General features: G+C 43.4%; 19 protein-coding genes, 2 long non-coding RNA genes and 1 pseudogene across 34 annotated transcripts; 11 read left to right on the forward strand and 11 right to left on the reverse strand.

The window, feature by feature from the left end:
• The first annotated feature begins 18,765 nt into the window (after nt 1-18,765).
• Nucleotides 18,766-24,259, forward strand: LOC133898259 (putative potassium transporter 12). Of its 2 annotated transcripts, XM_062338878.1 has the most exons (9): nt 18,766-19,669; nt 20,119-20,344; nt 20,746-20,991; nt 21,068-21,118; nt 21,398-21,658; nt 21,736-21,788; nt 21,863-21,977; nt 22,128-22,382; nt 23,089-24,259. In XM_062338878.1, the coding sequence occupies exons 1-9, from the start codon at nt 19,550-19,552 to the stop codon at nt 24,123-24,125; spliced, it is 2,364 nt and encodes a 787-aa protein (XP_062194862.1). In that variant the 5' UTR covers nt 18,766-19,549; the 3' UTR covers nt 24,126-24,259. The 2 variants fall into 2 exon arrangements, with proteins under 2 accessions (XP_062194862.1, XP_062194863.1); XM_062338879.1 differs by lacking the exons at nt 18,766-19,669; nt 20,119-20,344 and having other exon boundaries at nt 20,750-20,789; nt 20,875-20,991.
• Nucleotides 24,260-24,508: 249 nt separating this feature from the next.
• On the reverse strand, nt 24,509-27,754 carry LOC133898260 (nuclear transcription factor Y subunit C-4-like). The gene is made up of 2 exons (XM_062338880.1): nt 27,596-27,754; nt 24,509-25,682 (listed from the first exon to the last, which is right to left on the reverse strand). Exon 2 carries the CDS (start codon nt 25,643-25,645, stop codon nt 24,899-24,901), a length of 747 nt encoding a protein of 248 aa, XP_062194864.1. The 5' UTR covers nt 25,646-25,682; nt 27,596-27,754; the 3' UTR covers nt 24,509-24,898.
• Nucleotides 27,755-54,570: 26,816 nt separating this feature from the next.
• Nucleotides 54,571-60,107, forward strand: LOC133899245 (uncharacterized). Its single transcript, XM_062340224.1, has 12 exons — nt 54,571-54,725; nt 54,832-54,940; nt 55,897-55,948; nt 56,356-56,452; nt 56,912-57,014; nt 57,143-57,273; nt 57,500-57,677; nt 57,752-57,909; nt 58,147-58,356; nt 58,449-58,796; nt 58,910-59,036; nt 59,638-60,107. The coding sequence occupies exons 1-12, from the start codon at nt 54,627-54,629 to the stop codon at nt 59,787-59,789; spliced, it is 1,764 nt and encodes a 587-aa protein (XP_062196208.1). The 5' UTR covers nt 54,571-54,626; the 3' UTR covers nt 59,790-60,107.
• Nucleotides 59,992-61,043, reverse strand: LOC133899244 (defensin-like protein 2). The gene is made up of 2 exons (XM_062340223.1): nt 60,983-61,043; nt 59,992-60,568 (listed from the first exon to the last, which is right to left on the reverse strand). Exons 1-2 carry the CDS (start codon nt 61,041-61,043, stop codon nt 60,390-60,392), a joined length of 240 nt encoding a protein of 79 aa, XP_062196207.1. The 3' UTR covers nt 59,992-60,389.
• Nucleotides 61,044-70,405: 9,362 nt separating this feature from the next.
• On the forward strand, nt 70,406-78,818 carry LOC133898442 (uncharacterized). 4 transcript variants are annotated; one of them, XM_062339139.1, is made up of 11 exons: nt 70,406-70,584; nt 73,650-73,755; nt 73,992-74,291; nt 74,390-74,500; nt 74,603-74,713; nt 74,812-74,871; nt 74,965-75,075; nt 75,177-75,287; nt 75,384-75,482; nt 76,296-76,442; nt 76,913-78,818. In XM_062339139.1, exons 3-11 carry the CDS (start codon nt 74,220-74,222, stop codon nt 78,602-78,604), a joined length of 2,514 nt encoding a protein of 837 aa, XP_062195123.1. In that variant the 5' UTR covers nt 70,406-70,584; nt 73,650-73,755; nt 73,992-74,219; the 3' UTR covers nt 78,605-78,818. The 4 variants fall into 4 exon arrangements, with proteins under 4 accessions (XP_062195123.1, XP_062195120.1, XP_062195119.1 ...); XM_062339137.1 differs by lacking the exon at nt 70,406-70,584 and adding an exon at nt 73,542-73,558; XM_062339136.1 differs by lacking the exon at nt 73,650-73,755 and having other exon boundaries at nt 70,406-70,845.
• A 3,558-nt stretch (nt 78,819-82,376) lies between these two features.
• Nucleotides 82,377-86,647, forward strand: LOC133899091 (UDP-N-acetylglucosamine diphosphorylase 1-like). Its single transcript, XM_062340021.1, has 15 exons — nt 82,377-82,735; nt 83,356-83,410; nt 83,499-83,650; nt 83,759-83,798; nt 84,154-84,243; nt 84,321-84,433; nt 84,554-84,628; nt 84,842-84,881; nt 84,978-85,060; nt 85,138-85,215; nt 85,326-85,469; nt 85,544-85,611; nt 85,745-85,859; nt 85,986-86,142; nt 86,248-86,647. The coding sequence occupies exons 1-15, from the start codon at nt 82,562-82,564 to the stop codon at nt 86,343-86,345; spliced, it is 1,482 nt and encodes a 493-aa protein (XP_062196005.1). The 5' UTR covers nt 82,377-82,561; the 3' UTR covers nt 86,346-86,647.
• An 88-nt stretch (nt 86,648-86,735) lies between these two features.
• Nucleotides 86,736-88,365, reverse strand: LOC133899092 (probable pectinesterase 8). Its single transcript, XM_062340022.1, has 5 exons — nt 87,901-88,365; nt 87,628-87,799; nt 87,331-87,537; nt 86,995-87,254; nt 86,736-86,909 (listed from the first exon to the last, which is right to left on the reverse strand). The coding sequence occupies exons 1-5, from the start codon at nt 88,269-88,271 to the stop codon at nt 86,738-86,740; spliced, it is 1,182 nt and encodes a 393-aa protein (XP_062196006.1). The 5' UTR covers nt 88,272-88,365; the 3' UTR covers nt 86,736-86,737.
• A 9,989-nt stretch (nt 88,366-98,354) lies between these two features.
• LOC133899212 (zinc transporter 4-like) lies at nt 98,355-102,075 on the forward strand. Its single transcript, XM_062340185.1, has 3 exons — nt 98,355-99,138; nt 100,490-100,639; nt 101,289-102,075. The coding sequence occupies exons 1-3, from the start codon at nt 98,449-98,451 to the stop codon at nt 101,592-101,594; spliced, it is 1,146 nt and encodes a 381-aa protein (XP_062196169.1). The 5' UTR covers nt 98,355-98,448; the 3' UTR covers nt 101,595-102,075.
• A 2,506-nt stretch (nt 102,076-104,581) lies between these two features.
• LOC133899567 (GTP-binding protein ERG-like) lies at nt 104,582-109,413 on the forward strand. 2 transcript variants are annotated; one of them, XR_009906373.1, is made up of 10 exons: nt 104,582-105,132; nt 105,704-105,793; nt 106,225-106,370; nt 106,455-106,613; nt 106,686-106,752; nt 108,022-108,129; nt 108,283-108,422; nt 108,595-108,701; nt 108,897-109,121; nt 109,254-109,413. XR_009906373.1 is itself a non-coding variant. In XM_062340563.1 (9 exons), the coding sequence occupies exons 1-8, from the start codon at nt 104,638-104,640 to the stop codon at nt 108,692-108,694; spliced, it is 1,305 nt and encodes a 434-aa protein (XP_062196547.1). In that variant the 5' UTR covers nt 104,582-104,637; the 3' UTR covers nt 108,695-108,701; nt 108,897-109,413. The 2 variants fall into 2 exon arrangements, 1 of the variants encoding a protein (XP_062196547.1); XM_062340563.1 differs by having other exon boundaries at nt 108,897-109,413.
• Nucleotides 109,414-121,610: 12,197 nt separating this feature from the next.
• Nucleotides 121,611-126,544, reverse strand: LOC133898471 (SKP1-like protein 21). 2 transcript variants are annotated; one of them, XM_062339184.1, is made up of 9 exons: nt 126,319-126,544; nt 125,292-125,616; nt 124,944-125,141; nt 124,657-124,848; nt 124,170-124,280; nt 123,603-123,678; nt 122,635-122,735; nt 122,395-122,549; nt 121,611-122,049 (listed from the first exon to the last, which is right to left on the reverse strand). In XM_062339184.1, exons 2-9 carry the CDS (start codon nt 125,325-125,327, stop codon nt 121,947-121,949), a joined length of 972 nt encoding a protein of 323 aa, XP_062195168.1. In that variant the 5' UTR covers nt 125,328-125,616; nt 126,319-126,544; the 3' UTR covers nt 121,611-121,946. The 2 variants fall into 2 exon arrangements, with proteins under 2 accessions (XP_062195168.1, XP_062195166.1); XM_062339182.1 differs by having other exon boundaries at nt 124,944-125,159; nt 126,319-126,542.
• Nucleotides 126,545-130,336: 3,792 nt separating this feature from the next.
• Nucleotides 130,337-133,102, reverse strand: LOC133898470 (probable cinnamyl alcohol dehydrogenase 5). The gene is made up of 5 exons (XM_062339181.1): nt 132,883-133,102; nt 131,788-131,901; nt 131,151-131,664; nt 130,907-131,060; nt 130,337-130,742 (listed from the first exon to the last, which is right to left on the reverse strand). The coding sequence occupies exons 1-5, from the start codon at nt 132,990-132,992 to the stop codon at nt 130,531-130,533; spliced, it is 1,104 nt and encodes a 367-aa protein (XP_062195165.1). The 5' UTR covers nt 132,993-133,102; the 3' UTR covers nt 130,337-130,530.
• Nucleotides 133,103-145,748: 12,646 nt separating this feature from the next.
• Nucleotides 145,749-149,973, forward strand: LOC133898444 (uncharacterized). Its single transcript, XR_009906240.1, has 4 exons — nt 145,749-146,721; nt 147,267-147,347; nt 148,464-149,344; nt 149,563-149,973. It is a non-coding gene; the product is annotated as an uncharacterized LOC133898444 (long non-coding RNA).
• A 4,120-nt stretch (nt 149,974-154,093) lies between these two features.
• On the reverse strand, nt 154,094-161,206 carry LOC133899814 (uncharacterized). 4 transcript variants are annotated; one of them, XR_009906428.1, is made up of 4 exons: nt 160,784-161,206; nt 159,358-160,442; nt 158,522-158,748; nt 154,094-158,107 (listed from the first exon to the last, which is right to left on the reverse strand). It is a non-coding gene; the product is annotated as an uncharacterized LOC133899814 (long non-coding RNA). The 4 variants fall into 4 exon arrangements; XR_009906427.1 differs by having other exon boundaries at nt 159,358-160,446; XR_009906429.1 differs by having other exon boundaries at nt 159,358-160,446; nt 160,653-161,206.
• Nucleotides 161,207-162,391: 1,185 nt separating this feature from the next.
• On the reverse strand, nt 162,392-165,249 carry LOC133899496 (protein ECERIFERUM 2-like; annotated as a pseudogene).
• A 5,729-nt stretch (nt 165,250-170,978) lies between these two features.
• Nucleotides 170,979-180,165, forward strand: LOC133898724 (VIN3-like protein 2). 4 transcript variants are annotated; one of them, XM_062339409.1, is made up of 6 exons: nt 170,980-171,235; nt 171,585-171,649; nt 175,102-175,263; nt 177,136-177,793; nt 178,170-178,495; nt 178,677-180,165. In XM_062339409.1, exons 4-6 carry the CDS (start codon nt 177,144-177,146, stop codon nt 179,588-179,590), a joined length of 1,890 nt encoding a protein of 629 aa, XP_062195393.1. In that variant the 5' UTR covers nt 170,980-171,235; nt 171,585-171,649; nt 175,102-175,263; nt 177,136-177,143; the 3' UTR covers nt 179,591-180,165. The 4 variants fall into 4 exon arrangements, with proteins under 4 accessions (XP_062195391.1, XP_062195389.1, XP_062195393.1 ...); XM_062339407.1 differs by lacking the exons at nt 171,585-171,649; nt 175,102-175,263 and having other exon boundaries at nt 170,979-171,235; nt 178,677-179,638; nt 179,726-180,165; XM_062339408.1 differs by lacking the exon at nt 175,102-175,263 and having other exon boundaries at nt 170,981-171,235.
• A 1,570-nt stretch (nt 180,166-181,735) lies between these two features.
• On the forward strand, nt 181,736-184,899 carry LOC133899607 (26S proteasome non-ATPase regulatory subunit 8 homolog A-like). Its single transcript, XM_062340619.1, has 6 exons — nt 181,736-181,944; nt 182,518-182,596; nt 182,947-183,049; nt 184,042-184,305; nt 184,399-184,510; nt 184,609-184,899. Exons 1-6 carry the CDS (start codon nt 181,840-181,842, stop codon nt 184,747-184,749), a joined length of 804 nt encoding a protein of 267 aa, XP_062196603.1. The 5' UTR covers nt 181,736-181,839; the 3' UTR covers nt 184,750-184,899.
• A 25,887-nt stretch (nt 184,900-210,786) lies between these two features.
• On the reverse strand, nt 210,787-218,021 carry LOC133899228 (B3 domain-containing protein Os06g0194400-like). Its single transcript, XM_062340203.1, has 7 exons — nt 217,788-218,021; nt 217,581-217,697; nt 217,439-217,470; nt 217,165-217,333; nt 216,841-217,047; nt 212,030-212,113; nt 210,787-210,999 (listed from the first exon to the last, which is right to left on the reverse strand). The coding sequence occupies exons 1-6, from the start codon at nt 217,914-217,916 to the stop codon at nt 212,069-212,071; spliced, it is 699 nt and encodes a 232-aa protein (XP_062196187.1). The 5' UTR covers nt 217,917-218,021; the 3' UTR covers nt 210,787-210,999; nt 212,030-212,068.
• Nucleotides 218,022-221,297: 3,276 nt separating this feature from the next.
• LOC133899497 (uncharacterized) lies at nt 221,298-237,636 on the forward strand. The gene is made up of 3 exons (XM_062340484.1): nt 221,298-221,525; nt 234,656-236,855; nt 237,261-237,636. The coding sequence occupies exons 1-3, from the start codon at nt 221,298-221,300 to the stop codon at nt 237,410-237,412; spliced, it is 2,580 nt and encodes an 859-aa protein (XP_062196468.1). The 3' UTR covers nt 237,413-237,636.
• A 6,095-nt stretch (nt 237,637-243,731) lies between these two features.
• LOC133899603 (ethylene-responsive transcription factor 8-like) lies at nt 243,732-244,958 on the reverse strand. Its single transcript, XM_062340612.1, has one exon. It carries the CDS (start codon nt 244,495-244,497, stop codon nt 244,201-244,203), a length of 297 nt encoding a protein of 98 aa, XP_062196596.1. The 5' UTR covers nt 244,498-244,958; the 3' UTR covers nt 243,732-244,200.
• Nucleotides 244,959-245,171: 213 nt separating this feature from the next.
• LOC133899602 (ethylene-responsive transcription factor 11-like) lies at nt 245,172-246,124 on the reverse strand. Its single transcript, XM_062340611.1, has one exon. The coding sequence runs from the start codon at nt 246,021-246,023 to the stop codon at nt 245,400-245,402; it is 624 nt and encodes a 207-aa protein (XP_062196595.1). The 5' UTR covers nt 246,024-246,124; the 3' UTR covers nt 245,172-245,399.
• A 5,641-nt stretch (nt 246,125-251,765) lies between these two features.
• LOC133899518 (ethylene-responsive transcription factor 11-like) lies at nt 251,766-252,707 on the reverse strand. The gene has a single exon (XM_062340507.1). The coding sequence runs from the start codon at nt 252,587-252,589 to the stop codon at nt 251,954-251,956; it is 636 nt and encodes a 211-aa protein (XP_062196491.1). The 5' UTR covers nt 252,590-252,707; the 3' UTR covers nt 251,766-251,953.
• Nucleotides 252,708-281,653: 28,946 nt separating this feature from the next.
• Nucleotides 281,654-285,288, forward strand: LOC133899643 (disease resistance protein Pik-2-like). 2 transcript variants are annotated; one of them, XM_062340671.1, is made up of 3 exons: nt 281,654-282,621; nt 283,166-284,646; nt 284,725-285,288. In XM_062340671.1, exons 1-3 carry the CDS (start codon nt 281,792-281,794, stop codon nt 285,084-285,086), a joined length of 2,673 nt encoding a protein of 890 aa, XP_062196655.1. In that variant the 5' UTR covers nt 281,654-281,791; the 3' UTR covers nt 285,087-285,288. The 2 variants fall into 2 exon arrangements, with proteins under 2 accessions (XP_062196655.1, XP_062196654.1); XM_062340670.1 differs by having other exon boundaries at nt 283,166-285,288.
• The last annotated feature ends 363 nt before the right edge of the window (nt 285,289-285,651 follow it).

Below are 285,651 nucleotides of genomic sequence, written 5' to 3' on the forward strand. Positions count from 1 at the left end.
AACGGTAGAAGTTTTAATTAGCGCCCAATTCACTCCCCTCTTAGGCCATTCGATTCTTTCAAGATGTCAGAAGGAACTGTGCACCGCATTCACTCGACGGGACCTAGAGAAAGACAGTTCCTAACTTTTCATTAAGTTAGGTATGATCTTCGAACCCTAAATAGGTCAGGTGAGTTTTTTCCTCCCAAACCACTGGACTTGTGAGAGAACCATAATTCTAGGCTTGAACTTGTTGAAAAGTAAGTTCATGCCTCAGTTCACTCCAACATCTTTAGACTTATCGTCGGGATCCTCTGAAGTTGCAACTAATAATGCAAAGGGCTACAGTAAAATACATTAGATCCTCCTCAACCGTCAGATAAAAACAACGGATCTGATCTGGTGCTACAGTAACCAATAGACAGTAGAAACCATTGCTACAGTACCAATAAGTAACCAATAAACAGTAGAAAACATGCTTGCTCGATTTGTTGCCTCCTATCACGAATTGACTACTTACTAAGCTTGCTCTGGTGGGTACTAGTTCATTAACATAGGGACTGTTCGTGGCTGTACTTGAATTGATCATGAATGTGTGCAGCGAAATGTGATTTGGATTGGAGTAGCACGCATGATTCATGTATGCATTTGGTGAAGTAAATGTGTTTCATGTGTTTCAAAATATCTGGAATACACAGGATTACAGGGAAAATGACATTTTGTGAAGATGGCTTTAACCATACCCGTCGGGTCCATGAGTTAAGTAGCAAAATCTTCGGTCTTAATACAGTAAAACAAATACAAAGAATGTACTAGCATTTACACGCGCTTTTCAAAAAAGAATTGAAAAAAATTCAACACTATGTAGCAAACTGGTGAGAATTCTCTTGGTATCTCATTGTGAAGCTTGCCATGCCTAACCAGTCATTTTGAGATTGGTGAGCTTTCCCTCGCCATCTTTTTTTTTTCTTGCATCACTTGTCCTTTGGCCCAACACCGGTGCACCTCTCTACGGTGATTGAGCATCGTTGCGCCTCGATCACATTCCGATGGCAGGGCCACAGCCAGGCCCTCGGCCCTTGAACCTGCTGGGCGAACTCCCCGTGCCGTAGCCGTCCTTAACCGTCCGAATCCCCTTCTCCAACCTCTTTTCCACTGACGATCGAGCCATCGTCGCCTAACCGACTTCAGCCACTGCCTAGGCCCGCTCCGGTGGCTGGTTGCTGTCGTTGACCCCTAAAATGGATCCACATGCTCATGTAGACCACTGGGCCCTAACTCATGACCCAAGCTGCAGCCCTAGTGCGACTCCAATGAGCTCTTCGGCGTGGCTCCGCACAATTGCTCCCCACAGCCCCCCCCCCCACCTTCACCGTCACTCCTCTCTACCGGTGAGCCGCACGCGCGCAAGCGTGACTGCTTTGGCCTGCTGGCGTGACCTGGGCAAAACACGTCGTGGATCGCCCCAGGCACGGCCCAGCAGCCAAGGGCGTGTCCCTATGAACCCAGCAACCAAATGCCTGTGAAGCCAAGCAACCCAACCTTAGTGGTCGTTACTGGGAAAACTCAGTCTAAGCCTAAGTCCAACCTGAGCCCAAGCCCCAAATACAGGCTAAGAACCAGTCCAAATCCATGTACTATGTAGTGGACCCCACTAGTACACTATACAGTAGGTCCCACATGTGGGCCCCACCCATGAATAATGATATTTCACTTTTTCTTGATTTAATTTTATATTAAATCTTCCGAGAGTCTTAACTTCTCCGTTCTAACTCTAATTTCGACAATTCTTTTATCTCAATTCGAGATCTATTTTTTTTTATCACAGTGTGATATCCATTATGGCTCATTTTATTTTCCATTTGATGTTAATTGTTTCTTCTCTAGTATAGGTCATCATTAATCATAACCGCGTTTGCAGAACAAGAGGATTTCACGGAGAACCCAGACTATCCTGACTTCAACCAATGTTTACAAGAAGACTACGGAGAAGGCAAATACTATATCCTTGATCATTTTGAGCACATGTTTTACAATAATCTAATTGATCAACTTAAAACATGATTTATTATCGTATGTGCTATTTCAATTGCTTACAATAGTTAAATCCTATCAAATAATTGGCATGCCTTAATGTCTTATCCAGAATATATGTCACCCTAGGATTTACCTATCGTTATCTATATTAACATCAGACGACACATTAATATCTAGCATGCTTATGATAGAATGCATCTCTTCGAAGGTGTCACTACGGAATACATCTCTTTGGAGATGTCGCTTCACTTTTTAATCAATTCAACTTATATGATATGAATCTTTGGTGATTGTGAAATCCTTGATGTCGTGTGGGATATGGCAGGGGTGTATAAAAAGGGAGAAAACTATTTTTCTGAGAGCAAGTAGGGTAGTCCTCTGGTAGAGGATGCTCTTAGGGGCATGAGTTACCTCTACGATATTCATTACCAGCTGAAGATGCCTACCTCGACCGTTTAAGTACCGAATTATCACACCATCATGTTGAGCCATCCCAATGCAACTCGACCGTTTAAGTACCGAATTATCACACCATCATGTTGAGCCATCCCAATGCAACTATGCATCCTATATGGGCAGAACTTTGCTTTTTCTTCCTCTTGACCAAGCTAGGCATCCTATTAGGAGAGAGAATCCCAAGTATCTGACAGGTACTCACGAGGATGTTTACTGACTCAGTCACACTACGATAATTAGTGAGGGAGTGTACCCAATATGAGACATGTAGCACTTGGTATGTCCCGTAGTATGGTCTAGCAAGGAAAGATGATTAAAGTGTCTCGGTATTATTTGTTCCTCCGCTTGTAACAGTTGGAGGCTAAGCATATCGTGTGGGTCCAGTATACAATCTCTGTAAAATGTAAATCTATTCAAAATAGCTGTGTCCATGGTTATGGATATACAAACCAATGACCTCATTGATTAGATTCAAAGACCTGTGTATCCTTGAGGAGTAAGTATGTGGACTAGATGTCCATGTGATGAAGTTGCTAGCTCAGTCTGTCAAGAGTTGTGCAGTACTAGAGGTACACCAGATATAATGATAGGAACTATGGAGCGAGGTGTAACCTCTCTCAGAACCGAAAACCCCTCAAATGTACCTTGTTACCTTATTTACATTATTTTCAAAGTTAACAGTAGGGAATATAACTGAATACATACATAAACAGCTTTACGCTTAAAACTAAATTTGTAAAGTCTTATCCTTGAGTTATCATTTATGTATCTATCAACAATTTGAAGTAGTATATGACTTGCTAAATACATTATGTACTCTCATTCTTGCTATCATTCAGATGAGAAATCAGATGTTCACTAGAGATGAAGGCATGGATGAGGAATAGATTTAGTAGTCGTCACTACTATAGAAATAGGCTTATATGCCGACCCATCACTGCCGGTTCGTATCATGGACTGACACTAAAAGATCATTCGAAAAGAACCGGCAGTGAAAATTTATTATCATTACCGGCTCGTGGCTAGAGCTGGCAGTGATACTATCACTGTCGGCTCGTGGCTAGAGCCGGTAGTGATAGTGGATGATGGCTTATTTTAAACAAAATTATAACTTTTTCATACGAAGTCGGATGGGGATAAACTTTATATAAAAAATAGCCCTTAACGAGATCTATAACCTTGTAGTTGAAAACATTTTCATTTGATGTCATTTAGATATCCAAATAATCGTTTGAATTTTCAAACAGAATATATCAAAAAGATTGCATATGCTAATGGTATCACTAGTACTTTTGTGGTGGGATGGTAAGGACGTATCGCGCGAGTTGAGAGGTTCCAAGTTCGAGTGCCATGAACCGCACGTGCGTGTATTTCGCGCGAAAAATTATGTAACTTGCGACGGCGCGGGTGTGGGATTCCTCGGGTGCAATTTTTTTTTCAATTTTTTCAGCCCCAAAAAAGATCAATATGGTGCCCAACTATCATTGTCATCTGAAGCCTTCAGCCGACAGTGATAACCCCTTCACTGCCGGTCTATCACTGTCTGTTGCCCACTGTCGGCTCCAAAATCGGCAGTGAAACCCCTTTATAAGCCGACAGTGAAGGGTTTTTTTACTAGTGCGTATTCGCACCCTAGCTACATGTGGCTTTGGGTAGTTGTTTCGCTATGCTTTTGATGGCTGGTAGGCCAGATCTGTATTATACCTTATGGTTTGAAGACCTTTTGTACTTTGTAACATTAACATTTTTATGCACGATACATGACTACGATTGCATAATTATTGCACTATAGGTATTAGCTATTTGATCAGAAACTAATACATGAGATATAAGAGATCTGTTCTCGATCCAACGGCTCGCGGAAGGGCTAAAGTCACATATACTATAGCGTGATAACTTTGCTTTGTAAAGGCAGAGGATCCCAATCCCACCGCGAAGGCTCTTTTGTAATTAAAGAGGTTTTGATATTGGCAAAAAAAGTAGTTTAGTAATGGCATGTAAATGGCCTCCCTAAGTCCTTAAAAAAAGAGTTCTACACCATGGGAAAGCGTGAAGAATCTTTTTTCTGCCAATCTCATAAAAAATGAATACCCATGCATCGACATGGGAGGAGGGGCGTCGAGCTGCTCCAACGCGAGTGAGAGAACAAGTTTCTTCATCCATCCCAGATACAGACACATGTCTCTCAAAAAATAAAGATACAGACATATATAGCTGACTAAAGCAAATCTGCACCTTCTGGTTCTGCATATATATATGGCATGCCGTTCGTCGAAAGCAAAAGAAAGTTGACTCTCCTCCTCCCATGCAAGCTAACACAAGACAAAATGAAAATGAGAGTATATCATTATCAACGACGTCCTGGGATCCGCTGCAGTGAATCCACACTTTGTGACGTCAAATGGTAGGTGTGTGTCTCTGTTTAAACTATCACTTAATAGGTTTAAGGAAAAGTTTCCTCACCTCTTTCTCCCCTGTGCAGCTGTGCTTGATCTAGACCGTTCGTTGTCTAACAAACGGCGTATAAACGCCGTGTAGCCGTAGCGGCACCCTATCCCCTCATGAAAAGAACTAGCGAGTTCTCTGTATACCTATTCCGCCGGTAAAATGTTTACAAGTCTTATAAGCATATTGCAGTCACCTTCTGGTAGGGACAAGGTTGACCTTTTTTAGCTAAGAATTAATGTGCCATAAAGATTACTCATTTTACATGGCTTTTACATACATATCTTTTGTTATAATATATATTATTGACTATTACAGTGGCGGACTCAGAAAAAAATGACCGAGTATCCTACTTATTAGGTTAGAGGCTCGGGTGTTCGACTTGTTAGGGATGTCCTATGAACCTGATACATACGATATATTATAAAAAACGAAAAGTTACCTGGTGTGCTGTGTATGCCCTATCTTGAATGTGGGTTCGCCCCTAACTATCAGAAACATCGACAAGAGTCAGAATAATACGGTTCGACTGGAATTCTTTTGCTCAAATATATTTTATTTACCGTTGCATCATAGACATCAAATTATTTTTTAGTTTAAGCATCAGTCAGTCCTTTGAATAAGGACAGATATTGCACTAAAATTATATTGTACGCAATATAATGATAATATATTTAATTCAGTTTTCTAACAAAAGTCTACTAATCTTGAGAAGGAATCCTCAGCAGGCACGAAGGTGCAGTTAATCAGATCGGATCCAACAGCATTGTCAACGATCGAAAAGGATATTGTGACAATAGCATGGTGCCTGAAAATCTGTCTAGAAGTGTACCAGCCAAAGTAGCCAACTGCATCCTGTCAAGAGATGCTAGTTCTACCAACCGTCACACAGCCCACGGTGTGGAACCTTGGTTTTCTCCTTAGGCTGGATGGGTTATTTGTGAGGATCTTTCACTATGTTAATTATCCGTGTGCTGCAAATCTTCATACACCCATATAAACAAAAACAGAAGAACAAGAAAACAATATACATATAATTCGAGTCATGCTATATGGTCTTATGCTTACGAGATAGCTATGTATGCAAGATATGTAAATATTGAATGAATAAAAGTATATATATTAGTATAAGGTATTTAGAAACTTTAATTAAGAGAACATTGACCTGAACTATATTGGTGTGTTTGTTGCTATTTACTCACGTTGTTAGCTCTGTTAATTTCCACCATCTACTTTTTGTTAAGAGGTATCATAATACTGAAGCAAGGTCACGTCACGATTTTCTTGCATCATGGCAAGGCCCAGAAAAAAAAAAAACTATTTTAGCTGTTGGGTGGGAGTAATTCGGCATATGATTTTTACTGTTTCAACTTTCAAGTGTCCGTTCAATATTTAATGTCACATAGAACTAAACATAATATGATGATTAACCCTAAGTTTATAAATTAAATACAATACATATCATAATCCTTCAGTTGGGTCAAACTTTTATTCTAATTACCACTTTTACTACGTGCAATTGAAACAATTATCATTTAATCTAGAAAATTGCAAGATAAAAGAAGAAAGAGAAATTAAATATAAGCCAGTACATATAAAATCTATACATATTGATCGCTGAAAATCCCTAGAATTTATACTGACTGACATTGAGTAGCCATGTAATTAAAACGCCAACATCTCTATCCTAATTAAGAGGAATCAATTTTTAATTAGGACATGATGTAAATAGAATCATACATATTCAAAACACAACTCTACAACTCATATCAAGAAATAATGGGAAAATAATTAAGACGTGATATAGAGTCTGCTATTCAGCTATTAGCTATATACAGTGCAAATGTGCAATATTGATCTATTTCACAGGTGTAGTTTAAGTTCATGGCTCTTATTTGGGTATAGCGTCACTGCTATGATCAAAAGCTATGCGTAAATATTTTTCTAGCTGAGAATCTTGTTTGCAACTAATAAGCAAAGCTATTCTGTAAAAAAAACTAATAAGCAAAGCTCTTTAATGATTTTCCATCTCTAAAACTAGACATCGACAAACTTATACCAATTCAATAGTGAGAACATGCTGAATGTTAGGTATGTGACAGAGGGTCGCTTTGGCAATACCTTCGGAACGAACCAATAAAACTAAGAGAAAAATTTCAAGTGAGAACATACATATACAAACAAACAAAACTTATAGATCAAGTGAGTTACGTGGTGTCTTGGACCCCTTTACCGAAAGAGGAAGAGAAGAAAGGGATGGACCCCTTAGAAATAACGGGATAAAAGAAATTGACCTAGCAAGCACTATGGATTATTTGTTCATTTCATGAACTCAGTAGTTTTAATAATCAATAAACACAAGTCGATATGTGCTGCGATGAGTTCAGAGATATCGGAAGGGCCTTTTTTATATATATTGAACGAGTAATTTATTTACAATGAGATCACGTCCAACTAAACATATAATCACCGGTGATTAACGAATTCCAACCGGCTTGCCCAAAGTCCAGCTTGTCTGCTTGTGCTGCATGGAAGAAAGTCCACTCTTAGAATCGTCTGAACAGCTATTTAGTCATCACCCTTCAGGAGTTGACCAATTGATCCGTGACTTGTGTAGGTGCTGCACACTACTAGAATCCTAAGAATGACCGACTATTTTTATACCGCCGGGTATTATGTTACACTGTTGGGAGATAAAAATCAGCGAGTGTATACCATCAACAATCTCCCATCGGGGAATCTTGGTTGGGGATTACTCCAATTGCCGACGGTACCATTGGCTATTTGATGGCCGACAGTTTGTTGCCGATAGTTGGTTGTCGGTAATCAGATGGCCAACCTATTGATCCAATGTGGACCCGATATAAATCGCTGATGGGTTACTGGTTAGGCATTGTATTGTTGACAGTCTGTTTGACCCGTTGAAATATGTTTTCCCGACCGTATTTTACTAGTTGTCAGAAATTGAACACGTCAGCTATTCATGTACCTAACGGTTTAAATAACCGTCAGTCATAATAGTGTGTGGTAGTTTTATTATCTATTGGCTATATTAATAGAGAAAATCTACAATTTACCATCGTATAGCGACCCAATCTACGATTCACCATAACTGGTTATGGAACTATACGCAATCGACTCGGTCAAAGCTCTGTGAAAGCTCTGTTCTGCGTTGTAAAAAGATGATTTTGCCCATGCAGATGACTTGTTGCTGCTGCCGTGCATTTTTTTCTCCACTGGCGTGCATGTGCTGCTGCTGCCTTTGTTCTGCCGTGCTGTTTTTTTGCTGATGCCGAGTGACAACAGGAGCAAGTCAAAATGATGTATCGCCAGGAATGCAGGGTTTATTCACAAATTATGAGACAAAAAGCAAAGCGTTTAGTGTTACCCATTACTTTGTAAACTAAATCCTGCTGTAATGATAACTAGGACTGCACACAAGGTAACTTTACCTGGTGATAAAGTTGATTCTAAAGTGCACTGACATGATAACATTTCTCAGAGAATTTCATCAAACAAAGGAAACCACAGAACATGGACCGTAAAATAAGAGCAGGAGAAATAAAAGCATGATAACACAACATAACAGTGGCATAGTATAGCATAACAGTTCCTACAAGTAGCATGTTCAAATGAGCTTGATATTACATGTTCACTTCGCAACGGAGCCCAAAATAGGTCCTCATGTACTTAAGATAAACGGAAGCCCATGAAATTAGACAACTAGTTTGTTCTTGCTTCGAGTCCACATGGATGGACTATCTGGTGACGTCGGTATAAGCTTTCTCTCGGACTTCGCTCTCCCCTTGACAGGTTATGTAGCAGCCTCAACAATAGCGATGGAGGCATGACCATTTTGTTCAGTTGAAGTAGGCTCAAGTGTGGCAGGATGAGTTGTAGTAGAAATGTCCTTTTTCTTTGTCCAGAAAAATCAGGTAACAATTGTGGTAAGTGATGTACAGTAGCAATAGCTAAGTGATGGGTGTATGTATTAGAATTTAATTACCGTTTGTTTGGCAACTTAGCATAAGCTTCTTTAGCTTCCGGGTTTGCATCTTTGAATTTCCTCCATGTGTGGTCATACCCATGGCAGATAGGATACTTATGCTTGCCTTTCCTACCCTGAGGCTTTCCTGTAACACCACCCTTGTACCGCTCAGTCCTATATCTACCTGATATGTCTCAATGACCAAACAATACTCATGACTTCTATTTGCATCCATCAATTCTGAAGAGATCTTGTGTCCATGGGATGACGACGATGAGAGCATTGAAGCATATGCAACTTTGAACTTGGACACAGTGTAGTAGTCATCGACATAATGTTCAAGTTTGAACCTAATTGCAAAGATGAAGCACAATGCACGGTGAAAGGATCGAATGACCCAAGAGGGGGTGAATTGGGTACAAAATTAAAAACTTCTATCGATTTTTAGAACAAGTAGTAACCTTAACCTAGATGAAAAAAATGTAACTACACGAATAAGCTAGGACAAGGCAACTAAGTAAGCAAGCAAAGAAACTAAGAACATGCGAAAATAAGAAGCTTGTAAGTATGGAAATGCTCAAAGTAAATGCGGCAAACTAATCTAGAAACTTCAATTGCCTGAACCACATCAAGATAGCCAATTTATCATCCTTACTAACACAATACTTTGCTCTTGATTTTTCCCATGTGCCATTGGACTTCTTAGTCAACTATAGACTTCGCCGGTCACAAATCTCAGTGCTTTTACATTATCCTTAGTTTACCAATGATATCTAGGCATGTGCTTAACAGTGCCTCGGCAATATTTTCTCATTGTGCATGACATCAATATTTATGTCGAAGAACCAGTTTTTTCAAGTACGATAATTGCCGCCACAAACCACTTATATATGTCCAATTGTGCTCCTTACCAAACCCTTCAAATTTATTCGGGCCATATCTATCAAGTGCTAGCCTTTCGAGCTGTTCATATACCTCAACTCTTGTTAGGCGCTTTGGTGGAGGAGCAAAAACTTTTGTTATCTTACGAAACATTTCACAATTCTACAAAATTCATGTCTAGCAGGAAGGAATCTGCTATGGCAAGCAAACCAGCAAGGTTTATGCCCATGTTTCAACTGAATTGTGTTTATATCAAGCCCACATATTGGACAAGCCATACCCTGAAAAATCATGAATAATCCATAGAACAATTGCCCTCATGGTGAGGTTTTCCTTTCGATAACAATCATAAGTAACAACACCATCTTCCCATAAATTCAAAAGCTCATCAATTAGAGGTTGCATGAAGATATTAAAGTTCTTCCTTGGGTATTCAGGACCAGGAATACCAAGTGCAAGGATAATATTCCTCTATTTCGTGCATATTTTAGGAGGAAGATTATACAGAACAACAAACACATGCCAACATGAGTATGGGGCTGCAGAAACACTAAATGGTGTAAAGCCATCCGTTACGAAACTTAGACGCACATTCCTAACATCTTGGCAAAATTTGGAAAAACTTTGTCAAATTCCTTCCAAGCTTCTCCATCAGAAGGGTAAATCATAACATTTTGGTTGTGTGTTTGTGCATGGCATCACATGTGCTTTGATGTGTTTTGTGACATGTATAGCTATTGTAGCCTTGGAGTAATTAGAAGGTAACGCAAAACTTTTTGTGGTATTTTCATGTATTTGTTTCCTGCGGTTGCCTCCTCATACCGGGATTCACCACAGATAGTTCAATTTTCTTTATTTTGATTATCTTTGTAATATATCATGCAACCGTTTGGGCATGCATGAATCTTTATATATGGCATGCCCAAGCTATGCACAAGTTTCTTAGACTTGTAAAAGTTTTTAGGGAGATTCTATGCAGCCTCATCTCCAACAACTTTATGGACAAGATTCATTATTTCAGTGAAACAAGCTTCAGACAAGTTATAATGTGCTTTTATAGTCATAAGTCGTGCTACGAAGGATAAACAAAATTGTGATGTCCTTTCATGTAATGGATTGTCAGCTTCCTCTAGCAATTTATATAACTCTTTTGCAGCTTGGGTTGGTTCCTCACCAAGCTTCCTCTAGCAATTTATATAACTCTTTTGCAGCTTGGGTTGGTTCCTCACCAAGAATCCATTGCCAAATAACGTACATATTTGATTTATTTTTTAAAAAAAATAAATTTATTTTGATAAAGTTTCTTTAAAATTTACAGACATTCATTAGATGCAAAAAAATATCACTCTCTAGACATCATTATAGGCACCCATTCATTGATATGGGTATCATGAAACATCCATTTAAGAAAAGGAGTTCTATAATCAACATGAACACATCCATCCCAATCATCCATCCACCTTGATAAAATGGCCCACGTTTCTCCAAATTAGTGATGGGTGAGTTTTTTTTGTCTAATTTGGAAACACCAATCAATTACCATGTGTTACACTGAGACCATCGGGAATTGATTGCACCATCGTCCATATGATACAGAGGCCAACAAGTAAAATTATGATGGTTGGAGACTGGTTGAACCATCGACCGTTTGTCCTAAGTTCCCAATAGGTCACCTTATAACAGTTGGAAACATATTAACCGTCGGCTATTATTAATCTCACCAACAAGTTATCGGCTATTATTAATCTCACCAACGGGTTGTCGGCTATTCTATTTCACTGTCAGCCTTGGTTACATTTCTAGTAGTGTCTACATTTAGTTTTGAGTGCAACGTATATGCATTCCACACCACAACAGAGACTTCTAGCGTGGCCCAACTCGCTAATCCTAGTATATCACCAAATTATTCTTGATTATATTACTCCGCTATTAATATCCTAACCAGCATCAAACTTTTGATCAAGTAGATGGCATAAACCAATTGAAAGAACCAAACTCGAAAGCCAAGATATGGTGTAAAACTAGAAAAGTATGTAGCAACTTGCACACATAGTGGAAAAGGTGGCAGATTCATTCAGATGATAGCGACTTCTTGTAAAAACAAATAGAACGAAGTAGTACTGACAATATCATGTGGGATAGATGTTTGAAGAATTATGTGTTTGCATGCAGGTTTTGTCAGTAGCAAACAAGGACAGTGGAAAAATGAAATGCATACAAAATGCCCCCTGATTTTTCTCAACACTAGTGCATGTATACAAAACTCTAGGTTTAGGAATTATGGATCCATACAGTTTTTGTTTAAAAAACAGATGCATGCTATTATAGGTATTGAAGTTCAAAAAAGTTGAATAACATCAGTGTTCTGTTAAACATTTTTTTTCTAAATCCTTATCCACCATATATAACACATTAAAGAACTATGTGCATTCTATTCCACGGGCTCCATCTCCATGGGTTGTTATTATAAATATCTGAATTCGAAACTAGCCCAAAATTTATCTCTGTAGGGCCGAAAAGGCCTATGGGTGCTTGAAGAACCACTTCCTTTCAGTTTAGATAAGTACTTCCCCGCTTAATTCATCATTTTAAGTTTGTCAAAAAAAATTATGGTATGCGTACATATTCTTTCCTTGTTCATCAGGAATGCATATCCACATAGATGTCAATCACTATATGACTCTGAGCTCATCTGAGCTCTTGATGAGCTTTTCTTTCATATCCGAAAAGAGTAATCCCCCCTCTCTCCCTCTAGCGATATGTTATTCTTTGAGAAAGTAATAAGAGCATTTCCAACCATATTCTATTCATTTCGTTCTTTTTCTGATTCCTCTCTCTGTTTCCATTTCCTTTATTTTCTATCATCTCCAATCCCTTTCCTTCGAAGGGATTCGTGAAGGAAAATGAGAGAGAATCTCGTCCAGAAGTGAATGCTCTTGAAAATCCCTTCGTGACGGGAACCATGAATGAAAACCGTTTGAGCGCTGAAATGAACAAAAATCCCTTTCACAAAGAGATTCTTGTCCACGAAGGGAATCCCTTGGGGATGCTCTAAGTGGAGAGAAGCCTGGAACGGCTTCATCTTGGTGGCTCCAGGCGGTAATGTGTTGCTAGATCTAGCGGCAATTGGGGATATGCGGGGGCGCACTACTACGGAATGGGTCAAAAGTAGCGTCCTAACAGTGCTGATTGTATAATAACCACAACTAAAGGTATACCAGTACCAGTTCTTAATCTTCCACGCACGAACAATGACTGAGCTGTTAAGAACCGGCATTGAAATGGGCTATCAGTGCCGGTTCCATCTAACAACCGACACTAAAACGATCGGACCCGAAACTTAGCCTTTGATTCACTTTTTAGTTTCACGGCTCACATCCGGCTATCCGCTCTGTCCGAACCCGAAAATTTGATTGATTCTAATTTAGGCTCTCCCCTCATGTCCGGCTCAACAAATATTTTGCTCGACTGTCGTCTCTCTCTGTCTTATCTTCTCTACCGCATCTCTCTGTCTCTTGCTCTCTCTCTCTCTCTCTCTCTCTCTCTCTCTCTCTCTCTCTCTCTCTCTCTCTCTCTCTCTCTTATCATCGACGGCGAGCAGCAGAAGCGCGCGTGCTCAACTGGCGCAGGGTGTGAGGCGTGGTAGCCTTGGAGCGATGCAGCAGCCTCCGAGTGGCGTGGGAATGAGCACGTTAGCCTTCCAGCAGCGCGCGCTCAGCTAGCCGAGCGACGCGGGCACAGGGCGCGGAAGCCTCTGAGCAGCGCGCGCTCAGCTGCGACGAGAGGTGGTGAGATTCACTCTCTCTTCCGAGCAACACATGTGGGAGCGGAGCTTTGACAATGCGGGGGTGTGGCGTCATGGCGTGGAGTGGAGTGGCAGCATCGTGGCGACGCGGCATCACTAGTCCTGATGTATGAGATGATAGATCAATCAGCTAGTTGATATTGTTGGTTGCTGAGTAGTCCACCACCATGTTGTTCCTTTTCTGAGATTGATTTGTTCGTATGAGTTGATTTGTTCTATGTATGAGATGAGTTTGTATGTATGAGATGAGTCGATTTGATTGTGAGATGTGTTTGTATGTATGAGATGAGTCAATTTGATTGTGAGATGTGTTCGTATGGATAAGATAAGTCGATTTGAGTATGTTGCGGCGGCAACGGCGGTGCGTCAGGCAGCGGCGGCAAGTTGAGCGGCGACAGTACCAGCAGCCAAGCCGGCTCTCGAGCCAGCTCATTTAATTTTTTATCTTGGAAAACTTTTCACTGCCAGTTGTAGTCGTGAAACTAAAAAGCATGTTTGATCTTTGTAGAGCCAAAATGGACCCTCGTTATCTTCTACCGGCAGTGAAAAGAATCACTGATGATATTTTTGAACTGGTACTAATGTGCTTTTCTGTAGTAGTGACGGTGTGTTGGGAGTGGACACAACTGACCAGCCGCAGGGCGGCTGGAGACAGTGGCATGCAATGTGTTCTCTCCTTGGCTCTGCTCCGGGCAATCTTTCCCTTATTGTTTATAGACATGTTGTTAAATTGAGATATGAACTACCCTGCTTAACTTCTCATTCTTCAGTTTGTTAAAAGTTTTTTCCAGTACATGTACATCTTCAATCCTTTTTAATTAGAAATGCTAGCCCAGCCAACCTTGAAAACTAAAAAATGATGCCAAGTGAGCTCTCACGTAAACAAACAAAATTTTATAAATCAAATGACGTAGGTGATGTTTTTGTCTTTATTATCAGAAAAATAGGAAAAAAGAACATAAAAGACCTCACAAATAAAAAAAAAGCAGAAACGAAGGAAAAGTGACTTACACAAAATCGGTAGTTGTAATAATCAATCTATTCAGGTGTACATCTAGTTTTGAGTGCAACGTGCGCAACTCGCCTATTGATTCTCGGTTACTCCACTATTAGTGTCGTCCTAATCAGCACCAAACTTTTGATCAAGTATATGGCGTAAACCGATTGGCAAAACTAAACTCAAAAGTTAAGTAGTGGTTTAAAATTAGCAAGTTAAGTAGCAACTTGCGCACATAGAGGACAAGGCGGCAGATTTAGATGACAACGACTTCTTGTAAAAACAAATGGAACGAGGCACTGACAATATCATGCGAGATAATGAAGAATTGTGTGTGTTGGCATGCAAGTTTGTGTTAATAATAAACAAGGACTCGGGACAAATGAAATGCATACAAAATACCTCCTGTTTATATGAACACTGATGTGTACATATTTTTATAGATGCACGCGGTCGTAGATATTGTAGTTAAAACAGTTCCATAGCATCAGAATTCTTCTAGAATCTTCTTCTTTAAATTCTCATCCACCCAAATGCATAAAAAAACTAGGGAACTATGGCCTGTGGGTCCATTGCATCTCCATGATATGTTCTTATCAATAATTAAATTGAAACTAACCCGAAATTTGATCTTTGTAGAGCCAAAATGGCCTATGGGTGCTTGAAGAGCCACGTTCTTAAGTTGAGATATGAACTAGCCTGCTTATCTCATTCTTTAAGTTTGTTAAAAGTTTTTTCCAGTACATCTACATATTCATTTCTTTTTAATTAGGAATGCATATCCTCACAGATGTTGATCACTATGTGAACTCCCCCAGCTGCAACCTCAAAGATGTTATACCAAAATATCGCAAAGTATTATTAGTTTTGTTCATGCATATCCTCATTAGACAATGAAACTTTTGTCCAGTATGCTTATGATGAGCTCTCACATTACATTAGTGCAAGCAAGCTATTTTTTTTTTCAGACAATCAGTGTCCTTCCTGATGTGGATTCATCTTTATCCTTTCCTGTAAATGTACACGTCAGCAGCCAGTTGCAGCTCAAACATAATTTTTTAAGGTGACACATTGGGAACTATATATATATATATATATATAGTTATATATATATATAACTATATATATATATATGAAATATTTATTTCGCTACTCCTATCATATTCCTCGGCCCAACATATGGTTATTCAAGAATTGTGCAGGTAGTACATTGGTTGTCGAATTAGGTCCTTTCCTTTGCACATTTCGCTATCATGTGGCATTTTTTATACATTTCGCTTATCTTTATTTTTTCCTTATTTCATCTGTAGCCCAGTGAATGTGTAGGGAAATTAAAAAAATAGAAAACTCCAAATCTAGTAAACATCATCACACACCACATGTGATTAGTTCTCTCTTAAAGAACCTTCCTCTCTTCTTGTAATGCTAATTGACTAGCATCATTTCGTCGCACGGCTTATTATGATATAGCACAAATAAGAACAGTTCTATCAACTTGTATGTGTATATATACACAACGAGACTATTCTGCGTCTATGCGCAGTTGCTATTTGCACTGCGCACATCTTCAGGTATAACTTGTTAAGTAGACCAGTTACAACTTCACGTATAGAAATATATAATTGCAACACGAGAAGCTAACACTGTGAGTTACAACTTATTATTCGTATTGCGCACATCCTCTAGTTGCAACTCGAAACACTGTGAGTTATAACATGTTATGTAGAGCAGTTATAACTTCACATCCATAAATACATAATTGTAACACGAGAAACTAATACTGTGAGTTACAACTTGTTATTTACACTACGCACATCCCCACTTACAATCCAAAACACTATAAATTACAACCCAAAACACACATATATATATATATACACATACATACATATATATGGGGGACATGATCTAGATAGCAAATATATTCATTTGAGGTACCAACAAGTGGAGTAGTAGTAAATTTAGACGGAAACCTAATATTTACAATATCGTTAGAGGAGGATAACGACAATGTTAGTTACTAATTAAATAGTTTTGCTCGCGTGCTTAGCCGCCAAGTCAATCGACATAAATAAATATATGAAAATAAGTAACCATGGTTAGACGTATCAAGGATTATTGATGCCGACCTTCGATCGTTCTCAGAAAGCAGAACCGCTACATGTGTGTGGTTTCTTGAATTTGAGATTTTTTTTTTCGATACTAGAGGGTTTTGAATAAGTATAATAAGCAGGGATGTACACGTCCTATATAATAGACTTATTTTGCATGCATATTTTTTGATATTAATGTATCTTCAGCAAATACTTTAAAAATTCATTCTCTATAATATTATTATAGTACCCTAAACATTATTACATTATTCTCTATTTTTTTTATCTTAATATTATTACACAATTCTCTATTTTTTTAATCTCCAGCAGTTACCTTATTTTTTAACTTTTCATTACTCTCCTCGTACTTTAGACTTATAGTCATTCTCCATAAACAGTAATATATAAAAGGATGAGAGGGGTCAGCAAATTTAAGATACGCTTTCTCTTTCCGCATCCCTGTTGTGCTACTGTAGCACTCGAAGTTGTCGCTGCTGGACCTCGTTTGCGGGCACACAGTCGCCGTATCGACTACTGTATCAGTCGATAAAGTCACTGCTGGTGTTGGCTTAAAATTTTATGGCCCAAACCTTCATTTATGAAGATGGTAGAGATTTCATTCTCAGCACAGTTGTAGCTGGTGATGAACACATTTTTCAATTGTGTAGGTATATGGTCGCTGTTTGGTGCTGTCAATGGTGCCAAATAAGTAGACGGGTAGTTTTGCTCATTTTGTTTTAACTGTGTATGGTTCTGTTTGGTATAGTTGAAATTTATAATTTTTTTAAAAATAATTTTTGTTGAAAGCTACTTTTGGTTTATAAAAAATTTGTTAGTTTTTACGATAAATTTTTAAGTTCTCACATCAGCTTTTTTAGAAAAGTCGCTTTGAGTCAGTTTATTAGTTTTTAGTTTATTTTATCAGAAACTAGTTCAAAAGTTAATAATAAGGCAACATATTTGTTTCAGTTTAGTTTCTGATAAACAAAAGCCAACAATAAACTGTGTCAAACTAAACACATGTCTTTAAGGTTGAGAGGCCTTTGTCTGAGTGCAAATCAACGACACTTCTGGTGTTTGTGTGCATCCAAAGCCAAAATGGCTGCCCATGCCAAAGGCTTAGTCTGCATGGTTTGCATGCGTCACATCCCTTGTTTGATAAGAGGGAAAGGGAAATGAGTAGGATAAGTTTAATCTCTTGTTTGATAAGAGGAAAATAGATATGGAGAGGTTTTAGAAAAGGGAAATAGACACCTCATGTTCTACTCGTCTAAGCCCATAAGAGGAGGTGAGTTTAGATAGGGAAATATAGGATGGACACTACTTGCCGATCCGTCTAGTTGGAGAGATCCGGATGCTAGCCATGCAGGCTCCTGACGACGTCCGAAGTCAGCTCCCAAGCGACACCCTCCATTGACGTGCTCGTTGCCCGCCGTGAATCGGCCCCACTGTGTGCTGCCAGAAGTTAAAATCTCTAACATAATATCAAAAATTGTCTAAGAAGTTTAGATCCCAAAGATTAAAAAAAACAAGATACCAATTAATCTAGGAGGACATGAATAACAGGACCAGTGACCTGCCAACTCATCCTCAGCGTCAGCAGGACCAATAACAGAGTTGATGCATGAACCCAAAGAAAAAAGTTGAAGTTGTACCACATTTCTACTCCACTTCATTGCCTCTCCTTTACTTCAAAATCAACATGCAAAATTTTCTCTCTGTTGGAAATTTAGTTCAAAACTTCAAGGGGCTGTTTAGTTTTTGGCTTTAACGGGTTAAGTCAAAATTTGGTTAGAGGTCAAATCAACGTAGTGCTAAATTTTAGCCGCTAAAATGATGTTTAGTTTTAGACCAAGTTAAAATTTAGCCGGTTAAAAATTTTGGTTGACGATTTGGTCGTCCGAGATTTGTTTAGAAATGCTATAGAAAATTTTTGGCCAGCCAAATTTTTTTGCAAATTTTTTTAGATATGATTAAATTTCAGTCTCAAATCAGATAGAGACTAAATTTTCAAGACACGAATAAAAATTGACTTAACTCCCTTTAACCTTTAACCAAACACCCCCAAATGCCAATTCCAATTTGTGGGCTCCTTACCCAGCCATATGCTCTTCCTGCAGCGTCTTTTATGGCCCAGCAGAGTGCATGCTGCTCTCTCTCTCTCTCCGCCATAAACCATTTCTCCTCCGCCTAGACTTTCTGTCTGCTGGATTGATGTGTTATTGCAAATTTGAGGCGGGCCCGCCTCGCTGATTGTCCCCCGGGGTGGCAAGTGTAGCATAAAAACTCGATCTTGCCGAGGTTTTTGGGGGTTGAAAGATTGGGTTTTTCTTGGTTCTGGGAATCTGTCCAGGTTCATCTCTCTGTGTGAAGTGATTGAGATTGATTGGAGTGAAGATTCTTAGCTAGGTAGTCCCAAATCCTAGGCTTCTGGCTCTGATTTGGGTATTCTTGCTCCGATTCTTGGCCTTTGGCTCAGACCGAAGCTTCCCAAAGAGGGGGTTCGCTGTTCTCGAAGATTATTTGTTAAGATTTTCCTGTTACTGTGGAGATTTAAAGTTGCATTCCTATTGGGATTATCTGTGCTCGTGTTCTTGATTTTTCTTCAGAGATTTGCTGTTTGCGTACACCAAGGTGTTGATCTTGGTCGTAGATGCGCTGGATTTGTGGTGGAACTGTGAGTTGATAGAGGTCAAGGAGTTGTACCTGATCCTGGTTTTGGTAGCTTAATTTCTGGTGCTCTATTAGGGAGGTTAAGAGTTTCCATTTTTGGTTCATGCAACGGGAAGTCACTTTCGGCGCTTAGGCTGCTTCCAGGTGTGAGGTTTTGACGTAGGATTGTCACCTGGAGGTTGAAGGAGATCCTAATGGCGTCGATGTCGGATAGCGAGACGAGGAACCGGGGTAGCATGTGGGAGTTGGATCAGAACCTTGATCAGCCCATGGATGAGGAGGCCAGTCAACTGAAGAACATGTACAGAGAAAAGGTCTGACTTTGATACTTGAATGTGAACTCTAATTTACTTTTCGGATTTGCTAGTTTTTCAGTACAATAGTTTGATTTTCCTGAGAAGCTATCATGGTTTCCAGCTTGAATGATGCTTTGTGTGCATTACTGCATTAGATATAAACCTGAGTGGTCTTTTGGAGTGGAATTATGAACAGTGTGGTACTTGTACTGATTGATAGATTAAGGGGACCATTTTGATATAGAAAAAGGATTGGGAACCGTATGCTAGATGTGATGTTACTGTTGGTTTGGAATTGCAGGAACAATATTCAGATTTTAGAACATGTTCTGGTCTTTCACCTAAAGTACTAGCGTAGTTGTCATGTGTCTAAAAATTGACGTGACCCATGTGTCCTTTTTAGACTTTCACTGCCATGTTCTTTGCTCCAGTAGGAACTAACTTGAATCTAGTTTTTGTTCATGCAGAAGTTTTCGTCAGTTTTGTTACTGCGGCTTGCATTCCAGAGCCTTGGTGTAGTCTTTGGTGACCTAGGTACATCGCCATTGTATGTTTTCTATAACATCTTTCCGCATGGGGTTGACGATGATGAGGATGTTATTGGGGCTCTATCCTTGATCATTTACACACTCACTCTCATTCCTCTGATGAAGTATGTTTTTGTGGTGCTGCGAGCTAATGACAATGGTCAAGGTGAGATACCACAGCCTTGCAAAGCTTACTCTAATGTGCTGATTTTTATTATATGTTCGGTGTTTGGAAAAATTATGAGTGCAATTGTCAAAAAGAGTTTGCCTTTACACGTTTGCAAAAGTATGAGCTAATAGCTCACAAAGATTCTGCAATTTTACCATTTGGTTTGGTTGGCAGAATCTCATAACAAAACATTGTTCTAGTGATGGATTTGTATCAACAGGATTTTAATATGAGATGCCAGAGTGTTTGTTAGACAGCACTCTACTAATCATGAAAATTGTAGAAGGTGAAGCCCTGAGTTCATTTTACTTTGTGCTCAAACAAGAAACACTTCTCCTTCAGTTGGCATAGTTTGTTTCCACAAATTTTCAGATAACAATTTGTTTCTTTATTCACAGGTGGCACATTTGCTCTTTATTCTCTACTTTGCCGGCACGCAAAGGTCAGCACTATACCCAACCAACATAAGACAGATGAAGAATTAACAACATATAGTCGGCAAACTTATGAGGAGAATTCACTTGCAGTGAAAGTAAAGAGATGGCTAGAGGGACATGCATATAAAAAGAACTGTCTTCTTATTCTGGTTCTCATTGGTACTTGTACCGCCATTGGAGATGGGATCCTTACTCCTGCTATATCAGGTATTCAGAGTCATAGTTTTATGACTAAATCCAATATAACTGGGATCTAAATTGTAATTTTGTGTGTGTTATGCAGTTCTTTCTGCATCAGGTGGAATAAGAGTTCAGAATCAGCATATGAGTACAGGTAATTCGTCTCTTCTATATGGTTCTCTATGTTTATTGTCAACTCTGACGGTCTGGTCAGTCCTTAAAGTCGGATTAGCAATAGCCATGGTGGAGTTAGTATGCATGAATGTGAGCTTGATCGCAATCCTCATATATCATAATACATATGCAGACTTTCTGATCTTGAGCACTTGGGCTGCATTGCTCATTTTCCTTGATCTAGTGAGGAGCATACCATTCTCTACCTGTGCTGTTTGTTATAATATCATTTAATATTTGTTTCTTCCATGTCTGGCAGATGTGGTTGTAATCGTTGCGGTGGTCATATTAATTGGCTTGTTCTGCATGCAACACTTCGGGACAGATAAAGTTGGATGGCTCTTTGCACCTATAGTGCTCCTTTGGTTTATTCTAATTGGGAGCATTGGGGCAGTGAACATACACAGGTACAATAGTTCTGTTCTAAAAGCGTACAATCCAGTCTATATCTTCCGGTATTTCAGACGAGGGAAGGCTGAGAGTTGGACATCTCTTGGAGGGATCATGCTTAGCATCACAGGTCATTGGCTATTTAACTGTACCTTTTGCATCAATTGTAGGATGAAGCAGAGTTACCTATATGCCTTTTTTATTCAGGGATGGAAGCATTGTATGCTGATCTATGTCACTTCCCTGTATTGGCTATTCAGGTGAGTGGTTTCAACAAAAATATAGATCATGATATATATTATTGCCTTGATGAATTAATCATGTCTATGTCCAGATTGCGTTCACCTTAGTGGTGTTCCCTTGCCTTCTACTGGCGTACACTGGGCAGGCTGCTTACATTATCTGCAACAAGGACCATGTTGTTGATGCCTTCTATCGCTCCATTCCAGGTCCTTCCGTACTCTTAACAAAATTTTATCCCTCATGTTTCAAGACCATACCACCATATAATTGGCATAGTGCTTATCCCACTACTGTTACTATGTGTTAATGCTGCGTGCACTTCAGTTTACTCAAGTTGAGGTGCTTTATCGCTGCAGATGCCATCTACTGGCCAGCCTTCATCATTGCAACTCTTGCTGCAATAGTTGCAAGTCAAGCCACTATATCTGCTACATACTCAATAATAAAGCAAGCTCTTGCACTGGGCTGTTTCCCCCGTGTCAATGTTGTCCATACCTCAAAGAAATTTCTGGGGCAGATTTACATTCCTGACATTAATTGGGTACTTATGATTCTCTGCATCGCCGTAACTGCTGGATTCAAGAACCAAAGCCAGATAGGAAATGCATATGGTGAGCTTTACTTCATTGCATTCTCCTTGCATCTTTGAACATGTGACTGAATATGGACAATCATTTTGTGGCTGTCGTGCTTTCAATGCACTTTCAGCTCTTAACTTTGGATATACCGGTTTTATACATTAGTGATAAATAGAATGTAGCTAGCAATACCATGTAGTTAATTTCAATGCTAAAAGAGTAAATTTCTAAAACCTACAACTATTTTGATATATGTTGCAGAAAACTACAACTTCTGGTGTCCATTTCAAAACCTACAACTATTTTGACATATGTTGCAAAAAACTACAACTTTCTCGCCGTGCGTCAACCTGTCATTCTCTATAGTATGTAATAGGAGGATTAACCGTGGGTTCATCTGTTGCCGGAGGATGACAAGTGGACCCACGGTGAGAAAGTTGTAGTTTTTTGCAACATATGTTAAAACAGTTGTAGGTTTTGAAATGAGCACTAAAAGTTGTAATTTATTGCAACATGTGTCAAAATAGTTGTAGGTTTTTGAAATTTACTAATGCTAAAAATAGAGTCAGCTTCATCTAATGGACAGCATTACTGCACCAGAACAGAAGATTGAAACTGTTTAGAGAAACACCTTAAATTGTAGATTAGATTCTAAATACAATTTTTAATGAATCTTCAGGATGCACTTGCCTTGCATACATCACAACATACTTATTTGCATGTAATGTTGTATGAGCAGGCACTGCAGTGGTGATTGTTATGCTAGTAACAACATTCCTCATGGTCCCAGTAATGTTGCTGGTATGGAAGAGCCACTGGATCCTTGTTGTCATCTTCCTCGTGCTCTCTTTGACGGTTGAGCTCCCATACTTCTCAGCCTGCATTAATAAAGTGGATCAAGGTGGCTGGGTACCACTTGTCATCGCAATATCCTTCTTCATCATCATGTACGTGTGGCATTTCTGTACCGTGAAGCGTTATGAATTTGAGATGCACAGCAAGGTCTCTATGGCCTGGATTCTCGGACTAGGGCCGAGCCTTGGCCTTGCCAGGGTCCCTGGGATAGGCTTTGTGTACACTGAGCTGGCAAGTGGTGTTCCACTTATCTTCTCCCATTTCATCACTAACCTCCCTGCCATCCACTCGGTTGTCGTCTTTGTGTGTGTCAAGTACCTCCCAGTATATACAGTCCCAGTCGAAGAACGGTTCATCATGAAGAGGATTGGACCGAAGAACTACCACATGTTCCGCTGTGTCGCTAGGTACGGGTACAAGGACATCCACAAGAAAGATGATGACTTTGACAAGATGCTCCTTGACAGGCTCTTGATCTTCGTCAGACTAGAGAGCATGATGGATGGCTACTCTGACTCCGAGGACTTCACCATGATGGAGCAGAAGGCTGAGAGATCCACCAGAGCACTGCTGTCTGAGAAGGATGGGAGCAACACAATGTGTTCCGCTGGTGACATGAGCTACTCATCACATGACTCCATTGTGCCGGCCAAGTCACCCTTGACAGGGAACGACCTGACAAGGGACTCGAGCCAGACGTTCAGTGATGAGCTGAAGTTCCTGAACCGGTGCAAGGACGCCGGTGTCGTGCACATCCTTGGGAACACAGTCGTGAAGGCGCGCAGGGATTCAGGGATCGTGAAGAAGATTGCTGTGAATTATCTATATGCCTTCCTTAGGAAGCTCTGCAGGGAGAACAGTGTGATATTCAATGTTCCTCATGAAAGCCTTCTGAATGTAGGCCAGATATACTATATATGAACAATTTGTTTCTTCTTTTGTTCTGATTCGAAGTGAACAGTTCTGACCTACTGCGCTGTATAGGTCAGATGAACATTGTACATGATCAATCCTAGAGTAAAGTTTCATTAGTCAGCATTTTGTGCCTTGTTGGAGATTATTGATGTTGCTGTTGGTACATTCTTCATGAGCTTTGCAAAATCCAAATCCATTTTCCTTAGTAAGACTAAAGTTTTTGTCTGACAGAATGTCAACCATTGCTGCTGCTGCATACATCATGTAAATGTTTACCTTTAAGAATGTAGATGCTTATGTAATTCTTCAGATCAGCTTATCAGGCACCACTTTAATGCTGTGTCAAGTTCCTGATAATTTGCGCCAATTTCATTGGAGAAACAAAGATATTCAAGTAAAGAGAACACGGTTATTATCCCACAGACTCACAGTTATAGCGCCAACTTCATCAATGAAATTATATCACAAAAACAGGGTAATAGCATATTCCTGCAAGACCTAAGGTAACATAACAAGCTTCATAACCAACAACTAATGCTGGCTTCAGAAACTCATATGTATTGAAACCTGATAAAGTCTCAGATCAGAAGGTAACTGAGTTCATATCCCTACTATCACTCACAAGAGGCAGCAAAGAAAGCACAAAAGGGCACCTCTTTTTACAAACAAAAAAAGTTGCATACGAACCACCTTAAAGGCCTAAAGTAGTAACTAGTTCGCCTTGCTGAATGAAAAGCCCCAAAGTATCCAAGCTAGGAAACTAGTGACACCATTCAATCTTACCCATCTCGTCCACCGTCAGAATTCTGTTGCTGCTGCTGTTGATGCTCCGGTAGCGGCCACATAAACGAGACAGGCTGCTTGTTTGCATACATCCCAAAGGGAACAGACATCCCCGGGATGTAGGACGGTACTGTGGTCGGCATCGCTGCAGTCATCGGCAACCCCACGCCATCCCCCTTCAGCTCCTCCGTCGGTACGATATCCACCAGGAAATCAAACATGTCGGTCCTGGTTATCGCCGCAGTGACATCGTTCCTCTGCAGTGTCCTCCTCTTATTCTCCTCGGTGTGGAGCCAGGCCCTCAGCGTCAGCTCCAGGATGAACATCTCGCAGGCCTTGGCGAAGACCACCGGTGCCTCGCCCGCGATCATCTTGACGTCCTCGTCAGCCTTCATGATCTTCTTGATCCTCGCGAGGGGAAGGCTGTGGAGCTTGAACTCTGTTGTCTGCTCGACCTCGGCCATCTGGTCGGCCCAGAAAGCCTGAAGCTGTTCTTGCTGGTGTTGCTTCTGCTGCTGCTGAAGCTGCTGCACCTGCTGGAATGCAATCTGGTGCTGATCTGAGAGCGGCGGTGGAATGGCTGGATAGGCTGGAGCACCCTGGGAGGCTGGAAGAAAGGCAGCACCGGCTGATGGGGCTACAGATGCAAGTGCTACAGAGTGGTATGTTATTGCAGCATATGCTGCAGGGGTATCACCATTTGTCACACCTTCATTCACCTTAGTCTGTGAGGGTTGCTCCATGTCCAAGATGCACTTCAGTGTGCAGCTACTGCAGGACCTGTCATTTATGGAGAACTACATGCTCAGTTCAATAATTTATTATGCATCAAGAGACTGAAAGTCTATAGTACTGTAAGCATTACAGGGAACTAGTACAAGTTATCCTTGAAATTAAGCAGTTGAACCCCCATTTTCCTTCACAATATCCAGCAAGAAAACAAAGTAACAGAATCTTTTGTCAAAGGGCAGAGATATATCTCAGATTGTCACTTTCTTCATAGAAAATAACTCACGGAAAATCATTCAATGGAAGAGGTATAGAACAACCGACAGGCTGGTGTCTCCTCAGGAGCAACAGCCTAAATGTTTGTACGGCGAATTGGAGCAAGCATAAATCATAAATAGGGGGAGGGAGATATTCTAGAATAGCTGTGTTTGCTACATGGGATATGATAGTTACAACTGCATGACATTTTTTCATTCTTTCCCTGTTTTGAAGATAAAATAAGTCCATGAATATAGGATCAGATCTTGAGCTCTAATAAAACAAGATAAATTCAGACTCTAAGACCTCATTTTTATTGATATTTAGCCCCCAATGAAACCATCTAAATAAGTTAGATGATTTCAACTACTCTACAAGAACCCCGACCAAAATAGCACACACAGTCTCTGAATTATGCAAACGTAATCACAAAAATGTTATAGTTGTATAGAAAGTGTTGTCTAACATCACATAACTACTACATAAATAGATTTCTTAAGTTGATATATATTACAAATTTTCAATAATAATGCAAGAATCTTTCTTGCAAACAAATTATCATACCATAAATACTGTACAAACATAACATTTTATCAGTAAATTGCACAAGGGGCCCATAAACTTCGACTATACTTCCAACTACTGACTTCTAGTCTTTTAGAAGTCTCTCTTTTTTTCTCGGAAATTTCATAACAAGTCAAGATTGCATAACTTTTCACCAATGGACTTTGAGCCTTCGAAATCTACATGACAAGTCATGTTGCATCATTTAAAATTGGCATCCAAGATTATGTGCAGCGCTACTCAGGTGCTCAAGTCCAGGTCACCTGACGTGCTGATGTGGCACACCGCATGCTGCGTGATTGGGGAATCTCATGCGGCACGGCACCACGTCATCTCTCTGTTTAAACTAACTAACGGACGGGTAAACAATGTAAAACGTTGTGCAAAGGGTCTTCATGAACCTACGTGAAAGTCATATAAGTTTCCAGATCAGATCTTGCGCAATTCAGTGATTCGCTATACACCATTAATGACATATCACTCACGCAAAACCAACAAAATTCAGCATCACGCACACAAATTCACAGACTTGGAGAAAAAAACACTACCTTTTTACTTCGGCTTTGATTAAATTTTTTTAATTAACATACAAGAAAAGAAAAAGACTTCTCCTTTTATATCCCCTCAATCACTTTCTGCATCGTCTTTCGAATCTCTTATCTCTTTTCCTTTCTGTCCTCACCGGCCTCGTCGATCAAAATGCCAATCCCACTAAACGCCACGATCAATCTTTTTTCGGACAACAAATACTAACCCCATTAAAAAACAGAACCGTAATCTACTCGTGAATATGGCAAAAAAGCCTGCAAGACAGCACGACCCAAAATCTCTCACTGCACTCTCCCGAACCATATCATATCGTGAACACAGCCGCCGACCGACGTAGCAGTGATCGAGCACAAACAGCAACCCATCCGTCCGTCGGTCAGAACTGCCTCCGCCGGTCCCAAACCCCAGCTTGCGATCGCATACGCGAACCAACCAACGGAAAATTCCAACCAAGAACGCGCGCACATATCTGTTTCTATCAACATCGATCACCGCCCAACCGCGGCCAAGAAACCACGAGCCGAGAAAAGGAAAAGGGAGAAAAAAAAAATCCAATTTTGGCGGAGGCGAGAGGGTGGCGTCATTCGCTGTACCTTGGAGGCCGCGGCGCGATGGGCAACACTTGTCGAATCGGAGGGAACCCTAGTAGGGAAGAGGAGACGGGAGGGAAGGAGGCGGGCGGAGACCGGGGGAAGACCTGCCTGCCTGCGCGTGTCTTATGGAGGCACGGCGGCGCTGGGCACCTGGCGGTCGAAGGAGTGTGGGGCCAACAGGGATGGGGCTGGCTGGTCGGGAGCCTGGCAGGTGGGACCGACAGGGTTGAGGACAGATTCGAGGAATGTCTCCTCTCTGGAAGTATCGGCATACGGAAGTAGATTTTATAAAATTCTATTTTATAAATGATCTTTGTGATATATATTTATTAATTTTCTCTTCTTTAGTTCAGTCATCAGATCGTAGGATAGATGATATAAATAAAGTCTTATAAGATCTTTCTAAACAGTATCTTATAGAATTTATTTCTCATAATACACGAATAAAGAAAAGATATCGAGTAAAATCAATCATCTTTTTTATTTGCCATAGCTTTCGGTTTGGAGCCGGATCAACATGAAAAAATTCCAAAATAGAAAAGTTTCCAGCGTACTTCTCGATTTGGGACCGTTTGTTTCAAACAAATTTCAGAGGAAAACATGGGATTGCCAAATCCAGAGTGGCGTTTGGAGCGCAGGAATGGAAGAAGGAAAAACATAGGATAGGTTTTCTTTTTTTAAGATAAACAGAGGCTATATATATTAAACAGTTCATGAGTAACAATCTTTGAGCACCAAGTGCTTGAGACATGAAGAAACCCTTGCTGCCCATATTCTGATGTCTCTTTGCTTTTCTTGACCTTAAGTTCTCCAACGCTAGTTTTTAGTTCAAAAGTATCCTTACGTTGCTGATAGTAGCAAATCTCGAATGGTGTGAGGATCGATGATGTTTTAAGAGGAGTGAATTAGGACACTTAAAACTATTTTAACTTTAAAAATAACACAAGATAAATCTATATCAATTTCTATCTAAATATGCTTTAAGTTTATCTAGTGTGGCTACTTTACCGATCAAAACGCTTGCAACCTATCTAAGAGTAAGTAAATGCGGAAACCTAAATAAGGTAGAGAGAGCAAACTCGGTATAAAGATTTTTTCTTGTGGTATCAATGGTATGAATGACATCTCTAGTCCACGTTGGAGCTCCACAAAGGATATACTCCCGGTCGGCACCCAATCCGGCATTTGAGCCACCAAATCACAAAGACAAGGCATCCACCTAGATGAGCCATCAAGCCACCAAGTCAAGGTCTCACCACTAGCCTCTCTTCTGGTTTCTTACCGTCGTGATCACTTCGGAGCTTGAGCCACAAAGATAAGGGTCTCCGTGTCCCCACACTATCACCTTATCACCGCTCCACACCAAATCAGAGGGTCAACAAGCTTGCCGGCAAGTCACCAAGGCTCCAAGGTGCCGACGTAACAAGAGTTACATTGTTTATCACTTCTTGATCCACACTCTAGACAGTAATCACCTAGCAACTCACTCTCTATGCCTATAAGCACAAATCACTTACTAATCTTATGCTTAATTGCCTTGGATGATCACTTTAAACACTTTGGTGGTTTGGATGACTTCTCAGGTGTATTTGAATTTCTCTGAACTCCAGCACACTCAAATAACTAAGTGAAGGGGTATTTATAGCCTTAAACTTGCGCACTAGCCGTTAACCCAACGGCTCTAAAAAGTTGTTAACACTGGATGATCCAGTGAGAACAGTAGTACTAACACATGATCATCCGGTGAGTACACTCTCACAAATTAGCTGTTGGACACACTCTCAAACCTCTGTGAACACCGGATACTACGGTGTATACTCCACCTTCATCATCAGACTTTCCGGTGAGTATACTTTAGCCATCCGAGCCAACATCTTCTCAGTGTAAATTGCTCCGGTGTATTCTCCGGTGCACATTACTTTATCACGGATCATCCGGTGCGTTATCTTTAGCCAACCGAGCCAATGCAACCCTCTCTGAAAAATATGCTCCAGTGTACAAACCTTCAGAGTACCGGACCTTCCGATAAGGTCACTGCATTCTCCCATTTGTCAATAATGCTCCGGTGCATTCCTCTGGTGTGTTCAAATCAATCACCGGACTATACGGTGAGGTCTTATTCTTCGTCTTTGCACTGTTCTTATCCGGTGTATTGTCCGGTACACTTCTCTTCATCACCAGACCTTCTGGCGTATTGACATTCGATCTTCAACAGCTGCAACCTCCTCTAGTGGAAATACTTCGGTGTGTATCCTCCTTTGAGCACCGGTGTAGCGACAATGGCTCTATTAGGCTATGATTACCATTTTGGTGATTAATGATAATATAGTCATTGTGACTAATATTTTGTCAAGAATATATGTTAGTAAAATGGCCAGGGCTTGAACGAGCTAACACAAAGATACAGCTAGTAGAATCAATTTTGGTGTGTTTGGTTGCTAGAACGAGGTTTCGTAGAGCTGTATCGTATAAGCATGCCGAGGATAAGTATATTAAGTGGAGTCATGTGTTGAAAAAAAAAGTATTTGATTGGTTGTATTTGAGGTCGTATGAGTGGATGCAATGAACTGATTTTCTATTGGGTTGATTGAATTTGAGGTCGCATGAGCGAATGCAAAAGTTGAGTTGTGATTGATTATTCACATAAAGATAATTTTGTGATACTGGCAAGTAAACATGTTTGCATGAGCGGATACAGTACTGCATTCGCTTAGCCAAGATGAGGATTGAGCTTCACTCCTCAATCAAGATGGTGATATATTTTTGCATCCGGTCATACAAATAGGAACAGTAAATATAGATAATTAAACATGTTTTTTCTAAAATTATATGTATCTTCTCGTGCAGAAGAAATTTATTTATCATCCTAATTAGGGATGGAAACAGATCGAATACGCATGGAATCGAATTCGGATAGTACGATTTACCACATTTTAATCCGAATGCGAATACGGATCTGGATATCCTCGAATACGAATACGAATCGGATAGTTTGAATATGAATCCGCATTCGGATATCTACTCGATCTTCGAAATTCAGGTCGGAAATTTAAATTTTTGAAAAAAATTGACTGAATGATAAAATTCAACTAAAATTTGTTCTAATTTGATTGGGCCGAAATTTTAGAAATTTTGTTCAAAATTCATGTTGGAAATTTAAATTTTTGATCAAATTTAACTGAAATTTGATGAAATTTGACTGAAATTTGTTCCAATTTGATTGGGTTGGAATTTCGTTCATATCTGAAATTTCTAAAACTTTAGCAAAATTTGGTTCCCTGGTTGGTAGATACGGATACGAATCAGATATATCTCGAATTCGGATATCCACATTTGAATCCGAATCTCGAAAACGAATTCGGATATATCCATTTTAGTATCTATTTCAGAAACGAATATACATACGGATATCCATATTCGTATTTTAATAAATACAAAATCGAATAATTCGAATTTCCTGCCATCAATTTTCACCCCTAATCCTAATATCACTGCACCCGGCGAAGACCTTACCGGTAAGCGCTGTAGAATAGTAGCCTCCATGCAGAAGCAATGACATCACCCTAGTCATCACATATAATAACTCCTACGCTTCTATACCTTCCCGGCAAGCTAGCAATTTTGCTTCCTCCACCCAAGGATAGGATTTCCTTTCTGATGGACTCGTAGAAATTTTACAGCAATCAAAACACCTTTTTTCCGCATGTTAGGTGTCATCATCCAAACGATTATCTACGCTCTAGTATGTGTTTTCTCGATCCTCTATATTTAAATAATTTTTTATCGAATATCTAACTATAATGTATATATACATAAAAAATATAGCATATACGAATAAAATATACTATATGCATGCTTAATAACTCTGGATATTATATAATCAAATATGTGGTACCTGATACTTTTAGAGATCTACTAGGTGCATACTAAAAAGGTCTCGATTGATTACCCACCTCGAGAATAACTAGCATCCTAGCCGGATTTCTGATCTTTTTTTGGATAAGATGAATGCCTCTCTATCGACTACGATGAGATAAAAGGTGGTACAAGACTCCTACATAAGGCGGGGATCTAGACCTCGAGGGGAGACTTTTTTCCCATAGAAGCATAACTCATTTGCAGCTCGACGCAAGCACTAGGACCACAGGAGATACTCGGCGACTTCCTCATTAGTCTAGTTTAGATCTCATCTACTCATTGTAATAGATCTAGACACATTATTTGTATTCGAATGAATACATATACATCATTGACCACACAGGACGTAGGGTGTTACTCCAATTATGGCCTGAACTTGTATACATCACGTGTGCCTCGTCTCCTGTTCGATTCCTGAATCACAAAAGCAACCCCGTTATTCTTACGGGTATATTATCAGGGAAAAACCCTTGACAGTTGGCGCGTCGAGTAAGGGTATTTTGCTTTTCAGGATCGACTATGTCTCGAGTGCACATTCACACCGGATTCTCTGACGTGGCTTCTATGACCGCTTCGAGTCACCCCTGGCTGGATCGAAGATCACGTTCGAAACTATGGTTTTCCGCTGGGACGATCAGGGTAGACTAATCAACACCTGTATTCTTGAGTCCAACTCATTGGATGCGTATCGCAAGGTGAGACACCTTGAATGGAATCGTAAGGAGCCCAATGTTCTGCAATTCATGGACACCGATAGCGACATGAGTGGTGACGACGACTCCGTTAACAGCCAGAGCAACCGAACAGATTGATTCGTGTTTATGGCTAGAGGAACTGGGGTCCCCCCCTGTCGATCTGATAGCGGTAGATCCAAACGCCATGGTGAATAACAGCATGAAAATCCTCGAGGATCCAGCAGCAGTGGCCGCCAAAGCCAACAATGCTGGAGATATACCTCTAGGGACATATGTAGTCAGAGCTCTATACGCTCCTAATACCATCGATCATCGATGAACCATAGGAGGACCGATGCTTCCTGGTCTTCAATGACGGCTTCTAGTGGGCATGCCTCCACCAGCACCGATCCCGAGGTCGATGGACGAACTCCCTCAAGGTGGCCATCATGAGGCTTCATCGGCTTGACCGCAGTCGAGCCTCGGCAATGGCTTTTTTAGCACTCCAGATACTAATGTCCAGGGAGCCCATTTGATTATGAGATTCCTTCCAAAGTTGGATCCGACGAATCCTTGAACCCATATGGTTAATCAGGCCAGGACCCTAGTCGATGCAGCTTAGATCCAAGTTGCTTGAGCAAACAATCCTAGCACATCTAGGCCCCCCAGCCGGCAAGGTGTTGGTTTGAGGAGCCACAGATGTGAACGTTCTCAAGTAGAAGGGTCGCAAGTAGGAAGCTCGGGAGGTCGACCCCGAGTATAGCCCTGCGGGTCAAACTGTAACTGCCCTGTCCATGAGCATAGGAATCAGGGAGGCCTAAGCAACCTCATCCCTCACAACAAACGTGACATGCGGGAGGTTATCAACAACAACCATGAGGAGCGTCGTGAGGATGATCGACGCTACAACGATCGTAGATATTCAGAACGGAGCGGTCGATGTGACTCCCCTGGTCGAAGGGGCAGACGTGACAGTCCTTCTCCTCCGCCTCCTAAGGAATTCTACGGAGGTTGCAAAGCCTTCGTCCCAGAGCTCTGCTCGATGCGGTGGCCTGATAAGTTCAAGACGTGCCCGATCTAGAAGTACGATGGGAAGATCAATCCCAATGAGTGGTTACAAATCTATACCACAGTTATCCGAGTAGCGGGTGGAAATAACAAGGTAATGGCCAATTACCTGCTAACCGCACTTGATGGACTGGCAAGGTCTTGGTTGTTGAACCTGCCTCCCAACTCGATCCAATCATAGGCCGAGTTGAAGGCTCAGTTCATAGTTAACTTATAGGGTACTTTCGAGCATCCAGGAACAGAGAACGATCTTTATCAATTGAGCCAAGCAAAGGACGAGTCCCTTTGAGACTTCATCCGACGATTCAGTGACCGGTGAAACACGATCCCTGATATTTCTGATGAATCAGTTATCACCACCTTCAAGAGAGGCGTTAAGAACACAGATCTGGTCGGGAAGCTTGCTACCTAGAAGATCCAGATGTTCAAGGCGCTCTTCAAGTTGGCCGATAACCCTTAGTCTAGCAAGGACAATCTCAATTCCTCGAAGAATGAGGGAAAGAAGGGCAAGCCTGGTGACAAGCGCAAGGGTCGGGATACGACCATAGCCACGGTCGATAGGAGTAAATCGCGCAACACCAGGGATAGTAAAGGCCTGAGTCGAGGTGGCAAGAAGTGGTGCCCCGTTCATCAGACAATTCAGCATGACCTTAACGAATGATACATCCTCAAAAATAAGGTCGAAGAGAAGCTCAAAGCCAATGTTATCGAGCACCATGGCAAACAGACTAAGCAAGACGCTAAAGGTGATGAGCTTGAGTTCCACGAGCCTGACCAAAGTTTGGCACACATCTTTGGAGGATCCGTCGCGTACGAGTCAAAAAGATAATACAAGGCGATCAAATGAGTGGTCAACCTAGCTCTCACTGAGCCTACTCGGAACCTCAGATGGTCAGAAGTTCCAATTACCTTCAACCAAGTCGACTATCCTCCCACGGTCGATAACCTGGCGGTCGAACTGCCACTGTACCAATGACTCTAAAATTAGCAGTTATATCATTTTCACCTTTCCAGCGGTCAGACTGGCCCTCTTGGCAGTTAGACCGCCATCTTAGCGGTCAGATCGCCATCCTCTCCAGGAAAACAGAGGTTCTCTGCAAGCTTCGGCTGTCAGACCGGCCTCCTTGGCAGTCGGACCACCACCCGATCCTGAGAGATAAGAGTTCTCTGTTAGTTCCAGGAGTCAAGCCGCCCGTCTTGGTGGTCAGACCTCGAACCTGGTAGTCGGACCACCACTCCCGGAACAGCACTGCCGACACTAAGAGAAATCACAATAACTTTTGAATATGATCTCTGATTTAGGTGATCTTAGACTCTACGGAAAGCTTATTTGGAGCGCTACACATCCTAACTAATTGCTTGATCTCAAACACATTGGATCAAACCTAAAACATAGTCCAAAGATCCACCACAATGCAAACTACATGAACCTTACTCTTTTGCAAAACAAATTTGCAACCTAAAGGTTCCATGCAACCAATGGTTAAAAAATTCACTATGATAACCTGCAAAACACCTTTTCAAACTTAGTGGCATACCATACAGAGTAGGAACATCAACTTGAGCTATTTGCAAAACCCATTTACAAACTATAGCATCCTACCAAAAGAGAGTATGCACATGCAAGATTGAGCTTATCAACACATGATAAAACTCAAGCCATCGTTAAGACCTCTCTTAATAGTATGACATTTATTCTATCAATCTGGTCATTTCTCTTCTCTAATCACTATTGGCCGGCAAAAGAAAATATCATACATTTTAGACCTTTGCCTTGAGCTAGCCATCCCGCCGGATTTGATAAACACATCATCCGAGTCTCGATGCTTCTTCTAGGCTTGTCATGAAATCTTCACTTGAGCTTGATGATGATGTTCATTCTCGCTTCCCATCTCGATCCTCTCTTGATCAAGCTCGATAAAGTTCACTTGATTGCTTTCATACACCAAGCATAAAAGATTTGTCTTTTCACATCATCTTCATCCGGTTCACTGCCAAAACATGAACCACAAGCATCAAGCACACAAGTTATTCGCTAAGCTTGTCTCGATCTTACTCTTCCAATTCGGTACATTTAATATCTCAATTCAATATTTGCCTTCATATGAAAACTAACCCCAACTTACTCTCAAGCATATGGCATATGGGTTAGTCCATAAATCTCAACTGACAATTCTATACCTTTAGTCACTTGATCTCCACAAGGACTTAGCCTTTGCACTTATTGTCAATTTTTTTTGAGTTTCTTCCTTCATCTCATGAGCATCATATAGAGCTCAATGACTTCAATGCATCTCTTTATCTTATAACATTCCTCAATGAATTCATGCTTTATCACTTATGCATCTCCGATGGAATAACCTACTAATAATTCTTAATATAATTGTCAGTCCATAGATATTATCATCACTTACCCGAGCATCACCTAGAGCTCATTCATCTCGATGCATTTCTCTTGATCACATAGCATTCCTTAATGAATCCATGCTCAATCCTCCATTCATCACATATGGAATAACCTACTAACAATTTTTAACATAATTGTTAGTCCATAGGTATTATCATTAATTACAAAAGCCACACTTAGGGGCTAGATGCAATAATTGTGATTTTGATCCTATTAAGGAATAATTTTGATTTTGATGATTAATGACAACATAGTCATTAAGACTAACATGTTTGTCAGGAATATATGTTAGTAGGTCTCATTGATACAATAAATGAAAAATTCATTGGAGCCGGGACAAAGTTTAATTGAATTAAAAAAGTCATAGAAAGATTTGTCTCATCGGATAGTCCAGCGTAGAGAAGTTTGTACATGCTGGAGTAGTCTGTTAGTGGAGTTCAATGAAGATTGCACTCACTGGAAGGTCCGACAATACCCCGATGAACACGTATTCTGACAGTGGGTGAGGAATGCCGCACCGGATAGTCTGGTGCTAGGCACTGTGTACCACCGGAGTGTTTTGCTTACTGGCAGAAGAAGAGCAACACACCGGAAGCACTGGAGAATATGCGCAATACTATTTCTTTCAGAGATGGTTCCAAGTGTTGAAGATCGAAGATCAATGCACCGAATGGTCCGGTGCTGTCGGTGTATTCAGAACCAGGGGTCCCTAAGTCCCGAGACCAGGCCGGCCATCCGCCACATGTCACCACCCTGCAAGGTAAGAAGAAGCTAAGTCCCAGGAGAAGGTGCTCGGGGCCGCCGCCTCTGGTTCCCGAGCACCCTAGTTCCCCGATGATCCGCAGAGCCCAAATACCAAGAAGGAAGTGCTCGGGAGAGAGTGCTCGGGGCTGCACGTGGCAGCCCCCGAGGACTCGGTGCCCCGAAGGTCCCACCGAAGTGCTCGGGAGAGAGTGCTCGGGGCTGCACGTGGCAGCCCCCGAGGACTCGGTGCCCCGAAGGTCCCACCGAAGTCCTCGGGAGAGAGTGCTCGGGGCTGCACGTGGCAGCTCCCGAGGACTCGGTGCCCCGAAGGTCCCACCGAAGTGCTCGGGAGAGAGTGCTCGGGGCTGCACGTAGCAGCCCCTGAGGACTCGGTGCCCCAAAGGTCCCACCAAAGTGCTCGGGAGAGAGTGCTCGGGGCTGCACGTGGCAGCCCCTGAGGACTCGATGCCCTAAAGGTCCCACCGAAGTGCTCGGGAGAGAGTGCTCGGGGCTGCACGTGGCAGCCCCCGAGGACTCGGTGCCCCGAAGGTCCCACCGAAGTGCTCGGGAGAGAATGCTCGGGGCTGCACGTGGCAGCCCCCGAGGACTCGGTTCCCCGAAGGTCTCACTCAAGTGCTCGGGGGAGAGTGCTCGGGGCTGCACGTGGCAGCCCCCGAGGACTCGGTTCCCCGAAGGTTCGCGCAAGGTCATTCGACGACCCGAAGGGTCCCGTCGTCAGGGTGTCATCCAGTCAAAGGCCCAATGCCGCATTTAATGGGCACGCGCGGCCTGACATCCTGACATCCTGACATCCTGACATTCTCAGCTGCCCACGCCCCAGTGTCAGACCCTGCCATGCACTGGCAGGGGGGGGCGTGGGTCCATTAAATGCACGGGTCCCGTCCCGTTTCATCCGGGTGCCTCGAGATAACGTTGCCAGAATCGAAGCGCTCCGCCTGCCATCCTGCCCTGGCAGAAGAACAAGACAGGGTGGGCGCACCGGGCACCTCTGAGGCTGCCCGGTGGGCCCCCTTTATGGCGCCCGAGGGCTTCCACAGTGGCGAGTGGTCGGATGCGCGCCGCATTTCTCCACCGCCCCTGTCACTTCGTCAAGACGAAATGATTACGCCTTTCTCCGTGGCACCTTGGCATTCGCATCCCCTCTTTCCCATTCAGGATATGTTGAGGTCGGCGCGCCTATAAAAGGAAAGGATGGAGAACACTAAAGGACGATCCCCGACGAACCAGACCGAAGAGGGACCGGAAGTGTGTGAAGAAGAGGACGCAGACGCTCGAACCAGCTCAAGCCAAGCTAGAACACGAGAGCCTCAAGCTCTTTGTAAATGGCTCTCCCCTTGGAACCAGATACATCCTTGAAGAATTCCCTTCAAGGATAAATATAGCGCTCACACAGGAGTAGGGTGTTACGCCTCCGTGCGGCCCGAACCTGTCTAAACCCCGGTGCACCCATTTTTCTCGCATTAGGACGATCATCTCCCACCAGCCATCGCATTTGTTTCCGTTCCCGCTTATTTCCCAAACAAGCTTTTCCAGGATCATCCCCCCTGCCGAATCTCTAAAAAGGGGTCTCTCGGGATCCCTGCGACAGGAGTTCACCATCCGACAGCTGGTGCGCCAGGTAGGGGGGAATATCCCTGGATTGTTTGTTTCACTTTTTTCCCACAGGAAAAGATGGCCGGTGGGCACCGTCTCCAGCGTTCCGGCTCCACTTCCAGTGACGGAGCGCTGCCCGACGTCAGAAGGAACCCCGTCGCTGCTGCAGACCAGCAGCAGCCGCCATCCACGTGCGCGTTTTTTCCCGCTCAAGGGGATCAAGGTGCTGGGCCCATCAGGGCTGCCGCCGCCGCTGCCGACGCACTTTCCGACCCCCACCAGGTGGTCGGGACCCCGGCCGCTAGGTCCGCCTCTGGACCACGTCGGGTGCCGCCACGGCGCAGGCTCGCTTTCAGCGAGGCCAGCCCAGGGAGCGCGCTGCTTGCAGCCCATGCTCTCCTCAGGCACCCGCCCGTTCAGGCCACGCCAAACACTCCGGAAGGCCGGTGGATACAAGATGTTGTCGCTTTGGTCGGCACTGCTCGTCGCCAGGTGCAGGCCGGGAGTCCTCGCGCCACTTCTCAGCATGGTGCCGCCAGAGCCGGCTCCTCAATGGGCAACACCCGCACGGGCCGAGGGGTCTCCAGGCGGAGCGCCGTCCCCCTGGCCGTGTCTGAAGCCCGGGACCTTCGTTTACACCTTGACGAGCGGAGGGGCCACGAGGATGCCCGAGTTACTCTTGAACGTCAGCGGGAGACCCGGCAGGGGGTTGGGGGCAGAGGACCAGGCTTCCTCTCTCCCGGCCCGTGGCCACCGGGGATCCCCGGCTCGCCGCTTCTCGCCACCGAGGACCCCCGCTCGCGCTGCGGGGTACGGCACCGGTTGCCGTGCCTTCACCACCGAGCTCCGCCGGGTTAGGTGGCCTTCCAAGTTCCGCCCCGAGCTGCCGGAGAAGTACGACGGGTCCATCGACCCCGTCGAGTTCCTCCAGATCTACATGACGGCCGTCCAAGCGGCCGGAGGCAGCGAAAAGGTGATGGTAAACTATTTTCATGTTGCCTTGAGGGGTTCCGCCCGCTCTTGGCTTATGAACTTACCCCCAGGGTCTATCGGCTCCTGGGATGACCTGTGCCACCAGTTCGTGGCCAACTTTCAGGGCACGTTTACGCGTCCCGGTTTGGAGTGCGACCTCCACGCCGTCCAACAGCAGGAAGGGGAGACGCTACGGCGATTTATACAGCGTTTCAGCCAGGTTCGCAACACTATTCCGCGAGTGGCCCCCCATGCTGTTATTGTTGCTTTCCGGCAGGGCGTCCGTGATGAGCGGATGCTCGAGAAGCTAGGTACGCACGAGATCGAGACCACTGCGGAACTCTTCGCACTGGCCGATAAGTGCGCCAAGGCTGCGGAGGCCAGGGCGTGGCATGCTCCTCGCCCCGCTTCCGACCAGCCAAGTTCTTCCCGCTCTGATAAGCGGGAAAAGAAAAAGAGAAGGAAGCGTGAGGCCACTCCCGTTGAGCCAGCCCAAGTCCCCGCTCACAGGGTGCCGCAAGAGCCCGATCACCGGCAAGAGCGTCGGCCGGGTGTCGATCGGCGCCCCGTCAGGGCCCCTGCTCGGGCTCCTCCTCGGGCCTCTGTGCCCGTGAGGGCCCCGGCACCGGCTAGGGCGCCAGCTCCAGCAAGAGCCCCGGCCCCTGGCCGAGCTCCTGTTCCAGCGAGGGCCCCCGCTCCCGCGGGGCCCGAGCCAGGTAAATGGTGTCCCATACACCTGACCAGATGGCACGACCTCACAGAGTGTCGTACGGTCAAAGGACTCGTGGAGCAGCGCCAGAGGGAGCGCGACGAGTCCCGCGGAGGAGGCGATACCGAGGTCGTCCCCAACAACACCGAGCTCGGCTTCCAGGAGCCCGAGCATGCGGTCGCCTTCATCGACGGGGGCGCTTACACCCCCTGCTCGCGCCGTGGCATCAAGGTCATGCGACGCGATGTGTGCTCGGCAACCCCGGGCGAGGAGGCCACAAGACCCCTGAGGTGGTCGGATGCTCCGATCACGTTCAGCATGGCTGATCACCCCGCCAGTACTGCAGCCGTGGGACGGCTACCTCTGGTAGTGTCTCCCACTATCTGCAATGTTAAGGTCGGCAGAGTGCTGATCGACGGTGGTGCCGGCCTCAACCTCCTTTCCAAAGAGGCTTTTGAGAAGCTGCAAGTATCTTCCCGACGCCTAAAGCCGTCACTCCCCTTCTGTGGAGTAACCCCCGGGCACTCCCTGCCCCTCGGGCAGGTTGAGTTGCCTGTCACGTTCGGGAGCCGGGACAACTTCCGCACGGAGTGCATCCTCTTCGATGTCGCGGAGCTCCCTCTCCCCTACAACGCCATCCTCGGGCGTCCGGCACTTGCCAAGTTTATGATGGCCGTGCATTATGCATACCTTACGGTTAAGATGCCCGGCCCCGCAGGCTCTATCTCCGTGATCGCCGACTCTGGCGGCGCCGTCTCCTGCACTGAACAATCATACATGGCTCTGGTCTCAGCGCAGGCCGAGGTTGATGGCTCTACAGGGGGCCCGGGACCCTCTTCATCCAGACCCCGACTCCCCGCCGACACCTCTGTTCCAACGAAGGAGGTCGAGGTGGGCGAAGACGCTACCCAGGTTGTCCGTATCGGCAGCGACCTGGGCAGCAAATAGGAAAGCGCGCTCGTCGCCTTCCTCCGGGCTAACGTAGACGTGTTTGCCTGGCAACCGTCCGACATGCCCGGGATCCCTAGGGAGGTGATCGAGCATCATTTGGCCGTGCGTCCGGAGGCCCGCCCAGTGAAGCAGAAGGTCCGGCGGCAGGCGCCAGAGCGCCAGGAGTTTATCCGCGAGCAGGTCCGCAAGCTCCTCGACGCCGGATTCATCCGAGAAGTCCTCCACCCCGACTGGCTAGCAAACCCAGTCATCGTCCCGAAGGCCAACGGCAAGCTTCGCATGTGCGTGGACTACACCGACCTTAACAAGGCTTGTCCTAAAGATCCCTTCCCCTTACCTCGCATTGATCAAATTATAGATTCAACTGCGGGATGTGATCTTTTATGCTTCCTAGATGCAAACTCTGGGTATCACTAGATTCGCATGGCCATAGGGGACGAGGAAAAAACTGCTTTTACTACCCCGGTGGGGACTTATTGCTACATGTCAATGCCTTTCGGCCTGCGCAACGCTGGATCATCCTTCCAGCGCGCTATTCGTATCACTCTTAACTCGCAGGTTGGCCGCAACGTCGAGGCTTACATCGACGATCTCGTGGTCAAAACCCGAGACCGCGCCACCCTGCTCGAGGACCTTGCCGAGACTTTCAACAGTCTCCGCTCTACTCGCCTCAAGCTCAACCCGGAGAAATGTGTCTTCGGGGTGCCGGCGGGCAAGCTCCTTGGTTTCTTGGTCTCTGGCCGAGGGATCAAGGTCAATCCAGAGAAGATCCGGGCCATCGAGCAGATGCGACCCCCGGTTTGACTCAAGGAAGTCCAGCGCCTCGCCGGCTGCATGGCAGCCCTCGGGCGCTTCATCTCCAAGCTCGGGGAGCGAGGGCTCCCCCTCTTTAAGCTTCTGAAGAAATCCGGTCGTTTTGACTGGGCGCCGGAGGCCGAGCAGGCCTTCCGCGACTTAAAGAAGTACCTTACTTCGCCACCCGTGTTGGTGGCTCCTTCTCAAGGTGAGCCCCTGCTGCTCTACGTTTCGGCCACTCCTCAGGTTGTGAGCGTAGTACTGGTGGTGGAGCGCGACGAGTGTTCGGGGCCGGGTGCTGGGTCCCAGCTCCCAAAGGCCCCCGACCACTCACTTGTCCTCGTGGCTCCCCCTGGGCAAGGGGTCGAACCCGAGCACACTGCTCTTCCCAGCCAAGGAATCGAGCCCGAGTACCCGGCCAGCCCCGACCATACCGCCGACCCTGGGGGCTGTGGCAGCCCCCCGGGTGGGGCCACCATCCGGGCCCGCCGGGTACAGCGACCGGTATACTTCGTCAGCGAAGTCCTCCGGGAGGCCAAGACAAGGTATCCCCAGGCGCAGAAGCTACTCTATGCCGTGCTCGTCGCCTCCCGGAAACTCCGCCACTACTTCCAGGCGCACAAGATCTCGGTGGTTACCACTTATCCACTGGGACCCATTCTCCGGAACCGGGAGGGCACCGGGCGCGTTGTCAAATGGGCGGTCGAGCTGGCGGAGTTCGACTTACACTTCGTCTGCTGCCAGGCAATCAAAAGCCAGGCACTCTCCGACTTCTTGGCAGAGTGGACGCACGTCCCCTGCGTCATCCCAGAAGAGATCTCTACCTATCCCGGGCGCGACGCGCCCGGGTATTGGGTCATGCACTTCGATGGCTCCCTCTCGCTGAAAGGCGCAGGGGCCGGAGTGGTTCTCACCTCCCCAACAGGTGAAGAGCTCCGGTACATCGTACAGTTGCAGTTCCGTGCATCCAACAACATGGCGGAGTATGAAGGTCTCATCGCCGGCCTCCGGGCTACGGTGGGGCTCGGGATTCGTCGCCTCCTGGTCAAGGGGGACTCCCAACTGGTCGTCAACCAGGTATCCAAGGAGTACCAGTGCACGGATCCTCAAATGACAGCGTACGTGGCTGCAGTCAGGAAGCTTGAGAGACGCTTCGACGGCCTCGAATTGCTGTATATCCCTCGCCGCGACAATGCTCCGGCCGACGAGCTCTCTCGCCTGGCCTCCTCACGTGCGCGCGTCTCTGCCGGAGTCTTTGAAGAAAGACTCGCACGGCCTTCCGTCCTGCCTGCCGAACAGGATGAAGGGGAAACCTCGAACTCAATTCAGGGGACCCCGGCGGTGCCCTCAGTGGGAAGCCCCGTCAGGGCGCCGCCGTCCGGCGAGTGCGCTGTGCTCGCCGAATGTTCTCAAGATGCCTCGTGGATGTCTGACATCCGAGGGTACTTGAAAGAAAAGTTCCTACCCGAAGATGAGGCGTCTGCCGAAAGGGTTGCTCGGCAGTCCAAACGCTATGCCATAGTAGATGGGGATCTCTACCGACGTAGCGCAGGAGGTGTCCTCCTGAAATGCATCTCTCGGGCAGAAGGCGGCGATCTTCTCGCTGAGGTCCACGAGGGCGAGTGCGGTGGCCATTCATCGTTCCGCACGCTGGTCGGGAAAGCCTTCCAGCAAGGTTTCTACTGGCCTACAGCTCTCCAGGATGCTTCCGAGCTGGTTCGGCGCTGCAGGGCGTGCCAGTTCCATGCAAAGCAGATTCACCAGCCAGCTCAGGCTCTCCATACCATTCCCCTGTCATGGCCTTTCACGGTCTGGGGTTTGGACATTCTGGGTCCATTCCCCCGAGCAGTCGGGGGCTATGCATACCTATATGTCGCTATCGACAAATTCACCAAGTGGCTGGAGGCGGTCCCAGTCATCAAGGTGACCAAAAATACGGCGCTCCAGTTTATCCGCGGCATCACTAGCCGCTTTGGCGTCCCCAATCGGATCATCACCGACAACGGCACCCAGTTCACGAGTGCCTTGTTCGGAGATTATTGCGAAGATCTCGGCATCAAGCTTTGCTTCGCTTCCGTCGCTCATCCTCGGAGTAACGGGCAGGTCGAGCGCGCCAACGCGGAGATACTGAAGGGCCTCAAAACCCGGACCTATAACGTGCTCGCTAAGCACGGGAAGGGATGGGTGGACGAGCTGTCAGCCGTGCTATGGGCCAATCGGACTACGCCAAGCCGCGCCATCGGGGAGACTCCGTTCTTCCTCGTCTATGGCGCCGAAGCAGTCCTCCCCTCCGAGCTCACTCTGGGCTCCCCTCGAGTGCATGCATACTCCGAGGGTGAGCAGGAGCATCAAAGGCGCGACGGCGTGCTGCTGTCCGGGCGGCTCGGTACCAGCAGAGTCTGCGGCGTTATCATCTGCTCCATGTCCGGGCCCGGTCTCTCGAGGTGGGGGACCTAGTTCTCCGACGCATCCAGTCGCGCGAAGGAATGAATAAGTTGTCCCCTGTGTGGGAAGGTCCCTTCACCGTGATCGCGGTCCCCCGGGCAGGTTCTTTTAGGTTGGCGACGGAGGAAGGACAGCCACTCCCGAATCCGTGGAACATCGAGCATCTCCGACGCTTCTACCCGTAGATGGTCGTGCTCGCAGCTCAGGTCAGCAAGGCCGGGGGCTTCTCCCCGCCCGGGCAGTCTGAAGGCTTCGCCCCGTGGGGTAAGTCGCTGTCGCCCAACCTTGTAAATATTGCACATTAAGTATTTCGATAAGCAATCGCTATGTCAAAATACTTTTTCTGGATTCCGTATGTTTAATCTGTCTGGTGAGGAGCTCGGTTGTGCGAGAAAAAGTTCGCTCTCTCTTTTTCCCCGCTGACAAAAGAATCCCGATCGGTATGCATGCGAGCAGTCGCCGCTGACTTACGTCCGCCATGGTAGGCTGTGGTGTTCGGTGTCGTGACAGGCTCCCGGACACTACCGAGTTTCGGGGTGCTCCGGGTAATCCCATCGCTCGAGCTGCTCGAGTAGTCCGGAGCTCGGGCCCCCGGAGCGGGCTGTCGGTGCTCGGTCTGGTCTGTCATACCCGGGCGCCACCAAACCATAGGACCTCTAGGTTATGCCTCTGCCCGCTCTTGTCCGCCGGTTTGGGTGTTCGAGAGGTCTCGGGTCGAAAACAAGAGTAGTCTATAACAAGTACCGCACTGGCAGAGCTTGCCAGACAAAGAAATCCTATTTTCTCTTTTAAAGTCACAGGCTGGCGATCACAAGCAGCTCGGCCGCGAGGGCTTCAATGCCCCAGTCTTTGGTCGGCCCCAAGGGTCCTCGGGTGGTCCTACCACTTAGGCGTGGGTGGTCGAGATCACCCGACCCTAGGAGCCTCGTGCACCTCCAGGCGCTCGGGCGCCCCGTTAAAAGAATTAAGTTCCCGACACCTAAACTCGGAAGCACATCCCTCCTGGATCGATGGGCCGGAAGGCCGACAGCTGTCCGGTGAGTGGTTATATTCAGACAAATCTACCTTCAGTAAATTTATGTTCCCGAGTCATTCTCGGGGGCTCTCGCGCTTTAATCTGTTCGGTGAGGTGGTTTCCTCGCACGCAAAAACCCTGCCGCGTGTCTACTTTTTCCCAGAACGACAGAGCGGTTTGCAGAAAAGAGTAGCGTGCTTGCGATAATGTCTGACCGAAGCCCTTCGTGGTGGTCGTGGTGTTCGGTCCGCTTTTAAGGACCCCGAGCACTACCGAGTCCTCGGGTGCCCTGGGTAATCCTATCGCTCGAGCTACTCGGGTAGTCCGGAGCTCAGGTCTCGGGGGCGGGCTGTTAGTGCTCGGTCTGGCCCGTTTTAAGCCCGGGCACCACCGGACCGCGAGGACTCTTGGTCACATTATCGCCCGCACGCGTCTCCCTTCTACTAACTGAGTGGTCGGAAAGTGAAAAAGTGTTCATTAGGCACGGCGTGTTCCGAGCGGGATCGATCTATCTCCCGGACAAGGGAGTCTGTGTCTGCGGACTCGCGAGAGCTCGAGGGCTGGCTGCGCCAACATCAGCGATCGGAACAACTTCGTTTCTCGGGGATGGGAAGGTCGGGAACGGCCCGACTGAGTACTCCCCGGGACTTCCAGGCAGAACACCAGAAGAAGCATCAAACACACAGAGAAATTGGAGTTGCGAGCCCAAGGAGAAGCTGCCATTATATTCACAAGACATATACAAGGCGTTTTCTAAGGGTTCACTCCTAATATTTACATCCATTAAGACGGCAAAAGAAAGACAAAGGCTGCAAAAGATCTAGTCGGCGGCGGAGGCGTCGGCTGAATCCTCTGAGTCGTCCTTGGGGGCTGGCGGCGGTGGCACCTCTCGCCTGAAGCCGGCCGCCACCACGGAGGCGGTACTCCGGACCGCTGCCCGGGCGGCCTCCCCCTCAGCCTCGACCACTCCCTCCCGCGCCGGCTCCAGTGGGAAGTTCGGGTCCCTGCTTCGGTAGCAGGCCAGGACGTGCTCGGCCACGGCACGTGCCAAGCCACGTCCCTCCCGGGCGGCAAGTTCCTGGACTGCCCAAGGCAGGGTCTCGAGGCGCTCGCAGACCTGCTGCAGTCCCAACACTTGTCGTGCGGGGCCGTCGCCCTTCTTGTCGTCGACAAGCCGTCCGAGACCACCCTTCTCCACGGCCCGTCGCATCCGCCGGAGTATGTCCTCCAGCATATGCTCGAGGTTGACCCGCGAGACAAAGGCGGTCTCGAGCTTCTCCTTGGCGGCCCACAGCTGTGCCTCGAGTCCCTGGTCCCCGGCCGGACCGGAAGAACCGCCAGCCGCGGCGGGGGCGGCAGCCTGCTTCGTCTTGGCCACCATCTCGGACAAGGCACGTTCGCGGGCGGCCAGTTCCGCCTCGTGCTTCGCATTCTCCTCCGCCCTGGTAGCCGCGGCGGCCGCCGCAGCAGCAGCTTCGCCCTCTCGGCGACTCAGCTCATTCTCCCGCCGGGCCAACACATCCTCCTGCTGGGCCACCGAATCCTCCCGGGCACCGAGATCCGACGCCGATAGCTCATTGTCCACTTCCCGGATGGAGACGTCCTCCTCCCAGCGCTTGAATTCTTCTCTGATCTTCCGGAGGTCATCTTCCCAGCGCTGGAGGTCGGCGCGCGTCTTCTCGGCCGCGCCCTCCCGGCGGGCCAGCTCGGTTTGCCGCTCCTCCGCAGCCTGCTCCCGGGCTGCGACTGCCACCTCCCTCTCCTGTGCCTGCCCCATCCTGGCGAGGGCCTCGGCAGCTTGCTGCCTCGACGCCTCGGCCAAGCGGGCGGCGTCTTCTCGTTCCTGCGTGGCTTCTGCCCGCGCAGTCTTCAGAGTTTCTCGTTCCCGCGCGGCTTCCGCGCGGATGTCTTCTAGGAGCTTCTGCTCCCGCGCGGCTGCCGCACGGGCCTCCTCCTGGGCGCCCGCCAGCTGCGCCTTTTCCAGTGCCAGGCGGGCGTGCTCGACCTCGAGCTCCCCCTCCTTGGCGTTCACCACTGCGCCCAGCCGCCCAACCGCTACTTGGACGCCTTCAATGGCGGCCAGGAAAGGATCGGCGGGCTGACCGGGCACCGGTGGGGCCCAGGCTTCTCCGCAGAGTGCCTCCAGGGGGGCCGAGCTCTCCGCAGGGCCTTGCACCGCCATCCGCCCCGGGCTCTGCCTGCCCGGGGTAGGCTCTGCCGGAGCCAAGGTCTCGGATGGCGGCCGCATTCCCGCATCGGCCGCCCTGTCCACCGGCCCCGACAGAACATCCACCTCCACCGTTATCCGCCCCGGGCTCTCCGCGCCCGGGGTAGGTTCCGCCGGTGCCCTTCTCTTGGCCGCCGCCTCCGCCTCTCTCCCAGGGGCCGCCACGTCAATTGGCGCCTCCGCCGTTCCTGTGCCGGCCTCCGTCGGCGCAGCGGGCGGGCTCGGCTCTGGCCCCGGCGCCTGTTCTCTCTCCGTCGCAGCAGCGTCTGCGGCCGGCCTACGGGAGACGAGTGAAAATTGTCAAAACTTAGTTCGGGCCAGAAATGCCCATGGAAAAGCAAGAAAGAAGACTCACCGATACCGCCATTTGGCCGCTGAGAGCCTGATGTCCGGGTCCGGCGCCGTCGGTCCGGACTCCTCCCGCCGCCTCTTCCGCTGGGGGCTCGGCTGAGCCGCTGCGCGGGCCACGGGCGCCGTCGTGCGGGCCTCGGGTGCCGCCGCACGGGTCTCGGTCTCCGCCGTGCGGGTCGCGGGCGCCGATGCAGGCCCCATCCGCACCAGGCGCGGCTCCAGCACCGGAAATGCCGCCGCTGCCGTCGGCGACGGCGGAGAGTCTGGCACTAGGATCAAGGCCCGGGGACGCTTTCCCCGGTCTCCCGGCGCCAACTCCTCAACAACTTCAGTGGTGCCCTCCTCTCTGGCACGGCGGCTGCCGCCTGCGGTGACCCCTTCGCCAGCCTGCGCCGAACTGCCAGCAACCTCATCGCCAAGTAGTTCCTCTAGCCCGGGGAGTTCGGAGGCCTCAGGACTCCGGCTTCTTGGCCGGTCCACGGGCCCCTGGGCATCGAACTCCGGCAGCCCCGCCATAATGGCCACCCGGCTGGGGTTGGCGCAGAGCGCCATCTCCGGCCACGGGAGCTCCGTCCGGCTCATATCCTCCGTTCCGGTGATCACTCGGGTCATCCCCCGCAGCTCCGCCTGCCCCAGATCCCAGCTCGCGCCAATCTGGGTCCTGGTGATATCCTACGGCCCGGTGTAGAACCAGCTTGGCCGGGCCCGCTCTCGCAAGGGCGCCAACCGACGGCGCAGAAAGTCCACAACCACCATGACTGAGGTCAGCCCGCCCTCGCGCAGTCCCAGGATGCGCTCCAGCACCGGCTTCAGTCTCGCATCTTCTAGTGGCGGCGCCTCCCACGTCGATCGCCGAGGTTCCGCCGCCTTCTCTGGCAATTCGAGGCGCTCGTGGGGGTCGATGTCGACGAAGAACTAGTCCCGTCGCCATTCCTCCCACTTGCTGCGCAGCACCTGGGGAATGTAATGGTCCCCCAGGCCTTCCCGGAGCCGAAGGTTGCAGCACCCCGCGACGTCCGCCGTGGAGTGCCCCCTCTTCTTCCCCACCGGCCGAAGGATGAAGAAGTGGCGAAGCAGCATCGCCGACGGCATCACCCCCACGAACATTTCACAGAGATGCGCAAAAACCGCCAACGCCACGACGGAATTGGGGCTTAGGTGCACCATTTGAATGCCGTACGTCTCCAGCACTTGCAGAAAGAAGGCGGAGAACGGTGGCACTAGCCTCGCCGCCACGAAGGAGGTGAAGAGGACGGTCCGCCCAGGGACGGTCGTCGCCAGCGTCAGAGTCGCCGGCCTCACCGCCACAGCACCCTCCTGACCCTCCGGCACCAGCAGCTTCCTAATCTTGTCCGCCGCCTCCTCGTTCCTCAGACGAGACTCCGGCAAGATACTGTCCGAAGTCTTGTCCCGGCGACCTCCTCCAACCCTCGTCATCTCGACAGGATGGAAGGTGTTTTTTGGTGGTGAAGAAAGAGAGAAGGAAGAATGCTCTGGTTGCCTGAGAATCCCCTAAAGGCTTCGGAGCACGAAGAAGGCAAGAGCACAAGTGCAAGAGAGCGTAAAAAGGGGAACGGACCGATCCGTTCCCCCTTTTATATCTCAAAATTCAAAAACTGCCGCCCGAACGGTTCGCTCGGCGAAGCGTCGCCTCGATCGGCGCAACTGCCAGGCGAATCTCCCGCCGATCGCGCGATGTCAGCGGCTGCCAGGCGTATTTTCCTCGATCTGCGCGGCGACCGCGCGTGCCGTCCGTATGGTCATCATACCCTTCGGAAGTTGTGTGGACACGCGTCCACTCATTTTCCCGTTGAAGCGTACTTGAGGTTTAAGTCCGCAAGAGCCACCCCTCGAAAGCTTGCCACATGGCGTCCGCGCCAGCCTCGGCCTCGGTCGCGACGAAGGGCCCATTCGCAGTCTCCGTCCCATCGGCTACCAACGGGCCCGGGGGCTACTGTCGGTGTATTCAGAACCAGGGGTCCCTAAGTCCCGAGACCAGGCCGGCCATCCGCCACATGTCACCACCCTGCAAGGTAAGAAGAAGCTAAGTCCCGGGAGAAGGTGCTCGGGGCCGCCGCCTCTGGTTCCCGAGCACCCTAGTTCCCCGATGATCCGCAGAGCCCAAATACCAAGAAGGAAGTGCTCGGGAGAGAGTGCTCGGGGCTGCACGTGGCAGCCCCCGAGGACTCGGTGCCCCGAAGGTCCCACCGCAGTGCTCGGGAGAGAGTGCTCGGGGCTGCACGTGGCAGCCCCCGAGGACTCGGTGCCCCGAAGGTCCCACCGCAGTGCTCGGGAGAGAGTGCTCGGGACTGCACGTGGCAGCCCCCGAGGACTCGGTGCCCCGAAGGTCCCACCGAAGTGCTCGGGAGAGAGTGCTCGGGGCTGCACGTGGCAGCCCCCGAGGACTCGGTGCCCCGAAGGTCCCACCGAAGTGCTCAGGAGAGAGTGCTCGGGGCTGCACGTGGCAGCCCCCGAGGACTCGGTGCCCCGAAGGTCCCACCGAAGTGCTCGGGAGAGAATGCTCGGGGCTGCACGTGGCAGCCCCCGAGGACTCGGTTCCCCGAAGGTCTCACTCAAGTGCTCGGGGGAGAGTGCTCGGGGCTGCACGTGGCAGCCCCCGAGGACTCGGTTCCCCGAAGGTTCGCGCAAGATCATTCGACGACCCGAAGGGTCCCGTCGTCAGGGTGTCATCCAGTCAAAGGCCCAATACCGCATTTAATGGGCACGCGCGGCCTGACATCCTGACATCCTGACATTCTCAGCTGCCCACGCCCCAGTGTCAGACCCTGCCATGCACTGGCGGGGGGGGGGGGCGTGGGTCCATTAAATGCACGGGTCCCGTCCCGTTTCATCCGGGTGCCTCGGGATAACGTTGCCAGAATCGAAGCGCTCCGCCTGCCATCCTGCCCTGGCAGAAGAACAAGACAGGGTGGGCGCACCGGGCACCTCTGAGGCTGCCCGGTGGGCCCCCTTTATGGCGCCCGAGGGCTTCCACAGTGGCGAGTGGTCAGATGCGCGCCGCATTTCTCCACCGTCCCTGTCACTTCGTCAAGACGAAATGATTACGCCTTTCTCCGTGGCACCTTGGCATTCGCATCCCCTCTTTCCCATTCAGGATATGTTGAGGTCGGCGCGCCTATAAAAGGAAAGGATGGAGAACACTAAAGGACGATCCCCGACGAACCAGACCGAAGAGGGACCGGAAGTGTGTGAAGAAGAGGACGCAGACGCTCGAACCAGCTCAAGCCAAGCTAGAACACGAGAGCCTCAAGCTCTTTGTAAACGGCTCTCCCCTTGGAACCAGATACATCCTTGAAGAATTCCCTTCAAGGATAAATATAGCGCTCACACAGGAGTAGGGTGTTACGCCTCCGTGCGGCCCGAACCTGTCTAAACCCCGGTGCACCCATTTTTCTCGCATTAGGACGATCATCTCCCACCAGCCATCGCATTTGTTTCCGTTCCCGCTTATTTTCCAAACAAGCTTTTCCAGGATCATCCCCCCGGCCGAATCTCTAAAAAGGGGTCTCTCGGGATCCCTGCGACAGGAGTTCACCCTCCGACAGGTGCTCATGAGTTTAACACACCGGAGTATTTCTTGCAGAGAAGAAGAGAAGTGGCAGTTAGGCTCAAGTATACGCGCCGGAAGGTCCAACGATAAAGTGAACACTACACAGGAACATCCAGTGTTCATAAATGAGTCTGAGTGGGTAACAACGATTAGTTTTTTTTGCTGTACTCACCGGATGATTTGGTGTTAGTACTTATGTTAATGTCAGATCATCCAGTGTTTACAGTTTCTGTGAGCCGTTGGAGCAACGGCTAGTTGACGGGTTTGCGGCTATAAATACTCACTCACTCGATCATTTAAAGGTGCTAGAATCCAGAGAACATCACACACACTTGAGGAGACATCCAAGCCATCAAAGTGCTTAAAGTGTTCATCCAAGGTGATTAAGCACATCATTAGAGAGTTATTAGTGCTTATAGGCCTAGAGAGAAATGTTGCTAGGTGCTGCAATCTAGAGAGTGGATAAAGGAATGATCCAACCATGTACCGAGAGGTACGCTGTCGCCTTAGAGTCTTGGTGACTCACTGGTAACTTGTTGACACTCCAATTTGGTGTGGAGCGGAGGTAAAAAGATTGTGCAGGGACGCGGAGGTTCTTGTCTTTGTGACTAAAGATCCAAAATGAAGACGACGCATAAGTGACCGGAAGAGAGGTTAGTGGTGAGACCTCGCCTTGATGGCTTATCGTGCTTGATGCCTTATCTTGGTGACTTGGTAGCTCAAGAGTCGTGACCGGAAGAGATTTGGCGACCATGGGCATATCTTTTGTGGAGGTCCAATGTGAACTAGGGATGGCTTGTGTGTCACCGATACCACAGGATAAAAAATTCATTATGCCGAATTTATCTCTCTACCTTATTTACATTTTCTCATATATATACTTGCGATTTACCTTACTAGAGTAGGTTACAATCCTCTTAAACAATAAATTAGACACACTAGATAAACATAGAGCACATTTAGATAGAAATTGAGATAAGTTTATCTTATGAAGTTTTTAAAGTCATTAGTTTCTAAATGTACTAATTCACCTCTCCCTCTCTTAGGATGTCTCCATTCTTCACAGTCGCCTCCCTTGATTATGACTGACATTGACTTAACTCAAGGTTCAAAAAAAATTTTGAACCCCAAATTCCTCATATTAGCGATATTCGGAAAATTCGATCGAAATTTGGTGAGAATTTGACCGGATTCACTTGGTCAAATTGGTTTGACCACTACAAAAACCGACCATATTGAGCATTTAGTAACCGGACAATTTCATCAATTAATCGCTTTATTTTGTCGGTATTTGACTATATTTCTGCATTTCATTTATGGAAAAAAATCGCTCAAATTTTATCAAAAACAATTCGGTTTTATCGAATTTCAGTAAAGATCAAGAAAAACCATAAAAATAGCTCAACCTTGTAAAACCGATAACTAATTCAGCCTCTGCGGCGCTCCAGGGACCAAAAGAACACTCGGAAGCCTCTCTTTCCCTAAGGAAGTCATCTGAGCTTCAAATCAAGTGAAATAAATTTTGTTGGTTTTCCTATAATGTGATCTACATGATAAAAGTATTTATAATAATAAAAAAGTTGAATAGTTTCTTTGAGAAAATGTATTTGCTAAATGTAGTTAAATGCATAATTAATTCTTTGCTAATCCAAAAATCATGAAACTAATTTTAGTAGTCTTCTTAAATGATCCTATGTATTTTAAAAATACATGAACTCATGAAATAGTTATTCTAACATGCAGGATTGTGTAAATATGTTGTATATAGATTAATTCATAACTAACCCATTACACCTCTAAAATTAGTGAAACCACTTTTATTAGTTTACTTATACTATGCTTTACGTAGGAAAAATAAGGGTAGACATGAAAATGTTAATTACAGTGTTGTTTCTTAATATGTTCACTTTATACTTGTGAACTTTGTAAAAATTATGGAGAAATTAATAAAACTTTAAATGAAGTGAAACTAATTTTATAGATCCTCTTAAGGTACACTCTACCAAAAAAATATGTTTTTTATATTAATATTTTTCTTAACATGAACCCTACTAAGTGAGCTGCAAGTTTTTTAAAGCATGCTTTTTCTTTTTTTTTTCAAACTTCCTCTCCATGAAAACATGATGCAAAGGACATTATTTTTGAAAATAAAATCACAAAGGTCTTGGAATCGTCTCCAGTATTTGTGATTTTTTGTGATTTTTTTAATTTTTAATTCAAATTTAGAACCGATTGAATTCTGAATTCGGTGCGGACTGAATTTTCACAAATATTGACTGATTTTTGAGAACCCTGCTCTGACTCCGGCAAGAAGGCACCTCTGGTGAGCCACAACACCCACAAATCAATGTTTCCAATCATGAAAACCAAATGTTCCAAGCACAAATTTCATTTGTTTTAGGCATAGAAAGGGTTGTGATTGTTTCATAGGAAGGGAGGGCGGGAAGGATGTCGGAGGAGCACGAGGCACCGGCTTCCTTTGGCCGCCACACCCATCCCACTGCGCCTCTTTCTCTTTTTTCTTCGTTCCTCAGGTGAGGGCGTGCTGTGGACATGTCGTGCACCTGCCTATTCTGGTGTTGATGTGACGTGGTGCACAGCTGTGGTCCTCCTCGAACAGGAAGGAAGCTGGGCGAGGCCGTCGGCCGCCAAGAGCACAGACTCACCCATCGGATGGGGAACATGGAGGCAGGCAGGCAGGCAACGACCGAGAGAGGAAAAGGAGCAGCAGCAAAAGCAATTGGGGGAGGAGGTGACGCGAAGGGACGATGGAGATGGTGTGCCTGCACTTTGTCATACTTTTTTTTTCTACATCTTTTGTTGCACAAATTTGATCGCTACAGTATGGCAAATTTTAGCTACAATTTTTTTTTTAAAACTCCAGTACAACACACAGATACATGTACATCCTTTATCAGCAGACACATGTACTCATATAGTATCTAGCCGTAGATGCAGAGCTTAGAGATTAACAAAATCAACATAGATATCTCGTTATTGACAAGTACGTTACGTACCGCTGTAAGAAAATTCTAGGTTTCTAAGACAAAATGAGCAAAAACTACCTGGCATGCTACACCTTTTGTTGCAAAAATTCGATCGCCACATGATGCCAAATTTTAGCTACAAAATTAGTACTATATGACATGTGGGACATGGTGCTGTCGTAATCTAGGATGGCTGCTTATGGACTATAGGAAAACAAACCGGCCCGGTCAGTTTCCTAAACCTCTTGTGGGCCCAGCCCAGCCCATCTGTGAAACGAAAAGCGAGACAACATTTAACACCGCTGGCACAACCTAGGCTTCTGCACAATTTATTTTATGTAGGATACTGTAAAAAACAAATTCTACTTCTGCGAATTCTATAAATCATTTTCAAAATCTACTACTAATAATCTAGTATAAAATCCTACTATTTATTCTAATTTCTACGAAATCCTTCAAAATTCACCAATAGAGCTTTGCGAAACAGTGCCTTATATTCTCCTCCCTTCGCTGATTCGCTCCGCAAGCAGCGAAAATAGAGAGAGAAAAATAACACCCCCAACAGGTGCCAAAAATAACGAGAATGCCACTTTATCTCGTTTCGTCTCCCGCCGCCGCCGCCGGCGCTCGCGCGTCCCCTCACAGCCGCCGCGGCTCCCTCCTCCGCTCGCCCCACCAGCACGTACTCTCTCTCCGCCCATGCTCCTCCCTCCCCGTCGGTTTGGAGTTTGCTTCTTTTTACTAGTTGCTTCGCGAGCTCAGTGTCCGGTGGGTTTGGTTTCTTGCAGTGCCGCCGCGTATTCTTATCGTATTCGTCCGGTGCGGAGCGTTCTGAGGGGCGCTCCATGGCGGCGGCGGAGGCCGGCGCGTCGACGGCGATGGAGGCGAAGTTGAGCGGTGGGTGCTTATGCGTTGTCTCTGCTCGGTGTGCCCGTGTTGGGTTTGGTTTGGAACTTTGTGTCAAAGATTTATTTTTTCTTCTTCTACTAATTCAACTTCGAAGCCAATCTGTTTCCGCAATTTAGAATCGGGTTGCTGGTGCACATGCTGAAGCGCAGTATATAACTGGTTTAAAATCGCTGAGAAAGAGCAATTGGCAAGTGTACATGAATTTTGTTGGAGGAGGAGCCGTGTTTGGAACCACTTAATCGGTTAAACCTTTTTAAAACCCTGATCTGGAAGTGTCAAGAAGGGATACAGTGCGGTTCTATGTGAAACAGGTGATGCTTAGTTATGACGCAATTTATGAGGGGTTCCTTCACTAAATAAGAGCAATCGGCAATTAGCTCCTATTTCTTTGAATAGAAGCAATGTGTTTGAGAGTTGAGACCTCACTAGCACAAAACCATAAAGCCTAATTGTTAGAAGTAATGGAGCGGTCTCTTTGTTTTTGAGAGAGAAATGTGTGCTTCAGTCTTCTCGTTCTTAAGTTGGCTTTGGTGTCGGGGCCGAAATTATTCTATGCTAATGTCATTAGCCATTAGGGAGTATTAACCAATTGGGCGTGTGGTTTGAAGTTCAAACTCATGCATGCAAACTGAAATATTTGGCACTTTGTATTGAACATGTTAGTCGATGGCTTTGTCTTCATGAGAATCTTTTGCTCTGGTTGATTCGGTTCTATCCAGAAGTCCATGTAGATATGTTTGATTTGTTGCTCTGTGTAAATTGATTAATCTTATCCAGGGTTCAAGTGTTTGAATAAATAAATTTGGTTTCATGGCATACTTATATGCCATTAGTTTCTGCATATTCTCTTTCAGTTATCTTGTTCATAACTTAAAGACAGATTCTATATTATGGATTGTTAATTAATTTTCAAAACAATATGAACTAACTATATGTTCCTACAGCAACAGGAGTCAAGCAAGCACTGATATCATTGTCAGATAAAACACGCTTGGGGTAACCCTTTCATCTTCTGATGCACCCTTCTATCGGATTGTATAATTGACGATAGCTGCATGTTTTCAAGTTCATGTTCGATTGTGCTGACTGTCGAGTCTTCCTGTGTTTTATATATTGTCTCAGCATCATCGCGATCAATATTTGTACATCAATTCCTACTTCAGACAATGCTAACTTATCTTATTTTGCCCTTTTTCAAAGTTAGGCTTCGTGGTAATAAGCTTCTTATGACAGTTTATTTTTCGGCCCTCATGTTTTTCATTGGCTAACAGTTCATATCAAGATCTGGATTTAGTAAAATATTTGCCAAAACATGATTTTATACAGGATTTACTATGAATTCAAATTATATTTTCTAATTTTGATATTTTGATTCTAATTAAATGAAGATTTTGCTCCTGTAGGTTTTCTATTATTTCCACTGGTGGTACAGCATCAAGCTTGGAAGCAGCTGGAGTTAAAGTTACAAAAGTTGAAGAAATTACACATTTTCCTGAAATGGTAAAGCCTAGTTCATGTTTAAATGTTGCAGCATTTCTTAAAATATTTGTTTCTTATCATAGTCAGTTTAGTGATCCCTGAATAAAAATAGTTGGAAATGTTGAAAATATAATTACTCGTAAGGGTTCTTAAAACATGCAGTAGTTGTAGTTCTTGCTATTATTTATAAGTGCATCAGTGAATCAGATGAAACAATTATATTGTAGTTTCCAAAATTCTTCTCTTCTATGCCTCCTGAATCTTCGTAACAGTTGTTTGAATAACTGGTAGGCACAGTACATAATTCTACTTGTGTAAGTCCATATTCACTAGATATTGCAGTTCCATTTCAAGCTAACATTTATTTTTTCCTTTCACTGATCATTTAAAAGATATGGACTGTCATGTTGAGAGCTTTTAACAAGCAGTATAAATTATGCATTTCTATCTCCACTAACTTCTTTTTGGGGGTAATTTCAGCTTGATGGAAGAGTAAAAACATTGCATCCAAGTATACATGGTGGTATTCTTGCGCGAAGAGACCAGGAGCACCATCTGAAAGCATTGAACGAGCATGGCATTGGTGAGTCTTTTAGTTCAAATGTGCAATGTTCACTCAAATGTTGTAAAGATCTGTCAAGTTTCTTGCGATGAGGTAACGGTCATGGCAGTATTATTGTCAGTTGACTAGGACCTTTCCTTTGGGCACAGGGACATTTGATGTGGTTGTAGTGAACTTGTACCCATTCTATGATAAGGTCACCTCAGGTGCAATATCTTTTGAGGATGGCATCGAAAATATTGATATTGGTGGGCCTACGTTGATCCGAGCTGCAGCCAAGGTAGAGTATTTGACTATTTGTCATTTGCAGTTATTTACCTACCAAGGCTTAATGGAGTGTTGCAAACTATCTTCATGTAAAGTTGATTTCGTTTTACATGTCATAAGCTACGCTTAGCAATGGATTTTCCATTCATCTATACCTGTACAATTTATGTAGTACATTGGTAGTAACAGTTGTACTTTTGCAGTCTGCTTAATTATTCTGTACTTTTTACGCCTTGCAGAATCATAAGGATGTTCTTGTCATTGTTGATCATAAAGATTACCCTGCTCTACTGGAATATCTACAAGGAAAGCAAGATGACCCGCATTTCCGCAGGACACTAGCATGGAAAGCTTTCCAGCATGTTGCTTCTTATGATTCAGCGGTCTCAGAGTGGTTGTGGAAGCAATCAAATGAAGGTATCGGCCCTACTTTCATAAATTTTATCTGATGCTTATATTTATCAGAAATGAATTATCACGGTCTTCTGCAGGAGATACATTTCCTCCAAGCTTTACTGTGCCCCTCTCACTGAAGTCTACGCTTCGCTATGGTGAAAATCCCCATCAAAAGGCTGCCTTTTATGGTGACAAGAGTCTTTCTCTAGTCAATGCTGGTGGTATTGCTACAGCAATTCAGCACCATGGAAAGGTGAGAGAATCATGCGTGTTTAGTTGTTGCCTCAGTCAAATGGTGCGCAAATTGTAGGCACTTATTGAAGAGCATCTCATTAGCTTGATGTTACCCTTTACGTGCTTTTGTTTCTTCAGTATTTGTTCTATTCAGTAAATATAACTTGCTTCGGGTATTCCTGCTCTTTGTGAACTCATGAAGCACCAGTGTAGTGATGTTTCATCAGGAGTTCATATATGGTGACTTTCTATACAGGAAATGTCTTACAACAATTACTTGGATGCGGATGCCGCATGGAACTGTGTGTCAGAGTTTGAGAGTCCTACTTGTGTTGTGGTTAAGCACACAAATCCGTGCGGAGTAGCCTCCCGACAGGACATCCTTGAAGCATACAGGTTGGCTGTAAAGGCAGACCCTGTTAGCGCGTTTGGCGGCATAGTTGCTTTCAATACGACAATCGACGAGGTATAAACCAGACTCCATGCTTCAAAGCTACAACTCCTCTCCCTCTGTTGTTATCCATTATCGTTGACACATTGACATCGCTATATGTTTAGAATCTTGCAAGGGAAATCCGTGAATTCAGGAGTCCCACAGACGGCCAGACACGAATGTTCTACGAGATTGTTGTCGCACCCGGATATACAGAGAAGGGCCTTGAGGTCCTCAAAGGGAAATCAAAGACGCTGAGAATACTCGAGGCAAAGAGGAGTGGGAAGGGGATGCTGTCACTCAGGCAGGTCAACGGTGGCTGGCTGGCTCAAGAGTCAGACGATCTGACCCCCGAAGACATCTCCTTCACAAAAATGTCCGAGAGGGCCCCGGAGGATGGTGAACTCTCGGACGCCAAATTCGCATGGCTCTGCGTGAAGCACGTCAAGAGCAACGCCATTGTGATCGCCAAGGTCAATGCAGCTTTCTTTTCACTTTGCGGAGAAAAATCTCTTGCGTCGAACAGTTTGTTGATTCGGTAAACTAACCTGGTGCTGCGGGCCTGCGGCTGATGCTCTGGATGCAGAATAACTGCATGCTAGGCATGGGAAGTGGCCAGCCGAACAGGCTGGAGAGCCTGAGGATTGCTTTCAGGAAGGCAGGAGAGGAGGCCAAGGGAGCCGCTTTGGCCAGCGATGCCTTCTTCCCGTTTGGTAAGAAACAAAATTTGCATTCTTTCTACAAGTCTTTGGCTCAGCACTGAAATATTTAACGAATAGTCAATTTCAATTTTCAACCTGTTCCTGTGCTGTAGAAGCAAGCATGTACTTAATTGAGATAATTTCTTGTATGCCATCGTAAAATTTCGAAATCCTCAATTTGCCATAAAAAAGTTCTTGTCCCTTATATGTCACTATTTAAAATTTTCTTTCCCCTATGTACCACTGTCGTCGTAACGGAGCTGGCGGTAGTGGCACACATGGGAAGGGAAATTTAATTTTTTCATCTCGTGTGTACCATTAGAATTAATACTATTACGACCGTAGTGGCATACAAAGTAAGGATAATTTCAAGTGGTGGCATATGAGAAATTTCAAGTAGTGGCACATGAGGGACGAGAACTTTTTTATGGCATATCGTGGATTTTGATAACTTTCGATGGTATACATGGAATTGTCTCTAGTTACATCACTAGCCTATGATCTTACAAGGCGACATCTGAATTATATCTGGATGCGCCATAACACCTGTGCCATGAGCTGCATTGTGCTTTATGTAATTAATTAATCTATCGTTGAACACACGCTGGCGCAGCTTGGAGCGACGCCGTGGAGGAGGCGTGCCAGAACGGGGTCGGGGTGATCGCGGAGCCCGGGGGCAGCATCAGGGACCAGGACGCCGTGGACTGCTGCAACAAGTACGGCGTGTCTCTCCTCTTCACCGGCGTCAGGCACTTCAGGCACTGAGAGCAGATATAGAGGAACCCACCTCGACGCAGCCTGCAATAAAGCTTAGCTGCTCACGAGGGAGGGCATGCTTTTGTTTTTGGGTAGAGGAGATTTTAATCTAAATCTGTGCGTTCTGGATCGAAACATGAGCCAAATTCTGATAATTGCCCGAGCAATTCAGCTATTGTTTGCAACCATGGGTCTGAGTAAGGAGACGCTGTTGATGCTTCTTCCCTTTCAGATGTAACAGCTGTCCATTGTACGTACAGTATGATACTGCGACAGTGGTTGAGCTTAATTCTTGCAATAATCTCTGCCACGGAGGTCTGTTCTTGGGTGATAAACTTATTAGTTTGTAGACGTTTGTAATGATAAAGATGCAGGTGATTAGTCCAATAATAAAGACTTTTTACTAGTATAAGAACACTGCCGCACACGTGTGACGCCCTGTTATTATTGCTACATATGTAGTGCTATATATACTGCTACCAGACCAGCTGGGTACATGACTACATGCTGTTATTATCGCTGAAAAGACACAGCTAGCGTGCTCACATGTCTGGGTTGTTCCATGCATGCAGAAGATCCCGCGGCCGGCGGGAGGACGGCCATCGATGATCAGCAAGCCTTCTGGCAGCGGCAGACCCTCCAGTGGCAGTACCCGGCGGTCCACCCGCCGCCCTGCTTGATGCACTGGTTGCTGCAGATGCGGTCGGAGATGCACGGGAACGAGTGGTGCTGGCTCTTCCCCGTGCACACGCGCGCCTCCGCCACGCCGCCGCCATTGCCACCGCCGTCTGAGAAACATTGAAACCAACCACAGTCAGTGGCAAATCCAAATTTTAGCGATTAGGTATTCAATATACTATAAAGATCATGAACTTCTGATACTTACTGTTGTGATATGAGAAGGTAAAATCTCTTAAAGTTAATAGGTCGAGTGGATGATGTATATTAATTTTGACTCACGTTTTGCTTACCAGAGATATATATAGTATAACTGCTATATATATATATATTTTTTTTTGCAAAAAGTTAGTACTTTGCATGAACGTGGATCCGCCCATGACCACGGTCAGTGCTCGGTATGGAACGCACAGATAAATCCGTTAGCACGCAGAGTCAGCTGGAAGCACGTTCAAGAAAGTGTTTTGCGCGGAGTTTTCGAACTATATGTACAGAGTTTAACTCTAGAAGTGAATTGAGCTTACGTGACAGTAAGAGCAGCATGAGCAGGACAGCGCACACGGTCGCCCTGGACTCGAGCTCCATCATCGATCGATCTGTAGTACGTCGACCGATCGGCCTCTGTTCGCGGGCTACTTTTTAAAGGATTCGAGGAGGAGGAGGTTAACTAGATGTTTGAGCAGCTTTGCCGACGTTGTCTAGATCGAGGAGGTAACAGAGCTGGCTGCTACTTATAGGGACGGGGCAGCAAGCGCGGCGGACACGTGGCAGCTCTCCTTCTGCCACCTGCCGTGTCGTGAGGCCGTACGTGTTCATCCATTCCCGGGCCAGGCCAGGCGAGCAACAAGCCACGATCAGACGATGACACAAGCCGGCAGTCTAACTACCTGCCTCTGCCTGTGCTATGTACGTACCCATCCCCGTTCACCGGTACATTATACTTGTATTGTACTAGTTATAATAAATACTATAGAAATGATTTAGTATGACATCTTAAGTATAAGATAGTTTTAAGGAGCAAATGACTCCAAACTAAATCATATGCGAAAATAGCGAGAAGCGGTACCAACTTTAGCGTAGTAATACAGATATTTTCTATTTAAAGCTGTTTGTATTAATATTAATAGTGTACATGGTTCTAATGTATACCCATATCTCATCGTGGCCCGGCCTGATCTGCCTGATTAACGTCAGGGGTGAAACTACGTTATGGCGGGTGGGTGCATATGCACCTCCCCTCATCTAAAATTACCACTATGTTTAGTGACGATGAACAGTAAATGAACAGTAATTCTATAAATATTAATTGTACGTGCATCTCTCGATTTGGATCTGGCATGGCCCCTGATTAACGTAAGTGTTTCGTTTGGACCGCCGCCCATGTCCGTCGAGTGCATGCACAGCTGGGGCAAGGCCCGCCGCGTGGCCTTCCATGTGTTCAGTTCGCTCCCATGCGGTGTCGACCGCCTGCAGGCCGGGGCCTATATATGCATGCACATGCAGACAGGCGATCTGTCTCCAGTTCTCCACCTACTCGAGCTGTCGAGCACACAGCTAATCTGACTCAGCAGTCACCACCGTCGTCGTCACGTACGAGCTAGCTGAGCCTTCTTCTTGCACCAACACTACAGCAGCTGATCATAGCCAGCAGCCATGTGGACGAGGAAGGTGGCGACGCAGGTGGCCGTCCTCCTCCTGCTGCTCATCGTCGCACGTACGTGCTCTATCATCTCCGTTAATTATGCACTGATCACACATGTAATCATGACTACGACGACTGACGCGGTATCCATGCATGCAGAGGAAGCGGCGGAGGCGCGTGTTTGCCGGCGGCGGAGCGGGGGGTTCCGGGGGCCGTGCCTCTCTGACCACAACTGCATGCAGGTGTGCATGCAGGAGGGCTGGGGCGGCGGCAACTGCGACGGCGTCAGGCGCCAGTGCAAGTGTGTCAGGCAGTGCTAGCTAGCTATCGAACCAGCAAGACAGAAAGTGTACGTACGTGCGTGCGTGCGTAGATTAGCTTCGTCTTCGTGTTTGTGTGTGTGTGCGCGTGAGTACAGAGTACGTACATCAGTACATGTCTACGGGAAAATGAAGATCTAGTGCGACGGTGTGGTGTGGTGTGGCCGTGCCGACGTACGGCGATCGAGCTGTTGCAACAGATGTATAGCTGTGCTGTTATATGCACGTACGTACGAGCCTCAAGCCACATCGACCGATGGGCTGTGGTGAGAATAAAACAACGCGTGTTACGTCGATGAAACATGTGTGCATGCATATATACTTTTCGATGATTCATCCACCTAGTGTTACTGCATTATTCTCCAGTGAAATTCTGCATTAGTTTCAATAATGCCGAGGACGAGAGGCAAAAGCGAAGTGACGGTACGTGTTCTAACTTGTGTCTTTGTTGAACATATAATTTTTCAAAACGTATGAAATGTATGATTCTCAAAACATGCATAACACTACCAAAAAACAACGAAAGCAGGTAGAATAATAGAGATAGTTTTCTAGCTAGGATCCATCACTAATAAAACACCAAGAGAATGTTACTAAGCAAACGTATCTCTAACATGATCGGCGTATAAGTATGCGAGAACTCATAGATGATTTTTTTTCTATCTATGATATTATCACAGACGGTTTATGATAAGATCTGTTTACGTCAGTATGATAGACGTATACGGATTACTATGATAAACCATGTATAGTTAAAGACACAAGTATTGTTTTAAATTTGATTTCTCGCTCTCCTCTTCCCACTATCTCTTTTACAAACCGCTCATCTCCCTCACTAAAGCAACGAAGTTCATCTCTCTCTCTCTCTTATCGTTGCCATCTGATCCCCTTCCGTAACTATGAGTTAAGGTTTATTAGTGTTTGATTTTGCAAGGTAGGTTCGAGATCTAGGCAACGAATCAAGGTTTTGACTTGCACTGAGGTGAGTTCAAATTGCATCACGGTTTTGTTAGGATTTGATTATGTGTATTGAATGTTGTTGTTGTATGTCCCAGATTTGCAATATAATATGTCTTTGTTCACTGCTATCAAGTATCAGAGGATACAGTTGTTCATATGGCTGCTTCCACGGTCAGAATGCTTGACGTCAATTTCGGTCATGTGGAACATGTGTTCTTCACTACTGTGAAGGGCACCAATATGAACCTAATTTATGTTGTGAATCGCATTCTCTTCTATTTTATTCCTGATGAAATTTTTTCTATTGGTGTTCATCACGATAGATACATTATCGTGAACTGTAAGTCTATTTTGGATCATCATCTTTTACTTAACAAGGGTAAGAGATTTGGAAGAAATTTTATTTGGTTTCGGCGCGTGACTGAGTTAGTCAGGATGGTGGCTAATCCATGATGACAGTGAGAATATGTGTAAAAATAATACTTTTACTGAGATTGTGGTCAAACGTAGGCGTGCTGTTGAAGCTCAATCCTCGAAGACCTATATGAGGGATTTATGTTGTGTATAGGTTTATGTGTCTGAATCAGGTTCTTCTAATATTATTTCTGTGTGTTATTTAGGTTGGGAGCTGTGTTATGAACAATGTTTTTATGTTAACTAATTTAAATATGATACATATGATGTATATGTATGTGATACATATATATATATATATATATATATATATATATATATATTGTTTATCTATTTTGTGGATACTCACGCTGGCTGTACGAGTTGTGCACATGCACCAATTATCAACCAACAGCACCCGATGAACCAACTCCCACCACCCATGCATGGTCAAAGGCTGGTTAAAGGAATCCCACCATCCCACTACCCCACAGGCCCGCTAGATAACTGAGTGTGTTCCCACCTCGTGAGAAACAATTGCAATCATGTGCATAGAGATATTATAACTATAAGCATAGAGTGATTGTAACTACCTATTGTAACTTTATGTATAGAGCAGTTATAATTATATGCGTAGTGAGATTGCAACTTACCTATCCAGGCTGACTGATTGTAACTAATTACGATAATATTGTAATTATCAATATTATAACTAGAGTGTCTATCATATTGTAACTAGTCCACACTCGATAATGCATGTCATAATTAGATTGTCTACCATGTTATAACTAGAGTGTTCACCATGTTATAACTAGAGTGTTCACCATGTTGTAACTAAAATATATACCATATTGTAATTAGTACTCACTCGATAATGCATTGTCATAACTCGAGTGTCTACCATATTGTAACTATGTTATCGTAACTAGAGTGTCTACTATATTATAACTATGTTGTAACTCAGCTATTTTTGAACTACAACTAACCCAAGTTATAATTGCAGTGTAGCACAATACATAACTAGGTGACTTAGATGGATGTAACTTTGTTACGATCCTAAAACTTCATCAAATATAGCTTTTATGAATAGCATTTTGTTAAGTATATTTTTTCTAACAATATGCTTTAAACGGATTGAAAATTATATATGTGGTTCTAGAAATATTGCATTTTAACTATTAAAATTAACAAAAGATTCCCTGCATGCATGCATGCTTTCTCACAGTGTGCAGGCCGATCTAGAGTTGTAATTATATACTTTCTGGATGTGTGATTATAACTAGTCTACCTAACGAGTTGTAGCTCATGGTTTTCGGATTGTAACTGGTTGTGCGTAGTGTGAATAGTAACTACGCATATGTGTATAATAGACTCATTATGTGTGTGTATATAATTTGCATATGATGCATATAATGTATGCCACATCACGAGGGTTGTCAGTATGCAAAATGGTTTCTCAGAGGGTAAGGGTCACGCAGACTTTTTTTTTTTTAGAAAAATCCGTCTATGATATATTATATAGACAGGTTTTCTTAAAATCCACATGTAACCCTTAATACACACAGATGATTTTTTCAAAAAAAAAAATCCACCTATAAGGCTTGTGAAACTGATATGTGTAGCTAATTACAGATACATGTCTTATTTGGATATGTCCGTGTGTAACTCTATTACAGATGAAGTTATAATTATCTATAACAAGCTCGATATTACAAATACTTTTACAGAGACGAAATCGATATCTGTCAGTGATAGGATTTAATATCATCTGCGATAATCCGTTCTGAGATAGTGTAAGAATAGCGAAGAAAACTCATGCTTATGTGCCAGCTTAGAGTAGTCCTGCAAATCTGAAGAAGGTCGGTTTGGTTGAAATATGCCTGAGAATGCTAATGACAATGCGATTTCTAATTTTATGGGCCTTATTAATGTCGACAATTATAATATGGATTACCAAATTAAGTGGTTTAGATTGTTATATTTCTCAATTAATAAGGTTATAGAAATATAAATATTTCTAATAAAAAGTCTCATTTGTACTTAATTAAATAGGGGATAAATATAAAGACAAGGTTTCTAAAAAGCCATAGCGTTAATTATGTTGCACAATCTTAATCATGAGTAACGCGGTGAACCACAAGCTATATCCAAACGAACGGAAAAAAATGAATCAAGATAATGCCGAAGCTAAACGAGTAGTCCAGCGAAAAGCATCATGATTACAGAGGTATCTCAACCAGGCTGTGTCGTTCGAGAGCCAAGCGATGGTTTTCGCCGGCCTGGACAGACCTAGAGAGAAGAAGACCTGGTTCAGCACTTCATCGTTATATATAATATAATAACCATTCAATCTTCAAACAATACACTATAAAAATAGTATTGTAATTTGTCTTAGGACCTTGATGCACGGTCATGAACCTGGCGTCGCCACTGCTGGGCATGGAGCTGCTGCGTGGACCAGGCTGACTGGTTTTCGGTGTTCTTGGCATGGAGTTGCTGCGTGGACCAGGCTGATTGGTTCTCTCTTTCCGTGTATACATATAACCTTTTTCCTTCTCACCTAAATAGGCCGCGTGCATCAAGATTCCTTGATTTCTCGGTAGATAAGATGTCCTACAATTCTATATAGGGCAGCTAAGTTGCTCTCCTAATAATAGTATATTACCGGTAGTCAATTTGTCTATGTCTTTATTTATTCTTGATAGATGGTTTGATATCTATCGTAATTTTGGGCAAAAAGTGTATTTCCAGCGGCGAGTAACTTGTTGGCAATCCATATTATTCCAAAAATTAACTACCCTTAATATTGTGTCATGGTGTAGTGAAAGCATCATGATTACAGAGGTATTTCAATCAGGCTGTGTGGTTCGAGAGCCAAGCGATGGTTTTCGGTGGCATGAGCATCAATGGAAAATCTAGAGCGAAGAAGATCTTGTTCACCACTTCATTATGTATAAGAGTAAATTTTATAAAATTGTACTATAATCGTTATTGTGAATAAATATGATAAGATGGGTCAACGTGTCATACTTTCATGTTTCAAATCTCACCGTATCCTGATATAGTCGACTACGCCATGTCACAATTACTTGCTAAGTTAGCAAATTCTACGTGATCTTTAGCTCTTTTTTTGAAAGTTATCAATCTGACGCAAGTTGAATTTCTGGATGTGAAAAATTGGCGCTGGTATGTAAAAGAACAGTGACATTCTAAAGGGAGTGAATTAGAACACTTAGAAACTAAAATAAATTAGCTCTAAATAACTTCAAAAGATAAAACTATATCAATTTATATCTAAATATGCTCTAGGTTTATCTAGTGTGTCTACTCTACCGTTTAAAAAGATTACAACATATTTTAGCAAGGTAAATTATAAGTACGTAAATGCAGAAATATAAATAAGATAGAGAGATAAACTCGATATAAGAGATTTTTATTCTGTGGTATCGATGGCATGAATGTCATTCCTAGTCCACGTTAGAGCTCCACAAATGATATGCTCCAAGTCGGTACCCGATCACGGCTATTGAGCCATCAAGTCATAAAGATAATGTCTCAACCCGGATGAACCACCAAACCACCAAAGCAAGGTCTCACCATAAACCTCTCTTCGGATCTCTTGCCACCGTGATTACTTCGGAGCTTGAGCCACCAAGGCAAAGGTCTCTGCATCCACGTACACGTATTTTATCTCCGCTCCACACCAAATCGGAGGGTCAAAAAGTTTGAGCCACCAAAGTCCAAGATGTTGGCGAGTCACAAAGACTCCAAGTTATCGACGTACCTCTCGGTACAGTCTAGGATCACTTCTTGATCCCTTCTTCAAACTGCACCACCTAGTTACAACTCACTCTAAGCCTATAAGCACTAAACACTCTCTAATCTTATTCTTAATCGCCTTAGATAAGCACTTTGATGACTTGGATGTCTTCTCAAGTATGTATGAGCTTTCTCTAGACTTCAGCAGCATGTCACACGTCAAATGACTGAGTGAATGGGTATTTATAGCCTCAAATCCACCAACTAACCATTTTTCCAACGGCTCAGAAAAGTTGTTAGCACCGAATGATCTGATGAGAATAGTAGTATTAATATCAGGTCATCCAGTGAGTACAAACTCAGAAACTAACCGTTAAAACTTCACTCAAAACCTATGTGGATACCGAACATTTCGATGTGCCTTCAAATCCATTATTGAACCTTTCGGTGAGTTATCTTGAGCCAGACTGTATAACTTTTTTTTTGTGTAAAATGTTCCAGTGCATTGATCTTCAGAGCACCGGACTTTCTGGTGGGTTGTTCTTTATTCTTCAACATTTACAGTCGTCTCTACAAGAAATGCTCCGATGCTATAATCCGATGAGCATAAATCAAGCACTGGACCTTCCGATGGGTTGATCATCAGTCTTTGCACTTGCATTCTTCTCTGCAAGAAATGCTCTGGTGTTATTTAGTACAGATCACCGAACTATCCGATGAGGTCCTCAGCCTTCTCGCCTTTGTCAGAAATGCTCCGGTGAGTTCAACACACAAAGCAACGGACTTTCCGATGAGACTAATAGTCTCTGAACACAAAGCTCTGGTGAGTGCACATTTTCTCTGGATCGGACTATCCGGTGAGATCAATTCTCCTAGGACTTCTTTAATTCAATCAAACTTTGTTTGGACTGCGTTAGCTTCTTAATGTATTACATCTATGAGACATACTAACATATATTCTTGACAAACATGTTAGTCCAAATGACCATGTTATTATTAATCACTAAAATTACAATTATGGCTTAGTAGAGTCATTTTCGCTATATGGTGGGGATCGGCTTAGACACCATTTGGGCGGCTAAATGGGCCAATCCCCACCAACACACCAATTTTTCGTGTCTAGAAATTCAACTCGTGCCAGATCGGTAACTTCTAGGAGAAGAAGTCCAAAGGCCACGTAGAATCTGCTAACTTGTTAAGTAATTGTGACATGACGTAGTCGACCACGTCAGTAAATGGTGAGGATTGAAGTATGTAAGTATGACGCGTGAACCTATCTTGTCAGATCTATTCACAGTAACAAAAATGTAGTTTTGTGATAAAAGGATGCAAAATAAGTGTGATTTTGTGAAATAAGTGGGAAAAATATAGTTTTGTGATAGTTAAACTAAAAGAAATGTTTTTTATAATAAAGTAACGTAAAGTAAGTATGGTTTTGTAAAATAACAGAAATAATTATAATTTTATGATAGTTTTAACCATTATAGTGTAGTTTTACGAAATTTACTCTATATATAATAACCATTCAATCATAAAACAATACACTATAAAATAGCATTGTAATTTTCTTAAGATCCTGACGCACGGTCATGAACCTGGCGTGGCCACTGCTGGGCATGGAGCTGCTCCGTGGACCAGGCTGACTGGTTTTCGGTGTCTTGGGCATGGAGTTGCTGCTTGGACCAGGCTGAAAGTCAGGCTGCAACCAAACACATAACAGGCAGGTTCCAGGGTTCCTTCCAGCCAGGCAAATTTTCTAGAGGTTCCCAGTCAAACAAGCCCGAAGTCTTTAGAACACAATAATTGATGACACGAGCCGTTTGGAATACAGGAATTGCTTACGTGAGCCGTTCGGGATACAGGAATTGCTTGCATGCATGACGTGATAGAAAAAATAGATGATTTTTGGAAATATTCATCAGCAAGAGAACACGTTCAAAGTAAATGTAAATATAAGGTTGTACCTATTTTTGGATTTTTACTGAGGTGAGCCCGTTTAAAAATGCAGGACGTATTGTGCCCACTAGAGCAGCTAATCACTATTTTTATTTTTTAAATAGAAATTTGCAAATATATGTATCTGTTTTGAAAAATTACAAATTTAGACTTATATTGTCCGTTGGAAGGACGACTAAGTAGAAAGCTAGATGATATTATTCTCTACACCATAGATTTTTTTTTAAATTTTTTCATAACAAAATAGTGTTTAAAATTTTAATAGCATTATAACACAATATTTTTTTATTTTAAACCTATCTTCATTGAAAGTAGTCAGGGTTTCGCTCTGTAATCTTTCAAAGTGGGTGCATATGTAAATTTCTTATTTAAAAAAAATAAAAACAAAAAGTTTAGCTAATCAAAAGCTTAGTTGCTATCAAACTGACAATACCCACTTGGATGTAACACATGCAGCCCCCTGTTCTGATAGGGGAAGTGCTACGTGTATGAATATAGTGTGGAATTTTTATTTTTAGTTTTTTTTGAAAAATATATTTTACAAATAAATTATTAAAAAAATTATTTAGAAATAATTTTTTTTATAACATTAGATCATGTCCAACAGATTCGCTTCGTGACCGTTTTCCTTCACGATTTTCTTCTTGAAGGTATTTTTAGCTATTCTTTTAAGATGAAATTATCTCTTATTTCAATTTACGAATCCTTCGAAAAGAAGCTGCTATAGGTGAGAAAAAAATAAATAAAATAATTTTTTTAAAAAAATAGAAATTAGAAAAAAAATGAAATAAAAAGAAAATAGTTAGATGGTGTTATAAACTTGATACCATTGATCTATTGGGCGCTACGACGTTGGCACAGTTGTATGCCACGGCGCCATTAGCGACTTGAGCCGACGCGTGCGTGCCTGGCGTGGAGCTCTCATCTACTGCTGCTGCTGCTCCAGAAAAAAAAAAGGTCGCCGCTTCTCTTGACCCCTCCGCCTCCCCACCTCACTCGACTGGCCCCTCCCTCCACCACCACGCCTCGCCGTAACCCTAGCCCCCGGGTGGCCCGATGCCATGCGCCCGGCGGCCCCTGCCGCAGCGCTGGGACGGTGAGTTCCCCTCTCCTCTTGCCTCCTCCCTCCCTCCCTACGCCTCCCGCTCTCTTCCGGCTTCGCGCTCTCTCCGGCGGCGCGCTGGTGTGGGGGCGGTTCTGCTGGTCTGGGCTCTCGGGTTCCTGGGGCGAGAAGGGCTGGCCGATTGGGAGCCGGTGGGATTCGGTGGCCTCCGGGAGGTTTGGCTGGGTGATTCGGTGCGGGACTGCGGGTGGCTCCTCCGGGTCGATGTGTGGTGGTTTGGTGATTCTCTGCTGGGTGAGTTTACTATTCTCCTGTTGGGGGTGGATTTGGAGAGTGAGATAAGATGGAATTTTTGGTGCCAGAGATTGATTCCGTACGGTAGCTAGGGTAAAGTTGGGAATTTTGGCTCACGATGGTACTGAATTATGGTGCCGTTTCTCGGGTTTCCGGGCTGGTTGACTATTTGATTAGCTGCCCAGGGGAGATTTAGGGTTCAAATGACCATTTTTTGGGGTTGGTACCAGTGCTTTAGTGGATGGGCCGATGGAGATGACTGAGCGCGGTGCTGCTGGTCATATAACGAATTTGGTCTTCAGTTCTGTTTAGAGGTCAAAAGTTTCAGTTTCCTTATGCCCAATGGACAATGCTTTAATCCATGACGTGCAAAGACATTCCAAGGCACGTTTCATGGTGTGGTGTCTCAAGACTCAGGAGCACCCCCCCCCCCCCACACACACTTTTTGGTTGATTTCTGGCTTATATTGGTTTATGTTTTCAAATTGGATCTATCGTGGAATAATCGGGGATTAACTGAACTAATTGGTCGACCATTAATCTGTTGGTATAAAGTACTTATGTATACATGTATAAGATGCTAAGAACTAACTAGGACAGCGAGGTGCTACCTTGATGGCTAGATATTGTAGTTTTTATGACGAATGCTTGATTGGAAGGCTATAAATCTGCAAAATAAATAACAATCTATGAGTATGTGTGTCGGAGGATGAACTCCTGTCGCAGGGATCCCGAGAGACCCCTTTTTAAAGATTCGGCCGGGGGGATGATCCTGAACGAGCTCGTCGGGGAAAATAAATAGAAACGGAAATAAATGCAACGGCTGGTGGTGGGGGATGATCGACCTAGTGCAAAAAGGAGATAGATGCACCGGGATTTAGACAGGTTCGGGCCGCACGGAGGCGTAACACCCTACTCCTGTGTGAGTGCAATATCTTTCCTTGAAGGGAATTCTTCAAGGATGTATCTGGTTACAAGGGTGTGTTGCCTACAAAGAGCTTAAGGCTCCCGTGTTCTAGCTCTGCTCGAGCTTGTTTGTGATGTTCTTCGCGTGTACCTTTCGTATCTTTCACCTGTGAACTTTTCCGTCTTTTTTTGCGTGTCTTCTTTGTGTTCTTCATCCTTTCCTTTTATACACACGCCGACCTCGACTTATCCTGAATGGGAAAGAGGGGGCGTGAGTGCCAAGGCGCCACGGAGAAAGGCGTCATCATTCCGTCTTGGCGAAGTGACAGGGGCGGTGGAAAAATGCGGCGCGCATCCGACCACCCGCCACTGTGGACGTCCTCCGGCGCTATTGAGAGGGCCCACTGGGCAGCCACAGAGGCGCCCGGTGTGCCCACCCTGTCTTGTTCTTCTGTCAGGGCAGGGTGGCAGGCGGAACGCTTCGATCCTGGCAACGTTATCCCGAGGCACCCGGATGATACGGGACGGGACCCGTGCAATTAATGGACCCACGCCCCTCTGCCAAAGCATGACAGGGACTGACACTAGGGCGTGGGCAGCTGAGAATGTCAGGATGTCAGGCCGCGCGTGCCTATTAAATGCGGCATTGGACCTTTGACTGGCTGACACCCCGCCGACGGGACCCTTCGGGTCGTCGGGCGATCTTGCGCGAACCGTCGGGGAACCAAGTGCTCGGGGGCTGCCACGTGCAGCCTCGAGTACTCTCTCCTGAGCACTCCTGTAGGACCCTTCGGGGAACCGAGTCCTCGGAGGCTGCCACGTGCAGCCCCGAGCACTCTCTCCCGAGTACTTTGGTAAGACCTTCGGGGAACCGAGTCATCGGGGGCTGCTACGTGCAGCCCCGAACACTCTCTCCCGAGCACTTCGGCAGATCCTTCGGGGAACCGAGTCCTCGGGGGCTGCCACGTGCAGCCCCGAGCACTCTCTCCCGAGCACTTCGGCAGATCCTTCGGGGAACCGAGTCCTCGGGGGCTGCCACGTGCAGCCCCGAGCACTCTCTCCCGAGCACTTCGGTAGGACCTTCGGGGAACCGAGTCCTCGGGGGCTGCCAAGTGCAGCCCCGAGCACTCTCTCCCGAGCACTTGGCTGTTCGAACCATCGGGGGACTATGGTACTCGGGGGTGAGTGGGAACCCTTCCGAGCACTTTCTTCCCGGTACTTGGACTCTGCGGGTCATCGGGGAACTGGGGTGCTCGGGAACCAGAGGCTGCGGCCCCGAGCACCTTCTCCTGGAACTTAGATTCTCCTCATCCTGCAGGGGGGACCTTGCGGGATGGTGACACGTGGCGGACGGCCGGCCTGGTCTCGGGACTCAAGGACCCCTGGTTCCTGATACACCGACAATGTGCTTCAAATATAAACTATAAATTCCAAAAAAATGGCAGCAATCATTCTCATTCAACCAAACACATAAAAAATAGACTCAAAAGTCTCAAATACAAATACCTGGAGCTGAGCTGCGACTTGGAGCTGGGCGAGTCGTTTTGCGACCGAGTCAGGGGAGTAATCGGCCAGTCAACCCGATTAATCGGTCGGCTGATTTTAAAGCTGATAACAGGCTAATCTACTCGTTGCCCTGCCGATCACCGATTAATCGGCTGATCGGCTGATTTTTCATCAATGTAATCAACTTGATGCTGTATAAAACGGCTTCTTACAAATATTGAATGGATTGCTTGCTGACTATCCAGTCTGGCCCAAGGTGCCTCATGGGTTTTGAGGAGTAGATTCCTAGGCACTTGACATGGTAAGACTCTACATGATTAGTGTTAGGGATAGGTTGAGACAAATAATTGTATTTTTTCTGATCTTCAGTATGGTTCATTTTTTCTATTCAGAAGGCAGATAAAATTACGGAAGGTTTCAAAAGGTTGATGGTCAAGCATGTTTTCCTTAATTAGATTACAGGAAGTTGGAAAAAGTTACGACTTACAAGTAGCAAGGGTAAAACATATAGAATCTTGAGCAATACTTCCATTACCAATTTGATTTTGTACTAGTTTTTATAAATTACTCTACTTAGGTTGTGAGACATAATCACCAAACACCAGTCCACCATCACTAATTCCAACTATTTTCGTGAAGAATATATTTTGTGTTCCACTACAAGCCTGTTTTGTTTGAGCAGCATGTTTTAAAGATGAGTTTGGGGTCACAGTAGTTTTGGTGGAATTGAGCAGGTCTTTGTGAACTGAAGTGACCGGGAAGTGGGGAACGGAAATATTATGTATTCCGGCGGGAGCTCATGTCCTAGGACATAAAGTGGGGTTGTCAGGGTAAACTGCATTATGGATTCTGGCAACAGTTAATGTTCTAGAACACGAAGTGGGCTTGTAAGAGGAAACGACATCACGGGTGGCAGTTCATGTTCGAGAACACGAAGTGGGCTTGTAAGAAGAAACAGTTTTATGGATTCCAGCGACAGTTCATGTTCTAGAACACGAAGTGGGCTTGTGAGAGGAAGCCCCCCTGTTGTGAAGGTACACAAGTTTATGACTTATCCCCCTCACCCCCTCCGTTTATTTTGAGTGCAGCATGACAAGTATGCTAGAATTTGCCACTTTTTGTTTCATGCTAGGCTCTAAGCAAGGATGAAGCAGTCACGAAGGGGCCTCCTGATGGATGGATGAAAGAAGACATGCCTGTGGGAACGCGGAGTGGGCTTGTAAGAGGAAGCCCTGCTGTCAAGGTACGCTATTTTTTTACTTACTCCCCACCTTTTGTTTGTTTTGAGTACAGTGTTACAAGTTTGTCAGAATTTTGCCACTTCTTAATTCTTATTCCATACTAGGCCCTAATCAAGGATGAACCAGTCACAAAGGGGCTTCCTGATGGATTGTTGAAAGAAGAAATGCCTTCTAGAACGCGGAGTGGGCTTGTCAGAGGAAGCCCTATTGTTAAGGTACGAAAAATTTGTCAAATCTGCCACTGTTTCTATTTCTTTACTAGGTTCTAAGCAAGGACAGACATGTCATTAACGGGTTGCCTGATGTATGGCAGAGAGAAGACATGCCCGTTGGAACACGAAGTGGGTTTGTCAGAGGAAGCCCTGCTATCAAGGCATGCAAAATTTTCTTGTTTGCCCTTTCATTTGTCTTAAGAGTGCAGCGTGACAAGTATTGTGAGAAATTGCCATTTTTATTTCATTACTAGACTCTAAGCAAGGATGAACCAGTCATTAAGGGGCTGGCTGATGGATGGCTGAAAGAAGACAAACATCTTGGTACACGAAGTGGCCTTATTAGAGGAAATCTTTCTGTCAAGGCATGCAAATTTCTTGCTAATCTCCCCTTCTCATTTTATCAAAAAATAATTCAGCATGACAAATATTCTGAAATTTCCACTTTTTATGTCATTATTATTAGGCTCTCAACAAGGTTGAACCAGTCACAAAGGGGCAGCCTGATGGATGGCTGAAAGAAGATAAGCCTGTTAGAACACGAAGTGGCCTTGTCCAAGGAAGCCTTGCTGTTAAGGCACGCAAGTTTCTAACTTCTTCCCCCTTTTCGTTTGTTTTAAAGGTGCACCTTAACCAGTATGACAGAATTTGCCTCGTAATATTTCATTACTAGACTGTAAGCAAGGATGATTCAGTCATTGCGGGGCTGCCTGATGGATGGCGGAGAGAATACAGGCCAAGAAAGAATGAATCATGTCAGAAGAATGATCCGGTATGTTGTTACGAACTTACGATCCTTTTCCTCTTCTTTTTTCTATATCTAAACAGCATATCTAAGTCATCATAACCTACCTTCATTTGGAATAAAAAATTATATATTGAAAGTACATTTTACTTGAACATCCCTCGCTCGCTCTCGCTCTCGGTATATGATTGTAGTTAAGATACATTTTCATCAAAATATCTCAAATTCCGAATGAACTCTGCTGTAATTATACTTCACCTTTGACTCTTTCCTACCTCGTAATATGCTTATAATGATCCTTGAGTCATTATGGGGTAACTACTACTGGAAGGATCAGAGATGGCTGGACGGCAGATGGTGGGGATTAAGATTGGGATGAACTTTAATAATTCTTTCTTGCTTAATCCATAATGATAACAATGGCCTACTTAGATAGAGGCTGTAGTCCCTGAATAATGTAAACTACCTTAAAGGAATTCTAAAGTACTATGCCTGTAATGAGCATTAAGTCATTATGGGGTATGCACCATTGGAAGGATGGCTGGACAGCATGGCTCCCTTTAGGAAGAGGGTAGAGACCAGAGAGTAAGACCGGGATGTACTTTAATATTTCTTTCTTGCTAAATCCATAATGTTAACAATGACCTACTCAGATAGTCCCTGAGTTATGGAGACTATTTTAAAGGAAAACTAAATATAGCAACTAACCTACAAGATATACAAAACTTTGTGTTTTCTATGTTATAGAATGTCTTACATAAATCTTATTTTGCTTCACATTGCTTTGTTTACTTTTTATTGAACCCCTTTGTCGACCTCTAATTCTTTTGATCACTGCAGTACTACATTGATCCAGTCAGTGGATATGAATTTCGCTCTCTGAAGGATGTGCACCGTTATCTTCAAACAGGAGACATCAGACAGTGCTCTGTGAGACCAAAGAAGGGAACCATCTATGATGTTTGTATAACAGAAAACCAAACTCATGTGAGTCCCTTGCAATTTTTCTCGTATATTTTCATCCATCAAAACATTAGAGGAAACAAATGCTAGGTATCATAACTCTACTGCACACCTCAAGTTGAACTTATCTGTTCATGATAGATATTGGCAGGTTTGGTCCTAGTCATGTGATGCTCTAGGTCATGCACACCATCCGCATGCCAACTGCTCTTATCCTGTTTGACTCACTATCTTACAGAAATTATGATATCACTTATTCATGTTTTTCTTTGTGCCACTTGTGTGGAGAATTATAGTTTTGACTTCAGATGCACCTTCTATGGTGTAACCAGATCACAAGATTCAGATGCCTTATGATTTCTGAATACAATTTCATTTTATAGATCTTATATGAAACTTTAGGAGATGGGTTAAAAAAATTCTTTATATTTATGTCCTTCCGCTTGCTTTTTCCAACGTTCACTGCTTATTATTAAATAATTTTGTGGAATCAGACGAGTACATCACAACACACAAGGCCAGGTACTGCTGATAAGGCTATTCAGTGTGAAATATTAACATCAGAAGGTATCATGCTGCCATGGGTGGACCTTTTTACTCCATTTAGAGGAAGTAACACTGAACATATGATGTCAGTAGAGTCTGGGAGCATGAATGCAATGGAAGGGTATGGCAACAGGCTTGAAACTTCAGAACACAACAGTGTTCAACCGGTCTCTGCACAACGTACTCAAAGGCAATCTAAATCTGGTAAAAGAAAAGAACAAAATGTTGAGGTGAAATCCAAGAAGCGTAAAACAAGTCCTGCAGCGACACCTGTCCGAGTGTCGCCCCGCTTAGCTGCACTGAATGTTCAGCATGAAGTAAGCGTGGAGCCCAAGGATCAACCGAATAGCATAAATCTTGTCAACCAGGTACATACTATAGAAGAGAACATTAACGACCAGTCACAGATTAGCCAATCAAGCACCATGAATAAACAACATGGTAATGAGGAAAGCACTTTCAATCAGGTATGGTCGAGCCAAGCAGACACTGTTAATGGAACGTGGGCTTTGCGGGAAAACACTACCAATCACTTGCAGCCAAGCCAAGTAGACACTATGAATCATGTACAGACGAATCAGGAAAACACTGCCCATGAGTTACAGTCGAGCCTAGCAGACACTGTCATTCCAATACAGACCATGCAGAAATACACTACCGATCAGCCAAGCTTAGCAGACACTATGAATCATGTACAGACGAATCAGGAAAACACTGCCCATGAGTTACAGTCGAGCCTAGCAGACACTGTCATTCCAATACAGACCATGCAGGAATACACTACCGATCAGCCAAGTTTAGCAGACACTATGAATCATATACAGACGAATCAGGAAAACACTTCCAATCAATTACAGTCAAGTCTAGCAGACACTTTCATTCCAATAAGTGCTACTCAGGAATGCACTAGCGATCACTCACAGCCGAGCAGTGCTGATACTATGAATCAAATGCAGGCGAATAAGGAAAACACTTCTGATCAGTTACAAGTAAGCCAAGCAGACACTGTCACTCAAATACAGATAATGCAGGAAAATATGACCAAGCAATCGCAGCTGAGCCAAGCAGACACTGTGAATCAGATACACATCAATCTGGAAAACACTACCAATCACTTGCAACCAAATTATGCTGAAAATCCTATGCTGCAGGCTGGTTTCTCTTGGGCTCCTGAACTGAATGGTGGAGCACCTATTACAGATTTCTGGAAAAATGTTGAAAATCAGGACTCATCGGTTCCCATGCAAATAGATGGAGCACCTGTTGCAAGCTTTCCAACAAATGTGAAGTTCCAAAATGCGGCAGCAGAACCTGTTATACCGCTGACACAGGCTGCGCTGCCTGGAACAGCTTCTGATCAGTCTGGGTTGGCCTTTCCATCTCTTTTTGGAAATGCCTGGTCAGATCCCTGCATTGAGTTTGCGTTCAAAACCCTTACAGGTGACATTCCTGTTCTGGACGACACTGCAGCTGTCATAGACTACTTCCCTCAGCAACAAGACTTGAATAAAGGCTCAACAACAAACTGTTCAGCTTCTGCTTTTGACAATACCAGAAACCGTACACAAGTCGATGTCAACCTCCCAGTGCCGAGGCCATCGGATAAGCTCTACAATGGCAGTTGGTTCCCTCCCCAGTGACTTCACTGGAGGGGGAAAATACAATAACATTTTGTACCTGCTTTCACAAATCAGAGGGAAGCCAAGGCATAATACTCTTGTTAGCACTGATGTGAATTTGTGATCCTGGAGGATACATGATGTAAAAAGCCAGTAGCTTGTTCTTACCTTATTAGACAATATGTTAATACATCCAAATCAATGCTGCCTTGTTGGATTGACATGGCTTCGTGAAGACTGTTGAGTAGTGGATCTGGAGTTTCGACCAAGTTTCTGTTCTTGTGCTTCTGGCAGTTAACTGCTGAACTCATTCGTTGTACACTAGCTTGCTCTAACCCCCACTTTTTGCGAACTAGCTTGCTCAACTTTGAACACCCTAGCAAGGAGCGCGAGGGTTTAGTTATTGTGGAGATGATTTTTTTTTCCTTGTGGACAACTGAACGCTTAAATTGAGCTTCACTGTAAACTGTTGTGAATTATGTTCCCGCGGAATGAAGAAATGCTAATCCATTGTTTGTGTAATAACGCCGAATTTTGATTTATTTGTGGTTGGCTACTTTATGCTTGGGCCAAATTATTGATGCTTCATTGGTCAGTTACAGTAGTACATTTGGGATTTTGTTGCCCCAAAATCACGTACACATGAATTAAAAGGAATAAATTCCGCACAAAACTGTGTTCCAGCTTTGTACCAATGGATAGCATCTTGTAATATTGGCGGTGCAAAACCAAGCCAACCGCTGTCAGAATACAAATGTCACTTCTTTTTCGTTTCTCGGACGCGAATAGGAATCAGATACAGAAAATACGAGTTGAATCCGAACAAGAATACACATACGAATGCAATCTAAATGTTATGATTTTATCTCACTTGCAATTGAATTTACCTACGATACTTCATACGGAACATCCAATAGGGCGACATCTTTGCCCCTAAGCAGAAGCACCCAGCTTGAAAATTCTCTGCACGGGAAAATGGGCATATGCAGCAGAGGCAGGTTGTGACGCCCGTATTCTTTCCACTCCCCTGTCTCTGACGTGTCAGCTCACCTGTCAGCTCCTTTCCCCTCCTTCAGCTGTGTCACAACTGCCCGCTCGATTCCGCCAGCTCACGCCCATGATCCCGTGCCCACGACTCCACAACCGCCCACAGAGGGGGTCTATAAACCTGCCCCCAACCTCACCACCCCTCTTTGTTGCTCACCATCGCCCCTCACCATTATCGAGCTGCCATTGTTGCCGCCCCAAAGCTCCGCTGCACGTTGTGCACCGCAGCCAAGTCCTCTCCGGCGCATCTGAGGCCCCCGCCGGTTTTACAGGAGCGCGAGAAGTCTTCCCCGCCACTCCTTGATGTCGTTCCATCGTCACACGACCTTCCCCGTCGAACTTCGGTGAGCCTTGCCACCCTTCTTCATCGCCAGCACTCCCCGTAGCGCCCCTGAGACCCGCTGACCGTCTCTTCGGCATCACAGGACACCAACAAGCCTCTCCGACCGTTGAATTCCTCTCTCCGCCGACGGAGCCATGTCCCAGGAATACGTCGATGACCCCTGCCGCCGTTCACCGCCGCCCGCTGTCCCCGAGCTCTTCTCGACCGTCGAGAACCCCACAGTGAGGATCCTCGTGTGCTCCTCTTTCTGGTGCGGTAGATCTCATCGAGATTCGTGCCCGTACGCGCTAGATCGAGCGTCTCCAGTGATCTTCCGGCGATGTCCGAGGCGACACCGCCGCTTTTCTATCGTCGTCAGCCGCCAACTCACCCCAATCGTCCTGAGTCGTCCAATCTGTAGGCAACGGCTAAGATTAGATCAGGCAATACCCCTTCCGGAACCAATAAGAAGTCGTCGCGTGTCTCCATAATCCTCGTCATCATAGCCACATCAGCGTGCCATGTGGATGTTTTTGTCTTACGTGGCAAGCCACATCACCCTCCCGAGCCACGTCAGTGTGCTGACGTCGTAATTAGGTTTTCTAAATAAAAATAAATCTATTAATTCTTTTAAATATGTAATTTTGCATTTAGCCCCTAAACTTTTCTGTTATAAAAAATGACCCGGTTAGTGCTATTTATTTATATTTAGCCCCTTAAAGTTTTATTTATTTGCATATATGTCCCTAAACTTTTACAAATAGCATTGGATTTTTCTATTTTTACCAGACAGTCCTTGTTCGTTTATAGAAAGACATCTGTAATTTCAAACATTTATAACTTTTTCATATGAGCTTCGTTTTGGACGATTCTTGCGCTCACGCGATTATAGAAATGAGTACTTTCCGTTAGTAAGCATTTTATAGTGCTTTGCTACTGTTTGGTATGCTATTCTTAGTATTTTCTTTTGTTGTTTGTCGGTAGTCCCCGTGATTAGTCGATAATATTTCAGAACCGTTCGAGGGACATCAAGATCAAGATTTCGAAGATCACTGAGCAACATCCATGCAAGTGTCCTTGATCACATTGATCCTATTGTAGGGAAGTATGTTTATTTTTATTTTTATTGCATGCTTATCAATATGAATATTATGTTTAGGGTTTACTAGTACTTTCTAGATTATCATTGTCGTCTGTATTGTGGTTTGGGTGTCGAGGGTAGAAAGACTTAGTCGTGCTGTCGAGTCGGGTGGTTTAAATATTAATCTGTTTAATGGTCTATGTAATATGAACTGGTTTGAGTAATCTTTGTAGCAATATGGAACATAGAGATTATGAGTAGGAGGTGGTATGATGATGGTGCAAGTATACATAGGTGTGGTATGCATTGTGGGTTGATGGTAGTATCTGTTTGGGATTCTAAGGATCGGTTTCTTAAAGTCTGTAACCCGGCTTAACAGCGTAACCACGAGGTCTATATCAGTACGGTCGGGCTAATTAATTAGCCACCTCTTTAATTTTGTAGGCACCAGTAGACGGTTTAGTGGCACAAGAGTGGACCTCTATAGTGATAGAATCACTGTTAATGGTGAAACCTTAGTGGACGCTTACGGGTCAACGAGAGCTTTGTAACAACCTTATAGTGATCTCCTAGTGGCACACCATAGGAAGTGTGCAAGTGCTTGATCAACACAGTAATATAGAGACTATCATCTGGTAATACGTGGTGATGAAATCATGACTTATGGGTAAAATGTGCAACCTCTGCAGAATGTAAAACTGATATATTAGCTGTGCTCACGGTAAGAGCGGTTTAGACTTCTTTATGATTAGTGGGGGATCTTGGATGTTTGGTTCTGGTAATTGAGTGGTGGTAACATGATGAGTTGATAGCCGGATATGAAATATCTGATGAGTTTTGTAGTCAGATGAAATTCGATGAGTTGTTCTTACAAAATCAGTGTTGTTACATATAGTAAATAAGATTGATATATCTTTTTAAGTCCTAAGTTAGGATGACATAGATGCAGTAAACATAAGTCAAAGCATTCTTGTCTTAATCACTCATGTCATATTTTCTCACACTTACGGAATATGATATATACTCACACTTACTATTTTTAATAATAAATGCTGCTCAGTTGGGAGAAAACTACCCGGAGATCACGAAAGCTGAAGACTACAATAAAGACGTAGTGTTCTAGGTTGTGTTGCTCCAGTCATTTGCATGTAGTGTGCGTTAGAGTGTTCTCATGTTCTTCTTCTACTGTTCAAAACTCTGCTATTTATTTCAATAAAATTATTTTATTCGATATATAACTATTTATCAGTGATGATATTACTATATGTACGGTAAAACTGATATTGAGATACATATAAAATATATCTTATTATTTTTTTAAAAAAAATCGGATGTGACACAAAGTCTAACAGTAGCAGAACACCTCCTCCTGATCCCACGCTGACAGGAGGCTCTGACGATCCAATCACGACGGCCAATCAGTCAAGCCCATCCTAATTAGCCGGCCGCTCGAGATCGGATCGTACCCGTCGTAGATCATCGCCCACTAACAGATCTCTCTCTCTCTCTCTCTCTCTCTGCTTCTGAGATGACGGAGATGGTGGTGGCGGCGCGGGCGCCGGCTCCGGCGGCGGGGAGGTGGGGTGCGGCGCCGCCGCAGGAGCTGCTGGAGAGGCTCAAGGACTACGGCCAGGAGGGCGCCTTCGCGTTCTGGGACGAGCTCGCGCCCGAGGAGCGCGACCACCTCATCCGGGACATCGAGGTGAGCAGATTCCTTCGTGCGGTCGATTTATTTTAGTGAAGATTTATTCTTTCTCTTTCACTTCTTTGCGTGGGACGATATGTGAAATATTTGGTTATACTCTTGGTAAAGATTTGGTTTTGAGTAGGAATTGTCGTAAAGATTTGTTCTTTCGGTTGAAACCTGAACCTGAGTAGAAGATTCGTTTTGTCTTCTCAATTGTTTTGGTGTCAAGATTTAGATGTGCAGCTGATCATATAAAAGAAGTAGTAGTGAAAAATAGGAGGCAAGCTGATTGATTATAGCATTAGTTCAATCCTTGCATCCATAATGCTATAACCAATCCTTGCATTCATAATTCAGCAGCTGTGTGAGAACCGAGCAATATCTTGGTAGAAACTGCTCACTGGGCTCGAACCTGGGTGCTCGTAGGTAGTACCTCTTTAAAGGTTTTAGTACTCCTCTCTCTTAAAACAAATCCAGGGGACATCAAGTTTTTTTAATAAATTCAGCAGCTGTTGCCCTTGGACACTTAGCTCAATTGTTATCTCATATGCAAAGTGCATTGACTTGCCTTCGTGCCATTAAACTTGCCAGATCGATTGATCGTGGCTAACTGAGCTTCATGGACTGCATTTCAGAGCCTAGATCTTCCTAGGATCGATCGGATCGTTCGGTGCTCGCTCAGGTCACAAGGTTTGTAAACATTTCCTATGCTTGAGTATGCTATGTCGATTTTTTGTGAATGTTCAATCATGTAATGGTGTTGTCATGGGAAGTTCAGGCGCTCCTGTCCTGGCGGTTGAGCCTGTCCTGGAGTCGAATGTCTCGACGGTGGACGAAAGAACTCCTGAGGACAAGGAAAGGTGGTGGAGGAGGGGCTTGAGAGCCATTTCAGAAGGGAAGTTGGCTGTCGTTCTTTTGGCAGGTGGTCAGGTACTCAAGAAGGATTCCCTTATATTGCTACGTGGTTGTCCAGATTATATATTGTAGTACGATGGAAAATGCTTATATGCTTTGCTTTTTTTTATCAATTACAAACAGGGGACTCGGCTTGGCAGTTCTGATCCTAAGGGATGTTTCAGTAAGTGTTTGCATCCAAGTCCTTGTATGTTACTTCCATTTTGTGCTACTATTTTTGTGCAGTTGAACCTACAAACACACTCAGTTTTTTGTGAAATTCTATTTTACACAGTTATTTTGTTCTCATTGCAGATTTTCAATTGAAAAGCAATGTTATACTATCCCATGTTCTCATATATTCCTTGTGATCGATGTGAAGAGAAACATTTTGCATGTATTGTCTGCTTTTGTTTATTCAATCAGTTAACATGAGAATGTGGCATTACTGTTTATGTATTACCCAAAACTCCAGTTATCTTTGAGCCTTTCATTGATCAAGAGTCATGGTGTTCATTTCCTCTCCGATTTCTGCTTAGGTATCGGGCTTCCATCTAAAAAGTCAATTTTCCAACTACAAGCTGAACGGATTTTGTGTATTCAGAAGCTGTCTGCTCAATTCACAGATGGTAAATTAGTTGAGCACTTCTTTTAAAAGTTCATTTTTATTTAAAATTCTCACACTCGAAATGTTAACTACTTGCAGCCCCAGGTTGCACGGTGCAGATACACTGGTATATAATGACTAGTCCCTTTACCGATGAAGCCACCCGCAAATTCTTTGAAAGCCATAGATATTTTGGCTTAGAGCCTAACCAAGTAATGTCTGTTACATGATTCTTTAGAAATTCATGCAATGAAGTTCCATTGAACTTTAATGCATGAATTTCTAAATATCACTACTAAGAATTATCTTTGTCATAATTGTTCTCTTTGCAGGTGACCTTTTTCCAGCAGGGTACTCTTCCATGTGTATCTCCTGATGGAAGATTTATTATGGAAACACCATATAAGGTAACTCTTGTCTGCATTCATTTTTAAAAAAAATTATTGTCATATGCGGTGGTAAGGTTAAGGCGTCAATCTATCGCAACTGAATGGGTTGAACTAGCATAATTGAAATGCAAGTATTATGATATTCTGAAAGAGAGGGATACTAGAACTGATTTCAGGTTGCTTATCCTCCAGTAGTAATGACATCTTTTGCAACATTATGTTGAAAACCAGGTTGCGAAGGCTCCTGATGGCAATGGCGGAGTATACGCTGGTAACCCCTTAAATCATGATGCAGTAATTGTATGGCTGTATGCTATTAGTGTTAGTGACTATTTTTCTTCTTATTTTTGTCATTTGCTGCACCCAGCTCTAAAATCTAAAAGGTTGCTGGATGATATGGCTGCAAGAGGTGTTAAGTATGTAGATTGCTATGGAGTTGATAATGTGTTGGTGAGTATATTCTTCGTGCAAATTATTTGATGAAACTTGCATCCTTTTTTATTTCATAATTAATCTATTTGATACAGGTCCGTGTTGCAGATCCAACATTCCTTGGATACTTCAGTGACAAAGGTGTATCTGCTGCTGCAAAGGTTGTAAGGAAGGTATGGCCGTAGATATCCGATGCCTAATAGATTGGCAGTTTGTTATTTAACTCGAAAACTCCAAGTATGCATCTCATTGATTGTTTATCATTATGTGATGTTCTGTTCAGGCATTTCCACAAGAAAAAGTTGGAGTATTTGTTCAGCGTGGCAGGGGTGGACCTCTCTCTGTGGTTGAGTACAGTGAAATGGATGTAGCTATGGCAACTGAAATCAATCAAACAACAGGGCGACTTCGTTATTGTTGGAGCAATGTATATTTTTAACAGCCCCTTCCCTCCTCTACTCTATGTGCACTAACAATCCTGTATTCCTTTTATTTTTGTAGATCTGCTTGCATATGTTCACTTTGGATTTTCTGAATCAAGTAACAAACAGTCTTGAAAAAGATAGCACGTGAGTACTCTTTTATTCTTGCGTTTAATATATAATGTAATTACTGCATATATTTTTCTCGAGAGCATGTAATTGCTGCGTATCCTGACAATTTGTTCCATTGTTTGTGCTTAATTTGGAACTTTGTGGGCAGTTATCATCTAGCGGAGAAGACGATTCCTTCAGTCCATGGGTTCACAACTGGCTTAAAGCTTGAACAATTTATATTTGATGTGTTCAACTATTCTCCTTCAACGGCTCTTTATGAGGTTTGACTTCTTATTCACTATTGCTCAAAGTAAAGCTGTCTTATTCTTCTATCTCATTTTTAAAAGCACACATTTCTGATCAGTGTGGGAAATTTTATCGGGGTTCGTTGACACCTAAATTTCCAGGTTTTGCGCGAGGAGGAATTTGCACCAGTAAAGAATGCTAATGGTGCAGCTTATGACACTCCTGATAGCGCCAAATTAATGCTGCTTCGACTTCACAGCCGATGGGTGGTAGCTGCAGGTGGCTTCTTGACTCATTCGGTGCCCTTGTATACGACAGGTGAATTTTTGTCCTAATATATGTGTTCTGAAATCTGTCAAACAACATAATATCTTTTAGATTGGAACTCATTGGTTGTCATTATAACAATGCCTGTACTTTTAGGTGTCGAGGTTTCTCCGCTTTGCTCTTATGCCGGAGAGAACCTAGAAGCCATATGTCGAGGAAGGACATTCCATGCACCAAGTGAGATTTCATTCTAGGCATAGTGGTTGTCGAAAGCAGCAGTCCCAATAGAAGAAGATGATATCTGCCCAACTTTGATTATGACATGACAACTCTTGCAAATAGGATGTTGATATTAGTCAACCATTGTATGTTCTGCATGGAGCAATTATTGTAATGCAACGCTTCGAGTTGCGCCCTTTCTGCCCTAGCATTATTAGTGTATTGCAGTCACATGTGCTGCTCAAATGTAGATTATTACATGCTTTTGTGTAATCTTTGTCAAAAATAACATATCTCTGAAATACTTATCTTTGCACAATATTTATTGTTGATTGTACGGGTATGTGTGAGAAAAATCAAACAGTGGAATGTGCTATTTTTCCCTGTTTCAAGACTCTGAAACAATTGTTCTCTACCTAGAATTGCTTCAAGCAGATATTAGTGAGTCACGGTATGGTTTCAGCCATCGATCTCCATCAATGAAAGATGTGTTCAGGTAAGGCAACACTTGCACATCACTGAGCTTTTGAGCATATGGAACTCTATCTGCCAGGTTTGCACCGTCACCTGTACACTTGTACTCTCCATAAAATACAGTCCTGACAATTCAAATTACACAAAGTGATGTTAACTTAATTTCTGTTATGCAGATAAGAGTTAACTCAGGCATTGGAGGATGCATACTGATCTCTTGAAGGATCATTCCAATCATTCCATCCTTCAGAGGCGACGCAGTCTGACATTGAAGTGTAGGCGAAGACGACACGAGAGAATGGTTTCCATGCTCGGCCAAGCCATATCCAGCCGGTACCACCGATGCTACATTTGACAAATGAGTAGCCAGTGTTATTGTCGTCAGATTCCCGGGCATGTGCAGTGACTGAACCGGTGATGGATCTTTGCCCCGCAGACACTGGATCTGCAATGGAAATCAATCTGCAATTCTGGAAAACAGAGAGGCAAAAGTAGTTAGTGACTCCTACATTGTTTTGCTGTCCTTAAAGCTTTTCCTTAACTCACTTCATACAGTGACCTAGCATCTCCAAAGATGAAGTCAATGGAGCCCTGGATGAAACATTCCTTGAAGTAATGGCGGCCTCGGTCGTCATGGAGTGTATCTTGCGCGCCAAAGAAGCCACAACCCCAGAATGCTGCTTGGTCACCGTTGATCCTGATTGCCACTGCCTGTGCGCCAACAGCTCCAGGCCTTGGGATGGGTGCTACATTCTGTTGTCAAATAATCAGGAGACTTAGCATTCGCACCCAAGTGCAGCATGTAACTTAGCTGAATATGTTGTGCAGCATCTAGGTACTTACCATGAAACTTATGTTCTTCGCAACAAAGCCTGCTGCGAAAACGGAGACTGAAGCGCTATTGAATGTGCCGTGCGCCGACTCTGCGGTGTCGTTCCACGCAATCGCCGTCAGGTCAAATCCCTGCCCTTGAAATGTAATGTTGGGCTTGGTTGATGGCACTGTCACCTTCTCACTGCAACAGTGCAGCTTCAGTAGCAGCACACTTGGTACCGGCGTACACTAGATTCTGGAAGGAGCTGTACTGGAAGCCTGTTAAGTAAGAGAATAGCTTACAAGTAGATGCCTTTGTTGATCCACACCACATTCCTCTTTCTGCTGAAGTTTGGAACGGCATTGACTGCCGCCTGCACTGTAGTGAAGTCGCAGCAGCCGTTGGGGTCTACGCAGAAGATCGACACCGCCGGTGTGTCAGGTGGTGGGAAGTCCGGTGGGAAATCATCGCAAAACGGGTTATATTCACCGCGACAGCGATAATCGTCAGAGACAGAACCAACTGAAAACGAAAAGAATGGAAGGGAAGGTGCTGTAAGATCAAACAGGGCTCCAAGCGATGAAGTGGTTGGGCAGCAGATATGAGCAGAGAAGAGCAGAAATGATGCAGCAGCTGCTGCTGCTGCACCGAGGGAATTGATCCTGCCGCTCATTTGTATAGATGAACTGGGTTCACTATTGTTGGGGGAAACTGAGATGGATTTGCGGTTTTTAACAGGATGAAATGCACTTTAAGAAGCTTGAATTGCTTGCCTTGCAAACAATCTATCTCCCTTCTTCAAGGTTAAGACGCCGATCAAACCAGCCTACACAACTGCTGCATTTCATAGCTGAACAATCTTTGGGGAATCTTTTTCATATCGTTGTCAGAATCTATACATGATCTGACCAAGTAGTTGCTTCGAAGGTGCATGTTGCAGCAGCAACCAGTAACCATAAGATATACCCCAGAAAAACAAGTAGCGCTTAGGTACATTCACTTAATAGCAACGATTCCAATCGGTAAGAGAAGGGACCGCACTATTTCATATCTTTGTAAGGTCAGTGACATGGTGGATTTTATCGTAGTACCAACAAGAAACACATAAACTCGGCACGTCACCATCATATATATGGCTTAAAAACATGCTGACGATACTATTGCTTCAAACAAGGTAAAGTACGCTACAAAGCCAACCACTGGACAACAGCAACCACCATTTCCATGGCCCAAGAGACCAAAGCAAAACTTCCACGGATACATTTCATGAACAAACTCAGATCGATGGCATTTGTTGGGACTCAGAACTGAAAGTCAAAACTCAAAGCTAAAAGAATCCTAAGTGAACAATTTATGACTGGAACAATTTGACATTGCGCTGATTAGCTCAAGCTGCGGTGAATGCCTTCTTTCCACCGCCATCCGTGGATCCAGCCGGAATGACTGTAAGGACGTCGAGCCTCACAGTTTTTGATAATGGTCTGCAGAAAATTTGAGAAATGATACATCAGCATCGAGTAAAAGTACAGATCCACACAAAAGAATGGAGTCATGACTTATGACCATTGTTCAAGAAACAAAACTAACTCAGAACCACCAATCCTGTCCAGTTCTTTGAATCATGGTAAATTTCATAAATGCATAGACCAACAACCAAAACAATAAAATCGCATCACGACTATGGTTACCTAAGGAGCTTGAAATGTTCAGTTTCAAACATGATTTATTTTCATCTAAAAAATCATGATTTATTTTTACAGGTAAAGTGCAGAGGGGTTTATACAATAAGTCAAAAAACTTGTGTAATAAAAAAAAGTATCAAGTTTAAGTGTTTGCAAAAAGATAAGTCATGCTTAAGATGTTTGTATTTCAGGTTTATAGTGCGGTTCGTGAATAGAAGTTCATAGTGTGATCAACATATAAAATGTTATGTAAGGTAACTTTGCATTATTGTTGCTTTATAGTTTTAGGGCCTCTTTGGAATAAACGGTTTTTTAGGAGAATTCGTAGGATTAAAACACATATCGTTACGACGACGATGATAATGTCACTAGTGTAGAGAAGAAAACGGCGGGAAATCATTGTGAGGTGGATAGCAGCCAAGAAGGCAAAATCAGTGTGAGTTAGATCCCCGTCAAGAGAGCCACACTTTCGGCCATGATCTTAGAATACAAGATAACCATGTAATTTAGTAAGATTGAAGTTGAACACTTTTTTTTTAAAAAAAAGATTGAGGATAAATACTCGGTTTGTAGCTTTTGGTTTAAGCTGACCTTTTTCATGTGCAAAAGGGGTAAAATGAATTTATCCTAACAAAGAACATGAAAAGAATGTTGATCAATAACTAAATGTGGACCTAAACTACTCCAAATTCATGGCTACTCGAAAGAGAATAAAGAATGAATGAGAGCCGAATACCACCTCACTGGATGTGCCTTGTTGGCCCTAAGGCCAAAGATGAACTGCTGGGTGCCCAAGCATCAGGCATTGTGGACATTCCAACTCCAAAGTCTGAAACGAAGGAAAACATCAGGCAGAAGCGTGAATGCCTTTGAGTTTGGTCACTATGGCTGAGGTCCCTCCCATGTGTACATCTTTAGGGGCGGACCTAGTCCAAAAATTGAGCGGGGGTATAACAGTGACCGAGCATTTGCAACTTCATGAAAAATGATCTAAGTCCACTGAAAAACAAGAATTTGAGCGGGACCTTGTCTGCCCTATACATATTGATACTCTCCTTGACTTCTATGGTAAGTGAACAGTGCCAAAAGGACTTGACTTGCTGATGCAATTGCACTGCAACCTTGTCTGAGGGAGTTCAGCTTTACCAGTGCAAGTTTCATGAAGGTTAAGTTTCTCAAAATATATACGGCTCGTTTTTAGCTGAGATTAGGTTCTATTTGAAAAAAAAATGATTGGCATCCCATTCTATCCCAATAAAGTTTCTAAAGTAATTCTTCCTCTCCAAACGGGTCCTTACGCTACTTTCAAGCGACGAAAGCACAACCATTGTAATTGGGGATGAGCCAGATAAGACCTGAAAGTCTGAAACGAATATGTCCACTGAGCATAACCCAACTCTCTCCAAGGACATATTTACCAACAATATATCTCTGTTAGCTTCATCCAGGATGACTTCATCCAGGATGGCTAGATGAGATGAAAACAGGAACTATATATGACAAATCCCAACCAACAGTCCAGGATGCTCTTTTTTGCATAGAACATAGAGAGACCAGGATGTTGCCATAAAGGAAAAAGTGCATGAAGAAGGGAAAGTGAGGTACCACATCATTGTCAACGGTCTGTTCCGAGCTTGCAACAAAAAGACATGGTAATGGGCCATGGACAAGGACTACTTGTGGCACCCCCTTGCACATATAGTTGCATGTCCATGAAACATTCTGCCTCCAATAATGCAGTTTGATCAAAAGAGCATCAACAAGGACCATCTTGGGCTCTTGGCCATAGGGAGGGGATTCTATTAGATAGGATCTCAAGTGCTCACATATCTCGAAAAAGGGCAGAGTAATATAGATGGTCTTTCTGTTCAGAAATTTCGGGTTGGCTATATCTATGGCGGTGTTATAATTGTGAAATTCTAACCATCTTTGTTTGGGAAATCTGAAGCACCAAAGGGATTGCTCCCTTTATGGAAATTGGATGGCTCCTGCACTTGAACCATATAATCTCAGTGGTGCATAATATTTGAGTTGATGAAGAAGAAATATGAATCCTGATCCACTTATTATCCTGATCCACTTATTATCCTGATCCACTCACACAAAGGTGGGGGATGACAACATCCTTATTTACTAGCTACAAATAAAAGTTGCATTCCATCTTACCAGAAGCTCAACGCGACTAGTCTCTACTTCCTTTTCGGACTTCAAATCCGTAGCAGATTACAACTCTCAAGTTCACAAAATCTACTCGAAGCTGAAATTATGTGGTCAAACAGTATCAAATGATGACATGATTGAAAAGACTTTATATGCATTTTTAATCCGTCATTCCAGGTATTGCAACAGCAATATTGCTAACAGAAATACACCAAGTATTCCGAGTTAATTTATACATTGCTTCAGGCAGAGAAACATGGACTTCTTATGAAAATTCATTAGAACCGCCCAATGGGTGCTGCTCCACTTCTTGAACTATATGCTAACACTCAGAATACTAATAAATTTTGCGACCGTAAATGGAACAACAGGAAGTCTAAAGGAAAGTGGAAGTCTTCTGATATGTAGGAAAGGCATGACATTGCCAAAGACAAAGGTCAATTCAAGAATAATGTCAAAGACAACTCTCAAGCTTGTCAGCGTTGTTGATGTAAGAATCACCATACAAGTAGATACCATATATCAATTCTATTGGGAAAGAAAAGCAAGTTTATGGAGACAAATTTGAGGCACACTTCAATGAATGATCTACTGACGATATGGTCGCATGATCTTTTCAAGATGTTTCTATGAACAATCAAGATCTAGTTCATCAGAAGAAGGATGACCCCCTCAATGTGGATGATATGATCGTGAAATTTCATTCCTAAGACATGTTCGGAGATCTCTGACTCGTCCTAGTTGTCTTTAGCCTAATATTGTCCTATTAAATTGTTGTATATTGTATAGTTTGTATCCAAACATGTACCACTGGCATGCATTAAATAATATCAACACTCTATTCTATATATGAGTTAAATTTCCACTTAATTTATCCTTTTTTATATATATAAACTTTTACGGGATGTAGCCAGATGAAGGAAGAAGAAATCTGTTTAGTGGATAGATGAACCACTAACACAATCTTATAGGAGCAAAAATATCTCCATACATTACACAAGAAACATCAAAATACTATGACCATCGCCGGCCGCGATGCGTTGATTGTGGGTTCGGATCGAGCCAAAATAAGACTCCATATGGGTACAAAGTTAGTAATCGAGGATGTACTCTTGTATCCCGATTCAACTTGTACCTTACTCAATTATAAAGACATTCATCTAAACGGCTTCCATATTGAAACTCAAACTGAGAATGGTGATGAACTCTTATTTCTCACCAAATCCAACGGATTGAACAAGGAGGTACTTGAGAATTTTCCCTCATTATCATCTGGATTTTACTATACGTACATCACACCCGTAACACATGTTGCATTTAAAATACTTTTTCAAAATCTTAATAAGTTCAGACTTGGCATAATCGCTGATGAGCCCATGGCTCCTTCAAATATGACCAATACTATTAATATTTTTCAAATAATACACGGTCCAATTACAAGAGCACATGCGCGACAATCAAACGACTAAGTGAACTCGTTCCTTACTGTTCATGCTTCCTTGGATGGATTACTACTAAATTCGTATGATGTTTTATTGATTAAGAATGTGGGAGAAGCACCACAATCTTACCCATACATCACCTTTCGAAGGCCAAGTCTACTCGGACTCGAGACTGAGATCTAGTTGTGGTCGTGGTTGAGTCGCAGGACAACACATCAGTAAAACAGACATAACTCTCTCATACGAAGTCCGTTTTAGGGAATCTTGGACATTCTAGAAAGCTTACGATGAGCCCTTTCCAATGGATATGAGTTCGACCAAATATTCCTTATATTTTAGTCAGAGTCAAAGCAATAAGGTGCTGCGCCACCAGTTTGGACCTAGTTGGGTCTTGTAATCGTGTCAGGATCGGAGTCCAGGTTATGTACGCCTCTTTCAATGGCTGCACAACCGTAGGTCGACCTCCTCACGTCCCCCCTATATATACATAGTAGCCGTCGTAGTTTAGGTTCGGGTTTTGCTTAGATTATTCTGTTTTATACAGTTTTACTGCTTGTTTGGTTTGTGGAACCCCAACTCGAGCACTTCATTGGTAATTAGCAATATTTAGATTGCATCTACCTATTATTGCTTGTGTTCTCAATTCGCTTGCAGAAAAAGCCTTCTTGGTGAGGTCAACCGCGTCTTGGCACGGTTGATAACCACAGAATAGTAGTGTAGTGGTTGCGAGAGTTCTCGATCTGTTCTGGTCAGAGACTTTGGATCATCAACGTCAAAACTCCACCAATCGACTTATCATATTACCTTCAGAAGATCGGGTAAACGCGCATCAAGTGGTATCAGAGCCTCGGTTGTCCGTTAGGTAATCTCAGTTATCCCCTTTGTTTCGTTATTTTCCATTACCTAGAGTCCAGATAATTACCCCACAAAAATATTTAGATCTTAGTTTTCCACTGTCCAAACCACTTTGTGCCTTCGTAATTTTTTTTCAGTATTCACGTTGTTGAGTTTGAGTCCATCGTCGGTGTCTTTGTTACTGGTCGAGTCATCGTGATCTAGTTTCTAGTATCGAGTGTTGCTGTTTAGTCGTCGTGTATCTCAGCCTGTCCTTGTCTACAATAACCGAGATTGTGTTTCTAGTCGAGTCGACCATCAACTCGTGTTCGACCACTAGTTTCTAGTGTCGAGTGTTGCTGTTTAGTCGTCGTGTATCTCAGCCTGTCCTTGTCTACAATAACCGAGATTGTGTCTCTAGTCGAGTCGACTAGCATCCACATCTGCGTGCATCATGGCCTTCTTGGCATCCATCATCACTGCTGCTGTCGCCGATCTAGATCTAGATCCGAGCATTGGGTATGAGAGAGAGTTGGACAGGAGAGAGACATGGGATGGAAACTGGAATGAAATAGGAGAAAAGAGGGGGTGGTTTCATTTTTTTATTCACGGCGGTCGAGATTTTACGGTTGCGGGTGGTGGTAATGAAAGACGTCTCTATGTATTTTACAGCTACGGTGGTGGTAACGTCCAACGGTAGAAAAATGAACCTATATACGGTTACAATAACTAATGCATTACGATTGCAGGCTAGGCTGGGGAGCAAAATGCCTGTTAGTGAGGAGGTTACATATGTACGGTCGTAATGAATAAGACTTTACTTATAGGAAACGATGCATTTAATGGTAACGTCCAACCGTAAAATAATGAACACATATATAGTTACAATAACAAATGAATTACGGCTACGGGCTGGGTGTCTGGTTGGCGGGGTGGTTCAGGGGGTCAGGGTCGGAGGACGCGCGCGACCAAGGTATTAAATAGTTATTTTTAACGCAGGGAGTAGAATAGAATATATATTAGTGACTCCTCTATATATATATATATATATATATATATATATATATATTAAGTGTACATCAGTGAAAGGAATTAATAAAACTCATTCTATCTACATCTCTACTATGTCTGCACTGAGTTCTAACACATACGTAACTACAGGCTAACCAATAACACTAAATATTGGACGAGAACGAACAGTTTCACGAAGATAAGATATGTGTACAGTAACGGTATATATGCATAGTATAGGTGTACAGCATATGATTCATCTACTTCCTACTCGATACCATGCACATTGATCCATTTTTAGTATGACAGTTCTCAAATAAAAAATACTATCTTTTTGAAAGAGAGGCAACTAGTAGCCACTTAAAGGTGGAGTATGTCTGTTCTGTTGGCAATTCATATATACCTCAACTCATTTGGTCACACCATAATCCATTAGTACGCTTTACGCGAAAGCAACAACGTCATTAGATTCGATCACCATTTAGTTGGATTTATTATTTAGGAAATGTTTTTTGCAAGAAAAAAGTATGTATTGTGCGACAGGTATGCTAAAAGTGAACATGGCGGCGAAAGAAGTGTAAAATTGTATAGTTGGATGTCGTCATGACGCTTTTGTGTGTTCTCTTCCGGATGGCTGTCGTTTCCTTAAAAAAAAAAAAACTAATAACGTGTTTGATTATCTGTATGTATTTTTTAAGTCATAGCATATATTTTGGAGAGTAGAAGCAGACAAAGAAGATACAGTGACTAAAAAAAGGAATATTTTGTTATTTGCACCTTCGAATGCAAGGATTATGTGAATGTGTTTGGTTGTCTGTATGGGCGGATACAATAATCTTGCACCTGAGACTAACGAGTAAGCCTGTTGTAGCACAGTAGCAGATGTAATACATCCATCGAGTCAGGCTCTACAGAGAAACTCGATTCGGACGTATCTACTGGGTCAGACTCCAACCGTATAATTGCATCTATGGATGAAAAGAGAAACAGTGAATGCAGGTAACCAAATGACCTTCTCCACGAAAATATACACATGGGCTAGACCTAATCATAGGTAGCCTAGCCCGGCATACCCGACCTGACAAAAAACCCGACCTGGCTAGTGTATGGGTCAGACTTTGACTTAAAAATAGGCCCACAGTTTCTTTCGAGCCGTACTCGGCTTTAAAGATAAGCCTAAAACCTAAGAAAACCCAAACCTAACTAAAAAAATCAATTAGGCTGGGCTCGAGCTTAGAAACCCTGCCTGACGTTGGGTTCAGGCTTGCAATTTTGCAGTCGGCTTTTCAAAACCTGACTTGAAACCCGGCTCGGCTGACGTTTGAACCTGTCTAGCACGGCACAGCCAGTATGCCCAAACACGCCTTAAAAAACCTTACATAGAGTACTCTGTTAAGCAAGTCTTATTATGGTAAACAAGGATAAAAAACTCAATAGAATCTAAAGGAAATTGCGCGAATCAAACGAAAAATATGCAACTAATTATCAACACGTGCTTCCGATCCACGTGTAGCTTAAAGATGATCAGACTTATGGTCTCTTCCCAAGAGAGAGAGAGAGAGAGAGAGAGAGAGAGGATGACAGCAAACATAGGTCAGGTGGCCCAGAAAGGGGAGAGGAGAAAGTGCCCATCTCCTGCCCAGCCGCTGGAGTTGCTCGTTCGCATAAGAGCTGGGAGGATGACGACATGGTGTCAACACCCACAAGGCGAGATGAGGCCACGGGCTCTCGCCGTAGCATGCATCCTCATGAGGGCTCCCTCTCCAGCCCTACGTGCTCCTTGTCCTTGATCAGGGTTTCGGTTTCTCCGTTCTTGGACCACGGGGCCTGTTTCTCGTTGATCAGGGTTTCAGTTAGTTGCTCTGTGCCCTCGACGTTTCCCCACCTTTGTAGTTCTAGGCATGTGCTGGCCGGGGACCCGGGGCACGATATTTGTCCTGTCTGTATACCTAGTGGCACATACTTAAGTAATATTGAGTAGAATTGTATCAAACTTGCACTCATTAGATAGATTGATAATTTATCTATCTAATAACAACAAGACCAATCCAGTTTTATCGAAAATTTAGTGACTATAACACGTGAGTCTCACATGATGCTACTTTTTTTTATCACTGTAACATATCCAATATAGATTTTTTTTATTAAATTGCAAGGAATACAATGTTACAAACGGATCACATATTGGATGCATTATTTAGAAAATTTAGTAGCTTGAAGATTGCTAACTGAAAAAGTGAAGTATTTAATGGACCACTCTTCAGCTACCACCTCATCTTGTAGCTGAGCCAAACCCTCGACTTAGCCAACTATTTGGCTTGGCGAACAACCTGGCATGACCAAATTCACTCGGCACGACCAATTTAGGTTTTGAACCAAGCAACAGCCAAATTGTCTTGGCAGAGCCAAAATTTGGTTGGGTATGACGAGTACCGATCCAAACAGACCTCAATTGTTGCATATGAGACAAATAAGGGGGTCAACTAAATCTATCGCTGGACACATGATTAATTACAAAACTAAGAAATGATCTAGCCATATATGAGGATCATCCTCACCCAGGCTAGCATCATACTTTGCTAAAGCATCTGCTATCAAATTTTAATAGCGGGTGCAGTCAAATACTCCCATCTTCGGTGAAGTGTATTGGCATCATACTTCACATTTCTATCGCCAGAACCCCATAAGACCAAGCCCAAGGGAGTCCCTTCACGGGTAGATTCCCGTCATGAAGGGATTCCTGTTCCCTTCAGCGCTCCCAACGGTTTCCTTTCACGGTTCCCTTCACGACGGGATTCCCAGGGTCATTCCCTTCAGGACGGGATTCTCTCTCCGTTCCCTTCGCGATTCCCCTCGAAGGGAAGCTGTTGGAGATGAGAGGAAATAAAGGGAATAAGAACGGGGAAGGGAATCAGGAATAGAACGAAATGAAGGGAATATGGTTGGGGATAATCTAAGAGAAAGATCAAAAGTAGTTCCCTTCATAGCAATAAAGAGATTTGACGCATCAGACACAAGAATGATTCTAGTCACACCCCATAAGCTGGCCTGATAAAGAGCTACCAGCGCTGCTTCCAATTTCACACGCAGAGCATTGCCAACTCTGTGAATGCAAGTTTTTATCTGCATTGCTGGCTGCAGAGCCCATATGTTCTAAACATTGTATTGCCTATCATTTATCAGATTTTGACCAGCTGAAAAAGAAAGTCCGAGCACAACTAAGAAGCCAAAAGCTTCATGAAAAATACCACCTTATCAGGTATTGAAAGTAAATATTGATGGCTCATTTAATAATAAGGAAAACAAATCAGGAGGACATGGCTTTGTAGCACGTGATGAGATGGACTAGATCCAAGCAGCATATGCTCATCTAAAGATAAAAACTTGGACTCATAGAGTACAAGTTTTTATTACTGGCTGCAGAGTCCATATGTTCTAAACATTTCTATCGCTGACCGGCAATCTAGCACTTTGAACATACCTCCAACTTTTGATGCGGGCCGGAAGCGTGAGAGAGAGGCCTGATCCTCTTCTCTGCCTGATCCGACGGTCCAGATAACCCCGTGAGATGGGACCACGTCACGCCATGCGAGTTCACTTGGAAGCGGCGCAGTAGAGCAGAGCAGAGCAGGAATGAGCTCACGATGTCACCACACTCCCAGCGCTTATAAAGCCAAGCGCGCGCACGACGCCGCCTCACTCCCTCCCGCCCTCTCTCGCCATGGACGCCGCGCGAACTCGGCTTCTTTCGTGGTGGGCGTGGCTTGCGGCGCTGGCCCTCCTCCTCCTGGTGACGCCTGGGGTGGGAGCGGCGGAGGGGTGCGAGTGCGGCGGCGCGGCGGCGGAGATCAAGGAGGAGGACGCGCGCGGGGCGCTGCGGCTCAAGCTCATCGCCGTGGCGTCCATCCTGGCGGCGGGCGCGGCGGGGGTGCTGGTCCCCGTCCTGGGCCGCTCGGCCGCCGCGCTGCGGCCCGACGGCGACGTCTTCTTCGCCGTCAAGGCGTTCGCGGCGGGAGTTATCCTCGCCACCGGCATGGTGCACATCATGCCCGCCGCGTTCGACGCGCTCGCGCCCCACTGCGGCGGGGGCGGCGCCAGGGTCGGCGGGTTCCCCTACGCGGGGCTCGTCGCCATGTGGTCGGCCATGGCCACCATGATGGTCGACTCCGTAGCCGCCGGGTACTACCAGCGCTCGCACTTCAGGAAGGCGCGCCCCGTCGACGACACCGCCGACGGGCAGGGCCGCTCGGCGGCGGACGAGGAGGGCGCCGCCGAGCACGTGGGCCACGTGCACGTGCACACGCACGCGACGCACGGGCACGCGCACGGCCATGGTGGGCCGGCCGCCGCCGGCTCTCCGGCGGAGGATGCCTCCGTCGCCGTGTCGATCAGGCACAGGGTGGTCTCTCAGGTAAGCGCGTCGTCAACTGTTCAGAAAAATTACTCCTTTTTCATGTTCCAAAGGAAACACAAGAATAATCTGGAAAGAGTTTACAAAAAAATTGACATGGTAATGAGTCAAAACATTCCAAAATTTATAGAGACAGGATATATTAATGGTAAAAATCTAAATATCGAGCGTGCGTGCCTCGCGCTTAGCCATCTGATGCCAATTCAGTACTCCGCATGACCCCATGACCCGTGGAAGTTCCAACACTCGCTGCTGCTGGCTGCTGGCAAGAACAGCAGGTCACCTCCCTCCCCTCTCTTCCTCTCACAAGGTGTTGGCTGCTGGCAAGAACAGCAGGTCACTTTCTGGCTGCAGGCTGCTGGCAAGAACCGGTTTTTGCCGTGCGCTGCTTGGTCGCGTGTGCCGCCCCGGCTATGGGGTCCAGAGAAGCGGCTTCCACAATAAATCATCACCCGCCGCATCCTACACCAGTGAAGCCGCCGGCCTAACCGAGCACGCGGAGCCGCCAGCAGCCGGATTTGTACCAGGTAGGAACTGATGTCGATTTGGGAAGCGATTTGTAGGCGCAGGAGGAGGCATGCGCACGAGGGGATGGGGGCTGGAAGGAGAAGCTGATGGGGTGAGGAAGAAGAACAGTAGAAGTGCTCTTTAGCTCCCATGATCCCATAGTCATGCGCTTCTCGCTAGATTTGCTTGCAAGTATGCACTAATTTTCTTCTCAGTTTGTGTAGGTTTGCTTCTATATTTTTACTGAAATTTCTCTCGAGTGTGAATTGCATAACTTGCTCTCGAATTTAACATAATTGCTTGTACGTTTGCAACAATTTGCTTTTCCAAATTGTAAGATTTTGCTTGCAAATAGGCAAAGTGCTCCCCAAATTTCCTTCGATTTTTTCTCCCAGATTTGTTATTTGCACGGTTTGCTCCACACAGATTAATATGGCCTGCCTTCACCTTCTTTTTTCGAGGATAACTTGCCTTCCCATGGTTCTACTTTTGCTTCTGAATCCATTCTGATTTGCTTATTTTTTTTAATAAAATTGCTTAGATACATGGGGTGTATAGAGAGAGGCAGATGAGACGGTGTAGTTCTCATTTTCTGCCATAAAAAAGCTCACGTTCTTGGGCCATTCGATTGGAAAGCAGTGCCCAGGATAGAGACGCTCTCACCATATTCAGAGGCTTCTCTGTTGTCTCCATCTGAGCCAGGGGACGTGGTCTGTACCGTTGGTGCTAAAGGCAGAGAATCCAACTGCAGACAAGAGGAACAATGTCCTCTGATGACAACCTTTCTTCCTAATCAACTTGGCATTACTCGATCGATCACCATCGGTGAATTGTGTCCGTGCAGGTTCTGGAGCTGGGGATCCTGGTGCACTCGGTGATCATTGGCGTGTCCTTAGGCGCGTCGTTGAGGCCGTCGACGATCAGGCCCCTCGTCGGAGCCCTCAGCTTCCACCAGTTCTTCGAGGGCGTAGGCCTCGGCGGCTGCATTGTTCAGGTATGCAATGGTACAGCTATAGCCTTCTCTGTTTACACTGGAGAGTGACAGAACAAAAATATCTAGATGTTAAATCCGATATAGGAGGGGATGCCCCATTAGCGAAAGTGTGCGAAAGGTGACAAAAATAGACAGAGATATTTGTAGTGAAGTGATAGGACTTATCACTAACTACATTGTACAATATTAGAAGCAAGAAGTAGGACCATCAAAATTGATTCAACCTGGTTTACTACTTCAAAACTGAATAGTTACTGCCACTGTGCCAGTGGCTCACTGCCATTTTCGGTGTATCAGTTACCGGTGCTAACTAGTTCAGGTCAAGGATAACTGGAATTAGTAACTTGAAGTTGGCTTTGTTGGGTGGGTTTTCAGAACAGGAATTGGTTAGTCACCTTTCATTTTCCTTGCCGGGTCCAGAAGAACAGATCAGATTTAACCTACAGCTTTACTGGAATCTTATGTTCCAGAATTCGGACCGAACTGTGATCGCAAGTTTGAAACCCTTCAATCTTCAACACTGATAATCAGAATAAGCAGGGTCACTGATGACTTTATTCAATGAGTAAAGGAGAAATAAGAAATCCAAATTTGCCTATAACAGCAAAACTAATTTTCTACATACTTGCTTATAATTTTCTTACTGCAGGCAAATTTCAAGGCGAGAGCGACCGTGATCATGGCGACCTTCTTCTCCCTCACCGCTCCCATGGGCATCGCGCTGGGGATCGCAATCACATCCAGCTACAGCAAGCACAGCTCTACCGCCCTCGTTGTCGAGGGGATCTTCAACTCAGCCGCGGCAGGAATTTTGATCTACATGTCCCTGGTAGATCTCCTAGCAGCAGATTTCAACAACCCGAAGCTACAAACGAATATGAAGCTTCAGCTGGCAACATACCTCTCCCTCTTCCTCGGCGCAGGTCTGATGTCCTTGCTTGCCAAATGGGCATAGATAGATACTTCTTCAGAGCAACTGAGGGCTGTAATTCTGCGCGTTGTCGTTGCTAAAGACCCGGAACTCGGTTTATCATCGGCGGGGTTGTTTTTTTCATAGAATTACTGCATCACTTTCTGTAGGAGCTCCATCAATCAGATTTTGAGCACAGGAAGGTAAAAAGAAGGTCTGAATGTGACCAAATTCTAGAGTTGAAAGAAATTGCTAAAGGAGGCAAAAGTTGAGGACAAAAGGCTGAATCTTGCCAAATGGTGTGCTTCCACGAGGATGGCACCAATCTAAGTATTGAGGAATCAAGTGGTAGTGGAGATAGTTGTTCTTGAATTGATCTTTGGGGTTACAGATTTGTAAGAAGACCGACTTCCTTTTGGAGTCAACGGCAATGTACAGATTGTTAGCCAGTCTGCTCCTTTTTGCAGGACTAGAATTCCGGGGAGTTTGTTCACTGAAGAATTTATAAAAACCCCAGCATGATATCTTTTTCCCCTGTCAATCATAACTGTTGACTTAGGAAGATGAAATGTGAACTGGAGATGTTCTTTCATATTTTCGTTAATATTAGAAATTCAAAATTGTGGGACTCAATACTTTGAATATTCTGACAAAACTTTTTCATACACTTACTGTACTTTCTTGCTGTCAATTCTGCTTTGTCCAAGAAAATGACAGGTTTGAGACATGCTCTTGCAGTCTTGTGTAGCTTCCTAAAATATGAGTACTATTCCTGAAACACAACATCGAGAGTTTAAGCTGTTACAAAGAAAGATTTGATTCGATTCTCCATCATAAAAGGTATAATGCTTTTAGCAGTTGACATGCATTTCAAGGAAGAATTGATGCATGCTTCTATGCTCGGCAGAATTGACTGAAGAGAATGTGCAAAGGAACTGGACCGTGCATGCTGCCATCAGAAGGCATAGATACACAGAACCTTGGAGGAAGAGGCAATTGCGATGAGCTGCCTGCCTCCTTGCGCCATCCAATGGTTACTAGAACAGAACAGAACATGATGCTCCTTCACCTTTTAATATACTTTTGCAAGATTTATAGTCATACGTAATGCCTTTTCCAAGATGTTGATATTCTAGTTGGTATCCATTTAATGCCGTGTTTGCAAGACAGAAATTATGCTGGGACTTATTTACTAGTAGCAATAATCGGGGAAAATTGCCTCGCTCCGAACAGGTCTTGTTTGGTTCGGTTCAGCGCCAACCGCCAATGCTTGCCACCCCTCCCCCCCCCCCCCCCCCCACAATCGTCGGTGTGCCTACGCAATTTTGGTTGGGAGCCCAAGCGTTAGCAAGCCACGTGTCGCCGAAGGAAATATGCCCATGCTAATTCATTTTCGCGCGGGCACGGGTGAGACGAGGGCAGCGTAAACGTCCGCCAAAACGCGGGTGCGCCAGCATGGCGTGGCGGGGCACAAACCAAATAGGCCAGCTAGACAATGATTTCCGTTAGACCATTTTAACTATATTTTCTTCATTTTATTCCTTTCTCGATTCTTTTTTCTATTTTCATTCTCTTTACATCTCTAACAATTTCCTTCGAGAGAAATTGCAAAAAGAAAGGAGAGATAATCCCGTTCTGGAGGGAATGAACTTGAGAATCCCTTCATGATGAGAACCGTGAAGGAAAACCGTTGGAGCGCTGAAAGGAACGAAAATCCCTTCACAACGAGAATTTCATCAAAAAAAAAAGCCATTAACTTTAGTCTTAGGTCTCGGTGTGACTGAAATTCTCGTTAGGTCGTGACCTTCCGTATGATTAAACAATGATTCAATAATTAAATGATAAATAAAGATATATAGTATATAAACTTACAGAGGAGCGAAGATTAAGAGTATTCTTTTAACTCCAATTAGAAGCCAGTTCAATTGTTGATCATAGAAATTGGTTGGCCTAATTTTATTGATCGAGACAAAAATAGTAAATATACCTCAAAGATAGGATCCATGATCAAAATTTTGAAAGAAAGCATTAACAATATGGGCTTTGATTCGATCCTTTGCACCAATATTTAAAATAGGAATAAGTCTATTTCACACTCACTTATTGAGATTCGTCTACTTCAACCCCCATACACCTATAAAACCATCTAAATAACTATCCAAAACTATCTAAATAACCTGGAGCGGTTTTAGAGGACAATGATCGACACCCTAAAAGATCTCCTTTGTCTGATCTAATGGGAGACTTTTCTAAGCTCTAAAAATTCTAGGATGATTTTTATGGGATACTATAATTCATATAAACCCATTTTGATTGGTTTGGCCTAAAAATCTTGAGCCAAATTAAAAACTAAATTCTTCAAAGTTACAACCATTTCTAATTTTCTCTATTTTTTAAGACTTCAAAATAATTATATAAAATCTGAGAAAATTCACTAATATTACTCATAAGCCATATAATAATTTTTAGAATTATTTCAAGTCCTAAGTTACATAGAAATTTTGTGAGTCCTTCACAAGGTATCACAAAAATTAAAATTGTTAAGTTTAATGAGGGGTGATGCTTTGTGAAGGAGCCCACAAATTTTTATGTAATCTAGGGTTTAAAATAATTTTAGATATTTCTTTGTAACGTAGGGCTTGAAATAATTTTAAAAAGAGCAGCTCAGCTTCTCGTCGTTGTAGACTCATCACTAATTTTCCCCGTCGATCAGGTGATGGATTGCCTCCGACGAGCCGCATGAATCACCTCTGACCACACGAACCTCCGCCTCATGACCTTCGCGACATGGATCTCCAAGAGAAAAGGCAATAGCTCTAGAAAACAGTAAACTAATATCTTTTTTACTGACATATGAGATTATCTGTATTAAGAAAACGCGATGCAAGAAGAGACACTCGGGAGGGTGCAGCAAGGAACATCAAACCCATGAAGTCTAACGACCCAATTACTTCCGAACCACGAAAAAGGCCCAAAAGCCCACTTCCCCCGCCATGGACCACCACCCCTCCTCGCACCTCCGGGTTTCCCCAAAATACCCCTCCCTTAAACCCTCCGCCTCCGCCGCCGCCTCTCCTCCTCCGCCGCCATGCGCCGCTTCCTCCGAGCCCTCCGCCCGCTCCAAACCCTATCCATAACCCCCGCCCCCGCCGTACCCGCCCCACTCCGCCTCCTCTCCTCCACCTCGGCGGCCGCGTCCTCGGACTCCGACTCCGTCCCCTCCCCCGCCCCCGCCGCGGACGCCGACTTCGACAGCGTCGACTACGCCCTCCCCACCCCGGGCTCCGCCCCCTCGCGCAACAACCCTGTCGCCGCGCTAAGGAAGCTCCGGTTTGACCCCTCCCTCCGCGCGCGCGCCGACGAAGCGCTCTTCAGTAAGGGGCTGGACGGGGCGGCCGTGGGGGAGGAGGAGGAGGAGCGGTCGCGGGACGTGGCGCTTGCGCTGCTCGAGGCGGCGCTGGAGCCACCCGACGAGGATGGCGACGAAGGCCCCGGGGAGGTCAGGGAGGAGGACCAGATGTCGCTATCTGTTGGGATCGTTGGCGCGCCCAACGCCGGCAAGTCCTCTCTCACCAACACCATGGTGCGTATGACTTCCAATGGAACAACTCCTCTTATGTTTGATGAATGCGTCAAGAAAGCTTGTGCTATGGCATAGGAAATGGAAATTTCTATTCATAATAAATCATCTCTTGCTTTATTGACACAGAGCATTAGGGAGTTCATTAGTTGTTGGCTCATTTCTCCCAGACATCGTAGGGTCATGGATTTTGCATTGCATTTATCGTTGGTTCGTGTTGATGTAACTAATGATTGTTTTAGTTCCAGACTCTCAATCGAAAATTCCTTTAATGCCTACTGGTTATCACTTCGCCAGCACTGTTTCTGCTGTTAAGTTTATGTGCATTCGACACACGCTTATCCTTTGTGCCTTCACTCCTGCAGAATCTAAACGTATACAGTACTTTCTGCATTTTGACTTGTATTCTTTCACCAACCCATAACAATGGATGGCTCAGTTGATACTAGCAATATCTCTGACATAATGTCTTTTAGATAAATAATTAAATATAATTCAATTCAATAAACTGAGAGTAGACTCATTAGCTCATGGTAATGGTGCCTTATGTTTCCTTCGTCCTTTTCTCTGTCAGGTTGGGACGAAAGTGGCTGCAGTCTCCCGCAAGACAAATACTACGACTCATGAAGTTTTGGGGGTGCTGACAAAAGGGAAAACCCAGATAGTAAGTCCTGTTATCTGATTTCTTCTTGTGCTGGTAGCCTAGTAATAAATGAAACCACATTTTCAACTTTTGACCTTAGCATTTACGACTTTCTTTGAAATGTATTCCATAGCTATGGTGTTTTGTGTTTGCAACTAATTGGGCTTTGGACATGTGTTATCTCTTATGATTTATGGGATAGCTGCATTTTATTTTTACCAGTTAATGGTTGCAGTAATGAATCTGATTATATCAGATGGTGCAAGCACATTTTCATGGCTTGATTTGTATCTATTTTATTCTGTTAAACAAAATTCTAGTTTGAATCATATGTTGTCAGCATGTCCACGCTCATAATTAAGAACCTATTGCAAAAATGTATACGTATCAGAACTATCTGTACAAAATGTCTTGAAGTTTGAGTTGTTTCCTGCTGATAAAATTCTCTGCAGTGCTTCTTTGACACCCCAGGGCTCATGTTAGGGCACCATGGATTTCCTCATAGGGATGTCACGGTTCGTGTGGAGAGTGCCTGGAGCTCAATTAACCTCTATGATCTACTAATAGTCATGTTTGATGTCAACAGGCATCTTAAAATGTGAAAGTCTTCATCTCGCTGTTATTTTATTTCATGTTAGAACTCATGGTAAGTGCACTTCTAACTATGTATTCATTTATGCAGGCCTGATTCACGAGTTATAAAGTTAGTCAAACGTTTGGGAGCTGAGGTAAACCCAAACCAGAGGCGTATATTATGCATGAATAAGGTTGACCTGGTGGAAGACAAAAAAGACCTACTTAAAGTTGCAAAGGAATTTGAAGGTCTTCCTGGATATGAAAGGTTTCACTAGTCTGCTGTACATTGTGTTCCTACTATTTCACTTGCCTTATTGGAATTTCCTCCCAATGCTAGGTACTTCATGGTATCTGGACTAAAAGGCAAGGGAGTGAAAGACCTTGTACAGTACTTGATGGACCAGGTATTTTCATTTATACTTATCGTTCCTCTTACCTATCTAAATCTAAAGACTTAATAACTTCATGAGCTCAAATGCTGGGAGTTCTTGTGCTTAGATAATACTTCCTCTGTTTTTTTATAAGATAAGTTTTGACTTCACATGGTGCCCAAAATTGAACTGACTATTAATTCGTTTATGAAATATTTTGAGAGCTAAGAATATCATTATAATATGAAAGCGCATTCAAATCCAAATTAATAGTACTAGTACAGTATTACTAAACATAGATTATGAATTCTGTCATGCTGTGAGAATATTTACTTTGTACTATGTTATTACTTGCAATAAAGATCTGAACTGGTCGATCTGTAATATGATTTTGCTGGTGTTATCTGATATTCGTAGCTCCTTGGTTTTTGGATGATAATTCAGGCAGATATTGTGTTTTGGTGTTGAGTACATAACCATGGTGTAGTTGATTATTCTGTGAGATGTTAATGAGCTGGCCACTGCTAGCTGCATGAGTAGGCTTGTCCCAATTCTTAAGCCCGATCCTGGACAATTATAGTAGCTGTTAATTCAACAATTTCAGCTTCCCCCCCTGCCAAAAAAAAAAAAAAAATCAGCTTCTCTCTGTTTGGCACTTAAAAATCAGTTTGTATCTATATTCTATTTAATTAGTGGTCACCTTTTTGTTGTGTAGCCTATATCGCTGAAGATTGATCTTTGGCCAAAGTTTAAAAAAGAATCAACTGCACGCATCCCAAAACTGTTATATATTTGACTGGAGGGAGTAATTTTGTTATGGAAAGAGACAAGTTAGTTTAGGCAAGTTATCTAGTTGGTTGGTATTAGGTAAGGTTAGAGAGTCCTAGTCGGTTGTCTATTTCCTACTTTCGTAAGTTAGCTAGATGACACCTCTTATATAAAGGTAGCCTAGTCCTTGTTAGTGGGGAATCGAGAAGTAATAATTCAGAAAAGGGCTTTGCCCAGATGTTTAGATCAAAACCTCTTCTCAGCAGGAGAAGCCCGATGATTAGAGGGTGATCTGCCCTTGGCATTGATTGGAGCCTCTAGTCTACGGGGAAGCCCGGGATTAGAGGGCGATCTGGCGTATCTTATCCCTTGTATCTGTTGTTCCTCTTGTTACCATATTAAATTTACTATTATTGGCACTTCAAAATGAATCTTGAATCTTTTGCAATTTTGTGTTTTTTTCACTAACTAGTTAGCATTATCAATCCTTTATGTGCTGCTTTTAGTACTCTAAGTTACATCTATTATTTCTAGGCAGTACAAAGATCTTGGGATGAAGAACCAACTGTGATGACTGAAGAGGTTATGAAATCCATATCGCTGGAGGTTGTGCGAGAGAAGATGTTGCATCACATTCATCAAGTAATTCATTTACATTTCATCTTTGAAACTTGGTACTCTTTAATTCGAATGGATTCTGTTTGCCAATGAATGACCTTATGCAGGAAATTTACTGTGAGTGTAGTATTATTTGATTCAAATGAAATTAATTTGCTTGTGTATGACCTTTTGCAGGAAATCCCCTATGTAATTGAGCATCGTTTGATGGATTGGAAGGAGCTAAAGGATGGTTCTCTTAGGGTGGAGCAGCACTTCATTACACCAAAGCAAAGCCAACGTCAGATTCTTGTTGGAAAAAATGGCTCTAAGATTGGGTAAAAGGCATTCTCTTATGGAAAACATGCTCCTATGTTAGAATGCCAGATGGTGCATTTTGATGTAGCACTTTGCGAATTAACATCTGTAATCGGATACATTATTGGAATTACTCCTGTGCATGATCCATACTAATGTGTTGACATCTCTGGTTTGGGACGAATGTTTCAGGAGAATTGGTATTGAAGCCAACGAAGAACTGAGGTCCATATTCAAGAGAGATGTCCATCTAATTCTCCAAGTTAGAGTTGCTAAAAAGAGGAGTGCTTGAACAGAATGTGAGTATATTTCACTTTTCATTCACTCTGTTAGACTGTTACAGTAGTCTGTTTTTCAGCCTGTTACCAGCTTTGAAAATTCCAAAAAGATTTTTCCTAAATTTCCATCAGAATTTATCCAAGTTCTATTGATTCTGATCCCCTGAGCCATGATTGATTAATTTGTCTGAAGGAATGATTTATTCTTTTGTGCAGTTATTGCGCCTGTATAGACTGCTGATCTGAGAACTGCAGTACAGTGCTGGCAGAATGCATTCACGAGACATTTGATTAGACAGCCGGTGCTTTGATACAACTTCCGCTCGAATCAAGGCACTAAACTGTGCCCAAACATGCGGAGTATGAGATGTGATTATGATAATAAGCTAGCTCAGCAATATTTTGCATGATCTAGCGGACAAGGAAATGGCTCGCAAAGTGGTGAGCTGCTGCACACTCGGCTTATGTTGTTCGTGATATAGATACATCTGTACTAGACTACTGCTATCATTTTACTTTCTTTCTGGTTCGAAACTTCAAATAGCTCCTCCTCTGATGTCTGTATCTTGATAGATGCTTGTCACACTGTTGTAATAACCTGATGACCAGTCTGGTCGTCTTCAGGATGCTGTCGAAGACAAAATTTGCTAGTTCCACTGTGATCTTTACTCCTGTTGTTCCTGCATGTTTGGAACAGCAGAAAATTTGGAAGGAATTATGTGTGGCTTGACAACGGTGCTACAAGGCTGCTCTATCTTCCACTGCCGGATAATTGTGTAAGACTTAAAATTGGCCATAATCTTGCATCATTAATGTATTCTTCCATTTCTCTTTTATTTTGGCTCAAGGGGCACTATGCAATGACCCCAGTGATAGAGCCATTCCATTCTGCAATAGCCATCTCTCCATGTACTTGATCTAGTGTACAAGCATTGGGTTCTTTTCATTTAAAAAAAGGGGCAGGAGCTCTGCCATTCATTAGTATGAGGAAAAGAGTTTCGCAATAAAAATGGCCAGCCCTTTAAGAGGCCAACAAGGCAAGAAGACAACTACAAAACACAAAATGAGAACCTCGACTACTGATGTTCGGCCACCAAAGCATGAGAAGTCAGGATGTATAAACGATGTTGTAGTGTAGAGTGTAATTGAGAGAGATAATAGAGTAGTAAATAAACTCTTGTATTTATTGATCATAGTGTTTACATATTTATACATGCTGGGAAGATATCTCTTCTCAACAGATACAACTCTTGGTAATTGATCACATGGTTATATTTAAAAGTATCTATTCATAACACTCCCCCTTATCAATTATCTTGAACGTAAATTTCTTGTTAGAACTTCTCCAAAAATCTTATTGGAAAAATATGATGAGAAAATAATATATTGATATGTCATTAAAACTTCTTTAAAATCTAATGAAAAATATAAGAAGAAAATGATATGGTATATATTGGTTATTGTCTCATTATAAGCTTATATGAAAAACCTAAATAGGAAAAACTCATTTTGGTGAGCTTAAAGAACAACAATTATAATATATGGATTATATTAAAATCTCCGAAAATCTCTTGGGAAAATAGGAGGAATAATAGTGATATGCTGTTAAAACTCCTTTAAAATCTAGTGGAAAAATAAGGAGAAAATGATACAACATATATTGATTATTATCTCTTTTTAAACTCATATGAGAAAACCTTTAAAAGGAAAAACTCATAAGCGACTTTAGAGAACAATAGATATGTCTTTGATACCTCCTTTAAAAACTCGAAAGGAAAAATAAGGGATATGACATATGATCTTGTGTAGATATTGCCTCATTAAAAATCTTATATGAGAAACCGTATAGGAAAAACTCATAAAGAAAAAGAGTGCAATATAATTATAAACAGGTTATCATTCAGGGATTAACTCCCTCTGAACCTTGCAAATCTCAAAGTTGCCGCATACCAATTCCGTGAATATATTTTGGAATGTGGAAGTTGGTAAAGACTTAAAGAATAAATCAGTGAGATTATCACATGATTTAGTTTGCAAGATTTCTATCTCCCCATTATGATGATAGAACAATTTAGGAGCAATATGTTTGGTTATATTGCTCTTTATGTAACATGTTTGAGAAATACATGCAGCATTATCTTCATAGATAATGGTTGGTGATTCAATAGAACCAATACCACATGACTTTTTTATATGGTTGATCATTCTGTGAAGAAATACACATGTATGTGATGTTTCAGAATGATATGTAGAAGTAGCCACTGGAATCTGTTTGATGACTCCTGTGAGATAGCTATATCACCATGATATCAGTCTGTGATCTGGCATTATGGGGATCAGTTATATAGCCAGTGTCAGAATATCCCATTATGGTCATAACTTGATTTTCTGATAAAAAAAAACTTAGATCTTTGGTGCCATAAAGATATATATTGATATCTTCTTTGACTCTCGTCTAATAGCGTTGTTAGAGCTGCGCTATTTAAGCTATAATTATAACTGATTCTCATACATATCATAAAGTTTATATTCCACACATAAATTTAACAACAAGAGAATCCAAGTGGCCATTCCTTTTAGAACGACGCTAATTTACTATAAAAGTTTGTTATGACAATAAATAAAAGCCAAGGATAAACCTTAAATAACGTGGGTTTATATTTGTAAAAACCAATATTTAGTCATGGGTAATTATATGTAGCAATTTCTCGAGTAACATCAAAAAAGAGTCTAAAAATTCTGATTGAAAATGATATTGGATCTTGTTGAACAAAAACAAGAAATATTGTGTATAAAGAGATCTTTCAATACATATAATTTTATTCCTTTTTTTCTACGCAATTTTTTCCTCTTTTTTATTTCCTTTTTTGTTTCTTTTTCCCCCTATTTTTCTTTTCTCTTTTTACTTTCAATAGCAGATGAATATCACTCCACTTGCACAAGTTCGTACTGGGATTCAGCAATGCACCATACAAGTTATCATCTCGAGAATGTGGGAGTTTAGAGGGAAACGTGAAGATGAAGCTATCAAGCATTTGGATCTGGTAATTCTTGATGAGAAGGTATAGACTTATTTACTATATTCATGTGATTTGAGTTTGCTTTAAGTACACTGAAAATGTTACTGTCAATATAAGTTGATAATGGTATATCTATCTTGGATCTGTGACATCAAAATTTCATATGTACCATAAAAACAGTGAGCTATTTAAAACATTATTACCAAATTGTGATATCTGATAGCAAAAATATGGTTACCACATTTGTAATACATCAGCAAAAACATCATTCAAGATTTCTATACATATAGCATAGCAAAAAATTTATATCATTCCATCGATACGTATAACTTCATTTTTTATTTATTGCTGATCTGAATTATCTCATCTTCTGATTGATTTTTTCTTTGCCTTCTTTTTTTCCCTCTCAAAGGCAACACCCATTTATGTCGAAATACCTCTAGATGCAATACCTACACTCAAACTACATCTTCATGAAGGAAAAATAGTACTCATCAGGAAATTTATGGTGCAACATGCAAAGATAGCATACCAAGTTGTGCAAACTCCACTCATGATCAAATTAAATAGAAAAACAAAGATTGCAACACCGCAGCCACAACCACTGAACTATCAAAAGTACACATATAATCTTGTGGATTTCTCGCAGCTCAATAACTATCTCAATATGACAAATCATTTTCTTTCTTTGTACAAGTATTCAATTACAATTCCTTCCGTCTTACTTATATATATATATATATATATATATATATATATATATATATATATATATATATATATATATATATATATATATCTTTTTTTGCAATTTATCTAGATGTGATTGGCCAGATAACAGGTGTATCCCATGCTTCAAGTGTGATGTCTTTTGGTAAATTACAAACAAAGCGGTTAATCAATCTGAAAAATATAAGGTAACATATTCTAATCCCATGTATTGATACCTTAATAACAAATATAATTTCCTCATAATGGTTCAATTCAGATTTTTTTTCTCTCCTAAAAAAATGTTTCAATGTAGTGGGCAAACAATCGAAGTATCTTTTTGGGGATCAAGAGCAAGAGAATTTGATGGTGAAGGAGTTTATGAATCCGGCCAAAAAAAAATATTCTAATTGCAATATTTGTTGGTACACTATGGAAAAGCCAAAGAGGTGAAACTCCTTTCTTAAGTAGAACATCAACATGCCACTGGTATATCAACGATAATACAATTTCAGATATCACAAATTTCTATGATAGGTAAACAATCTTTATATTACATTGTAATATAATGCAATACATAGAATAAGAGAAAGATATGTTAACATTATTCAATTACCAACTTACCAAATGAGGTTGAACCTATTGAAAAGCTAGAGTTAACAGCGGACAGCAGTATGCCAACTGAGATAAAGAAAGCTACACTTCTACAGATAAAAAATAGTGATCCTTTTGATGAGCAGGTTCATATCTCTATCTTTTTTCCTATAATACTCATGTGTTTTCATCAATTACATCTCCTGATTGAAAGGGTATTATACCATGTTCCTACCACAATATCAAAAATTGCTCATATATGTCATGCTGATTATTTCACCATGTATCCCTATGCACACTTCAAATATGACAAAAGTTTTTCCGAAGTAATGCACTACTATATAGAATAGTAATGTATCCTATAGTTGTCTTTTTTATATTATAAATAAATACTTTATTTCTTCTAACATATAAAACACATCTTTACAATGTCCATGGCTACAACTCTGATTTAGCTACTCTGGAAAATTAAGTGCACATCTTTATAAGTGCATTTTGTCCCAGATTGAATCATTTATTTTTTACTTTATCATCTGTGTCTATTTCAAATAAACATGAGTGTTCCTTTGCTGTTATGTTATGAATGATCGGTTACATATGCTGCTTGCTACTGTTTATTTCCATTTTCAGAAACTGGTCAATTCTTTCAACTTTCAATATTCTGTAATTCTCATTAGTGCAAAAATTGATGTGACCCATGTGTCATTTCTACAGGGGCAAGGTTTTGAAACCACTGTGACAATCACAAAGTTCAATCCCAATGAAAACTGGAATTACCCTGCTTACAGAATTTGTCATACCAGGTCGTATTTCAATGTAACAACATACAAATGCTCCAAAGCCAATTGTCTATGCACAAAAATCGAGCATATGCATGCTTATGCAAATCCCATAATTGTTTCATTTTCCAGTATTTTTACCATATACAATAAAACTTAACCATACTTATTACATTTAGGTACAAACTACTGCTAATAGCAACTGACAAAACATATGAATTGGAATTCTTGATCTTTGATCGAGTGGCACATCAGATCATAGGCAAGCCATGTGAAAGGTTATACAATCTCTATTCAAAAACTGATATGCATCCTCCCGAGGTTTTAGCTTTGATTGGTCAAAGATTCACCTTTGTATCAAGAATTACAGCTCAAAGTATAGATAAGATCGTTCCATCCTTGGAAGTTATGTATGTTAAAGAGCAATTTGGTAGAGAAACAATGATGTCAGTAACAAAGCAAAACATGGCAACAACAATATCAAGTTCTTCAGTTTCAGTTCCAAAAAGACAAATGTCATTAGTGCCGATCAGAGCAAAACAGATTCAAGTTTAGGTATACCTTCAGTTTCTAAAATTTATATCATTTAATAATTTATCTTTACAAATTGATGCAAAAAAAGACTTAACATTCTACTTATATAGGAGAGTTCAAAATCTTTAGCAGAATTGCAGATAAATGATAATCAGATGGATATTGAACCATCAGAGTACTCTTTTTCGTCTCTATTATATTGATTGGCCTTTTCACATTTTTCTCCAAAAAAAAATCACTCACTATTCATATTCGCTCAAAAATAATAGATGCAAATATCAAGACCAAAACATCACTATCAAGAGCAAAAGACCTCGTGAACACATGGAACAAGATGAAGATGTATAACAATTATCTACTTTTTCCTTCTATTTTGCAGCTTTATATACAATCGTTCTAATACCTTTGTAATGTCAGGAAAATGATGACAAAAATCCTGGAAGCATCAAATATGTAACTGGTTATAAGAAGAAAGGGAAACAGTAAGGTAACTCAAAATAAAATATAGGCTGTTTCACTAATATACTATAATGCCTGGTCACCATTTTCCCCATATATTCCTCCATTAACTGTGCTTCCAAGTTTTGTGATTTTGATAGCATTGGGCTATTTCAAGTATCTTCTTCATGCAAAATAGTGCAAACCATGATACAAGTAGTCCTCAGATCAAATCTACGTGCAATACTTTTTGGCAATAATTATATGTTCATGGTGATGTTAACAAATAGTCACTACTGGTAGTCACGACAATCAACTGCCCTTATCTATATCAGAAGTTAACTTTGGTCATCTTTATGACAAATTGCTTGCTTTGTGTGCAAAATTATCGCTACGACAAATTTCGTTATAGGATAAGTAATTCCTACATGCACTTATTCAATATGGGTTTACATGTGCTTTTATTTGAATGTATGTGTTAATATGTGCAAAAAATCTGATGTATTCTTGGATAGGGTCAACTTTTAGGATATACGCTCTAGCTAAACTACATTACCCACTTTACTTATTCCTGAATACCACTACACTGATTCTAGCTTAGTAACTTCTATTTTATTTCATTCTTACATTAGCATGAGCAGTCCCTCTTCCATTACTTTTATTTTTCACAAGTCCAATTCTGTTCTTTAATTAGAATTCTTATGTTTTACTAATTATTACTCTGCAACATATACATTGCTCAAATATCTTAAGAGTCTCTACTATACACTATGGTGAATTAGCTTCATTGGACATATCACAGACCGATAATTCACTTTATGGTAATCACGTTGCTAAGGTAGAATCACAAAATATATGTTGAAATAAAACTAAGATCATATCAAAATATGTTGAAATATAAGCTGAGATATTAATATTTTTTACACTTGCAGAACAAGCTCCAAAAAACATCTTACTAACGTAAATCTTTTTACATGACTTTATTACATCTGCTTAAATAGCATACTAATTGATTATTATTTCTCTTTTATTTTCCTTTTCTTTATAGGAATACTATACAATTTGGTGGTAATTGCTACTGTAATATGAAGACTTTTGGGAATCCACTATGCTTTCACAATGTATAGAAAATTAATAGGTACTCAGCTCCTTACTAAATCTGATGCCAAGCTAGAGCAGCTTATCTTTTGATGTATAAATTGCACTGTGTTTAACCTTGGTTGGAGCAGCAACTCTTTTGATATATAAATTGCATTGTGCTTAACCTTCTATAGAAACAAAATTAGCCCACTAGGGAAGCTCATTTTGTTGTATATATCTCTAGCAACGCTACTCTGGTAATAGAGCTTATATGTACTTATCCACCATCTTACTCTAAAACTTTATATATCTAGCAACACTGCTGTGGTAATAGAGCTTATATGTACTTATATGGTATCACATGAGGTCCTTATGCTTACAAGAGTTTTATATACATTATCTGCATTGTTGAAAATCAGCATTTAACTCAGAAAATTCCTGTAAAATATAACAAACAGTTTCATAGGATTTTTTGGTACTATATAACAATGCCTCTGCCATATTCAGTAATGAAAAATGCACCAACATTTTTTCTTTGTTATGAGTATGATTATCAAACCCTTGCCAGAGAAATTATGTCAAAGTGGTTTATCTGAAGTCAGTTTTAAATTATGTGGTTAGGGTTCAGGGATTGGAGTAGCTCTGGGCTTAGAGAGAGGCCTTTGGGCAATGGCCGACCGACAGTGGTAGTGGGCGGTGAGGTGGCGGTACACCGCTGGCCACAGGTGGTGAAGGATAGTCGGTAGGTGGTGCTGGCAACGGAGGAGTCAAGGAAACAGCCTGGCAAAGCCAGGTTAGTACGGCGACGACCGACGAATGTGGATCCAACGACGGAGACACCTCCAGAGATAGAGAAGGAGGGCGGGTCAGGGACGAGCACGGCAAGAAAAACTTGCCGGAGTTTAGGGGGAAGGAGGGGTGAGGTTGGGGACTCGCCAGAGGGGCTCAACGGCGTCAAAGATGCTGTCGGAGAGCTGCACGGAGGTGGTGGAGGGGCGGCGCGAGTGGGCTCAGGGTGTGAGGACGTGGGCTAATGAGCCCCCTAAGCAATGTATAATAAGCTCCCACTGCTGCTGCTTGCTGGCTTTATTACCGAGTCTTTCCCTACCTTGCCCAGGCCCACAGCGCAGCCCATACAAGACCCTGGCATCACGGCCTTGCTCTGCCGGCCCCCTGCTCTGCTGAGGCCATGTCCAATTCTCACCTCCTGTCCTCGTCGGCGTCCGCCCTACCATAAGCGTGGCACGGGTTGAAGCCTTGCAGGTGCGTGCCGAAACGCATATGGTCATGGTGAAATCTGCGATTGTTTCATGGTGTGCCCAATCCAGCCCGTATGGTGGTTAGTTCTTGTGTTCTGTCCATGCCTACATGCGTACGTCGTGATAGCCTTTGCGCGTGAGAAGTTGCGGGTTTTAGGGGTCCTTGTTTCCTACCATGCGTTCGTTCCCGGGAAATTCAGATACGAATTTTGAGTTCATCTACACCCTAACACCCATTATAGTATCCAGAAATTTATTCATGTATATCGTGTCAAAATGATGCACCCGAAAAAAAAAATCTGTCGAAAGGCGCGATGAACTCGGCAGCCGCCACGGCAAACCAGGTAGCGTCGGCGACGTCCTCGATCGGTGGCTCACAGACCATCTTCGGTGGCACAGGGACGGTCTTGGTGAACGCGGCAGGTTCGGCACGGTGGACGTCGCGGCGAACTCGGCAGCCTTCGGTAGCCCACGGACGTTCTTGTCGACGTCTGCTCCGGCGTTTCCGGCCCGAGTCTCAGGCGTTGATCTACGTTATTTTCCCACGGCACGGCCGGAACTGGGATCGAATGCATACGTGGTGAAGAGTGATGATATTTATTATATGCCTATTTTTTCTTTTTCTTCAACCGATCGATCTCAACCATTGGATAAAGATCATGTGATTATCATTCTTTCTTCCTCCTCCCGATAATTTCATCCTCTCCCACGCCCACCACACAATAGCTTCTGCTTCCACATCGCTCCCCCACCCTGCCCACCTCCGGCGGCTCTCCCTCCACCAGATCCGTCGTCACTGCCCCTCCATCGCTAACCAATCTATTTTTGAGCTCCCCTATCGCCAACCCTGTCCATCGCTCACCTAAAGCCCGCAGCTCTGGCGGCACCACCGCCGTCTCGCCACACCACCATGCCGCAACCCACCGTCGATCCAGTCGTCATCCTAGTCTCCCTTTAACCCCCGGAGTCACTGATGAACCCCAAAACCCTGAATTCTAATCCCTCTTCTAAACTCACCGGTGTTCGCTCGATTTTAGGCCTGGAGATTAAGAAGTGTGTAAAAATAGAGTTCTCTCTCAAAGTCTCAAATAAATTGGAGCATGTTAAAAGATAACTTCTATGTCACAGATAGGTCTCTTGTATGTAAGGATCCTAATCCAATTTTTTTCTTTTTTTCTTTTTGAAAACATATCTTAATCCACTTTCAATATCGGAGAAATATATACAAATGTTTTGTTTGATGAATGTAGCAATCGATCTGTCGGGCAACGATTTAAACTTGCAGCATGGCCTTCCTCTACCCGCACCCGTTTTCCGTTGGAGCTACCTATTCTGCTGTTCTACTACGCGTAGATAGGTTTGAAAAGGTTTGGATATTTTTCAAACTGGATTCGAAAAAACGGATATAGATGGTTTTATCCGGATACAAATATTTTCAGATCGGATATAAATATTTCTTATCTGGATAAGGTTACGAAAAAAAAAACACTTTTTAGCCGAATGCGGATACAGAAACGGATAATATTCGGATAAGAATATGGATAATATCAAATTCACCTGACTCGTTGAAGAACAAGCTCATCACCATCACTATCAGGGCAACAGCTCACTATGGCTCTAGCTACTTAGACTATATTATAATTTTTGTTATTTTTATACACATAATACTTTCCCCTTATTTGTGAAGTTATTTAATAATGTTTTAATAAATATAGAATAATAGTTTTAATGTTTAAATAAGTTTCTTAAATGTTTTAAATTCTGAAAATTCATAAATAATTATGATAATTTAGAAAAGGTTTTTCTTTAGTAAAATAATTTGGAATAATCTGATGAATTCAATTTTGTGTTTATTTACTTTCTAAAAATCCTTTTTTTAATTCTTAAAATTGCTAGAAAATCCAGGAAAATCTCAAAAAATACCAGGAGCCTTAAAAATTTCAAAAAAAAAAAATCCTACTTCCTTCTTTCATCCTTTCTGAGCCATATCTTCACCGTTGCAAATCTGATCTAATCGTTTTCTTATACTATATTGTTATTTTTGTTGTTTTTATACACACAATTTAAGGGGTCTTTATATATCCAAATTCGTATTTGTATTCGATTCATATTTGCACTGTATTTATTTTCGATACTATCTGTATTCGTTTCCGTATATGGATTTCCGTATTTGTTTTATTTTTCTATTAAAAATAAGGATAAAGATATGGAATAACTATTATCCGTCCGTATCCGATCCGTTTTCACCCTTATGCGTAGGCAACTCCGTATAGAGGTGTGAACACACGGGTTATCTCGTCTGTTCATCCCTCTAACCTAATATCTATCGTCCGTTGATTCTCTCATATATTTTATAATTTATTTTCACCTATCTTTTCGACATAAATCTCATCGTGATAACTGTATGCGCTGAAGGATTAGTGAAATTTTCACTTGCTGTCTACTACCACTTCGGGGGGAACGCATATGCTCATTTCCCGAGCGTTCATCGGAGGTTTCTCGCCTCTCTTCGCCAGGCTCGGCTCTCCCAGGTCCAGTGGTGCTTATCCTATTCTGGTGCCTGAGTCGAGCCGACGCCGGCTGGACGGAATTCTCCCGGCCGGCGCACGACATCACCGGCAGGGAAGACCGACGTCTTCGGATGGCTGCTCGAGTTCCTCTGCTCCAGAAATTACAGCCTGTGCGTGTGGCTTATATCCTTCTTCCTCTCCTTGCTGCCCTTGCTCTGCACCCTGGTGAATAACACTCTGAGACCAGAACTGGATGCATTCATGCCTCGAGCGTCTTTTTAGAATCTTTCGTGCCACAGCGTTGATCTCCATCACTGTTTGTCAGAACAAACAGAGCCTGTGCAGTTTCACGGGAATACTGTACGTGGCATATGCGGTGTGGAGGCGGTCGATGCACAAGTCGTCGTTCCCACTTCCGGACGACATGGTCGCTGCCGCTCCATGCTCCCTTGCCGCCTCCGAGGTCCCCTGCTCCGGCCTCCGTGCTCCCTGGATCTGCGTCGTCAATCCTTGCGTATCACAGACAAGCGACATCAATGCCCGCTTGAAGTTTGTGTCGCAGCTTATTGATACAGAAAGACAACAATGGAAAGGAGATATTGTCTTCAGAATTTTTTTTTTTCGGGGGCATGATGCCTCAGAAACTAAGAAAATAAAGCTACCGACTAAACCAACGGAAGACTTTGTGGCTTGGCATTATGAAAATGGATTTTTCACTGTTCCTTGGAAATTTGAGCGGTATCTAAGCGAACTAAGGCCATCTCCAACGGAGTCTCCAAATTTGAGGATTCTAGTGCTACAGTGTTTTGCGGTATACTGTAGCACTAGAAATCCATCTCCAACAGATCCTCTATCCAGTGATACAGTACTGCTACAGTGTTAGGGATAGAGGATGCTGTAATAATGATAGGGAATGATGTAATAGTATTTTGAGGATGAAGATTTGAGATAGCTGTTGGAGATGGTCTAAGAAATTTAACTCGTCTCGAAACCAATTTTCTGCATGTATTTTGTTTGTGTGCTATGTACATAGGGAAAAGAAAGGGAGAAAACACGAGTAATCAAGGTCATCAGTATTAATCCAGGAGTATCCAACAGTCCACAAGGCCACAGCGCGCAGTGACTACTGTTCCTAATATTCAGACTATTTTGGACCGCATATGGCATGTTCGCAAACTTTTTCACGGAAAATTGGCAGGAGCGCTGCCTTTCAATAGGAATTAAAGAGAGATACATAGCACAAGCAGCCCAACATGCCGAGACCCTGGTGGGCAGAAAGCACTATAAAAGCGAGGGTACAGGCAAATAGGGGTGGAAACGGATTGTATGTATGGAATCGAGAATTCGGATAGTATATTTACCATATTTTAATCTGAATGTCAATACGGATCCGGATACCCTCGGATGCGAATACAAAATGGATAGTCCGAATTCGCATTCGTATTCGGATATCTACTCAATCTTCGAAATTCATGTCTAAAATTTAAATTTTTGATAAAATTTGAATGAAATTTAGTAAAACTTGACTAAAATTTGTTCTAATTTGATTGGGATAGAATTTTAGAAATTTGGTTCGAAATTCATGTCAAAAGTTTAAACTTTTGGCCAAATTTGACTGGAATTTGATAAAATTTAATTGGAATTTGATCAAATTTGACTAAAATTTGATCAAATATGACTGAAATTTGTTCTAATTTGATTGAGCCGGAATTTTGCTTACCTCTAAAATTTCTAAAACTTTAGCAAAATTAATTTTGTTCCCTGGTTGACGGATACGGATACGAATCGAATATATCTCGAATTCGGATATCCACATTTAAATCTAAATCTCGAAACGAATTCGGATGTATCCATTTTAATATCCATTTCAGAAACGAATACGGATATCCATATTCGTGTTTTAACGGATACGGATATCAGATAATTCGGATACACAGCTATCCATTTCCACCCCTACAGACAAACTATGGAACAATGACACGTCAAATTAAAACAATCTACACATTCGTTATAGCCAACTTCTGAGACAACATATAACTTGTAATTATTCATAACGATACATAGTTACAATCAAAATTGATGAACATACATAGGTTTGAAGATTTTGGCTCTACACTTACAAGTCGCTCATTTTTTTTCTAACATAGCGTTGCACACTAAATTCTTTTCAAGAGCAGGGTACATGCAAATCTCAGGACATAACTATTTCTGCTTGCAATATTGTCCTGTATTCTCTCTAACAAAATTCCTCCCTGACTACGGTTTTCCACTACTCTTATAACAAAAACCTCACCGAGAAAATTCTCTGCCGAAAAGCTTCCCAGAGAATCTCTGCAGAGAACCATTACCACAAATGTGACTGAACCCTACTTTCCCTACTTTCCTGGCCCAAAAGCATTCTTTCAGGCCAAACTAGACTCAACCTCCTCGCAAAGTCCTCCACTTCTCTGCACGTTAAGAACGAAGCTTGTTATTTCAGAACAGGGCACTATTCCAGCATGCCAACAGTAAATGATTTAATGACTTTCTGAATACAGCCCAGAGCAAATGGTGGAGACAAGCAGCAATTCCAAGTACAAGCAGAAGTTGAGTTTCATGGATTACACTATTTGACAAAATTCTTCAATTTCCCATCCAGAAACCAACTTCAATTCTTGACATCTCAGTATAAAACATTTAAATATTTGCTATTTCAGTGACAAATACATGTTTTATATTCAATTGAGAAACAGACTAGTAGGCACAAAATAGAGCCTATTTGCATGCACCCATGAGATATCTCATGCCCTTACCTATCAAGCTCTTCCTTCATTGCAGGATCAAGTCCATCATCAAGGTCACCATCTTCGAAGGGGAACTCAATATCATCTTGCACATCTAGACTTTGGCAAGGTCTAGAAATATTATCACTATCCGCTTTGCATGGAACCGCACAGGCAGCTCCCTCCTAAATTCCCAGATAAATCATGAAGTAGTACAATATTCTATACGGAATTACACAGCAGGGATAAAAACAAGTTTGGAACTTTAACCTTATTTACAGGCTCAGGGTTAGCTTTTGGGGGATTCTTAGCATGATCTTTCCTTCTTTTATTCTTTTTCTTATTCTTAGCAGTTTTTCCACCTCCAGAACCTGTCAATAGTTACATGAAACATAAGGATTTTTTAATAAAAAACAAAGAACTCATAGAGCGAGTTCTTGTGTTGCATGCTTCTGCAACCTTGTGGACATTGGTTTAGTTAACTTGAAACAGCTTGTCAAGTTTACAACACACGAAAATCTTAGAAAGTAAAAAAGGTAAAAAATCATGTGTACACGTTATGAGGGGCAAGAAGCATTTCTATCATATAGATTGCCAGCTTTCCAAATTATCTTGGGGAAATCTGACCTAAGTCAACCAGTCTACCAATTAATGTGATATTCAATTTTATGGGAAAATAATCCACGATAAACCCTGATTCTAGAAAAGCTCGTGACAAGAGATTAACCTTTCGCAAATAATCATATGCATCCACTGTAATACAGTCTTGAGCACCAAAATGTAGCTAGAAGACTAGAACTACTTATCAAAGCCATACATAGTGGATAAATATGTCTGGTCCAGGAAAGCAATTTTGTTGTGGTCCTATGAGGCTATGACTGCCAAGTATTAATCAACACTACAAAATTTCAAGGTCAAATGGTGAATGGAATAACATAAGTTATATACTCCCTCTAGCCACAGATACTTGACATTTTGGACAAGGTTCTGGTCAAACTTTTCAAATTCAATACCTTTTAAAATATTTAGTTTGGAAACATGAAAATCATGTGTAGATTTGTATTGAAAAATACTTCCATAATATCATAAAATTTTCATAATACCATAAATTTGTTGGATTTTATAAATATATTCTAAGAGATTAGTGGTCAAAGCTACCCATTGGAGACCGTCGTTGTCCAAAATGACAAATATTTGTGACTGGAGGGAGTAGTCAATATAACTCAATGTAATTATACCTCCATCCCCATTTATAAAACAAAGTATCTCATCCAAAGATCTCTCATCTTTTTGCTCTTCTTGTACTTGAACATCCTGAAATAAAGTGAACCTCAGAATCTAACATAAAACTTGAACAACACAGTTGGCTAGGGTAAAATATCTAGTGATCCCACTCTGGTGCTCCCAAACCTTAAAATATCATGTAAATAGTTATGAAAAAGTCCGAAAAAAAATTGGTGATATAGAGTATGCTATCATCAAGCATCCCACAAAATTGCAACTCAAACAATGACTTGTACAAGGAGGGAAAAAAGAAAGAAAAGTTACAGTGCCTGATATTACCTTGTTTGTTTCTCTGCAATTTGTCCTTTTTGTTTCTCATTAAACATGACATTGTTTAATTGAAAGTTTGTGGTATGCTTGAAAGCTTGGCTGTACACCAATTTTTTTCAGAATTTTTACGACTATTTGCATGGTATTCCAACATTTGGGAGCATGAGAGGGAGGGAGCAAAGGATATTTTCTCGGCTGGGTGAAGTAGGAAAATATCATTAAACACAACACATAGAATCAAGCATAGCTACCTTTAGTTTCTGACGCTCCTGGAGTTCTTTCCGCTTCTTTGCATACAACCGGTTCAATAATCGAATCGTAGGATCATCATTTATATTTTCTAGGGGCTCCAATTTCTCTTCCTAAGTGCATGTAAGTTTCGACAAAAAGTATTGAATGCGTCAATATCTAAAACTACAAAGGAACATTTTTTTTATATGCCATTGCAAAGTTCCCGAATCTAGGATTTGCCATCGCGAAACGCCTAACCCCATCGATGACAGGGAGGATTACATGTGGAGCTCAATTGTTGGTGTCTGCAAGACACAAGGGGAAGTTGGAAATTATGAACAAAATCTAGCGGAAAAATTTAATGGGGCTGGTAGCAAAGGCAAATAAGGGTAAGTTCTGCAAACGGAATGGCATATAAGGCATTAAGCGTTTTGCGATGGCTGATCCGAGATTTGAGAACTTTGCGGTGGCATAAAAAATTATTCCAACCATAAATGATACTCTTACCTCTGTCAAGTCATCAGGCAAATGAAAAATATCACGAACTTCCTCAGGTGTCTTTCCTCCTATGATTCGAGCAAGCGCTCCACAAGTAAGATCAACCAGTGGCCTTAATTGTAGACTGAGAGCTGCTGAAGCCAACTTGCAGAGTCTTTCATAGTCTATCCTGACAAACTTTTCATCGAATGACTTCCGCTCCTGTAAAATAAAGGAAAACCCTGCTAAGATATACGGGAGCAAATAAAGACTCAACAAGCGCAAGATCTTCAAGAAAATCATGAATTGCAACAAACCTTGTTTGAGCGCCCAGGGACCTGATGAAACCGACAATAGTCAAGGATCAGACTCAAACTTGCCGGATTGACTCTTTCTGGGAGAGCAATAGCATGATTTTTTGATGACCCTGTGCCATTTTTCACTATTTCCCGACATATCATAGGGCAGAACATTGCAACCTCCTCCTCCACTTGCTGTATTGAACCATCAGAGCACTGAAGCCAGATATAAGTCTTCAATGCATGTTAGAGTTCACCAATAAGGTCAAGTTAGGTCCAAATGAAGTGCCCAAGATAGGAAAATAGCTTTTCCACTCCAACTAACAGCAAAAAAGATTGCAGTTAAGAATGCAAAGGGGGATGTACCTCTGGTTTTATTACCGCTAACTCGCTTCCTGACATGATTGCCCAATGCCAGAGAAATAATGATGATAACAGAGTCAAATACAAAGAAAAATTTACAATAAATTCCTTTCTAAGTATGCCACCATCAGGTACTACAATGTCCAGCAATTAACTGATCAAACTTTATCCTGTACAACAAATAAGAGCACTCCTTGTTTCCGCTTCAAATTGGAGAGTGACTTTATTTGCCTTCAGATGAAGAAATGAAGCAATCTTGCAGTTTGAATTAAGGGAGAAAACTCCGGCTTCAATCACACGGTTCAATATAATCACTTTATTGGTTAACCTACAGTACAGAAAGAACAAGGCAAGATGCATAAATAAAGGGATTTTGCCAACTATACGGGATGATTAATCACAGTGAAACAAAGATGACATGAGAGAAAAATGTAAGCAGCAATGCGACATGTAGAATAACCAATTTCGAGTAGATATTTTACGTCCAAATCATTTCTACTGAACCTGTGAGTAATCAAAACCGCACAATGTAGACGAACACAAGGCCGACATAAAAAATATAGGTAAAAGGAACTAATCTTTGCACCTAATGGGCACATTCAACAACACAGTGCCAATTGCCAATATGAAAAACATCACTAACTTATCTGTATGTGAAGGCAATCGTCCAACTCACACAAAGAAGTAATATTTTTTTTCTGGAGTAAATACCAAACAAGAGGAAGAAAGAAGTAATATTTGCATCGTATCATGACGGATGACCCCAAACAAACATGAACAGGCGACCGGCTAAACGGGTAGCCAGCAATCAAACTACGACAGGGCACGGGAAAGAAATCCACGCTCCCCAATCGCCACAAATCGCTCTGCGAGGCACAAATACGTCCCGGTAACCAAGATTCCCGAACCCTGAACAGCACGAGCCAGAGAATGCGCCCGCCCGCATGTAACTGCAACCCTGGAGCAGCGAAATGGGGCTAAACCCTAACCAAAGATCGACGCCGGGGGGGGGGGGGATTGCGAGGCGTACCGATCCAAGAAGCCGGTGGAGACCGTACACGCGCAGAGGCAGGAAATGATTGGCCGCGGGGCGCACGAACCTCCGGCGGGCGCGAAGGCTGGAACCAGGACTCTCCAAGGGAGACGAGGCGGCGGCGGCGGCGGCGGCGGCGGGAGGGAGACGAAATGACCCCGGCGGCGAGGCGAGGATAGGCTCGGCAATGGCACGACGTGACAAGCTGGGCCCAACCGTCCTTAACGGCGCCATGGGCCTTCGACGGCTGCATGCCTGCATAGGGTTTCGAGTTTTTTATTTTTATATTTTTAACATTAATATTTAAATAAATAGAACTCTGGCAGGAAAAAAATCCCCGGTGCGAACAGTTTTTCCAGGTTCATCTTATTTATACAAAATTGTAGTCTTCTATTGCTCCAAAAAATTTAAAACTTTTTGTACATGTTTCATAATTCATGTGCAACCTATTTTAATTGGATTCATCTAAAAATCATGTGTAAAATTTAAACTAAAATTCTTCAAAAAAGACTACTTTTATAACTTTTAAAAATTGTTAGTGGCTCAAATAAATTTTCAAAAATCCGGAAAAATTCACTAATATTCATCTTATGTGATGGACTCATTTCTAAAATTATTAGTAAATTTAAGAAATTTGTCCATTACATAATATGAATATTAGTGAATTTTCCTAGATTTTTGAAATTTTATTTGAGGCACTACAATTGTTAAAAGTTATAAAAGTAGTCTTTTTGAAGAATTTTAGTTTAAATTTTACACATGATTTTTAGATGAATCTAATTAAAATAGGTTGCACATGAATTATGAAACATGTACAAAAAATTTTAAATATTCTAATACTCTTAAAATTCAAAACATTATTAAAATTGTCATAAATTTTTTTAGAAACAGTATGTTGTAGAGGATGTTATAATATAGCTCTCTAAAAAAATTTAACTCAAAAAATTACTTTTCATTATACACAGGTTGTCAGTCTGTCAGACTGTGTATAATAGCATTTATCTTTTTTTATTCTCATTATACATATTATATTTTGTCTAATTTTTTTAAAGCTAGATCATAGTATTCTCTACACCACCAATTCTTTTGGAATTTTTCATGACTATTTCAATATTTTTTGTGTTTTGAGAGCAATGAAACACAATATTCTTTTGATTTTTTTAACGTGTAGTCTGTTGGAAGGGAGAAACAGGCGACAGTAGCTTATCTTTGTAAATTTTTTCAAACGGGAGGCTACTTTTGTAATTTTTATCTTTGAAATATAAAAAAAGTCCGAGGTTGTTTTTGGCTGACATGGGAATGGGTGCTTACACAGCACTAAATTAACCCTTCCCTCTATACTTATTGAGACCACTCTAAGAAATTTAATAATCTCATCTATATACTAAGCTCAAAAATTAATCTTAAAATATAGTGACTTTATAGATGAATATTATTATAATATCTTATTTAAATATTATTAATTATATTACAAAAGTGATCTTCAAAGACCAAGATCTAAATAAACTACTATAACGAAACTACGTGAACTTTAATTTTTCACGACGACTCTATACAACCAACGTAGAAAGCAACTTAGAACGCTCAATAAATTCTCTAACATCTTCTCTAACTCAGTATTTGGTAATAGTAAGAGTAAGCACATGTCGTACTCGACAAGTTGTAAGAAATATTATGCATACGAAGCATTCACAATAATATGACAATATGGCTCATTTGCAAAAAATAATATTTACTTTAAAACAATTTAAAAGCAAATAATAATTCAGTAAATACCAGAAAATAAACCACCACTTTAAGATTTCAACCATCTTGACTTGACCAATTTTCCAACACATCAATCGTGGTTCTCACCATCAAAGTTGAACAACATCTTAATTATAATTACCACCATTATGATTGATCAAACCAACCAAATAATCAAATTCTAATCATTCGAAGTTTTTCTTGTCACTCGTAATTGTGAGTACGGTTGATTAACCATTTTTATACTATGCAGATATTATACATTTTACTCACAAATCATAATTTTTATTATACTCGTGCTGTTCAAACACTTACACACTTTCAATATATACGATCAAAAAACCACTATAAAACATTTATAACGCCCCTCTCAACAAGTATTGGCCGAATCGAGTATTGTAATTCTTTGTCTCACTTCTTCGACGAGGTAGTGGTGGTGTGATGGTTCACTACAAGCGACATGAGCACGGAGACCCGCAGCCGACAACCCGAACACCTATGAGCAGCATGCACGGAGCCTCACCGTCGCGAGGAAACATAGCGGAGGGCAGCAGATCCGGCTGTCCCGGTGCAGATCCGGATGACGGCACTCCCATCTGTAGGTCCTGAACCACTAGATCAGGGAAAGGGAAAAAGAGGACAAGAGGGGAGGGAGGCAGCTTGCCCCATCGTCGGCTGCTGGCCGGAGACGGCGGTCGTACCGAGTTGGCTTACGGGGATGGGGGGTTTCGCCCCGAGTCGCCCAAGCAGAGCAACTGAGCTCTAGTTACAAATAGCAAGTGGCACTGGCCACCAGGTCAGAGTTCGAGACCCTAGCCAAGAAGCTTGGTGATCAAATTCAGACAATTCGCCAAGGACAATACCAAGCTTGGCACACGGCCCACAAAGAGGACCTAGATAGATCAACATTAACGACAACCATAAATAATAATTTGCCATCATTTGTTGATCAGCGAAGGCACTGCACAATGACACAAGGAGAAGGGAAGACCAATCCGACGATGGCTCCCCAACAAGTGTAACCATCACAGCTAAACAATTAGCTCATCGCCGACGCCGACCACCGCAGAAAGCTGCCCCAGACACTGGCCAGCTTGTTCTGCCGTCGCCTTAGCAGCGAGCGCCCCCTCCCTCGGACCACCGCTTCGCCAATGTCATTGGGAAAGGCATACCATTCAACTACCCCTCCTCCTCCTTCTTTCCCGTCTGCAGCAGCGACGTCGTCCCTTTGGATTCGTTCATCGGTCTCCTCCTCTGCCGTTGCTTTGAATCCGGTCCTCATGGTAGCGCGGGGATCCCGACGTTCCATTAAGCCACATGCAATCCTGCGACCAAGAGGTGGGTGATGCTGCCAGATGGCAGCTACCATCTCCTCGCACTTCAATGTCATTGAGTATGTGGTGGACGAGGGTGAGTGCGTCACAGGGGTGGAGATCTACTCGTCCAAATATCCGTGTGGCTCGTGCAGTTGCGAATTGATTTCTGATGCAAATAGGTGTCAAAAACTCACAATCTGGCCACCCTTATCGATATGCACGAGCGGTATTTGGAGAGGAGCAAGGCGAAGAAGAAAGCAAATTAAAGCTTACGAGGCCTGTGAGATTAAATTCTGACGAGCAATGAAGATGGACTAATTTATTGAGCTCTTTATATCTCCGTATCAGCACAGGGGGCAAGCGGGGCGTGGTCAAGCCTGCAACCCCGGGAGCACATGGGAGTCTCTCAAACCTCCTTCAATTTCTAGAACCGTACACGTGTTTTACACATATAAAATTAATTTAGAATATAATAATATATATGAAAGATAAATATTAAATATCTAGGTATGAAAGACAAATAATAAGATATTATTTATATTTTTAGAATATATAAAAGATAAATATTAGATGTATAGATATTAAAAAAATTAATATGAGATTAAATATACTTTTGAAGAGATGAATGTGAAGAATCTTTGTACATTGACCTTTTGATCAATTTAGATGGACGATAGAGATCGTTCAATTCTACCATAACTCGTACATTATATATATAGAAGAGAAAAAAAAAAAGAAAATGCTCTCTTATTTCATAGCTCTGTATTCGCTACTACTTCATATATTATTATGGTTGGTGAGTTACCTATGTGAATTTTACTAGATTTATAAGGATTTGGATGTGGATGCATGAGGTGTGAGACTTATATATGTTGACTCTTCTAGCGATTTGTCACCCTAGGAGTATGGTTTACGTACGGCAACAAGCAAATCATGCATCGACCCTCAGCAAGTAACGTATATGATATGTGAAGGTGCCTCGAACTTAACACAGCCAACACAGTCATGAATATACTACAAATATCCGTCCCCTTGCTGACAATACACTGACACGAACAAATACACGGCTGGTTCATCATAAGCCAAGCAGCAGCAGCAGCAGAACTATCGACGACACACTAGCAGATTAGTAAAGCATGCAGCTCGATCACTCCGAGTCCTTGAGGGTGTTGCTGTTGCCTATGTCGATGACGAAGCGGTACCGGACGTCGGCCTTGGCGAGGCGCTCCATGGCCGCGTTCACGTAGTCCGCGCCCACCACCTCCACGTCCGCCGTCACGCCGTGCTTCGCCGCCAGGTCGATCATCTCCTGCGTGTCCTTCATGCCGCCGATGCAGCTCCCGGCAAGAGTCTTGTTCCCTGCATCCATATTTACAAGCACGAGATTATTTGACAGGTGCAGGATATGCCCACACGAACCATCGTCGCAAATCGACGACACCATGCTCGATCAGGGTACTAACTGTTTGGAATATGCATGCAATTTCACAAGAAATTAACAGTTCCATTCAGCGAGGATTTACCCATGATAAGATCAAAGGGAGGGATCTCCAGGGGCTTCTCGGGCAGACCGACCATGACCATCTTGCCGTTCGGCTTCAGCAGGCCCATCAGCGGCGCCATGGGGATGTTCGCCGCCACCGTGTTGATGATGCCGTCCATGGTGCCCGTGGCAGCCTGCAAAAACACCACCGTTATTGCACAGTGAGAAACGTATCATCTCGTTTCGTCGAAACTCAACACCCAGACGGAACGTAGATACAGTACCTTCATCTCGTCGGCGTTCTTGCTGACGACGAACGCATCGGCGCCGAGCCGCTCCAGGGCTTCCTGCCGCTTCCCTGGCGACGAGCTGATCACCGACACCTTCATCCCGAAGGCCTTGGCGAACTTCACCGCGACGTGGCCCAGCCCGCCGAGCCCCAGCACGCCGACGTGCTTCCCAGGCGCGTTCAGCCCGTGGTACTTCATGGGGCTGTACACGGTGATGCCCGCGCACAGCAGCGGCGCGCCCTGGTCCAGCGGCATGGCGTCCGGGAAGCGGACCACGAACCGCTCGTGCACCACCACGTTGCTCGAGTAGCCACCGTAGGTGACGGTGCCGTCGTGGTCGACGGAGTTGTAGGTGAAGATGATGCCAGGGCAGTGGTTCTCGAAGCCCTCGTTGCAGAGGTCGCAGGACTGGCACGAGTTCACCATGCACCCCACGCCGACGCGGTCGCCGGCCTTGAACTTGATCACATTCTTGCCCACCTCCGTGACAACTCCAGCGATCTCGTGCCTGCGTCCATTGATGGTCAGCTAAGGCCATTTTGTACATACTTCAGATTATTACATTGTTCAAACAACCAAATAATTTGATCAGTGAACAACGAACAAGGCATGTGGAGTTTAAGTTACGTACCCAGGGACGATTGGGTACATGGTGTTCTGCCATTCGTTCTTGATGCTGTGCAAGTCAGAATGGCAGATCCCACAGTACAAGATCTTTATCGCTACATCATCATCTCCGGTACTCCTGCATAACGGATGTATGCATAATTCAGCAAGTCATCCAGTGGTTATTCAAGATAAGGATCTAGTATGTCAATTGTCATGCATGCTTGCAAATTATCATTTCTAATTTTCTGCTGAATTTCATGCATGCAGACCAAAGTTTTTGACTCACTCAAGTACAAAAAGAGACAGAACTTGGCAAACAATCGCATTTCTGATTTCTCTCAAACGACAGGAAACTGCTAGAACCATCTCTAAACCATGAAATTTGGGGAGCCTAACTCTGAAAAGACTGGAAACTCTGGATCTATCAGCAACCTTAGCCAGTAAACTGTGGCCGACCGTGGCAGTCCTGTCTGGATTTCAACCATCCACGAGCCAGCAGCCATATGCCCATAAGGGTGTATAAAGCCATTGGAGGGGTGATTGTCAAGATTATCAGCATTTCAACTCGTCGACTTATGCGTGCATGCTTAACACACAACATGTATGCCTTTATAGTAAATATTGATTGTGTATAAAAATTACAGTGAAACGGCAAAAATGATCGCACGATATTCTAATCAACCACTGCTAGAAGGAGAGAACTTAGCTTTTGCCTTATGATATGCTAATTTGAGGCACTACGTGAACAAGTAGATATTCACCACACAACAGTTAGTTTTTTAAAGCGATGGCAGCAGCCAACGAGAGGAATTTGCTCGATCTCCGTCTAATCAGCATGCCCAATCGTCAACTGAACGACGGCATGTCGAGGACAGATTATTATTCCACGCAGGCATGCTCGTACGTCCGTAGGTGGTGCTAGGAGCTAGCCAGGAGAAGCGCGCAGCGATCAGATCGGACGCACGACGGCTCGCCCGCGCCGCCGCCGTTGGACGGATGCAACCATAGATGCGGGCGGCGCTCGGTCCTCTGATCGGGGGCCTAGCTAGGCCTAGAGGCTAGGGCGTTCTGGAACAGTACGGATTCGATCGGAGACGCGCGCGGCGTGGGCACGTACCTCCGGGTGATGGTGAGCGGGGCGAGGTGGCCGGACGCGTCGCGCGCCGCCAGCCCCACCGCCTTCCTCGCGTGCTGCTGCTTCGCTCCCTCCGCCGCCGTGGGAGCCATCGATCCGCCGCTCGAAGCTTCTCGAAGGATTCTTGGATTAGGGTTCGTAATGCCGGTGCGGCTCGAGAGGAGAGAGAGGTTGCTTTGCGTTTTTGGGATGCAGGCGATCGAGCGGGGCGCGCTTTATAGCCGCGCGCCCCGGCCCGGTGCGTGGGCGGGGTCAGCGGTGACGTCACTGTGAACAAGTGTGAACAGTGAGCCAAGTGTGGATGTGGGCGTTCCTGATTCTTGCGTCTGTGGCGGCAGTTTCAGGGACCTTTTTCGTTGGTAGGCCTTGATGATGTTCCTAGATTCCAGGCGTTCGAAATCGCATGAGATTTCAGAGACCGTGTGAACCGCGTCTGAAATCTAAGAATTTAGAGGAGGGGCTGCCGTCGGAGGGAGTTAAGGATTTCCTTTGTCGTCGGTTTTAAAAGAGCTCCTAGGGGAGGGAGGGAGGTCCGACGGAGGAGGTGACAGCGGGACGACGGGGACGCCATCAGCCGCGGGTGGCAGAGGACTACCGGTGGGTGGTGCCGGCGGCGAGAGAGGCAAGGATGCAGCCCGGTGGAGACGTGTTAGCGCAGCGCCTGCGGTGGGAGCGTCACTGAAGACGGTCAGAGGCGGGGGCAAGTAGAGAGCGACGGGGGCAAACAACGCAAGATAGAAAACATGTGAAAGAGAGCTAGCCGAAGGTTGAAGACAACTTTTTTTTAGGAACATGGAACATGTGTTATGCCATTTTATTATAGTAGGAAGCAAATGGAATTACAGGTAACAATCCAGAATAAAGTCTGAAAGCAGTTTATGAAGAAAGCAAACGGAAAAAAAGGGTTTGCATAGACTGAATGTTTGTCATGTAGAACGGCCTCACCGAGGTGTTGTGGGATTACTCTAGTTCTTCCCGCGCCAGTCGGAGCGTGTCGACGTCGTATATGATGATGGCTGAGAGTTGTCGCGGTGTCAATGCCTTGTTGTCGAAGACTCGTCGGCATCTCTCTTTCCATAAGTTCTAGCCAGTGTATATGATGATCTGAATTTGTGACATATATGCATTATCCATCATCTTGGTCCACCATGTCTCCAGTTTTATGGTGATGCCTGTTTGTTTCATTGCCGGCCTTTGCGCCTAGCATGCCACTCAGTCCCAGACCTCGTTCACATAGGAGTAGTTAGACATCTGCTGATTCATTGCATGTCCAGCATAGTTGGCAGGTTGGGTTGGCTTGTCTGCCTTGCTGTAGAATACGGTCTGCCGTGAGGAGCTTCCGGAGTAACAAGTGAAGAACCTGCATTTTTGCTCAACTTTTGCTTCCACATTTTGCTCCAATTGTAATTCGGGAATGAACCAACGAACTAGATGTTCTATGCTGAACTGGCCGAGTACGAGCCACAGGCACAGAAGCACCAGATGATCCTATCTTACTGAGCTATCAACTGAATGCCTTGTATCTTGATCCAAAGAGCTGCAAATTGTAGGAGTTCAATAATTATTATCATGCGCTTAAGGCCTCCCATCCACTTCTTTTGGTGTAGTGCCATGGCCACCGATTGGTTTTTTTCTCCATGCTAGCTTGAAGCAGAGGGGGCGATATCTTGCGGTGCCTGGCCATCCAGCCATCGGTCCTTCTAGAAGCTTGCTTTGGCTCCATTGCCAATCATTATGCTGGTGCATAGTTGGAAAAGATGTTGTTCCATTGCGCTGAATGGTAGTGTCATCCCTGACCATGGTTTATTTGGGTCAGTCCAGTTGAACCACTGCCAACGTAGTCGTGGGGCATGGTTGAAAGCTTTGAGTTCAGGGATCCCTAAACCACCTAGTCTCTTGGGTCGGCACACTCGACGCCAGTTGACAAGGAAGTGGTCGCCCTTTGCCTCCTCTGCCCCTTTCTAGAGGAAGTTACGTCATATTCTATCGATTTTCTTCACTGCCTAATTAGAGAGAGGGAATACTATGAGGTGGTATATTGGGATGGACGATAGGACAGAACGGACTAGAGTAAGTCTCCCTACCTTTGTCATTAGTCTTCCTTTCCATCCTGGTAACTTGGCTGCTATCTTATCAATGATTACTTGCTTATCTACAGTGTGTAACCTCCCTATGCGCAGCGGCAAACCAAGGTACTTGCATGGAAACTGGCCAAGTTTTCCTTGGAATTGGTGCATGATAGGTTCAATGTCTACCTCTTCACACCAAATCTTGTATATCTCGGATTTCTGGGTGTTTGTTATTAGGCTGGTGGCTTCCCCAAATCTACTCAAGATGTGCTGGAGATTGGTCATGTCTGATGCGACCGGCCGAAGGAACAGTGTTGTATCGTTTGCGTAGAGACTAGTGCGGAGGCGAATCAGGTTAGCACCAATAGGTGTTAATAAGCATTGTTCTGTTGCTTTGTCTAGGATGCGCTATATCGGGTCCATGGCTAGAATAAATAGCATAGGTGATAGCAGGACCCCTTGTCTTAGACCTCGTCGGTGAATAATAGGTTTGCTAGGCTGTCCATTTATTAGGATGCGGGATGTTGTGGACGACCATATGAGGGACATCATGTTGCGCCATCTCTGCTCAAAGCCTAGCTTCTGCATAACTTCGAGTAGATAGTCCCACCTGACAAAGTCAAAGGCCTTGGTGATGTCTAGTATTAGGAAAAGCATTGGTAACTTGCTTTTATAGAAATGTCGGATTGCCCTTGAATGTATTAAAAGTTATCCCGGATGCTTCTTGGTTTAATGAATGCACTCTGACTATGTGACACAAGACTATTCAGGTGTGGCGCCATTCTATTTGCAAGTACTTTACCAAGTATCTTCGCCACACTATGCATAAGGCTGATGGGGCAGAAATCTGCAGCAGTGGTGGCTCCCTCTTCTTGGATAGGAGGGAGTTGTTGGCTGAGTTTAGCAAGTTCCAGTGCTGTCCTCATAGGTTAAATAGCTGATGTAGAGCTTGTAGGAGATCTGCTTCAACCACTTGCCAACATGTTTTGTGGAAGAGATGGATGTAGCCATCTGATCCTGATGCTTTTTCCATTGGAGCATCATAGATGGCTTGTTTTACTTCCTCCTAAGTCAGCTCACGATCCAGGTGTATCAAGTCCCTAGACTAAATTTCTAGAAAATCCCAATTTAAATTGTATGTCCTAGGCTAGATTGTGCCGAGTAGGCCATTGTAATGGTGGAGCAAGGCATGAGCTTTATCTTCCTGTGTGGTTAGTGTTTTTCCTTCAAGCACCAATGTTGGAATGTATTTTTTCCGTCGCCTAGCATTGGCTCGGAGGTGGAAAAGTTTGGTATTTGCATCACCCAGATGTATCCAGGTTAACCTTGATCGCTGATGTATCTTAATTCTTCAAACAGCAACAAATCCAAGGATTTTGGCCTTGGAGCGCTTGCACAGCGCGAGTTCTTCAGGTGTTAGCGCCCTATGCTCTTGTGCTTGATCCAGTCATAGTACTACTTCGGTTGCAATATCTGATTTTAATTTGAGGGATCCAACTATCTATCTACTCCACCTCCTTAAACCTTTGCCTAGTCTTGCCAGTTTAATGTGCAAAATTCTAACCTTATCATGGGAAAGACATGGCCTGGCCCAGCTTTGCTGTACTACCTCATGGAATCCGAGTATGCGCAGCCAATACGCCACAAATTGAAAGCCTTTGTGCCTTGTGTAGAAGGGTTCACATGTGAGTAGTAGGGGGTAGTGATCAGATATTGATGTGGAGATTGGTTGCAAGTGATTGTTTGGATGCGCTAGCTCCCATTCACGAGTACAAAAGATATGATCAATCTTGGTTAACGTTGGGTTAGATGTTTCACTAGACCATGTGAACTTGCGACCATGTAGATGAATCTCTTTTAGTACTAGATCATCAAACATTGTTCTAAAGCTGCCCATTAAGCGTCGATTTACTCTATCATTATTTTTGTCTGATGCCCTGTATATCAGATTAAAGTCAACCATAATTATCCATTGAGGTTGCATGATTGGGTTAATGGTCTTGATTTCTGCTAGAAATTGCAGCTTTTCATCATCTGCTTGAGGCCTGTATACACCGGTGAGGCTCCATTGTGTGTTGTCTGTGCGCCTTGTGATTGTTGCTAAGCTCAAGAATCTTGCTACTTCAATGCCTTGGATATCGTATTGGTCGTGTGAAACTGCAATGATCACTCCCCCTCTTGTTCCTTCGGCTGGAAGGGCACCGTATGTACCCATGAATTTTGGTCCTAGTGTTGTTGTAATCATTTCATCATCGACGATAGCAATTTTGGTTTCCTAAACAGACACCACTGTTGCATGGTGATCTCGGACCAAATCACAAATAACATGTCCCCTTGCCATTTCATTTAGTACTCTTGCATTCTAGTTGAAAATGGTAGAAATGTTGGCATGCATTGATTGAATTAAAGGACACTAATAAATTCTTGCAGGGAAGGCATTGGGCTGATTTCTCTCCAAGTACAGTGGACTCGATAGGTTGTAGTCCCATAGCCATGAAAGTGAATAGACCATGCTATGTATACAGCATGGACATCCATCCCACTACTACATTCCTCCTACTGGTTTTCCACCCTACAATTCCCCTTGCCTTTTCCTCTATCTGATGCATGATAATAACTCGGATACATGGCACATACATTTGCCAAGTGATTATGATCATTGGAAAGAATCAAACATCAGTCATTGTCCCTGTGGCAGTCGCCCTGCGTCTGGCAAAGCTACCTTCGTGAAGAGATCGTCCACTTCCTGGATAGCCTGTGCTGGCAGTGGGTTCTTGAAACACTGCAGGAACTTCTTCTTGAGTTCTTCATTGGGCGTCTTGTTCTCAGCCAGTAGCCCCCACTTCTTCATAAGTTTCACTTGGGCAGGCTCGATCGGGTCGGTTTTGGCCACTGTCTTCTTCGACAGGCATTCGCTGCACCTTGGCTTGTCATCTTGGGTTGGCTGCTGTTGTTGCGATGGTGCTGGTGTTGGCTCAAGTTCTTGCACGAGTGCAGGGACTGGAGGTACTGCTGGTGGATGAGGGAGTGGCAGGACCGGCGTTGGCATTGGCGCAAAGAGGTTATTGATGAAGACAAAGACTGAAGCTGCAGATGTCAGCGTCGCGGTTGCTACTGAGGTGCCTGATGAAGTTGTGCCGTGGGTTGGGCCAACGGAGACTTTGGCGGTGAGTCGAGCAGGCCGGGTGGGAGGAAAACTTACTCAGCGTCAGCGTTGAGGAGATCAAGAGCAACATTTGTGCTGGTATTTGGTGCTCTTAGGCCCTATATATTAGGGTTGTTGCCTAGGAGCTCGCCCTCCCATTCCGCCATTAGGCTAAGAGTTATGTGTAGATCCCAACCATTAGTAGGCCTTTTTTGAACCCAAGGTTCGCCATCTAGCCCAATTAGAATATCAGGAAGGTTGCTGGAACTAGGGCTTACCATGAGGTGGGTTGAGGTGGAGGCCCATGTGCTGAACGGGTCGGATAGCAGCGGGCCTAATAGGTGATGTAGTTGGATTGTTTGAGTAGACATGGCTACTTTTTGGATGTTGGCCTCTAGAAGCATGGGGTCCTCTGGCTAGACTGTTAGTGACTCCAGCTTGTAGATGAGGTCTGCTACCGCAGAACATTTTCCGGCTTTAGTTGGATGCAGCTCCATCTCGTGGATGCTTGGCAGAATTGGCTTGTCTTGTTGACTACTTTCTTGCTTGGACTTCTAACCAGTATCTTCGGTGTGCCTCTGATGGCCCCCATTGGGACCCAACGTGTGTGGTCCCCATGGCGGAAGGGAACGGCTTGCTGTGCACTGGTGTTGTTCCTCCTGGCTGATGACATTGTGTCCTCCTTGCTGGTCTCCCCGCCTCTGTGCCCACCGACATCGAATGGGGATCGGTCGTGTTTGTGTGCTCCCAGTTAAGCGTGCACCAGCTGACGAGGTGGCAGGTCACCATCTCGGATACCCAGATGCCAGGTGTAGTTGTACATCTTCAGCCAGTTGTTGCCTGAGGGGTTCTCCAATGGCATGTAGTCAACAACATGGTCGAGGTGCATCAATACCTCATAAGATATCATGTTCATGGGGTCGGTGCAAGGATGCCTGCTGTCGAAGTAGCTGTCAGCCGAGAACGTCCAGGGCACTCTAGCCTGGCCGTTGCTGGCCTCCAGCTATAGGGTGCCTGCTTTGGCAAAAGCGGTCGGGTTCTTCGTCCACACCTAGATGTTGTAGCAGGCTGACTCACGCTCCGACCGAGGATACATGTTGAGCTTCATAGGGATGGTGGCTTGATCGAACAACTTCGTCACCGTGCCGAGCTGCCAAACATGACGTGGAATTCCCTCAATGCAGACGCAGGCCTTGTAGTGTAGTGCGGCCATAGAGGCGTGGGACATAGCAGCTCATGGCATGATCTTGAGGTTGATGTTCCCAACACCGGAGCTAGCCTTGATGGCGAGGGCGTCGTCACGGTGGTGCTCGGACTTGAACTGCACCATGTAGCCCTCCGACGGGTAGCATGACACCTCCACCGTCTGTACATTCGCGATCCGCAGCTCTGCCATGAACACCTTGGCGACCTGCATGCATATCGGCAAGGTGTCATTGTTGATGGCGACTGTAATGACGACGCGGGTCAGAAGGATGTACTCGTCGGCTCATATCTCCGCAATGAAGGGTGCACATGCGGTGACATGGTATGGACGCAGGAGCGGCTCATCAAAGATGAATTCCATGGTTGTGCTAGGCGGTTTGGTAGCTGTGGTTGTGGTGGTGGAGTGGGCGGCTAACAGCGGCAGGAAGTAGTCAGCGGGTGTGTGGGGGTGGCGCAGGGGGCTGTTGCTGGAGGCGGGGTTGAGCTTTACAACGGCGAGCGTGGTGGCCAGAACAAAAACAAAGGATGCATTTTGGGGGGTTATGTCACTGATTAATTTTGTGGTCTGAGGCGAGACACTTGAAACAACGGTCGGCCACCCGCTTCTTATACAAGGTGCTGATGGGATTTGGGTTGGCCTTTGGGGGTTACTGCCCGAGTTGTTGAAACACAACGTTCTGCAATGGCCGGAGGGGGGCCACAATAACCTATCCTTGATGCGGCTACGTGGTTGGGCAGCGGGCCGTTGGAATTCAGCCTCCTTGTGGCGGCTGTGCTTGCCTTTAACCTCTTGCCAACCATCGCCTGCGGCCGTGGCTGGGGATTGAGCAATAAACTGGCTGGCACTGGGGGAGGAGAATTTCACGTGTCGGTGTATTGGTACTCTGCTTTGATTATGAAAAGTGTTCTTGCGTGGCTCTCGAAGTGAAACCACAATCACAGACTTGAGCTACGGTCGGCTCTTGTACCAAGGAGGCGGTGGCAGAGTCGAGGAGTTGGCCGCAACCCTGGTAGTGGTGGACTGATGATTGACCTTGGCCTGCTACTGGTCCTGCTCATTTCCTTCAGCGGCTATGGTCACGAGCCGCGCGGTTCGTTCCGACGAAGGTGTAAGCAACACCGTCTTGAAGGACAACTTCCCAGTGTCCTTTTTCTGGTTTGTGGTGGATTCCTCCTTGGCACAACCGAGAGCGCTTGTGGAGCGGTCTGGACTAGGGGAGAAGGAGAAGTCGACCAAATTGAGACCTAGAGAAGCAGATCTGGGACTGGATTTGTGGCTAAGTGAGCGCACGGCTTCTTCCCAGTGGTCTAGGGGAGGCGATGGCAGGGTGTGGAGGGGGCTACACGACAACCGGTGTGGTGGGGGTGTGGAGGGGGCTGCGCGGCGACCGATGTGGTGGGGGGCGAGGGGGGCTGTGGGAGGGCATTCTTAGTGTTCCTGACCAGCTAAAGTCACAACTTTCTCAAACTGAATGTAAGAGGGGACTTGTTGAAGACAACTTGTCGCCCATCTAATGGCAATCGAACGGCTCTGGAATGCCGACTGAAAGGACCTTTGATTTCATGCACCTAAAATTAACATCACCCTTATTTTTTGGGGGGTTCGAAATGACTTGAAATTAACCAAGTTCCAGCTACAATAACTCTTGAAAAATCAAAATCATCGTCGCTGAGGCACGTTTGATGTTGATAATTGGATATGTACCTACATGTACAAGTGGGAAAAGCATGCAATATTGCATTTCCATAGAATAGTCAAAGTCCGAATCAATTCCTCACCAATTTGGTGTCTCTATATCCCGTGAACCAAACAGGTAGGAATGTGGGAGGCGAGGAAGACACAAATCAAGGGCGCTTTCCTTCCCCGTTTAATGCAAGTTTCACACACCATATCTAGTAGGGACACGTGTGGTTAACTCAGTACACACACATTGCGGCTCAGCCACAAATTGGCAATCCAAGTCAACAAGTTAGACACAGGCCACATATAGGTCGAAGCAATTCACAACCTGAATACGATTTCTCCATGACGATCTCCCGCCGAACATCTTGCCTCAACCCTCCAAAAAGCCCTATCCCTGACGGTCTTGGACCAATGCTCACAGCGGGAAAAATGCAGATCCTGGTTGCAACGGATGTAGAGATGAGGAGATCGACGCCTGGACCTGCCTTTAGCAAACTGCTACTAGCTGGTATGCCTTGGTAGCGACGGTCCCTGATTGTGACCACAATTAGGCAGCATGTGAAGATCTAGACGACGAAGAATAAGAAGCGTGCAGCATGTGAGCATCACCGCTGAATTATTGGCGCGTGCAGTGCGCGCGTGATAACGACGTACGCTTCATGCGGTCCGTACTGTGCTCCGATCCTCGTCGGCGGCGGCCGGCACGCATGGAGCAACTTCAAGCCCATAAACTGTTGCATGCATCTTGTCCATCAAAACCCCTATCATGTTATTTTGTTGATTCGAGTCATCAAACATCCGTCCAATCCCATCATTTCACGGCCGGTGCGCGGCCACCATCGATCGGCGGAGAGCTCACCACGCGGTAGCAGAGAGCTGGAAAGAGGAAGCACCAATGGCGTATTGTGGTCTATATGTCACAGACCCGAGCGATCTGCAGACTCCTCCGGCGATCAAACGAGCAAACAGGCAACGAATCTGTAGGAATCAGCAGGTCCCATCCTGACATTTCGGTGGCCCGGTGCGAAATTAAAAATGGAGCTCTATTATTAAATATAAATCATTTAGATCTAATTTTTTCAGTTTACTTTTGAACCGATATACATAGTATATATATATATATATGTGAGACCTTTGAATTTTGGGGGCTCGGGACGGTCGCACCGCTCGACCCCTTCGGACCGGCCCTGGACAGGGAAGGGATAGGGAACACGAGAGGCATGATCACCGAGGTCACGCTCTCGCCGCCGTGTTCTTGTTCGCGGTTCATCCATGTTTTTGCTCGTATACAGAGCACAGCAGCTGGCTTATAACACATCAGTTCCGCGCGGCACTCACGCCAACACCACGCCTCACTTACAGGTCGGGTCCACCCCAACACACACTGCATGCCCACTGGGACCAGACTAACATCCTTCTTATTGACATGCATGATCTATAGAAGCGCATCCTTAATTTGTATAATTTTCAGTTGATCTTAAACGCGACCTAACAAACTTGGATAGTTTTAAGCGGGACTAGGGGATGCAAGTTAGTACTTAATGGTTAATTCTGTGTGACTAGTTTAGTTCATTTATTTTCTCAACTCAAGTATATATGTGAAGTAATACATCTTTAATTCAACTGAGTGAGTTTTGGATTGATCCAATAATCCTAAAAAACAAAGCTTGCATCCCTATATAAGCAGGACCCATCAATAATAGAAATAATGAAATAATTAAACATGGGTGCATTGAACAAAATACACAAATAATGTTACAGGCTTGAACAGCTATATATGTTGCCTTTTCTATTAATTTGAGGGTGGACTAGATCATGTGATGATGCATGCATGGTTGTACGACGTAGACCACGTATACACGGGTGGATGGTGTAGCTTCCAATCGATGGTTCCATCAGTTTGAGATAGCTATAGCATATAGAAAGATAAGCAATTGGTTACGTGACGTGAGTGGTTACCTGTAGTACTGCCAAGTAGCCGCAGGCATGACCTTTCCTTTTCTCCTATCTGCTGCCAATCGATGGTTACATCAGTAATTATGTGGTTAAAAATATTTTTTTATAATTCTCTAAAATAAACTATATGGAGGAAGTAATTTCGTGTGAAAAGTGAATCAAGTGAAGTTACTTTTTTTAACTCCTAGCTTCTAGTTCGTTTCAGATAATCACTCCCACAGATTCCATTCAAAGAGCTGAAAGCTGCTATTTAGCAGCGCTTCCCTAATTTCAGACAGAAAGTTGTTCTGCGAGCTCTACTAAATAGATCCTAACTCTCGCTCGAAAATGTAAAATCACTCATACATGCATGCACGTATGTATCCAAAATTACTTGTGCCATGGATAGTGCAATAGTTAAATTATGAGATAAAAATGGTGCCAGGTTCGAATTTGAAAGTTTTTTTTTGTCAACCTTTGAGGAATATTTTATGGTGATGAGTGCTCAGCATGCAACTATGTCTACAAGAGGGAAAACCAATATTAATTCCCTGACACCTTTTGCTCCTAAGAAAAATTCCAGATTATGGTAGCTACGCCTTTGTAGCGTCCCCGGCTCGAATCCGTTGCGATCGGGTAGCACGTGAAGAGGAAGAAGAAGCGTCGCTGGTCGAGCACGACACGACGGATGCACACACGCGGTGCCACACGTACAGTGGCTGGTTCTTCCAAAATAAGGACCTGTCCGTGTCCCGTTCGTACTCGAGCACTGGAGAATTATTGATGCGTGCGTGATACACGATGCTTCACGCCGTGCTGTTCTCATTTGACGGCGGCAGCTTGCAACTGTGTGTATGTTGAAATGCCGAGATGATGCTTCTGTGTTGTTCAGACTTCAAACATCAAAGTTGATGGGGGGCGATGGATCGGACGTACGCGTACAGCACATGCGATCGAGATGGATCGCCATGGACGAGGTCAATCACTCAAACGCTACATATATGCATGCACAATTGTTCCACGTTGTAGTATTATTGGTCTTCTAGATCTGTTCGTGGGGACGGAGTCAAAGACATGTCACGCGTAGGGAAGAAATAGTGTGTGCTTGCGTAGATCCTTTGTGATTTATTTCTTTTTAAACATTTTAATAAAATTTCCATGAATTATGAATCGACTTAGGCCTAGGGAAATTAACCGTAAATCTATCAAAAAAATACTACAAAATACAAATAGATAGTGGCAGATCTAGGCCTAGGGCAACTAGGGCACTCCTACATAAACAGTGAAAGCAAACAAAATGTCACAGACAGTTTTCAATGATCAATCACTGACAAAATACCTAAAAATAGTTGCTAAAATAGACGTGTCTATAACATGTCCATATGTCTTAGTGTGCCAGAAGTCACAGACGATTTTTGATAGAACCGTCTGTGATAAGATATAGACTGACATAAGGAAAAATCGTTTGTGATGTATCATAAGACATAGACAGATATAAGAAAAAGCCGTGTGTGATGTGTCATAAGATACAGACGGATATTAAAAAAAATCGTCTATAATATGAAGACATATACGGACATTAAGAAAAATCATATGTGATGTGAAGACATAGACAAACAATAACAAAAATCGTTTATGATATGTTATAAGACACAGATAGACATTAACAAAAACTATATCTGATGTGTCAGAAGACATATACGAATATTAAGAAAAAAAACATTTGTAATGTGTCAGAAGACACAAACAAGCATTAAGAAAAACTATATGTATCTATCGGGTAAATATTTTATGAAATTTCAAATGGAGTCAAATGAAGAAATTTTTTATATATAAATTATAGCTCTCGACAAGATCTATAAATTTGCAGCTTATAACCCTTTTTATTTGAAATAATTTAAATACCCAAATAATTGTCAAAAGTCTTCGACAACAAGGGTCAAAAGGATAAGATATCCTACGTGTGAGGTTGGAGGTTACAGGTTCGATACCCACAAACCACACTCACGCGTATTTCGTGCAAAAAAATCATGTAACTTGTGTGATGAAATGACATGAGTCACGTGACGACATGGCCTAGGTGCGAAAAGATTTTTTATTTTTTCTACATCTAAAATCCTATTTTTCTAAGAATAGTATCATAGAAAGATATTAAGAAAAACGGTATATGTGATGTGTCATAAGACACATATTGATATTAACAAAAATTATCTGTGATATGTAAGACACAGTTGAACATTATCAAAAAATCATATATAATGTGTCATAAGACACAGACGGATATTAACAAAACCATCTATGTATAGCTATGTTACAAATAGAGTATTACCTATCTATGACAATCTCGATATCATAGACACTTTTATAGAGACAAAAATTAAACCAGTTTGTGATATGATTTAATAACCGTCTGTGATAACTCGTTGTGAGGTGGTGGGGTCAAGGTCAGTGGATATATAGTTTCATGGAAATCGACAAAATAGGAAAAGTATTTGTTAGAAAAAGAGTAAAAGTATCCGTAACTTTTTTGAGCAAATTAAAACACACTAGTTCACTGGCTTGAATCGCTATTTTGTGTTTCTTTTTCCTTTCTTTTCTAGGGTTCGCGGGGCGCCAATGCATGGCCGTACGTATTTCATCTAAACTATAAAGGTGCGAATGTGTTTGATGTTGAGCACTCCATCCAACCCTCCAGATTCAATCTAACGTCCCCCTCCCTCCCACCATATTCTGCCCCGGTCTGTTTCCTGCCTCCTCCTCCCACCTAATAAAAACCAAAAAAACCCATCCGGAAAAAAAAAACCCGACCAAATTTGCGCCCTTCGTTACACCCTTCCTTATTGACAGGAATCCTAATTAATACTAATTGAATCCCTCTGATTTCTTCCCAAATCTCTCGCGAGGCGCGATCTCCTTCCACAGTTTTCTGATCCACACGCCGCCCCCGCGCGCCCTTCTCTGCACAATAGCCGTCGCGGCGATGATGAATCCCTGCTCCATCCTCACGCGGACGACCTGATCCGCCCGCACGAATAAGCCTCCGCTGCCCTGGTGATCCAGCACAGCGCTGAGGCCCTGTCCCGCACGAGCGAGGATGCCCGGATCTGCCCATGCTAGAAGGCCCTTCTCTGTCCGCACGTCGACATCCTGATCCTCACGTGCAAGGACGCTCGGCTCCGCCCGTGCTACGAGCCCCTGCTCCGCCAGCGCGCCCTACTTTGCCCGAATGACTACGCCTTGGTCTTGACGGTACGCACCATCGAATCACCACTCATCCCCTCCCTGGGTCGTCGACCACTGGGTCTTCGATTGTGCTCCGCCACCAGCCACTCCACAGTGGAGCTCGACCTCCGCAGAGCGTGCAAGACCTCGACATCGCTTTCTCGCCGCTCTCACCCACATCTAAGGCGCTACCCAGCATGGCCACAGCTCTGCCCCAAGCGGCCATCCATGGATCCACCGGAGAAGCACACCAGCAGCAATGCACAGCCGAGCAGAAAAGGCCACCCGTCTTCTTCAGCCCGATCTGCAGCCCCGCCGCCGCGTCCCCAGCCTGATCTCTAGCTCCGCCCCAGCCTCGTCGGCCTGCCATCCGGATCCTCGTCATCTCCGTCCCTGCCGCAGCCTCACCGGACTGCCACCCCTTCCTCGCCATCTTAGGCATTTCTGACGGCCGTCGGAAGCCAATGTTGCCATTCTTGCCACCGTTGATGTAGAGTACACCAAGGAGGCCACCAACCAATCACAGCGATGTGTAATGGTTTGTCTTCTCAAGGCTGCAGGTGTGTACTTCTATCGTGCTCTGACTTTCCAGTCTTTGCTGCATTGTGCTTCATGCCTCCGGTTTGTGTTTGCATAGGATCAAAATAACTGCTGCTTCTATATTTCCTAATCGGTAGATTGGACCTATTTATTCTTTACCTGCTCCATCTGTTCATTTATTGGGTCTCCAGTCAAAAATGGTGAAAGCCTATAAGCTGAAGCATTATATCCCGTTTGCATCTTGGTCTTATGCTCATTGAGGTAATTACAACTATTCTTGCGATTCGTTTCTTCAGTTGATTTGCAAGCTGTAGATAAATTCTATGTTCTTTTACCTTTTCTAATGTTAGTTGGCAAAAATTAGTATGAGAGAACAAATAAACCTTAACGTCGAATTGGGTTTCTTAATGTATAGACAGTTTATTGCGTCCCTCGCTTAGGGACCTTGGCAATGCCTATTGTTGTTTCTGACTAGAAAGTTTGTTGTGTCCTAAAGCGTAGCCCATTGAGTTTTGATGGTATATAGATCTAACATGTGTGCTACCATTTACTCATTTGTGAGTAGCAGATTGAAGTGGATCGTGTTCTATCCATTTGGTCCTCGAAGTTCATTTACATATGTCACGGTGAGAAGCAACTACTATAGGTGTGTTTCTCTTCTTATGTCTTCCATTCACAACTAGGATATTAGTATAGTACATTGATTCTACTGATTAGCTACAATGTAATAATGAGGATTCAAAACTGGCAAAACATGATGGCTCTGCTTGAGAAGATGAGTGAGATTTTTTTTTGGGCTGGAATAGCCATTCTTTATGTTCCTTTTATGGAACAATCAGGTTCCATGTATGTTTTTTCATCCTCAGTTGTGATCGAGACATCCTGAGTAATTATGTGTGGGGTTGATACTTGGTATTAAAACTCTGGAAAGTTGCAACCTGTCAAATTTGAGGAGATCTGTGAGCAAGCTCTAGCATTTTACCTCAGGTTTTCAGTCTTTTGTGCTATTTTGATTAAATATGTCAGCTATGCCTAATGGTGGCATTGAATCCTCAGTGCAGATCTTGCAATGAGTAGAATAAGATCATGGCTTGGATATTTGAGACAAAATGAGTACATTTTGCACTTAGAACTTGTCAAAAAAAATTACACAAGCTGCTTCCCCATGTATCGGCTTCTTGATTTTAGTCCCTAGCTGCTCAATGGGTTCACAGATTGCTTGTGTTTGGTGAATTGAATAGGGGGGATCAAATCAGCTATGCCCTTCGTTCTATACTCTGGAGCAAAATAGGCTACGATGTCCTTCACTTATGCACGCAGCCATGCAGGTTTTTAGTTCCTCATCTATATATCTCTGATTGCAGTAAGAGTTTTGTTAGACATTTTTCTCCTCTGTTGTTTTGATTGCTGAAGTGGAGAGTAACCAGGAAGCGAATGCTGCGACCTGCAATAGGGACTAAAATTAAGCAAGAATGTGCCATTTTTCTTAATCACTTGTAAATAAGATAGTATCATGCCACGGATTATGGGGCCACATGGCACCAGACTGCAAAATGTGCTTCTTTCTTGATTACATTTTTCTTCTTAATTCTTGCTTACCTTTTATTGATAATCCTCCTCCCTTTAAATAGAGAGGTTACTTAACAACTAAGCAACTATTAGATAGAATCAAATATGCTTAAAGAAAACTAATCCCTAACAAACTCTAACTTATCTAATTTATCTGTAACTTAATGGGCAAGCTAACCGATCCTATCTCCAGACAATCGACATGACCGGATGCATTACAGCATGGGCAGCATCAAACCAGGAGGGAAAAGGGTGATGGTGGCAAGATGTGGAGCTATTGGCGGAACAAAAAAAATGGGTAAGATTTGCTCATCTTCCTTCACCTCAGATTTGCCCACTCTTTGAAATTTGATTACGCTACTGGATTTGTTACTTCTCAATGAAAATTGTTTGATACATTTGTATCAGCAGGTGAAAAGGAAGAACTTTACTTACTAGATATAATTGATTGTACACATATTGTGATCCAGTGCAATTAGTAAATGGATAGATCTTCATATACTTCTGTGCTTAGATCTGCATATTTTTCCTGTCCTCTACTGTTCTAGGTTTTTGTGAGGTAGAATCGAATATCTTCAATTTGAATAAAAATCCTACATCTTCTTTCTTCAGTTTGTTTGACTATTTCTTGGTTAGAGAGTTGGATATGTGCTAGAACTGCCTAGGCAGTGCTAAAAAAGAAGTATCCCATGAATATGAATATTCTGGTTGCCATGTAAGCTGTCTTTGGTGTTTACATTTTTTTCATTTTCAGATTACTATTTGCAAAAAGAAGAAGGTTGAAGAATACGACTTTCCATTACCAATTAATTTACACAGTTTTTCATTGCCACTTATGTTGTTTGAAACTACCACTTCTCTTTTTAAAAGCAGCATGAGTTGACATTCCACATCATGAGTTTAGTTTCAGGGAGATGATATTCCACAGCATGAATTGTCACATCCAGCTAAGAGAAGGTTTTCACAGAGATCTCCAATCAGGTCTGCAACAGCTAGCACAACCAGTACAATATTGTTTCTTCTCCGTATAGGTTGCTGGCCAACACTCTATTCTACTGGTCTGATTTGTTTCGGGTGTGTTTTCTTCGTCCTTCTTCTCATATGACATTCCCCATTTCAGAATTTCAGTTGTTTCACTTGTAACAATAGTGTTGACCTTATTACTGTTTGTCTCCTTCTTTTTTTGTTATTTACAAAAGTGCGTTACATTATTAAACTGATGCAACAGTTGCATCACCCATGACATGCTGCTTAATTGGCTCATTGTTTTTATTTGGCCGTTGCGAATTCAGCTGCTCAGGAGGTATGGCACTCGGATGCTGATGCACCCTAGACGCACATGAGAGCAGGACTTCTGACAACAACTTCTGAATTCATCTCTTCAGAAATAAAAAAAATGTTGTTGCTTCGGATACAATGACATGAAAACTCGCTATACTTTTATTTGTTCAGATACCTTCAGAAACTACTCTACTGTTTCTGGTAGTTAGGTTTGTTGCTTGGCGAAAACATTTGATAGCTATCGTGGGATAAACTACCATATCTCTAAGTGCAAGTTGGTAAGATTGTATCGCTTGTTAATTAGTGTCGTCGTTTACGCTTTCCTAACATCTACCTTGTGCAGATTCTGTTGCCACATGCTCTCATCGGCAGCTACATTCTGTTTACACTGGATATGGATAATAGAACACTTCCTATGTCCTGGTGGTTCAAAAATCCATTTTATCTAAACTATAAGTCCAAACATGAAAAGATTGCCAAGAACTTTCGATTTGTTATGGAAGTAGCAAACCCTGATATGAACTATGATATCTTGAGACAACGGTTTACAATTCACACTAATCTTTGTTTTTGACATGCAATGCATATGTAGGATGGCTATCAACTGAGAAAGCAGTTTTTGGTACACCTATTGAAATATAACGGTAAAGAATGTGAGGACGGCATCCCCTCCCGTGTACGGAAAATTGTCAAGTGCATTAGGCATTAGATATTTCTAAAGATAAATTAGTTGTGATATTATATTTGCACGTGACTATCTATTTAACCATATATTACTTTTGTTTTGAGAAAAAACCATATATATTTGCTGTATCGTTTATTTTTAGTCTCGATGCCCTAAAATCATATCAGAATCTATACATATATATATAAATTATGCGTGCGTGTCGCACGTGCCTGGCTACTAGTTGCATGAAGTGTTCGACCGATCGGTCCATCAGTTTAAGATAGCTATTTCTAGACAGGCTTCTTGGTTTTGTCGCCGTGGCCTCGAGTGCCAGTTACTTCCTCTATCCTAAATATAAATTTAGTAGGACATTGACACGATCTGTAATAAGACTAATATCTATAGAAACATATTGTTTTAAATAAAAAGAATTATATATTATAAAAGTATTTTTTATGATGAATCTAGTAACATCAATCATATGTTGTTAATCTATATGCTTTATTTTAGAAATTGATTGTCAAAACTAAAAACATTTGACTTAGGATAATCATAAATAGACTTATATTAGGGATATAGTAGCAGCTGGCGTGACCTATCCCTTTCTCCTATCTGCAAGGTTCTACTTAATCTTGTGCACTTTATTTCCTAGTTTTCTGCAACTTCTGATATATATGTTCCATGCCAAAAGGATTTCCTTTTCTGTGGCAGCTGCAATGACTAATAACTATTTTGATCACTGATCCAATTGCCAGCAACGCCAAATTAACGGAGGTTGATCTATGCACTAGCTAGTCAAATACTAACTAGCATGTACCACAGCAAGTATACATCGAAATGGTGAATAATTCAACCTAGTCGACACCGTCCTATGTCATTAGTAAGTGAAAGCTCCAAGCTGAAACGATGGCTTGCAGATCATGCATCGAGCATTGTTGCTTCCCATCTATTGGTGTTCAGAAAATTGAAGCCGAGACTGATTTGCTGGAGCTGATCAATATTTGGATGAACCGGCAGAGCATAGGAACTCAGATTTCGCCGTTGCTTCAGCATATCCAGGAGCCGAGCAACAGGTTTAGTTATTTTAACGTACTCTGTTTTGTTAAAAGGGGTGCTGATATAGTGATGCATGCTTGCGTGCAAAACGTCGCTCTTTGAGTAGGCAGCATTCTGTGTGCCTGCAGAATGCTCCGCCGTTTCCTTGTAACTGCCCAACTCAATCCATGTAACGACACTCCTTCAACAAAGTATTCTCGTTTTCTTCAGCGTTTTAATGATTTCCTTTCACGAAAGGATTCTCTCATTCTTTCCACTCTAAGATTACAAATGAAGAAAAATAAACGATATGAGAATACAAGAGGAATCAGGAAGAAAACAAAATGAAAGAAATATAGTTAGGAGATGATCTAAAGCTTCTGGTCTCGAGACAACCCTGCTAGGACCAACCAAACATCACCTGGAAGCAGAAATGGATGGAATCGTCCCATGCATCGGTTTGACAGTAAGGCAGTAACTATATCTCATTAGGTCCCAGTAATTGTTGTTTGTGCATCAACAGATTACGATTACATGGGTAATTCAAGGAAGAAAAAGGAGAACACTGAAATACGCGGTTGGTAAAATACAAATTCATCACACAAGTACGAGCGCATAACAATAGTTGACAGTAAAATTATATTGAGTAACAGCATGCGCAATATATGTCCAAGAACATAAAACCTGTAGGATGGTTGAGATCAACGGCTGGTCAGAATCTAATGCACTGACATGGCGTCGGGTCAACCTGGCATCCATGAGCTATCCCGGACTCCATCTGTGCAACCAACCAATCAAGGAAGGACACAACAAAATCAAAAACAAAAAGTAAAGTAAATAAGATAACTGTATGTGCTAGTTGGTAGTAAAATTAGTGGCATGGGCGTATACATATCGTATCCTATGTAATGTACCTCTCTAACTTAAGACGGTCGGAAATCAACAAATTAGCAAGCGTGCATACAGAGGTAGGCGGATAGATACCTGATGCTGACGTTGAATGCTCTAGAGTACTGTTAGTCTCCAGGAAAATGTAAGGCGTAGTATATCGGATAATGGGAGCGGTCATTAGAAAGCTCCATCCTGCCGAACAAGAAATCACCAATCCCATGGTGAGCAAGCAGCAGCCAGACAAAGGTGAGGAGCTCACCACCTCTAGCCAGCTGAGCTGCATGCATCTCCGATCGCGACTTGGCGGCAGTGTACATGATGAGCCATATCCACAACTCCTTGATCTCCTCTAGTGTTTCCTTTCCTGGCCGGGGATTGATGCTTCCCACATCTCTCATGAACCCATCATCCGAAATATCGGCTTGCAACCTTTTCAGTGTAGCTACCACACTGGTACTGAGAGGCAGCAGGGAAGGGTGTGTAACCAGGAGGTGCATCATATACCGGGACAGTTTCCGGCAGACCTTCACCAAACCACGAATACCGCCTAATGATACATTTGCCTGGTATTTGTTGTTTAATGTGCGACAAAAAGAGCATTAACACAATCCCACATATAGAATAGAAACAGCATAACATGCCATAGATGATAAACATGATCTATTAAAATGAGCCATCAGTTGAGAAACAAAGAGATCATTCATTATGTATAAAAAACAGTACTGAACAACAAGTGAATATACCATCTCTCTTACACATGATATCACAAGAAAACAGTAGCAGTTCCAAGTGATAATCACAATAAACATGTGTACTAACAAATCTAAACAGCAATTGAATAAATTAGATAAAAGAGCTCTCAGGTGATTTGCAACAAATGACCCCAGGACAATTAAAGTCTTGCCCCCTAAATATTGCAAGCTACACATCATAAATTGAAATGAATCTAAGCCTTTACTAGTTTCATAACCTGTATACAAACTCTAGAAGAAACAATTAAGGTGACAATATTGTTGTTCTAAAAAAAACCAAATATTTCAGACAAAGAAGTCAGATCATAGATATAATCAGAACAACCACAGAGCATTAGTTCTCCAAATCAATCACTGACCCATCTGGACAGTGAAAGCATGAAGAACACCTATCGCACCTGACCAAAATGGATCAACAGCAACACCCATCCAGAGATACAACAAGCTGAGTTATCCCATTCTCGCCTTATCCACATAATGGGATTGACTTAGAGTTATCCCATTCTCGCCTTCTCAACTTAATATTTAAGAATTACATCAGTCTCTCCTAGATCCTTCATATCAAAGTTCTGAGATAGTCAGATAGAAAATACTTGGTCTGGTTAATTATTTTCAGGTCCGTTCTAAACAGCAATATGTCATCCACATACAAACATATAATGATACATCGTCCTCCACCATAACAATAATACACACAATTATCGACTTCATTAACACAGAAGCCGACCGAGATTAGTGTAGTATCGAACTTTTTATACCACTGCTTAGGGGCATGTTTGAGACCATACAGGGATTTGATTAACCTGCATAATTTACTCTCCTGTCCTATTACCATGAATCCATCTGACTGTTGCATATAAATCTCCTCATCTAACTCTCCATTAGAGAAAGCGATCTTAACATCCATCTGATACACAAGGAGATTATGCGGAGCTACCAGCGCTAAGAGCACGTGGATAGTGGGCAATCTGGCCACAGGAGAATACGCATCGAAGTAGTCCTCACCTTCCTTTGCGTGAAACCCTTAGCCACTAATCGGACCTTGTACTTTTCTATAGTACCATCGGGTCTACGCTTTCTCTTGAAGATCTATTTGCAGCTGACCGACTTGCAGCCAACTGGGAGGTCTGCTAACTCTCAAGTTTCGTTAGTAATGATTGAATCCATCTCACTACGGACTGCTTCTTTCTAGTACTCCGCTTCTGGAGAATCGTATGCCTCTGAAAGGTTTCATGCTTCACCATCCACGACAAAGGTGACAAAGTCATCTCTCAGTGATTTTTCAATTCTTTGCCTCTTGCTCCTTCTAAGTTCCAATTCAGGAACCGTGTCTCCAACACTCTGAGGAACAGAATCATCAACTAAAAGATCATGGGTAACTACTTCCTTTTATCGCATAAGAAAGATGTGCTCAAAGAATGTAGCATCTCGAGACTCCATTATCGAGTTGACAGTAATGTCTGAGACATCAGAATAGACCACTAGTAATCTATAGGAGGTACTCTGGTGTGCATACTGCAGAAAGACACAGTCGACAATCTTTGGTCCTAACTTCCTCTTCTTCGACAGGGGAACATGTACTTTTGCTAAACAACCCCATGTGCGAAGAAAGGACAAATTCGATTTTCTCTCCTTTCATCATTCATAAGGGGTTGCCTCGCGAATTCGAAGTGCAACCCTGTTCAGGACATAATTAACTGTGAGAGCAGCCTCACCCCACCATGAGTTAGCCATACCAGAACTTTGTAACAAGGCATTAACCAAGTCACAAATCGTTCGGTTCTTTCTCTCGGCTACTCCGTTAGCCTGTGGTGAGTATGGTGGCATAAACTTATGGATTATGCCAATTTCTTCATAGAACTCGGAGAAATCCCTGGGAATATATTCCCCACCTCTGTCAGACCTCAGTCTCTTTATTATCTTCCCCAGTTGGTTTTTCACCTTAGCCTTATAAATCTTAAAATATTCTAATGCTTCATCTTTTGTCCTAAGCAAATAGATATAGCAGAATCATGATAGCATCATCTATAAGAGTAAAGAAGTATCTTTTGTCACCCTTAGTTAGTATTTCATTCATCTCACAAAGGTTAGAATGGATCAGCTCAAGTGACGTGGTGCTTCTCCCCTCAACCGAGTGTAACGGTTTGCGGGGCTATTTAGCTTGCACACATTAGCTTGCACACACACCTCACACTTATGGCTCTTGTCATAATTACATGAGGGAATAAGATCCATCTTGCTCAAACGCACTATTGCTTTATTAGTAACATGATAAAGACGAGAATGCCAAATATCAATGTTCTTATTAGAATATGAAGAATAGAAAATGTTTGCAGAACTATCAAGAATAGAAATGTGGAACATGCCTCCGCAATTATAGCCTTTTTCTACAAACGAATCACACCTGGACAACACTACTTTATTTGACTCGAATGCTAACTTTATTCATTGTCGGCACAATATTGATCCGCTAAGTAGATTACGGGTCATGGCAAATACAAACAGCACGTCCTTCAGGACAAGAGTCTTACCGGAAGTTAGCTTTAGACTCACTTGCTCTACTCCACGTACTGCTGCCTCAACCCCATTCCCCATCAATACGGATCCACCATCTGCGCCCCACTAGTGGAGTTGCCTTTGCCAGTATCATAGCATTAGCCTTCGGTCCTGAGAATCTAGGCTTGGTCTTCTCTTTCTTCATATTCCTCTCAGGATGGTTCTTGTGCTCAACAAGGTTAGCTTGAGCGGGCGCCTTCATCCCACCATAGCATGCCTTGGACTTCTCCTCGGCATTTATAGCAGCAATGAGCTCGCTAAGAGTCAATCGCTGCTTTAAGTGCCGACGCGCAGTGACTAAGTCACGCCAAGAAGCAAACAGCTTGGCTAGAATGGCATTATCCTAAAAATTCTCAGGAAGGACACAATCATACTGGCCTAGGTCTCGCACGATTAGCTGTAACTTATGGATTTGCTCCATGACTGATCTGCCATCTCCCATACAAAAGTTCAGATAATTGGCCGCTATGAAGGACTCATTGTCGTTGTCTCTTTCAGTATACTTGTCATTCAGCTCTGATCACACCTTGTGCGCTTCCTCGAACCTCACGTAGACGTCGAAGAGCCTGTTCAATAGGACGGTCAAAGGACATGCTAGGGCAGAGGCATTAGCCATCTCCCAACGAACCCTTAACACGTCGATCGAGACGCGTTCTTTCGACCTCGTCTTGCACAGCTTCTCTCAGAGAGGTGGACGACTCTTCGGTGAGGACCTAGAAAAGTTCGAGCACCATCAACCATAGCCTCGTCATGTCCTGCCAACGCTTAAAGCCGGCCCCATCGAAGCTTAGACTTAATCGTGTCCGAGGACGACAGTGATGGGGTAGAAGAGCTAGAACTAGCCATCACAGAAGCAATAGGATTTCTAGATTGTTGTTTAATGTGCGACAAAAAGAGCATTAACACAATCCCACATATAGAATAGAAACAGCATAACATGCCATAGATGATAAACATGATCTATCAAAATGAGCCACCGGTTGAAAAACAAATATATCATTCATCATGTATAGAAAAACAGTACTGAACAACAAGTGAATATACCATCTCTCTTACACATGATATCACAAGAAAACAGTAGCAGTTCCAAGTGATAATCACAACAAACATGTGTACTGAACATCAATTGAATAAATTAGATAAAAGAGCTCTCAAGTGATTTGCAACACATGGCCCCAAGACAGTTAAAGTCTTGCCCCCTATTGCAAGCTACACATCATAAATTGGAATGAATCTAAGCCTTTACTAGTTTCATAACCTGTACACATCATAAATTGGAATGAATCTAAGCCTTTACTAGTTTCATAACCTGTATACCAACTCTAGACGAAACAATTAAGGTGGCAGTGTTGTTGTTCTACCCAAAAAAAACAAATATTCAGAGAAAGAAGTCAAATCATTGATATAGTCAGATTAACCACAGAGCATTAGTTCGCCAAATCAATCACTGACCCATCTGGACAGTAAAAGAATAAAACACCTATCGCACCTGACCAAAATGGATCAACAACAGCACCCATTCAGAGATACAACAAGCAGAGTTAAAACAACTAGAGAACTTTACAGGTTAGAAACTAGTTTACTCAGATCACATTACCAATTTCAGTGTACCATCGATATCGCAGAGCATTTCATTTCAACCAAGCCGACCAGATTAATAGAGAGATGGAAAAGAGAAGTGAAATCGAAATACTCACAGTGAGATTCACTTAAAAGCAAATCAATGGATGCAAGGCACGAGTCGAAGGTCGCTGTCCCAGAAATCCTATTCGTCGCCGTTGCCACCGGCGAGAAAAACAAAGGTACAAAGCCTCACTGCACCGCATTCAGCTCGTGCGGGTAAGCCTCGGCATTCATAGCTCCGGCCAAAATCCAACACAGATGCTCCTTCACTCAATCTCTTCAACCACAACACCACCAAGGACAAAGATCGAGCAACTCTCGCCTCAGGCTAAGAGGTGGTGATCCATAGCAGGAAGAAGGAGATCAGATAGGAAACAAGGAAAAATGAGAGGATTCAAATCCACACCGGAGAAGAAATTTTCCTCTGCACTTCACAAAGAGAGGGAGCCGCCCTAGCAATGGAGGCATCTGCGCCTTCCACCACCCACGACTCCCAAAGGAACCGCATGGAAGTGGCGCCGCCACCACAGCATACGGCTGCTGCCATCTATCTCTCTCTGCTCTCTCCTTTTCCCTGCTTACCCTAACCGAACCAATGTCCAGCTCATTTATCCAGCATCGCATGGGCCTGGAGACCACAAAGACAATTGGGCCAACCGGTCCAGCACAGAAAAGGGCCCAGGTGAAACATTAAAATTCATGTTTTTTCTCAACAGTATTTACTCAGGCGTACCTCGGTGAGCACATGCATAAAGACAATAGTATAGTCAAAATCCAACATGGAACCATAAACTTTTGGATGTCTCAAAACAGGGTGAAGATTTGGCCATTTGGCCAATCTGCTCCCAAATATGCTATCCAAATTGAGAACTGAGGGAACATGTTGGCGCTACGCCGCCGAAGGTGACCAGTAAAGAAGAGGAATAATTGTAGTGTGAAGCTAAGAAGCACAAGCAGTTGAATTTCCCAGCCGTTAAATAGTTTGATCAAGTTCTCCATTGTGCACTATAGCTTTCCTATGTCTCAGACCACCTGTTGGTTGCAACCATGTATATAGGTTAGCTCAGCTTTTCCAGAAAAATAAACTTTTTCTAATACTATCATGGTTCAACTCACTTCAACAAAGATATCAATTTAACTCCATGCACGAATAACAAACTCCTTGGTATACTACCGTTGTTTAACATATTTATCGATTTAGCCCCATGCACATATAGCAACAAGAAAGTTCTTAATTACTTACTTTCCAAAACCGTTTGCCCACAGTGATCATACACATTGCTTTATCCTTATCTTATATCACTTGCATCAATTGATGGCTATAGATCCCCCGTGGTAATCCTACGAGGAGAAGTAACTATGCTAATCTCTTAGTAAGAAAGTTTTGTTAGGAAGTTATTGAGGAGGTAAAAATTGGCTAAAATGACCAGGATAAACTTCACATACCCATGCTTCATTGGAATAATGAGGCGCGGAGGTGCATTCAGCCAAAACTTAGTCCAAGCAAGGGTTCAATCGTGAATTCTCATATGATTTTTTCTCCTGTACAGCTAGTGAACAACCAGCATGGTCCATCGGCACTACATCATGTTAACCCTTTATATATTGAAAATTAAATTGTAATCCCTTTAGGTGAAACCATAATGAGAGTTGGAAGAAGTTACAAGTTTGTCCTGGAGGAAAAACAATGAAAAGTGGTTAGATGTTAATGCTTACACCAGAATTCTATATGTGAAGTGACTTCAAAGAAGCCAAATGAAAAATTGAAAGAAATTATGCACAAAAAAAGGAGCTTGAGGCAGCTATGCGACAGTATTTCTAAATTGTTTCCCTTCTTGCACAATTTTAAATGGTTCAACCTATGTGTGTTTATTTTGACCGGACTTAATGTGCCTTTATGTGAAATTACAATGATTTATGTCTCAATAGTTTCACAAGCATAGCTGAAACATAGAGACCAAAAAAGGATGTTCTTAGAAAGAGTAATAATTACTTGCTTGCTTGTGGATGGTTCTACATTCTTGGATTATACCAATGACCTTGATTCGTTATGTGTTGCCCCACCTTTTCTTTAGTATGTAGCATACATGAATAAGAAAAACAGGGCAGGTCCTTTATTACATTATTTAGCATCACTCTGGTGTTACACTACTGTTACTACATGCATTATTAATTATATAATTAGCTTTACGTAACTTTATGTTTCTTTTCAGAAGGAAGCAGGAGTGCAAGTACTCTTCGAACTAAGATATATAAAATTAATCTAAAGTTTGTGTACATACCTTAGAAGAGATGATTGTTTGGTCTACTTTGAGCTGAAAGCCCAATGATATTTCTTCCTTGCTTTGGCATGTAGAACTGCATTAGCTTCTGCATAATCTTAATTTAAGGCCCCGATTGGGTACATGTTCCTTTCTTGTGAGAGCAGAGCACTAAAGAAGCACTCTTTCTAGAGATACTGCTGGTTCTATGCCCTTTTATGTATACGTTTCTTGAAATATGAGGAAGGGTAAATTAAGGTATGCTTTTCTTGTATCTCTCACCAGGCCCCCAAGCATTTGGGATCAAAGTAGTCTCAACCCATTTTGTTTGAAGGCATAAGTGTTGCATCTCTGCCCTTTTTTTTCCCTTTTTTCTTTGTGCATATGTCATCCATCTTATATTGGCCTGTGCATGAAGTAACTTGCAAGACAATAATAATGTAGGGAAAGCACGATGATCTGGAGTTCCAGATGGTTAAATGATGACATATGCTATGTTTTGTAGCCCTTGGAGAACAATCCCAAATGGTGTTGTCAGTTTGTCATACTGCTTTCCCAGCTTGCAGACAAGTACCACAAATATCCACTGAGAAGCCCGGAGCAGGAGCCGGACCAAACACGCCCTAAGAGCAAAAGAAAGATGAACCATGTAACAATGTAATTGAGATTGGGCTGCAAGGTTTTCACCAAGGGGGAAGTTCAATATTCAGAGTTTTTATCTGCAAAACCAACAATCAGCTTCCGGCCACTGACTCTTCAATGACAGCACCTTACTCGTGGCAAGACCACTACCACCACTGACTCTCCCTCCTCAACAACGGTACCATAGCTCATGGCAAGCTCAATGCCATTGATGACCATCCTCCTCTTTCAGCCCTACCCTTTGGTGAACCGCCACACCTGTGTACTCCGTTTTCCGATTACCCACATGAGTTCTACTGTTGCCACCTTTCCTAGGGATTTCAATTTATTCATCGATGTTGCAGCCACCTAGAATCTTTGCAACTTGGCTCAAACTTTCCACCATTGAGCATGCCTGGAATCTTTGCAACTGTTGTATACTTGTATGTGATCATGGCGTTCTTGTGTCATAAGGCCTGCCGGAACTACCTTGAAATAAAAACATCAATTAATACGTGGAATTAAAATCTTGCTCTATCACAGGCCTTGGAAACACTACAAAAAGTGACCAACTGGACTCAATACAGTACTAGTCCTTATATGCATCGGCAGCATGGCAAAAATGAGCATAAACTACATGTCGAAATTGTGGAATGCCTGATAGATACATGCAACTCGCCATGTCAGATGCTTACTTTGCTGCAGCTAAATGGCTAACGCGTTTAGCCTGATTGGAGCTGCAACTTGTATTCGAGCCCAATTGCTCTAATGACCACATGAACTTAGGATTAGGAGCAGGACTGCGATTCATGACACTTAGCATCACCTGGTCGCGCTATTCGCCCGGCCACGCTAGCCCGGATGCGGCCATGGCGCCCCACTCCCGCTGCCACCGTCGGGCCACGCCGCGGTGCGCCGTCGCTCCGGGCGCGGTTCCCCCCACTGTTGGTGGCGCCAGCAGCTGGCCATTGCCACCGCCAGCGCATCGCCGTTCCGCGCCTTCGCGGTCGATTCGACCGCGACGATGATGCCGAACCCGGCTCCGCACCTCTTCAGCTCCCTCGCGCCGACGACGACGGGGCCGCCACTCTCCTCCGCGCTTGTCGCTGGACCGCGCAGTCTAGTCATCCTACCCCTCGACTCAGGCGGCCGCTACAGCTTGCGCGCCGCCGGCGACGACAAATGCTAATGTCTTCTCTCCTCTCCAGATGCCTCTCCCTCCACCGGACGCGTCAGGCGGAGCGGCCGAAGGAGAATGCCGGGGTGCCAGGCGGCGGAGCGGAGCAAGGGCTTTGCTTGGACGGCAGGGCCAGCCCAGGCCCAGGCCCAGGCCCAATACCCACATGCTCAATGTCTCTCGAGCCTGAGCCAAAATGGACTCATTCCCTGTCGGGGATGGGGTTTTTTGACTAACCAAATATCAGGCTCGTCTCCAAAAGAAACACAAGGGTCTGAATTAACTTTGAAAAACAGATTAAATAGCTTTGTTGCTCTTTATTTATATTATGTTAGAAAAAATATCTCATTTATTTGTGAGGGTGATAGCAATTATTAAGCAAATGAAATGAAGGAAGAAAGGAGAAAAAAAGTGTCTAGAAGAGAATACATGAGAAGTCTAAAGTAACTTATATTTTCAATCAGAATGAGTTTGATAATTTTACTATCTTTTACAAATATATACAACATAAGTCAATGGCTAAAGTCGTATATCAGAGGTTTTACATAGATGTTTAAAATAAGCTTTTATTAACTTGAGATAATATTGACGAAGTTTTGATAATAGCGTCTAAGCTTTGTTACCATCTCCGTTCTTTTTTACTTATTATTTAGGATGACGACACGGTCTCTAATACATATATTTAATATTATTTTTATAATTACTTATTAGTTAAGTTTGTTGAACATATAATCACATGAAAGTATTTTTCATAGCAAATCCACTCATATAATTTGCATATGTCGAATACTAGCAATTTTGTGTGTATTAATAGTCAAAGTTTTTAAAGTTTAACTGCATACATTCTAAAATAACATCTATTGTTACTTCACGTCTTTATGATATCTGTTGTTATATAGATGTGGACTAGATGGAAACTATAATTTTGATCTATTATTAAAACTTTTTCATAAATATAATAAATTTAGTATTAGAAAAATCGCTAACACGTGTGACAACTTTGTCTCTCTTCTTCCTTAACCCCTTACTCATCCGCTCTTGAGGTCAATTATTGGTTTCTTATACAAACTTCTAGGATTTAAGTTCTAGAAGTTGTTAACATTGTATTACAAAGTTCTAGGAGTTCAAACTCCTTTCGGAATGAAATGGTGTGAGGCGTCGTGCAGGTGTCGCGGGAGGGTTTCTTTCCTACGTGCAACCGTGCGTCGTGCAGATTCCTTTTTAATTGAGCCTAACAAACGTGCTAGGCTAGCTCGATCAAGCGACGCGCGGCGCGTCACGGAGTCGGTCGGCCTCGCCCCGGCGCACGACGGCCGCGACGGTCCGGCCGCGCCGCCGTCGCCGACGCCGTCGCGTACTCCACGTGCGCCGGGCGCCGCCCCGCGAGCTCCAGCCCGTGCACGTCCACGTTCCCCGCGTCCACGAACGTCAGGCTGGCGCCGTACACGACGGCGTCCGCGCCCGCCCACGCCGCGGCTACCGCGCCGGCCACGTCGAAGTTCGCGCCGGCCAGCAGCACCGCAAGCTCAGCGACTTCGGCCTCCGCCAGCGCCAGCGAGCCGGCCGCGACAACGTGCCCGATGCGGTGCTCGTTGCTCAGCCCCCGGCCGCCGCTCCGCACGGGCACCGCGTCTGCCCTCACGACGGTCACCGTGCGCGTCGTCTCCTCCCCGGTGCCCCGGATCTCGGCCAGCGCCCGCCACATCAGCGCCGAGACCAGCTCGAACGGGCCCACCTGACGGCGACCCGCGAGCGCGCGGAGCTGGAGGCCCTGCAGCTGCTGCTCGGTGACGTGGTAGGAGAAGTGCGCCATGTCATGGCCGGTCGGGACCGCCCAGTGGTCACCGACGGACGCGGCCGTGGCCTTGACTGATGGTGGGGCCGTCACGCTGGCAGGTGTGATCGACAGCGGCATGCAGAGTGGGTCCCGCATTGCGGGTGCCGGAGGGTTCTTGCCGCTTACGAGCTGGGCCCACGTGCTGAAGCAGGCAGCGGCGGAGGGGATGTCTCCGATGATGTGCGCCCACGTGAAGCCGACCGCCATCCCGCCGCACTTGAAGCTGGTGATCTGTTCAATTACTTGCCACTTTGAGTTTAGTGCCAATAACCTTCTTGCTCATGAAAACTAAGCCATGAACAACTCACCAAGAAATGTAAGGTTCTGAGTAAAAAATACAATATATGTGCCATCTTGAGAGAGGCGCCCTGCAAAATTTGCATATGTTCCCTATGTTCGCGAATACGTACTTATCACCGCCGAATTTTGATGGACTGATGATCTTCGATAGTTAACTTAATAAAAAATTTATTAGTTCTTAAAACATTGTATAAGTTGCTTTATACAATAGATGAACACAATTTTCAATCTTACCTTATAACTAAATATATATGCAACAGTTATTCTTAGTTGAGGTTTATTTGACTGTTCAATGTCAACGATGATAAGTTGTTGGGTTTTTGGAGGGTTCTGAACATAGGTTCTGTATCAGCATTGAAGGTTTGCAGTACTAGCAACTTCAATTCACTGTACTCTTTGTCCTGGTTTCTTTCATAAGGTGGTTGGCCAGGGAAATCAATTGCTACGAGACGCAGCAATTGGACTGAAGAACAGGCGAAAGAAAGCTGAACCTGACGGTGCAGACCTTCTTGCTCTAGCAGAGTAGACTTCGATCCGACCTTGTGTGGTGCCCATCTTTTGACGACATGCTTGAAGATTTTCAGGAAGTACGAGAGAGGCCGAGAGGATCGGAGGACAAGTACACATGCAAGGCTGCGAGCAGGAGCCTTCACTTCACTTCACTCGCGCCATGTGAAGTTGTGAACCCTTTCTGAAACTTATGGATGCTGTTCTCTGCAGCAGCTACTGTCGGAACACATAGCACTAGCTTGAAATTGATTACTACGTGGAGTATAGCTAAAGCTTATTTGTACAAAAGAGACCATTACTCTGAGCTTGTTTTTTAGTTCTACTAATGTAAGACGTACTTTGTTTTAAAAAAAATCAAACTTTATAAGTTTTAACTAATAATTAGTTAAATTATATGCATGTTTAGTATACAAACTTTATTTTAATAGATTTGTATTTCAAAATACTTTTAATATGATGTTGATTCTATAGCAGTTGACAACATATTATAAGAGAAATTAATCACCAAAATTTACTTTTAATGATTTTTTCAAAACAAAATACACCTTACATTTTTTAAGAGAATGAGTATTTAAGAAGCAACTAGATTATGTTATCACTGCATTTTCTAGTTTGGATGCGTGCATCTCACGATTTTTGCTACTGGGACGCACATTCGTTTTCTATGTCCGGAGAGACATTTCACTAAGAGACTGTAGCGGCGAAGACAAAATCCAAATCGGGAAATGAGAATTTTCTACTTCTAGACCAATTACCATGCAAAAATATTCTGCGCAAGTATGCCACAGAGATCTAGGTAAGAGAAGCCAGCCAGCCAAAGTGGCTGGGTTCGAACCTGCACGTAGAGCAGCGGCGAGAAGAGGAGCTAGCTCCGGCCCGATCACCTTGTCGTAGGACAGCACCCTGGACAGACCGCCGTGCTCCGCCTCCTCCTCAGCCACTGCTCGACGGTGGCGTCGCAGTCGGCCTCCCCGACGCGCACGCCGCAGTCGTTGCACCGCACGTACGGCCGCCCCGCCGGCACTTCCTCTCCCTCACCGCCGGCAGCGTGGCGCCGGAGTCGGCCGCTGACGGGGAAGTACATGTCGAGCCACGGGAACATGGGCTCCTTGAGCGCCCGGACGGTCAGCGCGTCGACGTCGCCGGGCGCCGGCCCACGGAAGACGTGCACCGCCCGGAGGTAGTGCAGCTTGTGGAGCAGGTCGGCGTCCGCGAGCTCGTAGTCCACCAACTCCCCGGTCACCGAGCTCGGCACGACGGTCGACAGGCGGTGGCCTCCAGAACCATGGCGCCCGACTCGGCAGTAGTGTCGGTCGTGGAAGAACGTGCAGCTTGCCGTGCGGTGTATGGTTAAAACTTGGAGAGCTCAAGGCAGTACATATGGGGGTGTAACTGCGCACATATATTGGTGTGAATGTGCGATTGGGGTACCGATCATTGAAGACATTTCATGAAATCGATCCAGCATCTTGCGTTATTTTTTGCCAACGTACACGATCAATGAAGGGTTAAAAGAGTACGTGTCTGTTTACTCATTGAAAAAAAACATCATAGCATAAATGTGTCTTACATATTCTTAACTTGTGTATACAATACTATATATCTCTTCCTTAGATCTAATTGAATCAAATAAGATTTTAACCCGAAAGACAAAAATTCATGTGATGTTTACAGGAGTTCCACTTTTTTGTGGAAACTGTTTAAAAGTTAGTTTAATAGAACCGAAACACGCTCACTCCTGGATTCTAAACAAGTAAATTAGGGCTACGGTGCCCTCGCAAGAGAGATGAAAAGTGGATGTGTGTGTATATTAAAATCTATTAAAATTGATAGACTTTTTTTTCAATTTTTTCAAATAATTTATCTTAAAATAATTATATAAGTATGCTCAGAGTGATAAAAGAGTATATATCCGGTTTATTTATGTGATACATAATAGTAACTCCGGATCAACAAGAACTTAGAAGTGATGCTAACGATATATATATATACTCAACTGTAGTTACTATTGCGTCACCTCCTATTACAATCCAAAAATTAGAGACATAAAGTTACAAACAGATGTAAAAATATATATATGCAGAGGGTGACCCCTATCCCCATGTTGTCATACATGGAAGTTATTCTAGTCCCGAAGTTATCAATGATGGAGCATTGGTAGTTTTGTAATGATCCAGATTCTATGTAGTGAAGGAGTCACTGCATAGGATTTATAGTGATATGCAGTGATGAGAAATCTCAGCTGTCCGATCCGGCGCTTCGGATTGATTGATATAGTACAAAAGTTCCTGTATGTAGCTACAATAAAATGATTAATTACTGTAGAGTACTGTAACATATGGCACATTTCACTGTACACACCTGGTTTAATGTAGAGGATTTGGATCCGTTTTGTAAAGGTAAGGTTGTTCAATTGCGCCCTCTTTAAATCACCAGCTCCCACCAATATACTTGCCAAGTAGTAGGCAAGTACTGCTAAGTAAGGGAGTTTGCTTTACAAGTGAGACATGCATTTAGTTGCGGAGCATGATGCCGGAAGATGCATGCATGGATGATGTGTTTGATTTGAGAAACCATTTCATCCTAAATTTTTTCATGGAGTGATCGTTTCATTTTCTCTGCTAGCATTTCTGCTTAGGAGAGAGACCCACTTTTTTATTTTTCGAATCAAACAAACACATTGCTCAAACCAAGTGGCCTAAAAAATATTGCGCCATAGAGTCTTCATCACCGAAGGAGACAATTCAATATGATCAACAAAAGAAAGCCATAAGCTCCCTTCGGCGAACTTGGATTGGAGAGGAGAGGAAGAGAAGGATCTTTAGTGGTGTATCCGCAAACAACGGTCTATTAGGAAATTTAGATTGCACAAACCTTCCTAATTGAAAACCTATCTACACAACAAAGCTATTCAAATTAGAATGGAGGTTGAGCAAGCAACTGGACTAAATATTCGTATGGTGGTCAGCTTATTCCAATCATTTAGCTAGCATATTGTATTGATAATTGCATTACTTTAGAGCCAATCATACTCATCTAGCCATCTGGAGAATGGATATTTGATTTGTGTTTCTCACAAGATAAAACATATAAATGACCATTTGACATAACCCTCTAAATCCTAACCAACTTCTCAACCAACCCCTTTTCTCTGCAGTGGCAGACCCATGATTTCCGTGTTGGGCATTCGAATCGGAGGCAGCATACGGAGTTCAATGGAAAAAAAAAATGTAAAGCTTGGTAGTACAACACAAGTTGTTCATACTAGATAGTAGGTACTAACTCAAATAGTTAAGATAAATTACAAAATAACTAGTACAACAGAGATCAGAGAGGGACTGAGGTAGGAATCCGCTTTGATTAGGGATTGCTTTGCTCTCGCCTGCGCTTGGTGGAGTGGACGAATACAGTGGCTGACGGCCGAAGCAGAGGTAACGAGCCGATATGAAGTTTGGGTTGTATAGGTGGGTGCACAACACTGGAGAGTGGAGAAAATGAGCCAATGAATGTTGTTTCGAGGGGGGGGGGGGGATTTTTTTAATGATGTGGGGATTTTTTAATGATGTTTTAAAATGCTAATCATATGATTAGATATTTGTAATTATTATGATATTATATTTATACATATTCATTTGATAATTTGAGTTTAAATATGTTTTAAAGGTATTTAGAGGTAATTTAAAGCTCTTTTAGGAAAACTCTAAATGTCTTTGAGATGAAGAAGAATAGAAATAAGGAATATAATCAAATTTTTAACACAAGACCGTTCTCACTCTCACTTACTTTTTCACCCACACCAAGAGAGGGAGAGATCACCTCGACATCCATGACGATCGGAGGTCGACGGATGGAACTTTCTCGAGCTCTCTGTAGGTTTCTTTGAGCTCATCCCCTTCATCCTCTTCGTCAGGGGAGTTCCTATGCGCGTTTCTTCCATCTCAAGTCCCAAACCACCCTGGAGCTCGATCTCTAAATATGAAATTTTCCGGAGTGATCCTCTTCAATAGAAGGCTTTTCTACGTTAAGATGAGACGTCCCCTACCATTTTCTTATCGTTCTTGAGCTCTAATAATCGATCCTCATTCAATTTAGACCTAAGCTTAACCCTAGCATAGGGCTTATCCATAGGGTATTTTAAGTTTAGCTTGGTAAATATTGTCCAAATCACTTCAACAGCACTCCACTAGTCTCATAGAGTATTTTGGTACACTTCATGGTCGAAGGTTTCGTCAAAGCCTTCACCGGCGGCCTTGCGAAGTGGCGCCAACAGGGTCTCATGGTCAGACCGTCACTAGGGCTGGTCTGACTGCCAGACGATGGTCTGACCGCCAACATACCATCAGTTTGACCACCAGACGCCAAACCTTTTGCAGACCGACGGTCAAACCGCTACCTCCACGTCGGTCTGACTATCAGCCATTCAAGGATGTGTACTTATGTTACCTTATCTGGGGTTTCAAACTTTGGAACCCTAATCATTTGGTGATTTTTTAAATATTTTCGAACCACAATGCTCTATCAATATTCAAGCATGCATCATATACACACTTTTCACCTTTTGATTATTTATGCAATACATTTTTGATTCGTTTAGAGAGCGTTGAGCTGATGGTCCAAGCGAGTGAAGGTGCCACCGAGCTACCTGAGTTTTGTGAGTGTTGTACGAGCAGTATCAGGCAGTTACCAGAGCAGCAAGCCAAGCATCTAAACATACTCAACCTACTATCTTGGACCTCATATTGTATAACTTGATAAATTACGCTTTATATATGTTTGCATGAGTAGTTGGTCTATTGTCGGGTTTAGATGGGTAGAACCTATGCTGATTTGTATTACTTTTACCTTGAGTTGTTGATGATCCATATCCTTATAGCCTTGATAATATTATTGATGTCTAACTTAAGAGTTTTCAAAATACTTAGCAATGCATTGGTCCTTGTAGAACCTGGATGCCATAGACCGCTTGCATCGTTTAAGCACCGTCCGTCGGTGCCGTTGCCTTTAGCACTTTTTGTACAACCACATATTCAGATAATAGATGAATGAGTTGAGTATCATACACCATGTTGATGCTTGCTTTGCGGCCTTATGACGCGTAAGAAAAATAAAGGAGAAATAAGGTAGCGGGGAGCCGGAGGTGTCCGGAATACGCTCGTAGTAACCCCGGTGTCATAGGGGTATGTGCAAGTGGGTAGTTCCGGGTATGAGAAAGGTTGTCTCGGGGGCTAAGATGATGGACTCAGGTCGTGTGTGTAAATTTGTACACCTGCAGGGTGTAAGAACAATTTGAATTAACATGCTCTCAGTTATGAGCATGTTTTTGTCCATCCGTATTGGTCATAGGGTTTTCGAATTTGGCTTGATTGGTATGATATGTTAGGTTTGGTCGTTGAGTTTTTTTTTATTACAAGAGATGGTCCTTTTTACATTTATATGAATGTTGATATTGCAGGGTAGCTATACCTTGAGTTAAGTATAGATGCTCACATATAGAAATCTAGATTACTTACGGATATGAATTTACTTAACCTTATAAACTACTCCTTGCTAATGACTTAAATGCATAATTTTTAAAGTTAGATTATTATATATACTCGTTATGGATTAAGTCTTACAAGTAACTTCGTACTCACGCTGCTCTTTCATGTTCTATCGGTGAGAAGAAGCTCGTGTTTGGCTACTTCACGCTCGCTGATGTAGGTGACGGGAATAAGTAGTGTAAACTACTTGTGTAACGAGGCTTTTAGGTGGAGCCTAAGGGCATATGACTTCACCTAGCTTTGTTGATTTATATATGTTAATCTTTCGCTCCGTAGTTTTGGTTAAAAATGATCTGTTCTTTATCTTCCTAACTTTTTTTTGGTGTAAATTATTGTAAATGGCTGAATGTTTAAGAATTTATAATATAATTTAATTATTCGCTCTTTCTTAAGTTTTGTTGTGACACTATATGTTAAAAAGACATGTGTTTCGATCTTAGACACAAAACACATGTAAGGATTATCGGGATAATATTCTGATTAATCATCGTGATCATAATTAAACAAATGACGATATTAATAATTAATTAGAATACTATTTGATCGATTTTTTATAATTTTAGCCCAACCTATTGTTTATATGTAAATCTATCGACTAAACACATCATATAACTGAATGCCCTTGAAGATCTTGGTGGGTTCACCCCTCTTTCATTCCAGACTTTTCATACCCACAATATCGAGTTAGTTAACATTAGCACTTTCTGATCTCGATCACGCAATATCATTGACTGACTCATCGCAAACATGCTAATAACTTCTCACCCCGTTAAATAATATTTGCCCCACCGGCAAATCTAAACAATATCTTATTCGAGTAATACCTATAAACCTCTATCACATCGTAACCCATTAGATAGATCAATGGTATCTAGATCTAACAAAGTAAAATTGATCCAATCAATTATAAAAGAGTGTACAAAAAATAGTCAAAAAAGGCCCGTAAGCCAAAAAGTAGTCTTAAGATCTGACCTTATACACTATAAAGGAGAACTTTAAAGTCTATATTGCTATATCCGATTTTTAAACTTCGGATCAGATCTTAAATAATAAATTATTATTTCTATATTAATTCTCGTTTCTCTCCCCTCTACCACTTACCAACTATTATCAACCGAAGCTTTCGTAAATATTTTTTTATTTTAAATAGAACCTATCTTTTGAAGTCCAATCAAGATCTTCAACATAACACAAACACATGTTAAGCTGAATCAGCCCATATGAAATCTATCTCAAGGCTCGATAAAACCCTAAACACTGTTGTGAAACGAGGACAGGCCCGCTATTTGTCTATTCCCTCTGGCAAAAGGAAAAGGTAGAAAATAATACTACATTCGTTTTCTTTTATTTATCGTTTAGGACATCGACACGATCTTTAACAAGCATGCTTGATCATTATTTTTATAACTAACTCTTAGTAAAAGTTAACAAAAATTAGACAATATCACTATATTTTCATAACAAATTCACCACTATATTTTCATATACCAAATTTTACGTATATTAATGGTAAAAGTTTATAAAATTTAACTATTTAAAAAAGAAAGGAGGCCGTAGCTTTTGTTGGCGGACACGTGGCACCTTGTACCGTTACAAGCTCGAGCCCCGAGACAGCGCTGGCTCTGCGCGGTGGGCGCCCACCATGCCTGGTCCACGCCTCTCCCCCTCCTCTCTCTCTCTCTCCTACTGGTGAGGCGTGGCCCCGTCGCGCACCACCAGTCGCCGTTCACCCGAGTCCAGAGGGGGGAGGAGGAAGGACACAAGGAACCAACCCTTCCTCGCCTGCATCCGCTCGCTCGCCCTTCCTCTCGCCCGCGCCGCCTCCAATTCCCGTCCCCTACTCCCCCCGCCCGGTCCTCCTCCTCCGCATCACCGGAATGGCGTCGCGCGGAGGAGATCCGCCCGGGTTTCTCGGTAAGCTCCGGCTCGCTCCCACTGTCCCCCCTCCCTTTCCACCTCTCGTTGGTTTGGGCAATCGAATCGGACTCCCGAACCTTTCCTGCTGGGACAGACGGGCGCCCCAATCCGAGATGGTCGCGGATGGGATTTCGTTGCCTGCGCTGTGATGCGCTGTGCAGTTCTAAGTGCTAACCTAATCAGTGCCTCCGTGCTCCGATTCGGGCCTTGTTCTTCCCGAGGTTGACCTCGCTGGTGGCCTTTCGCACAATGCTGTTGGTTCTGCTGGCTGTTACTCAACCATGTGGTGTGTACGTGTGCCCAAGAGCTCAGGGTGATGTTTTCCCTTTCTGTTCTGTTCCTGCAGATAACTAAGTTTAGCACAAGGGGCAAGTGACGACATTGTTCAATCGTGTGGCTTCCGCTTGGCTGGTAAACTCCCAACCTGTTCCTGTGGACGGGGAATGCTACCCGTTTCTCTCGCGTATTCCTCTATCGCTCGTCACCTGCTTGTATTGTATTGTTGCCTATGCCTTTTTAGTACAATGCACAATGCAAGGTTTCTTGACAAGTTTAATTACATCTGTTCATTCGTACTCTGCTTGCACTATTGTGTGGATATATGCGGCAATGATTCTGCTCAGTCTTCTCAGTCCCTAGATTTCCTTGCCGTAGTGTTAAGAAATATGGTACAACTCCTCTAATCACAGGAACATGTCGAAGCAATTACACGCCTAATATTATATATCTAACGTCTAGAGTTTGAAATCATAAACCTGTGTTGAATATCAGTTAAACAATGATTTGGCTTTGAGTGGGAATTTTCTGGAAGAACATTTGCGAAACCTGGACATTTCTGCAATGTATAATGCCTAAAACCTATAAAAGAAATATTAGGAAATCTAGGGCCCACTGTCAACTAGAGTCTAGACTAGTTACGTAGTTATTCACTTATTGTTTAGCTATTATGTGAGCATTGTGAAGTGAGTAACTTATGCTGCTACTAGTTGTATGCACATGCCACATGGCTGCTGCCCTACACAAGCAGGGGCGGATCCATGTTGTAACTACAGGGTGCACATGACACCGGTTAAATTTTTGTTTTTCAGTGATCCATCATATGTAAAAGCCCATGCGACATCCCTTAGCCCAACAAGTGGGACATCTGGATCCTTAGCAGGACAACCCAGGATACTCGGTCACTTTTGTTCTGGGTCTGCCATAGTATACAAGTTAGGCAGCAACCTAGGCCTAGTCGGTGCCCTAGGCACTAGGTGCCAATCCGTTGCCCGCCTAGCGCCTGCCTGTAGGGACCTATCCAGATTGTATTCGAATTAATCATTAAGGCAATTATTTAATAAGATGAGAGCTAGCACACATCCGTCTCTCGACGCGTCACGTGTTAATCCACATCTCATCACAACGATTGTAGCTACCAATGGTTAACCCGAATCCAATCCCGGTATTCCTGATATGTGTGCTTTGATAATTCTCAAGAGAGCTATTATCCACACATATCTTTACCAACATGTATATCACAACATTACGATTATACAAAAGTGCAAAAGATTACATGTTGATAAATTAATCAAGACAAGTATTATCTAACGTACATATATGTCAATCGCAGCGGAAAAACATCTAAAGAAAATAAAGACCAGTGGAGCCATTTGCCCACAAGGCAACCGATTGAAGTTAGTAGTAGAATAGTGACTACTCGTCACTACACCGCTTTCGGTGGGGTACAAGTAGCTGCCACCTAACTTCACCTGCAAAACAATCAATAAAGCACGTTAAGTACGAATGTACTCGCAAGACTTATACATATGGGTATATGTATATCGCCGACTCCAAGGATAACACATTTGGATGAATTAGCAAGAAATATACCATAAGGTTAAATTGAATTACGCGAAAGGCAATTCAATAACACAACCCGTTGGTTGCAAGCGATGATTCACGTGACAACCGTTCACGTACCCACCCCGAACCTTTGTTCCCATGCCCGAGTATGCGGAGACCACCTAAATCTACTTCCGGAGCAATCTCAGGTGCCTCTACAAGCCATCTCGCTCGCATCACGAGCGCATGAGTCAAATGAATACGGCGACTTACGATACTTAGCTCATTCGTCCCATATACGGATATGTGGTAGTACGGAAAGGTGCTTAAGCCAATGACACTAACGATCGGTGCTTAAACGATATATGCGGTTTATAGCATCTGAGTTCCTCTCCCGACTTACTCCTAGCACTGTCCACATCTCGTCTCATTCTCACCAACTTTTCATCCCAACATCATTATCATTGTGAAAGTAATTAAGCCTATAGCTCGTGTATGATGGAAAGTTCCACCGCTCGACTTCTACCGGTGATCTATGCATTGCTAAGCATTTCAGATAAATTTTAAGTTAGACATTATTATAGTTATCCCCATGTTATAAGGATTATGATCAACAATAACAAGATAGGGATAAATGCAACTAGATAGATTCTACCCGATTCTGGATATCGACTAGCTAACATGCATATACGACATATAACAATATCTAACAGATTGACCAACAATTCACCAAAATATAGGAAAAGTATGATAGATGCTTGCCTTGGTGCTCTGCTTCAAATCAAGATCAATCACAAAACCTTCTCAAGAAAACCCGTCACTCTCCGGTTCGTCAGTCACTAAAAGAGGAAAATGCATCGCCATGAGCATGATGAAATGCCATAAAATATGCTTTATGATGCATGAAAATATTTTTCTAGTCAGCATATTTTATAAGAAGACTAGTAAAATTGGTTTCACCAATTTTGGACTTGTAAAGAATTAAAGGTGAAATAATAAATCTTTAACATAATTAATTTATCTCACAAAATTAAATAATTATTTCATGGATGTGGATATTTTTAATAGGTAGAGGATATTATTATGAAACCAACAAAATTGGTTTCACAATTTTTAGAGCTATAAAGAATTTATTATGCATTTTACAAGTTTCAGCAAAAAGTAAACTGCACTAAAACGGGTCTGTCTGTGTTGACCGCGGTTAGATCGCAAATATGGGCGGTCAGACTCCTGGGAAGTGTGTCTGTTTGATACCTGGCGGTCAGACCGGCCCGAGGGGCGGTACGACTCCTGGAACGGTGGTCAGACCGTTATGTTTGGCTGATGGCACTTGACGAGCTCGCCGGCAATTAAACTCTCTATGTAACCAGGAGAACCCATTTTAAGTGGTTTGAACCAGGAGAACCCATGGATCGACGTCCATGGCTAGGTGGAGCTCGGTCCTATGGCTATGAGGAGTGGGGGAACTCGGGGGAAATGGGGGAAAAGGGGTGGGGAGGTTCACCTTGGTGTGGGGAAGCTTTCTTGAGGGTCGACCGGCTTCGGGGAAGCTCCGATGTGGAGATCGACTTCAGAGTGCTCCGACCAGCCTAGAGGTGGAAAAAGAGTTTGGGGCTTGCTCCGGCGAAGGGATGCTTGGGGATGAGCTCGTGGACAACGTGGGGAACTCGTGGGTGATCTTCTTTGATCTTCGGCGTCCGTGGAGCTCGAGGTGGAGGAATGGTGAGGGATCCTCCCCCCTCTCTCTGGTGGGGATAGAATGAACGAGTGAGGGAGTGAGAGAGAGTGGGTGGGAGTCGGTCAATGGGTAAGACCCACGTGCTGAAAGTCTTTTTTCGTTTCCTCGTTTATTTCTATTATTTGCCTCATCATTCCTAAATGGCTTTGGGGGCTTCCTAACCATTTCTAAACAATTCCCACTCATAAGCATATGGTGGGAATGTGAGGCGTTTAACGGCATAGCATTTTTCCAAAACATTTTTTTGAACACTTAAACGCCTTATCAAACACTGATCAAAGGTTTTGTATTTCCACCGCTGAAGCAACAAGAGTGTCTTTCTTGAATGGATTTCTCCAAGAAACTCCTCTACATTAGTGTGAGTTGTGCAAAAGCCTCCTCAAAAGGCCGCTGCGGTATTGAGGATCCCTAATCACTAAAGCTTCCAAGGTGATGAGAATGACTACACCCTAAAAGGCTGCCCAAGGTGACGAGAACCCTGACCCTCTGGATTGCCTTTTTCACTGTTCTTTCTTTAAAAAAAAAAAAAATCTGTGTTGTCCTACTTTCATTTGCGCCACAGCATTTGAAATCTTCGATCTGTTGGGCAATCGGATTCTTAGCTTCCAGGTTTTCATGAAAATCTTGAAGATGGTAGGTTGCAATTTTGTATTGGACTTTAATTTGAAATACCAATTGTGGATTGTTATGAAATATCCGACTCAATTGGTCGAGCCAAATGTGACCAGTGGTTGAGTTATGAGTTTGCTATATGACCAATGCCAGTTTAGGTGATCCTATAGAGTTTTGTGTTATGTGTGATGTCGGATTTGTAGGAGGTGTATGCATGTCTAGTTATTTCAGTGAAATTAAGTCTTACTTTATGGAATTCCTTTTAGAGCAATGAATCTGCAGTATTGGAACTGCTGGATGAATTTGTAGAAATGACAAAGATGAACCCAATACATTTTTATTGTATTGAGGACTTTGTAGATTAGCTGTCTATACAACGATGATGTACTGTATAGAATAATTAGAGAGAAATTAGTTTCACCTCCTATTTTCCTTTCTTCCCTTTCCTGGCAACTCAGGATGATGATGTACAATGACTATCTTTATGCGCCTGAGTCCAAAGTTAGCTGAATATAGTAACAGTGAGAGAATGTGAAGGTTCATTGGATTGTATGGTTGCCCTTTCAACTTTTGAATTCTTTGTATAAATTTAGACACACCGGTTTTCTTCTGTAGAGGACATTCACATGGACCCTAAGTATTTTGACATCATTGTCTACTAAGATGTTAAATAATGTTTCAGTTTACTCTAGATGCTTTACAAAGTGTAGCTATGTGTGAAGGCACAATCGCTGTATGCTGTGAGTAGTAGTTTAGTACTAAGCACTAATTCTTAGTTAGAGGACATAATGAAATGAAATGGTGCCGATTTTATTCCTTTTCCTGGTAGTTAGCTCTTTAAGATACCAATACAGTAATACTTCTTTCTCAAGATTGGCCCTAGGACAATGCACTATTGTTATAGTTTGAAGACAGTTAGGAATTAATGTTTTTATTACCCTTGTCTTTTACCTTAATAGTACAATTTTCCTCTGAATTAGTATGTGAAACTATGGTTGCCGAAGTATTCACATATAATGATGTAAAACTGATATGTGAAGGCAAATGACCTATGCATTTTTTGGGTGTGCATTCATGATTACATTATGAAAGTTCTTGCACAGAACTAAGATTTGGCATTTACTTGTACTTTCTAGGAGAAAATAATTCGCAAAAAGTTTTATAATATTTAGGTATCTCTCTGGGTCACAAAACGCCTAACTGATGTACTGACAAAAGATGGGCAAAATAGAACTCCAATTTCAACCTTTTTTTTAATAAAAACTCGACCCAAGGGAGAGACATCCCGAAGGATATTGCAACTAGGTCGAGGAAAAGGCTCCAAAGGTTGGCCGCCCAGGAAACTCGCTGAAAGCGGTTATCTCAGCGAGGGGCATTTTATTTGTCAGAACTTTTTTTTATCACTTAAAGCATCATCAAGGGTTAAAGTTCTACATCCAATGTAGCAGGATGTAAGAAACTATGTAAATTAAAATCAAACGTTTGTGCCTATAGTTTGTTACAAGTATGTGCAAGCACACTATATCAACATCTTTATTTGGAAGTGTCAATATGCAATTAGTTAGCATCATTTCGTTGGTAATATGCCTTTTTCTTCTTTAGATATCTATGCATGTATGCTCTGTCTTTTCGCAGCGCAATTGTCTCTTTGTATTTGTGATTTTGTGTAGTCAATTCACTCAATTGAATCCTACTAGTTGTTGTAGCTCATAATTCTTTCATCCAGGAGTCGTGATGGATCCAGAAAAACGCAACGAGATGAGCCTGAAAGACAAGAGACAACTAGTATATGAAGTTTCAAGATGGCCACAAAGTGCCGCAGAGATTCTTCAATGCTGGACCCGCAGGGATCTTCTTGAGCTTATCTGCGCTGAGCTGGGCAAGGAGAGGAAGTACACCAATGTTCCAAAATCTAAGATGATTGCCTATCTCTTGAAATTAGTTTCACGAAAGAATGGACAACTCAAGGATGACAATGCAAATGCTATGTTATCAGGGCAGAATAGCAAAGATGACTCACAAACGAAAGGAAATGGGGAACAACCACAGCAGTTAGTTAAAACTGTAAACCCTGACTTATCAACACACAGAGAGGCCCGAGTATGCAGAAATGTTGCATGCCAAGCCACAGTGAACGCAAGAGATGCATATTGCAAGCGTTGTTCTTGCTGCATTTGCCATAAATATGATGACAACAAGGATCCTAGCTTATGGTTGGTTTGCAGCTCTGATAATCCATATTGTGGTGGCTCATGTGGTATGTCTTGTCACCTAAAGTGTGCCCTAAAGAACAAAAAGGCTGGCATTCTCAAGAATGGATGCAACAGTAAGTTAGATTGTAGTTTCTACTGTGTTTGCTGCGGGAAAATCAACTGGCTAATGAGGTATTCTGCTGATTGTTTTGATTTATTAACAGCCCTATGAAAAATATGTTTTGTACGAAAGAAAATTACGAAGTCTGTTTGTTATCCTAATTCTTAAGTAGGTGCAGTGTGGTCCCTGATCAAAACTACTGAAACCCTCTGTATTAATTTGGCAATACTTTCTTTTTGGCAGTTTTTATCAGCACTGAACAGTCTATGTTTTTCGCCCGTTTATTGACAAATTTTAAGAAAGAAAAAAAATGATAAATGGAACTAAAGATTGATTATTCAAATGCTACCAAGAGTCAACCTTTTCTTACTGTAAATATAGTTGTCACCTAAACCTCTTGTGTCTGTTGAAACTCTACGGACATATTTTACCTCTTACCTATTGCAGGAGTCTGTGGAAACAACTGACAATTGCTAGAGAGGCAAGAAGAGTTGATGTGCTATGTGAGCGTCTGTCATTGAGCCATAAAATGGTAAAAGGTTCTGAACATTACAGGGACCTGGTGAACATAATCAGCTCAGCTGTGAAAACACTTGAAAAAGAAGTTGGTGGTGCATTGGACCAAGTGTCTGCAATCATGGGGCGTGGCATCGTTAACCGGCTTAGTTGTGGTGCTGATGTTCAGAAACTCTGTTCGTGCGCATTAGAAATTGTAGACTCTGCAGTGGATAACACCTTGGAGTTTGAGTCGAACAATAATTTGAAAACCCTAGGTAAGTTTGTCTTAGAGTTGTCTTTCTTACTCAATTTGTATCTGCACTCTGAGAACTCTTCCTTGAACAATTGAACTTAGTATTTATTATCCAATAAATGAAAATACGTTATGCAAGATTTCCTTACAAAAAGATACAGGTTACAACTTTATGCTTCAACAGTTGGTATTTACTTTTACAGGTCCCCAACCTCAAATCCTTTTTGAGGATATCACTCCATGTTCTGTGGTTATTGTGCTGAAGTATCAGGATAACATTGCTAAGGAGACCATCGATGGTTGCAAAGTATGGCATCGAAGTGCCAAGGTTCAATACTATCCATCAGAGCCCACATGCCACATGCTGAGGCCAAATACTAGGAGCCTGGTTTCCTGTCTAAGCCCTTCTACTGAATACTTCTTCAAGGTTTTGCCTTTTGGCAGCACACAGGGGTTTGGTGCGTGGGAGGCAAAATGCACTACACGGAGCCTTGACCGTGGCAGCAGCCAGTGCTCAACTCAGAATTCTGAGAGCGTGTGCCTCAAAGAAAATTCATTGCAGCATCAGAAGAAGGATTTGAATTTGCAGAACTATCAGAGAGCCATTCAATATGATTCACCTAAGGGTTCTACAAACTCAAGTGAGAATAATATATCCTCTGAGCGGTATTCTAAGCGGGCTAAGGTTGCAAGGTTAGATGGTGCAAGTGACAATGATGAAAGCCAGTTGCCTCCAACATCTGAAGTTTTACCATTCGCAAGCTCCAACTCCTCTCCTTTGGAACCTCCAAGCAAACCTGACTTGCTTAGCAGCACCCCAGATTCTGCCTCCAAGAATTATGTGGAGCAGCAGTACGAGTACTGTGTGAAGGTGATCAGATGGCTGGAGCGCGAAGGGCACATGGACAATGACTTCCGTGTAAAGTTCCTCACTTGGTTCAGCCTTAAGGCAACAGCACAGGACAGGCGCATTGTGAGCGCCTTTGTAGATGCTCTCATCAGCGATCCAGCTAGCTTGGTTGCTCAATTGGTTGATGCGTTCACGGATGCCATCTGCGTCAAGGAGAAGCCCACTCAGCTGCAACGGAAGGGTGCATGCTACAAGCTTTGGAACTAGAGATCTCTGTAACTGCTGGAAGTCTTGCTGTGTGGCATCATTTTGCTGGTAATCTTCTGCTGATTGAAGGACGAATTAGTGAAGTTATTGCCTATTGTTGATTATCAGGTCGCATCTTAATTGTGTTATTGGCAGATATGGGGGTGCAGGAGCTAAACTCTGAATTTAGTGACAAGTGATAAATGGTGGTCGCTATCAAAGACAGCTAAGCGCTGTAGATGCTTCATTTTGGCATTCCGGTCCATTTGATATCTCATTTATTCATTCAGATTTAGTCAGAAGCGGACGGTTGACCCATGAAAACACTCGTGGTGGAATATTGTGTCGATAAGACCTGAACTAGTTTACTCCGTAATTGCTGAGTAGTCGTAACTTGTAAGAGTAGACAAGCAACTGTATGCATATCTGGGAATGCTATGCAGATGTTTTATGTTCCCATGTGGTTTCTGTTTATTTTCATATGACGTGTTAGGTGTTTGGTGTGCAGGCAGCCGTTGTTCATACAATCTGGGGATGTAACATTACGATTTGCACCTACAAACTATTCAACCTGGAGGAGTATTGCAAGGCCCTAATATTTCTGTAGTTGTAATCTTGCCAGCAGGACAAAATAGTCTTAAGATCTCAAATAGACAATGAATATTAACGCGTTTGACGAGACAACTTGGAATATTTATTATGGGGTTCTTTAGTCTTGATATGTTGATTGGGGTGTGCCCTTAATTACTTTGCGTGGTTTGTTTTAATCCTACACTTTTTCGGTACACCTGTTTGTATGCGCTCTCATGTGATGCTTTTGCGGTTCTGCCCACGTCTCCAGATCCCTTCGTCGCCCCAATTCTATCATGCACCTTTATTGAAACTGAGAAAAAAATAAGTACAACGTAATGGACCCAAAGAACCCCCGTTTCCACATGGTACTATCTCCTATTCGCCACCAGTTCTAATCTGAGCCCCATGAATACATGAATTCGAATTTATTGTTACGTCACTAGGCCTGTTTAAACGTCAGGCCGGATCAGTTTTTAAGTCGGGCTTTGATAAGCCTGATAAGAAACCCGTAAGCCTGAGTCTAGCTCGAGCCCGACGTCGGGCTGGTTGCTAAGTCCGAGTCGGCTTGATATTGGATTTTTTGGGGTTAGACTTATGTTTCTTGGATTTTTTTTTATCATGTTAGGGTTTTTTTTGTTTTGAGCCTGTTTTGAAGTCCGAGCCCAACCTAACTGGAACTGCAGGCCTATGTTTTGAAGCTTGAGCCCGGCCCATGTACTGGTCGGGTCGGGCTTTTTTAGGCCAGGTCAGATCGAGTTCCTCGGATCGGGTTACCCATGAAGCCTATGTGCCATCGACGGAAGGCCTCAGACAATGAACTCGAAATGGAAGTTTGCAGCTTGGTTTGCATAGTTAGTGAAGATGATTGTACCTCTAACATTAGAATTAAACTCTAGGTTTGTTATTTGTGTGTCTTATTAAGACGGAATTTTCTTTCAGTGTAGACGACGTACCCATCGACAGCGAGACGTATGTAGTGACTTTATTAATTTTTAAGCTCTACATCTTCAATCTTTAGTAGACGTGTGTGAGTGCATATATACATCTACGAATTGTACTGGTATTTAAAAAAAATCGAATACAATGGGGTGCTTAGAGGAGGCGAATATGAAAAAACCATATTTTTTTCTTAATTGCAATAGCACATATGTTTAGATAGAGAGTAAGATGCTTACTTAAGCTCCACTACTTATATTAGTGTTAACAATATAGTTAATTATATTTAAGCACATGTAGTCTTTATTTACATTAAATTTTTTAATTTTGACATAAATAATTAACACTATCTTTTTTAAGCACCCAGTAAGCATAGTGTTCGTCCCCTACCACCGTTCTCTCAACAAAGAAAAGAGCAAATGCAACTCAGAAAAAAAAAGCTAATGTAACTAATTGTGGGCTTACCATAGTTTTTTTTTTAATTTGAGGAACCCACCATATTCACCAGATACACAGCCGGGAACCTGACACGGAGGGCCTACCTGTCAGAGTCCGTGTCGGATAGCAGCCCGCAACCCTTTCGGCCTGGATCCGAGTCCGAAGCCGGCCCAACAAAATACAGGCTCTGTTATAATAAAATATAAGCGAAGAGGGGAACAATTCCCAACCCAACCCGCAAGCAAAGCCTTCTCCATCCCCGCAGCAGAGAGAACGGGAGTTGTCAGGGCCGCGAGCTCCAGCGAACGCCGCCGCCGCCGCCGATGGATCCGAAGCTGACGGAGGTGACGCAGTTGTTCGCCCGCTTCAAGGCAGCCTACGCCCGAGACGACCTCGACACCTGCGTCACCCTCCTCTCGCAGCTCAAGGTGCGTCGTCGGCTTCGCTGGATCTCGCCCGCCGTTTCCTTCCCCGATCTTTTCTTTTTCCCGGGGGATTGTCCGGTGGATGTCTAGGCTCTGTTGGGGCTGGATTCCTCAGGCTGGAGGCATGGAAGATGCGATTTTTACTTTACTAGTGGTTCGATGGTTTCGAGGTTTTTGTTTTGCATTTTTTTCGCCTTAGAGTTGATCCGGAGACGCGGGCGTGCCGGATTTTGCGGTGTTTGGAGCGCTTTCGAATTGATTCCTAGGGTTTCTCCGCGGATGGAATCGGTGTAAGAGTTGTTTGCACTCTGAACCGGATGACAGGGAGAAAGGCCGGATTTTTAGCAGGTTTCGTGATGTTCTGTTGCTTTTGCCGCTTTAGTTGATTTGATCAGAGCGTGTAGATCTGCCCTGTAACTTCTCTTCAGGTTCTAGTTCGACTTGTGGCCGAAAGCCTCGATTTTTACTGGATAATTGAATTGCCTCTGTGATTTTGCGAGAGAAGGGTGCGAGAACTCGATGAATTATCTTTCAGTTTTCGATAATATTGACATGTGAAGCGCCCTCCTTTTGCAGGTCTTGCTCACCAAGTTCCCTAGCCTTCCGCCATCATTTCAGCAAACTCCGAACGCCGTAGAGGAGCTCAAACTTGCAAGTAAGATGATCTCTTGGTCTCCTGTTTTTACATCAGTTGTTGTCATAGCAATTCTCTAGCACTCCAGTATGTGTAAAATTGTATGCTTTGACATTGTGAATTTTCCGATAAGGTTGCTTCTTATCTTAGATTCTGTATTGGAGGGTGTTCCATCCAATGCAAAAGTTTTGATGCTTTGTTTCATTACCATGCTTGTACGTATGTAGCCATGCTAATTGGTTTGACCTATTTTTATCCTTATGATCAAGCTATTTAGCTACCAAAGATTTGGCAGCCCAGTTAGTTCTTATGTAAACCTGCCAGTTATCCTTTAGCAGAGCAAGTACTGAAATCAATGCAAAATCTTTCAGGGGACATTTACGAGCATGCTGTTATTTTGAGTGTGAAACTTGAAGACCAAGATGCATTTGAGCGCGATTTCTGCCAGCTCAAACCTTATTACATGGATACATGGTTAGTTCCTCATTACCAATTTATCAGTTTTATTTTGTCTTTTATTTGGAATATTGGCAGCTCGGTTTTTTCCATCTGTTAGAAGAAGATCCATGTATTATTGACATTCGTTTTTGTTTAATAGTACACAGCAATTTGTTCCTGATAGCACCTTTTTCAGGAGTGGCATTATGATAGGTGTCAATGTGTTTCTTTAAACTAGATGTTAGTATCCTCCACACATGATGCCATTTTGGGTGGTTATTATGCTATTACATTGCATCCCACTATTTGTCAGCTGTGGGTGTCGTGCATGAAAATGATGTTAGTGAATGTCCTGCACTGATTTCTTACTCGGCACATATTTTGATTTGACTGAGGTTTCATTTTGTTGACTTCTCAAGTTTATTGATTTCTAATTTATCTGCACAGAATTGAAGTGAAACTTAGTTACCACAATTTAAACTGGGTAGGAAGGGCATATTTCTGTTAGGTATCGTCAAAGATCAGGGTGCAAAGCCATCGTGCTGGTATGTTTGTAGTAGTAAATTGAAGTCCAATTAGTGGAACTGTGGAGTTAACGGTTTGTTATTTGAATCGGTTAAATTGTGTCTTAATGATAAGTATGTTGCATACAATAGATATTTGGGCTGAGTTGGTCCGAGTCTTGTATGATGCTAATAGTGTTTGAACTGGGTCTGGCCCATTAGTTTATTATATAGTAAGTACAAATGTAAGAAGTATATGTTAGTAAGTACAAATGTAAGAAGTATATGTGAGTTTTATTGGCACTCAAGTTGCTAAACAATGAGTTAAAACTAAAATACTGTGTTGCGCTAGGCTTGCATGGTTAGTCAGATGTTTGTGCCTTATCATGCGCCGGAAACCTGTTTGTAACTAAATACGAACATTGATCGAACTTGTCATCATGGGTATGTTGTTCACGAGCATGACAGGATTGTTGTTTTGCATTTACTGTGTTTTTATATACTAAATAATATTTATTCATGCAGTGGTATAATTCCCCCATCACCGGAGGAGTATCCAATTTTGGGACTTAATCTTCTGAGGCTGTTGGTCCAGAATAGAATCGCAGAGTTCCACACTGAGCTGGAGCTTCTGCCAGTAAAAGCTCTCGAGCATCCTTGCATCAAGCATGCAGTGGAGCTTGAGCAGTCGTTTATGGAGGGAGCCTACAACCGAGTGTTGAGCGCTCGACAGGCTGTGCCCCATGAGACGTATGTTTACTTCATGGACCTTCTAGCCAAAACAGTCAGGTGAGTGATCTTCTGTTATTGCTGCTTGTTATTTGATCGTTTGATTTAATCTTAATGGAGACACTTACTGTGTTTTTTGTTCTTCTCATGCAGAGATGAAATCGCGGGGTGCAGTGAGAAGGGGTATGATTCCCTATCCATAAGTGATGCAAAACAAATGCTGATGTTCAGTTCTGACCAAGAACTGCACGAGTACATCACAGAGGTCAATTCTCACTTTTCAGACTTTTTTTTTCTGTGTCTGCGTGTGTGAATTAAGTGATATTCACTGTAGATTCTAAGTATATCATATACTGTTAGCAGGAGCATCCCGAATGGGAGATTAAGAATGGTGCCGTCTTCTTCCAGAAGGCGAAGGAGTCCCAACCCTGCAAGGAGATTCCATCCCTGCAGCTGATCAACCAGACGCTCAGCTACGCTAGGGAGCTGGAGCGCATTGTATGATTTGATTACACAATAGTTTCAATGGATCTTTTTTCTGTGGTCAGTCAGGATGACCTGTACTATCATTACGTTTGAGATCGGCTCTGATCACAGCTTTGAACTGTATGAGACATCCCGTGAATTTCTGTTAAGAGCTGGATCTGTCTGACATTGAATTGTCAACGCCATTTGTATTTCACCTTTATCAGTCACTTTACTGTTTTCAAAATGCTCCTCATTCATCGCAAATGCTAACTGTTGGGCATAAGCTGCAAAGTTACATTGAAATCACTGCTAGTGCTAGATCGGTGTAACTGGAAACTACTGATTGACGAGGTATGTGTGTGTTAGAAGTTAAAACAGGCCATACAAATTGCTGAACAATGGCGTGACATTACAAAAATCTGATGGGTGTACCCAGTAGGGTGAAGAGAATTTCCTGGTACTACGCTTGTCAGATGACCTTTTGCTACTACTATGACACTGACAAGTTTCAGACTTTCAGAGCGTGTAGGGTGAGCTCCACGAGCTCCAAGGTGAGGGAGTAACATGATACATTTTGTGCTTTTAAGTGCGTTTTGGTGGCCTTTGGTTTCCATTCAAGTAAGACTACCTTCAACCATATTTTCTTCATTTCGTTCCCTTCCTAATTTCCTTTCTCGTTCCCATTCTCTTTATTTTCTCTTATTTTCAACAGCTTCCTTTCGAGAGGAATCGCGAAAGGAACGAAGAGAGAATCCCGTCCTGAAGGGAATGACCCTGGGAATCCCGTCGTAAAGTGAACCGTGAAAGGAAACCGTTGGGAGCGCTGAAGGGAACGGGAATCCCTTCACGACGGGAATCTAAGCCGCGAAGGGAACCTGTTGGATTTGGTCTAAGGTACTCATCACATTAACCAACTTGGATCTTGATTTGATTTTGATTCTATGGTCTAACGTTTCTTGTTAAATACCCCTTGTTGTGAGTTTTCAAAGGAAGGAGAGAGGCTTGGTGCTAAGTGCAGTTATTCGACTAGTAGAGGCTATTTGCAACTATGATTGACTTCTAGGGTTCTAAAGACAATCTTCCCATAAGACGAGAATAAGTTTGCACACATGACAACTCCTAAAATCTTCCAGAAACGTGGAACCGGCGTTGTTCAACATTTCGGCATGAATCAGATAAATTTTCAAGTCACATAAAACTTTTTTCAAGGCAACTCTTCGTGTGAGTGAAACTCCTATAAAAGGCTCTCCTCGGGATCTCAAACGAGAAAGAAGGCTCTCTTTTATGTTATTTTCAAATTTTAACAATGCTCGCTCAATTTCTCAAAAAAGAAAAAGAAAAAGAAAAATTTGCTCGCTCATTCTATCCAAACAATTTCTTGCATGCATTCTCTTACATTCAGAAAGTAGAGCTCTGAGATATGGGAGGACAACCAAAATATGTGTCAACCATCAGAGAGGTAAATATATTTGCTTCCTCCATAGTTTTCTGTGTGTTTCTGTTTTAATTATGTGGTGTTTAACAGAAAGACCCAATGGATTATATGCAGACCAAGAGCTGCAGCAACACATTGCAGAGGTAAATTTTCTGCCTTCCATTTTTTTGTTAACATATTCACCATAGATTCTAAGTATGACATTTGTCGTTAACAGGAACACCCCTGGTGAGACAACATTAACGCTTGTGTTCTTCCACTGCAGGGAAATTCCGTCCGCGCAGCTCACTAACCAGACTCTAACATACACCAATGGGAAGAGCTGTAATGTGTGTTTGTTTGCCCGTATTCGGTTTTGTTCGTGTGGATCGTATATGTAGGATGAGGGAAGTAAGCTGAGTAAAGTCATATTTATTGAAAATAAAAGTGTTTGTTTAGTTGTATATGTCTGTATAGGTTGAGTTAAATTTCTGTTTGGTTGATAAAATCTGAGGCTGTATGGCCGTATGCAAAATTTGAGATTGTGATTGGTTACTCGTATGAAAATAATTTTTTATGCTGATAAGTGGACCTACTTGTATGAGCGGATGTTGAAACCTATATCTGCTAGGCTAGACTGATGCCATACATTTGCACCCGCCAAGGCATACTGTAATTGTGGATGTAAGCAACCAACCAAACAGACATCTTTTTAAAATTATACACATCTATCAGACCAGTTTGAAGCAAATTCGAACAACAAACACATCCATAGTGTATAATATGATTTAATTCCACTGTAATTCGATAAAAGTTGTTCTGCAATTTATTTGGAATTGCCACTTCCATTTTACTACTCTCATGAGTTTTCTAAATACTAATTACTTTGAATGAAAACAATTAGGAATAATGTTTGAGATCAGTCCTGATCTCAGCTTTGTGTGAGTTTCTGCGCGGAGCTAGGCTGTCGGGTATTGGATTGCCCATCAATAATGTGTTCGGTGGTTTGAATCTTCTCTTTTTTTTTCTGATGGATGCGTATAATTTTAGACTATCTTTAACCATATTCTTTTTATTTTATTCTCTTCCCGATTTCCTTTCTCGTTTCCATTTACTTTATTTTCTCTCATCTCCAACAGCTTCACTTCGAGGGGAATCGTGAAAGGAAAGGAGAGAGAATCCTGTCCTGAAGGGAATGACACTGGGAATCCCTTCGTGACGGAAACCACGAAGAAAAACCGTTGGAACGCTAAAGAGAACGAGAATCCCGTTGTGAAGAGATTCTAGCCCCTAAAGAGAAACCGTTATAGATAGTCTTAGAGAGAAGTATATTTGGTTACCTGCATTCACTATTACAGCCTAACCCAATAGATACAAATATATAGCCTCATTCATCCTAGTCCGACAGATACAGGCTTTGCATTCGTTCATAAAGGTGAGTCCACTTGTTAGTGTCATAAAATCATCTCATATAAGTAACTAATCACAATCTTAACTCTTGTATCCGCTTATATGATTTATATTTAGTTAACTAAATAGAAACTTAGTTCAGTCTATCTAGACAGATATAACCAACTGAACATTTTTCTTTTCAACAAATACGACTTCGCTCAACCTGTTTTCCCTCAGACTACTTATAAGACGTACCTCTATGAAACCTCATCCGAAGAACCAAACACACCCTAAATCAAATTGTAGTTCACTTTGATCATTCACTACCCTGTTTTTATTCAAAGTATTAACCATTCCTTGCAACCGCAAGCTATTGGGCTTAATTAGTCTAAATCCTACATGGGATCATCGCATTCATCTTCATTCACTCATCCTAAGATAAGATGGCAAATTTGATTGCGCTGCTTCTGTGGTCTCTTGTAATGCCGGGGAAATACAATTCTATAAGTACTTGTAGATGTATGACCTATTTTGTCTGTTTATTTTTCTCATTCGATATTTATTTATTGATTTCTTCACATATTTTATGATCTTTTTCACCTATTCTTTCAACACAAATTTTAACATAAATAAACGATTTTCATAAGATATACATGCGCAAGGGCTAGCGAAAATTTCCAATTCATAATGCTGGATACTGCTCTTTGAGGAGGCTCGTGTTACTGAGTTAAAAATAGATCACCATACGGATTGCAGAACAATGCAGTGACATAACGAAAATAAAAAAGAGGAAAAAGCGATGAGAGAATTCCGTAGAGCAATTGAGATGACGAAATGGGCCAAGGGCATTTCCTGCTACTCCCTTCAGTCCCTATGTGTTCGAAAATTTTTATCTAAAAAATATGTTCCAAAAATGAATTATGTTAGTTTTTTTCCATATAACACGATGAAGTTAACCATGCGAACCAGCTTGCAAAAGAGAAAGAGGAAGGCTCTCTTCTGAGTGTTAGGCGGTGTTTGATTGGATTTTTGCTGGTTTTTGTTTGTCAAAAGTCAGAAGTATAACCAAAGCTGTTGAGTTAGTTTTTGAAAAGCTGTTTTACGAGAGAATGAACTAAAAGTTGAGATAAGCTTTTCTATCTTTTGATCTGTTAAAAAATTTAAAATTTATTATAAAAATCAATAGCAAAAAACTATCAGTTAGAAGCCAAAAACCAAAAGCTAGCTTTTCAACCCCAAAACTAAAAACATCAGTCCAACCAAATAAACCCAGTGTTCTTTTCATGATTTAACAGTACCATTATGTTCCAACAATGTCTTACATTTAGTTAGTGTAGCACTGGGATATGAGAGGACATCCAAAGGAAGATGTGTCAAAGCAGGATTGAAATTTCGCCGCTCATGTATACTGATCGCATTGCCACCTGTTAGGTCAAGTTTGACATAGACCAGACAGTTGCTTGTACCAGAGTTGCAGCAGAAAATGATGGAACCAATTGGCCAAACAAGATGCAGTGTACACTCAGATATGGAGATCAAACTGGAAGCGAGCAATGTACGAACTGCTGCTACATATCCAGTTGTGCGTAATTCAAGCTGAAATTGGCTTTCTGCATTTTTTTTTAAGAAAACCGGTGAGAGAACTGCCAACTACTTTTCCAAATGTTTTGTAGTAAGGTGACCGGTGCACATATGGTTTAGGAGAGCATCAGGGATATACAACCTTCCGAGGCTGCTAACGACAATTGGTTCCAACGACATGTCTCATGTCCTCATGTCAACACTATTTCAGTAATTTTTACCTTAAACGGTTCATATACTATTTTTTCTGCTGATAGCATGTAAAATAAATCAAATTAAATTAATAGGAGTCAGTTGTTGTTTTTTCCTTTTGGGAACTCAGTTGTTACATATTTCAATTCAGTCTAATATTCTTAGATTACCTACGAACCAGCAGATAATGTCCACAGTGATTATAATTAAGGGCATCGTAAAACCAATCAAAAGAAATTTATATGTGGACATTTCTCAGTTCTTACCATTGTTAACAAGATGCTAGTTGTTATTGGCATTGGAAAACAAATGGTCCTTACCATGTGAAAGACAAACTGTAAAATTAGCCTTTTTCTGCCAAAGAATCAGGTAGTTTTCTTAAAAATCACTGATACCTCATGCTTTTGTTCTCTGAGAAATGTCAGTGATATCTGGCTGCACCAACACACCAGAACAAGGACGACAGGACATGGGGCTTGCGGTGCTGGCCTTCTTCGGCTGCCATCATTCCACCGCTATTGGCAGTAGCATCTGTGTCATCCCTCGCTAAATTGGGGTACATACCAGTAGACATCCACGCAACTTTCAATTCAGCCACCAAGCCTTTCAACGCGTTCTTCCTCCCATCTCATCGCATGCTGGGTGACAGCACGGTGATACTCGAAGGGGCAAGATGTTTCTGTTTACAATATATGACATATTCAAAATCTATGGTGAACATCATGTAATTCATACAATGACAAGAAAAAGATGAAAAAGCGAAGAAAGAGAATTTCCTCTGAGCTTGTACCGGTGCTCAATGGAGCTTTGTTGCACCAACTCGTTTGACACATCTTCTTTTGGGTGTCCTCCTATATCTCAGTGTGCTATACTATCTGAATGTAAGAGATTGCTCGCACATAATGAGTAACGCTAAAACTTTACATGAACTCTCGTAAGAGAGCCTTCCGCTTTCTCACGTTTTAAGGGTAGTCTACAGGACTGGAGACAGAACGTCCTGACTGGTACAAGAATTACTATATATTTTTTATGTAGTAGAGATTAACATTTTCGTACACTCCACATGGTAGCACAAGAGAGTCATCCACTGAGGGGTAACGCAATAAATTCACACACATACTTGGAAGCCAAAGTATCGGCACTTGAGTAATATCCGTTGGGCCTTATTTGCTTTCTGGAACCCTAGTTCCCGAAATCTGGCGGCGAGGGCATTTTCTCCGTCATGGCAAGCCGCTCATCCTGGAGCTATACGTAAGCTAAATGTATAAAAATTTCACTGTTGTTTCGCTTTATTGTTTGATAAATCATGCCCCTGTTTTCAGCGTCTCACTATCCAATTTCTATTGGAGTAGCAGCAAGAAACTAAATGTATATGCACAATACTACAGTTCATCTGATTTTGCTACTGTCAGCCATATCTCCAGTCCACTGACAATTTGGAGGACATTTGATTCTTAGTCTCGTGCACATGAAGAAGATCAAATACTATCACATAATATGAAGCATATATTCTTTCAACATTTAATCAGAGACAAGAGTAAAAGGATGAATATACTATAATGAATGATTTGTATAAAACCTTGTGGATTGTTTATATAGTGTATATGTGGTGGCTTAGATCTCCAGCAATCATAACCTAATCCTATCATATCATAACAACCGAATACTTATCATATACTTAACATCTCCACAGTCATAGCGTAAGTATCACATACATTCAAACTAGAGTGGAAGCTGATAATTTGTTCAAATAATGATAGCCCTTTTTTGCTAAGATAGATAAGGGCGAGGTGACTATCGTTGCCGTGCTCGTCCTCTTCCTCACCGCCTCCGCGTGCGCGACCCCACCACGTGTCTCGTCTCCACCTGCTTCGCCAGCGTCACCCCGCGCCTCACCTTCCCCGCCTTCTCCCTCCAGCTCAACATCACCCTGCTCCTCACCATCCGCATGCACAACCCCAACCCGGCCTCCTACTCCGACTGCCGCTTCGTCTTCGGCGTGGCGGAGATGTTGGTGCGCAGCCAGGTGTGCCACAACCGCACCAAGCTCTGATCGGCTGCAGCCAGCTGTTGTTGGCATTCTTCTTCCTTTGATGCGTTACATATTCTTCCTTGGTAAAAATCATGTATGTAATAAACATAAAGTTAGGTAAACCGGCATGAATTCAATTTCAAATTTATCTTTGATATCGAGATTCAAAAAATACAAGTGGTAGTGTTCACAATATGAATAATGTTAGAATGACTGCTTGTCTATTTTGTTTCTTGACATCTATGATGAACTTGACATTGAATCTTTGCAGGTTTACTTAACTTTATGTGTACTACATACATGACTTTTTTATGAATTTTTGGAACATTGCAACACGCTGAATTCGCTAATGGGACGCTGGAAGCCCTGGATGCAAAATTCATACTCTTTTCTGAAATTGTCTTAAATTCAATAAATACAACAATTCAGTTCATTTTACTTGTCAGCATAGGTAGTACCTTTAGGTGCCTCTGTCTCAAAATATCGGTAGTTGAAATGCATTGTTGGAGCAAATGGGTTTATTGGATGAATGACCTGGCAAGTAGAAGAAGCTTATCATCACGGAGACAATAGTGGATTACACGCTTACAAAAGAAATTGACCAAATTTTGCTTCTTTTCTTTTTGTACTGTGTTGAGTATGAATTTTTTCTCAAATTGAATGGTGCTTTACGCAGATAAGGTGGGTGACACAACAAATTGCTCAAAGAAGCAAACTTTGGACATGCCATTTGGTTAGTGGCAGTGCAGCTAAGGGGCAAGAGGGATCTCACTCACCGAGCTGATGTCGGTGGCGACAAAGGGCACCGGCCCAGCCTTCTCCCCTCCCGCCACCACCGCGGTGGTGGGCCTCACAGCATGGTATGACTCGGGGGGCAGGACGTCGTATACCATGAACACTTTCATGGTGGCGGCCTTCTCAAACACGCGGCTAATACCGCCCCCGCCGCCAGGGCACGTCCACATATCCTCATGGAATCGCACGCCTCCGCTGCCATTGCTAGCACTGCCCTCGATCACCTCGACATATGTAACACTCTGAGGACTACCACAAACCCGGAGTGCCACTAAAACCTACCTACGGCCTTTCAAACAAGAAAATTTCGGTAGCACCTCTCCTGTAACTAGAGGTATAACTAACCAAACACCACAAAGTAAGAGATAAATATATCATCACAATAACAGTAGTAAATCCTAGCAAACGAGGAACATACCTCGATCATACATCCATCCACAACCAGACAAACATACAATAGACAACCACTACTACAGAACTAGCCTTATATGCCAGCCCATCACTGTCGATTCCTAATGGGCCGACAGTGATGGGGCATCACTGTCGGTTCATAAGTCGTGCGGGAAGAATCAGCTATCGCGACTTATGAACCGGCAGTGATAAGGGTCATCACTGCCGGCCGATAGATTGAGCCGGCAGTGATGCCCTGCTCCCTCATCACTGTCGGCTTAATCCACCGACCGACAGTGATAGCATAACATCACTGCTGGTTGGTTAAATGAGCCAGCAATGATGTCCTGGCTATATAAAAGTCGCCCTCTCCTTCCACAAGCTCGAGCACAACAGAGAGGAGCTCTGTTCTTGCTTGGTGACAGCCATTTTTGCTTACCAGGATCTTGGTGGTTTCAAAATTTTGAGGAATCCACATGCCCTAGGTGTTCCAAGGTGTGTCACTTCCTCTCCAATCCATTTCTATTTGAATTTTATTTTCTAAATTGCTCTAGATTTTGAAATGATTGAGATGAACCTACGGTCATGATGTTTTGAGATAATGTAGATTCAATTATACCTCATTTATGATATGGAAGCTTCAATTTTGGTGGAAAGTGTCTTTATTATTGATTTACATTAGCTATATGTATGAGCATATTTATTTTTGGTTTTTAATGAATTAGAAAATTTAGCCATGATATTAAGGTATATAGCAAACTCCAATTATATTTTTTATATTTTAATTAATTAGCAAGCTCCAATATAGAAACTTTAGGTATGAGCATATTTATGGTTGATTTTTAGTGAATTAGAAAAATTATCCATGATATTTAGGTATGTAGAAAGCTCCAATTATATTTTTTCTATTTTAATTAATTAGCATGGTCCCAATATGGAAACTTTAGGTATGAGCGTATTTATTTTGATTTTTAATGAATTAGAAAATTTTGCCAAGATATTTAGGTATGTAGCAAGATACAATTATATTTATGTATGAGCGTATTTATTTTTCATGTTTTCTTAATGAGTCATAGATAAGGTGTTGAATAATAATTTTTTTTTTAGGGATGGCACCAACAAATACTCATCAGAAGTGGACGTGAAAGCATGCAAAAGAAAGCTCCTCCAACCCGGGCCAATTGCTGGTAGGAGATAACGAGGTAATTTATTTGTTGGTGATCACAAAATATTCCAGATGTTATGAATTTGGATTTACAATAACGATATAATTGTAGATGGACATAAGATGGATGTACGATGCGAGCCGTGTGAGCACAGAGTACAAGAACGGCATGGATTGTTTCCTGGTAAAAGCTACGACGCACAAGTCAAATACACAGTCTCAATACATGTGTTGTCCATGCGTCGATTGTAAAAACAAGAAGTAGTTCTCCACCACCCAGCAGATACATTCCCACCTGATGCCAAGGGGCTTTATGCCTGGCTATACCCGTTGGACCGAGCACGGTGAAGCTGAGATCGTATAGGAAGGGCAATACATTGAAAGAGAATACGAAGACATGTGCACCGATATGCCGGTCGATGAATACATTGATATGCCGTCTGCCGAAGATACGTTGGCCGATGATGATCTAGAGGAGATGTTGGCTGACGCCGACGTCGATGATCTGGAGCAAATGTGCGTGATGGGGAGGGGAACTTCACTAATGAAAGAGAGTTTCAAAAGTTCTAGTGTATGTTAGAGGACTTTAAAACATCGTTGTTCCCGGGCTACGAGAAGGAGCACACAAAGTTGTGTACCGTGCTTTCACTGCTACAAGCTTCATAGAGTTGTTACTGTTTTTGAAAAAAATTACTTCCAAAGGAAAATGTGCTGCCAGAAAACACATACCAGGCTAAGCAGGTTGTGTGCCCATTGGGGTTAGAAGTACAGAAAATACATGTATGTCCAAACGATTGCATGTTGTATCGCGGAGAGCATGCAAACATGCAAGCGTGTCTCGTCTGTAGTGCAGCACGGTACAAGCGTGACGGTGATGATATTGATGGTGAAGGAAAGAAGAAAAGGCATCCCGTGAAGGTGATGTGGTATTTTTCCTATAGTCCCCCGTTTGGAGCATTTATTCGTGAAAAAAGGCATGCCGAACTGATGCGATGGCACTGAAAGTGCCTAGGGGGGGGGGGTGAATAGGCCTTTCTGAAAATTAAAACTAAAACAACGGATTAAATCTGCCGGATACTCCGGTGAAGGTCGGATACTCTGGCCTGGTCCGGAGTATCCGGTCTAGTCCAAAGTCTCCGGTCTATACAGGAAATCTAGAACAACTACGAATTAAAGCAAGTAGCTAGAATCTATAGTTGAAGCTAGGTCTACTGGATATCACAGAGCTAAAATAACAATTAACACTAGCTAGATGATCACTAGAGCAATTTGTATGAAGAATCACAAATTCACACGATTAAGCAAATTGCACGAATAAGAACACGAGAGATTATCCTGGAATTCGGCCACCTCACAAAGAAGTGTCTACGTCTCTGTTGAGGAGCTCACAAAGAGCCGGGTCTTTTCCAACCCTATCCTCTTCTAGCGACCACCAAGATCAAGCTAGAATTTCTTACTCAATTCGAAGATGATTACAAACTTCCCGTGGCACTCCACAAGTTTGGGTGCTCTACGGGCGACGCCTTGCCGTCTAGAAGCACGAAGCCTCAAGAGAAATGATCGCAGGGAATGCTCGAGGAAGAACTCAATGCTCAAGTGACTTAAACCCTCTCCAAACACAAACTCACTAAATTTTGCAAACTTTGCACTAGAGGTGGTTGGAGGGTCTTTGAATGCTCTTAAAGTGCTCAAAGAGTCTAGAGTTCATCAGCAACAGTAAGCCTTAAATGCCATGGGGTGTGGGAGTATTTATAGCCCTCTCTCAAAAACTAGCCGTTACTGTTATGTCAGAACTGACCAGAGTATCCGGTGAACACCGGAGTATCCGGCCCCAAATCCAAAAACGGCGTCAGAACGGTCACAGAACGTGTCGGAACTAGCCGTTACAATTCTGTTAAGTTACCGGAGTCTCCGGTCCTGACAAGGCTTTCAAAAAGACTAAGTTCGGAGACTAGCTGGACCCTCCGGCCTCTCCAGGTACCGGAGTATCCGGTGAACACCGGAGACTCCGGTCTTTTTATCAAAAAGATTAAAAGCTAACCGAGACACCCCTGCCGGAGTCTCTCTCGGAGACTCCGGTTAAAACTTATCCTCTTACCAGAGTATCCGGTGAACACCGGAGACTCTGGTATTTTTCAATTAAAATAAAGACTTAACCGAGACTCTCTGGCGGAGTCTCCCTCGGAGACTCCGGCCTCAAAACCCATAAACTATCGGAGTGTCCGGTGAACACCGGAGACTCCGGTCATTTTTTAGTAAAAATAAATCGGAACTGAGACTCTCTGCAGGAGTCTACTCGGAGACTCCAGACTAAATACTGAGTACCGGAGTATCTGGTGAACACCGGAGTATCCAGACTCAGTGAACTTTTGCAGAATTAACTCGGTGTCCGTGGGTTAGTGTGTCTCTCAACTAGTTGGTTCTAAGGGATATTTTGAGCATTGAGACACTAACCAAGCAATCAAATGCAACCCTCTTAATAGAGCGGCTATCCTAGACTCAATTTCAAAAATACAAGAATTTAAATCCTATTGAGCACTCTTCGTTGATTCCCCATTTGTTTCGACGGGCGTCAAACGTCATATGTCTTCTCAACTAATACTTAAACCTGTTCATAACTTAGATAAACATATTAGTTCCTTAATCGTTTTGTCATCAATAAGCCAAAACCAACTTAGAGGGCCTAGATGCACTTTCAGTCTCCCCCTTTTTGGTGATTGATGACAACACGATTAAAGCTTACAAAAAGATATATGAAATAGGATTTTGAATTCTAGAAGATATGGTGAGCTCCCCCTAAATGTGTGCATTAGTTTAAGCTTGAGTTATACACAAATGCACATATTCAAGATTTAAATTCGCAAGAGCTCCCCCGATATCCTAGAATCCGTGGGATACAATCTTAAGGAGACAAAAATGCTTATAACAAGATATGGATCACACTTAACTTAAGAAAGTATGACAATCATCACACTAATATAAAAATCTTACAAATTTAAATGAGCACAAAGATCATCACAAACAATAGTCCAATTGTCCAACAACGATTAAGGATTAAACAGAGTCCAAAGCTAGAAAACTAAGGAAACTAGGAAACTATGAAATGGATAACTCTCTCTCCCCCTTTGGCATCAAGCACCAAAAAGAGAGAGAACCTAATCGCTGCTGCCATCTTCATCATCATCGGCGTCATTATCATCATCTTCTTCATCATCACTTCCCTCAGAGTCGTTGCCAGGAACGGCGTCGGAGGAGTCATCTTGCGCTTGATGTTGAGAGCTCTCTACAGCTGCTTGGGCTTCATCATATTATGATGCCCGTGCTGATACCAGTGTCGAGGTAACCTGGCAATGATATCGATGTCTACCTGAAACCATCAATGGAAGATCTTGTAATACTGTGGAATGATGGTGTGCAAGTATGGGATGCATACAAACGTGAGAACTTCACCCTACGCGCAATGCTGTTCGTAACAATCTAAGATTGGTCAGCCCTTGGCAACCTATCGGGCCAGACTTTCAAAGGCTACTGTGTATGCGTGCATTGCTTGGATGAAACAGAGAGCTTGTGGCTGAAGAACTGCTAAAAATAGTATACCTAGGTCATCGTAAATTTCTTCGCAAGGATCACCCATACCGCAGCAACATGATAGCTTTTGATGGGAATGTTGAGACTCGATCACCTCCTAAGCATCGCACTGGGAGACAGGTATATGAGATGGTAAAGAAACTTAGGGTTATCCTTGGAAAGGGACACGGGAGTACACCGGTTTCAAAATCTAATCTTAGAGCTCCTATGTTCAAAAAGAAATCTATCTTTTATGACTTAGCATATTGGCTGGATTTGTTGGTTCAATATGCAATCGATGTCATGCACATTGAGAAGAACGTGTGTGATAGCTTAATTGGTACGTTACTAGACATACCTTGCAAAACAAAGGATACACTCTAAGCACGGAAGGACCTAAAATGTTTGAAACTCAGACATGATCTACATCCTGAAGAGATGGAAGAAGGCAACAAATATCTTGGCCCTGCGAGCTACAATCTGAGCAAGGCGGAGAAAATTGCAATGTGCAAGTGCTTGCATGTAATCAAAGTTCCATCCGGTTACTCCGCCAACATTATGAGACTAGTAAACATGAAAGACTTGAAATTAACTGGCATGAAGTCTCATGATTGTCATGTGATGATAACACATATGCTTCCAATTGCAATTAGAGGTATTCTACCGCTGAAGATCTGAAACCCAATCATAAAGCTGTGTTCATTCTTCAACACGATATCACAGAAGGCCATCGATTCGACCAAGTTAGATAAGCTGCAGGAAGACGTGGTCAAGACTCTATCCCAGCTTGAGGCGTTGTTCCCTCCATCGTTTTTTGATATCATGGTGCATCTCATTGTTCACATTGTGAAAGAGATACGGATTCTTGAACTTGTGTTTCTGCATCAGATGTACCCTTTCGAGAGGTTCATGGAGTTCTTAAGAAATATGTTCGTAACCGAAATCGACCGGAAGACTGCATAGCCGAGGGCTGAGGAACCGAGGAGGTCATTGATTTCTGCGTCGACTACATGACTCTCAAATCGATTGGTGTACATATATCTCGCCATGAGGGGAGGCTACAGGGGAAAGGGACGATAGGTGCAAATGCATTCTGCACTAATGACCCCATTTCATTCATGCAAGCACATTTTGCAGCTCTACAACAATCAGTTGTAGTGGACCCGTATGTCAAAGAACACTAGAAGATGTTATGCACCAGAAACCCAGGGAAGTCCGATGTTTGGATCGCGCGAGAGTACAAAGATCATTTTGGCGCTTGGTTAGGTAGACAGGTGATGCATAAGCAGATAGAGTGTGCTCAGTTGATTGTGTTGGCTCATGAACCGTCTACTACAATCCTCACATTTTAAGGGTATGACATTAATGGCTATACATTTTATACGAGAGCTCAAGATAATAAGAGCTCCAACTAAAATAGCGGTGTCCATATAGATGCCTACGACTGCAATGGAAATAGGGAGACCTATTACAGATTCATAGAGGAGATCTGGGAGCTCAGCTATGGAGTGTTAAATGTTCCTCTTTTCCGGTGCCAATGGGTCAGACTCCCAGGGGGTGTGAAGATCGACAAGTACGGTATGACTACAGTGGACCAAAAACTCGTTGGATACAGAGAAGAACCATTTGTACTTGCGAGTGATGTTATGCAGATTTTCTATGTTAAGGACCCAGACCCGGCTAACAAGGAGGAGCGCCACGTGGTTCTTTAAGGAAAAAGAAAGATTGTCGGAGTGGAGAATGTTGTTGACGAGAAAGACTACAATAAATTTGATACGCTACATCCTTTCGGAGAGGACGTCGACCTAGGTCTCATGGAAGACACCAAGGAACCTCCTTATGTACGTCGTGATCATAATGAAGGGCGAATCGTTAAGATAATATAGCTAAATTGTATTAATTACTATGTATGAATTTATTTTAGATGCAATTATGGAAGCTTCAATTTGTAGTGTATGGTGGAAGATATATTTATTATTGACCATATTGATTTTTTATTTTAGGTATATACAAAAATTAATTTTGGTATATAGCAAGTTCAAATTTAAATAAATATGTATTAGGTCTTCTAGGTCAACTTAATGTTAATAAATGTAGATAGTACAAACTCAATCCAAATCACCTGAGTAGCACAGTGGTTTGTTTAGTCTTATTTGGTGTAGGGCTTGGGTTCGAGTCTCTGCGCACGCACGAGAAGCTAAAACAAATTTTTTGCACCCTGCGGTACTAGCAATGAAAGGGGTTTCACCACCGGTGTACATATTAGGCCTGCAGTGAAACTACTTTCAGTTCCGGTGTACTTATTGAGCCGACAGTGAAAGTAGTTTCACTACCGGTTGTCCTAGTGAGCCGGCAATGAAGGTACTATTTCTGCCGGTGGTCATATTGAGCCGACAGTGAAAGTCCTCACCTGTAAAATAGCTCGATGCCCTGCGCCCTTTGGCACTTAGAAATTTTTTCCTGTTCCGTGTGCCGTCCACCGAAACACATCCCAACGTCGAGGAGCCCATGCCGCCGGAGGTCCACGAGCCCGTGCCCGCTGTCTGTGTCCTCATCGATGCCATCGTCCTCCTCCCTGTCGCTGTCGCCGTCCTCCTGCCCGGTGCCATTCCCGTCCTCCTTGACGCCGTCATCCTCCTCCCCTCCGTCATCGCCATCCTCCTCTCTGGTGCCATTCTCGTCCTCCTCGACATCATTCCCTGTCCTCCTCGACGTCGTCGTCCTCCTCCCCGACGCCCACCCCATCCTCAGTCCCCAACACCGTCTTCCTCTGAGTCGCCTGCCTCTACGCTGCCGCCCCGTCCCCGAGGCCGTGTTCCTCCATGCGGTTGTCCCTATCGCTGTCATCCCCGAGCTCAAATACATCATCGCGGTGAGTACTCCACCGCCCGCCGTCTCCCTCTACCTCCCAGACGGTGTTTGTGGTTGCTGCGAAGTGATAGGTACTGTGAGGTTAATGGTTGATTTGATAATTGAGTTCTGGTTTCACCACTGGGTGGTTTAGTTAATTGAAATTGAGCCAAGTGAGCTCAGTTCTGGTGTTTAGAACTTTGGTGCTCAGGAAATCGATTGGTGGTAGTGCTGTGTTGGTGGAGGTGCTGTGTTGGAGGTGCTTATTGACTGTATTGATTTTCCCTTTAGCCGAATTGCACTGTGAGTATTTCGGTTTTCTCTTCCCTTTCATTTCTGCACTCTGGACGGCTTGGTGATATACTCTGTGATGATCAAATGGAACATTGAGGTTGGGCTAGATGTCTAAGTACAATAGGTGTTAAATCTGTTTGTTCTCTGTTGTTGGATCGGCACAGATTGCCCTGATAGTAGTGGTGCATTCCATTGTTCAGTTCCTGTGCTTATTGTTGGTAGTCTATACATTGCCAGTTAGACTTGATTCCTGGACTAGGAGTTGTAGTATTTGTTGATTCAATTAATCTTGTTTTGATTGAATTCTGGAAGAGCAGGAAAACCTTTGGTACTGCTATGATATTTTGCTACTCGGTTAGTGTTTGTTTCTCAAAGGGTAATCCTCTCCCTATTAGCATTTATGTCCAGCAGCATTGTTCAGGAAGAAAGCTCAATTTCAGAGAACATTTTTGTTCAGTTTTAGATCTAGTTGTGATCTTAGCTTCTAGCCGAGCTTGTGATGTGTCAAATGGACAATTAGGGAGTAATATCGTAGTCCTGGGGCCAATTGTTATATTTATCAGAGTGCAATTTTATTCAATCATCCATATGTTGTTTAGTTCATTATCTTGCTTGATGGGAGGTGGTTTTGCTTCTATACTTATGGCATTTACGTGTATGTTCATGTTCAGTGTATATGAACTACTTTGTTTCTTGATTTTTATATTCGCGTGGTCCTCAAGCATATTTTGCAGTCGTAAATGATGAAAGGAGATAACTATTTACCAGACATATGACTACAAATCTCAACTGGGATGGTTATTACACATGCACCTTGCACGTCTTTTCACTATCCCAGTCGAGCTTGCAGTCGTATATAATTATCTCTATAATCTAATGCGGATCAATCAAATAATAGACTCTTTGTTGGATGGTGATTGCATATGATGGTGGTGACTAATTTTTGTTTTTGTTTGTTGCTTTTCTTCTTACACCCTAATGTATAGATATTGATGCTATGCTTATTTTCGTACTGATCAATGCACCCTAATATATAGATATTTATGCTATGCTTATTTTTGATACCATGCTCTCTACGGAGAAGAAAATATTTCTTTTGAAATACAATAAAATAGTGGCAATGATGATATGGCTCGATGCCGTATTTCTTTATTACTTCTAGGACTTTAGTACTGATTTCGTGGGTTCGGAGAGGAAGCATTCTTCTCAAGTCAGCATTTATGTGCCAGTCCTACTAGTTCAGATAGCTGCTTCTCTCAAGACGAGCTGGACGTCCTATATGAGGTTTGAATAGCAGAATAACTATGATTTAAATCTTTTTTGTGGGGTAATTTTCCGGACTCTAGGTAATGGAACAGAACAAAACAAAGGGGATAACTGAGATTACCTAACGGGCAACCGAAACTCTAATACCACTTGATACGGGGATGGCCGATCTTCCGTAGGTAATATGATAAGTCGATTTGGTGGAGCTTCAACGTTGACGATCCAAAGACCCCGATCAGAACAGATCAAGAACCCTCGTAACCACTACACCACTACTCTGTGGTTATCAACCATGCCAAGATGTGGTTGAACTCGCCAAGAAGACTTTTCCTGCTAGTGAATTAAGAACACAAGCAAGAACAGGTAGATGCAATCTGAATATTGCTAATTACCAATGAAGTACTCGAGTTGGGATTTAACAAACTAATAAATGGTGAAACTATCTAAAACATAATAATCTAAGCTAAACCTGAGCCTAAACTATGATGATTACTGTATATTTATAGGGGGGTGTGAGGAGGTCAACTTAGGGTTGTGCAGCCGTGGAAAGAGGCGTACACAACTTGGACCCCAATCCCGACACAATGACAAGACCCAACTAGGTCCAAAACGGTGGCGTAACACCTTATTTTTTTGACTTTGACTAAACTATAAGGAATATTTAGTTGAGCTCATATCCATGAGGAAGGGCTCATAGTAAGCTTTCTAGAGTGTCCAAGATCGCCTAAAACAGACTACATATGAGAGAATTATGCATGTTTTATTGACGTGATATCCCAAGACTCGACCGCAACCATGACTTCAACCACGACCACAACTAGAGCTTAGCCTCGAGTCCGAGTAGACTTGGCATTCGAGGGGTGACGTTCGGGTAAGGTTTGTGTGCTTCTCCCATGTTCCTAAGCAATAAAACATCATAAGAATTTAGTAGTAATCTATCTAAGGAAACATAAACAACAAGAAATGAGTTCAGTTGGTGGTCTAATTGTCGTGCATGTGCTCTTGTAACTTGACCTTCTATGATTTGAGGATTATTGACGGTATTGATCATATCCAAAGGAGCCATAGGCTCATCACGGTACGACTGTGTGGCCATAAGATGACGACATAACTTTCAATGCATGAGATGCATATATATATATATATATATATATATATATATATATATATATATATATATATATATATATATATATATATATATATATATATATATAGGAAAACTAGTATGTACTCCTGGGTGTATGTACTCCTACCTCTCATATACCACTTTTACATATGAGTTATACTTCTTTATCACTTTAAATATACTTTATTAGTAATTATAAGATACTACAATACAAATCCCACGAAATTTTTTATGAAATCCCATGATTTTTATCTTAATTTGCGTATATACTTCTTTTATGTATAAAAAAGAGTATATAGCAAAAATGAAAGGCTAACATTGAATTTTTTTTCATACAACTCATATTGGAGTATCTTAGAATTAGTATTAGAGTATACTAAAAATGATAAAAGAGTATAAAGTGTTTGTTTAGGTGGTATATTGCATGTGGGAGTACATACTCCTAGGAGTATAGAATAGGTGTCCTATATATATATATATATATATATATATATATATATATATATATATATATATATATATATATATATATATATATATATATATATATATATGACATACTTCATGCATAAATAAAAATATAACTTCTGAGATAAAATATTTCTTTGAGAATGCATACAGATGCACATGCTATGCTCCTCCTCACCCTTACCCCTTCTCGGGTAACAGACGGCACTATACCGGTATGTTCCTGGCCATAGGACGGCGATAAAACTTCATATGCAAGATGCCATGTTTATGGTGTGCTTTGTGCATGGCCAACAACATAACCTCCAAGATATGCATAATACTTCAAGAATCACATATTACAATAAATAATAACTACAAAGCGACGTATCTCACTCACTTCACTTCTAAATTTAAGATTCCAATACTTTGGGAAAGTAAATATTATGTCAACAAGCTCATGCATAATTGAAAGACATAACTTCCAACATATGTCATACTTCGCATAAGAGGAATATAAACAATTGTGAGAAAAAAATGACATATATCACTTCCTTTACCTTATATTCCAGTGAATACATCCTATCTTTAGAAGGCAAAGAGTAAGTAATACTCTCACATTTAATTTGATAAATCATTAGCAAGTGCAGCAATTGAAAGATGGAGGTAACCAAATAATAAGTTAAAGCGTAGCTATCCGCTACATTCACTTGTTGTCACAACAAAAACGGGCGCTAGCTATGACCTGAAGCGACACCACCTAAACAAGTGCACAATTAGCACCAAGACACTGCAACATCAAAAACAAAAGGAGACACACGCTCTTACACCTGCAAACCGCTTATCCAAAACAACAATACCAACATCATCAGAAAGATATCGATGATGTCTACAACTTCCATTATAACCATACGATGGAATTCGACACCGGTTAAACCTCAATTTTCAATTTAAGATGCCGCATGCAATGGATCGACCAAAACACTAATCTGGCGATGAAAATGACCGATTCCAGCTATCTACAAGCATCTAAGGACAATGAAGAGGTCACCTTTGCAACGAGGTCTTGAATCAACGGTGAAATCTGGCGAACTCACTGAAAACCTCCTTCTTCTACCTTCTTCTTTCTTCCCTTTCCTCTTTCTCCTCCTTCATCTTCTTCCTTCTTCTCCTTTCTCCTTTCTTTCTTTTCCTTTCTTCTTTCTTCTTTCTTCCTGGCCAGCTGGCCCTTCCTCCTGCGCCCCTCCACACACCTTGCCCCGCTGTGCCACTATCTTGGGGCACTCCAGCCAGCTACCGGTGGCCAGGGCGGCGACAGCTGGGCGCTATGGCACAGCAGGGCGGTTGTGCATGAACAGGACGATGACGATGGCGACCAAGCGGCGGCGGCTGCTGGGCTAGGGTTGGAGTGGGTCAGGCGGATGGGGTGGTCAGGCAAAGAGGTGGGATCGGGGGGGAGTCGATCCCACCGATCCTTATCCATATATTTACCTTTTTTCTTTTCTTTTCTTTTTCTTCAGGGTATTACAAGCTTCGTGCATAACTTTGCCTACACGCACCGGATCATGCGCTCGAACCTCATGCACGCTGACTCCAGGGATGCCCCCTCCTCCCCATGAACGAAGGTCGCTGGCGCCACGGGCTCCGGTCGTCCGATGTCTCCCTTTCCATGAGAGCGAGAGTGAACGAGAGAGTTATCTATTCCATGATTAATTGAGAAGTTCTTTATCCATTGATCAATATTTATCAAACGGAGCATTATTCTTAGCGTAAAGCCATATGTCCAAAAATCAGCATTATTCTTAAATTGACATGAAAATCATATGCACAAGAGATGCAGAAGAAAAAGTTTATAGGCTTACCAAGCTCATCTTTCTTGATTTTTTTGTCTTGACACCATTAACTATTTAAACCAGTGCAAGGTAACTTGTATCTTGAAATATGTAAAAGGAAAATGATAAATTTCACACGGCTATTTCTCTCACATCCAACTCTCATAAATTTTCGCCTCACGATGTGCTTCAAGATGCTCTAGCAAACCCGTCCTTCAGCAACAAGAACTCCTACAATGAGTTAGGGTTAGGATTCAAGATCAGGTGTTAGGCCTCTTGTCCACTGTGTCCCTGGGCTTAGAGGGCGTAGGTGTAATACCCAAAAAATTGCAAATTCAGAAGTTGACAGTAGGGGCCGCAAGAGGTGCAAAATTTGACCTTTTGACCCATTGCTCAGATAGACGATCGGAGACCATGGATGTGTAGATCTCGTCGTGATGATTCCATTTTGCTATTTAATGTCCCATTTGGACACTCGATGAATCCGTAGTGATCCCAATGAATTTAGACCATTGGTTAGGAAGAATAAAAAATAAAATAGAAAGAGATAAGGTTGAGGGGATCGGTCACCACCCATATCCTCACATTTTCATCCCGACCGCTCCCATCCACCTATCGCCCCACCCAACCCTAGCTCACCACCTCGGTCGCTGCCATCGCCGACCGTCGCCGTCGCCTCCCGTCGCCCTGGCAACCACCATCATTGGGCGCCGTCATGGCCAGTCGTTGTGGCGCTGGCCTAACCACCCGCAGTGCTAACCCAGCTGCCTGCAACACCGCCTGCAGTGCTGCCGCTTGATCGTCGCTGGTGCGCCACCGGTGGAGGCCGCCTGCCGGGGTGGGCACTGAGCAGATGAGGAGCTGTCTGGAGGCAAGATGAAAGATAGAAAGAAGGAAAGAAAGAAGAAAGAAAGAAAAGAAAGAAAAGGAAGAGGGAGAAGAAAGAAGAAGGAAGAAGGGAAGAAGGAAAGAGGAGGGGCTTTCATGGGAAAACGCCGAATCCATCGTTGATCCAAGTTCCTCATCGCGAAGGTGACTTCTAATTAGTCCTTAGATGCTTATGGATAGTCAGGAACGATTGATTCCGTCGTCTGATTAGTGTTTTGGTCGACCTGTTGCGTGCTGTGACTTGATTTTGAATTTGAGGCCACTAGTGTTAATTTGGCCATAAGCCTAAAATGGAAGTTGTAGGTCTCGTTGTTATCTTTTTGATGGTGCTAGTCTTGTTCGAATCAAACAAGAGGATTTGGAGTATTTGGTAAAATAGTATGTTGCCCATTGTGCTTTAGCTCGGGTTTTTGTTTCGGTTCTTCTGTCCTCGACCTAGCTAGCGGAGAATCCCGCCTATCATCATGCTAGTCAAGTGGTAGAAGTTTATCCGTTATTTTTGTTATCACCTTGTATGCAGGGTTCCCGGGCGTAGTAGTGTGTATCTGTTTGCTTTTGTTATTACAGTGTTTTGGTACTAATTTATGCACTTGTTTAGGTGGTGCCGCTTCAGGACGTAGCTAGTTCTCGCCTTCGTTGTCGGTGAATGCAAGTGAATGTAGCGGATAGCTACGCTTTGACCTGTTATTTGTTTGTCTCCATTCTTTTAATTGCAATGCATACATCTAACCTCATAAACTGTTGTTTACCTTTCAAAAGCTTACTTGACTCTTGATTTTCAAAGTGCATTAAGTGTGATATGTCACTTGTAGTTGCTCATTTCTATATTATGCAACTCTTGAAGTCTTAAGCATATTCTGGAAGTTATGTTGTTGGTTATGCATGAGGCATGTCATACATATGCATCTCATGCATTGGAAGTCGTGTCACCATCTTCTAGCCACGAACGTACCGGTGTATGTTACCCGAGAAGGGGTACAGTGCACACTTTTACATTACCCGAGGAGGGATAAGGGTGAGGAAGAACATGACATGTGCATATTTATGCATTCATATGAAGTTCTTTAATTTGTTCACATCAATGTCTTACTTTTTTAAGTTTTAGCTTATATATGATGCGGTTGTGAAGGAGTATGCTAGAGGATGTTAAGATGGTTGATGTTGCCGTTGGACTTGCTTAGCCGTATTTTCGTTGATGTTGATAGTTTGTTTCGTTTCTAGTTTCTATTTAAAAATAATTGCTTAATCAACTGTGGCTAAATAGCTCGTTAAACCAAATTCGCTTGCTGAGATTTTTGAATCTCACCCTTACTTTCTTTCTAGATACATTTTGAGGTGATGAAGCATGTGGGATGGGTAGTTGCACGTCGCTCGTACTTTCACCTTTCTCTTTTGGTTAAGCTTGTTATGCTGCTAGTTGGCGACACTTTGCCTTATGATGTATATTTTGGGCCAGTGGTAGTTTGGTTGTATGATCGAGGCTTGTACCTTGTTTGTTAGGATCTTTATGTTGCTAGTGTGATGATCTATATTCTAATATCTATCTGTGTGTGTTTGTTGCCAGTTATACCTTTAGTTTCAGGGGAGGTGCTGCCAAATTTTCATTTAAGCTTTGGCAGCCTTGTAGATTGATCTGAGTGACATTCCGAGCTTGTGGTGGTCCTCGGGGTGTTACAGTAGGACAACCTGGGGGTAGAGGACTAACGGTGAGCACGATTAGGGCGGAGACATCTCACCAACTGCCCATCGAAGATGGGTTAGTGTGCCAAAAGCCACCAAACATGAGGAAAGAGGGATAAGTGGGGGTGATGGCATGGTGACAACCTTGTCATAGGAGAGGAATGAGGGTGAGGACGGAGGTGGGGGCTCATGCTCATGTGGGGTGGCTTGCCAAAGTCAAGAAGAGCTAGCAAGCAGCGGCGCATTTGGAGGCAGCAAGAAGAGGAATAGGAGCAGGGTTGGGAAAGAGGAGAAAAATCAGGTGATAGGATCGGGGGAAAACAATGGTAGTCTAGGAAGTCACAAAAAAGGTTGGCCGATGGTGGAACCGAATCACCCACAACTGAACAAAAGTTTTCCTACATCTTGGTGACTTGTCCCATTTACAAGCGAACATTGCTCTATGCTGGTTACTGAGAATTTACTTGTATCCTACCTGCAAGTGTTACTACAAAGAAATAAAATCTAGCTATTAGTTGATCAAGGATGGAGTTTTAATAGCAACACCAACAAAGCTGTCGGAGGGTGAACTCCTAAAGTAGGGATCCGGAGGGACCCCCTTTGAGATTCGACCGGAGGGATGATTCTGAATCTGTTTTGCGGGAGAAATAAATGGGCGTAAATGCGATGGCAGGTGGAATGAAATGATCGGAAGCAGAATGCAGTAAATGCACTGGAGGTTTTTAGACAGGTTCGGACCGCACTGAGCATAATACCCTACTCCTGTGTGGATGCTATAAATGCACTGAGAATGTCTCTCAGGGATGTTGCTGGTTACAACAATGTTTGTTTATCCTAGAGCTTCGGGCTCCTTGTTCTTCGGTGATCTCAGCTTCTGCGCTTGTCCAAGAGTGTTCTCCTTCTGTTACTTGTCTCCGAGAGTCTTCCGTCCATCTCTTTCTCTGTGTCGACCGTCCCTTCCTTAAATACTCGCCGGCGGTAGCGTGCCCAGAAAGGGAGGGCACGAGCTCCAAGACGCCATAAATGGAAAGCAACCATCATAGGCTGCTACGCGAAGTGACAGGGGGGGGGTTGAAAACGCGCCCCCGTCCGGTCTTGGTCGTCATGATGTCGTTCTGCAACGGGTGCCACGAAGAGGGACCACCGGGCAGCCACCGAGCAACCCGGCGTGCCCGTTCGGTCTTGTACGCCTGACACAGCAGGGCGGCAGGCGGGGCGCCTTGGGCCTCGTGATGCTATCCTGAGGCGGGCCGGATGACGCGGGATGGGACCCGTGCATTAAATGTCCCCACGCCCTCCTGCCAGAATGTGGCAGGGACTAACACCGAGCGTGGTAGGAGTAGTTGGAAGTGACAGGCCACGCGCCCTCTTAAATGCGGTATCGGGCCTTTCACTGGTTGACACCTCCCCGCTGGACCTCTGTGGATGCCACCGGCGAAGGACTTCTTAGGCCGTCGGGGAATCGAGTGCTCGGGGGTCACTGTTCATAGCCCCGAGCACTCTCTCTCGGATATGCTATTTCTTGGTCCTCGAGGAACCGAGTGCTCGGGGGGCCACTGTTCACGGTCCCGAGCACTCTCTCCTAGAATTGACTGTTCAGGTCCTCGGGGAACCGAGTGCTCGGGGGCCGCTATTCACGGCCCCAAGTGCTCTCTCCCGAAACTAACTTCCTTGGGTCCTCGTGGTACTTGGGTGCTCGGGGGCCACTATTTGTAGCCCCGAGCACACCCTTCCCGGTACTTGGCTTTTCTGGCCGTCGAGGGACTTAGGTGCTCAGGGGCCACTGTTCACAGCCCCGAGCATTCTCTTCCAGACACTTGGTCTTCTCGAATCATCAGGGAACTCGGGTACTTGGGGACCACTGTTCATGGCCCCGAGCACTCTCTCCCGGGACTTAGTCTTCTCGTACCTCGCGGAGATGATCCCCGTGGGAGGGCGCCACGTGGTAAACTGCTGATCTGGCCTCGGGACTCGGGGACCCCTGGTTCCTGTGTCACCGACAAAAGCCTTTTAGCTCAAACAAATTAGGATAGGCTAGAGATAAAACCCAACATGAGCCACAAACAAAAGAAAAAAAATAACAAATATAAAAAGGCATTAATAATAGTAATATTACAAGGTGATCTAAAGCCTAGTTCATTGCAACAAATATATCATAATATCTAGGTTGAGTGACACGTGCTAAGGTACATTGTCCTTAGGTGTTCTGACATGTCAGTCACAAAACATAGGGTTTTTGTAAGATAATAAATAATTTGATTGCACTCCACATCTGGAGCTGGAAAAGGCAGAAGGGTGCCAAAGATCCAGTTGGTGCCGGAGCTCAAAGCACGGATTCATATCCTCTGAAGCAATGTCAAAGGATGAACTATGCCATGACATTAGACTTTCTGAATTATTAGATCCGAAACGAACTTACCAAATTGTCTGCTACAGTAGCTCCATAAACAGTAGAATCGTACAGTATTTTGCTAGGTACTATTCATCCAGACTCAAATTACTGTATATTCCAATAACTTCGCTTCACAACGTCAGAGAATTCGAATCCTCAAAGCACAGAACGGCCATGCATCGCCTGAAAAGAGGGAGATGAGGTAGGCATTGAAATGCCCAAACTGAAACTTGCTATTATCGTTAATAATAGCACTACACATTCTGCTCTTGCAATGTCAGATACACATTGCTTTTAAAAACAAAAATACACATTGCTTTTAAAAACAAAAATACGCATTGCTATATGAGCATTATTTCCTAAAGTCAAGAACTAAATGTTGAAAATCTTTTTTTTTTAACAGCGGACATACAGGTTTATGGTGCCAGTACACCTCTAATCGTCCAGTCACACACCTAACATTGCTTGTAAGGATGTAAAGAGAGAGTCTGCTCCAAACCATTTGACAGAAGTTAAAAAAAAATGTCTTTATGGTGCCACCCCACTCTAATGCACAAGCTAAAGAAACACTGGTGGCATGAGAAACTGGTATGAGAAATAGCTAGCGTGCTCCAATTAATAATATTGGATATTAAAACTATAAACCCAATATTAGAGGTACCAAACAGCTATGAACCACATAGAACAGATTGAACATCACTGAAATGGATCCAAGAGAAACCAGGACACATCCCCTTACATAATTCAGATTTACAAAATGAGGTCAATTGCAATACACATCCCCTTACATAATTCAGATTTGTGAACCATGTAAGCCCAAGAAGTCCACAAATTAGCAACTGGTAGATACTAGGTTAAGTAAATAGTTCAAACATCAGTGTTTTTGCCACTCAAAAGGTTGAAGACGCCCAGCAATCTCCATATGCGAACTTGTCCCATCCTGTTCACACTGGTTTTGCCCAGTGCACCCATCTCCAGAACTGGGAGTGAAAAATGAACAAGGTAATAAATCAACGTCGTGACAGGCATGTCCATTCAAAGTAGGAACTTCATCGTCCTGAAACTTGTGTACTGCTCATTAATTATTACAAAAATGTCAGAAGTTAAACAAGGAAACTCACTCCCAATGGAAGTAAAGTTAGTTTAGAAACCAAACATGTCTTTGGTTCAACTATGTGGATTTGTCATATCATGAATAGGCAGACATTGCACCAGGTTATTAGCGTTTCAACAACAGCTTAGATAATATACCTTCCGACAAAAACTTAAAAACCAAATTTAACCTGCCAATGTTAAAGAAATGTATTGTTTTAAAAAAATTCAGAAATGAAATGGTGTAAAAGTACCTTATCTACTACAAACCTACAAAAAGAAAGGTGGAGCACAGAGTTCAAATACCAATGAAATGTTTGTGGAAAGGAAGGACAGGGAGAATCTGATTGTAACCCCCCCCCCCCCACACACACACACAAAAAAAAAAAACTCTACCACAATTCAATCAATCACCAGAACATCTAAGGCCCTATTTGGCAGAGCTCTAACTTCAAGAATTATTGAAACTGGTCATCCTTAGCTCTAGAAATTCTTTGGAGTTGGAGTTGTGGGCAAATTAAGAGTATTTAGTTGAGCCATCTTGTTCTTATTTTGGACATAAAACAGATGTTTAAACCACTTTATTGCATCTTAAAAGTCCAAATTCTACATAGATTTTAGAGCTAGAGCTCTACCAAACAGTGTCTTACTTGTTCAGTTCATGCCTTCCTATTAGACAAGAAGAAGCCATCTGTCCTAAAGATATTGGCTTTGCAAGGTGGCTACTTTGAAAGATCTAGATAAGATCACTTCAACTGCATAGAACCTCACAATTAACAGAAGTGAAATGATAAGTGTTAAAGTTTGTTGATCAATAGCTGAAATTCTGAAACCAACAGGGAAATGGGAGAGTTGGCCAAAATCTTTAACTATGAAACACTCATTCAACCATTGCAAACAATGAAGGTCGCATTTTACCTGCGCTCCAATCACCATATTAGAAGGGCCCCAGTTTCATCAGTCCTCATTTTCGTAGTAGGAACTTGCTCTGATTATGTAGACCTTCACCATTTGCATAACAGAAGTTGCTTGGTCAGCGGGAGAATTCATAAATTTCTCCTACTTAGTCCTTAAGAAGGACCCATGGTAATGGAAACAACATTATAGATAGCGGGCCATTAGAAAATCTGACAATAGAAAATAACTTTTGGTCCAGTTTCAATTAGAGAAATTTTGTACAAATGTGAATTATTTTCTGCAAAAAGACCGAGTTTGAAACAAGTCAGATTTTTATTTCTTTCTAAATAATTTTGATTCCCTAAATTTTCAGTTATAACTTATGAGCAGGCAGATACCCCACCGTTGAACAATTATTGGGCACAAGTTCCCTTCAACATCTATGAAAGGTTATATTTAGCATATAGCAAAATGTCTAGGCCCAAGAGGCCCATGCATGTACTCCTATATGTATGCACCTAAAGAATGAGAGAGTGTGATTTAGAATTTTCCCTAATGCCGGCCTCTCAACAGAATGGGATCCTCTTACGTCCATAGAGCAAAGTCAGAGAGCTACAGTGCCTCTAACTTTACTCCATCTCAGTCGTGCGTTTGAGAATTGACGGATCAGATTTAGAGCTACAGTAGATGAATAAATAGCAAATCTGTATATTATTTTGTGAACAGTAACTGCGCATAGTATTCTCATAAGCTGTAGCAGTAGACTTATGTTACTGTTTGCCTCTGACGTTAAGGCACAACGTCAGACGATCCCGTTCCCCTCTCAACATGGTATCCAAGCCTGTCCTGGTGGCGATGTAGGTAGCGATCGGCAGTGAGGTCGCCGCACGGTGGTGAAAGGACGTTCTTCTCTGGCGAGATCGAAGCAACGAGGCCGTGCGGCTGACGGTGTGGTTGTGTGCGGCCGGATTTGGCGGCATGTGGCGTTTGTGCTGCGGGAGAGGCGGCGTTCGTGGAGGCTGCGTCGGAAGAAAGTTGGAGGAGTGCGTGGCGGCAGTGTTGTGCCGAGGGCGGCACAGATCTGGAGGTGAGAGGGAGCATCGTGCAAGGGAGGTCGTGGTCGGACTGGGTTGAGCTGTGGGCTATTGCTACGTGTGTACTCAGGCAGAGAGGCAAGACGGCAGGCGTCAAGGTGGCAGCGTGTGCGTGCGGCCGTGAAGTAGTGCTGGTGAGCTTCTTGCTTGTGTTGGATTTGGAGCGGTACAGCTCGCTGGAGGCTTGAGTAGTATTACTAGTGCCTGATCTGCCCAAGTAGTAGAGAGGGCACGGCTGGAGGTGCTGAGCAGCCTAGGAGAGAGGAAGAGCTACTAGTCGCACTGTTTGCTAATTGTTGGGAGGAGAGAGAAGATTAGTTGTTGTGCTAGCTGCTGGTGGTGGAGATTTTGAGAAGCTTAAGGTTTGCTGCGGCTCAGAGAAGGGAGTTGTGTGTGTGTTGCTGTATGCGAGTAGTGAAGAGAAAGGTACCCCTGCCTGCTAGCTTGTTGGTTCTCTGTGTTGCTGCGTTTGTGGTGATTATCAAGGAAGAAAAGCAAGAGAATTGTGGTCTGGTGTTGTTGATTGTGGCTGCAGACTGTTTGCAAACGAGAAATAAAATCATGAGGGAAAATCAAGGGATAGAGCAGGTGCTTGGAAAATTGGTGGAATTGCTTACTGCGACTAACAAAGAAATTGTGCTGCATACCGAAACAGTTTAGAAGTTGGAATTGATGTCAAATGATATCAAACTGGAAGGCATCAAGAATTATTTGGCCTGGTTTAGGAGGGCACTGTTATTGTTGAAGGCGAAGAAACTTGAGGACTTTGTCAATGGAGAGACAACTGAGCTAAGGGATAAATCGAGTAATGAATGGAAAAATTGAGATGCTACAAATTCTTTGGTGGTTGCATGGATGTTGAGCTTTATGATTTCAGCCATTTCCAGCACTACTGATACAATTCAATGTGCATCTGAAATATAGAAAGATGTGGAAAAGATGTATTTAAGGGCTGGAAATGTGATGTTGATAGTTGAAACAGAAGATTGTCTCCATGATCTCAAACAGGGAGAGTGGTCTGTGATGGACTATGTTGCTGAGTTGAAGCGTTGATGATACAGGACACTTGATTCGTGATTGTTCTAAACCATTCAAGTCCAACCGTAGAATTGGAAAAGGCAATGGCAGAAGTGCTCCATGAGGTGGCAGAGGTCGTGAAGGTAGAAGTGGCTATAAGCCAATGTAGCAACTACAAAAGAGGAACTGTCTAAGTCAGTCAAGGCTTCATCAGTGGAATTTGATGAGCGAAGACAATTGAAAGAAAAGATTGAAAGCTCTAGAGATATAAATCAAGAAGCTTACAGTGGTGACTTCATCAACTTCGCCTACACGGATGAAGGTATTTATGCCCATGCATCCATACCCACACAAATAGCACGTTTAAATTGGATTTTAGACTCCGGTGCATCAAGACATGTCACAGGTGCATCTAGTGAGTTTATGTCATATACACAATATCCCCTCACACGTACAGAAACTATACAAACTACTGATGGTACACCACAACCCATTAGAGGTGTTGGCACAGTACAATACACTCCATCTATTAAATTATCATCAGTTTTGCATATGCCAGCTTTCCCAACCAATCTTGTTTCATTAAGTTCTTTAGTTGATCAATTGGATTGCCGGATAATACTTGATCGGAAAAATTGCTCAATTCAGGAGAAACGAACAGGGAGGAGCCTTGGGAGTGCAATGAGGCGTAGTGGGTTGTGGTACATGGATCGTGAGGAAATAAATGATGCATTATGTACTATACTAGTAGCAACAGTGGGAGAGAAGGAAGCTATGGTGATGCTCTTGCATTGTAGATCGGAGTATCTTTCTTTTGATAAAATATGTAAAGCCTTTCCTTATGTAATGTGTGCAATGGATAAGAACAAACTCTTTTATTATGACTGTGAATTTGCAGAACACACAAAGACATCTTATGTGAATAGGGGTATCAAGAATGTGTCTCCTTTTGTGCTAGTTCATTCAGATATCTGGACATGTTGCATCGTTACAGTCTGTAACAATTCCTAGAGACTAGCAAGAAGCAAAGCATGATCCTAAAACTGAGAGCTGAGAGCTCTTGAAAAGAATAAAACTTGAGACCTTGTAAAGCTACCTACAGGAAAGAAAGTTGTTAGTTGCAAGTGGGTCTTCACTGTTAAGCAAAACCAAGAAGGTAAAGTGGAAAGGTACAAAACACGACCTGTTGCAAAGGGATATAGTCAGACATACGACATTGACTATAATGAAACATTCGGACTGGTGCCAAAGATAAGCGCGGTAAGAACTCTGATATCTTGTGCGGCTAACTTTGGTTGGCCCTTGCATCAATTGGATGTCAAGAGTGCATTCTTGCATGAAGATCTTCAGAAGGAGGTGTATATGGAGACTCCACCTAATTTTTCTAATCCTAAAATAGTTGGGAACGTATGTAGATTGAAGAAGTCATTGTATGAGCTCAAACAGTCTCCACGAGCATGGTTTGATCGATTCAGACGTGCACTATGTGGCATGGGCTATAAACAATGCAATGGGGACCATATTGTGTTCTATTGACATTCAGGGCATAAGATCACAATTTTAGCTATTTATGTGGATGATATCATCATCACGGGTGATGATGAAATAGAGATTAAACAGCTGAAGGAGAATCTGAGTAACAAATTTTAGGTGAAGGATCCTGATTCACTCAAGTACTTTCTTGGTGTTGAGATTGCTTGATCTCCAAAAGGTATTGTTCTCTTGCAGAGGAAGTATGCACTAGACTTACTTAATGAGACTGATATGCTTGGGTGTCGACCTATATCAACACATATTGATTCAAACCACAAGTTATGTGCTGAATTAGGCGATCTAGTGAATAGGGAGGGCTACCAAAGGCTTGTTGGTCAGCTCATTTATTTTTGTCATACAAGACCGGATATTTCCTATGTTGTGAGTGTTGAAACAGGTATATGCATGATCCCAGGAGTGAACATCTGGATATTGTTTACCGGATCCTAAGATATTTAAAGAGTAGCCCTGGAAAGGGACTTTTGTGCAAGATTCATAGTCATCTAAATGTGGAAGGCTATTGTAATGCTGATTAGGCTAGCTATCTTGATGATAGGAGATCCATATCAAGCTATTGTGTTTTTGTTGGAAGAAATTTAGTATCATGGAGGAGCAAGAAGCAATTGGTTGTATCTTGCTCAACCGCTGAAGCAGAGTACAGAGCTATGTTTCTTGTGGTGAGTAGGATGTTATAGGTAAGGAGTCTCTTATCAGAACTGAATGTGCTAAGAAAAGGCCCCTTAAGAGTTTAGTGTGCTAATAAGTTATCTATCAACATCACTAATAATCCAGTTCAGCATAATAGAACAAAACATGTGAAGATAGATCGTTTCTTTATCAAGGAGGAGTTGGATTGTAGAATTCTAGAGTTAAGTTATGTAAACTCAGGTAGTCAAGTAGTGGATTGTTTAACTAAAAGTTTAGGACTAAAAGAATGTGATAGATATCTATCACCTATCTTGAAAGGAAGTGTTGGGCTGTATTTAGCATATAGCAAGAGGTTTGTGCCAAGAGGTCCATGTATGTACTCTTATATGTATGTACCCAAAGAATAAGAGAGCGATTCTAGAGTTTTCCCCAATACCGACCTCTCAACAATGAGGACGGTAGATGACATCAATCAGCCACAATGCAAGTTCCATGGATGACTCAGAGGCATTCTTGTTAGGTAAAACAGATCTCACTCACCATGAATTTTGTCCTCTCAATCAGCTGGAAGACCAAGCAATCTCCATCAACCAGCTTGTGATGGATGGCGAATCCCCTCCATCCGGCACTGAGGCCCGCCTTCTGCGCGAGGTAGAGCGTGTCGGACTCGTCATCCTCCTCATCCACCAGCGTGATCGTCTCGTCACGCTTTGGCAGATACTTCCGGCAGAACTGAGTCGGGAGGCCCTGCCATTTCATCAGCCCACCAAACAGAATCAATCTCATGGGGAAGTTTTGGCAGATGATCCAATTGACAGCAGCACATGATCAGCATGCCTCGGATTGAAGCTTCGACTACTTTACCAGCCAGAACCCTCCGGTGACATGGGACTGGGTCATGGGCTTCACAAAGATTGGGTGGCCGGAGCCCAGCTCGTCCTCCAGCTCCTCGGCCTTGGAGATGGCGTAGCTCCGCTCCTCGTCGGTCGCGTACACCCGGTTGGCCAGGTCCCTCCTCCCCGTGCCGTACGTCCTGCTCAGGAACAACGAGAAACACATCACAATAGCTATCAACTACCACTAGTGCGCATCATCATCATTGATCGCCAGATTGGGGAGAAGGAATCCATGCGCGTACCTCCTAACCTTCCTCTCGAAATCAGGAACAACCTGCACACACACACATCAAAGACGCGTTCTTGGGTTAGTTCGAGATGTGGTCGGCGAAGGAAGAGGAAAGATGAAATCTTTGGTCGTATCTATGATCCTAAAACACGTACCTCGCGGTACTTGGGCTGCTCGGGGAGGTTAGCGACACGTCCGGACCGCCGGAGCGGCGTCGCGTCCCCACCGGTGGCATCCCGCGGCGCCCGTGCCTTCCGCTTCGACGACTTGGCCTGCACAATGCGACCCCGGATCAGAAAGCCCGACGGCTGCAGCAGCAAGGCAAGATCATGGCCAAGAAATAAAAAAGAAACCGGACCCACCGGCGAGGGATTGGCGGCGGCCTCTCGGACGGCGGCGGAGAGGTGGTGGAGCTGCAGCTCCTCCAGCTTCCGCTTGTTCGCCTCCACCTGCCTCCGCCGCTGCTCCTCGTACGACGCCGCGTCCGCCATTGGATTTCCCTCTCTCTCTTCTTCCGTCCCTTCGGTAGTTCGATTTCGTTGAGTTGTTTTGGGAGGTGAACGGAGCCGGAGACTGGAGCAGAGGAGAGGAGGCGGCAGAGCAGAAAAAGGAAGGGGAGAGAGGCATCTGATGTGAACATGGTCTATGAACCGCTATTGTCTGGATCGCCACGTGGCGGGCGATGGTGAGGTCATTATGACTCAGGTGCATGGACCGGGTGGAGGGAGACACCAGACGAAGGGCTCCGAGATTCAAATTTTGAACTCTGCCGACGAGGGGTTCTTGGGGTATTCGAGGAAGTGGAGAACACGGGGGACCCGGAGGTGGGAGGCAACGGATTTGGGCTCACTCATCAGTGGCACAGCCCTGTGGCTTTACGAGTGTTTTGCAGTGTTTTCTATAACAAAGCATCTTAATTAGGGCTGTTTTAGTTTGGGATTGTGAAAAGCAAATTTTGAAACGTAGATTTTAAAAAGTTAAATTGTGAAAAATTGAAGGTTTAAAAGTTGAGATCTATTTAGCATTTTGGATTCTGGATGGATTGGATGGTAGTTTTTGTTGTGTAATGTTGATTCAAGGAGAGTGTGCTCGATTCGGGGGTTCGAGGAGAAAAAATGGGGTAAGGGAATGATATTAGTGGATAATTTTGTTAAAAGTGTGGTGATAACTTCTGTAAAAGCTGGTGGGAGGTAGCTTTTGAATTGTGGTGGGAAAATGAGTTGGATTGTGAAAAGCGGATTGTGGAAGTACCTCTTTGTTTTAGCTTCCACTTCTAAAAGCTAGAATCCATAATCCCAAGCTAAAACAAACAAGCATTTAGTCATTATGAGAAAACTCAGATTTTTTAGATAATATTATTTAAATAGAACAAAATAGAACATTATAGAAATATTACCCAAATTGGAGTAATTGTAAATATAGGTGCCAGTCGGCATTCCAAGCTTCAACTAGGGACATATTGGCGATCAGAGTGCCGACTAGCTTATGTGGCACCAGCGTGGAGGTTGGAGGAGGTCATGTCAGCAGTTGGTATGCCAACAAGTCGAAATCAGTCGATAAACCGTTCGCCGACAAGTTAGAAGCATCATTTTTGTTATTTTTGTGGTTTTTGACAATTTACTAGCATTTGTTTGAGTTTTTGTCAACAATGCTGGATTTTTTTAACTGGAATGAGACATCATGGCAAACAATAGAAGTTCACGATATTTTTAATTGTGAAATACAATAGAGGCTCTACTAAGTCGAGTGGGGATATTTTCCTCTTCTTGCATGCCCTACTTCACGTTGCTCCTCTTCTTGCTGACGAAGGATAGCCTCACGCCTCCATAGTAGCTCCTCTCGCCTTTGAAGTTCATCTTCCTGCCTCTTAAGTTCAGCTTCATGGTGACGGGCTTCCATCTCCTGTCTGAGAATGTCCTCCTCCTATCGCTTGCATTCTTGTTCACACTGCTGATGATGTTTAAGTCGTGCCTAACATGCTTCATGCATTTGCCGTGCTTCCTCCATCCTGAGGACGTACTCCCCTTTTGTTTCAACATCTCTGATGCAGTCACCTTTGTTCGGTGGGCTCACAGTGTCGATCCATTGCTTGAAGCGGTGTTGGGGAATGGTCTCACAGATCCCTTCAGATGTCAGGTTGAAAACCTCCGCGGATGCCGCAAACTAACAAGACTTACAGTTACCGTAGATCTGTTATGTTGCAGGAACCCTTCGGACCCTCTGTGTCGAAGGAATGATTCTGATAGCTAGGACGAGCGAAGCTTTTGTTGGGTCTTTGGAGCTTAGCCGAATGGTTTCGCCCGATGCTACGAGGGAGTCGCTTGAAGGGACGCCAAAGGTGCGGCCGAGCGGAGACTTTTGGAAGTCCTAGCAAAGGGTGACCCAAGTCCTGCGTGAAGACGAAGTAGATGGCGAAGGCATGGTCGAAGGGGAGGCCGTTGGTAGCGACCGAAGACCGTGAAATGCAAGATTGTAAATAATCTAGATGTACTTAGGAAAGTACCGTAATACCCTCAAATATGCTGAGCATGTGGTAGTTGGAGGGGTAATCTTGTAAACTGTGACATAGAGTAGTTGAGTACGGCCTATAAATAGGGCATTACTATAATTGACATGACAAGTGACATGGATAGTTAAAGGGCTTCCCCACTTTGTGCACTATTCCCCATAGCCTTTGGATCACTCAGGGGTTCGAAGGCCCATCACTCTATTTGCGACGCTAGTTCCCAACCGTTAGCGTTGACTGTGGGGATCGAACACATTCTGAAGCCATGCCACCCAAAAAGAAGTCGAAGGCTATTAATACATCAGCAACACAGCAGATGTAGCTTCCAGGGGGGATACCATCATAGTAGCCCCTCTAGCTGCGGTGGAGCAGATCAGCACTTCGATTGAGGCAGTCGAAGAGGACCAACAAGTACAAGATGATGTGGCCATGCTGGCCACTAAGGATGGTCGAATTTGTGAAGAGTCAACTCCCCAAGAGGATGCAAGTGCTTCGATGAGAAAGGTAGAGGCCGACCTTCGTGCTCGTTTTTAAGCTTTCGTGGTAGCAAATGAAAAGGCCCCTCATTTTGAAGAGCACGAAAACTTCGATCACTGTCAAGACTACAAAGATGACAAAGAAGAAACCAAAGCAAAAAGAACCACATGGCTAGAAGCCGAAGACCTAGAACGGTAAATAGCACAAAAGAAACGTATGCTAGAAAGCTTAACAGTGAGTCGGAAGGTGGCTGAATATCGTCGTCAGGTCGATGAGGCTAGAAGAATGCTGGAACATTTGCAATGCCAGATCAACATACTGCAACATGAGGGTGAGGAGGCACGACACAACATCACCCCTTCGACGGCGTTTGCTACGCGGGTTACGCGAGATCTTCGGCCCAAATCATGCGCAAGCGATCCAGACTCCTTGCTCTCCTCTGGCCTGCAGAACCAGCCTTGACCCTTAGGTTTCAAAATGCCGAGAGTGGTAACGTTTGATGGAGAATCTGACCAAGAAAATTTGTCATGAGCTTCGAGGCAACAGTCGAATCTGCTGGTGGAGATGACACGACACCGGTGAAGGCCTTCGTGTTGGTAGTAAAAGGAATAGCAAGATCTTAGTACTCCACCTTACGTTCTAGATCGATATATTTCTAGGAGCAATTGTGCGATGCCTTTTTCTGTAATTTCCAAGGCAATCGTATAGAAAAAGTCACAACCGGTAACCTCTTCACACTCAAGCAGCAGCCGACGGAGCCACCAAAGTCTACATGCGTTGTTTTGTACATGTGCGCTGTCAAGCGAGGGGCATGAGTGAGGACACAATCATCGATACCGCTATCCAGGGCATCAGAGGAGGGTTGCTAGCAGTGAAGCTAACGCGCAAAATGGGGGAATGTGTAAGGTCTGAAGCAGATCATCAGCGAAGGAAAAGTGAAATGGCGGTGTTAAAAATGTCGAAGCCTTCTCCCTCCAGCAAGGAAGGAAGTAGTGATCAATTGAGAGACAGGCCGAAGCACTCGAAGAAAAGTGATGCCTTCAGGTACATTTCAAAGCAGAAAGATATCAACCAGATAGAATCTGGGCCTGAGGATGTCTTGCAAGAGGTCATCGAGGTCCTAGGTGGTGGAGGCCACGACAGCTGAAGTGGTAGAGGCCACATAGGTTGAGGTGGCCGAGGAGGACGGGCACCGCGAGACCCAAGCACATTGTATTGCGAGCTACACAGAGAAGGTGCTTGTCATACAACTAAGAAATGTCCACATGTTGTAGCCATGAAGGAAGGCCTAGGGAAGCAGCCCTTTGACCCTACCCGAGTAGTGCATCACGCTGTGCCTTATAGGCGGGGCAATGCGTGGCAATGTCAACAAGGCCAGGGCCAGGCTCACGGGCCAAACCCTTCGGCATATGCTTCCCAATGGCATCCAATGGCTCTGATGTAGCCATATGTTCCAGCACCTTTGGCTATACCAGATTAGACATATGCTCAATCAACGACTTTTCAAGCATTGCTTCCACCCCCTCCACCAAGACTTGCAATCGAAGCCCCACCAGAAACCAATTGGTTGGTAAACACACTAACACACAGAATGAACGTTGTGTTGGCACTCACTGGTGGTTCTAATTAGGAAACTGAGTCTAAGAGACAAAGAAAAGAATATTTCCGAAGGGTCAACCATGTTGGCATAAGCCTTGCCTTCATCCATTCAAAGTGGTCTCATGTCCCCATCACCTTTTCGTAGGAGGATATGAGGGTCATAGAATACCCACATATAGATACCTTCGTCATCGTGGCATACATTTCAGAAACAAAGTCCACAGGATTCTGATAGACAATGGAAGCTCGGCAGACATCATCTTTGCGGATGCCTTCGATAGAACGGGTTTGCAGTGAAGCGTCTTAGAGCATGCTGGATCTCCGTTGTTGGGCTTCGGTGGCAAAGCAATAAACGCTTTAGGCAAAGTCGAGCTACTTGGTCTCTTTTGGTGAAGGGTCAAACTTTTGGACATAAGGTATTGTCTTCGATGTTATCGATATATCGTACCCATACAATGCAATCTTCTGAAGAGGGGTACTAAATAAGTTTGGGGCAATACCGTACCATGGTTATATGTTCATGAAAATGCTTGGCCCTGGAGGCATCATGATGTTGGGAGATCAAAAAAAGGCTTGCAGAATTGAAGCGGGAACTACTCCAGGCTGGTGCAACATTCATGTACTGACATAACCTATGTTGAAGCCTTTTGAAGCTGAGGATCTACTCCAGATGCATGCCGAAGGCTGAACCTGAAAGCCAAACAAATAAAGTGTTGTTGTGTCAGGATAGACCAGAAAGAGCTGTGGTAATATGAGCCGAAATGACACAAGAAGCCGAGCGACGAATGATAGAGTTCCTTTGCAACAACAAAAATGTCTTCCCATGGTCACTGAAGGATTTGCAAGGGGTTAGCAGAGATGTCATCAAACACACTTTGAACGTTGATTCAAAGGCCAAACCAAAGAAGCAAAGGCTTTGGAAAAGCGTCAAAAGAAAAAGAAGACGCAACAAAGGCTAAAGTACAAAAATTGCTCAATGCTAGGGTCATACGCGAAGCATTACACTCCGAATGGCTAGCCAACCTAGTGTTAATCAAGAAAAGCAATGGCAAGTGGACAATGTGTGTTGATTTCATAGACCTGAATAGAGCCCGTCTAAATGATGACTTCCCTATGCCACGCATAGACTAGTTAGTAGAATCCATAGCTAGCTGTGAAATGTTAAGCTTTCTGGACATGTACTCAGGATACCACATTTCAATGATGCCCTTTTGACCGTATGTATGTATCTTCATTCTACATACACAAGAAGTTAAGATATTTAATCTAATGGTACAAGAATATATACTGTGAATTATATATATAAGACACTTACAGAGTCCATAAACTTATGAGTTGAACGCCGAGGGCATCTTGCTGGTACAATTGATACATTTCATCGAAATAAATCCAGACTTCGCCGTCCCCGTGGAGAAAATCACTATAATTGTATTTGAACGTGAACATTTCTCTACCGGCCTTCGATTGTTTCATGTACCACGCATGAAATCTCTGCATTTGGGTCATTAGCTCTGACAGGGACTGAACCAGTGGTTCGCCAAGCTTAAATTGCCATCTAGTTTTTGCCTTTTCAACCTTGGACTCGTTATTAAGTGCTTCTTTTGTGATTCCGGCCTCATGAAGAAAGTTTCTTTCTAATTCTTCTTGTTGTTCTAGCGCTCTTTATTTTTTTACCTTCTCCACGATGCCTTCCTCAACTGTTTTTTACCCATGATGCGCACATAGTTAGATTTTGGCGGTGGGTCCATAGGTCTGGCCAAATTCCAAAGGAACTTGGCGGTTGTTGTTGGATTGATAGCACTCTTCTCAGGCTCAGTACGTTTCAGGTGTGCAACGACATTGTCGTTCAGTTCCCTTCTAATTTTCTCATTAGTTTTATCATAAGGCAGAAGAGATGCCGGTTTCTTAGATGTTGCCGGCCGCTTCTTAGTTGGTGCTCCCTGTTGTGATGAGGTCGATTTCTGAGATGACATCGACTCATGAGATTGTGCAGGTGTTATCGGCTTCTGAAGCGGGATAGCCGGTAGCGCCAAAGGGGTTGGAACTTGGCATATTTCAGCAGCGACCACTTGTGTTATGGTGCGACAACTTAGGAGCAACCTACTTATCTGCTAATCCTCTCTTCCATACAAGGACAAAGCATATAGAGGTTGACTTCCATTTTGTTCGATTAAGGGTCGCCAAGAAACTACTGGAGATCAAATTCATTTCATCCCGAGATCAGCTAATAGATATTCTGACAAAGCCATTGCCAACTCGACAGTTCTATGCAAATCAGCATCAACTTAATTTAGATACTGTAAGCTGTGATTGAGGGGGGTGCTAAGATATCTCCTTGTATAGATAGAATAGAATCCTACCTAACTCAATCACGTTGACAGCATTGTAAACAACTTCATGTTGTATTCTGTTTTGCCGATTCTACTGTTCAGGATCCGGCATGCTAATATAAATAGCACAGAGCGCCAGCCCTTGAGAGCTGTGCGATCCCAAAACCAATCTCCATCTTTACTGTCGTTTTTACAAATGTGAAGCCTAGAGGCGTTGGAAGACAGGGATCGGGTTCCCCAAATGCGCGTGCAAATGCATAATCAAGAACCTCCAAAAAAGGCATAATGGAGAATCCCTCTGAAGCCTCCATTTACTTCCCCTATTAGAATTAGAATATTAACAGTGAATAGAATACGTAAGTGAAGAGGAAGAGCAACGCATAAAGGAAGACTGCCGACAAGCAAAGGTGTCCCGAAGAGCAACTATAAAGCATCTAAAGTGTGCCCACATCTGGAAATTACTCTGAAGAACATCTTGGTCTGTTCAAGTGGAGATGGAGCTCTTCTAGTAATACTTGGAGCATCGAGAGGAGAGAAGGCCACTCCGTAGTCTAAAGGAGCTAGAAGGCTCGCGCAACAGAGGACGTCAACTCGCAGAGGAAGAGAGACGCAGAAGCATGGTACGTGACTGTCATAAAAAACCTAATTCATTTGTTGCAATGATAACGCAATTTTCTTTTTCTTTTTTTGGGCCACAATCCTATCTCTGCCATGAGCTATGTAAAAGCACTACTACTTGTTTTGTCCTTCATGGAAATATTGTTTTCAGATATGTCAGGAGGACATAACTCTATCCTTATCGTCGAGGCATTTAAATTAAACAAGTACTCCCTCTGATTTTAAATATAAGTGAATTTGGTCTTCTTTGTAATTCTACAAATATAAATCCATCAACAACTTCAAATCACATTTTTCCTTTCTCTTTCCAATTTTGCTCCTATATATTTAGATGCGTCTAAGTAATAGAGTAAACATGTCAACACATTATTTTATGGTAAAGGTTATATTGATAGGAAATATTGATCCCCATGCACAAGTCCAGTATAGCCCCTTTTTAAAAATATTTGATTGCTTTGAAAAAGAGAGCATTCACAAGATTCGATATAGTTTTTCAACTTAGAGTTTTACATGACAAAGGGAATTTTGAGTCTGGAATTTAATTCTGGCCTATTCTGATTCTACTAGAATTGAAATTGGAATCCAGTTCATGAATTCAAAATGTTGCTTCATTTCATCAAGAATATATAAGTGATATGGTTATTTGTTAAAAATATTTGTTGTAAAAAAATGGGGAAAGATGTACAGCTAACTATATCTACAGAGCTCTAACTTTTTCGGAGAGTTATATTTTTAAGTGGACGACAATTTAGTTCATTTGCTATATATTTTTATACCAAAATCTTGTTGGGAATTCTTAGTTGATAATATTTTATCGGTTATTTGTTTAACCATCATCAAATGTCCGATTTACATTAGAAATACTCTTGGCCATTAGAGAAAAATTTATAGGAATGCAATAAACCATTGGCCACCGTGAATAACCGGCATACTGTTGGGAAAAGTCGAAGATTTTCTAGCTATTGTAGGACCGAGAATGGCGACTAGAGGGAGGTGAATAGGCGCCTCAACAAATTTCTTTCGAAATAGATGATCTTTTCCTATTTCTCACCTAATGCATCTCAAAACACTCAAGCGGAAGCAAAAGAATCAGAAAGATAAAGCAACAAAATTAGTTCTATGGCAATATGACTCCGCGGATGGAATATGAACCATAGGTTCCATTCAAGACCCGCTCAAAAAACTCGCAACTTTTAAAGAAACTAGAGAAGATTGTCACCGGACAAGGTTATCCTCCAAGATAATAGTATAGTTGCAAGGGACTCAAGACCCACTCAAATACATGAGTATGTGAGTGTTTAAGCCACTAGCATCAAGAAGAATAACTCTACGAAGGTGAAAAACTGCAGCTCAAACAAAATATCACCAGACAAGGAACCTCTCTAAGTTGATGATCTAGATGCAAGGTACTCAAGACCCATGAGTGTACACTCATATGTGAATTTTTATGTCTCTAGCAACAAGAAGAGCAACCTCCCAAGGTGCTGAAAATTCAACTCAAAAACCAAAACGAAATCACAAAGAAACACCGAAAAGATCACCAGATAAGGAACCTCTCTAAGTTGATGATCTAGAGGCAAGGGAACCAATAGAGAGAAACTAGAAAGAGGTGAGCACAATAATATGAAGAAAAATAAACTTCATTGCAGCAGAGACCAGCCCTATTTTAGCCGAATTATAAAGATTTTTCCTCACAAAACTATATCCTAATACATAGGCTAAGCACTTCTCTTACTCTCTACTAAAACCCTAACACAAGGCTCTCATATGGGTGGCACAAGAGGCTCAAATAGCTGGTTCAAACTCTCCCATAGCTCTACCCCTCTATTTATAGGTCTAGCAAACTTGACCCCTAAGTTTCCTAGTTTTTTCCCAAAATACCCTCTCTTGTAGTACACTCATACCTACCATCGATAGTATTTTGGTCTATTTTCTTCTCCATTCATCGGACGACCGCGGCGCCTTCACGACTTAGCTTCGTCTCGACGCAAGCTTTGCGATGGTGCCACGTACTCCTCCAGTCCTCCCACAGTTTTGAGGCCAAAGTACAAAACCGCATGCACGCTTCTCAAAGCGTGACTCACCGCCTTGCTTACACCTTAAGCAAGCGCTTAGATATCGACATGTGTACTCCGTCATGCGATATTAACCACCAGCAAGTCTTTTCTGCTCCTGGTCCCTCGGGCCGCCTTGTCACTTACACCGGCATCCCCTTCGCTTGACTTTGTCAACACGACGTCTCCATCCGCCTTCAATGTTTTACTTGAGCCCCGATCATCCCGCCGTCGACCGACAAGTTGCATCCATCACCTACACACCATGAGACAAGCAAACACATATCTCCAGCTCCAATTCCAATTAGTTCACAATCAATATGCTCAAATGAAATCCAAAATCAATTCAAATCACATCAAAGCTCATGCAAAACTGAAGATCATCAAACCAAATAAATGACAATGTCAATCACTCATCACAAGTAAACCAAGGCATATTTCAACTTAGTTTCTCAATCTCCTCGTTGATGAGTGCATTGACAATCCACAAAGAACAAAAATATTGGTTTGAAGAAATTAAAACAAGATAAGTTCATCCAAGTGACCAATAACTCGAGAAAGAGCAAAATATGTCACTTGGCATAAGAAAGGTTGCAAAAAGCCCTAAGAGAGGTAAAGACGAGCCAAAAACCTCAAAAGAGCAAGAAAAACTAAAAAAAAAACCAAAAACACATGCTCCTCCTTGATATTGCACAATTTTCATTTCCCCCCTTTCATTTCTATATAAACGCATTTTTCTCCTCTTTGTTGAATATTTGTGCATAATATCTTTAGGCATATTTTCTCCCCCTTTGACAATGCAAACATCAAGGATAACAGACTATGCAAAATATGTGCAAATGAAATGCAAGTCTACAAAGCTTCACATATAGATCACAAAGCACTTGCTAGAACTAGAGATGACAAAGCACTATGAGAAGTAAACAATATAACTCAAAGGCGCATAAAGCCTCGAATTGAGTTCATGTCACAATCAACGGGAGTGAAGCAAGTTTTGATCATGTTATTCAATTATCCAAAAGATGTCACCATAAAAGTATCCACAGTTTCAAGATTAGTGCAAAAATTAGAGAAACTAGTGCTATGTCAAGTTCAAACTAGGCAACCATGTTCAACCCGACAGGCTATGCAAACACCCACATATCAATCCAAGCCTTAGTTTGACAATATGAAAAATAACATTCTTAGCACATTAAAAAGCACAAGTTAACTTTCTCATTTGATTGTTTAACTATCCTCAAGTGAGTTTTAAGCAACCATAGGTTCACTTCTTTGGCAAACCACATGAAGCCTTAAGCCACTATATTGGATTCAATTTTAGCTCAAAACTTGATCATTCATTTTATTGACTCAACATAGGATTCAAGATATGCAATTTTTCACAAAGCCAAAACAAGTTGTGCCTTTGCGACACAAAAGAGCACATGCTCTCCCAAGGATTAATCATGGGATAAACATTTACATAGACAAAGGTCAAAGACCTCCAATCTGCTGAATTGAATAAAGCGACCTAGCACAAGCTTTTCACAGAACTAGCCCTAATTTAAGCATTGATCAAGATAAAGCAAACACTCAAGGGTGACAAGAGATTATGTTCACATTTCAAGTTCATTCTTAGAAAAGACAAGCTTGCTCAACAGATTTTATGTCATTTTTCACTAAGAGCCTAAGTTTGCACAAATTGTTATACATTCACTACATTTAGCATAAATTCACAACTAGTACAAAAAAGTGTAAATAACATATAAATGAAGCTTGCTGAAATGATTATCTTACAAAAATGCTATGTAATACAAATGCAACAAAAGAAAGATAGAGTATGTACAAAGGTAACTCCCCCTCACACAATGCATAGGGATGACACACACCAAGCTCTCCCCTTAGAAAGGCAAACCTTGTTGCATCTAGAGGCTTGGTAAAGATATCGGCTAGCTGGTGTTGGGTATCTATGTAGCTCAACTTAATGTCTCCCTTCTTATTATGGTCTCTCAGGAACTGAAATCTCACATCTATGTGTTTGGTTCTAGAGTGTTGAACTGGATTATTAGCTAAGCTTATAGCACTGGTGTTGTCACACAAAAGTGGCACACTCTTGAAATCTAACCCAAAATCCCTCAAGGTAGCAACCATCCATAAAATCTGTGAGCAACAACTAGCACCAGCTACATATTCAGCTTCAGCAGTAGACTGTGCAACGCTAGGCTGCTTACGAGAAAACCAACACACAAAAGAAGTACCCAAGAAATGACAAGTATCAGAGGTACTCTTCCTATCAAGATTAAGGACCCTATAAGAATGACCATGAGGAGAATACCCCAAGAAAATGCCATCAGAACAACGTGACTCGAATTTGTCAAGATTGTCACGCTTTAGGATGAAGCACTTGCAACCAAAGACTCTCAAATGCGAACCTTCAGCTTTCTCCCAAAGCGCAACTCATAAGAAGTCAAATTCAAGATCGAGCACAAAAAAATTCGATTGGAGATGTAGCACGCTGTGCTTATGGCCTCAACCCAAAACCTCCTAGGAGTCATATGCTCATCGAGCATCATTCTAGCCATCTCTACTAAAGTTCCATTTTTCCTTTCAACCACGCCATTCTGTTGAGGAACACATGGGGCAGAACATTGATGCTCAATGCCATGCTCAAGACGGAAAGCATCAAAGAGATAGTTCTTGAACTCGGTGCCATTATCACTGCGAATTGCTTTCAATGCACCAGGGAGTTCCTTAAACAATCTCAAATCTAAGCTCCGAAAGTGTGAGAACACTTCATCCTTGCTCACAAGAAAGAAGACCCAAAAGTAGCGAGAGAAATCATCAACAATGACAAGAACATACCATTTCCCACCCGCTGAACGAATCCGAAAAGGACCAACAGTGTTCATATGGAGAAGTTCTTCTAGTCGTTCAGTCATCACCAGATTGACTGGTGGGTGAGAAGCGGTAACCATCTTGCCATACCGATAATGAGCACACACAAGGTTTTTCTCAAACTTGAGCTTGGACAATCCTCGGATCAAGCTTAGGGCACTCAAACAAGTAAGCAAATCAAATATCATATACCCTATCCAAACCTCGGAAGAAGGTTGAGCAAGTAAACACCAAGAAGAACCAGAAGACTCAGAAAAATTAGCTCCAAAAACTCTCCCAGCTCGAGAAATGTTGCAAATTAAAGTGTTAAAAGAGTCAAGAACTCGAGAAGTGTTGCGTTTGAAATGCACTTCCAAGTCCTCATCTAGAAACTGAGATACAGAGAGAAGATTGTATCCCAGATGCTCCACCAAAGCCACATCTTTGAGATTGAAACTCTCATTCACCCTTATCATACTTTTGACTTTCACCCTTCCTTTTCAATCATCCCCGAATGTGATGCACTCGTGTCACTTCACGGGGGTGAGACTGGAGAACCATGATGCATCTCCGGTCATGTGGCATGAACAACTGCAGTAGATGAGCCACTTGTTCTCCAGGCCTCCGCCTGCCACCTACATATGAGAAGAATAGAAGTTGGTTAGCTCAGTACTGGGGTTAGTCAAAAACCTCATAGGAATCCAGTACTGGGTCATCATGTGGACCAAAACCATATGAGTCACTGTAAAATCCACGTCGGCAACACCTCTAGAAAAAGACTGAAAAACGCTAGAGACTCGTGAGTAGAAGCGTAGAAAAGGCTCATGTACACCAACAGAGGGGTGGTACATGTCTCAGGTACTCCACTCCCACTCATGCTGCTCATTCCTTCTACGGTGAAAGTAAAACCCAACCAAGTGACCCTCTTTCTGGCATTAGGTGCAGTGGTAGCGTCTCTCGAGAACTCGACTACCGGTCACTCTAAGCTCTCTTATAGTGGCTCTCATATGAGACTGTGAAGCTCTCTTGGGTTGTGGTGCGAGCTTCTTCTTGTTAGGCTGTAGTATGGGTTTCTTCTTGTTGGGTTGTGGTGTGGTATTGATTTTGGATTTCTCAGCTTCTATGGTAGTAGGTGTGGTGAAAACAATCTTACTCTCCCCATTGTAAGCCATCCTCTCAAATCTCAACCCAAGAGCCAAACCCGCCTTATCGGCACACATCTTGATCTTAGCCAAGATCAAATTCATTTTGCCCTTGACTTCTGAGCATTTCTTCACTGAAGAAAGGAGATACTCATTCTCGGCTAAAAGCTTCTCAACTTGCCCTCTAACCCAGCTGAGTTTGTCCTAAAAGATGATATATGTGGGACAATTTAGCTGCACATCCATCGAACTCCCAGTACTCTCCAATCTAGATTCCAACTCCTTGATGCACATTGCTTTCAGTTCAACATCCTTTGCAAGCAAAGGGCAATTTATGCAGGCGCCTAAGAGAGTGGATCTAGACTCCTCCTTAGAGAGCTTCTTCTCAGTAATCTCAAGTCGACTGGCAACTTGGGCATGCAAAGCCTGAAGCTCGGCAAGTTCTGTCATAACCACCAAACAACTCTCACACTCTTCATCTCACCTAGACCTAAGCAATGCAAGCTCAGAAGAAATAGACTCATACTTAAGCCTAAGCTCCTTCAACTCACGCACAACTTTCTTAAGTAACCTATCATAGCTAATAAGAGCATCATTCAAGGTATAGACTTGGATGGAAAGCTGGTCGTAGGAAGGTAATACCTCGGAGGGATCAAACTCGGGGTCACTATCGTCGTTGTCGTCCGCCATGAAGAAGAGGCCGGTGAGGTTCTTGGCCTTCTTCTTGCTCGTCACTTGCGGTTCATCCTCCTCTGAGCTCTCCTCCTCGTTTGAAGAGGTGTCAATATCGCTGAGAGCTACCACGAACACCCTAGAAGCCGCATTGGCCACCTTCTTGGCCATCTTGTCGTGGTTCCTCTTGAAGAAGGGTTTTTTGTTCTTCTTCTTGTGCTTGTCGTAGTCGTGGTCGCGGTCTTCCTTCTTCTTGAGCTTGGGGCAGTCCGTCTTGAAGTGGGTGGTGCCACCACACTCAAAACAGGCATGAGAACTGCCCCTCCTCTGGTCTCGGCGGTTGTTGTAGAAGCGGGTGAATTTCTTCACGATTAGTGCAAGATCCTCGTCATCAAGTACATCCACCTGCTCCTCTGTGATAGAGACAAGGAAGACAAAGCAAAACCACCAGATAAAGTGTTAACACAAGAAACACCAACTGCAGACTGGTTGCCACCGCTAGGTCCAGAAATCAACGCCATGTTCTAAGACAGGTGGTTTTTTAGACCAATTCGAGCCGCCTTGGCTATCTCGGTGGACTTGAGCTTGCTGAAGAGGTCATCACAAGTTAACGTGTCGTAACTTGATAACTCTTCAATGCTCGAGATTTTCACTTCCCATATGCTATGATCCAGAGCATAGAGAATCTTGATCGCTCTCATGGTCATAATAGAGAAAAACACCAGTTGATCAAAGATTACTAATAATTCCATCAAAGCAAGAAAACATAGCATCCAAAGACTCTCCGGGGCCTCGCACAAACATTTGATATTCTTGGTTTTATGTGCTTTGGCGTCTGGCCTTAATCTGATTAGTGCCTTCATGAAAGACACTCAGAGTAGTCCAAATCTACTGGGCAATACGGAGGTGCTGAACCCTGTCAAACTCATTCCGATTCAGGCTTGTGAACAAAATATTTCTGGCATTATTGTTGGTATCATACTGTTTGATTTCAACCTGAGTCGTGCAAGAAACAGGGATCTCGTAGATGGAATCAACTACCTCCTAAATTGCACTTCCTTGGCTTAAGAGATAAGCCTCCATGTGCATCTTCTAATACGAAAAATCACGGCCATCAAACAGCGGAATCTTCCCACTTCTCTCCATATCGCCTGCAGATCATAAAGCCGGTTAAGGTCAACAAGTGATCGAACCAGCTCTGATACTAATTGTAGGACCGAGAATGGCGACTAGAGGTGGGATGAATAGGCGCCTCAACAAATTTCTTTCGAAATAGATGGTCTTTTCCTATTTCTCACCCAACGCACCTCAAATCGCTCATACGAAAGCAAAAGAATCAGAGAGACAAAGAAAGAAGATTAGTTCCATGGCAACATGACTCCACGGATTGAATATGAACGATAGGTTTCATTCAAGACCATTTCATGTGTCTTTGTGTACAAAAACTCGAAACTTTTAAAGAAATTAGAGAAGATGGTCACCGAACAAGGTTATCCTCTAAGATGATAGTCTAGTGGCAAGGGGACTCACGACCCGCTCAAATACATGAGTACGTGAGTGTTTAAGCCACTAGCATCAAGAAGAACAACTCTACGAAGGTAAAAAAACTGCAGCTCAAAGAAAAGATCACCAGATAAGGAACCTCTCCAAGTTGATGATCTAGAGGCATGGGTACTTAAGACCCATAAGTGTAAACTCGTATGTGAATTTTTATGCCTCTAATAACAAGAATAACAACCTCCCAAGATGCTAAAAATTCAGCTCAAAAACCAAAACGAAAATCACAAAGAAACACTAAAAACTTGCAAACTTGCAAGGGAACCAATAGAGAAAAACTAGAAGGAGGTGAGCACAATAATATGAAGAAAAATAAACTTCATTGCAGCAGAGGTCAGCCCTATTTTACGCTGATTACAAAGATTTTTCCTCACAAAACTCTCACCTAATCCATAGGCTAAGCACTCATCTTCCTCTCTACTAAAACCCTAACATAAGGCTCTCATATGGGTGGCACAAGGGGTTCTAATGGCTGGTTCAAACTCTCTCATAGCCCTACCTCTATATTTATAGGCCTAAGAAACATGACCCCTAAGTTTTCTAGTTTTTTCCCAAAATACCCTTCTCTTGTAGTACACTCATACCTACCACCGAGCGCATTTTAGTCCATTTTCTTATCCATTCATCGGACAGCCACGACGCCTTCACGACTTAGCTTCGCCTCGATGCAAGCTTCGCGATAGTACCACGTACTCCTCCAATCCTCCCACGACTTTAAGGCCAAACCGCGAAACCGCCTGCACGCTTCTCAAAGCGTGACTCGCCGCCTTGCTTACATCTTAAGCAAGCGCTTCGATGTCGACACGTGTACTCTGTCATGCAATCCTGACCCTCGGCAAGTCTCTCCCGCTCCCGATCCCTCGGGCCGCCTTGTCACTTACACCGGCATCCCCTTCGCTTGACTTTGTCAACGTGTTGTCTCCATCCGTCTTCAATGCTTTGTTTGAGCTCCACGTGTTCAGCTAGGATCACCCTTGACTCCGTCCGACCTTCTTGATCGTCTGGCACCAAGCACTCCGCTTGGCCCGATCATCCCACCGTCGACCGCCAAGTTGCATCCATTACCTGCACATCATGAGACAAGCGAACACATATCTCCAACTCTAATTCCAATTAGTCCCTAATCAATAAGCTCAAATAAAATTCTAAATCAATTCAAATCACATCAAAGCTCATGCAAAACCGAATATCATCAAACCAAATAAATGACAATACCAATCACTCATCACAAGTAAATCAAGTCACATTTCAACTTGGTTTCTCAACTACGTACTCATAAGTATTTCTTTCATGCCAAGAAAAATTCAATATGATAACTTTCTGCAGAAAAAATTAATAATATGATAAACAATGTGGTGGCAATTAACAAACATCGATTACAGTTAAATTGGCATCCTGCCTTACAATACATCTTCTTTCAAGGTTGGTTATCGCCGCATGGGGAATCTGGAGCAGAACTTGGGAAATATAACTGCAACCTCAATAAAAGATCTAACTGCAACCTCAGCAACCTTGTTGCATCAGCTGAGATACCTGTGGAAGAGCCCTAGGGGGGCAGTGGTCCGTATCGAGGCCTTGGCGTTGGTGGCCATTGCCCTCTCCTTCCTCCTTGCTGCCTTAGGGTCCTGCCGTCGCTGGTCCAGTCACTGGATCGTCCAAAAGGGCGTCCTGGCTGCAAATGTGTTATCTCTGTCCCTGGGGACATACAGCATTGGCCTAATGCAATCATCGTCGGTGAAGAGCGAGATGTACCCCATCTGGGCTGTCTCCATGCTCACCCTCTTTGGCTGCGTCAACTCAATTACACCCTACGGCCTTGGGTACAGCCAGCTCTGGAAGATTCTATATCAGCTTTGTCTCTACTGTGGCTATGTGATGCTGATTAGTATCTCGACCATCTCCAGTGATGTTGGTTACATAGCCATAGGCGTGCTGTCTGCCATCACTTTCGTCAAGGGCTTTCATAGGTCACTAGCGCTTGTGCTGCCAAGCATGCAGCGGGATATGATCAAAATGATTGCAGAGGTTATGTCAGCGGAGGTTATAGGTTATTCAGGAAGAACTGATGATCCGGATCAACTAAATGGTCCAGACCTTATCGGGTACCGCTATGTCGTCCATTGGCCCCTTGACAAGAGCAAGGCAAAATTCCTTCCAACAGCATCATCGCCTGACGACGTCATCACCATAGACAAGATAATGCAATGCAATGAAGTCCGTTTCTTGAGTGATGTGTGCCTGTCCCTCTCTCTGTCTCATTTGTTGCAGCGGCGCTTCTATAGGCTGCACTGGGCTGAATCGAAGCATTGGGTGGCCCGCAAATTCGTCTTGGAAGGGCTTCTGCTGAGCAGGGATGGGAACATCGACTATCAGAGGGCGTTTAAGGTGATTGCGGTTGAGTTGGCTTTCCTTTATGATACCTTTTTCAGCAGTAATGCATTCCTTCATTATTATGAATCAAAAGGTGCGACTATTTGGGCATTAGCTTCAATCGTGGGGATATTTTTTGTTGGAGTAGTGGCTGTCATACCTGGGACGAGGAGTACTCGTACTCCCGGTGGCACCATTGTTGTGGACACCACCATGCCAGACCTTATCATTACTCTAGTCATACTGGTGTCCCTTGCTTTGCTGCAATTTTGGCATTTGATACGCTGTTGGTCGTCAAATTGGGCCAGAGTTGCATTTGCCTGTGATTACATCAAGAACGGTAAGCAGCTAAGCCGTTGGATGAGGTTACGACGTTGGATTTTAGGAAGGATTGAGTGTGACAGCAATTACCTTTGGCAAAATAAGCTTGGGCAATATTCATTGATTGAATCAATCAGCACGAGAGAGTGTAAGTTGTTCAGCGCGCTCGGGGGCTGTCTTTACCAAACATATTTCCAGCTTTTAGGGATTCTTGGATTGCAGTACATTGAACAGGTGTTCCGGGAAATGTGGGGCATCAAGACAGGGGATGCCGTTGAGCTGAGTGCCGATGTGAAGACGGCCATTGTTGATTTTCTTATAAGAAGCGAAGGTAAACTACATGATTGGCCATCGTCGTTGGACAGAGATGGATGGTCCGTCGATTATCGTTTTCTTTTTTTCCCTGACCACGTTGTCACTATTCTGAGGTGGCATGTTGCGACGTGTTACTGTGAACTAGTGATGCACCAGGAGGGATTCTCCATTCAGGACGAGGATGTTGAGGAGATCGCAAAGAAGAATCATGGCGTGGCCACCACTCTGTCCAAATATTGCGCATACTTGATGGTTTCCGCGCCACGGCTACTCAATAGAAAAGACCTGGGAACTAAATCTGTGTATGAAGAAGTGCTTCTTGCGGCAAGGGTATCTTTGCATGGGGTGAACGACAAATTGGAGGCAATGAGAAGGTTAGGGCAAGATGACGAAAGTGAGGGAGCCCAAATCCTTCGGCAGGGTGTGGCGTTTGGGAAGCGCCTGGAAAAGATGCCTAATCGTTGGAAGGTGCTAGCAGATTTCTGGGTCGGGGCCTTGGTCTATGCCGCGCCATCCGACAATGCGGAGGAGCACATAGAGTGCCTCGACAAGGGTGGCGAGTTCATCACCCACGTGTGGGCTTTGCTGTCTCACGCCGGCATCCTAAAGTGGAAAGGTAATAATTTCGACTAATTCTGCAAACCTCCTGCGTATCATGTTCTGGTTATTGTGCATCTCCTTTAGTTATCTTCATCCAAACAACAAGTGACAAGCACCTGTTGTGCTTGGCATCTGGATTGTCTATTTAATGTTGCTACACTTGTGAGATGAACTCCGATTTATTTATGCCATATGCCGAGCTGGGAAGCATGGGCCATTTGTGCCGTAAATGCTTGCGATACGAAGAACTCAAATCTATATCTGTTAGGTTGTTCCAATGGATTATTTATTTCGTTATTGCAATGCAAATGTAGTATCCTAACATTGCCTTACAGGATTGTCATTGGCCATGCATCCGCACTTTCCCCTTCATCTAGATTCAGCTGACATGAGAATACATCTATATGCATGGTTGCAACAGGTGGATCAACAGATTATGATGAATCACCAGATGAATTGGGTGGATCAGCAGATGATAGTGAATCAGAAGATGAATTAGATGAATCAGCAGATGATAGTGAATCAGAAGATGAATTAGATGGATCAGCAGCTGATGATAAATCAAGCATCTGATGATGATGGATCAGCAGCTAATGATGAATCAGCAGATGGAGGTGGCTCCTCTGAAGATTAGGTGGCGGTGAAGTCGCTGAAGACTGCTATATGAATTTCTGCAACAATAGGCCTTGTGAATGAGAAAGCCTGGACTAGTCTATCGATGCTTTATTTCCTTTGCTGGTTTGATAGGGCGGTCTGACCGTGCTTCCTATATCTACTTTTCAATTCTCGTACTATTGTTTGGACCTGTGAATGTTACATTTCATTTTAATAAATGAAGTTGGGGTTTGCTCTCTGGTTCTAATTTTTTTTTTTAATTCTAAAAAGGGTCAGTTTGTAGTTGTTGTGCAGTGCAATCTACGCTAGTTACATTAGAGGAAAAAAAAACCCCCTACTCCAGTTAAGTAGGGGAATCTTTACTAATTGCTGTAGGATTTTGCAGTTACTTGTTGAAAATAAAGATGCTTTCAACTAATTAGCTATAAGTTGTGATCCGTGTGTGCTGTCACAAAGAAGGCATGACATTGTGAACCCTAGTCTGTACTCGCTAGCCGCTTCGCGTATGCCCTCCTCTGTAGTAGGATTTTGCAGTTATTTGTTTTAGGATTTCTACTACACGTGACACCATTGCACGCGTGCTTTCCACTAATTAGAGTAGGAATTTGCAGTTATTTGTCGAAAATAAAGATGCTTTCTACACAGCTTTCTCTAAAACATTCAGTGGTCGCGAGCTGCTCATTGGAGCCTCTAATTAAATTCAGTGGACAAGATGGGAGTCTAATTAGTGGGGCATGACATGATTATTTCCAACTGCCGCGGTGCATGCACAGTCTCTTCAGGAGAAAAAGGTTTGGCATGTACATATTGTGATTGTGACCTATTGATAGAGATATGCATGAAAAGTTCAGCCCAAGAATGAGTTGTTCCATTTTCCTTTCCTAACAAGTAAGAATGATGAATTGCACACGCACCGGCGGCCGGATCTCCAGCGCTTGCATCCCATTCCACTCCGCCCCGACCGCGATCACAGCTCCATCGGCTGCCATCCCCTCCACCCCCCACACCAACCTCCCCCACCGGGCACATCCCCACCTCATCGGTTGCCGCCCTCCCAATCCTAGCACAACGCCGGCCATTCCTCCTTCACCGGCGAGAACAACCCATCATCGCCCGCTACCCCAAAGCAGCGGGCTTCACGCCCAGATCTGTGGAGTCTGGCCCCTCAAGACCCGACGGTCGTGTGCTCAGATGGGGGGAGGGAATCTCGATGTCATCCTCCTCCTCCCCAACGAGATGCTTCAGCCCTCGCTGCCCCTGTGACCTCCCCGCTGCCCAGTTTTGAGGGGGTTGGCCCTTGCAGACCCTCGGCGGGGAAGCTCAGAGGCTTGGAGTCGGGGACTTCGTCTTCGTCATCGGCTTCGCCTGGCTCATCGGTCGCACTGCCGGTGTTCTTGCTAGATGCGGCAAAAAGCAAGAGAATGGTCATGGAGGTTGCTTCTCACCCGACGCTCCCCTCCGGCCCGGCCGCCCTGGCTGCTCTACTTCGAGCCACCATCACGCACCAGACTAGGGGCAACTCCTCCTCGTCATCTTCTTCACCGGTCGGCTTCCCCACACCCACCAATCAGCTACAAATTGCAAAGGAAGTGACTTTTCCACAAGAGAGGAGGATGCTTTCGATCGCTGAGCAGTCGCTCTGTCAGTATCTACAGGCTAGGATCTCCTTCCTAGAAGTGGCCATGGAGAAGCACAGTGTTGCATCTCCATGCCATGCCAAGGAGGCTCCCTCTAGTTGCACACCGATTGGGGCAGTGTTGTGCCCATTGGCTTCATGACTGTGGCACGGCGTGTCGCGCTTGTTCCTCTCCATTTTGCCAAGGTCCAGGGTGGTGGTCATGAGGACAGGAGTCTCGTGGTTGGGTAGGGCGGTCTTGTCGTCTACTAACTCCAGTTGTGCACATCGTTCAGCCCCTCCACGCTCACATGATATCGCTGCGCCACCGGCGCCCGCCTAGTGTCACCTTGTTGCTATGCGTGCGCCGCCGATGCGCCCTCAATCCCACTGGTCGTTGTGCCAGCCGCACATGTCAATGCGGGCAGCATGTCATTGTGCACACCGATCATCCATGGTCCTCCCTGAAGCAAGAGGGCAAGAAGGTGTGCTCACAAAAACAAATGGGTCTTCATCGAAGTGCCCGTCTTGCTATCAAGCCCTTAGGTATATATGTGATTTTAGTAATTAATGACAATATAGTCAATATGACTAATATGTTTGTCAAGTATATGCTTTAGTAGGTCTAATGGATGTTATACATAAAGAAGCCACCGAAGTCGAACTCAAGAAAGATTGAATTGGACGAGTTCAGATAAAATTGCACTTACCGGATGATCCGATGCTCAGAAAAGATAACTCACCGGATGATCTGATGCTCTGAAAGTTATACACACCGGAGTATTTTTCAGTTCAGAGGAAAAAATGAAGACTACACTGATGGTGCAGTGTCAGCAAGATGTGCACACCGGAGCATTTTCCACGAGAAATATTTTGGTGCAGAAGATTTGTGTACACTGGATGGTCCGGTACTCAGAAAGGATATACACACCGGAGCATTTCCCCAGAGAACTGTTGAAGACTGAATATCTACACTCCGGATGGTCCGGTGCTTAGAGGTGTACACACCGGATGGTCCGATGCTCAGCAAGATGTGCACACCGGAGCATTTTCCACGAGAAATATTTTGATGCAGAAGATTTGTACACACTGGATGATCCGGTGCTCAGAGAGGATATACACACTGGAGCATTTCCCTAGAGAACTATTGAAGAACTGAAGATCTACACTCTGGATGGTCCGGTGCTCGAAGGTGTACACGCTGGATGGTCCGGCGCTCGGAGGTGTACACGTCGGATGGTTGCACCAGAGCATTTTCCAGGAGAAAGTCTCAACGGATAGTTTGGTGTGCTTGTACACACCGGATGGTCTGGTGTTCTGAAGATCTACACACTGAACAATGAACAGTGTAGAAGAAGTGGCTCGGTCGGCTGAAGTATACATACCGAATAGTTCGGTGATGGAGTTAAAGGTTACACCGGAATATCCGGTGTTTACAATGAGTTTGAGTGGGGTTCCAACGGCTAGTTTCCTACTGCTATACACACCAGATTATCCAGGGTTCACAGTCTTTTGTGACCGTTGGAGCAACGACTAGTGCACGGGTTTGAGGCTATAAATACCCCCCACTCAGATATTTGAGGGTGCTAGAGTTCAAGGAAGCTCATAGACACTTGAAAAGACATCCAAGCCATCAAAGTGCTAAAAGTAATTATTTAAGACAATTAAGCACAAGATTAGGGAGTGATTAGTGCTAATAGGCCTAGAGAGAGTTATTGATAGGTGTTGCTGCCTAGAGAACGGATCAAGGAGTGATCCTACATTGTACTAAGTGGTACGCCAGCACCTTAGAGTCTTGATGACTCGTCGGCACCGTAAGCCTTAGTGGCTCATATTTGTTGACCCTCCAACTTAGTGTGGAGCGACATCAAGACTCTTGTACGAGGACGCAGAAACCTTTGTCTTGGTGGCTCAAGCTCCAAAGTGAAGACAGCGGTAAGTGATCGGAAGAGAGGCTTGTGGTGAGACCTTGACTTGGTGGCTTGGTGGCTCAACCTACTTGAGGCCTAGGTGGCTCAAGGGCCATGATCGGGTGCCGTTCGGGAGTTATAGCCTAGGTGGCTGCTCCAACGTGGAATAGGGGTAGCGTTTATGCCATCGATATCATAAGATAAAAATCCCTTGTGCCGAGTTTACTTTCTCTACTATCTTTTTCGCATTTACTTCTTGCAATCTATCCTTGCATGTTTACCTTCATAAAGCAGTTTGCTAAGATTGGTTTTAGGTTGGAAACCTTTTTTTAAACGGTAAAGTAGACACACAAGATGAACCTAAAGTATATTTAGGTAGAAATTGGTATAGGTTTATCTTACGAAGTTTTTAGAGCCGATTAGTTTTAGATGTCATAATTCACCCCCCTGCTCTTAGAACGTTACCGATCCTTTCTATTGGAATCAGAGCCGGGGCTCACACCTTTCACAAGGATACGCCAATTCAAGTGGCATTTGAGTCATGTTCTCATTTTGATCGGTTAGGCTTCACCATCTAGTGAGTTGTGACATCCGAGGTAGGGATGAATATCGGTAGTGCTCCACGCTGCACTCACTTCACCTATTAGAAAATTCTAATGACTTGTTATTTGCAAGTCAAAGATTTAAATGTTTGGAGAGTCACTGAGGATGGGATGAAGCAACGTGTCACAAATAAGGAGAGACGTCAGAATCGGGGATTTTGAACTTTGGCTAGGGAGAGTAGTTCAGATATCTAATGTATAGTCACATAGATATTTTGGGATAGGTTCTGAGTTTGGTCTTGTTCCTCAGGTTTTGGGAGTGTCGGTGCTATCGGTGTGAAACCAATTCCTCGCGCGCGATTAAGCCAAGTGCATGATGAACCCATGTTATGATCTGATTGACCTATTGGATGTTGTGGTGAACCTTTCAATTGTGCTTATTCAGTATTCGAATTTTCTTATGTTCATATGATTCAAGTTCAAAAATGTGTTCATGTCAATATTCTAGTTTCAAGTTATTCCTTTACATAAATAGGTTTATACCATCTCCCTAAGGGGTGCACAGAAAGATAGATTTCATTAGAGCTAACTTCTTCTGGCAAGGGGCTGATGATAAATTTAAATACCATATACTGAAATAGGATGCTGTGTGTAGACCAAAAGAATATGATGGGCTGGGCATTGTCAATACCATGAGGATGAATGAGTGCTTGCTGGTTAAGTGGATCTGGAAAATAGTGAAGAACAGCCAGGAGGCATGGTGCCAAATCCTGAGAGCTAAATATATGGCTGATGGCTTATTTTCGAGATCAAAAAGAAGAGGGACTTCTCAATTCTGGGTTAAGCATCTTTTCAATGGGGGGGGGGGGCAGGTATAAGGTGAATGGAGGAAATAAGATTAGTTTTTGGAAGGATGTTTAGATGGGAAGCACTCCACTTAAGGTTCAATACCCAGGGCTCTTTGCCCTCTATGATGACCCAAATGCCATGGTGGAGGATTGTTACAGTAATGGAAGCTGGACCTTGAATTTTAGAAGAACTCTAAACCTAACAGAAAATGGCAAGCTGCAAGTGCTTCCCTCACATTTATAGGAAATCCAACTCGATGGTGGTGATGATGAAGTTATTTGGGCTTTAGATAACTCTAGGAACTATACCACCAGATCTTTGTACAAGTTCCTTACTTTTGGGGGGGGGGGGGGGTCGTCAGCAAGGAAACTGGCATGATTTGGGATAGCAAACTACCCCTCAAAATAAAGATTTTTCTTTGGCAAGCTATCAACAATAAGTTGTAATCTGCAGCTACTTTGGAAAAAAAGGGGCTGGCAGGGCAGTGAGAAGTGTTACCTCTGTGGTAAATTAGAAACCTCTGATCATATTTTGTTTACATGCCACTTAGCTCGCTTTGCTTGGTGTTGTTTGGCTGAATGCTTTGGTTGGAAGGAACCCAACTCCATAGGTGATTTGTTTCATAACTGGATTAATCTAACTTTTAAAAACTCGCACAATTTAGATCTGTTTATGTTTGCAAGTTTGGAGTGGGTTGTGTGAAGGGCACGCAATAAAATAGCGATTGAAAGAATTCCTGCTTTACCAATTGACATTTTGTTTTCTGGGGTTTCGTACTTGCAGAAGTGGAAGGCCCTTCTCAAAACTGATGACAAGATTACCATGGAGGTTGTGCTGTCGAGCATGATGCAGTGGATCAAATCCTTTGATGGCAGCTCTGTGTGCATGACTGATGTGGTGGAGATCTAGCCCTTGGTGGTCTGCTGCACATGTCTGAAGCTCAAATGGTCTCAGAGCGATCGTTTGTTGTTTAAAAGTGTTTTCTGTCAGGTGTTTCAAATATGGTGTGTAAACTATTTGCTGGTCTTCCCAGCTTTGTACCCTGGTTTTTATTTCGTTTGCGTTTGGGATTATGTATGTATGTTGGATCTCTTTATTGGTTTTCAATAAAAACCGAGTAATCTCCAATCTAAAAAATTCATAATTTTTTTTCTCTATTCCTAATCAAACTTATAAATTGTTAATAAATTTTCTTCCCTATTTCTAATCAAATATATAAATTATTAAATAGGATAAGAGGCTCATGAGTTTCGAGCCAGGCTAAGCTCAGCTCATTTAGACTCACGATCTTTGAGTCAGGCTCGCGCTGAGCTCGAATATCAGACGAGTCAATCTCAAATAGAGTTTTTACCGAACCGAATTCGAGTAGCTCTCAAAAAAATTTGACAGCCCAATGTACCCCTTTCTCGTCAGCCCAAACCCGACTCGAACCAAGCCTCTTCGCATCGATTTTTCTTTTCTCATTCACGGACCGGTCTGGACGTCGTGTCGCTCGTTCGTGCCGACCGCGTGGGGTGCCGGCCCTCCACGCCGACACTTGGCTCGCAATCGCTGCCAGCGCTAGCCGTCGGGCACGCGGCCCGCCGAACGTGATCCGCCTCGGGCGCCGCACGCGGTTTCCTCCGTTTATTCTACTAGCACGTCGTGGCGCGGTGTGGATCGTGTGGTTGTCCCCGTAACGTACAAATTCCAATTCTGAAACCGATTAAACGCGTAATGACGCTGCTCGGCGCAAATTGCACCAATTAACTAGAGAACGCGGTACCGCTGTAGCATGATTTCTTCTCGCTTGCATTGCAGATTTGCGATACGCAGCTTGCAACTCATTGGTCACTTGTACGACTCCGTCACCAAGACGCTGCCGCTCGCGCCCGTCGCCGGCGCCGCGGCGGGGTAGTTGGTGGTGGCGCGTGGCCCGCGGAGCTTCCTCGCGGCGATGTCGTACGCTCGCGCGGTCTGCTCGGGCGTGTCGAAGGTGCCCGGCCACACGCGCGCCTTCCTCACGGGGTCCCTGATCTCCGCCGCGTACCGTCCCCACGGCCGCTTCCGCACCCCACGCAGCCTCGGGTGCTCCGCCGACGCGCGCCCGCTGCTTCCTGCTGGCGACGTTGACCTCTTCGGCGCCATGGATGGATCGGTCGATGTGATTTGCGACCTTTGCCACTTCTTGGTTTCTGCGTGCTGTTTGTCCGAACTCTCGGTCTAGGGAGGATGCCGCGAAAACCGGCGACAGGGGGCGGCGGGATGGTGGTGCGGTGGAGGTGGGGCCCACGCGGGGACGGAAGGTGGGAATATACAGGTGGCGCGCGGTGCCGGCGCCGGCGCCGATCCGTAGTGCGGGTGCCGCACGCGCACGGTTTGCCCACAGCCTCACGCGTGGGGTCGCCGCCGGACCGACGGACTTCAATATTTGGGGTAGCGCGCGCATCCGAGCTGAGCCTTGGGCGTGGGCAATGGCCGCGCCGCTGGCAGGAATGCACAACGCACGTACGCGTCGGCCGAGGAATGCACGACTTTTTTTATTCTTCGCCCAGCCATGCGCCTGCGCTGGCCAGCCCTGCTGGCTGCCGACATGTGTGCCTTGCCTCTAAGTCGGGCGGAGTGTGTCGCCGCCGCGGGCTTTCGCTTCTCCTGCACGGAGGAGGCCGGCTTCCACGCACCGTGCCGGCGCGGCGCCGTGCATTTGAGCCGCGGCCGTGGGCAAGGGAGATTCCAGAGAGTAACGCGTGCACGTCCCTACACTACTCTCGCAAGATTGTGCAAGCTGAATTAGAAAACGCCATGGCAGATGACACTGAAAATGAGAGAGAATCTGGGGCTGATGTTTTGCCTCGTTCTTGCATTGCGATTAAGTTGCAAATCAGCCACAGTGCAAAGAAGAAAAAAGGGAGACCTAGCTAGCTTCACAAACAGGAACTGACATCTGCCTATTTACATGTAACACGGGGCTGGCTGATGACACCTGATGAGCTAACAACTGATCAACCAATTCGTTGATCTATTGGGCGGCGGCTTGGCCAGACCCGTCGCTACATCGCCATCTCGGTCGGCGGAGGCAGGTTGAGGTCGAGCCCCAGTCCCACCGCCGGCGCTGCGTCCACCACCGACGACGACGACGACGAACCCAAGTCGCTCCGCTCTTCCTCGCTCTTCGGCAGCAAGTATTGCACCAGCGCCGGCGCCAAGGCCACCGTCGTCGGGTCCAAGAACATGTACGGCTGCGCGGCCACCATGGCCAGCAGCCCCAGCTTCAGGTCCAGCGACGGGGGCGCCGCGACCGCTACCGTCACCGCCAACGGGTCGTCCCGGGAGGAGGACGACGAAGACTCCGACACCACGGTGATGCCGCTCGCTCTCAAGGCCGGAGCCGCCACCTCGGGCACCGGCGGCGCCGAGGCGGGGTAGTTGGTGGTGGCGCCGGGCCCACGGAGCTTGCGCGCGGCGGCATCGTAGGCCCGCGCGGCCTGCTCGGGCGTGTCGAAGGTGCCGAGCCACACGCGCGCCTTCCGCACTGGGTCCCTGATCTCCGCCGCGTACCGGCCCCACGGCCGCTTCCGCACGCCGCGCAGCCTCGGCTGCTCCGCCGCCGCGCGCTCGCCACAGCCACCGCTGCTGCTGCCCCCTACCGGCGACGTGGAGCTCTTAGGCGCCATGGGTCGATCGACGCGTGCGTTTGCAACTACTTGCTACCGCTGGTTTCTCGGCTCCTTGCTTCACTTGGCGGTCGAGGTTGGGACTGGAGTGGGGAGGATGGGATGGCGAAGCGCGGTGCGGTGCGGTCATATATACAGTACAGTGGAGAAGGCGGCGGGAAGGTGAGGTGGCGGTGGGCCCACGCGGGAAGGGAGATGTGAGGTCTGACTGTTGACTTGGCAGGGAGGTGGGCCCCGGGATGCCGCCCGCGCGTTTCGGCGGCCCCTCGCGTCGGTTTCCGGGGCCGTTTCGTGTGCCGTGGCGCTGGCTTCGTTCCGGGGGGCGTGTCGCCAACTCGTGGCTCACGGGGGACGCGCCCGCGTAGGTTGCCCTCCGAGCCGTCGGATCGACAAGCAACGTTTTTCTGATCTAACGCAGTGTCCCGAGGTCAGTTTAGGTTGATCTCAAGTGTAACCTATGCTGCCGCCATTTTTCTAGTCTATTAGTACTACAAATAACTATCACCGTTTACTTCACGCATCAACATTTGATCGTTAATTTTTCATAAATACACATATAAATCATTCTAAATATACAATATTCTTAAACTATTTTTATGACAAATTTAACTATACTATTTTTATTTTACTTGCTTAAATATTTTTAAAATTATTATCGATCAAAATTGAAATTACAATAGTACCGATATCAATTATTTAAAAACAGAGGTAGTACGTATATTAAAAGGCTAGGAATTGAAGCAATTCTAAGGTCAATTATTGTAGCTTTTGTTCATATAGTCCCACCTATTGTACGTGCATACGTATGGACACGTATATGTATACTTGTATGTATGTGTATGGACACGTATATGTATACCTGTATGTATGTGTATGTATATATGCATATATATACATATTTGTATATATATATGTATTTTTTACGAAATTCTAGAAAAATAACAAAAGGAATAATAGTTATATTGATAAATTGACTGAAATAATCGAAAATGCATAGGAAAATATCTAAACCTAAAAAAATATGAAATAAATTTAGTTAGGTTTGTATTACTGTTTCTACAAGTTAAAATTATATGCATGCATACAAGTACCATTATTTTCTCCATAAATTAATATGTTAAATATTGATAAATTCATAAATAAATATTGAGATGCCCAAAATTGGTGAACCTAATTTTTTTAGTCTTCTTTTATCATGCTCTGTGTAACAAAAAATGGGCGCGGCGTAGGCGCACCAATTCGCCTAGTTACCTGTATTGAAGCTGCAATTCTGAATCTGCAGTTGCTCCACTCACAAAGAAAAAGTAAATTTAAAAGACTTATAACTATTTTGATATATGTTGCAAAAAAAAATATAACTTTTGATAACTATTTTAAAAATCTACAACTATTTTGATGTATGTTAAAAAAACTATAATTTTCTCACTTTGGACTCACCTATTGCTAGAGGATGACAGGTAGGCTTACGGTGAAAAAGTTATAATTTTTTATAACATTTGTCAAAATAGTTATGAGTTTTTTAAATGAGCATTAGAAGTTGTAATTTTTTACAACATGTGTCAAAATAATTATAGATTTCTGAAATTTACTCAAAAAATCACCTAGGTTACTCTCGTCACCAATTTTGTGGATTAAATTGATAATTTGCCACTCAAAAGATTAACTATTTGATCATAATATATATCAATGAAATGTAAAATCATCTAAGTTCATAACTATAAGCCAAAATAAAATGTAAAACCATCTAAATTAATAGATCTTAGCCACTTCGTCAAACCGCCTATAGAGCTTTCTTCATGGGCAGACTTCACTTCTTGGAGCAAAGCAGCTTTGGCATGCTCGTGCACCGGCGAAGTGTAGCTTTTTCTTCTGGCTAGCCATGTTTGCTCGCTTTTGAACCTCGGACAGGCTTCAACGCCATAACCTGGCAAACAGTGGGAATTGCTCTCTCTGCGCTCAGTCAGCAGAGACGATCTCCCATTTGTTGCTCGGATGCGTCTTCCGCAGGGAGGTTTGGTTCCGAATGCTCAATCCGGTCGGGCTGGGGCACCTCATGCCATCAGTGGATGATTCCCTGGCGGATTGGTGGCTGCGAAGCCGCAAGACCCTCGTAACAGCGATTAGAAAGGGGATTTCACTCGCTGGTGATTCTTAGGGCCTGGAAAATCTGGTGCGAAAGGAACCAACGACTATTCAAGAACTGCTGCAAGACGGTGCCAGCATCGATTCGTCATATCAGAACAGAGGGCGAGTTGTGGAGGTCGGCGGGCAATGGCTTGTTGTCTTTTTTTTACAGTTTCCTTATAGCATGTACAACGGGTATTTAGAGAGGTATTTATGGGAAAAATCGGGGGTTTCTCAACTGCAGCAGCACATGTATTTAGACGGATGACAAGTTGCTTATTTAAACACATATGTTTATATTAATGATAACAAGATTGTTAATCATATTTAAGTATCTATAGTCTTTATTTATATTAAAAAATATAATTTTTATGTAGTTACTTAACACTCTCTTTTCTAAGCAATTAGCATTGTTCATACCTTTAAGAGTAAAATTGTACAAAACTACAAGTATTATGTCATTTGTAATCCAAAACTATAAGTATTATGTCTAGTAATACAAAACTACAACTATTGTGCACTAATTTGACATAAAACCCGATTTTATTATATTCACCAAAAAATGGTCTTATGTTTCTCAAAAATCCTAGAATTTTCTGTATATGTTCCATAATCCATATGCAACTCATTTTAAACTCACATGGAATAGAAAGGGGTTGCACATGATTATAGAACACGGATTTTTTTAGGGTTTTTAGAAACATTAGACTATTTTTTAGATGAATCTAATTAAAATCAGATTTTATATAAAATTATTGTACAATACTTAAAGTTTTGTGTATTAAACACAATACTTATAATTTTATATTATAAATGGTACCGTACTTATAATTTTATACAATTCACTCTAATTTTAATGTTGCATTCTAATTTTAATGTTGCTACTAGTATCTCTTTAGGTCGAGGTCGTGCCTGGTTAGTTTGTAATATTGTTTTTCGTTTCTTTTAGCCGGTCTCCAGCGTCGATGTAAAGGTCGCATTCTTCTTCCCGTAATGAAAAACGTGCCATGCACGTTCTCGGAAAAGATCTTGGCCACTTGTACTCACTGTGTCTACTGTGTAGACCGGTTGGCACGCCAGGCCAGCAGAGCCTCGGACTCAAAGTAGCCATAACACGTCGGTCGCTCGACAGGAAGCTAACTAGCCATCGATTTCTTCCTTGTGCACCTCTCCAACAGCCTGCCGGTCCGGTGAGCCTTGCATCCTAACCCTAGTCCACACCATTAGCGGTACAAACTAATTTACTTAAGGATATTCATCACTTTTTTCAATTAATAATACTATTTTTCTTAAATTAAATATTTTTTTAAAAAAAACTAGTATTACTGGTTAAACTAACAATAATCGGTGGATACCTTAAATTAATTAATTTGCACACCTACACACCATGTCGCAACAAGATTGATTGTGAATCCACCTCACAAAGGACACGAGCGGATTATTCATTCCACTAAAAATTACAATTAGTACCCCAGCTGCCTCTATTGGCGGAGTTTGAGAAAAAAAATCCTAGGGTACATAATTTAAAGGAGTGGCATGGTTCACCGACACAAATAGCTTATTTTCTATCTTTTTTATATTACTAACAAAAACTAAGAGAGCTCTTGTGCTTCTGATCACCGTATTTCCGATCATGGGCGGACCCACCATGATGCATGGGTATTCAATTGAATACCCAACTTTTTTAAAAAAAATTAAGTATATAGCACATATACTACGTATATATATCTTTGCTGCTTCAATCCATCAGACCACTCAGCAAATTGTAAACTAATTGTTTTAGTAAACTAATAAAAGTGATTTTACTAATTTTGGGGGTGTTATGGATTAGTTATGAATTAATCTATCTGCAACACATTTACTCAATCCTGCACGTTACAATAACTATTTCAAGATTTCATGTATTTTTACAAGATAGAGGATCATGTAAGAAGACTAAAAAATTTTGTTTCATAATTTTTGGATTAGTAAATAATTAACTATGCATTTAACTCGAATTAATAAATGAGTTGCACGTTTTTCTTTTTTTTCAAACTTACTCTCCATGTAATATGATGTAAAGTATATTATTTTTGAAAACAAATTTCACAAAAGGTCTTATAATTGTCTCTAGTTTTTTTTAGAATTTTTTGTGATTTTTTTAAATTTTTTAAATTTTTGGGCGTGTTTTTGCAACAAAATCAAATTTTTGGGGGTTTTTTTTACAACAAAACAATTTTTGGAGGGGAAAGTTAAAATCCAAGTGACTTTTGGGGGGTTTGCATTTTTCCCTAACTGAAAAGAGCCCACATAGCAACAAATATCATGTATTTATGATCTTTATGTTGTGACTGTCCAGTTCGGCAATCAGCAGTTGAGCGTGAATTTTTTTACAAGTTAAGGATAGTGACATCATTAAACGCTTCTAAGCCATAAAGGAACACAAAGTTAAATTGTAATTTTTTTAAATGCTTTGTAATTTCTTTTAATTAGTTGAAACTTCTCTACTATAAACAATTTATACTTTAAAATTTACGCTACTATGAACTTCTCGTATTTTAGATTGAACATTTTTTTTAATACTGAATACCCAATCACTAAATCCTGGGTCCGCCGCTGTTTCCGATAAACTAAGTAACTAACGAACAAGCAAGGAATATATGGTTGGGGTCGTAGAAAAATAATTCTCTGAGATTTGATCTTATATATTTATGATCTAGATCTAATTTATAATATGACATAATTTATTTACTTTCTTATTTTCTTGCACATGATTTTCTGTAATTTTATACTAATTATTGCTATGTTTCACGTTATAAAATGAATCCAAACCGCAAATATATGAGATCATATGATTATTTTCCGGCGTGGTCTCGTAGGATTATTTTTCGGCGTGGCGTGCGCCGATCCGCACGCAGTTCGCTGCGGGTGCTGAGTGCACTTCGGAGCGGCGCACGCGCACGGTACGCCGGCCCATAGCCGCGCGCGCGGGGTCGCCGGCAACGCCGCTGGATCAGCGGACTTTTAGACCGGGGGTAGTTGGAGAGGGTGCGGCGCGCGCATCGCAGTCTGGGGTGGGCAACCGTCACGCCGCTGTCAGGACTGGACGGCGCCCGTACTCGCGCGCCACCCGAGGTGTGCCACGATTTTTTATTACTCCGTCGACCGCCGATGGGGCGCTGGCAACTGCCGCCTGCCGACGAAACGATATCCTCCGACGTCTTCACGCATTTGCAGTCGTCGATCTGGACGGAAGCAGATCGGTTGCTACAGTGAAAAGCTGAACAGCGAATCGCTACACTGTTTTGTTCAGCCGTAACAGCAAACACGGTTTAGTACTGTTTTCACTGTATCGACGATACATCTCGATAGCTCTGGACTCATTGCACTGTAAACCTCAGACGTTGAGGCTACTCATTGCACTGTGTGCCTAGAGCGTCACAGGATCCGGTTCCGCTGCCGACATGAGTGCGCTGTCTAGAAACCTCGGCGTACTTGCCGCACGAGGCGTGTCCGTCGCCGCCGCGAGCGCGCGGCTGCTTCCGCTGCTTGTGTGGCCGGCTGGGCTTCCACGCACCGCGCCGGCGCCGTGCGTTTCTGCTGCTACCGGGTCATGGCACTGTAACTGAGATTAGCTCAGGCTAGTAATTTTCCTCGTTCTCGCACTGCAAATTGCAGCTCAGTCAGGGCAAAGAAAAGGAGAGCTAGCTCTAGCTCTATACACAAACAGCTGCCTTTTCACACAGGATGGGCTGAGTACACCTGATGAGCTAATTAACTAGCTAACCAAATGATTAATCTCTCCGGCGGCTAGGCCGAATCCATCGCTACATGACCATCTCGGCCGGCGGCAGCAGGTTGAGGTCGAGCCCCAGGCCCACCGCCTGCGCCGCGTCCACCACCACCGACGACGAGGACCCCGAGCAGGTCCGCTCTTCCTCGCTCTTCGGCGGCAGAAACTGTACCAGCGCCGGTGCGACGGAAACAGACGTCCGGTCCAGGAACCGGTAGGGCTGCGCAGGCGCGGCCACCGTGGCCGGGAGCCCCAGCCTCAGGTCCAGCGACGGATACGCCGCGACCGCTACCGTCATCGCTAACGGGTCGTCCCGGGAGGAGGAGGACGACGAAGATTCCGACAGCACGGTGCTGTTCGCACCGCTCGCGCTCGCCGCCGAAGCCGAAGGCACCTTGGGCGGCGCCAGCGCCGGCGTTGGGGCGGGGTAGTTGGTTGTGGCGCTGGGCCCGCGGAGCTTCCTCGCGGCGGCGTCGTAGGCCCGCGCGGCCTGCTCGGGCGTGTCGAAGGTGCCGAGCCACACGCGCGCCTTCCGCACCGGGTCCCGGATCTCCGCCGCGTACCGGCCCCACGGCCGCTTCCGCACGCCGCGCAGCCTCGGCGTCTCTTGACGCTCGCCAGAGCCACCGCTGCTGCTGCCGGCCGGCGACGTCGATCTCTTGGGCGCCATGGATGGATGGATCGGTCGACGCGTGTGCTTGCCGCGCGCTGGGTGGTTCTCAGCTTCTTGCTTGCTTGGCGTTCGAGCTTGGGAGTTGGGAGGTTGGGTAGCGAGGCGCGGATTTTATACTAGGGAGGGGCGGCGGAAACGGTGAGGTGGACACGGCGAGCGCTCTGCCTATTGACTGCGCGGGGAGGGAGGCGGGGCCCGGGGGCGCCGCCCGCGTTCGGCGGCTCGTCGCGTCGGTTTCCCAGTACCGCGTCGTGTGCGTACCGCGTCGGTAGGGATGAAAACGGACGGGAACGGTCGGGAAAACCCTCTAACCATTTTCGTTTTCACATTTTCTCAGCCGGACGAAAACGAAAACGGGATAGACGGGAACGGAAACGGTCGGGACATAATCGGATGGTCGAAAACGAACTAATCCGATAGGGAAAATGACGGTATCGGTCGGGATTCGAAAAACACAACGAAAACAAAACCCATAAAACCATCAAGATGTGTCAACATGTATAAGTTTAACATGACTATAATAAATGCATCATCCATGCTTAGTGAGATAACATGTAATATGACATAACGATGACATGTATATATTTAACCACACAAACAATAAGTCTCAAACAGATATATAAGTGAATGATAGTACAAATATCCATACAACCACACAAAGTCTTAACATAATAACATCGAATCACTAGTCCACCACAACGTCAACATATGATAATAATAGTACAACAAAACATGAACATAAACATTCTTCAATCACTCTCGGCCTACAGCTGCTCATAATCATTCATCACATCTGGATCACTTGCTATTTCTTCTTCTTTCTCCTGTAATTTTACAATGCATGAAAAAAGGACATGTTAGTCAGGCCGTACATGAAGAAACAAAAAAAAGAGCATAGCTAGAGAGCGAGTGTGTGATCAGCTTCGGACATCCATGCATCAAAATGACCAAGAGATTCTATGCACCTCCAGCATCTTCTCAATTGTTTTTGCAATAACACTTAGACCATCTCTAGCAACCAAATTGAGTATGTGACAGGCACATCTCACATGAAAAAATATACCATCACAAACTAAAGAAGCATGAACATCCTTCAGATCAGTAATTATGTCGTTAACTGCCACTTCATTTGCACTAGCATTGTCCAAAGTTAATGCAAACAATTTCTTCTCAATGTACCACTTGACCATAAGTTCAGAGAAGGTTTGTGCCAACTTCTTACCAGTATGTCGTCCTTCTACATGAAAGAAACCCGCAATTCTCTTCTGAATATGCCAATCATCATCTATCCAATGAATGGTGACACACATGTATGATTTATTTTGACATGATGTCCACATATCCATGGTTGCACTAAAGCGGCAATGAACATTTTTAAATTGTGCATACAATTTATCCTTTTCTTCCAAATATATGTCCATAATTTCCTTTCTAGCAGTAACACGAGACTTGATTGGAAAGTTAGGGCGCAATGATTTAATAAACTCAACAAAGTAATCATGCTCAACTATATTGAAAGGATACTCATGCATGATTATTGCCAAATACAATTTCTTGAGACTAGCTTCCTGATCATACCTGTAAGGCTCAACAAAAGTAATGTCTTTTCCATGATCCTTTTCCACTTTGAGTTGTTGCTGCCCTTTTACTATACTATGAGCTGACTTCAAATGGTTCCGAAATCCGGATGTTCCATGATAGCTCTCAGCCCTATATTTGGACTTGCAATTTGGAAAATTGCAATATCCCCAGCACTGCTCATACTTCTTCCCATTCACCTCTACTATATCTGTTTTCTTGGTAAAGTACTGCCAGACATCAGATGTGCACTTCTTCTGCCGCTTTGTAGTTGTCTGAGATTCTGCTCTATCATCAATAATAACAACATTAGGATTTGGAGCTACATCATCACCCTGCTCCTGTCTATGTGTGCCACTGCCATCGGTGCCAATAGAAACCCCCTCTACTGCAGGTGTTGTAGATGATGCTGACACACCAAGATGTACACTCGAGCTAACACTTTGAACTTCATTTGCCTTTCTCTTTGGTCCTGACAAGAATCAATATGACAAGAACCAATAATGAGCAATGTCTTATTCCCGTGCTAGATATTACAACAGATTCTTGAATAAAAACACAAATAAATGAACACATGACATTATATCATTGTCATGGGAAATTCGAATGAACACTTTCTAAAATCATCATTTTATTTTCATCACAGTGACTAGAACACTTCCTAATATTTTATTTTCTTCACAATGACAGTCAATATCGCAACATTTCATTTTCATCACAATGAAGAGATATATTGCTATGATTGATAGTCATCACAGATTTACCTGCAGTAGAGCTGTCGGTCTTAGCATCGACTGTAGGTGGCGGCGGCGCCTCTAGGAGCAAGCGACCTAAACCAAGATACTTCTCTGGTGGCCTCGAGCTAGAAGGGGCTTCTCCAGTTGGTAGCATCGCGCTGCCCCTCACTTCACAAAGCTCACTTGCTAGTTGCTGTGGACAAAGCACACTGCACACAGCAGCACAAAGCGCACACATCAATACAGGCGTACATCACAATTGCACAAAGCTCAGTATAGCACAATTGCACAAACTCACGTCTTTCACGCTGGATGGTTGCCTCAAGATAAAATTTTCAATCACCAAAGTATTGAACTTTTGCCCTGAAATATTGATTGTTGCCTACAGAAAAGCATGTGCATGTTAGGCCTTGTTCAGACCAAATGGCTGAAAACTTGTTTAGATAAATTGTTCATTGTACCTTATGCTTCAGTGCAAGTAACTTTTCGGAGTTTGAGGGCAAACCATGCTGCAAAATCCTCGGTTATTATGTTCACAACATAATTGAATTTTAGGGCAAACCATGCTGCAAAATCCCCTGTTATTATATTCACAACATAATAATTTGAGCATATAGATGAAAAATAGAAATACCACTGCAATTTTCTCAAAATCCCTTGGAAACCAGCGGTCCTGGCGTGCGGCGGGCCGACTGCTGGCGTGGACGCCGTTGAGCGCCGTCGGGCGGAATGGCGCGTGGCCTTCCTGCTGCTTCGGCTTGACTGGAGCGCGCTGGCAGCTGGCTGGCGGGCCGCGGGCGTGCGTCTACTGCCTACTGGCTAGCGGGCTGCAGCTGGCTGGAGAGGGACTGCGGGAGCGCCGGTCGCCGGAGCGGGCGTCTACTGCCTACTGGCTAGCGGGAGCTGCGGCCTGCGGAGCTGCGGCCTGCGGAGCGGCAGCCGGCAGGAGCGCCGAGCGCGCTGGCTAGCAGCCTAGCGGGCGGCCGGGCGGGCGTGCCGCGTGCGTGCGCTGGAGGCTGGAGCTGCGGAGCGGGCGAGCGGCAGGAGCGCCGAGCGCGCTGGCTAGCGGCCGGCCGGGCGGGCGTGCGCTGGAGCAGTGGAGGCTGTGGAGTTGTCGGGCGGCGGCTGGCGGCTGGGAGGGCTGGGATGGCTCGAGTCGAGTGGATGAGGATGACACATGACCGGAACGGTGACAGTCTGACAGATGGAAAATGCTAGCAGGCCGGCAAACTACAGATGGGCCTTCGTGGGCTAGGGTTCATGTATTTAGGCCTTATCCCGCGAAGGAAAAACGGGACTAAAACGGAAATATCCCGAATAAAAACGGGAAAATTACAAAACGGACGAAAAAATATAAAACCGTTTCCGGTACCGTTTTCGCTCGAGCTATACCGTTTTCATCCCGTTTCCGAATAAGACCCGAAAAAACGAAAACGATCAGGAAAAATCGGGATACGGCACCGGGACGGTACGGGATTTTCCCGTTCCGTTTTCATCCCTACGCGTCGGTGCTACCACCACCTACCCAGGCCCGTACGGAGGCCTGTGCAGCCTCCCAAAATTTCAGAGCCCCGCGTCTCCCTGAAAATATTAGTTGCTATTTTGATTGTTCGTTTTCACCCAACAGAAAAACAGAAAGGTAATGACTTGTTTTCGAACGTGTATGCGTTTGTGCGCTAGTGCGGACGCTCGAATCCACCGTCCACTGTGCATCTGTCCATCCACCGACAGATCGAGAGATCACGAAGCTTCTAAGAAGCGCACTCTTGCCTCATTTTTTTTTCTCATTTCGCACCTCCCACTGCTATCCACTCATCCGCTCTATTCTCTCAACTCCATTCTCAGTATCTCACCAATCCCACGTCAAGCTTGAGCAAAAAGCAAGATGAAGCTCTCCGTCCTCTCCTCGAAGCGGACATGAAGCAGCAACCAGCCAAGTCCGTCTCACAGCGAGGTGTCTCCCCTGGCATCGACCGCACCACGCTGGGCGGTGGATCCATTGATCCGCGGCACAAATCCGGCAAGGTAGCACCATGAGCCGTGGTGGAGGGTGTGGTCCGATGCGGCTAGCAGCATGAGGCCCGGCGAGGGCGACTGCGAGCGGGTGGTGGCGGGATGCCCGGTGAGGGCGATCCCGTGTCAAATCTTGCGAGCACGGGGCAAGAGGTAGATCCGGCGATGGTGACCCCGCGTTAAATCTCGTGAGCACACGCGAGAGCTAGATCCGGCAGCGCGCATCCATCCCGATGACTTGATGCGCCATTGCCACGTTCATAGTGATCTACATTCTTGGCCTCACGCTGTTCATCATGAGTGTCGCCATCCCGAACCTCAAGCTTCTCGGCGCTGACGGTGTCGCCCCTACCCCCACCCCAACCACGGGATAGAGTGTCGTCTTCTTTGCCACGCTCTACCTCGTCACGTCAGCATCTACGGCATCAAGCCCTACGTCTCCTCCTCTGGTGCCAACCAATTTGATAACATCAACCCGTGTGAGTGCCAGAGTAAGAGTTAGATGCTTTTAGATTTCAATTAAAATCAATATGTGTTTTGAGTTTTGAAGGATTTTCCTTTCAATTAAAACAAATTTGCTTTTCGAGTTTAGATGGATTAGCTTTTCAATTAAACAAATTTGCTTTTCTAAGTTCATACGGATTTCACCTTCTAGTCTTTTCTAATTTGCTCTTGAAAATATTCTATTTGCTCTTCCAAATAATGATGATTTTGCTTATCAGATTGAAACAGTTTGCTTATCAGGTTGAAGTAAAACACAAAACTACTCTTTGGAACAATGATTATCCGGCTGCTCTAGTGCCTCGGTGCATCCTTGGCGCTTCCACCGTCTTGCACACTGACGTAAGCTACCTACTAGATCGCCGACTGAATTGCTTTTTACTCGCAGAGATGCAACAAATTGCTTATGATTTTCAACCGATTTTCCTTTATATTTGTATGAATTTGCCTATATAGTGCTTCAAATATGCCGAGCAAATACATTGAATTGCTTTTCACTTTTCTTTTTTCATTTGGATTTGCTGGTAAATTGAACAAATTTGCTTCTGAGTTTGTATACGAACTTCCTCTCTGAGTTAGTATGGATTTTACCTGTAAATTAGAACAATTTGACTCTCTGAATGTGTATGGATATGCTTGTAAATTAGAAAAAACTTATTTTTAGAGTTGATGTTGATTTTCTTGTAGAATTATCCAAATGTGCTCTATGTGTCTTATGGATTTTGCTTTTGTAAATTGTGACAATTTGCTTTATGAAACTATAGGAAAACAAAAATAGTAATGCCTTGTAAAGTTGATGGAGGCATCAAAAGATGGAAGAGAGCTAGTAGGGAAACGCACGATACCTAATCTAGGTAGTTTGCCTAATGAGAAATGCAACTAATTAAGTATAGTTTTCTACTAATTCGTGGTGGTACGCAGACAGATGAGCATTATCATGTACAGCTAGTATTTAGCCATGTCCAAAAAGAAAAGGAAAAAAGCAATCATTTGATATCACGGTCGCCTTAATTTTGGGAAGCAGGCATAATTGCCAAGCTCTGAATAAATGAGATGCGTCACCTATGCATCTTAACTCAATGACTCTCTCTCATCTCCCTAAGACCAAGACGGCAAGAGTTGAAGACCGACGCCGTCAACCACCCGTCGGCCATCATGGCGTCGCGTCTCCCAAGTCTCGAGTCCCCACCTTTATCCTCTGGTTCAGATCCACCTTCTCCGCCCGCAACGCTCTTGAGTTTGATGGCGGCGAGGAGCACGGCGTTGATGCGCCCCTGCATGGGCTTACGGAGATTGGAGAATTGCGACACCAGGGTGAGCATCGAGCAGTCCAAGCATACGGCAGCATCGAGCCATCGGTGGCGTGCGTATTTCTAGCCCTACTCGTATACTAGGGTTATGTTTGTTTTCTATTTCTGGTTCTGTTTCTGCTACTGATAGAAGTTAGAAGTTAGAAATTAGAATAAACGGGGTTTTGGAGAAGTGATTTTTGGAGAAGTCAGAAGTCTGTTTCTGAGAAAAATAATTTAAAGCTGAGAAGCTTACTGAGATATGTTTTTCTGAGAAGCTATATGTTGAAAAGTCAAAAATTTATTGTAAAAACTAACAACTTATTTTCATATACAACTTTTCAGACGAACAAAAGCATAATTTTTCAGAAAAACTCAAAAGCAAAAACTCAAACAAACGTACCTAACTCTAACCTAAACGCATTCTGAATATTGTGAGCCCGCTTAGTGGTAGGATACGACTCCACAGCGGATTAGTGGTTTTGCTATAAGTGCAATTAGCGGCGCATAGATGCCTCCTGTGGTTGAGTTTGAAAAGAAGAGAAAACGAACAGAACCAATCTCGGAGGAGTGGTTATCTTTCTCTAATCAACCATCTGCCATTAGCTCAACACCGAGAATCTCCACGCGCCGCCTGCAGGGCACTGCGGTGCACGCGCACGTTCGTCCACCGCCGCGCGCCGGATTGCCGCCGGACCAGCGGCGGATTTTAATATAGTATTCAGGGGTAGTATCTAGGCGCGGGAGCATCGCGCGCCTGCGGTGCATGGGAGTGGCAGCCGTCACGCACGCCGCTGTCAGGTCGTGGACGGCGCCGTACGCGCGTGCCTACCAATGAGTGGCTGCCGACATGAGTCTTTGCTTCCGCCGCCCGCCGTGCCTTCATGCTGATGCTTGATACCGGGAGGAGGTTCAGGAAGAAGGAGGCGATCGCGCGAGGGAGAAAAGTTACAGAAGCCTAACCACGAGGCTTAACCGTGGAGTGGAGTGGAGACAGCACAAAAGACGTGGGAGCAGTGCGTCGAGGGAGCGAGGGAGGGAAGGAAGTTTCATAATATTTGCTCTCACAGAAAGATTTTATCTTGTGTATGTTATGTGTTTTCGTTCTTTCTTTGAGTAGTATGTATCAGCTGTTGGATCAGTGAAAGACGGCATGTATCAGGGTCTCGTAGGAGTCTTTCGATGAAGGATCTTATAGAATTTATAGTCTGGAGAAAATACTGGTGTCTGGTGCTAGGCGTTACGAATTAGCTAGGATTTTATTTTGCGCTAGTATGTCACGTGGATGTACGACTGCATTTTGACGAAGAAGAAGAGAATAGAAAAGAAAAGGCCTGGGCTGCCATTCTTGGAATCTCTCCTCTCTTTGCAGCCCACGCCAGCCTACCTCCTCAGCTCAAAGTCGGCCCAGGCCTCCTCTCCCTTTTCTCTCCACATCGGCCCGATCCAAGTCGGCCCTACCGCCCCCTCCTCTTTTCTTTTTCTCTCTCACTCAAGTCGGCCCGGTCGGGTCCCGTTTCTCTTCCTCACCGACTGAGCTGCCTTCTCCTTCTCCTCCACCACGCGCGTCGCACCAAGCCGCTGCCTCTAGCTGATCCCGCCGCGCTACTCGCCCTCTGGCCGAGCCCACCGTACCACCCCTCGGACCAAGCCGCTGCACCAGCCGCCATAGGGCTACGCCGAACCACACCCTCCCCGAGCGCTGCTCTGCCCCTGGGCCTAAGGACATCGGTTCTCCCTTGTCGAGTCGCTTCCCTCTGCCTGCACCGCCACCAGTCCCCTCCCCTCCTCGTAGCAAATTCGGTCTCTCCCCCAATTAGATTCAGCGCTATCCCTTCCAATTGGATCAGATCGGGTCTTTTCTTCCCAAATTGTAACCACCCCGCCTCTATCTCTTTGGTGAGCCTTATCTCCTTCGAGGGAACCCCAGTCAGCCTCTATAAAAGGAATGTAGGGGGTGCCCAAGGGGAGGGGAGAGTTTTTTTGGAGAACACGCGGGAATTCTGCCACATTGCGCCACCGCCCTTTACTGCTGCTAGCTGACGCCCTTGCTCCGGCTGTGCGTCATCGTCTCTGCTCCGCCGCCCGTGGCCGAGCTACCCTGTGCTAAGGAGGAAGGGCCGAGCCCTTGCTGCTGCCCCACCACTGTCTGGAGCACACCGTCGATCCGCCACCGTCGTCGCCATGACTCCAGCCCGATGTGAGGCTCAGATGTGATCCCCTCCTCCCTTCTGCTCTCTATGATGCCGACCTTCGTGCTGTGGCGCTACTGTCTTCGCTCTGTGACCGGCGTTTTGTGCCGTAGATGCTTGAGCTCAGGCCGTATGCCATAAGAAGCTTTAGGTTCCAGCCGTGCGCCGTTGAAGTCTTGTACTCCGGCCACGCGCTAGCGAAGTCTGGGCTCTGGCCACGAGTCACGATAGACTTACCGCCGTGCTGCTGTTTATCCCGGCCGCGTCGGCGTGTTCTCCCTATGCCCGTGCGCGTGCTGTTGTGCTTCTGCTAGCCTGGCCGTGCCGGCGTGTTCTCCCTGTGCTCGTGCGCATGCCGCTATGCTTCTGCTAGCTAGGCTACACCGGTGTGTCCTCCCTGTGCCCGTGTGACGTGCCGCCGTGCTGTGTGCAGTTCTGTTGAGGCATTTTTCCTAATAAGCTGAGGCCCTTAATATTGGTGCCCACTGCTCTATGATTGATGGTGCTTCCTGGCTCGTGTGGCATGTTCTCTAATTGCCCTCTTGGCCATGGATGGATTATGAGTATATTGATGGTGTTCTGATTGGCATGCTGCCCTATTGCCTCTTTGATGGTTTGATGCTAGTGCTACCCTTCACTCTCGAGCTAGATGGATGTATCTATCTCGGCATTAAGCCTAAGATTGCCCTGATGCTACGAGGTTTGATCGATGGTGATGAGTTTGCTCTGTCTTCTCTGTTGTTGGCTGACATGCCTTTGTGGCTGTCTTGAGCTGAGCCTTTACAGTGCCGTTGAGGCTTGCTGTTGCATGCCCTATGCTGAGTTTTATTGCTGCCTTGCTGGCCTTGTATTGCTCCTGTTGGCAGGGAGGTTGATGGCTTGGCCTTTGTTGTGGTCGTTTTTGCTATTGTCAACCACCTGATACTGTGATGATCCTGCTGGTGGCTAATTGTGCCGAGTATCTGTCCTACTTTTGTTGGAAAGAATAGTTGTTATTCCTCTAAACAGATGAGGGTTATCTGATGCTATTGCCGAGTTAATGGAGGCGTGTTCAGGGCTGGTACTACTTGCCCTTGTGTTGATGATTACCTAGTGGTGCTATGCTATTGATTGGGTATGCATGATTGTTCTTATGCTGCCCTCACAGTGCCCTGGTGCTTGTAAACATGTTAGTACTTCTATCTAATATGCAGTCCATGCTTGCTGGTGAGCATATCAGTGCAGATTTAAAGGCTCTTTTGCTGATAGCCTACAGTGATCACCCCTGCCTATGTGGCTTTACCTTTGTGTCATGACGCTTATGGGGATGTCCGATAACACTTATTTCAAAAAATGTGCCTTTGCGATAGGAGCCTTCGTGGCCCACTAAGGTGATCTCCCTCTCGCCTTTGTGGCTTTGCATGCGTGGCTCGTTACCTGTTGTCTTCGGAGACGGCCGATGAGGACAAGTCTGAGGCCTAAAGAGGGGTTTAGTGAGTCAAGCATGATGTCGGGCTCTTGGTTCTGGCCACGCTACCGCTTCCGGTAGAAGCTACGCGTCGTGCCGCGCTCTTAGCCCGTCTCTTCACACATTCATAGACAATTCTGAGGCCCATGTGAGGCCGATGATAACCCGGATGCATAAACAGTTCAAAAAGCTCGTCCTAGACTGTTATCCCGTTTCTTTACTGCTTTTTTTTTAATTTCTAACGCTTACTTTGCTTGGTCTTTGTTGCGTGTGACTATAGCCTTGCAGATTTGGAGACGACCTCGGTATGAAGACCGCCTGTGCACTTAATCGGAGGTAGCCCGAGGACAGGCGTAATTAAGCAGATAGCCTCACAAGGCCATGGGAACCAAGACGAAGCAATCGCCAAAAATCATAATTCAGATAGTGTGTGCGTTTTGGAGTAAAACTTTGTAATAGAAAGATATACTTTATGAATTCGATATGAATGAATAAAGTTTACAATTTTATTACATTGTCTCCTATCTTTCGTATACATTGTATACTCGCATGCCCGCAATATTACATACATACAAAGTTACAAATACAAACTCGAGCACAAGTTTCCCTTGTGCGAAACAGCAGAAAAGTGGGAGCACTACATGGTGGCTATGATCAAGCTTCCTCTGCCTTCAATCTTCTTGCTTCTGTCTCCCCTTCCCATCTTCTTCCTTTTTTCTCGTCCTCCCACCTCCCTCCACCTGCCCCCAATGAGGCCACACCCTTCTTCTTTCTTCCTTTTCATCCCACCTCCCTCACTGGGTCCCAGATCTCTGCAACGTACTAGCTCCACGGCTGCTTCCACATGCTGCGCAGCCTCGGCGTTGATCTCTTAGGCACCATGGATGGATGGATCGGTTGACGCGTGTGCTTTCCACACGCTGGGGGTTCTCAGCTTCTTGTTTGCTTGGTGTTCAACCTTGGGAATTAGGTAGCAACACGTGGGAATTTAATATAGGGGAGGGTGGCGAAACGGTGAGGTGGACACGGGGAGAGCTCTTCCTATTTTACTGCGCTAGGGAGGGAGCAGGGCCTAGGGGGCACCGGCCATCGATTTCCCAGGATTGTGTCACGTGCGTACCGCATCGGTGCTACCACTGCTAGGTTTACCACCACCGATCTTGGCCTCCCACTAAGCCTACTGGCCCGGCAAACCTCATACCCTGGCCCTAACATAAACTGCACGCATTCTGGAGATTGTGAGCCCCCTTAGTGGCATGACAGGACCCCACGATGGATTAGTGGTTTTGCTAGAAGTGCTATTAGCTCACACTACCTCAGAATGGGTTATCACAAATAGTTGTTCAACTCTATCACAGACGAGTTTGGTTGTCGTTTGTGCAAAAGTGTATATGTTTTCACGCTGGTCATAAACGAGTATCACTCCATCTATAATATAGCAACACACAGACATGTCTGATTAGCAACTGCCTCTGTAATATGGCTGCACAAATGTCTGTTTCGCAAGTCTCGTAGGCGGATTTTATTTAGTAACCATCTGTGTGTATGTAATATCACATACAATTTGTGTTCCGAACCGCATGTGCCTCTCAGATGGTTTTAGATGGAGATTTTAGAAACCGTTTGTGACTGTCTGATGGTTTCAGATAGAGTTCTTAAGAAACTGTCTATGTCCAATGGCAGACTATCTTTTAGGTTAAATTTCACAGAGTGTTACTTTAAGAACCATTTGTGTCTATATATTTCTTACATATTTGTTTAAAAACCGTCCGTGTGTCCCGAACCCCCCTGAGCACCAATTTTGCTCTCAAGCGACCATCTAGACATACTACAATCTCAGAACACTATGAACCATATATATAGGTGATTAATATCACACAGACACATCTGACAATCACAAAGCACAAAATTAAACACAACTTATTATCAAAGTTACATAATGTATAACAACACAAGACCACATGAACATAACTCATTACCAAAGTTGCACAATATAGCATACAAATCAGATATAGTATTGTCCATACACATCTCATAGTTCAAACTCCGACATGTACCCCAGATCTGAATGAAACTTCCTTTTCTTGGATATTACTTAAGAAAGTAAGAAAATGGTGAGCTGTCCTCAGATTTCACTAAGTTTTTCAGCTGGAGATTGAGTTGTTAGCAGTTTGAAAGTCTATCGGTGGGGACAAAATATAAGTAATGAGCATGTGTAAATCAAGATTGAACTAAAAGTGATGATGTACCAACCTTTGGATCTTCACGCCTGCTGATTTCAGTGATGACTTGCATGTGGCGGGCAACATAAAAGCCACATGAGTTGTCCGGTGGTTGTTGGTAGCACTGGAAAGTATAGAAATATATTTGTGTAAAGTGGGTTGGAGACATAGTAACAATAAAAAGTATTTAAAAGATTTTACTATACCAAGAATTTGAAATAATGGTGCAATTTGGTTGATCCTTTTGTCTGTGTACCGCCTTTGAGGCAGACGTATGCCTCGAAAGCTCTACATACATGCAACAATAGTATAAATTTAAGTTCTACAATTGGAAAATAAACCATCAAATGAATCGAGTATAGTTTGACACAACTCATGTGTCGATAGTTTTTTGCAATGTATCGTAGTCGCGTGGGTGTGCCTTTATGAAATCCATGTACCACACATTGTTGACTTTCAGAATTATAACCACTAAAACCTAATAATTACCCGAGTTATAGGGAAACATGAAGTATTCCTTTGCCTTGAAATGCGAAAATTGATTTACAAGGAACTTAATGACCATTTTTTCATCTGATAAAATACTTTGGCAAGAATACCGGGGTCAAGATATGAAACATGTTGTTTTTTCACCCTGTTTTTTTTTATCATGTGCCTATATATACATAAGAAATGAGATAGATGTCATATATATAGTGATATGAATGATTGAAATGTGCATTTGAAAGTCCTTACAATGTGAAGGCCCTCAGGAGTGACATGTCCAGTGCATTAAGGGTAAATAGGTCAAATAAATCATTGAAGCTGACAAGGAAGTAGCCATCCTCGTGGTAGAAATGGTTTCGACCAAATTTGACGAAGATGTCTTCCCTTTTTTGCTTGCATTGTTCCATGTAATATTTATGGAGACCCTAACATGCAGGATCTTCCTCTGAGATTGCATAAGCAGAAAGCATCTGTTGGCCATACTTGAATTTAGGGTCCGAACAACGTTCCGTGGCTGGCACATGATGCTCTTCCTGGGTGACCTCTTTCTGCTAGACATGATGTTGCCTAGGAGCTAACGCATTCTCTCTCATGCCATTAAATTCTTTCTTCATATTCCTATATGTACAGGACTTGGGCAGAAATCGTCGATGGTGTATATACACTATTTTTTTTTTGAGTTGGTGAGCTACATACTCTCGGTAGCATCTAAGCATTGGCGACAGATTTTTCATCCTTTTATATTTTTCCCTGACAAATTACCGAGGGCTGGCAAATCATTGATTGTGCAAAACAACATGGTATATAGATTGAAGTACTCTCGCTTGTACTCATCCTATACATTGACACCTTCTGACCAGAGTATTTTAAGGTCATCCACCAACTGTCTGAGGTACACATCGGTGACATTATCAGGTTGCCTAGGCCCTTTTGACATCATAAGTTACTTTCTCTTCTGACAGAGCCAAGGAGGAAGATTGTATATGCATAAAACTACTGGCTAGGTGCTATATCTGCTGCTCATGTTACCAAAAAGATACATTCCATCCGTGCTCAAAGAAAACTCTTCAAATTTCATATCGATGTTTTGCCACTGCACACAATCAGCAAGGTGCCATAGATTTGAATCATTCTTACGGCCCCCTTTGTGCCAACGAAGCAATTTTGCCTCCTTTTTGTTAATAAACAAACGCTTCAACTGAGCAATTACAGGAAGATATCACATCACCTTGCAGGAGGTCCTTTGTTCCTACGGACATCACCCCCATCATTATGACGCTTGTATCGAGGGGCTCCACATAGAGGGCACTCATGTAAGTTTTCATACTCTCCATGATAAATAATGCAATCTTGCTTGCAAGCACGAATTCTTTCCACTTCTAATCCCAAGGGACAAATTATCTTCTTTGCTTCATAGGTGGATGTGGGCAGCAGATTCCCGTTGGGAAGCAATGATGCTAACAGATGTAACAATGCAGTGAAACTTTTATCGAACCATCCATTGCTTGCCTTCAATTTTAAAAGTAGGAGTACCACATGCAGCAACGTGTATTGCTCCTCACATCCCAGATATAAAGGTCCCTTCTACTGCCGCATAAATTCTTGAAATCTAGCAAACTCTTTATCATTGTATTCATCATTTCCCTTGGCAGATGTAACAATGCAGTGAAACTTTTATCGAACCATCCATTGCTTGCCTTCAATTTCAAAAGTAGGAGTACCATATGCAGCAACGTGTATTGCTCCTCACATCCCAGATATAAAGGTCCCTTCTACTGCCGCAGAAATTCTTGAAATCTAGCAAACTCTTTATCATTGTATTCATCATTTTCCTTGGCATTACATGCCATTTGCTCTAAATTTTCAAGAATTTCATCACATAAGTCCATGAAGTCATCAACAACCTCTTCAACGTCCCTGTCAAGAATAACTTCATACACATTACACTCAGTATCTCCTGCTTGATGCATATAATCATCAGGGTCAATCACACCTTCTTCTCCATATTGGGTCCAACATGTATAGTTCAGTGTAAATCCACGCATAATCAAGTGTGCATGTTCATTCTGTGCATTTGGAAACTTTATCTCATTTCTGCAATCAATACATGGATAAGATATAAATTTATCATTCTTATACAATATATCATCTCGGAAGCACGCATGAATCCAGATATGCCATTAAGGAACTCATCACAAATACAATTTTCTAGGTACAACTAACTTTGGTCGGCCATTTGCAATTTCCAAATTTTAACAGGTATTGAATTTTTAAGCTAGAGAATTGTTTTAAGTGCAAATTTTAGAGGCAGTATAATGGTCCTGAACTAGAAAAGGACAATAGATGTATGTATACAAAATCTTTAACAAAAGCTCAAATATTTTTAAGCTATGGTTTTGTGAATGTACCAATTTAGAGCTGAAGAAAGTAAATACTAGCCTCTAGGAATTCCAACAGAGGAAGCTCGCATTGCAGAGGAAGCTCACACTACAGAGTTCAACAGAAACTCAAATATTTGGATGTAGTTGTAAATCTAGCTACCAATTTGGAGCTAAAGAACGTGTAGGACTAAGAAAGACGACTAGAGGGGGGAGAATAGGAGCCTCACCAAATTCTTAGATGACCTATCCCAATCTTTTCCCCAATGCACCTTAAATCAACACGCAGAAGCAACAAAACGGAGAGAAATAAAACACAAAAAATCTCTGAAGAAAGTATGGTCTCATGGATGAATATGAACTCTAGGTTCCATAGAAATCAATTTTAAGAGTCATAGCCACAAAAAGCTTGCAACTTGATTCACTTAGATTCGAAGAAATAGGCATCGGGTGAAGAGAGTCTCCAAGTTGATGACCTAGATGTAAGGGATGGTTTAAGATCAAATCATAGATAATTCTTATCCCTCTAGCAATAAGAAGAATAACTCCAACGCGATGGAAAAATTCAGCTCTTCAACAAAAACAGAAATCGTATCCGAAAACCGAAAGACTTGCAAACTTGCAAGGGAAGCCAATACAAGGAAACTAGAAGGAGATGAACATAAGCACAAGAGAAAACATAAGCTTCATTTCTTGCAGAGGAACGCCCTATTTTCGACGAATTACAAAGTATTTTTGCTTACAAAATGCTCTCACCTAACACAAAGGCTAAGCTCTCATTTTCCTCTCCTCTAAAACCCTAGCACACAATCTCAAATGGCTGGCTAAAAAGGGCTTAACTAGCCCTCCCCTTCTATTTATAACCTAGGTTTCTTGACTCCTAAGTTTTCTACATTGTTCCAAAAATGCAAACCGCAAAATCACCTTGCACGCTTCTCAAAGCATGACTCACCGCCACTCGCTTACACCTAAAGCAAGCCACTCGATGTCAACGCGTGTACTCTGTCTTGTGATCTCGACCGCTGGCAAGTCTCTCCCACTCCCGATCTCACATGCCGTCTTTTCACTTGCACCGACATCCCTTTCGCTTGATTTTGTCAACACGCCGTATTTATCCACTATCTCATACCTTGCTTGCCATCCACATGTACATCTATGATCACTCTTTACTCCGCCCGGCCTCCTTGATCGTCCGACACAAAGCACCGCGCTTTGCCCCAATTGTTCCGTTGTCGACTATCAAGTTGCATCCATCACTGACACATGATAAGATAAGCACATACATTTCTCCAATTCCATCTCTAATTAGTCATAATAAAAAATTCATTTAGAAATGCACATCTCAGAAAAATATGAACACTAGATGATCTGGTGTCACTCCTTCTGAGAACCGGACCATCCAATATGTGTAATCCCATCTTCCATTGCACGAATGCAAAAACTTTGGAAAACACTCTGGTGAAGCCTCCAGTGTACACACCGGACCATCCGGCGTGTAAAAAACTCTTTCTCCACTGAGCCGAGGGAAAACTTCTGAAAAATGTTCTGTTGAAGCATCTGATGTGCACAACTGGTCATCACTGGACCATCCAGCGTTCAACTTCATTCTGGCAACAAGAAACTCATCTCCTAGAAAATGGTCCAGTGTTCACGCCTCCTTAACACCGGACCATCCAGTGAGGTCATCAATTATCTCTTCTGAGTCAAAATCCTCCGGCATGATTTTCTTCTGAACACCGTATCATCTGATGTGTACAATTTCTCCAACACCAGATTATCCAGTGTATACATTTTTTCTGACTCAAAAACAAAAAAGAAGGCCAACTCTCATTTCTCTCTAAAATCGGTTAGTCATAATCATAATTATGGATTGTAATACATAGACATACTCATTATAACCAAACTCAACTTAACATAAATATTGTCAATGACTCATTACAAGTAAATCAAGGCATATTTCCAGTTGGTTTCTCAATCTCCCCCTTGATGAGTTCATTGACAACATACATGAAAACTAAGGAAAGAGTTGAAGCACACAAACTAATTGACATATCTAAGTGATCAAAATCCAAAGATAAGCAAGAACAAGATCACTTAACATAAGAAAGATTTGCAAAAGCCTGAAGCCAAAGTCAAACTAACCAAAGCTAAATAAACAAAAGGATCACTCTTCTCTCCCCCTTGGTGGCAATGGAGTCATCAGCCATTCAAAAGACACATTATTTTATTTTATTTTTTTGATAACGCACATCATAAATCATCCACATATGAAGCAACAACTTGACCAAGCCATGCTATCAAAAATAATTGCACCATCTCGTCTACACAAGTAAGAATGTAGTGTGATCATGAATCATCAAGTGTACTTAACAATTTATTTGCAAGACATGGTCTCCCATACTCAACTACTTAAATCTTAGCAAACATGGAAACTTTAACATTTCATTGTGCTTTGAAGAAATTGATTTATTGCTTGAAAGCATTAAAGAAATAGTTTATTGGCAAGAAATTATATGCATCATCAGCATTACTTTTCAACCATGCTAAGCCTATGTCACACGACAATCTGAAGCTTAAAGTCAATGGTTTCGGTCATACACAACCTCTTTAATTTCATATCAAAGTGCAATGATAAGTAGTATTGTAAAGAAGAAGTGTGATAATACATATTTCCTTCTTTTGCCTATCAACTATTTTTTAGCATTTAGCACATGACTTTGATAAGTCACTTTCAACTCATTTTAGAAAAGATCAAAACAATTAAGTAAGTTTGACCATGACAAGATTTAATTCAAGTTTTCATTCGATTAAGAAGTTATGACTCAAACTACACAACTACATGTATAGAAATGAAAGTGCAACAATTTGGTAGCATAAACATGGCTTCAAATGACATTTTTATTATTATTAGAAAACAAGAACTCCCTCTCACACAATGCCATAGGGATGTCATACTCCAAGCTCTTCCCTCAGAAAAGCAAATCTAGTTGCATCTAGGTGTTTAGTGAAGATATTGGCAAGCTAGTATCGGGTATCTATGTATCTCAAGTCAATGTCCCCTTTCTCATTGTGGTCTCGCAAGAAATAAAATCTCACATCTATGTTTTTGATTCTGAAGTGCTCGACTGGGTTATTAGCTAAGCTTATGGCACTGGTGTTGTCATACAAAAATAGCACGCTCTTGAAATCTAACCCAAAGTCTCTCAAGGTGGTAACCATTCATAAAATCTGAGAATAACAGCTAGCGGCAACAACATATTCGGCTTTGGAAGTTGACTGAGCAACATTAGACTATTTACGAGAAGACCAATAAATAAGAGAGGTATCCAAGAAATGACAAGTACCCAAGGTACTCTTCCTATCAATCCTACAACCAGCAGAGTCAACATCCGAACAACCTTAAAGAGAAAGCGAAGATGATGCAAAAAACCAAAGACTATATTCAAGGATGTGTTTGAGATACCTCAAGACGTGTTTCACTGCTTGGCGATGAGATGTCCTTGGTGATGCTTGGAAGTGAGCACATAGGCAGACGATGAAGTGGATGTCCGATCTTGTTGTCGTCAGGTACAAGAGCGAACCGATCATGCTCATGTACTCTCACTGGTCTACCACCTCATCATCTTCATCCGGATCAAGTGAAGTCAAGGTAGCTATCGGTGTCGCCAAAAGCTTCGCATCGCTCATGTCAAACTTCTTTAATAGATCCTTTGTGTACTTTGTCTGGTGGATAAAAGTACCTTGCTTGCATTGCTTATTTGGAGCCCAAGAATTGAGCTCGCCCATCATCAACATCTCGAATTCCCTCATCATATTTTCCTTTCACCAAGATCGCTGATCATCAGCTGTGGGGGATGTATCCACTGATGTGTCGAGGAGCCTTCCCCTCAAACACTACTGGTGCAGACTCGAAAGCAGCTGAAGTGGAAGTAGATACTGCAGGACCCTCTGCCGGTGTCAAAGAGTCAGGAGCCATCTCAAAAGCATGTGTGATGGGAAGAAGTAGTGGATCATCCTTATCGTCACTGAGAGCTGGAAGGTTGCTATCTACAAAAATGCTCTCGCTTATCTCTTGATCACCTGCACACTTAAGAACAGGGCTAGCAACAAGAGGTTGATTCATCAAAGGTCACATCATAGGACTCCACGATGGTGTTAGTGTCAAGATTATAAACCTTGTAAGAATGATCATGAAGAGAATAACCCAAGAAAATTCCATCGAAAGAACGTGACTTGAACTTATCAAGATTGCCACGCTTTATGATGAAACAACGACAACTAAAAACTCTCAAGTTAGAAACCTTTGGCTTCCTCCCAAAGTGCAGCTCATAAGAAGTTAAATTCAAAATCAAGCGCAAGAAAATCCGATTTGAGATATAACAAGTTGTGCTAATAGCCTCTGCTCAAAACTTCTAAGGAGTCTTATGTTCATCAAGTATCGTCCTAGACATCTCAACCAAAGTTCTATTCTTCCTTTCAACTATGCCATTCTGCTGAGAAATACGTGGGGCAGAAAATTGACGCTCAATACCATGTTCAAGACAGAAAATATCAAAGAGATAGTTCTTGAACTCAGTGTCATTATCACTGCGAATTGCTTTTAATGCAAAAGGGAGTTCCTTGAACAATCTCAAAGCTAAATGCCGAAAGTGTGAAACAACTCATCCTTACTCACAAGAAAGAACACCCAAGAATAGCAAGAGTACTTATCAACAATAACAAGTATATACCACTTCCCACCCGCCGAACGAACTCAGGAAGGATCAACAATATTCATATGAAGAAGTTCTCCCAGTCATTCAGTCATCACCAGATTAACTGATGGGTAAGAGGCAGCAACCATATTGCCATACCGACAAGGATCGCAAATAAGGTTTTTATCAACCTTGAGCTTGGGCAATTCTTGAATCAAGCCAAGGACACTCAAACGTGAGAGCAAATAGAAACTCATGTGCCCTAGCCTTATATGCTACATCCAAAGCTCATAAGAAGGTTGAGTAATTAAACACTGAGAAGAACCATAAAATTCAGAAAAATTGGCTCCAAAAACTCTCCCAACTCAAGAAATCTGAGAGACCAAAGTGCCTGAGGAATTAAGAACTCGAGAAGCATTGCGCTTAAAGCGCACTTCCAAGTCCTCGTCTAACAACTAAGATACAGAAAGCAAGTTGTATCCCAGATGCTCCACCAAAGCCACATACTTTAAAGTAAAACTCTCACTCACCTTTACCATACCCTTGGCCTTCACTCCTCTCTTTCTATCATCCCCGAATGTGATGTACTCATGCTGCTTCATTGGGGTGAGGCTTGAGAACCTTGATGCATCTCTGGTCATATGACATGAACAACCGGAGTCGATGAGTCACTTGTTCTCCAGGCCTTCGCCTACCACCTACACAAAGTAAGAAGAGCTCGAGTACTCAGTGCCGAGGTAAGAAAGAAACTTCTTGGGAATCTAGCACCGAATTGCTCAAGAAGAAGAAGTGAAAGAAGGTATGTGTAAATCAGACGTAGCACGCTGGGGGCAAGAACCTCAATGAGGAAAACATGGGCTGCCAAAACGCTGTGACTTAGTACCTCTAACACGCAAACCAAAACTCTATGAGCCATGATGTGATCTACGATAGGCATCACCTCTAGAAGAGAACTGAAAAGCATCGGAAACTCATGCATGAGAGTGAGGAAAAGGCTCATGTACACCAAAAGAGGGGTGGAATATGTCTTGAGTGGTCTACTACCACTCACGCTGCTCATATCTCCTATGGCGAAAACAAAACTCAAGTAGGAGACTCTCTCTCTAGCAGTAGGTGCATACATAGCGTCTCTTAGGAATTGACCTGTTGGTCACTTTAGGTTCTATCATAGGAGCTTTCATCTTAGGCTAAGGAACTCTCTTGGGTTGTGTCTTTAGATGCTCTCTCTTCTTAATTTGTGGTGTAGGATTTTTCTTTTCTGCCACAAGTTGTGTGACATTGATCTTGTATTTTTCAGACTCTAGGGTAGTGGATGTGGTGAACATAGTCTTACTTGGCCCATTGCAGGCCACTCTCTCAAAACCCAACGCTAGAGCTAATCATGCCTTATCTGCACACATCTTTGTCTTGGCCAAGATCAAATCCATTTTGCCCTTGCCTTCTGAGCACTTCTCCACAAGAGAAAGGAGGTACTTATTCTCAGCCATGAGCTTCTGAACTTTCCCTCTAACATAGCTGAGTTTGTCCTTAAAGACGATGTAGGTGGAACAATTTAGCTGCACATCCTTAGAACATCCAACACCCTCCAATCTAGATTCTAACTCCTTAATACACTTGTCTATCATTTCAACATCCTTTGCGAGCAAAGGGTAATTTTTGCAAGCGTCTAAGAGAGTAGATCTAAACTCCTCCTCAAGAAACTTCTTCTCATCAGTCTCAAGCCTACTGGCGACTTGAACATACAAAATGTGAAGCTCAACAAGCTCAGTCATGACAACCACACAACTTTCACAATCCTCATCCTTAGCCCTAGACCTAAACAACTCAAGCTCACACAATGAACATTCTAACATAGACTTAAGTTCCTTAACCTCTTGAACCGCTTTCTTAAGTAATCTATCCTGGCTAACAAGAGCATCATACAAGGTATCAACCTGAACAAAAAGTTGGTCGTAGGAAGGTGATACCTCAGAAGGATCAAGCTTGAGGTCACTGTCGTTGTCGTCCATCATGAAGCAAAGGCCGATGAAGTACTTCTTCTTGTTGTTGTTCTTCACGGGTGGCTCCTCCTCTTTTGAGCTCTTATTCTTGCTTGAGGATGTGTCAATGTCGCTGAGCACTGCCACAAAAGCTTGTGATGCCACCTTAGCCACCTTCTTGGCTATCTTGTCACAATTCTTGAAGAAGAGTATCTTGTTCTTCTTATGCTTTTCATGGTCATGGTTGCGGTCTTCCTTCTTCTTGAGATCGAGACAATCCGCCTTGAAATGAGTGGTGTCACCACACTCATAGCAAGCACGAGAACCACCTTTCCTTCGGTCTCGTCGGTTGTTGTAGAAGCGGGTAAACTTCTTCACGATCAATGTAATATCTTCATTGTCAAGTGCACCCACCTGCTTTTTTATGCTAGAGACCAATGAAGACAAAGCAAATCCACCAGGTGAAGGGTTAGCACAAGAAAAACCAACTCCTGCCTGATTGCCACTACTAGGTCATGAAACAAATGTCTTTTTCTAAGACAAGGGGTTTCCTAGACCTATCCTAGCCGTCTTAGCTATCTCTGTGGACTTTAGCTTGCTGAAGGGTTCATCACAAGATAATGTATCATAATCGGATGACTCCTCAACGCTAGAGATCTTAACTTCCCAAATGTTACTGTCAAGAGCATAGAGAAGCTTGATCGCCATCTCATGATTAAAATAAGACAAAACCCCAATGGATCTAAGATTGCTAATAATCCCATCAATCTTGCAAATATAGCATCCAAAGACTCTCCGGGTCCTTGCACAAATATTTAATATTCCTGATTATAAGTGCTCTGATGCCTAGCCTTGATTTAGTTAGTGCACTCATGAAAGACACTAAGAGTAGACCAAATCTCTCTAGCAGTACGAAAGTGTTGAACCCTATCAAACTCATTATGACTCAGACTAGTGAACAATATATTTATGGCCTTGTTGTTGGCTTCGTATTGTTCAATCTAGGCATGAGATATGTGAGCGATAGGGATTTCATAGTTGGAGTCTACAACCTCCCATATAGCACATTTTTGGCTTACGAGATATGCCTTCATGCGCACCTTCTAGTATGAAAAGTCACGACCTTCAAAGAAAAGGATCTTCTTATATCTCTCTATTGTCGCCTACAGATCACAAAACTGATTAAGGTTAATAAATGATCAAACTCGGCTCTGGAACCAATTATAGGATCGATAAAAGCGATTAGATGGGGGTGAATAGGAGTCTCACCAAAATCTTAGATGGCCTATCCCAATCTTTTCACCCAATGCACCTCAAATCAACACGCGGAAGCAACAAAACTAAGAGAATTAAAACACAACAAAAATCTCTAAAGAAAGCATGTCTCTCGTGGATGAATATGAACTCTAAGTTCCATAAAGATCAATTTCAAGAGTTATAGCCACAAAAAGTTTGCAACTTGATTCACTTAGATTAGAAAAAATAGGCACCGGGTGAAGAGAGTCTCCAAGTTGATGATCCAGAGGAAATTGATGGTTTAAAATGAACTCATAGATGATTCTTATCCCTCTAGTAACAAGAAAAATAACTCCAACGCGATGGAAAAATTCAGCTCTTCAACAAAAACGAAAAATCACAACTGAAAACCAAAAGACTTGCAAACTTGCAAGGGAAGGCAAGAGAGGGAAACTAGAAGGAGATAGACACAAGCATAAGAGGAAACGTAAACTTCATTTCTTGCAGAGGAACACCCTATTTTTGGCTGATTACAAAGTATTTTTGCTTACAAAAAGCTCTCACCTAACATAAATTCTTAGCTCTCATTTTTCTCTCTTCTAAAACCCTAGCACACAATCTCAAATGGTTGGCTAAAAAGGGCTCAACCAGCCCTCTCCTTTTATTTATAGCCTAGGTTCCTTGACCCCTAAATTTCCTACATTGTTCCCAAATTGCAAACCGTAAAACCGACTCACACGCTTCTCAAAGCATGACTCACTGTCACTTGCTTACACATTAAGAAATCCACCCGATGTGGACACGTGTACTCTGTCTTGCGATCTCGACTGCCAGCAAGTCTCTCCCGCTACCGATCTCTCAGGATGCCTTGTCACTTTCACTGGCATTCCTCTCGTTTGACTTTGTCAATACGCCATCTTCATCCACCATCTCATGCATTGTTTGATATCCACTTGTACAACTAGGATCACCCTTGACTCCGTTCGACCTTCTTGATCGTTCGGCACCAAGCACCTTGCTTTGCCCTGATCATCCCGCAGTCGACCGTCAAGTTGGATCCATCACCTACACATGATAAGATAAGCACACACATTTCTCTAATTCCTTCTCTAATTAGTCATAATAAAAAATTCATGTAGAAATGCTCATCTTAGATAAATCGTGAACACTAGATGATCCGGTGTACACTCTTTCTGAGCATTGGATCATCTGGTGTGTAATCTCATCTTCCATTGCACGAATGCAAAAACTCTAAAAAAACACTCTCATGAAGCCTCTGGCGTGTAAAAAACTCTTTCTCCACTGAGTCGAGAGAAAACTTATGGAAAACGCTCCAGTGAAGCATCCGGTGTACACAGCTGCTCATCACCGGACCATCCGGCGTTCAACTTCATTTTGTCACCAAGAAACACATTTCCTGGAAAATGGTCCGGTGTTCACGCCTCCGTAACACCGAATCATCTAGTGAGGTCATCGATTTTCTCTTCTGAGTTAAAATCCTCAGGCGTGATTTTCTTCTGAACACCGGATCATCCAGTATGTATAATTTCTCCAACACCGGATCATCTGGTGTGTACATTTTTCCTAGCTTAGAAACAGAAAATGCCAACTCCCATTTCTCTCCAAAACCAGTTAGTCATAATCATAATCATGCATTGTAATACATAGATATGCTCATAAAAACCAAACTCAACTCAACATAAACATTGGCAATGACTCATCACAAGTAAACCAAGGCACTTTTTCACTTGATTTCTCAGAATATAAATACTAACCTCTAAGTATTCGAATAGAGAAAGCTCGCGCTACAGAGGTAGCTCTAAAAAAATTGTCCTGTAGAGGAAGCTCAGCCCGCTGTCTGAAGACTCGTGTGCGTCTCTTTCTGAAAAACTTACACCAAAAGGCTATGTCTTAAGACAAATAATTGAGGGACATAGACGATTATTAGAATGGATCTTCTATGTGTTCACCTTTGTAAAGATGGTCTTCAAGTACAGATGGTATATCATTTTCATCTGTATGTGTATACTAGAGAGACACAAATGAATTTTAAAAGAAACTATATGTGATAATGTTACAGATGGGTATTTCTAAAACCTATTTGTATCTATTAGAGAAGCACAGGTAAATTTAAAAAAGCCGTATGTGGCCCTTGATACACCCAGACGATAGTCATATTACAAACATATCTGTCTTACTAACCGTCTATGACTATTTTGGTAGCGACGGGTCTAATAAATTGTCTTTGACACTTATTCTTCTTTGACTGTTTCTATAGTAGTAATTATTTTTTTAATAAATCAGTCTATCAGTTTATGGATAGATAATGGGGCTAATATAGCCGTATGTGCTATATTTTAATGTTCTTTTATTTTCGGATCGCTTGAGAAATCCCGAAAGTTCCAAAATTTTGGGTTATTGGGTTTGCCTGTTACCTCCGACAAAAATTATTTATCAAAAATATAAAACTTAGTCTGCTTCACTGCTGTAACATGAAGCCCATCACTCTGACGAACGCCTGCTTCAAAGTCAAGCTGTCCTCTGATCACACATATATTCACACAAACAGTGACGGAGACAAGGGGGGCCAGGCGGCCAGCAGAGGCCATGCCCCCCCCCCCCACGTCAGAGAGATTTTTTTATCCCTATATTGTGTATAATGGGCCTAATTAGTGCCTGTATGGGCGTAAGTAGGTAATTAGCTTATTATATATTTATGGCCTTCTAGCTTCTACAGATCGCTATTGGCTAGTCTACAACGCATTGATAATTTCTCAGTCTGCAATCCCTAATGCATACGCACAGCCGTTCCCTACCGATGATAATTTCTCTCGTCACTATCCGATGTAGCGCAGCACACAAATACCCTTTCTTGGCACCGGTTCATACAAGGATTTGCGCTGGATCTTTCTTGTAAGCCTGTCTCTAATCCACTGCAAAACACGGTTGATCTGGACTGAAAGCCTAGGGTTGGGCACAATCTTGTTTCGGCGTGTAGGGTTTACTGGCTTATTTTAGTAGTAGCAGTTGCCCAAAATCTTGGGAACTTTTTTTGGCTTTATTTGGATTCGTGAATTGTGTGAATGCTTCTGTATTGATAAGGGTTTTTTTTTTTCTTCGCTTGAATTGTTGCACCGTGAGTAGGTATGGTGGTGCGGAGCACTGCTACACGCGGCCGGCGGCCGCACGCCCGCACGGCTGCATGCCGCAAGCAGCTTTGTTTCATCGTTTGCAACCAGCGTAGCCCGCGGAGCGCAGATCGCAAGTGCAGCAACAGGTGTGAATCCTAACTCAACCTTCATGCAGACTGCAGTCAGCCAATCATACTGCTTAGGTAAGGTGAGACTTTTCTGAATCATTACATTTCCTAATTTTCTGAATCATTACGTTTCCTAATTTATCTTCAATGTGGTTCTTGGAGCCCCCTGTAGATGCTAATTTTCTAACCGGACTATTAATCTTTGAATGATAATCATGAATAAACGTAAAATGAAGACAATGGAATCTTTTTACAAGAAGCTAGAAAGACAATGTGTGTGATGTACCAAGAGATCCAGGACAAAATGATTTGATTGTTCCATGCTCTGAGTTGGATGAAGTGGCTAGCTTGCTTACTAGGAGGAGGGGGAAACTCCAAGGCAACCACCAACTCAAGTTACAGAGAGTTAATTCTGAAGGTACTTAGTCTTTTGGTAGTAGAACGAGATCCGGATATATGTTGTCAAATTTGGGAGTATCCTCCTAATGAACAAGATCAAGTTGTCAAAGCATATATGAAGCATGGCCCATACCAACTTGTCAAGGATGTATACCCTCCTTCTGGTCCAAAGAAACATCAACATAGGTTTCAAGTTCACCGGTTAAAAGCTTTCCCTTGGTTAGAGTATTCACTTGCAAAAGATGTAGCCTTTTGCTTTCCTTGCTTTCTATTTTCTAAGAAACTAGTAGAAAAAGTTGGATCCGATGCATTCACAAGGAAACGGTTCAGAAGTTGGAAAAAAGTAAATGATAGAACACGTTGTGCCTTCTTGACTCACATGGGAAAGGATTTTAGTTCAGCTCATAAGTACTCTATTTAGTGTTATGATAATTTGAAGAATCAGCCATGCCATATTGAACATGTGGTGGAGAAGCAGTTTGATGGTTAGCATTCCAAGCTTTCCCCTTCCGAGGACATGGTTAATCTATTGATTTGAAGAACCAATGTAATTTTCTTGAAATGGTAAAACTTCTAGCTTCATATAATGAGGAGATCAAGGCAGTTGTACTAGGTAATGCTCCACTGAATGCTAATACACCTCGCCACAAATTCAAAAAGAAATCATGGATCTTATGGTTGGTAATGTGCAAAAAGCAATTCGTAATGAAATTGGTGATGCTAAGTTTTGCTTGATTGTCGATGAATCAAGATATGAATCAAGAAAAGAACATATGGCACTTATTGTTTGTTTTATTGATAAAGATGGTTTCATTAGAGAATGCTTTCTTGATCTTGTTTATGTTAATGACACATATGTTGCAACTCTTAAATAATAATTATGCTCTGTTTTATCTTACCATAAATTGGATGTTCAAAGTATTCGTAGACAAGATATGATGGTCAAGATATGATGGTGCTAGTAACATGCGTGGAGAGTGGAATGGACTGCAAGCAAAGTTTATGGAAGAGTGTCCTTACGCATATTATGTTCATTGCTTCACTCATCAATTATAGTTAGCTCTTGTTGCTACATCCAAAGAAGTAACTGACATTTATAATTTTTTGAACATCTGTGCTCTTGTTAATACTGTTTTGTCTTTCAGTAAGAGAAATGATGACCTGCATGCCAATCAAGTTGCTGAAATGGAGCATCTAATCGAGCTTAGCCAACTTGAAGCTGGAAGTGGTGCTAATCAAATTGGAATCTTGAAGCTTCCTGGTGATACTAGGTGGAGCTCGCACTATGATTCGGTTTGTAGCCTTATAAAGCTTTACAAACTTGCATTCCTAGTACTGGAAGATATTGCTATTGCTAGAGGTTCAAGAACTTCACCTTCTGAACGAGCAAAGGCTGTCAGTGCTGTTAAATTAATAATGCCATTTGACTTTTTGTTTATTATTCTTGTTATAAAAGAACTCATGGGTATCACGGATCTGTTTTGCAAAAAATTACAACAAAAATCTCAAGACATTGTGAATGCTATGGACGATGTTGCCACTACCAAAAAGTTGATTCAGAATTTAAGAGATCATGGTTGGAATAACCTTATTAGTGATGTGACATCATTTTGCGGTAACAAGGAATTGAAGTTTCGTATATGAATGGGTTTTATGCAGACTTTATTCGATCTCATGCAGAGAATGAGATAACAGTTGAGCATCACTACATATATGGTATTTTCACAGTTGCAGTTGATCAACAAACACATGAGTTAAATTGTAGGTTCAGTGCAAAAGCTACAGATCTTCTCATTTTCTGTAGCTCTTTGGATCCTAAGAATTCATTCAGTTCATTCAAAATTGTGCTTGCTGGCTTCAAAGTTCTATCCTGCAGATTTTTCAGAACAAGAAAAAATTAACTTGAGACATCAATTATAACATTATGAGCTTGATGTACCTGCAAATCCAAGGTTTCAGAATTTGTCAACTGTTGCTGATATTTGTCGTTGGCAAGTGGAAACTAGAAAATCGGATGGCTATTATTTGATCAAAATTATATAATATTTTCCTTTTTTGTTTAGTTGCTTACCTTGTTCTGATCGCTATTGCAATTTGGAAGTACTAATTTTTTTCCTTGGTAGGTTGATTTGGCTTGTTCTAACTCTATCAGTTTTAACTGCAACGACGGAGTGTGCATTTTCTGCAATGAAACTTGTTAAGACAAGACTTCAAAATAAAATGGGAGATTGGTTTCTAAGAGATTGCTTGATAATGTACATTGAGAAAAATATTGCAATAGAGTGCACAACAGATACACCTATTGACGACTTCTATGATATAAAGACACTCAAAGTACATTTAAAGTGAAAAGGTTAGTTCATCTTCTAACCATTTTTTGCCATTTTTCTGCTTTTATGTAATAGAATTGTAAACTTCTATGTTACTAATTCTTAGTGCATTACATAAGTAGTGAAAAAATGGTGGAATATATAGTCAACCTCCACACTTAAGTATGATAGTCCCTATAGCAATACGTTGATGTGTTTTGCCCGCCGGCCCCACTAGGTTGAATTCCTGGCTCCGCCACTGCACACTAACGTGTCAAACTGGCCCAATGACCAACGGCTGCTTCAAAGTCAACGTACGCAAAGCTGTCCTCTGGCCAGACATTCACACGAACGTATCAAACTGGCCATCGCTTAATATTCAGTACCCCAAAATTGGAACAATACAGGCACAATTGCAACGAAGAGTTGTCCACTCTCAGCCATGGCGTAGAAGGGGATCCATCATCACCGGCATCGCACATGGAGGTGCTGGCGAGCGTCTCGGAGGGCGTCTTGGGCGCCCTCGCCGAGAAGCTCAGAGGGCTTCTTGGCGACGAGTATGCGCTCCAGGCCGGCGTGCGTGGCGACATCGACTTCCTCCAGTCCGAGCTGCAGCGCATGGAAGCCTTCCTCTTGGACTACGCGAGGTGCCAGACCACCACTGCCCTGGTCAAGGACTGGGCGAGAGAGGTGCAGGAGCTCGCGTACGATTTCGAAGACGCCGTCGACGACTTCACACATCGGGTTGGGCCAGCGCCGGCGTCGACCCCTGCCAAGGTCGCATACTTCGTCTCCACGCTCATGGCTCGCCGCCAGATCGCCGAGCAAGCGCGCAGCCTCCGAGCCCGGGCGCTCGAGGTGAGCGAGCGGCGCAAGAGGTATGACTATGCCATCTTGCCGCCTTCGGACGCTTCCAGCTCTTCTCTCCGGTTGCCGCCCACGGTGTATGCCGAGCTGGCCAATCAGTCCAATATGGTGGGCTTAGACGGCCCACGTGAAGATATCATTGGTAAGCTTATGGATGCCGGGACGAAGGATGCATCTGGCCGCCGTCGCGTGGCCTCCATGGTTGGATTCGCTGGAGTTGGCAAGACCACCATGGCCATGGCTCTGTACCTCAGCCTCGGGAGCAGGTTCCAGTGCCGAGCATTCGTCACTGTGTCCAGGAAATTTGACGTCAGAAGGGTTCTCAAGGACATACTACAGCAGGTCATGATGACTACTTGCTCGGATCCGGCCATGGCCGGTGTTGAGACATTGGAGGTCCGCCAGCTCGTGGGCAAGCTAAGAGAGAACCTGCAGGACAAGAGGTGATTCACCGTGCCAACTCTAGCTGTATCGTTTTAAGTGAATTCTTCACTCATCAGTAAGGACCAGGGATGCTCTACGATTTACTGGCTTCGCTGAGTTACCATAAAACATTGATCGTCTGGGAAAGTTGGGTTCAAACTATACTTGTACAACAACATGGAGTTGTAACTGGACTCGAAATAAATTGGACAAAGTTAGAAGCAAAACATCTTCTGTATCTTCTGCCTAATGATTCTCACTAGTAGTTCCAATGAGCTGTGAAGTTTGCTACAAGCTCTTGCCACTGCATAGATCTGAAAATCTGGTACTTCAAGTCATTTGCAGGATTAGAGCATTCTTAAAATGGTTTTAATCTATAAGCATTTTCATTGAAATTTGTGTGAAGATGTTCCTATTGATCATTGGGTTGCATGTTCCTATCGATACGGTCGCACTTGCACATGAGTACCCCTTAATGTTTTAAACTTCTAATTGTTGATCCGCATAGTTTTTTTTTTGTTGCTTCTCTAATCAAAGTGATGTTATAACGAAATTTCTTTCTAGGTACTTGATCATCATTGACGACTTATGGGAAATATCAGCATGGGAAGATATTAGCCATGTTTTACCTGAGAACAATCTTGATTGCATCATTATCACAACTACAAGAAACGAGTCTGTTGCTGATGCATGCTGTTCAAGGTATCATCCTGGTCACTTCGTGCACAGGGTAGAATCTCTGAAGGACCATGATGCAAGGACGTTGTTTCTTGGTCGAATTTTCGGCTCTGAGGACAATTACCCTCACGATTTGGAAGAAGTGTCGCTGAAAATCCTGAAAAAATGTTCTGGTTTGCCACTAGCCATAGTATGCATATCAAGCCTTTTGGCTGCGACACAGCCACAAGCAACCAAGTGGGAGAAAGTACACAAGTCTTTAGGGTCTGAGATTGATAGCAATGATAATCTACGTAGTTTGAAGCAAGCTCTAAAGCTTGGTTATGATGATCTTCCTCAACATCTCAAGGTCTGCCTACTGTATCTTAGTGCATTTCCTGAGGATCGCAAAATCCAAAGGGAACGCTTGACACGGCGATGGATAGCTGAAGGATTTATAGCTGAAAAACCTGGTATGAGCTTGCAGGAAGTAGCTGAAAGCTACTTCAGTGAGCTAATAGAAAGAAGCATGATCCAGGCTGTGGATGTTGATTGTTTTGGTGAAGTACATGCATGCAGAATTCATGATGTGATGTTTGAACTGATCTCAATGCAGTCATTTGAAGAGAACTTTGTCACACTTATAGGTGATAATCGCTGCAGTGCATCCAGACAATGGTGTAATGTTCGTCGACTATCTCTAGACTGCACCACTGCAGCAGATGGTCTGGATTTGTCAAGTTTCAATATGTCTCATGCTCGATCCTTGACAATTTATGGCCACATTGATAACATTCCTTCTATTCCAGAGTGTAGATTCCTGAGGACGTTGGATTTTGAATGCTGCGAGGGCGTAGACAGTAGGCACCTGATGAACATTGGTGATTTGTTCATGTTGAAATACCTGAGTCTTAAGAGCACATGGATCAGCAAATTACCCTGGAAAATTGGTGAAATGAAATGCCTGGAGACCTTGGACTTGACACAAACAAACATAAGAGAGTTGCCAGTGGAAATTACTCGGTTGAAGAGGCTGGTACATTTGCTTGCCGGGGGAGCTGAACTGCCGCAAGGGGTTGGAAATATGGGGTCTCTACAGACATTATGCATCAGGGCTGCCAGCAAGAAGTCTAAGGAAGCTGTGAAGGAGTTAGTTAGGTTAACCAGTTTGAGAAAACTTGACATGTCCTACTTACATCCAACAGAGAGAAGGTCACATGATAATGGGAGGCGGGATGCTAGTTTGCCTTGGGTAATCAGCAACCTCGGCAAGTGCAAGCTCCAATCACTGCATTTAAATTTGTTGGGTTACTCTATGGGTTTATTCTTAGACATCCAGCTTTTTATTGCTCCACCTCCTGTTCTTCTTCAAAGTCTGCGAATAAGAGGTGAGCATGGTTTCCAAACAGTGCCAGTGTGGATTGCATCACTCACTCACCTCACTGATCTGGATCTAACTATTGCAGTGGTCGGTGAAGACCTAGAAACACTTGAAAAATTACCTAGGCTCGTTAGATTTCGCCTCACCTTGAAAGAACCATCCAGACAAGGTATCGTTTTTCAGAGATATGGATTTCCTTGTCTCAAGGAGCTATTCATCAATTGTAGGATCATGCCAATTCTTATCAGTCAGGGTGCCATGTCCAAGCTTGAAAAGTTTGAGTTAAAGTTCCATGCTTACAGAGGAGATTTAAGATGTGTTAAGTTTAGTATAGAGCATCTCTATTCTCTTAAGGAATTCCGATTCGCAATAGTAGGTTGCAGAGGTCTCAGTGATCCTGATGTTGAGTATTTGAAGGAGGCCTTCAAGGATGCTGTTTTGGTATAGAGCCCTGCAGTGGATGAGTGAACTGGGACAAGAAAGAAAATAACAGAAGATGAAAATATCTTAATTCATTCATGCGTTGAATGAATTCACTAAATTGTGAAGTCACATTTTCTACCGTTTCATTCTTTTGCACAAAACAAGTATTTGGTACCGTAATATCCTATTTCATCTTGAGTGGAAATTATGTCTGCATGTTTCGAGATTTTTGTACTTTAATTCTTTCGCGTAAATCTTGTTATAAATGTTGGATGACATATTTCTGAGTTTATATGAATTTCTGTAAATTGAATATTGTTCCTTTATTTATACACTTGTACTGCATTTATATGTAATAGATACATAATACAGATGTACAAAGAGAAACCAGGCAAGGATTCTTCCCATTTCATGGGTTAGTATTCAAATAGATTCGTTGCATTGATATTGATCTTTCCTTCATTGCAAACTAACTAAAATTCTCGTTGACTCAAGGATATTTTAGTTCTGTATTGGCATTTGCCCTTACGAAATCCTCCATGTTCAATACATCACTAAATTCATGTCATGAGGGTGATTATTATGCTTT

This window comes from Phragmites australis, chromosome 18 (genome assembly GCF_958298935.1).
Source record: "Phragmites australis chromosome 18, lpPhrAust1.1, whole genome shotgun sequence".
NCBI classification, from domain to species: domain Eukaryota; kingdom Viridiplantae; phylum Streptophyta; class Magnoliopsida; order Poales; family Poaceae; genus Phragmites; species Phragmites australis.

Excerpts from the sequence above, each read along its gene's own strand:
- LOC133898259 (XM_062338878.1), top strand. The coding sequence starts at position 19,550 with ATGGCGTCGATGTCGGATAGCGAGACGAGGAACCGGGGTAGCATGTGG. Across the intron at positions 21,659-21,735 it reads GATCATGCTTAGCATCACAG|GGATGGAAGCATTGTATGCT; the intron begins GTCATTGGCTAT and ends TTTTTTATTCAG. Across the intron at positions 21,978-22,127 it reads CTTCTATCGCTCCATTCCAG|ATGCCATCTACTGGCCAGCC; the intron begins GTCCTTCCGTAC and ends TTATCGCTGCAG.
- LOC133898260 (XM_062338880.1), bottom strand. The coding sequence starts at position 25,645 with ATGGAGCAACCCTCACAGACTAAGGTGAATGAAGGTGTGACAAATGGT.
- LOC133899245 (XM_062340224.1), top strand. The coding sequence starts at position 54,627 with ATGCCACTTTATCTCGTTTCGTCTCCCGCCGCCGCCGCCGGCGCTCGC. Across the intron at positions 54,941-55,896 it reads GATGGAGGCGAAGTTGAGCG|CAACAGGAGTCAAGCAAGCA; the intron begins GTGGGTGCTTAT and ends ATGTTCCTACAG. Across the intron at positions 57,015-57,142 it reads ATTGAACGAGCATGGCATTG|GGACATTTGATGTGGTTGTA; the intron begins GTGAGTCTTTTA and ends CTTTGGGCACAG.
- LOC133899244 (XM_062340223.1), bottom strand. The coding sequence starts at position 61,043 with ATGGAGCTCGAGTCCAGGGCGACCGTGTGCGCTGTCCTGCTCATGCTG. Across the intron at positions 60,569-60,982 it reads CATGCTGCTCTTACTGTCAC|ACGGCGGTGGCAATGGCGGC; the intron begins GTAAGCTCAATT and ends AATGTTTCTCAG.
- LOC133898442 (XM_062339136.1), top strand. The coding sequence starts at position 74,220 with ATGGATTCCAGCGACAGTTCATGTTCTAGAACACGAAGTGGGCTTGTG. Across the intron at positions 75,483-76,295 it reads CATGTCAGAAGAATGATCCG|TACTACATTGATCCAGTCAG; the intron begins GTATGTTGTTAC and ends TGATCACTGCAG. Across the intron at positions 76,443-76,912 it reads TAACAGAAAACCAAACTCAT|ACGAGTACATCACAACACAC; the intron begins GTGAGTCCCTTG and ends TTGTGGAATCAG.
- LOC133899091 (XM_062340021.1), top strand. The coding sequence starts at position 82,562 with ATGACGGAGATGGTGGTGGCGGCGCGGGCGCCGGCTCCGGCGGCGGGG. Across the intron at positions 84,244-84,320 it reads GTCTGCTCAATTCACAGATG|CCCCAGGTTGCACGGTGCAG; the intron begins GTAAATTAGTTG and ends AACTACTTGCAG. Across the intron at positions 85,470-85,543 it reads TTCGTTATTGTTGGAGCAAT|ATCTGCTTGCATATGTTCAC; the intron begins GTATATTTTTAA and ends TTATTTTTGTAG.
- LOC133899092 (XM_062340022.1), bottom strand. The coding sequence starts at position 88,271 with ATGAGCGGCAGGATCAATTCCCTCGGTGCAGCAGCAGCAGCTGCTGCA. Across the intron at positions 87,538-87,627 it reads CGAAGAACATAAGTTTCATG|AATGTAGCACCCATCCCAAG; the intron begins GTAAGTACCTAG and ends ATTTGACAACAG. Across the intron at positions 86,910-86,994 it reads AATGATCCTTCAAGAGATCA|GACTGTATTTTATGGAGAGT; the intron begins GTATGCATCCTC and ends TTGAATTGTCAG.
- LOC133899212 (XM_062340185.1), top strand. The coding sequence starts at position 98,449 with ATGGACGCCGCGCGAACTCGGCTTCTTTCGTGGTGGGCGTGGCTTGCG. Across the intron at positions 99,139-100,489 it reads GGCACAGGGTGGTCTCTCAG|GTTCTGGAGCTGGGGATCCT; the intron begins GTAAGCGCGTCG and ends GTGTCCGTGCAG. Across the intron at positions 100,640-101,288 it reads TCGGCGGCTGCATTGTTCAG|GCAAATTTCAAGGCGAGAGC; the intron begins GTATGCAATGGT and ends TTCTTACTGCAG.
- LOC133899567 (XM_062340563.1), top strand. The coding sequence starts at position 104,638 with ATGCGCCGCTTCCTCCGAGCCCTCCGCCCGCTCCAAACCCTATCCATA. Across the intron at positions 105,794-106,224 it reads CAAAAGGGAAAACCCAGATA|TGCTTCTTTGACACCCCAGG; the intron begins GTAAGTCCTGTT and ends AATTCTCTGCAG. Across the intron at positions 106,753-108,021 it reads TACAGTACTTGATGGACCAG|GCAGTACAAAGATCTTGGGA; the intron begins GTATTTTCATTT and ends TATTATTTCTAG.
- LOC133898471 (XM_062339182.1), bottom strand. The coding sequence starts at position 125,327 with ATGTCAGGAAGCGAGTTAGCGGTAATAAAACCAGAG. Across the intron at positions 124,849-124,943 it reads TCCCTGGGCGCTCAAACAAG|GAGCGGAAGTCATTCGATGA; the intron begins GTTTGTTGCAAT and ends TTTATTTTACAG. Across the intron at positions 122,550-122,634 it reads ACCCTGAGCCTGTAAATAAG|GAGGGAGCTGCCTGTGCGGT; the intron begins GTTAAAGTTCCA and ends CTGGGAATTTAG.
- LOC133898470 (XM_062339181.1), bottom strand. The coding sequence starts at position 132,992 with ATGGCTCCCACGGCGGCGGAGGGAGCGAAGCAGCAGCACGCGAGGAAG. Across the intron at positions 131,665-131,787 it reads ATGTACCCAATCGTCCCTGG|GCACGAGATCGCTGGAGTTG; the intron begins GTACGTAACTTA and ends CAATGGACGCAG. Across the intron at positions 130,743-130,906 it reads TCCCTTTGATCTTATCATGG|GGAACAAGACTCTTGCCGGG; the intron begins GTAAATCCTCGC and ends ATATGGATGCAG.
- LOC133898724 (XM_062339405.1), top strand. The coding sequence starts at position 171,199 with ATGGCGTCGCGCGGAGGAGATCCGCCCGGGTTTCTCG. Across the intron at positions 171,236-177,135 it reads AGATCCGCCCGGGTTTCTCG|GAGTCGTGATGGATCCAGAA; the intron begins GTAAGCTCCGGC and ends TCTTTCATCCAG. Across the intron at positions 178,496-178,676 it reads CAATAATTTGAAAACCCTAG|GTCCCCAACCTCAAATCCTT; the intron begins GTAAGTTTGTCT and ends TTACTTTTACAG.
- LOC133899607 (XM_062340619.1), top strand. The coding sequence starts at position 181,840 with ATGGATCCGAAGCTGACGGAGGTGACGCAGTTGTTCGCCCGCTTCAAG. Across the intron at positions 181,945-182,517 it reads CCCTCCTCTCGCAGCTCAAG|GTCTTGCTCACCAAGTTCCC; the intron begins GTGCGTCGTCGG and ends CTCCTTTTGCAG. Across the intron at positions 184,306-184,398 it reads CTTCTAGCCAAAACAGTCAG|AGATGAAATCGCGGGGTGCA; the intron begins GTGAGTGATCTT and ends CTTCTCATGCAG.
- LOC133899228 (XM_062340203.1), bottom strand. The coding sequence starts at position 217,916 with ATGGCGGACGCGGCGTCGTACGAGGAGCAGCGGCGGAGGCAGGTGGAG. Across the intron at positions 217,471-217,580 it reads AGCAGCCCAAGTACCGCGAG|GTTGTTCCTGATTTCGAGAG; the intron begins GTACGTGTTTTA and ends GTGTGTGTGCAG. Across the intron at positions 217,048-217,164 it reads TCACCGGAGGGTTCTGGCTG|GGCCTCCCGACTCAGTTCTG; the intron begins GTAAAGTAGTCG and ends ATGAAATGGCAG.
- LOC133899497 (XM_062340484.1), top strand. The coding sequence starts at position 221,298 with ATGGGGGAATGTGTAAGGTCTGAAGCAGATCATCAGCGAAGGAAAAGT. Across the intron at positions 221,526-234,655 it reads TCTTGCAAGAGGTCATCGAG|GTTGGTTATCGCCGCATGGG; the intron begins GTCCTAGGTGGT and ends TCTTCTTTCAAG. Across the intron at positions 236,856-237,260 it reads CGGCATCCTAAAGTGGAAAG|GTGGATCAACAGATTATGAT; the intron begins GTAATAATTTCG and ends TGGTTGCAACAG.
- LOC133899603 (XM_062340612.1), bottom strand. The coding sequence starts at position 244,497 with ATGGCGCCGAAGAGGTCAACGTCGCCAGCAGGAAGCAGCGGGCGCGCG.
- LOC133899602 (XM_062340611.1), bottom strand. The coding sequence starts at position 246,023 with ATGGCGCCTAAGAGCTCCACGTCGCCGGTAGGGGGCAGCAGCAGCGGT.
- LOC133899518 (XM_062340507.1), bottom strand. The coding sequence starts at position 252,589 with ATGGCGCCCAAGAGATCGACGTCGCCGGCCGGCAGCAGCAGCGGTGGC.
- LOC133899643 (XM_062340670.1), top strand. The coding sequence starts at position 281,792 with ATGGAGGTGCTGGCGAGCGTCTCGGAGGGCGTCTTGGGCGCCCTCGCC. Across the intron at positions 282,622-283,165 it reads GAGAACCTGCAGGACAAGAG|GTACTTGATCATCATTGACG; the intron begins GTGATTCACCGT and ends ATTTCTTTCTAG.